The sequence below is a fragment of the Corvus cornix genome, chromosome 1, assembly GCF_000738735.6.
Source record: "Corvus cornix cornix isolate S_Up_H32 chromosome 1, ASM73873v5, whole genome shotgun sequence".
NCBI classification, from domain to species: Eukaryota; Metazoa; Chordata; class Aves; order Passeriformes; family Corvidae; genus Corvus; species Corvus cornix.
This window is the reverse complement of record NC_046332.1, coordinates 117452533-117724488: the sequence shown is the minus strand read 5'-3', so window position 1 is coordinate 117724488 and position 271956 is coordinate 117452533. Positions and strand designations below refer to the sequence as shown.

Sequence of the window (271956 nt, the reverse complement as noted above, 5' to 3'; positions counted from 1 at the left end):
AGCAGATCTTTCTCAATTTCATTGGTGAACACTTCAGGCTCTGGGAGACCCTGCTTTGGTGATCACAGAATCACTGACGCTGGAAGAGACCTCCCCACCTTGTCCCCAGCCCAGAGCACTGAGTGCCACCTCCAGCCCTTCCTGGGACACCTCCAGGGATGGGCACTCCAAACCTCCCTGGGCAGCCCCTGCCAAGGCCTGAGCTCCCTTTCCATGGGGAAATTCCTGCTGCTGTCCACCCTGAGCCTCCCCTGGCCCAGCCTGAGGCCGTTCCCTCTCCTCCTGTCCCTGTTCCCTGGCAGCAGAGCCCGAACCCCCGGCTGCCCCCTCCTGTCAGGTAGAAACAACCTTGTGCTTCCAACCCCTCACGTTGGAGGTGTCACTGAGCAGATCTTCCCCCACCCATTCTGACCCTTTGCCATCTCTGCTCCCTCCACACGAAGAGTTTTGCCCCTCGAGGCGCAGGACTGTGGCAGTTTCAGATGCCCTGTGCTGTCCTGCCAATGTTTCCTGCTCCTTGCCAGGGAATTTCTAATATTTGGTTTGTTTTTGGAACTGCTGATCACTGAACTGTGTTGTAACATTGTCAGAGCAGTGACAGCTTGTTCCTGAGAGATAATTGTCAGCCACCAGCCTGTCATCTTCCATCTGACGTGTTCTCCCCAGTGTATCTCTGTGTGTTCATCTCAACTGCTTTTTCTTTGAAATCTGTTGTTTTATTTTTCAGTGACTCAGTCGTACCACGTGTCACGTCCCACTCCTATGTAGAAGGGAGCACCCAAGAGTCATAGGTGTCCATGATCACAAAAGAAAGCCAGAAACTAGAAGGGTCCAAAAAACAAAGCTCACCAAGTTTTATTGGCCAGTTCCACTCCTGGTGTGGAAATTGATGCATGTTTTGCCCCTACTTTGTAGTAGTGAGAGAAATGAAAGAGTAAAAGGAAAGAGGGAGGAAGGAGAGTGTGGAAGAGAGATTGGATGGGAAAGGAGATCACGAGTCCTGGCTCCAGCATCGATCCTAACAGGGGGGTCCTGGGACACTGCCTGGGCTTGGGGGGACATAGGTAAGTTTTCCCCACCCTGGTATTGGGTTTCTTGCTCGTTGTGTATACGTGAGCATGTGCAGTCTGTTCTTCTGGACCTTTCTGGACATGGGTAGAGGGGCTTTGGGGGTCTTTTAGTGGTCTTGATCCCTCCCTACTGGCTCAACCCTCAGTCAGCAGTTCGTGCCAGCTCCTTGACCCCACTCCTGCGCTGGAGCTGTCTTTGTGGTGTTTCGTCACCACGGACCAGAACAGGGAAGTTGGCCCCGGAGTGGTGCTGCCCCAGAAAGGCGCTGCCCCATCCCTGGACTGCCCCTTCCCGGTCACATCCTGGTCCAGTCCTGGTTTAACCTTCTCGCTCCAGTGGACATCAGGAATTTGAGGCACAGCAACGCGTTTATTCCTTCCTGCCCAGGCTTCTGCACCATGGACTTCTGCAGATTTTTACAGCTGGTCCTGGAGCGATTCAGTGCCATCAGAGACTGGGTTGACTTGATGTTTTCCCCTCCTTTTCCCAGACAAAATTTGTTGAAAAGCAGAAATGATAGAATCAAAGGAGTGTTTGGTTGGGAGGGACATTAAAGCTCATCCAAATCTGACCCCCTGCAGGGGCAGGGACACCTGCCACTGTCCCAGGCTGCTCCAAGCCTCATCCAGCCTGGCCTGGAAAACTTCCAGGGATGGGGCTTCTCCATTTACCCATGGTTCAGCCCCGTACTACATTTCCTGTGACCTTTTCCTGCACAGACACCGTGTTCATGGGTGTGCAGATCTCCCCATCTCTCCAAAAAGCTTTCCTGGCTGTCCCACGTGAATGTGCAGACCTTGTCCCTGCAGGGGGAACTTGTGCCTGGGATGGTGCAGAGCACAGGGAATGTCTCCCTGTTGTCCTGCTTGTATCCCTGTAAACCTCCACTACCTAAATATGCTGCATTTTCCCACACCAGATGCTCATTCTTTGCTCTCTTTGTCACCTCCAAACCATTTTTGTCCCTCTCTGAGCTTGTATTTCCTCAGCTGAGCATCCCAGAGTTGTTTATAGCCATGAGGTCCCCGGTACCAGCCCGTGCCCAGCTCTCACTGCCTTGTGCCCCTCTGTACCACACCCTGAGTCCCCCCTCCTGGAGGCCCTGCCATCCTGCCAGGTGAGTATTTCTCTGCACTACCTCGGTGTGTTGAAGTCTTGAACTTCTCTCCCTCAGCACAGGATTTTGCTGTTCTCTGCACACAGTCAAAGCAATGAGGAGCAAAAGAGCCATTGCCACAGTCTGAATCAGCTGCCTTCTCCGCTAAAAACAAACCCACAGGACGAGATCACAGAGAGCAAAGCTGGCATGGCTCAGTTCCCTGAGACCTTGCAGACTCAGTGCAAAGCCCATGGCCAGCAGTGGCCGTGCTGTGGGCTATGGGTTCAGTGTGCAGGACCTGTGTCACAGCTCTCAGCCAGGCTGGGGACACAAAATCACGGAAAGATGGATGGGTATGGGTTGGGAAGGGCCTTAAACACAATCAGCTCCCCCCCTGCCATGGGCAGGGACACCTCCCCCTAGAAGAAAATCAAATTCCAGAAAACAAAAGCCAAAAAATCTCTTCAGTCTCTGTATCAGAGGGACTCCCACCTGACATGGGGAGGGTGTTTCCCTGAGGTTTTTGCTGATCGGAGCTCCCTGGGGGAGGCTGGAAGTGGCTTCAAGGCTGTGTGAGGGGGCTGAGGGGGTGGGATTGCAGACTGAGATGGCTGGGCACAGATCATCTTCCTGCAATCGAAACACGTCGTGAACTGCAAGACGTGAGGGTGCTTAGAAAGTCAATCCCAGAGGATTCAAACACTCAGCTGAGTCACAACCATAATTAGCAGGATTAAACCAGTGCCTGAGGACAGACTGTGCTGTTGCCTTAGGCCCGAGCAGACTTGTCCCACAGATTTTGGGTTAAATTTCATTTTAATTGGTGCTTTTATTCCAGATGAGGCCTATCTGACCAGAAAGGAGAGCTGGAAAAGGGCCTGGGGTCCTGGTGGGTACCAGTGACCCCGAGGTCACTAGGAGACCTCTCAGTGAAGGTGGCTGGTGGTGGATCTTTGGGGGAGCTGGGGCTCTCAGGCTGTGCAGGACAGTGGTTTCCCAGCAGTTCCACCCTGGTGAGACCATGTCTAGGCACTGAGTCTGGCTCTCCCAGCACGGCAGACAGTGATGGGCTGGAGATGTTGGACAGGCTTGGGGGGGGGGGGTGTTTATTTCCAATCCCCCTGCTTTAACCTTGACAAGATGTATTCCATCCACACTTTCTTCACCCCTGAGGACCAGGGCCTTGAGCACCTGCACCTCGCACACCTGTGCTGTGCTAATCTCCAATATTGCAGTGGTCAGCCTGCCCAAGAGTCACAAATTTGTGAAAAATGCTTCTCCCACTGCTGACATTCTCGTGGCCGACATCTGCTGCTGGTCCCATCACCATGAATCCCATTCTGTAGTGAGCGAAAGCCGGGTGGGTCCTGGACCACCAGAAAGCTGCAAGAAGCCAAATGTGACCCCACAGTCGTGCTATGAGCTGGGCTGGAGCTGGGAGTCTGCCACAGTGGCACGAGTGGGTGGGCAGAGCCTCACGGGGGGGTGGGGTCACACAGCTCAGAAAGACAGCAGAAATTATGCTCAGAATTGAAGGGCAAACATCACCTGGTGCCAACCGGAAAAACTGCACAGACCTGGACGATAAAATTCTGCCTGAGAGTTGTGAATTCTCATGATGATCAGAGCCTCAGGCTGGGCCAGGGGAGGCTCAGGGTGGACAGCAGCAGGAATTTCCCCATGGAAAGGAGCTCAGGCCTTGGCAGGGGCTGCCCAGGGGAGGTTTGGAGTGCCCATCCCTGGAGGTGTCCCAGGAAGGGCTGGAGGTGGCACTCAGTGCTCTGGGCTGGGGACAAGGTGGGCATTGGGCACAGCTGGGCCTGGCTGGGCTGGGAGGGCTTTTCCAGCCTCAGGGATTCTATTCTACAATTCTCTGATTCTGTGGTCTTTAGGTCCCTTCCAATCCAAACCATTCCATGCTTCCATGACTCTGTGCATGCCATTTTTATGGTCAGATGTGGCTTTGTGCATTGGACACCTAATGTGGTTAATTTGGAGAAATGCCCATACCCTGAGTGACGTCACCGCATAAATATTTGAACCAAACATAATTTCCTCTATTGATTTCCCTCCCACAGAAATGTCTAATGGAGAATGAGGCGTGCCTGCTTTCTTTGCTAAAAAAAGAATGAATAAATACCTCAGTAAAGTCTAAAATGCTGTAGCAGAGTGGTGGATATCCACGGCTATTGTGCCAGAGATATCAGCAATTTCCATCAGTTAATTAGGGAGCAGAGCCCACAGGGATCACAGGGACCAGGCAGGGGTTATCAGTGAGAACAGCTATTCTTGTGGGCACAAAGGAGAGTTAAAGATTAACCAGCAGAGCAAATGCAGCTCCCAGAGATTGGCAGCTTTAAGGACCAGGTCTGTGGGTCTGCAGAGGAGCTGAAAAGGGAGGGAGGTCCCACCTCGAGGTGGGATTCCTGCCTGATGGATCATCTCAGACAGATTGGATAGACAGCTGTGAGACCCACCACGAGATGGGTTTGCCATAGGTCTGCCTGGGGTTCCCAGGCACAGATGTAAAGGCACATCATGGAATCATAGAATCATGGAATCATAGAATCATGAAGTGGTTTGGGTGGCAAGTGACCTTAAGGATCATCTTCTTCCACCCCTGCCATGGCAGGGACACCTTCCGCTGTCCCAGGCTGCTCCAAGCCCCAATGTCCAGCCTGGCCTTGGGCACTGCCAGGGATCCAGGGGCAGCCCCAGCTGCTCTGGGCACCCTGTGCCAGGGCCTGCCCACCCTCCCAGGGAACAATTCCTGCCCAATCTCCCATCCAGCCCTGCCCTCTGGCACTGGGAAGCCATTCCCCTTTATCCTGGCACTCCAGGCTCTTGTAAATAGTTTCTGTCCATCTTGGAGGTCTTTTGCAACTTTAATGATTCCATGATGCTTGGGGCAGGGAGGTGGTGATATTTATACCCCCCGGCCTCCCCGAGGCACACAGATCCTGTCTCTGACAGAGGCTTCGTTGAGGCTCCTCTGCAAAAGCCTTGGGGCGAAGCTCCCCTGCAGAAGCTGCTCAGGAGAACCCTCTCATGGGGACTTGGCTTCTGGGCTGCCTCACTGCTCCAGGAAAAGGAGGAATATGACAAAAGGAAGAACAGAAGAAACAACCTTTCCATGAAGGTCCTGATGTGGCACCAAGAGCCTCCGGGTGCATCTGGCCATGGGGCAGCCTGTGTGACTCCATGGATTCGTGGTCTCCAAAGGGGAGATGGTTCCCCTCCCTGGTTACCTGGGGAGCCCCGCCGCAGGCTGAGGCCACAGGGTGATGGGGCAGCAGGGACTGGGGCATCCCACATCCACATGGCCCCTCCTGCATCCGATCTGCATCCCAGCTCCTTCATCCTGCACCACACATCCACATCCTGCATCTGCATTGTCCACGTCCTGCCCCTGCCTCTTCGTCCTGCATCCTGCATCTGCCTCCTGCCTCTGGATTCTGCATCCCAGCTCCTGCCTCTACGTCTGCTTCCCACATCCCTCATCTTCATCCTGCATCTGCATCCCACATCTGCATCCTGCATCTGCATCCCACATCTGCATCCCACACCTGCATCCCACATCCCGCATCTGCATCCCACATCTGCATCCTGCATCCCACATCTGCATCCTGCATCCCGCATCCTGCACCTACCTCCTGCCTCTGGATTCTGCATCCCATCTCCTGCCTCTACGTCTGCTTCCCGCATCCCGCATCCCACATCTGCATCCCGCATCTGCATCCCACATCCCACACCTGCATCCCACGTCTGCATCCCACATCTGTATCCTGCATCTGCATCCCACATCCTGCATCTGCATCCCACATCTGCATCCTGCATCTGCATCCCACATCCCATATCCCACATCCCACATCTGCATCCCACATCTGGTTCCCGCATCTGCATCCCGCACCTGCATCCCGCATCCCCCATCCGCATCCACCTCCCCCCTCCGCCCCCGCCTCCGGCCCGCAGCCCCGGCAGAGGGAAGCATCGAGCCGCGCTCGCCGCTCGCCGCCTGCGGGGCCCGGCCCGCGCTGGGGCAGGTCCCGGCAAAGGGGAGGGGGATTTGCAGGATCCCGGCTCCACACCTTCCCTCTCAGGGGGCAGGACGGCACCTGGCTCTGGCCGTGCGGGTGCCCCCGGGCTCCCCAGTTACCCTCGGGGCTCCCAGTTGCACTGGGAGGGCTCACGCTGAGGCAGAGAGGCTCAGCCGAGTCTTCTGAGCACCAACACGGGAGATGTTGCTCCAGAAGCTCGGCCCGGCGCTGCCTGTCCCAGCCTGGCCACCTGCAGGTCCTGGGGGAAGGGTCTGGGCACAAGGAAAACCCACAGTGTTGCTCCTCAATGCCAAAGACCCAGGGGCTCCTCAGCCAGAGGCTGTTTGGGGATCCAAGGGCTCTGCTGTGGATTTGTCTCACCCCTTTTTGAGCCTGTGGAGGTCTCTGCCACCCACAGTGCGTCCCAGAGCTCCTTCCCAAGGGACGGGGTCTGAGGACAGCTCTGAGGGAGAGTACAGGGTGTCTCACCTGTGGGCAAGGCTCTGCCAGGACCTCCTGGGCAGAGATTGTCTGAGATGTGGCACTTGAGGACATGGCATTGGCAGTGCAGGGGTTAGAATGAGATGGTCTTTAAGGTCCCTTCCAACCCGAACCTGTCTGTGATTCCAAGTCTAAATGAGCCAGTTGAGGAGGCTGAGCTGCAGCATCTTTTGGAAGCTCCAGCAGCCTAATTAATGCCTGCTAATTCTGGAATGGCAGTTGTTTCCAGCGGGCTGGTGGTGCAGCCTGAGCCAGGCAAAACGCTCCAGGTGAAGCAGAGACAAGAGCAGGGAGGACAGAACTTGTGTTTAAGGAGAAACCAGCACTTCAGGCTGAGCCCAAAAGCGGCTGTTCCATAAAGGTCCCTCAGCAGACTCAGGAGCTGCTCTAGTTGTCAGCTCCTGTTTGGGACACCAGCCCAGATGTGGAGGGTGACCCTGCCAGGCCCAGACCCCTCACCTCTGATGGCCCTCGTCCAACACCTCACATACATGGCACCAAGCCTGGATGGCCAGCAACCAGCTTGGACTCCTGGGGCCCGGTGCCAAGTGGCAGAAGAACAGTCAAAGAGAGCTGTGCCTGCAGTGTCCCCACACCCACACCAGCAGTGCTCACGTGGGCATGACCAGCACCCCCAGCCCTGTTCCTCCTCTGTGGATGGTCTGGACAGGACATGACCCTCGCTACTTGGTTCGGTTCACTGGGGGACTCTCAAGCCCCAGGGCAGACCAGAAGCCTGTCCCGATCCATGCCCAGACCCTGGGCCCCATTTCTCCACTCTCCAGCTCCAGAACTGGGGCTTTCCAGGTTCTGGTCTCCTCCCAGCCATCGGTTAGTCCAGCTGGTCATGGACTGACCTGGCCCTGCGCAAAGCTGCTGATGGTAACGTGTGGGGGGTTTCTCTAATCCTCGAGAACCATTCCCCATATCCCACAGAGCAGGAGGAGGAGCAGGAAGTCATCTTCAGGCACCAGCATCTGACACGGCCACTTAGAGCAGCACAACTCCAGTTCAGTCCCCACCCTGAGAGACAGGAACTGTCAGAGGTCATTTTTGATTGCCCTGAGCTTCTGCTGTGCCCCATCTCTTCCTCGAGAGCCTTGCCCATGCTTTGCACAGCCCGTGCAGGATGCTGCAGGGGAAACTGGGGAAGTGCCTTATCTCAGCCACCCTTTGTGCCACAAACCAGCGGCTCCCCAGTTTCCCCCGCAGCACAGGCTGGGGCAGGGCAGCGTCACTGCTGGAACAGGCAGAGCGGGGCTGGGGCCGGTGGGCACAATCACAGAATCACAGAGCCATTAACTGGGTTTGGTGGCAGAGATGGACTGAACGGGGCAGGGAGGAGGTTCCCGGAGCAGCGTGGCTGGGACAGTGCAGGATAAGGAAATCTGGGGGCAGGGATTTTTGGGGAGGGGGTGCAGGTGCTCCCACACCTGGCAAATGTGAGTGCAAAGCCCTGGGGAGCAGCTGCCTTGTGGCTCCAGCCTCATGTTTGGGCCACGTCTGGAACTGAGTGGGGTAAAGTGAGCCCTGTACTGCAGGGGCAGCTCATCCCCAGCTCTGCTCTGCTCCCTCTGCCTCTCATCACACCAGGACCCCAGCCGAGCCTTTACCTCTGAGGGTGTTTTTGGATAAATCCCAGACTAGCAGAGCTCAGCGCCAAACCCTGCCTGGCTGGAAAACCCACATCCAAGGCTAGGGATGCGCTTGGAGCAGCTAAATCCCGGCACTTCTCCTGGAAATCCCAGTCACTGATGGGATCATGGTCTGGAGGGAGCACCTGCCCCATTCTCGGGGACTGCCCATGCCTCAGTTTCCCCTGTGGCCCTGGCCTGGCCTGGCCATGGGGTTTTGCTGAGACGGGAGGGAGCTGGAACCCCCGGCTGGCCCGGGGGCCACAGGGGGTAAGGGGGCTGCAGTGGTGGTCTGGTGCCACTGGCCCCAGCTCACAGGAACAGTGGGGTCTCACGGCAGGTGGGGGTCCCCAGCAGAACAAACCCAGTCTGCCCCAGTCCCTCTTGCTTTTCTTCCCCCCTCTTTAATCCATGCCTCAGTTTCCCTGCCTGAAAAAAGTGGATTTGCTGCTGTTTGCATCAACAAAAAATGTCTGTCGGTCCTTTTGCCTCACCCCGAGGGTCTGTGGGTCCTTTTGCATCCCCCAAAGTTCTGTGGTCCCCCGTGCATGAACCAGCACAGAGGCTGCCCAGGAAGTTGCCACATTGCAAACAGAAAGGAGAAGGCACTCCTGGGGCAGCGCTGGTGCCGTCAGAGCCTCCCCCAGGGCCTGTTTGGAAGGCACTTGTGAAAAACACGAGCTCCTGGGGTCAGAGGAGATTCTGGGTGAAATTTGTGCCTTACAATGCACGGAGCTCTGTCTGGAGGGCTTCGTGCTTGCCCACACAATCCCTTCGGTGCTGGGGACCGCCCTAAGCCACACTGACCCAAAAGCTCCTCAATCCCAGTGGAAGAGGCCAGGCTGGGAGCACAGGAGGAGCTTGCCTGGAGCACACCCGGCTCAGCACCCACCTCCCTGGCCTCGGGGCTGGGTTGGTCAAGACACTGCACCCTCACTCCCAAGCTGGCTGGGCATCCTCACCCAGTCGGAATGTGGGTAAAAGCCTGGTTAAGGCCAGGTTGGACACTGAGGCTTGGAGCAACCTGGTCTACCTTGGCAGGGGGTAGAAATGGATGAGCTTTAAGGTCCCTTCCAAGCCAACCCAGTCTGGGATTCCATGATTCTAAGATTCTAATTATAGAAGTCTAAAGATGTTAAGGAATTCAATTGATTCTGAGGAAGAGTTTATCTTGCTGTGTCCCTGGGTAGGAGCAGGACACGGGACAGCAAACATGTCCCTTTCCTGAAGGGGACCTGCCCCTGCCATGAGCACTTCATGGCATTTCTGGAGAGCAGCCACTCTGCTTTGTGCCTCAGTTTCCCCACAGGGAGCTCTGCCCGTGGCCAGCACGGGGGGAGCAGGGGAGCCAGGGAGAAAGGATCCCCTGGGAGCTGTTCTCTGGGAGGAGGACAAGGTGTGAAATTCCCTCTCCTGTGGAAACAGGAAAGGTTTGGATAGCAGCTGGCACATTCCACACACCCTGCCCCCCAGACTTGCAACAGGGCAGCAGAAGGGAGGATGGAGAAGAGGGGCTGGCTATCAGGACGTGTCCCACCGTCCCTTTGGGAAAGGGCATCTCCTGAGCCTGCCATGGGCTCTGCCCCACAGACCCAGAGGGATCCTGAGCCCCTCACTGGCACAGAGTGAGCAGCCCATGCTGGGTAGTCCAGAGCCGCCCTCCTGGTTCTGCTAAGACAAATAAATAATAAATTTTAAAAGGTGGCTGTTTTCCCCTGGTTGCCACTCTGGCTCAGCAAATATTTTCTGCTGCGTCAGAGTCTGACTCAGCGGAAAGGCGACCCTGCCCTGGGGCCAGGAGCTGCCTTATCACTGCCCATAAGGCTCCTGTTTGTGCCATCCCAGTTATCACCCCCAGGCAGCCCCTGACCACGGCCAGGCTGGGGCCGGCACCGTGACTCAGCACCCTGAGCCTGTGCAAACTCATCCCACCAGTGTGTGATGGGAGAGCCCACAAACATCCCATAAACTGTAGAGAACAGGCTTGATTCCTGGGCATGGGAGTGAGACCCCTCACCTTGACCCTAATCCTGGCCCCGACCCTGGTCCTGACCCTGACCCTAACCCTAAGCCTGAGCCTGACCCTGGTCCTGACCCTGAGCCTGGTTTCAGAGCTCCCTTTCTGCCTGGGTGTGTGAAGAGCAGCCTCAAACCCAAGTGTGCCCTGGACTGGGGTGTAACAGGGTCTGTGGGATGTGCCCTGACCCCATCCCAGCTCAGCCCAGCAGAGAAGCTGCTGTTTAGGACGCCCTGGTTCTGCCCAGTGCTCAGTGCTGGGCAGAGCTGAGCACAATGAGTGACGAACTTCAGGCCAGTCCCTGATTCATCCACAAGCCCTGGGACCGTGGAGGTGCTGGGATGAGCCCCATGGTCTCTGTCCAGGCAGTGGGAGAGGCTCTGACAAGGGCTGCTCCAAGTACCAGGTTCAGTGCCTCACTCGGGGCAGGGGGGGCTTCTCTCCAGCCCCCAAACAGCCCCTCAGCCTCTGCAGAGGGATCTCCTCAGGTTCCACCCCATTTTCAGAGCCACTTTTGCTATTAGAGTAAGTGGCAGCTGCCAGGTTGGGTCAGGTCTGGAGTCAGGTCAGGTTTGCCCTCCCAAAACCAGTCCCAACACAGGAACAGGTCTGGCTCTATCCCCTGCCAGCTGTAAAGGCTGTAAAGGCAGAACAGGACCCATAAAACATGTTCCTGACCCAGCTGGTCCCATGCCATGAGCAGGAGGAAGAAAGTCCTTGCCTGAGCTCAGCAAAGCTCTTGATGCCCCTGGAGCCATCCTCGCACACAGGAAACCTTTGGTTAGCAAGGGCCCCAGGACTGTGAGGTCTGGGACAGCTCTCGTGGATCCCAGACAACGCTGGGATTTTTTGTGGCAGTCTGTGATTAAGGGAACCTCCTGCAAAGCAGTGACAGGCAGGGCCAGCTCAGCCTGTGGCAGGTGCAGTGCTGGGAGGACTGGTGATGTCCCTGGGAGCTAACCTGGTGTGCTGGTTTGGCCAAATTTAGAAATATATCCTCTGAGAGAAGGCAGGTCACAACCACCCCTCCCCCACCAGGTTTGGGACAAATAAATTTTCCTCGAAGGAAAGTGAAGGAGATAAAAACTATTTATTTAACAAACACAAGGGAAAAGGATAATAATGCTAAATAATAAAATCTCTCGCTGTGGAGAAAAAACCTGGGAAAGTGTTAGAGTCCTCCCTTTGGTCTCCTCGGAGCTGGGGCTTGGCCCAGGGCCAGGCCCTCTGTGCCCGGTGGAAAGTCCTCCCAATGTGTTCTGATATTGAAGCAGCCCAGCAGAAAAGAGAGAAACTCTGAAATTCCAGGGAAGGAAAAAAAGTTCAACTCTCAGTCTCTCTCTGGAGAAAAAGAAGCTGAACAACTGGCCAAAATCTGACTGGAAAGCAGCAAGCCAGGTGCCTCCTCACTTCCCTGCAGCAGCTGAGGGAAAAAAAAATGTCGCTATCTCTGTGTGACCTTGAACAAGCTGCAAACTGCTTTGAAAAAGTTTTGCTCAGTTTTTCCTTCCCCCTCTCAGGCTCAGTTTAGAGCCATAGAAAGGCACAAGAATTAATTTCTGGGCATAGGGCAGCGATATGGGATACATATCATAACATCACCCCAAGACACCCGGCTTGGGAGAAAGGATGCTGGAGCCTTGCTGAGGGAGAGCCAGGCCCTTACTCCGAGGTGTCTGGGGTTTACCTGGGTGAGGGTTACCTGCTCCCTTAGCTGCTCTCCCCTCTCTGCTGCCAGCACAGGCAGAACCAAGCATCTTTCAGGTGCTTTCCCTGCAGCACCACTCAGCTCAGTCTGTCCACGGAACCCCAAGCTCCCTCAGAGGCCACAGGGGAGGGGAGCTCTGGGGAGGGGGAGAGCAGCCTCATGGCTACAGGGGCAGAGGGAAGGGCTCGCTGAGGAGAGTCCACTGCCATCCTTCTGGTCCGTGTGTCGGTACTCATTTTGTCCTGGTGTGAATGCTGCCTGTGGGCACCAGGCAGGGATGGAGGAGACCCTGAGCCCCCGTCCTGTCACAACTCTCACCTGCTCTGAGAGAAAAATGTGAGAGGAAAACCCAGTGTGCCCCATGGACAGAGAAAAGAAGGCTCCAGGGAGAGCTCAGAGCCCCTTGCAGGGCCTAAAGGGGCTCCAGGAGAGCTGCAGAGGGACTGGGGACAAGGCATGGAGGGACAGGACACGGGGAATGGCTTCCCAGTGCCAGAGGGCAGGGCTGGATGGGAGATTGGGCAGGAATTGTTCCCTGGGAGGGTGGGCAGGCCCTGGCACAGGGTGCCCAGAGCAGCTGGGGCTGCCCCTGGATCCCTGGCAGTGTCCCAGGCCAGGCTGGACATTGGGGCTTGGAGCAGCCTGGGACAGTGGAAGGTGTCCCTGCCATGGCAGGGGTGGCACTGGGGGAGTTCTAAGGTCTCTTCCAACCCAAACTGGGATTCCATGATTCCACAGCAGAACTGCCCACTGGTGTGACTGATGTGTGGATGGGGATCTGTCCATCCGTCCGTCCCGTGCCAGCACAGCCGGACCCCAGCCCCTGCAGTGACCTCCCCATCCCTCTGGCCCCCACAGCACACAGCCTGTGCCACCCGGCCCGGCCTTATCTCGGGCTGCAGCGAGGGGCTCTGGGGAGGGGCTCTCGGGGAGGGGTCGGGGCTGCCGCGAGCGATAGGGGGGAGCTGGGCACGGCCAGGGCGGGAGGTCCCAGCAGCCCGGCCGGGCTGATAGCTCGGTGTGTGCCGGGGGTGTGACACCAGCCCGAGCCCTGGGGGCCAGGACAGCTCCACAGCGGGCACTGGGCTGGGCTCAGTGGAAAACCCCTCAGCCCCATCGTCCTTGCCCTCCCTTCCTACCCCTGCCGACCGTGTCCCTCTGTCGAGCTGTCCCCCTCCAGTGTCCCCTCCAGCCCAGGGCTGAGGGTCTAGTGGCAGCCACAGCCTAAGTCCCTCCTGTGCTGAGAGATGGAACCCCAGCAAGGGCAGGGGGAGAGCGAACCATCGAGGAAACCCTCTGCTCTAAGTGAGCACGTCCTGCAGGCAGCTTGCCTGGAATAAAAATCCTGCTTTTCCCCATTTCTGGATGGTTTTGCCTGAGTTCTTGTGGTGAGGGATAATTCAGAACTGTTTCAGTAAAATTTAGCTTCCCACAGACATCCTGGCCCTTACGCCTTACCTTGTGCCTCTCATCCCTCCTCCACACTCAGCCCCGGACCCCAGAGCCTGTGGCACTGGAGTGGGTCCCTTTGCAGGGGCACAGGGACAGGGACGGACCCACAGGGGCAGGGCAGGTCTCCTGCTGTGCCCAGGAGGTTCTTGGTACATTTCTGCTGCATCCAGCCCCCAAGCCCCAGCACTGTCACCTGGGACCCACATTCCAGACCCAGGAGATTTCCGATAAAATTAAAGCAATACAGTGAAAGGTTCCGGTTAAAACATGTTTGTGTGAAAAGTGAGGCACATGTTGGGATTCTAGGGGTGGTCCTGTGCAGGGCCAGAAGCTGGACACATAGTCCTTGTAGGTCCTTTTTCAGGAGGAATTTCCCCATGGAAAGGGAGCTCAGGCCTTGGCAGGGGCTGCCCAGGGAGGTTTGGAGTGCCCATCCCTGGAGGTGTCCCAGGAAGGGCTGGAGGTGGCACTCAGTGCTCTGGGCTGGGGACAAGGTGGGCATGGGGCACAGCTGGGCCTGGCTGGGCTGGGAGGGCTTTTCCAGCCTCAGGGATCCTGGGATTCTGTCCCTTCCAACTCAGGGTATTTCATGTTTCTATGATTACATGGCATGAAGGTCAGGCTGGAGCAGTCAGAGCAAGGAGTGCTCCATACCTCTGGGAGTCAGACCTAAAAGATACCAAGGGTTAAATCTGCATCCCAAAATGAGAGAACTTTGTTAGGGGCAGAGAGGAGTTAATTTAACCCCCACTGCATTTTCCCTTATTGTTACAGCAGGGAAACAAATGGGAATGTGTTTGTGCTGAGAGCAGAGTGCCTGGGGCTGAAGGAGACAACTCTCCTTGTGGGGATGACATCCAGCTCCCTGCTCTGAAATTCCAACCTCCACTGTGGAGCCCCCACACCTCTGCTGTCTCTGTTGTCTCCCAATATCCCTGTCCCTTCTAAGGAAAAAAACCTGCATTTCCAGAAATTCTTTTCTTCCATGTTCAGGCAACAACAAGTCCCAGCCAGGCAAAGTTGTACAAATTGTGGTGATTCAGACACACTTGTTGCTGCATTTCCCTGGATTCATCATTGGCCACAACCTGAATGGGTTTAGAGCAGCTGCTCTGCCCCTTTCCCTAAAGTCTGGGAGCATCTGTCTTTGCTCTGCTCCTGAATTTGGGGCAACCTAGAATCCCAGAACAGTTTGAGTTGGGAGGGGACCTCAGAGCCCATCCAGTGCCACCCCTGCCATGGGCAGGGACACCTCCCACTGTCCCAGGCTGCTCCAAGCCCCAATGTCCAGCCTGGCCTTGGGCACTGCCAGGGATCCAGGGGCAGCCCCAGCTGCTCTGGGCACCCTGTGCCAGGGCCTGCCCACCCTCCCAGGGAACAATTCCTGCCCAATCTCCCATCCAGCCCTGCCCTCTGGCACTGGGAAGCCATTCCCTGGCTCCTAGCCCTCTGCAGCCATTGTCCCCAGTCCCTCTCCAGTTTTTCCAGGGCTTCCTGATATCCCTGTTGTCCCAGGCACCATTCTGAAGCCACCCCTTGCTGGGTATCTGCAGTAGCAGTGGGGTGGTGGGAAATTAGCTCTGGCCTCCAGGCAAGTCCAAGGCACCAGTCCCAGCCTGGCCACAGCCAAATGGGCCAGTGGGGCCCTGTGGGGCAGGATTAGCTGGAGCTGATACAGAAATTTACAGCCCAGAGTGGCTGCAAAAGGCCATTGCCATGACAGACTCTCCCCATGCAGAGGCTACAAGACCCTAATCCGATTAAGTGGCTGATTCACCTGCTGTTATCCCTTTTCTACTGTGCCCATCTGAAGGGATTTAGAGGTTAAAGAGCTGCTGTGGGGATAAACCATTAAAGGGATCAATACAGGAGAGCAGCATGGAATGGGCCTGCCTGAATGAAAATTACTTCAGCCTCTCTTCCTCCTGTTTCCTCTGCCTTCCTCCTGTTTCCTCTGCCTTCCTCCTTCCCCCCTCAGCTCTTTATGGCCATCATTAACCATCCCATGAAAAGTCACCCTGCTCCCACACCAGTAAAACCAGACCCTGATGGGTGACAGCGTGGGGCCAGGCCTGCAGGCTTCTCACCACAAGCCACGTCTCTGCCTGTTTTCCACAGGCTCCAGAAACCCAACATTTATTAACCACATTTTAAAAATAATATTAATGCTGCAGTTAACACTCTCCTCCAGCCTCTGTGTTTGATGTTGTCCTGCCTGTCCCAGGTTCACCCTCCTGCTGCCCCTCCCTGAGCTTTTCCCTGCTGCTGGTTCAGATGCAGCAGAAAAGCATCATTATCTTTTCCCTTTCAAAGTTCAGCCTTGCAGAGCTGAAAATGAATCTTCTATCAGAGGCAAGGCTAAGAACAGCCCCAGATGCAGCCTGGGTTTTAATTTCAATGCCAGGGAATTCAGGCTGCAGAGAAGTAATAAATGCAGAGGCCACCAAGGCCATTTATTGTCATCCCCAGCTGGGCGAGCAGCTGCCAGCCAGCGCTGCTGGCCTCACGTGGTGGGAATGTCTGCTTGGGAATTTAGGGCTGCACGTATTCCATTCCACTCTTTGTAGGTCTGTTTGATGAATTTGGACAACTTCTGGAGTCTTCAGATCTCTTTAGAAGCCAGGGTGTGTCCTGTCCCTGCTCTGTAGGTGAGGAGCTCAGCCAGTGCTGGGCACCTGACGATACCTTTATCTGCTCCACACAGCCCCACTCCCTGGGCTATCAGAGCCTGCCTGGGGCTGCTGAGAGGGCCTGGGCCTCTCCCACCATCCAGAAATGGGAAAAATTAATAATGTCTCATCAAACCCTGTGCTGAGGAGCTAAAATGTGACTACAGACGTGATCACAGTGATGGGCTTGTGCCACTGTGTCTCCAGTGAGATCACAGGATCCCAGACTGGGTTGGCTTGGCAGGGACCTTAAAGCCCATCCAGTGCCACCCCTGCCATGGCAGGGACACCTTCCACTGTCCCAGGCTGCTCCAAGCCCCAATGTCCAGCCTGGCCTTGGACACTGCCAGGGATCCAGGGGCAGCCCCAGCTGCTCTGGGCACCCTGTGCCAGGGCCTGCCCACCCTCCCAGGGAACAATTCCTGCCCAATCTCCCATCCAGCCCTGCCCTCTGGCACTGGGAAGCCATTCCCTGGCTCCTGTTTCTGCCTGCCCATGTAAAAAGTCCCTCTCCAGCCTTCTCAGATCAATGGACCAATATCAGTCTGTAATTGGAATATCTCAGAGGCCTGGATGAGACTTCCTAAACTGCCCACACACAGACCCAAAGTCACAGATGCAAAGAATCATGGAATGGTTTGGGTTGGAAGAGACCATGAAGATCACCCAGTTCCAGCTCCCTGCTGAGGGCAGGGACACCTTCTACTGGACCAGGTGGCTCCAAGTCCCATCCAACCTGGCCTGCAACGATTCCAGTGTCCGTGGTTTTGTCTGGATGCCTGACACCTCAAGCATCCTGGCTTTGCCTTTCTGAGCATGGGAGCACAGCTTCACTCGAGGCCTGGAAACCAGGAAAACACCTGTGCAGGTGACAGCCAGAGTCCAACATAAGCCTTTAGCCAGACCTCACCCTGGTGGAAATGGATGTTGCTGATCGGGCTCTGACATGGCAGGGTCCTGCTGGCCTTGTGCAAGACTTTTCTCAGCAGGGAGATGCCACTGAGGGGCTCACTCTGGACACACATGGAAAGAGCAGAGGAGCCTGTTCACAGCTGCAGCCCACCCTTTCATCCCACACAGCTATTCCTGGAAACCTGGAGCTGAGGAGGCGACCTCTGCTTCCCTGACACCATCCGTGCAAGTGTCCAAGGCCAGGCTGGACAGGGCTTGGAGCAACCTGGTCTAGTGGAAGATCCCCTGTCCATGGCAGGGGGTGGAACAAGAGGACCTTTAAAGTCCTTTCCAACCCAGGCAATTCCATTATTCTAAAGGACCTCTCTGAGGGGTCTGTGCCTGCTGCAGGGATGGGTGGAATGTCCATGCCTGCGGTGAACAGACAGCCAGGGGTGAAGGAGAGGGAGATAAGAGGGTCCTGTGTCCTGAGCCAGCCTGTTAAGGGACTCACAGGGCTTTCCACACCTCACTGCAGAGTGACCACTGCACAGACAGCCTGAGCGCCCGCTGGGGACCCCTGCCCGTGCCAGCCAATGGCCCCGCTGCAGGGCCCGGGGAGGGGCTGCGGGCAGGGGATAAAAGCCCTGGCGGGGCCTAGGCTCAGCTACGGGGTCTGTGTCCTCCTGCAGCCCAGCCCAGCCGCCGCCACCATGGTGCACTGGTCAGCCGAGGAGAAGCAGCTCATCGCCAGCGTCTGGGGCAAGGTCAGCGTGGAGGAATGCGGCGCCGAGGCCCTGGCCAGGTAGGCCCAGCTGCCGGGAACCTGCCCGGCTGCACCTGGAGAGGGAAACTCTGCAGTCACGGGAGCCTTCACGCGGCTGTGCTTCTGTTGTGTCTCTCCCCAGGCTGCTGATCGTCTACCCCTGGACCCAGAGGTTCTTCTCTAACTTCGGGAACCTGTCCAGCCCCACGGCCATCATCGGCAACCCCAAGGTGCGTGCCCACGGCAAGAAGGTGCTCACCTCCTTCGGGGAAGCCATCAAGAACCTGGACAACATCAAGGGCACCTACTCCAAGCTGTCTGAGCTGCACTGCGACAAGCTGCACGTGGACCCCGAGAACTTCAGGGTGAGTTGTCCTTGGAGCTTGACTCTCTGTCCTTCCTTCCTCAGAGCACCTCAGTGCCTGGGGGATCTCAAACAGGCATAAATAACTTGTATTTTAGTTACCAAACAGGACATGGCTGACTGGAGTGGGAACTGGGGGTGAGGGGAAGGTTGGGAATTTAATGATGCAGGGTAATACTAGGCTCTGGGCTGCAAGGACAAATTTGGTGACAAACATAGGGAGATTCTGTAAAAGTTTGGGGGCTTGTGCAGGCATGGCTGGAACAAAGGAGCAGGATGTTGGCCTCTGTTTCAGCCTCTGTTTATGCCTGGCTTTGGGGATGTAGCAGGTGGACCTCACACTGACCCTTAGCTGAAGTAGGTGTGGGGTTTCACAGCAGAAAAAGAAAAGGCAGAAAAATGTCCAGAGGCTGGAAGGCGTGAGAGGAAGCAGAGATGGAGCAGGTGGATGCTCGTGCCCACGGCCAGCACAGGGCTCTTGTCCTGCATGAGGACTCAGCTGGCAGACCTTCCCCGGGGCACAGCCCCAGGACCCACTGGGAGCTGGGGTCCTCTGGTGCCGGGGTGCTGTGCAGGGTGAAGGGGTGCCCAGCACCCTGCTGACCTGATTTCCCTCCTGCCTTCCCCTCTCCAGCTCCTGGGTGACATCCTGATCATCGTCCTGGCCGCGCACTTCACCAAGGACTTCACCCCTGCCTGCCAGGCTGCGTGGCAGAAGCTGGTCGGGGTGGTGGCCCATGCCCTGGCCCACAAGTACCACTAAAGCCTCGGGAGGCAGCTGTGTCTGTAACAGGCAATAAAAACCACATTTTCTGGAATTCTTTGTGTTGTGTGTCTCTGCGTCTGCCTGTGGGCCCTGGGCCTCTCCTCCTGGGATGTTTGCAAGGACATAACTTTATAGAGATTCACTGATTAGGCAGAAGTTTACCCCTCCATAGTTTGCTACTGATGTATTTTTAAGAAGCTGATCAAAAGCATTTTCTGCATCAGCGATGAAAACTAGTGCATCCTGATCAGAGTTTGATATCTGAAATGTGTAAGATCCCAGGAGCAGGGGATGAGGGATGAGGGCAGCTTTCAGACACGATGGATTAGAGCTTTTTTTACTCATTTTGGCTTAATGGAAGCACATTTTTCAGTGGAATAGAAGGATTCTATGTAAGCATCTCAGTTTCAGCAATGCTTTTCCAGGAATGGCCTAAAAGGCAACAAGGAGAGACATGTTGGTGTCTCAAGATGATGAAACCCTTGTTTTGCAAGATTTATGAATAAATATTCTGCCTTTCCCATGATAAAGCAGGGATTTGCACTTAACCCCTCTGTCCTGCACAGCCGGGTGGGCAAAGGTCCAGCCCTGCCAGCAGCACCGAAGGGCTGGGGGAAAAAAATTAGGAAAAAAGCCCAAAATCTGGATCCAGCTTCCCTGCAGCACAGCTTCTCCTTTCACCCAGCAAATGGGCATTTCAGCAGGATTGCAGGAGGTGAGCCATCCTCAACACCTTGTTCCAGTCCAAAGCCTTGGAATTTTTCAGCACACACAAAGCAGCTGATGGTGGGTGCACCAGCAGCACCCCCAGGCCTGCTGGGGTGTCCAGAGCTGGGTCCCAAACCAGCACCCGGGGCAGAGGGACGGGATGTGCAGACACAGTGGCTGGGACTTTTCATCTCAGTGTCCATATCTTGATCATTCTGTTGCTGCTCTCCTCTGGACACGTTCCAGCAGTGGTGTGGAGCATGTCCTGCTCTCTGGCCAGCACCGGGATGGTCCTGTTTTCCTGGATTAGGGATAGTGACATGGGTGTGGTGCTTGTGCTGCAGAGCCAGTGTGTCCCACTGTCCCAGTGACAGTCATCCCTCTCTGGTGTGACAGAGCAAAGTTACAACTACCACCAGCCCACCTGACCCAAAACCAGGTCAGGAGAGTAGAGGAGAGCCCTGGAGGCAGGATGCCCCTGGATCCCTGGCAGTGCCCAAGGCCAGGCTGGACATTGGGGCTTGGAGCAGCCTGGGACAGTGGAAGGCGTCCCTGCCATGGCAGGAGTGGCACTGGGTGGGCTCTAAGGCCCCTTCCAACCCAAACCTTCTGGGATTTTAAAATAGGAACAAAGGCACCCTCAAGACCTGCTGGCTCAGGACACAAGGCCCTCCATATTCTGGAGGAGAGTGGAGGCTGGCCTGGCTCCAGAGCAGAGCCTGGGCACAGATGCCACTGCTGCTGATAAGGGCTGTGTAAAGCTTGGTGGGGACACTGCTGCAATCAGGGACCAATAAGTTCTGCTTGGGGCAGAAAGGCCCTCACTGGAGCTGCCTTTGGCCCTTGTTGGGATGTTTGTCTCCAAAAGGGAAGGGTCTTGTCCATGGAAGGGGGCAAGTATGTGGCCAAGACTTGAGCAACCTGGTCTAGTAGAAGGTCCCCCACCTATTGGGGGGGGGGGGGCGCAGTGGAACGAGATGATCTTGAAGATCCCTTCCAGCCCAAACCATTCCATGATCCTATGATTCCCTGAGTTCGGAGATCTTCCTCTCACAGCAAAGGGAACAGCCAACTGGAAGGATACTTGAGGGAAGGGTCCTGAGCACAGTGAAATCCATCACAGGCTGACAGCAGGGCCCAGTTTTCTGCCTGGGGACCAGCTGGCAATAAGCTGTCAGGTGTTGCTGGGGTTGCACTGGGGGAAAGGAGTTTCCCTTTGACTCTGCAGACTCAAAAAGAGCTACAGAAATTGCCCCTGCTCAGCACATTGTGAGGAACATTTCGCCTCCCAGCCTGTGTCCCCAGAGAGCTCCCTCAGCAGGCAGTTCCTGTGCCAGGAGCTCCCAAAACCTCCCAGCCAGGCCGCTGCCCCCAAGGCAGAAAGCAGGGCATTTAAAACCCACCTAAAATTAACTCTTTCTTGTAAAAATGGGTGAGGTGGAGGGACCCTCTGGAGAGTGCCAGGGTGAGCCCAAGGCTGGGACTCTCTGGGCTGTGCTGCCTTTGGTTTTTGCCAGGTCTCACAGGGTCCAGGACTGCTCAGAGCTGGTGCTGTCCTGGCCAGGCTCACCCTGCCCCTCGCAGGCACTTGGGGGCTGTATCTGCCTCACTGGGAGCTTGTGTCACTGACAGTGTCATGGCCCAGTGCCCGCTGCTGCACACAGCCTCTGGGCTGCCAGCCCAGCACTGCAGACTCCCTAAAAATTTTTCCATGGCTCGCTAATCTTCAAATTTAGAAGCCCTCGGAATTCTTTCTCAGGGACTTTAAACTTATGTTTTTAGCTTATGTCAGCTGGTAAGTGCCCCGTGGCACCGATGCAGCTGCTGGAGAGGCTCTCTGGATGCCCAGGGAAGCTCTGGCTGCCCTGGAAGTGTCCAAGGCCAGGTTGGAGCAGCCTGGGACAGTGGAAAGTGTCCCTGCCCATGGATGGGCTTTAAGATCCCTCCCAACCCAGACCAGTCTGGGATTCCATGATTCCATGTGCAAAGCACTTTGGAGGATTCACTTGGCAGGACGGGATGATGTTCCCCAGGAGGGACACATGGCCTGTGCCACCCTGCAGTCCCAGAGCTGGGCTGGAGCCGTGCTGGCAGCTCCACCTGTGCTCGGGGCTGCACATGGGGGTGAGGTGATGGTTGTCCACTCAAAGACAGAGGGAGAGAGGGCCTCTTTCCCCCTTGGACAGCATCCAAAACCACTGTCTTTCCCTGTGCAGCCCTGCTCCCTCCCCAGCCCCAAGCAGGGGCTCAATGAACTGAGATTAGGCCAAGGCATGTATAAAAATCCCTGGGGCAGCCTCTGGAGCCACATCCTCAGCATTGTTTAGGGAAGTCCTGGGCAGCCCCTGTGCTGACACCATGGTGCAGTGGACAGCCGAGGAGAAGCAGCTCATCACCGGCCTCTGGGGCAAGGTCAACGTCGCCGAGTGCGGTGCCGAGGCCCTGGCCAGGTAGGTCCAGCTCCTGGGAACCTGCCCGGCTGCACCTGGAGAGAGGAACCACTCCAGTCATGGGAACATCAATGTGACTGTGTCTGTTTGTGTCTCTCCCCAGGCTGCTGATCGTCTACCCCTGGACCCAGAGGTTCTTCGCCTCCTTCGGGAACCTGTCCAGCCCCACTGCCATCATTGGCAACCCCATGGTCCATGCCCATGGCAAGAAGGTGCTCACCTCCTTCGGGGAAGCTGTCAAGAACATGGACAACATCAAGAAATGTTTGCTCAGCTGAGCAAACTCCACTGTGACAAACTGCACGTGGACCCCGAGAACTTCAGGGTGAGCCATGGGCAGAGGCTCTCAGGCTCTGGAGGTGTTTTGGGGCCTCGGAAGGGTCTGACAGTCAGTGAGAACCTTGAGAGAAACCCTGGGGCTGCCTGAGAGCCTGCTGAGGGTAGGGGCAGTGGAGGGGAAAGGAGAGTCATATTTGGGGGGAACAGAGAGGAGTTATGGGGCTGGGATCTGTGAGAGGAGGGAGCCAGGCAGGCGAGGCGAATGCGGAGAAATGCAGAGACAAATGTGTCCTGGTCAGAAGAAACATCCTGGTGCAGCCAGAAGGGAAGGAACTGAGACGGGGTTTAGAGGGAAGAGCTGAGCTTGGCTGTGATGGAGTGGGTAAACCAGAAGGGAAAACAAGCACAGCCGCTTTGGCAGGAGGGTTCTGAGCCCAGGGACAGCCAGGGTGGGTAGGGATGGAGAAGGGAAGGGGTAAACTCAGTAGAAGCCAAGGGAGGACACTGCACAGCAGGCAAAGGAAGGTGCTGGAGGGAGGATCCAGCACACCCAGGGATCCTGGTGCATGCCAGCTGTGCCAGGAGCCTGGTGCCCTGCACGGGGCTGGGATAAATCTGCTCCTTGCTTGCTGTGAACTCCCCAGTGACCAGAGTGGGATGGTGGGGAGGGAGGTGGGGGCAGCGCCGGCTGACGGCTTCTTCTCCCTCCACTGCCAGCTCCTGGGTGACATCCTCATCATTGTCCTGGCTGCCAACCACGGCAAGGAACTCTCCCCCTCCTGCCAGGCTGCCTGGCAGAAGATGGTCTGTGTGGTGCCCCACGCGCTGGCCCACAAGTACAACTGAGCCTCCTGGGATCCTTCCTGCCTGGAGACGCTCCTGGGGAATCCTCCTCGGGTTCTGCTGGGCTCTACTCACCAAATAAACACCAACTGCTCCAGCCACGAGGAGATGTCTGGTTCTTTGTGGGAATGGGGAGGGGGGGGACACGGGGGCCTGGGGAAGCAAATGCTCACAAACATGGGATAACATGAGCCATGATCTCATTCATGCAAGTGAAACTTGTCTAAGATGGAGAGCCCAGGCGAGTGTTCAGGACAAAACCCAAATAAACACCACAAAAACCAAACAGAAACACTCTGGCACTTTTTTGGAGACATCAGGTAACACTGTTTGTTTAATTTTTTAAGACTTTCACAGAGTGAGTGGAGTAGAACTGTACGAAAATGTGCAGTGGGAGAAGTGTCAGGGAGACTGGGGCCATCGCTTGTAACTTCCTGCATGTGGGGTTTTGTCGGTTTGGGGTTTTTTTTAAAGTTCTTGTAATTCTTAGGTTAGCAAAGGCAGAATGTAACAGACACAACCATCAAGACTGGGTTGGATGGGACTTGGAAAAAACCTGGGCTAGTGGAAGGTGTCCCTGCCCATGGCAGGGGATGGGACTGGATGAGATTTAAGGTCCCTTCCAGGCCAAGCCAGTCTGGGATTCTGTGATTCCATGAAACACCCCAGTGTTGATTGCAGAGGACTGGGGAACTGCATCACCACCAGGCCTGGCCCAGGGTCCTTTGGCCAAGCCCCCTTCTGCAGTGAGCAGGAACAAACACAAATGCTTTGCTCCAAGGTCACCCAGGCCCCACCAGGGCATTCCTGAGCCCCATGAGCTCCATCCCTGTCCCCTGCATCCCACCTCACCACCTTCAGCTGGGCACAGGAGCAGAAGAGCAGCCCCAGGTGACCCAGCTGCCTCTCCCACCTCTCAGGAGCACCACTCACCATCCGGCTGCTGAACCCCTGTGTCGGGCACTGTCTCAGGCTGCACAGCTGTGCAGATGTTTTTTCCTCCTGAAAAGGGAGGTCAGGCCTTGGCAGGGGCTGCCCAGGGAGGTGTGGAGTGCCCATCCCTGGAGGTGTCCCAGGAAGGGCTGGAGGTGGCACTCAGTGCTCTGGGCTGGGGACAAGGTGGGCATCGGGCACAGCTGGGCCTGGCTGGGCTGGGAGGGCTTTTCCAGCCTCAGGGATCCTGGGATCCTGGGATCCTGTGATTCCAGTATGCCCAGTCTTTGTACCTCTCCTCATGCCCTGTGAGCCAACACCCTGCAGGCAGTTGGTTTGCCCAGGGCTATAACATCTCCCTTCCAGCCTTGCCTGAGCTTTGCCCAGAGGTTCTTTGAGGAAGGAGCTCCCTCTTGGCTGCAAGGCCTTGCCGTGGTTTTAGCAGTGTCATCCTGAAGTTATCAAACTCTTAAAGAGCTGTTGGGAAAGAAAAAGGGAGAACCCAAAGCCTGACAGGTCCTGCAAGAAGAGGAGAAGGAGAAACTGGTGCATTCAGAGGGAGAACCCAAGAGGCCCAGGTCTGTCTCCTGCCTCAGGGGCTGGCATCATCCAAGGGGCACCAGGCCTGTCACCTTCCCGGGGGAGCTGCTGCAGAACTTGCAGGGAGCCGTGCTGGGACTTTGCGTGGAGATAATGCCACCATCCAGCAGGGCTGGAAATCAGAGACAGGGGAGGGCGGGTGGCCAGCCAAGCCCGGTGCTGGATCTGGGCATCTTGCCCTGGAGCCCCACCCTGATGTTGGGTCCCCTCCCCTGGGGTGCCAGGGCTGCGGGGCCCCCCCGGGGGCCCAGCCAATGGAGGGGTGCACAGGGGAGAGGAGGGGCCCAGCACAGTGTATAAAAGCGGGGACGGGGAGAGCAGCTCACCAGAGTGCGATCCTTCGGGAGCAAGAGCCCAGCCTTCCTCCGTACCTGCCACACGCAACCCTCCTGCCAACACCATGGTGCAGTGGACAGCCGAGGAGAAGCAGCTCATCACCGGCCTCTGGGGCAAGGTCAACGTCGCCGAGTGCGGTGGCGAGGCCCTGGCCAGGTAGGTCCAGCTCCTGGGAACCTGCCCGGCTGCACCTGGAGAGAGGAACCACTCCAGTCATGGGAACATCAATGTGACTGTGTCTGTTTGTGTCTCTCCCCAGGCTGCTGATCGTCTACCCCTGGACCCAGAGGTTCTTCGCCTCCTTCGGGAACCTGTCCAGCCCCACTGCCATCATTGGCAACCCCAAGGTGCAGGCCCATGGCAAGAAGGTGCTCACCTCCTTCGGGGAAGCTGTCAAGAACCTGGACAACATCAAGAACACCTTTTCCCAGCTGTCCGAGCTGCACTGCGACAAACTGCACGTGGACCCCGAGAACTTCAGGGTGAGTTGTGCCCCTGACGTGCCCTCCCCACTGCAGTGTCTCCCCTAACCCTGATCCCCACCAGGAGAGGGATTCACCCCAGACAGGGCAGTGTGGGAGGAAGAGGGGGTGGTGGTTGGCATGAGGGGGAGATGCAGAGGGACAGAGAGGGAAGGGACCCAGTGCAGCCTGGTGAGAAGGCACCGCACAGCCTGAGAGGTGACAGGGGCTGTGTGGAGGGGCTGAGCGAGGGCAGATGGGGGACAGGAAGGGAAGGACGTGGTTTCAGTGCGGGATTGGAGGGGGAGAACAAAGCAAAAGCAGGAAGAGGTTTGAGCTGAGGGGGAAGAGAAGGAACAGAGCAAAGCTTGGCACAGAGGAGAACAGAGAGATGAGTGAGGAGCAGGAGATGGCAGCTGGATGCCAAAACCAAGAGGATCTACAGAAAGAAAACTTTGGCTGAGAGTGTCTCAGTGGGGAATTAACCCCAATATTTGTCCCCGGGCTGGGGCTGGCAGAGATCCCCCTACATCAGCATGAGCTCGTTGTTTGTGCCAGGGTGCTGTGCGGGGCCAAGTGCTGGCTCCTGCTGCACTGGGAGCTCGTCTGGGTCTTCTGCCTGGGAGAAACCCCAAAACAAAGCCAGAAGGGACAAAGAAAAATGTAATCCAAAAAAACTGTGGGGAATTTTTGGTTGCTCTTTCCATATGGTAGCAGAACCTGAACCTTTAGAAAAAGAGCAGAGACCAAATTTAAGGTGACTCTTAAAAAGCACTTGTTTTTAAGAGGTTTTTAAGACTGCAGATTTCCTGGGGGCTTCCCTGGGTGTAATGTGAGTGCTTGTGTGGGGATGTACCGGGCATTGCTAACCTGAGGGTGCTCTTGTCCCCACAGCTCCTGGGTGACATCCTGATCATCGTCCTGGCCGCCCACTTCGGCAAGGATTTCTCTCCCGACTGCCAGGCTGCCTGGCAGAAGCTGGTGCGTGTGGTTGCCCACGCTCTGGCCCGCAAGTACCACTAAAGAGCCGCAGGAACGCCCCGGCAGCGCCCTCGGTGTCCTGCACCCGCTGCTGTGCTGGAGCCAACAGCTTCTAACAGCCAAATAAAGCTCATCCTGTGAAGTCTCCACTGCGTCTGTGTGTTCCTGAGGGCCTGGAGGGCTTGGGGGGGCAGCTGGGCTGGGCTGTCAGCTCGAGCAGGGTTCCAGAAAATACCCCCTGCCTTTGTTCTGGGTGGTTTTGGTGGTTTGTGTGGGATTTGCCTCTGGAAATTGTGCTTTTGGGATATCGGGTTGATAAAGTCCTGCCACCCCCGGGGTCACACACCGGGGACTTTGCACGGCGGAGCTACTCAGTATTTTACTGTAAAACCTGCATGTCTCTCCTAGACAAGGAAAATTGAGAGGATTCATATTTTTCTGGGGGGAGGATAAACAAATTGAAGACTTTAATCTACCCTGGCTCATCCCTGGCATAAAACCTACCCGAAATCAGCTGAGTCACGCAGGCCCAGCAGCCAGCTGGGTGGGGGCAGGTTTTAGATAAACATTTTGCTATCGAGGCCTGTCCAGACTTTGTTTATTCACATCCCTCCCACCCTGAGCCACCCACTCTGCAATTTGGAGGGGGCCCGATCCTGCCAAGAGCAGCGACTTAATTTCCTGGATGCGCGTTTTGGGTGGGTTTAGGTGTCTGCAGAGCAGGACTCCTTCGGGTAGGGTTTGTTCTTGGCATGGGAAGCACATCTGAACAGAGCATGATGCAGCAAAAGCAATGCTTGGCCGAAAGGATGTGGTCATTTCTAAGGGAAATGACCTGGGCAAAGCTATTTGTCCCAGGATTTCTGACACCCAGTTTGCACTGTGTTCTGTCTCTGCCTCACCCACATCTCTGGGCACTCCACTCTCTGCCCCTGACCCACAGGAAGGTGTTAGAAGCCCCCTGTGATCCATAAATGCCATTTCTCAGTCACGTCACCCAAAGAAAGAGGCATTCTCTTCCCGGCATCAAGGCACACACTGAGAAGGAGAGAAGATGACTCGCAGCAAGTCCCAAAGGGTTTTTCTCCCTGCAGGGAGACTGGGCAGTCACAGAGTCACCAAACCCCAAATTCTACGTGACTTTTCATAGGCTTTGTGACAGATATTAATAGTTTCCTATGAACATGATTGATCTTCAGGCAGAAATGAGTGAACTGCTTGAATAAGTAGGTCTCCTCCTGCAAGCGAGGTGTCTGGGGATAGGAAGGACAACACAGTTAGAGAGGGACTGGGGACAAGGGCAGGAGGGCCAGGAGCCAGGGAATGGCTTCCCAGTGCCAGAGGGCAGGGCTGGATGGGACATTGGGCAGGAATTGTTCCCTGGGAGGGTGGGCAGGCCCTGGCACAGGGTGCCCAGAGCAGCTGGGGCTGCCCCTGGATCCCTGGCAGTGTCCCAGGCCAGGCTGGACATTGGGGCTTGGAGCAGCCTGGGACAGTGGGAGGTGTCCCTGTCATGGCAGGGTGTGGCACTGGGTGGGCTTTGAGGTCCCTCCATCCCAACCCATTCTATCCTTCCATGATCCTACAACCCGAGCAGACCTCCAGGCTTCTGGCATTCCCTGCACCTGGTGAGACAGAGCACAGTGGGAATAGCCCTCGCTGGTGCTGCCTTGTGGCTTCATTCCCATCTCCATTCCCAGCTGGGGATGACACCCTGCTCCGGGTGCCCCCAGCACACACATCCTGTGGGATGTCCTCTCCCCATGCTGCTTTTCCTGCTCCCATTCCATGATGTCAGAACATCCCTGTGGGTGCCAGCACCCCTTGGGTGGTGCCCAGTGCAGCACTGGCAGCACCCAGGTCCCAGTGGGGCTGATAAGGGGGTGCAGGAGGGTGGGCACTGGTGGTAGCCTGGCGGCCTTTTCCCTGCATATTCCCCCTTCCTGCCTGTGCCAGGCTGAGCTCAGCTTGATTCGTCATTGTGGTCCAGCCCCCAGCTGTGGGGACTGGATTTACTGGAGAAAAGGCAAATGTAAGCGAATCTAATGAAGATTATTCATTCCTATTCCACTAAAAAAAAAATCTACAGCTGGAGTGGGAAAAAGATATTGTTAGGCTAGAGACCTCCCTTGCTACTTTCTTTCTTTTGATTGCTTTTCCTGCCATATTTTCAGCGCAGAAGACACTTAGCAGGAGATGGCCCCTGGAAGAAGTGCCGAAGTCTGAGAGGAGCTGGGTTAGCCCTGTGGCTCTGCTGCAGCCTGGTCACCCCCTCACCTGTCCCCAGCCCGACAGGACCCAGCAGCTCTTCCTTAGCCCAGTCCAAATCCTCTGGAAAACAACAGGAAAACAGTGCACTGGCCCTGGCACCTTGGGATCAGGATCAAAACCCCTGTGCTGATTTTAGCAAGAACGGCATTTCTTGGGGTTTATGCAGAAAACAAAAGAGCAAATCTCCCCAGGGCACTGCTCCTGGTCAGAGTGCTTCACCCCGGCAATGCTCCAGGGTGTGTCAGGGGAATCCAAACATCCCTCCAGGAGAGCCTGGCCTGGCTGAATGTGGCAGGGGAATGTGGAACCTGGCAGACTCAGAAGGGGCAGGCCCTGGGCTCCCCCACAATCTGGACATCCCTGAGCTGAGCTTTTGTTGTTTTTAGAGCCCACAGCAGAACCTGCAGCAACAAATGTTGTGTTCCAAGCCCGTTTCACTGCTCTTTATGGACGTGGCTGAAAGCAGGAACGGGCTGATCCTGTTTGGCCCCCGCTCCCCACCCACAGCACTGCATCGGGCTGGTCCTGTCATGTCTGAGGGGACAACACCTGGGTGGGCCTCACACGGCATGGATGAGCTTTAGGGTCCTTCCAGAGCAAACCATTCTGAGATTCTGTCTTAGAATATCTTGAATAGGAAAGGACCAACCAGCCACAATAGTTGAAGTCCAGCTCAGAAGTTGGACTCCAAAGTCCAACTATGATTCCTCCTGCTCCGCAAGGCACAAATAAATCAAAGAGGTCAAGTTCTGTTACAGGAGGACAACAATGGGGTTAATGCAGATGTTGGCTGCAGAGCCTGAGCATCCTCTGAGCAGCTCCAGCACAGCTCCCATGGTGCAAGGACACCCAAGCCGCTGGGCAGGGCAGGGGCTGCAGGGTTTGCTGGGGGCAAACCCCTCTGTGTGGCTCTGCCACAGGCTGTATGTCAGCCTGAACATTCATCACTTCACTGGTGTCAGGCAGAGCCCAGCATTCAAAGAGCTGAGGCACAAGGCTCACTGGCCCACAGGTCACAGCCCTGAGCCCCTGCCCATGGTCAGTGGTGATGGACCATTGCTGGGGCTCCTGCAGCCCTTTACCCGCAGGGGGCCCGTGCTGGAAGGTGAAAGAACTGCCCTCACAGACGGGAAGGGATAAAGCTCTGGAGCTCAGGATAACCAGAGGCCCCTTCTCGGGTGCCACGCCCTGGCCATGCCCCCCTGCTCCCCGCTGGGGACCCCCGCCCGTGCCAGCCAATGGCCCTGCTGCAGGGCCCGGGGAGGGGCTGCGGGCAGGGGATAAAAGCCCTGGCGGGGCCTGGGCTCAGCTACGGGGTCTGTGTCCTCCTGCAGCCCAGCCCAGCCGCCGCCACCATGGTGCACTGGTCAGCCGAGGAGAAGCAGCTCATCGCCAGCGTCTGGGGCAAGGTCAGCGTGGAGGAATGCGGCGCCGAGGCCCTGGCCAGGTAGGCCCAGCTGCCGGGAACCTGCCCGGCTGCACCTGGAGAGGGAAACTCTGCAGTCACGGGAGCCTTCACGCGGCTGTGCTTCTGTTGTGTCTCTCCCCAGGCTGCTGATCGTCTACCCCTGGACCCAGAGGTTCTTCTCTAACTTCGGGAACCTGTCCAGCCCCACGGCCATCATCGGCAACCCCAAGGTGCGTGCCCACGGCAAGAAGGTGCTCACCTCCTTCGGGGAAGCCATCAAGAACCTGGACAACATCAAGGGCACCTACTCCAAGCTGTCTGAGCTGCACTGCGACAAGCTGCACGTGGACCCCGAGAACTTCAGGGTGAGCTGTGTGTGCAGTCCCAGCCCTTCCCTGGGCTGTGTGGGGAGAGCCAGACTTTGCTGCTGCTCTGTCCAGGGACATTTTCTTGGGCTGGTGGGGGAAGAATCCCTGTGCAATACCCAAGAGGGGTGATGGTTTGTACCAGGTTTTTGCAACAGTGTCTGTGACTTTCTCCCTAAAAAGTCCCATTTTTGGTGCCAGCACAGCACCAGGGAGGGAAGGTATGGAGAGTTGGTTACCTGGAGGAGATCTGGCTGTGGAACGACCCCAGGGGAAGGTGCAGCCTGGGCTGGAGGAGTCAGAGCAGAGGGAAGCTCAGCAGAGCATTTCAGGAACTCCAAGCTCCCACAGCAAGATAGAACCAAGGAGCAGGGTCCTGCCTTCCCCGGCACCGGGCGTGGGACACTCCCCCCTTCTCCAGCACTTTTATTTAAAAATGGATCATTGTCTTCATTTATGTCTCAAGACAAAAAGAAAAAAAAACAGTGTTTTTCAGGGTGGGTCTCAGGCCAAATCCAAATGTTTTAGCATTGTAAAAATGGGGAAATAGTTGAAGGTTCTTTCTGGTTTCATTTTATTTTATTTCATTTTATTTTATTTCATTTTATTTTATTTCATTTTATTTTATTTCATTTTATTTTATTTCATTTTATTTTATTTCATTTTATTTTATTTCATTTTATTTTATTTCATTTTATTTTATTTCATTTTATTTTATTTCATTTTATTTTATTTCATTTTATTTTATTTCATTTTATTTTATTTCATTTTATTTCTTTATTTCATTTATTTTATTTCATTTTATTTTATTTCATTTTATTTTATTTCATTTTATTTTATTTCATTTTATTTTATTTCATTTTATTTTATTTCATTTTATTTTATTTCATTTTATTTTATTTCATTTTATTTTATTTCATTTTATTTTATTTCATTTTATTTTATTTCATTTTATTTTATTTCATTTTGTTTATTTCATTTTATTTTTCATTTTATTTTATTTCATTTTATTTTATTTTTATTTTATTTTATTTTATTTTATTTCATTTTATTTTATTTCATTTATTTTATTTTATTTTATTTTATTTCATTTTATTTTATTTCATTTTATTTTATTTCATTTTATTTTATTTCATTTTATTTTATTTTATTTTATTTTATTTCATTTTATTTTATTTCATTTTATTTTATTTCTTTTATTTTATTTCATTTTATTTTATTTCATTTTATTTTATTTCATTTTATTTTATTTCATTTTATTTTATTTCATTTTATTTTATTTCATTTTATTTTATTTCATTTTATTTTATTTCATTTTATTTTATTTCATTTTATTTTATTTTATTTTATTTTATTTTTTATTTTATTTCATTTTATTTTATTTCATTTTATTTTATATTTTATTTATTTCATTTTATTTTATTTTATTTTATTTTATTTCATTTTATTTTATTTTATTTTATTTTATTTCATTTTATTTTATTTCATTTTATTTTATTTCATTTTATTATTTATTTTATTTTATTTTATTATTTATTTATTTATTTTATTTTATTTCATTTTATTTTATTTCATTTTATTTTATTTCATTTTATTTTATTTCATTTTATTTTATTTCATTTTATTTTATTTCATTTTATTTTATTTCATTTTATTTTACAAATATTGTTTTCCCAAAACCCAGAGCTTTCTGTGGAAAGACTGAGGATTCTGTTGCCTCAGGGAACAGGGAGTGAGCCATGCCCACTCATGGACCAGGGGCTGAGGAGGAAAAGGAGGAGGAGTGTGCAGTGTGTGAGGTCCTTTCAGGAGGGCAATTCCACCTCAGGGAGAAGCCGGGGAAGGAAACCTGTGGGCTGCAGGTGGTGTCTGGGGCGTGGACAGGAAGGAGAGGGACTGGGGAGGGGGAAAATCTGCAGCAGCAAAAGTGGGGAAAGGTAAAGGAGAAGCTGTTTGGAGCCAAAGGCACGGCAGGACACAGGAGGGTGGTGGAGGGGCCTCCAGTGACAGCAGAGCCTTGGTGGCAGCGGGTCCGGCCGGGATGTCCCGAGCTCCCTGATCAGCTCTGACTGACCAGCAGCTCCCAGCAGCACTGACCCTGACCCTGCCTGTGCTCCTATCTCCTCCAGCTCCTTGGAGACATCCTCATCATCGTCCTGGCTTCCCACTTCGGCAAGGATTTCACCCCTGCGTGCCAGTTCGCCTGGCAGAAGCTCGTCAGTGTCGTGGCTCACGCTCTGGCCCGCAAGTACCACTGAACAGCCCGGGAAGAGCAGGAGCCCCGGCGCACTGCCAGCCCCTGGGCACGGGGAGCGGCCCGCTGGGAGCCCCTGACCACAAATAAACCCTCCAGCGGCTCACCTGCGATGTGTCCCTGTGTCTGTGCTGGGGAGGGGGGCCGGGGGCTGTCCCGGGGCGCGGGGCCATCCCCGTGGGTGATTCCCGGTCTCCCGGGGCTGGGCAGATGGAGATTCCCTAACTCCAGGGCTGGGCAGACGGAGATTCCCTAGCTCCGGGGCTGGGCAGACGGAGATTCCCTAACTCCGGGGCTGGGCAGACGGAGATTCCCTAACTCCGCAGTGCTCTCTGATGTGTGATCGTTGCAGCCGGGAGGGCCGTGGGAATGGGGGGGGCTGCAAAGAGAATCCTGGAATCACAGAATATCCTGAGCGGGATGGACCCACAAGAATCATCGAGTCCAACTGCTGGCCCTGCACAGAACGACCCCAAAATCCCACCACACGCCTGAGAGCGTTGCCCAAATCTGTTCTCCCAGCTCTGCAGTAATGTGGGCTAAGGTGAAGCCAGCCATATCCAGAGCACAGAATTCCCTAATCAAGGTGCTGCTGCCCTCAGGGAACTGGTACCTGCTGTGCCCATCCCTAGGCCCGGGGATGCACCGTCTCCTGTGAGAGCACCTGATCCAGGACAAAGTCTGAACTCAGACCCCTGGGAGGTTCAGAAGATGTTGGAGAGGGACTGGGGACAAGGGCAGGAGGGCCAGGAGCCAGGGAATGGCTTCCCAGTGCCAGAGGGCAGGGCTGGATGGGAGATTGGGCAGGAATTGTTCCCTGGGAGGGTGGGCAGGCCCTGGCACAGGGTGCCCAGAGCAGCTGGGGCTGCCCCTGGATCCCTGGCAGTGTCCAAGGCCAGGCTGGACATTGGGGCTTGGAGCAGCCTGGGCCTGTGGGAGGTGTCCCTGCCATGGCAGGGGTGGCACTGGATGGGCTTTGAGGTCCTTTCCCCACCCAAAGCAGTGTGAGATTTTCATGGTGGTCTCCAGGAGGAGAGGTGCCATCTCCCAGCGGCTGAGGAATCACAAGCACAGATCACGACTGTGATTTCTATAATTTAACACTATTTCCCAATGCCTTTTCCTACCCATTTTGCCGAAGAGCAATCCTCCTCTCCTGAAATCTGCTCAGTCATTACTCTCTGCTGTTGTTGTGGACATTCCCTTCCTTTGTTTCCCAAGCAGCACCATGTGCAGCTCATTCATCAAAGTTTTGTGATGCTGTGAGAGAAGAGAACAATCAATCATCCTGCTGGGGTGAACTTCCCACCATTCCAGAGCTGCATGATGCAATTCAGAGGGACTCAGGAGTTTTCCATCTTGTCTAAACCACACCTGAACCAAATCTGTGCTGATTCCAACTCCCAGCACCTTTTAAGAAATTCTTATTCAAATGTTAGTCAGGAGCAGGGGAACCAGGAGACTATCAGGTGTAATTATTTTTATCTGCTGCTTATCCCTTATTCCCACACTTATCAACATTGCAGGAGCAGAAAAAGTCCTCAGTTCACTTCTCAGCACAAGCCAAAAATACTCTTTAGGCAGCTCTGTGCTGCCCCTGCCAGGGTTATTTATCGTGTATTTATAGGCACGATTTTACACCTCTCGAGGGAATTCTGTCAGGAGTGTCAGCATCACGGAGCATTTCAGGAGCCCGAGCTGGTGGGGTTGGAATGCAATCACCACATCAGCTGCCCCTGGGACGTGTCTGCTGTGTTTGACACTGCTGGAAGGAGGGGGACTGACAGTGTCCTTGCTCTGATGCTTAGAAGATGCTTCATCGCTTTTGAGAGGTAAATAAAGATGTTGTTTTCTCCAGGAACCAGAGCGGAAATTCCCAACTTGCCCGAAGGATCCGTGCTCCTGCAGTGACTGGTTCAGGCAGTTTGTGATGCTGTGTGTTGCGTCACAGGGATATTTAGACAGAAAATCTCTCTGCCTGTGGCACAAAGGGATCCTTGCAGATTTCTTAGGATGGGTTTAATCCATATGGCCAAAGCAACAGGTGAGACTGGAGGGATGGGACCAGCCTTCCTGGCTCTCTTCCATGGGCCCCTTGTGCAAGGGCTGGCTGGGAACAGGATCACAACTTTTTCCTGTGTCACTGCCATGATCTGATGTCATGGCAACTGCAGCAGTGCTGCAAAGCCCCTCAGAAATAGCATGTGGATGTTAAAAGGTGTTTGATCCCTTGGTGACTTTGGAGAAAGGAAGGTTGGAAAACCCCAGAGGGACTTGTCAGAGCTGATCTGCCTCATCTTTCCTTTGTTCCGCCCCCTTTCCTCCTCCCCCCTCTGTCAGTGCCCTTCGAGCCCAAATTCTCTGCAGCAGAGAACCAGACACGTGCAGGAATCACATTTCTGAGCTGCTGCTGAGTTTCTCTTTCCTACCCCAAAGTCTCACCTGAAGTGCAGGAGTTCTGACTGCCTGGCACAGAGTGACCTCAGAGACCAGACCCTTCTGCTGTTTGACTTGGTTGGCAGCGTTTTCACCACGTCCCCCTCAATCTCTCCTTGCCCAGCTCAGGTGATGGCTGCTGTGCAGACAGATCACCCTGCTCCTCTTTCTCCTCAGCCCTTTCCCAGCCCTCTCTCCCCAAAGTTTTGCCATGGGAAAACTTGAATCTTGTCAAGCCCACGGAGAAGGCAGGGTGAGGCTTTTGCACTGAAAGACTGACCAGAGTCCCAGAATCACTGAAGTTGGAAAAGCCCTCCAAGATGATGGAGTCCAACCTGCGATGATCCCACCTGGTCAGCCGTGCTGAACATGACTGGAGGTGGTGACCCAGCTCCTCTGGACTCACTGGGAGCCTGGCAGGTGGTGCTGGGACGCACAGCCCTGCAGCGCTTGTGCTGTCCACAGGCTCTTCCATCGGGCAGGAGCTCGGCATCCTTGGGCACGGAGCGGCCGCTGCTCCCACTCAGCACAGCAGTGCCTGGGCTGTGGGAATTCACCCTGTCCCTGCCCACACTCAGCGCTGCTGTGTCCCACAGGGACACAACAAAAGGGCCATGGGAGGAGCAGGTGAGGAATATTCCTGCCTGTGTCTCGCCGTGCAGCAGTCCAGGTGAAGAGCTTCATGGATGGGCATGGAGGCAGGATGTCCACCCTCTGGGGCAGCCCCAAGGTGGGAGGATGTGACTTGTCCCGCTTTTTACCCATTTTTACCAAGACCAGAACAGTGGGTGATGCACAGAGTGAATCAATCCATCCACTTGTTTTTGCGGGATGTTGCAGAGGATGAGGATGCGGTGCACGTCCGAGTTGGCACACCCAGATTCAAACACTTAAATCTGGATTTTCACGTTGAGGGCCATAGAGCACCCTGGAAAGCTGCCTGCTAATTTAACTTACCAGGCTAATTATTGAGCTGCTGAAGTGAAGAGCGGAGGCGCAGATGTCTGGAGCTTTGTCTGAGATGTGGGGCAGTTGAAAATACACCAATTCCATTTCTCATGGCATGCTGATGAGTTTAGTCTTCAATTAAACAATGCCAAGTTCCCTGTTTACATAGACAGATTGAGTGTGAATTCCTTGAATGCTGGGGGCTGCAAAAATTTAACTTCTCCCACATCAGCCCCTAAAAAGAGCAGTGGGCAAGTCAGGAACTCATTAGTATCAGCTTGAGGGGCATTTTATAACTTGTTTTTAATTTTTTCCTCACAACCCCTAGGGCACTGTTCTGCCTTCAAAGCTTGAGCCCTTGAAGCATCTCTTTTCTGTTACGATTTGTGCTCCACAGAGCACAGCATTTCCCTGAGGAGTCTGTGGGCTGGGTGGGAAGCCCTGGGCTGACAGTTCTGTAGGAGAGACGAGCGCTGGATTTGTGCACGTGTTGCCTAATTTTCCTCACAGCCGTAGCTGCAACAACAACATTCCTGATAAGAATTATAGTTGCTGTGTATTTTCCTAATAAATATCGACTGAAGTGCCTGGTACTGGGAGCCGCTGGGGTTACAGCAATGGCAGCAGCAACTGGAACAGTGAATAAACTCGGAAATGGAGGGAAACAAAAGGTTCTGGATTTGCCAGTGCCTTAGACCTGTAGGAGTGACCTGTGCCCTCGGGGGCCAGCGTGGGTGACAGGTAACTTCTGGTAATTGCTGCTGTTTCTGTAGCTCCTGGGAGCACAGTTCCACAGTGCCAGGTGCTGCACAGACACAAAGCAGGGAGACAACTGCAGCCTTTCCCCTTTTCCTTCCACTGAAGGGTGTGATAAGAGAGAGCAAAGGGTGCAGGTGGGGGACAGGAGGGCCAGTAGAATCATGGAATGGTTTGGGTTGGGAGGGACCTTAAAGCTCCTCTTGTTCCACCCCCCTGCCATGGGCAGGGACAGGTTCTGTGGGACAGTGGCTCCAGCTGGAGGCATCCCCACAGTCATGGATGTCCCAAATCCCATGGCTAAATGCTTCTAATGAAATCACTTTGTAGGGGGAATGGAGGAAACTGGGATTGCTGTAGGACTCGTTTTGCTCTGCGTTGTCACCAGTGAGTGCATGGAGGGCACAGGGAACTCCCAGAGCTCGCCCAGGACAGCAGGGCAGGCACTGGACTGATAACGACTGTCCTCTGTGGTTTTATAGGGCTGCTAAAACCCCACTTCCACATAGAAGATGTGCTTCCTTCTGCTGCAGCAAGCTCTGTACAGCCCCTACACACCCAGACCCCCCCGAGACCTGGTGACAGCTGGCTGTGACAGCTCATCGCTGGGATCATGAGTCCTACACAAGCCAGTCCCACTCTTGCCCTCTTACCACTCTTGTTGGGTGGTGGTGGGTGTGTGTAACACATCTGTTGATGTGGGAAACCTCACAAAAATTTGTCAAACCCAGTGTTAGCCCCAAAACCCTCGGAAGGGTCTCAGCCTGAGGAAGACGGTGTCTGGTTTTTGGGTCACATCAGCGAAATCCAATCAGGTCAAGCACTGAGGAGCAGTCAGTGCTTGGTCTGACCAGGAACGTTCAAGGTGCATTTTGTTATTTTTCTGTGTATTCTCAGCAAATACCCCTTGGGTGCTGATGTGCCCCTTTAGGCTGCCGGGGTTGTTCTCAGCAGTGACAGCTTTATGTAAGGAAAAGAAGACACCAGGATTTATTTTGGCTGTTCCTAGCCCCTGCTGGGGGGTGGATGCTGCACAGTGAGGAAGGCGCCGGCCTTGGCTGCACCCAGCACTGCCAGCAGTAATTTTGGTCTCTTTTCAGGGCACGGCACTGCTTTGACTCTGTTTTCTAACCTCATGCCAAAGCAATCCCATTCAAATACATGGAAATCAAAGCAGAGGGAGGTGTGGGGAGAAGACAGGGTATTCTGGGGTGAAATCCAGAGCACCCATCCCTGGAAGTGTCCAAGGCCAGGTTGGATGGGGCTTGGAGCCACCTGGTCTGTTGGGAGGTGTCCCTGTCCTTTCTAAGTCAAACTGTTCTGTGGTTCTATAAAACCAGCCCAAGCTCCCTGCTTTAGGGTGACCTGAGCCACTGCTCCAGGCTCTGGCTGGAATAGATCTCCTGGCTGACAGCAGCTTAAACACCCAGCACACATGAAGGCCGCTCATTTCGAGAGTCCCTGACTGCTTTGGGTGTAATTCTGCACAAAGGCACTTCCCTCAGGCCTCTGGGCTTGGGAGTTGGGAGGGAGCTCACTGGTCCTTGCTCTGGCTTTTCCAGGCCTGGTAGCAGCGCCAGAGGAGGAGTCCCATGTGTGTACCAGTGATGCCATGATGACTTTTTGCCTTTTCTTTTATACCTTCTACAGCTCCTGTATTCTCAGTGCTTTTTGCCTACATTCTTGGCCTTGTTCGTTAAGCTGGGAGATGAAACATTTTAGAAGCTTCGTAGTTAGGGGTCAGTGTGCCCCAGACCCCATGGTCCTCTCCAGAACACATTTTGTAAACTAAGATAGAAGCATCCAGGGGAAGGTTCCTTGGGGAGCGGGGCTCATTCGAGCCTCTCCTTGGGGAATTTTTGATAGATTAGTAATTAGTAAGACCTATAATGTTACACCAGATCTTTTGGGGTGGGCATTGCGGTGCGCATGGAGGTGCATTCAAACTGCACGTAGTGCACCTAAGGATCCTTAAAAGAGATACCAAGGTAAAATCCCTTTTCCCCTTCTAACCGTGTCTCACTCTTGATTTTAAGACCAGGACAAGGCATCACCAGGACCTGGGCTCTGACACTGCCAGGTGACCCCTTCACCTGGAGATCTGAGCATGGATTCAGTGCTTTGTGGAGGAGATTCCTGACTCCCTTCTGTGCGGGTGCTGCAGAGCACATCTCTGCTGGCTGGGAGCCCCATCCTCATTTTAGATCTGTTTTTGTCACTATTATTATTATTATCTTAAATCATTTGCACCTCTCCTTTCCTTCTTTCTGTGAATAAATCTCAGGCTTGATGATCTTTTCCTTCTCTAAAAATAACCTTGGCAGCAGAGGCCTGAGAGAAGTGCCTTTGTGCCAGGCAGTTTCTGCATCTCAGAGCTGAGCACAGCTGAGAACCCGGGCAGTGCAGCAATGCTTTGCCAAGCACCCAGCAGCTTGTGGATGCCAAAAAGCAGCACTGTGAACATCTGCCAGCCCAAGGGTGGCAGATGTTGGACTTGGATATGCCTGTATGTACAAACTCGGGTGCTGTTTTCCAGCATGAATGAAGTCAACAATAACCACATCACCCTCTCCTGGAGGGGAGAGCTCCCTGTGCTGCCCAGGAACTACTTCAGCATGCTGGGAAGAGGAGATTTCAGTCCAGCTTACTCACCTGGGCAAGCTGAAACATGGGCAAGAACTGTCCTTCCTTACAGGTTTCTGGCCCCTCACCTGGGTGCAGGTCCCTGCTCTGCAGGAAGAAGAATCTCAGTTGGTTGTCAGGACCCATCGATCCCATCACGGCACATCTGGCACTGCCAAAGGCAGTTTGTGTCACCCCTGGTATGTCCTGGCTGGATAAATGGTGTGTAGAGCTCTCATCAGCAAGATAAAGGGTCTGAGGGCAACAAGATCTTCATGACATGGGCACCCTCCCCTTAAAACTGATCATCACTGCAACTACAGCAGCACTGTCAAAGCGATCTGATATTTAGAGCTGACATGTAAAAAGCAGCCCAGAAAAGCCCAGATCACTTTGCCTTAAATGTGAATATTGAAATGGATATTTCTGTATCCATGCCCAAACAGGAGCTGCCTGAGCATCTTCCCTCCAGGCTGCCAGTGAATGTCTTCATATCCCTCTCCAAAACGTCCCCCAGGACTCCCAGGCTCACTCAGTGCTTCTTCTTCTTTTTTTTTGGCTGCTCTGCAGTGTCAAAGGGGATGATGCAAATATGCTCCTGAGAGGGAATCCCAGTGTCCAGCAGGAGCTGCTGTGGGGTTGCCTTGGGCTGGCACCAGCAGCTAAATAGGACTGGGAATGGTGTCAAAGCAGGATGGGAACGTGGTGTTGGTTTATTGCCTCAGCAAGGGAGTTCAGGCAGGAGGAACCTTTGCTGGGAGACCCTCTGTGGGGACAAGGAGAGATGTGAACGCACCAAGAGGAGAGAGCAATGGTGCAAGATGGGGGAGAGCTGCAGAGGGACTGGGGGCAAGGGCCAGGAGTGCCAGGAGCCAGGGAATGGCTTCCCAGTGCCAGAGGGCAGGGCTGGATGGGAGATTGGGCAGGAATTGTTCCCTGGGAGGGTGGGCAGGCCCTGGCACAGGGTGCCCAGAGCAGCTGGGGCTGCCCCTGGATCCCTGGCAGTGTCCAAGGCCAGGCTGGACATTGGGGCTTGGAGCAGCCTGGGACAGTGGGAGGTGTCCCTGCCATGGCAGGGCTGGCACTGGGTGGGCACTGCCTCCTCTGGCCTCTCTCCAGCAGCTCCACGTCCTCCCAGGGCTGGGGCAGCTCTGCAGGAGGGGTCTCACCTGAGCAGGGTGGAGTGTGTGCAGCCCAGCCCCGTGACCTCCCCGTGACAGGTCACTCCAAAGGATTGCAGCAGTGAGGATTCCTGATCTCTTGGGAAGGCTTTGTGTCTGCACAGCACATTTGGAATCTGCTAGCACAGGATTGTTGCAGTTTTTGCCTTCTTTACAAAAACAAGGTTAATGCTTAAAATTGAATTCTACCCATGTCCTTCTACAAGGATGGTCCCCATTCCCATCTGAGCACCTTTCCATGGAATAACAGAGTCATTTAGGTTGGAAAAGAGCTTTAAAGTCATTGAGTCCAGCCATAAGCATAAGACAGCCAAGGCCACCACAAACCCATATCCCCAAGTGCCACTTCTACAGGGCTTTTACATGCCATCACACAGCCCAGAACACTTCATAAGATGAAATCTGCTGCAGGAAGGTCTTTCAGACCTACTCAGCCTTACAGTGAAAATAATTAGTCAGGAGAGGATTTTTTTTTAATAGTGGAAGGATTTTAGCAGTGAGGAGTTTAACTCCTGGGAGGGGTGAACACTGCATTCCCAGTGGCATAGAAGTCAGACTGAATGTTCTTATGCCAAGTTTCATCACACAATGGGTGAAACCTCCTGGACAGTGATAACAGAGGAGAGAATCAAGTGATTTCTGCAAGAATGGATCTCTTAAACTCCAGGTAGGGAGGGAGGCTCCTCCCTGAATGGTGCCGGTGTTATCTCTCATTCAGTTTCCCTGCAGCTGCAGTAAATTATGAGCACAGTCTGAGTCACACACAGAATCATAAAGGTTGGAAAAGACCTTTAGGATGATCGAGTGGAGTCCATCTGGGTCAGGTTCCCTTGCGCTGGAAGAGTCTGACCACCCTGTCCCAGAGCTTCTTTGTTCTCACCCCATACACAATGGGGTTCAGTGTGGGGGGCACGAGCAGGTACAGATTGGCCACCACGATGTGGACGGGGGGAGGGATGCCCTGCCCAAAGCGGTGGGCGAGGACCGTGAAGAGGGCAGGGGTGTAAAAGGCCAGGATGACACAGACGTGGGACGTGCAAGTGCTGAAGGCTTTCAGCTGGGCCTCTCTGGATGGCAGCCTCGCCACCACACGCAGGATCATGGTGTAGGACACAGAGATCAGCACCAGGTCAGTCCCTGTCACCAGGAGAGCCACGAAGAGCCCGTAAGTGACATTGGCCCTGGTGTCCCCGCAGGCCAGCTTCACCACGGCCATGTGCTCGCAGTAGGAGTGGGCGATGATGTGGTGCTGGCAGAAGCGTCTCTGGTGGACCAGGAAGCACGTGGGGCTCACCAGGAGCACCCCCCGCACCAGCACCAGGCTCACCAGGGCCACCACCACGGGCCCCGAGAGGATGGTGGAGTGCCTCAGTGGGCAGCAAATGGCCACAAAGCGATCCAAGGCCATGGCTGAGAGCACGCCCGACTCCACCGTGGAGAAGGTGTGGATGAAGAACATCTGAGTGAGGCAGGAGGGAAACCCAATCTCCCCGAAGCCCAGCCAGAAGATGCTGAGCATTTTGGGTAGTGTGGAGGTGGACAGGACCAGGTCAGTGAAGGCCAGCATGGCCAGGAAGAGGAACATGGGCTCATGCAGGCTGGGCTCTGCCTTGATGATGAGGAGAAGGGTGATGTTCCCCAGCAGGGCGACGCCATACATGATGCAGAAGGGGAAGGCAATCCAGAACTGCTCCTCCTCCAGCCCAGGGATGCCAATGAGGAGGAAATAGGGAGGGTGGGAGAAGGCAGTAGAGTTCAGAGACATGAACCCTTCTTGGCTGTGGCCTATGCTGAGGGCTTTCTGTCCTGTGGAAAAAAAAAAGCATCAAACCCTCTCGACCTGACCTGGCCAGTGGCAGAGACTGGCGTGACAGTGGGTCTGCAAGCTCAGATCTCCACCTCAGCCTTTGGCAGCTGCTTGCACTGGGCCAGGAGAGCCCCTGTGAAATAAATGTCCTGGCAGCTTCCACTGGAACTGTCCTGTCCCTGCTGTGGGGTTCTGCTGGAGCACACTGGACTCCTGGATAAATTGAACAGGAAGATGCCCGAGGTGCACACTTGCTGCTGCCCAGTGTCCACAGGGTGTCCAGCCCAGCAGACCAGAGGAAAGCTGGTCTGCAGCAAACCTTCCTGAAGTGTGGTTAGTGGGAAGACGAATCCTTGTCACCAGCCCCGGAGCTCTAAGGACATTTGACAGCACCGTGCTGCTCATCAGTGTAAACTGAGGTGCCAAGTGCTCGTCTTGGTCAAGAAACACCAATTTCAGGGCAAAACGTGCCAGTGTCACAGTGTGTGACAGCCCCCATCCCCTGCCCCACAAGCCTGTGCTCCAGTGCTGCCCGTTCCCCCCCAGAGGAGTGGGACTCACGCGGACCCTGCACATTGCTCAGCTCGTTTTTCCCTGATACCTGGGAGAAAGGATGCCTTGAAGAGCCCTGCAGAGCAGATCAGGCTGATGTCCCCGGCCTGCCAGGAGCCTTTGGAAGCATTCCCGGAGCTGATGGAGACCTGCAGGTAGCAGAGGGATGAGCAGTGTCCCAGAACAGAACCAGGCTTTTCCTCCCCGAGGCTCTGATGTAGCCGAGCTGGGCTCTGCTCCCGCTGCATGTGGAGACAGATGTCACACTGTGACCGTCCCAGCCTGTCCCAGCACGGCCACCAGTCACCAACTGGAGCTGGGCTGTCAGGGCCACGCTGGAAACCTCACAGATACTTTGGGCTCGGGGTCACCTGCACTCTGGGGACATTCCCCGTCTTTTCCATGTGGCTTTAAACATCCTGGGAATCGAAAGTCCTGACCATTTTCTTCTTCGCCTCCTTCCTGGCAGCTGCCTCTGTTGATGGTGCTCTACCTAAAACTTCATTCTTCTGTGGAGAACACAGGGGCAGGGAACAGAGCTCCCAGGCAAAGGCGATGGGGGACGGGAGCGGGGCCGCCCAGAGGAGCGATGGCACCAAAGCCCTTTGTGCACAGCAACAATCTGCTGCCCCAACCCTAAATACTCAGCCGCCTCCGCAGGTCCCGAGGGGGGACTCTGCTCCGCAGAGACCAGGGATGTTTTTCTGCCTGGCACATCAATCCCAGCAGGGAGCTCTGCTTCTCCCCCGCTCCTTCAGGATTAATTAGCGACTGAAGTCAGAGAAGGCAGCAGTCTTTAACCCCCTCAGTGCCTCAGCCCCTGTGTGTCCCTGTTGCCTCTATTGCCACCTCCAGGCTCCTGTGACTCCCAGTCCTCTTCCCACCTCTCCCATCCTGCTTTTTCCTCCCTCTCCTTGTCTCAACCCTTCCCTTTTCAGTCAAATGAGCCCAACTCTTTCCAGCTAAGCTGGACCATCTCCATCTCTGACTCTGGTGCTGCTCATGGAGGAGATGTGGGTTGGGTGTCCCCATGCTCTGGTTGAGGTTTTCCTTCTGCAGCAGGAGAGGTGGCCTGGGGCCTCAGCATTGGGCATTCCAGAAGGAAAGTGGTTGCTATACTCATTGGCAAAGCCATGTGCCAAGGAAGCAGCCATGTTCTGTTCCCCAAAAAAGCAACACTCCACGATGAAACTTTGGAAAACAAGATGTGACCGAGTTTTTATCTGCAGCCAGGAGAAATCCATCATGCCTTCCTGCTCCGAGGCTCTATTACTCCCTGAGAAAAAAATTAGTAGGAAATACAATACAGCATTTCCAGGCTGGTTCATTCATTTTTCTTTATTAATTTTTTTCTCAGCACAAGAGGAAAAAAAGGAACATATGGGGAATGAGCAGGAGCCGTTTCTCAGTGCCATGGCTACCTGAAAAGGGTTTAGACCCATAATGCCTCTGAAAAATTCATTCACATTTCCCAAATCATATTAGGCAGGTACAGATTGTTTTCATTTTTATGAGATTTTTTTTTACCCTTCTAAGCTCTATTAAACCAGAATATGCCAAAAGTGACAGGGGACAGAATTGACTCAAAGTCCCAGATGAGAACTGTTTGTAACTCGCCTAACTGAAAGTATTTATTTTGAAATAAATTGAGGTTGAATTTAGCAGAAAAGGCTATACCAAGACTGAAGCTGTACCAGCACAGACTACAAAAACAAGGCCCGTTTTACTCTCAGCGTTAGCTGGCACTTGGAAGAAACTGCACCAAACTCCAGCAAACACTGCAGCCACTGGAGGCCCTGACAGTCTTTGGTGAGATCCCTCATCTAAAACCATGGACAAGAGCCCCTGAGTGCAGCACTTGGACCTGTCCTCTGTCCTGGAGCCCCAGGAGCGGCTGAGGGAGCTGGGAAAGGGGCTCAGGCTGGAGCAAAGGAGGCTCAGGGGGGACCTTGTGGCTCTGCACAAGTCCCTGACAGGAGGGGGCAGCCGGGGGGGTCGGGCTCTGCTGCCAGGGAACAGGGACAGGAGGAGAGGGAACGGCCTCAGGCTGGGCCAGGGCAGGCTCAGGGTGGACAGCAGCAGGAATTTCCCCATGGAAAGGGAGCTCAGGCCTTGGCAGGGGCTGCCCAGGGAGGTTTGGAGTGCCCATCCCTGGAGGTGTCCCAGGAAGGGCTGGAGGTGGCACTCAGTGCTCTGGGCTGGGGACAAGGTGGGCATGGGGCACAGCTGGGCCTGGCTGGGCTGGGAGGGCTTTTCCAGCCTCAGGGATCCTGGGATTCTGGGATACTAAGGAAGACACTGGTGTTTGAGAGCACCTGGGTCTCCTGAGGGAGTGCAGATCAAACCAGTGCTGCTGTAGTTCCCTGAGAAAGGTCTGGGCAGGGCTTTGTGCCACCCCCTTGTGCAGCAAAAGCACCCTGATCAAATGGGAACTCACCCCGGGCACGTCTCCCGGAGGGATCTCAGTGGCTGCTGCAGTGGGAACTGCGAGCACATCCCTGGTCTCACCTCGAGAGTGGAACCACAATTCATGATAATGAGAACAGTGAGAGAGGCTCCCATCAATCCACACAAATCTCTCCAAGGGGTGCCAGAGGATGGTGCCAAACTCTGTTCAGTGGTTACAGTGACAGGACTTTAAGAATTCCCAGTGTGGAATCAAAGGTATGAAACACCCTTGTCTTGGAAATGAGACTTCCTTCAGCATGGAATCATCACTGACATTTATAACTTGCTTATTTTTTTCCCTTGAGATGTTGTCATTTTATTGAATACAATTATTAATTTAAATTATTTTTACAGTTGCTACCAGTAACTCTGAGTCCAAAGTTTTCCCACAGCATCTGCTATGAGGATGTTGAGGGGTCTTGACAGAGCACACAAGAGGTCAGAACAAGACCTCAGAGGTGGAAGTTCTTCTTCTGAAATGCATTTCTGCATCTGTAATGTCACTTTGGACAGGCTTCCTGTAATTTTTTTACTTAGAGAATGCTGCTACATGCAAATTTTCTGGCAAAAATTTTGGAATGTGAATGTGCCACATGTGAAAACAATGAATTAACTAAATCATCCCAAACCATCCAGCATTTGCTCTGCTCTCCCACTGTTAGAGGTGGGATGGGAACCAAGAGGTGCAATGCTGGGCCATCTTGATAAGTTTGCTGAGTCACTTTTCCTTCCTTGCAGAACCTGCCAGGTTGGGCTTGGATTTAGATCATTGCAGTCATTTCTCTCTAAGTTTGGTGAGGGCAAACACTCTTGGAAGGAGTTTACAATCAGGAGTTTACAATCAGGAGTTTACAATCAGCTTTTGCCTGGTGGCAGCACCTCAGAGCACACGGACAGGACAGTCCTGCACCACAGACTCTGAGTGTGAAACAAGATGAGCCGGCGTGAGGACACAGGGGACAGCGGCCGAGCCCAGGTCACCGGGGAGTTCTGTCACTAACATGAATCAAACTCAGGATCCTCCTCTGGATCTGCTTGGTCCTCACCCCGTAGATGATAGGGTTGAGCACAGCGGGCACCAGGATGTAGATGTTGCCCATGATGATGTGGACCAGCGGAGCCAGGTCCTTCCCAAACCTGTGCACCACAGACAGCCCGATCAGGGGCACGTAGAAGGCCAGCACCACGCAGATGTGGGCGATGCAGGTGCTGAACACTTTGAGCCTCTCCCTCCACGCCGCGAGGCGCAGGACGGCCTTGAGGATGAGGATGTAGGAGAGGCAGATGAGGACGGCGTCCAGCCCCATGACCAGCAGGATGGCAGTGAGCCCGTACACCATGCTGGGGGTGGTGTTGGCGCAGGCCAGGTTCATCACGTCCTGGTGCAGGCAGAAGGAGTGGGACAGCACCCGGGAGCCGCAGAAGGGAAGGGGCAGGAGCAGCAGAGGCAGAGGCAGGAAGAAGAGCACTCCTCTGGCCATGGCCAGCAGCCCGATTTTGGCCGTGGCGGCGTTGGTGAGGATGGCAGCGTGCCGCAGCGGGTGGCAGATGGCCACATAGCGGTCCACGGCCATGGCCAGCAGCACGGTGGACTCGATGGCCGAGAGCGTGTGGATGAGGAACATCTGGAGCAGGCAGGCGCCGAAGCCGATCTCCCTGCTGTCGAACCAGTAGAAGGAGAGGATGCGCGGCACAGTGGCCGTGGCCAAGGCCAGGTCGATGGCAGCCAGCATGCAGAGGAAGAAGTACATGGGCGCGTGCAGGCTGGGCTCCATCCGCACCACCAGCAGCACCGCGCAGTTGCCCGTCACCGCCAGGATGTAGGCAGAGCACAGCGGGATGGCCATCCAGGACTGCACGGCCTCCAGCCCCGGGATGCTGGCCAGGATGAAGGACGGGCTGAGGTCAGAGCTGTTGGAGAAGGGCATGGCCCACAGGGCCAGGGGCACTCATGCTATGCCAGGGCACTTCCTGCTGCAAGGGAAACACAAATGGGATTTTTTATAAACCCTTTCCCACGGCTTGGGATCCCACAGGGCCATTCCTGGGATTCTCAGAGTTGCCACACTGATGCAGAGAGCTCGTCTCACAGTTTTTTACCCCATTACGGCTCTATGCAACAACATATGCAGTGACAAAATGCTGACATTTGAGTTTGAACAGGAATTGCCTGAGTTCTCTAAAAGGCAGAACACTGTAAAATCAACCTGTTGAAGAATAAACCCATCAGCTGAACTTGTTTGCTTTTCTTTTTAAAGGACAAAATTAAAAATGATAACAAAAAGCCCAGCAGATTTTCAGTGCTTTCTGTAAAACTTCAGTGCTGCTTGATGTTTTCTGTATGTGCCGTGGTGCCCTGTCAGAAATGTGCTCAGTGAGGCTGAAGCTGGCGGTGCTGCCTCCCACGGCCCAGCCCTCCCCAGAACAGCACACAGGCACAGGCAGACATGAATCTTTCAATCTTCTTTTGCACATACAAATTGGATTTTCATCTTATGAAAAACATGTAGGGAAAAAACAGAATATCTGTGGAAAAAAATAAACAGATTATTCACCTTATTCTGTATCTGTGGATTTTCCAGGAGTGCTATGATCCAAGGATAATGGCCTGGAGGTACATAAAAGGTTACATACCTGGAGGTATATTTTAGGCACCTGTCTAATTTCAGGCACCAAGCCAGTACCTGGCTGTACCTGTGCTGCAATAAACCCACCATCCCTCCAGCCCTGGATGGACAGCACAAGGTCAAGCACATAACCTGAACTTTCTGGTTATTCCATGCAAATCAATGATGCAAAGTGCTTTTATGGCAATCTCTGCAGGTTATTAATGGAGTTATTTTAAAAGTAATGTTGGGTTGTGAAACATGGGGGGTTTTATTGCACATCTGTGGTGAAGGCTTAAAATACCATCAGGTTTATTCTCCTGATGTGGGGCTTTTCCATCTCGGATGTATAACACGGAGGACTCACATTGTAGCTTTTTATACCCGATTTACACACAGCGTGGGAGGGCTGTTGCTGTCACTGTGCCCAAAATCTATTCCAGGGATGACGCTGGCAGCGAAGCACTTGAATTAAGACACAAATGGAATGAACACGGAGCCTCAGTAATCACCAACAGGTACTGAGACACCTCAGCTGCCAGCCCTGACGGAATCACCGGTGTCTCACTGGAAAATCTCTGCCCCTCTGATCATTTCCCTGAGGGAATGGGGTTGTGAGACAGGCACCGAAACAGTCCCTGATGCTTCAGTTCATCTCTGATTCTCTGGCACCAATAAATGTACCCAGGTTCTCAGAAGTGGCTCAGGATCTGGTACTGCTGGTGGGCAGAGCGGGTGCTGTGAGGGCCTGGGTTTCTGCAGAGATGGAAACTGGATCCATGTCTTTGAAACACCAGTAAATGCAGATTTATTTTCCTAGGAGGATCCAAGCAGCAGCCCCAGCAGTAAATCACAAACTCACAGAATCAGAGAATCACTGAGGTTGGAAATCCAGGATCATGGAGTCCAACCTTTGACCAATCCCCACCTCATCAAAGAACCATGGAATGGTTTGGGTTGGGAGGGACCTCAAAGCCCATCCAGTGCCACCCCTGCCATGGCAGGGACACCTCCCACTGTCCCAGGCTGCTCCAAGCCCCAATGTCCAGCCTGGCCTTGGACACTGCCAGGGATCCAGGGGCAGCCCCAGCTGCTCTGGGCACCCTGTGCCAGGGCCTGCCCACCCTCCCAGGGAACAATTCCAGCCCAATATCCCATCCAGCCCTGCCCTCTGGCACTGGGAAGACATTCCCCCTTGTCCTAGCACTCCAGGCTGTTTTCCAAAGTCCCTCTCCAGCTCTCCTGGAGCCCCTTTAGGCCCTGGAAGGGGCTCTGAGGTCTTCCTGGAGCCTTCTCTTCTCCAGGCTGAATGATCCCAGCTCTCTCACCTTTCTTCTTCTTTTTCTTTCTCTTTCTCCTTCTCTGCCTTCTCCACCTTCTCCCTCTTTCCCTTCCCCTTCCTCTCCCCTCAGCCTTTATCTCTCCCTCTCATTCCCCCTCCACCCTGCTCTCCAGCTGTGCTCACAGATGTGCTGATAAATCCGTCACACTTTGCCCTCCAACTCCCCCCCAAACACTTTCTTACTGTGGCAGAGGCGTCTCAGGCTTTTTGTTTCAGAGCCATTTTGGAGAACAGCTGCAGCTGGGAAGCACAGACAGCCAGGGATGAACTCTGGAAGTTTTCAGAGTGGGAGCAGACTCAGAATCTTCTCAGAGTTCTCAATCATCAATTTCAGAATCCTGTGTGAGGATGCTGCAAGCCAGGCCTCCCTCCAGCTCTTTTCTCTTAGATGTTGTTCCCTTATGTTAATTTTCCCTGCAAGCTCAAGTTCAGATCAGAGATATTTGAGCAGAGCCAGTCCCCAGTGCCAGTGGGAGCTGCTCCCCAGGCTGAGCTCCTGGGGGCTGTTGGCGTTTCACCCTGGGCAAGGGCCCCTGGGGACACACTGAGATAATGAGCACAACACAGAGCAAACAGTGGCCTGGGAATCCTCCCCTTTGGAATCTTCCCTGCCCTCTTTCTGGTTTTTTATGAAGCTGTTTCTGCATTATTTTTTCTCTCCATTTTTTTCTCTCCAGCTCCTGCACATGTGGAGCAGAATAGAAAGAAACTGATCTGGGCTGGTGAAGTGCTCAGTGTCAGGCAAAACCAGGCCAGTTCAGGGATGGGATCCTGTCCCAGTGCCTTTGCTGCTTTATCCTTCCAAGATAAACACTGACTGTTGCGTCTTATTCTCCACTGTGCTCAAGACTGGCCTAAATATGGTTTGAGATGAACAGAACTACAGCTCTGCAATTTGGAGGAATTTACAACTGGACGTGGCACTCGCTGCTCTGGTCTGAGTGACAAGGTGGGCATCGGTCACAGGTCTGGGAGGGCTTTTCCAACCCTAGTGGTCCTGTGATTCTATTCTATGATTTGGGGCCATTTTATTCTGTCTGTGGGAGGACAGGGGCCAGGAGAACCACGAAGCCTTTCTGCGTGCCTGGCTGAGAGCCAGCCTCCAGCAGAGCAAGGAGATGCTGGGACATGCTGTCATCTCCCACCTGGGGATGCCCCTGGAGATCTCCTCCCACCCCTCTGAGGGGCACAGCCAGCACTAGCAGGCCTCATATGGAAGGCAGCAGCACATGGTCCTGGGTGTCAGGAAGTTTAGCCATTCCTACAATGTTTCTGAACCCCCTTTTTTTTTTGCAAGAGAGTTTCCACCCCACCAGACCCCCAAGCCCATCCAGACACACCTGACCCATACAGTCCTGCCCATCTGCAGCACACCCTGAAGATTTTAGGCAACTCCAACCTAATACTTCTGCATCATAGAGACAGAAAAAAGGCTTCGTCAAATCTCACGACCTTTCACAACGAATAGATGGATTTTATTGTGGATGCTGCACATACGTGACATTCAATGCAGAGCAATGACTGGGACATTAATTAGACTTGGCAAGCTGGTAAGACTCAAAAACATCCACAAGAGATGCAAAAGCAGCTGTTTTCTGACTGGGGATGGGCACAGCACTCCAGACACATGGATGATGGCTGAGAAGGGCTGAAAGCACCCTGGGCCCCTCAACAGGACCCAGTGAGGAATGCTCTGTGCCCAGCCTGGATGGATCCTTAATCTGGGGGTGTCTGCAGGAAGGCAGGAAAGCACCATGCTAGGACAGAACATGAGAGTTCACAGCTCTGGGTTGGGGGACAGCATCCCAGTGGATCTGCCGTTCTTTCCTCTGGCAGTGACCTGCATGGATGGAGCACCAAGAGACCAGTCCACCAGCTCTGACTGGGAAACCAGGCCAAGAGCTCTGACTGAGAAACCAGCCCCAGAGCTGTGACAGAGAACCCAGCCCCAGAGGTCTGACACACAACCCAGTCCATCAGCACTTTCTGGCAGAACTGGTGGAGGAAACTACCAGTCAGATCCACGCTTCCTGCGCAGGGCCCTGAGCAAGGCCTCCCGCATGTGGGTGGATTTTATGCTGTAGATAACGGGGTTGAGAGCAGGGGGAATGATGAGGTAGGTGTAGGCCACCAAGGTGTTAACGAGGGGAGGAACGTTCTTTCCAAAGCGATGGATCATGGACAGTCCGATCATGGGGATGAAGAACACGAGGACAGCACAGATGTGGGAGACACAGGTGTTCAAAGCCTTCAGACACTCCTCCTTGGTGGTGAGGCTGACGACGGTTCTGATGATGAGGATGTAGGACAGCACGATGAAGATGAAGTCCATCCCCACGGTGGATAAGAGAATGATCATCCCGTAGAAGACATTGACCTTTATATCTGCACATGCCAGGTTCATGATGTCAGGATGGAAGCAGAAGGAGTGGGAAAGCTCTGTCTTGCCGCAGTAGGTCAGTCTCTTGAGCAGGAAGGGAATGGGAAGGAGCGAGACCATCCCTCTCAGCACAATGGCCAGGCCTATCTTTAGGACAGTGGTTTTGGTCAGGATGGATGGGTGTCTCAGGGGGTGGGAGATGGCAATGAAGCGGTCAAAGGCCATGGCCAGGAGCACGGAGGACTCGATGAAGGACAGGATGTGGATGAAATACATCTGGGTGAGGCAGGCGTCGAAGCCAATCCTGCGCACATTGAACCAAAAGAGGCCCAGGGTGGTGGGCAGGGTGCAGAGAGCCAGGCCCAGGTCAGTGACCGCCAGCATGGACAGGAAATAGTACATGGGCTCATGCAGACTTTGGGTCTTCCTGATGATGAACAGGATGACGCAGTTCCCCAAGAGAGCAGTGAGGTAGAGGGCACAGAAAGGGATGGAGATCCAGGGGTGAAGGGCTTCCAGGCCCGGGATGCCCATCATGAGGAAAGCTGAAGGCTGATAGAAGGAGCCATTGAATTCCCAAGGGCTGTGTGAGTCATGCTCCATCCCAGCTCAGCTCTCACATGGCCTAGACCTAAAAGAAACCAAGAACACAAACTCCACATAGCGGGACCCTCCGCTAACAGAGGAGCTGCACATCCCTCCCCCTCCCCACCAGCCTCTGCAGGGATCCCCGTGATGTTTGGGAACAGTGTCACATATGGCTACGCTCTTGTTTACCAAAATGAAGGAAAAGGATGGACATTTCTTCTTGAAAAAGAGAAAAAAAAGAAAGACTTTAGAATGAAAAGGAAAACATTCCTGGGGAGTGCTACTATTTCACAGTCGTCCCCAAACTCCAGAGTTTGAGATGCTCTGTGGAGTGAGCAAACGCCTTTTCTATGATCATCCCAACCATGACCAAGCTGCTAAGCCAAGGCTTCTTTTTTATGCCAGCTGGAGATCAAAAGGCGTGAAAATTGTGAAAATTTAACCCTGACACTTCTTCTTTAGGAAATCAACACTGGAAACAAATGCAAAATTTGTTGGCACTGGCACAGGCTGCCCAGAGAAGCTGTGGCTACCCCACCCCTGCGAGTGTTTAAGGCCAGGTTGGAGCAGCCTGGTCTAGTGGAACGTGTCCCTGCCCACAGCAGTTGCTGGAACAGGATGGGCTTTAAGGCCCCTCCCAATCCAAACCAGTCTGGGATTCCACAATTTCCAGCAGAACAGAGAATCAGCCACTCAGACCCTCCTGCTCTCAGCTCAGAAGATGGTTCCCAGGGCAAGGTGGAATTTCAGCAGTTCTCACACCCAAGCCCTGCTCATTTCACAATCTCACTGCCAGGTGGAGGGGAATAAATGAGCCAAACCCCATGCAGGCACAGGCTCTGTGCGGTGTTTGTAACAGGCACACACCAGGCAAAGCACAAGATGTTCCAGGTTCAGAGCCCTGGGGAGGATCCTGGGAAAGCCTCTGGGTCCCAGCTGGAGGCGAGGGGCACATGGGATATGGTGGGTGTTTCAGAGAGGGATCAAGGGCAGGAGGGGAGTGAGGCCTTGGCAGAAATCTGTGCCTGCTCCAGTGAGCTCAGCAGGATGTCACTGAGACAGGTGGCGGTGGAGAATGCCCTGGAATAAGAGATCCAGGAAAGAGGCTTGTTCAGCCTGGAGAAGAGAGGTTTGCAGGCATCCGGCAGCAGCCTTCCCCTAGCTCCAAGCAGGCATCGAGGAGGCTGGACCGGGATCTTCACAGCAGAGCACGGAAGAAGGAGGGGAGGCAACAGGTGTAAGTTGAAAGGAGGGAGGTTTAGACTGAATAAAATGAGAACTATTTCCCCATCAGACATCGGAGCAGGTTGTCCAGAGGTTGCACATCTCCATCCACAGAAGTTTTCAAGACCCAGCTGGACAAAGCCATGAGACCTCCCAGCCGGCCCTGCCTTGAGGCAGATGTTGGACTAGAGATCTTCGGAAGTCTCTCCAATGTGAATTATCCACTGAACCTCCAAGTCTTGGCACAATCCAGGTTCCTTCATTTCCTGTGACAATGCTGGAGAGGCTGACAGGGTCCCTGAGCCCCTCAGTTGACAGAATGACCCACTGGGTGGGTGGGGGAAAGCAGCAAATGTGCAAGACAAGAGCTAATTAAAGCAAAAAAATATTTGTGACTTCAGTCTTCCTGCACCTTCCACAGGATACAAAACTCAGGCCACAGAGTGCCTGCATTATGAGCCAGAGGGTTTGCTGTAACACAGCTCATGTTTGAATAACACACATTCTTCCATGACGTATTTCTTAGTTTCCTAATACGACTTTCTTCACTAGATTCTCAGCTTGAGAGTCCAATGTGACAATAAATCCTGAAGCTCAGCAAGGACAAACATCTTCCTGCTCCAGGGCAAAAGCAACACATAACTGATGGGACCTGGGGAAAACCCAAAATCATTTGATTTTCTCCAGGCAAGGCAGAGTCCCGTGCTGGTATCAGAATCACCCTGACCTGCAGCCCTGCTGTGTCAGGTGCTGAAAGGACAATCTCAGCCCTTCCTCAGGAGAGCCTGGGCAGCGCGTGGGGGGCTTGGGCAGGGGTGGGCAGCTGGTGCATCCCCTGCTGGTTCCACAGAGCCTGATGGCACCAAAGGGACCTGCCCGCAGGTACCTCTGGTCCTCACTGCTGGCTCAGAGCTCCCCAAAGGTAAGAGCTGCCCCTTTCTGCCAATGCAACAGCATCTGCAGGTGGGCTGCCCCTGGATCCCTGCAAGTGCCCAAGGCCAGGTTGGACAGGGCTTGGAGGAACCTTGTCTGGTGGAAGGTGTCCCTGTGCCTGGCAGGGCTGGCACTGGATGAGCTTTAAGGTCCCTTGCTACCCAGATTATTCCACAATTCTGTGATCTGAGCAGTGAAATCCATCTGCTGACTCCTGCAATTCAGTCACATCTGGAGCCTGGGTAAAAACCCTAAAAATTCCGAGTGTGCGCAGGCCTGTGTCCCTGAGCGCAGCTTCTGGCAGATATCCAGAACTCTCAAAGACATGGAGATCCAACAGTTTTCCAGGAATATGGAGGTGGATAAAGAGACTGTTAGAGCACCAAGGAAAGAAGGGACTGGTGAGAACCCCCTGGGTCTGTAGGAGATGCTTCACTTACAGCAAAAACCTTCCCTCAAACCTGACAAAAACACCATCAACTCCCAGCACAGAAAATGGCTCAGAAATATGATTTATTCACTCTGTTCCCCTCTGAGCTGCTCTGGTTTGTTATGTGCCCCAACACACTACAGATAGAGATTCCTCTCCTAGACGGTTCTACCCCTGCTTGTTTTATGTGTGTGTCTGTAAGGGATGTATATAAATATATACACACCCAATGTATGAAATGTATCAACAACCAGGCCTGCTTGTTCATGTTTAAGTGCATTTGTGTGTGTAGGTAACAGACAGCTCAACTTACAGCACGCATGTGTCTGTCACAAGACCACGGAATCACAAAACCAGGTCAGAAAAGATCTCCTGGCTGACTATCATGGGATGGCAATTGCACCTTTCTTGCGCAGCCAAGCCCTGAGGAGGAAGCAAACCTCCCATTCCTGGAGGATACCAAGTTAAAGATTCATGGCAGGTGGCTGCTGAGCCATCCAGCCCCAGAGAGGGTGTCTCCTGCTTGGTGCCCAAGGTGTTCCTGCTCCCCAGGAGCAGCCCAGCGCTGGGAGAAGCGGCCAGGCACCAGGGTAGAAGCCTCATGAGGACACAGTGCCCTCCGTTCTCCTGCCCTTAAAGCCGCCTCCTGATTTTTGCCTTTCTCCGGCTTTAATGTTCACCAATAACGCAAAATGCTGGAGTTGTAAGAGTTCTTGTCAGCCAGGGCAGGAGCAGGGCCTTGGGAGCTGGGGCTGGGGCCGGATGAGGCTCAGAAATCTGCTTCTTCCCGAAGAGGAGACGTTGCTGTTTGCACAATGGCATCGCTGCCAACTCAGGCAACCAAGTGAGGGCTCGGCGAAGGGAGCAGGGTCAGCAGAGGGACCCTGGCGATGCAGCACCCAGAGAGCCCAACTGCCTGGTGACTTTGGGGGCCAGGACAGGGACGGGCCATTCCCAGAGCCGGGACGGCGCCCCAAGAGTGGGAGAGCAGCTGGATCCCACGCAAAGCCACAGCCCAGCGACAGCCCCGCGGTGGCTGCAGCTTCCCCGGCGGCAGCCGAGATGCACCGGCCCCCTCCCTCCGGCCCATCCCAGCCGCGGGCACCGCGGGCACCGCCCGAGCGGCGCTGGGGCCAGCGCCCGGCCCTGTCACTGTCCCCAGAGGGGCTGACCGCACTCACCGAGGGTGCCGGGGGCTCTCGGGCCAGCGCAGGCGGCTCGGCCCTGTCGAGGAGCAGAGGGAGATCCCGTGTCGTGTCCGTGTCCCTGTCCGTGTCCGTGTCCGTGTCCCTGTCCGTGTCCGTGTCCGTGTCCGTGTCCGTGTCCGTGTCCGTGTCCGTGTCCGTGTCCGTGTCCGGAGGGCAGCGTTTATAACGCTGACCCTGCCCAATCACCCGGGAGCCGCGCAGCCCCGGCTCCCGTGCGCAAACAGCGGGAGGAGTGCGTGCAGTAAATGAGCGTTTCCATTTATGCTGTTCTCCCAGCAGGCAGGATTTTCTCCTGATAGTTTATTGGTGACATGTTTATGGCTCCCGGCGATTTATGGCTGGCAGTGCTGCAGCCACGGGGCTGGCAATACACATAATTTTTATTGTGAGGATAAATCTGTAGTGGAAATAATAAATTTTGCAAGAGGAGTGCTTGCAGCATCGCTCCGAGGAAATGACAGAGGGGAAGTTCTGGCTGTCTCCCTCTGACCGGTGAGACACCACATGTTTAATTAAAATCATAATATACTGCACAGTAAAACAAACTGGATATTACAAAGGCAAACACAGCCCCAGGGGTGGGCGTCCCCTCGGGCGGCCCAGGAGCTGTCTGTGTCAAGATGTGTTGTGGCAATAAGTTTATCTTTTCCCCCTCAGCTGTGGGATGGAAACTGAATTTAACCACTACTTCTGCACCTGAACCAGGCCAGGGGGAGCAAATCGGTTTGTCTCATGTGCGGTCTCTGTAGAAAATGCAGCCTCTGGCCCTAAAAGACACTTGTGCAGTTGTAAACCCATCTGTGCTGGGGCACTGCCCTCCATGGACACCAGGAAATTCACAGAATCCCAGGATCACTGAGATTGGAAAAGCTGTACTAGACCACAAAGTCCAACCTGTGTCCAAACTCCACCTTGTCCCCAGCCCAGAGCACCGAGTGCCACATCCAAGCCTTCCTTGACCACCTCCAGGGATGGGGTCTTGTAAAGGTTTTCACATGGGAGGACAGAACAGGCCTGAGGATCGTCCTCAAGCTGTGCCAGGGGAGGCTCAGGGTGGACAGCAGCAGGAATTTCCCCATGGAAAGGGAGCTCAGGCCTTGGCAGGAGCTGCCCAGGGAGGTTTGGAGTGCCCATCCCTGGAGGTGTCCCAGGAAGGGCTGGAGGTGGCACTCAGTGCTCTGGGCTGGGGACAAGGTGGGCATCGGGCACAGCTGGGCCTGGCTGGGCTGGGAGGGCTTTTCCAGCCTCAGGGATCCTGGGATCCTGTGAAACCATGACCAAGCCTCCACCCCTTTTCCTTCCCTCCTCGCCATCCCTTCCCACACTCCTCTGAGCACTGACCCCCTGAACTCTGCCCTGCAGAGTCAATTTATGAGGACTGACTGGCTCAGCCTCAAATCATAAACACTTCCAGCAGAGACTGCCGGGTGCCAAGTGGTGGCTGTGCTCACCCCCAGCTGGGCTCCTGGGAAAGCTCTTGTTATTTTCCTAAAGATGGGAAAATAGATGAAAGCTCCTCACACCCCTCCCCACTCACAGCAATACCCACGTGTCTGGAAAAGGGAATTAAGCAGAAAACCAGCAAGAGTGGCTTGGTGGGGGCACAGTGTGGAGCCACCCCTGTGGGAAGCTCAGTGTGGGCAACTCTTGAGGCACAAATCAGAGGAATTGTAAGACTTGGAGCATATCTGGTAAGATGAAATAATCTCACACTGCGCAATACGTGTGTGGGTGATTCAAGCAAGCTGTGGCTGCCCCATCTCTGGAAGGGTTCAAGGCCAGGTAGGAGCAACCTGCTCTAGTGAAAGGTGTTCCTGCCCATGGCAGGGGGTGAAACGGGATGGGCTTTAAGGTTCCTCCCCACCCAAACCAGTCTGGGGTTCTACTCTACTGAGCAAATGAAACGATCCTACATCTTGCCATCCTGCGGCAAGAGTGGCTATTAATGGCCATTTAGGAAGGTCATTTGCAGTTTATCATTCCCTTGGCACATGTCCCAGCACCTGGCAATCACTTCAGAGGTTTCCTGAGCAGGAGACAACACCTCAGCCACCGTGTTTCATAGAAAACAAAGAATCTCTCACCTATGAACTTGTCTGATCATTTTACATATCCTTTGGGATCCCACAGCATCCAGCAGTGGAGAGTTCCATAATTCCATTATAAGCTCATTTTAAAAAGTATTTTTTTACTTGATTAAAATCACAGGAAGATTGGGGCTGGTGGGGACCTCAAATATCTATTTATAAATATTCTTTAATATATCTTTAACATGCTGACGTTTTCAGTGTGTGTTCTCCCCTTCCTGGTCCACATAGTGTGAGTAAAGCTGAATAATGACTCCATATGGATCGTCTCCTTCCCATTTTTTATCTTACAGACCTTTCCTGTATTGCTTTATTGTCTCTGCTCAGGGCTGAAAGTTCTTTTTTTGACAATCTCCATTTCTACAGGAGCTTCCTTGGAGTGGTCAGGCTGATAGATTGGATTATTGTAGGTTCCTTCCAAGCAAATCTTTCCCTTTCCCTTTCCGTTTTCTCTCTCTGCACAAGTCCCTGACAGGAGGGGGCAGCCGGGGGGTCGGGCTCTGCTGCCAGGGAACAGGGACAGGAGGAGAGGGAACGGCCTCAGGCTGGGCCAGGGGAGGCTCAGGGTGGACAGCAGCAGGAATTTCCCCATGGAAAGGGAGCTCAGGCCTTGGCAGGGGCTGCCCAGGGAGGTTTGGAGTGCCCATCCCTGGAGGTGTCCCAGGAAGGGCTGGAGGTGGCACTCAGTGCTCTGGGCTGGGGACAAGGTGGGCATGGGGCACAGCTGGGCCTGGCTGGGCTGGGAGGGCTTTTCCAGCCTCAGGGATCCTGGGATTCTGGGATTCATCATCTTATGAACAACAGGGTGACCTCAACACTGACCATGGAAAAAATTACAGAGGGACATGCTTCCACTCCAGCCCAGGCTCCTTCTTTCCGCCTGCACAGCTGCAGCTCATGCAGAGGTGAGGGCGCTGGGGCAGTTCTGGGAGAGAAATGGTGACTTTAATTGAAATCACCACAAACAAGTGGAATCAGCCAATTTCCTGTGCTGCCCTGAGCGACACAGAAGAGCTCTGCGGCCCCCATGCCCTATCCTGCTCAAGTGAATGAGCTCTTCAGGGGCAAACATTGACACAGTTAATGCCTGAATTGGTCCATCAGGGAAATAACCCAACGGGAGGTTCAGAAAATGCAGAGGGCACAGGCAGTGAGGCTGTATGGGCAGCAGACTCCACTTTTAGTGTGCGGGATGGAAAATCAAACAGTCCCAGAGACATCTGCAAACACTGGGTTTTGCTTGCCCGTATCAGAGATGGCAGAGAGGTTCAGAGGCACAGCCTGGGTGCCATGGGCTGAAATGCAGACTCAGAGCAGACACGTCCAGCATGTCCCAAACGTCCACCAGGCAGGAAAGTGCTGGCTGAGAGCTGCAAAGGAAGGAGATCTAAAACTCTTAGAGAGTGTCCGAAGGAGGGACAGGAGGATGGGGAAGGGTCTGCAGGGGCCACCCGAGGTCACCTGGTCAGCTCAGCCTGGAGGAGGCTGAGGGCAGAGCTCCCCGGGGCTGCAGCTCCTCCCGAGGGGCAGCGCAGGGACAGCTCCGATCTCTGCTCCCTGTGACCTGACAGGACCCAGGGAGCGGCTGGAGCTGGGCCAGGGCAGGCTCAGGCTGGAGAGCAGGGAAAGGTTCTTCCCCCAGAGGCTGCTGGGCACTGCCCAGGCTCCCCAGGGAATGGGCACGGCCCCGAGGCTGCCAGAGCTCCAGGAGCGTTTGGACAGCGCTGCCAGGGATGCCCAGGCTGGGATTGGTGGGGGGTCTTGTGCAGGGCCAGGGGTGGGACTGGGTGATCCCTGTGGGTCCCTTCCAGCTCAGGATATTCTGTGATTCTAACTAACAACTGGAATGCAATAAATTTACCCTGATGGGGAAGGAATGTCAGGCAAAGCTGTGAATCTCCTGCTGCTGGATGGTCCCAAGGAGAGCAGTTCCCAATCCCCAAACTCGGCACCACGTGTGGGGACTCTTGGACAAACGTTGTTCCTGAGGGGCTTCCTCACAGCCGTGGCTGGTACCTCCCCGAGCTCCCCATGCCCAGCACAGCTCCACCAGGGACGGCTGGCAGGGGAGAGGGCATGGAATTGCCTGCGGAGAGACCGCTGCTCCGCCAAAGCAACAAAACTTGTCACTGAAAAGCCCCCTTTGATTTCCAGTGCATTCCCAGGTCCCCAAAATGGGCCAGATGGATCCAGGTGATTGCCAGGGATAGGGACAGCTATGGTCTGCTCTGCAGGAGGATTTCCTTCCTAGAAAGAATTAATTTAAGGGTTTCCAGGTTGCCTGGCCATGTCTGGATCAAGGAGGCAGGGTTGAGGTGCATGAGTGCTGCATGAATTTCACATTTTTCTTCACCCTGTTTCACAAGGTTTAAAGATACCGAAATTCCAGAATATAGAGTCATAGAATCCCAGACCAGTTTGGGTTGGGAGGGACCTTAAAGCTCACCCTGTTCCACCCCCTGCCATGGGCAGGGACACCTTCCACTAGACCAGGTTGCTCCAAGGCCTGTCCAGCCTGGCCTTGAACACTGCCAGGGAAATAAGTCTGAAAAGGTTTAAAAGACTCTTTGTTTTGATCTCCTCAACAGATCTTACGTTCTTTAGTTTGAAGTAGTTTCATTCTCATAAGGCCAAATGTGTCCATTGTCCTTTATCACTCTGATATAATGGGATTTTTGGAAAATACTGCACCAGGCATCTCACTAACAGCGCAAGGAAATGAGGGCAGAGCTGTGAGGAGAGGCAGTAACGAGATTATGCTGCAATTCTGCAATGATTTCTTCAAAATAAATCACTGGGATGTCATCAAACTGGTCAAAATTCAATCTGGCAAAACATTAGCAGATGATTCTGCTTCCAGAAGGGACGGGAGAAAGATCCAGGGGAATTTGTAACTGGTACATGAGCAACTGTGATGCTGAGTGATCTCAGAACCTTGAGCTGCTCATGGATAGATGGGTTTGTGTTCTTATCACAGACCAGTTTTATCTCTCAGGGGGGACCTTGTGGCTCTGCACAAGTCCCTGACAGGAGGGGGCAGCCGGGGGGGTCGGGCTCTGCCCGCAGGGAACAGGGACAGGAGGAGAGGGAACGGCCTCAGGCTGGGCCAGGGCAGGCTCAGGGTGGATATTCGGAAAATTCCGTCATGGGAAGGATTGTCCAGCCCGGGCACAGCTGCCCAGGGCAAAAGCTGAGGGTTTATTTCTGCATGACCTACAGAGCTATAAACACTTCCCATGGTCCCACCCACCAGGGGAAACCTGAGACGAAGCGTTTGGGATCTGGGATGTGGGTTTGGGGTTAGGATTTGGTATGAAGTTTCCTTGTTTGAACTGGCAGAGCATCTCAGCTCACCTTAGAGCAGATGAGCTCCACAGCTCCAGGGACCACATCGAGCCATCCCCTCCTGCCATGGGAACCTGGACTTCACAGGTAGCCCCATGTTTGAGACACTCAGTGCAGATCTGGGGAAACTCCAAAGCTGCATTTTGGGAGGTTTTCCTCATCATTTGAAAAGCCCTATATCCCTCTATAGTGTCCCACATCCCATTTCATTCTGGCCTCACTGATGACCTGCTGCGTTCTCAGGGCTGAGATTAACACATGGAATCTGTTCACCCGGAGCCCAGGGCTGCTCTGTCTGGTGATGCGGATATGGAGGCGTAAACAGAGGATTTTGTGTTCTCAGACTAGGTCAGAACATTAGTCCATGTCCAATTCCCAAGACAGAACAAACTTTCCCAATGAATGTGTGACTGCCCTCAGGACCACACCAGTCATGCTGGTTTACAAGAAAGTTCCCTGGACTTTCACAGGACAGTGAAATCCCAAGATACAGAAGCAGAGGGGTTCAGTGGCTGCTCCTAAAAACAATAAAAAGGAAAAACATCTCAGTGGAATGCATCAGAGTATCCCAGATCCGACTCCATTTCAGAGCTGGTCTCCTTAACCCCTTTAACTCCTTAGGACCCATTTTTGATGTCTTGCAGAGCAGATGAAGTTTTACTAGTAAGAAAGTTGTGCTGCTGCAGAGACACTTCTCCCTTGCTGGGAAGAAAAACGCTTTCAAATCCATTAACACAAACCCAGCTGAATCTCTGGGGGGGCTGTGTGGGGTCAGCTGATACCAAAGGAATGTCAGACATGGGACTGAACTGTGAGATGGGTACAAAACACAAAAGTTGATCAGAATAAGAATGGAGTGAGGCAGTGTCATTTCTTCATCATCATAAAAAGGTGTGGGTTGGAAAGGACCTCAAAGCCCATCCAGTGCCAGCCCTGCCATGGCAGGGACACCTCCCACTGTGCCAGGCTGCTCCAAGCCCCAATGTCCAGCCTGGCCTTGGGCACTGCCAGGGATCCAGGGGCAGCCCCAGCTGCTCTGGGCACCCTGTGCCAGGGCCTGCCCACCCTCCCAGGGAACAATTCCTGCCCAATCTCCCATCCAGCCCTGCCCTCTGGCACTGGGAAGCCATTCCCTGGCTCCTGTCCTTCCAGCCTGTCCGGGGGTGACTGTTTGATGCTGTGTTCCCTATGGTCTGCCCTGTGCCAGACATGAATCCTGTGCCAGACATGAATCCTGTGCCTTCCTGTGTCTTTAAGCTGTTTCTCAGGAGAGGGGGTAGAGCAGCCAGGCGAATTTTTCAGAGCGGTTTGTGCTCAAGGACACACACGGTCCCCTGCGCTGCTGCTGCTGCTGCTACAGAGCCGAGGAAAGCACCTTCCTGCTTTTTCCCAGCTCTCGGCTCCTTTTCTCAGGAGGGAGACGGAGAGTTAAAACTCTTTGCTTAGTAGCTAGCCTGCTAGCTGAGGCAAGAACTTTTCTTGGGACTGTTCTGCTGCGGTCCGGATCGCCATCACCGGGAAGCCCGCGCCGAGCCCCGGCTCCGGAGAGAGCAGAGCCACACCCACAGAAAGGACTCTGAAATCTACCCAGGTTTCTTCTCCACAGCGAGAGGTTCATTCTCTTTTCCGTGCCTGCATGCACTTTGCTTGTTAAATAAATAGCGTTTTTTTCACTTTCCTCCGAGGAATTTCTTTCCGAACCTGGTGGGGGAGGAGCTGCTGAAATCTGCCCTCTAACAGGGGGACGTTCATTTCGGACCTTTTCCTCCAAATTTGTCTCAAACCAAGGTACAGCCCTTGTCCCCAGTCCCTCTGCAGCTCTCCTGGAGCCCCTTTAGTCTCTGCAAGGGGCTCTGAGCTCTCGCTGGATCCTTCCCTTCTCCAGGTGAGCACCCCCAGCTCTGCCAGCCTGGCTCCAGAGCAGAAGCTTCACATTCCTGTGAGCATCCTGGAGCCCCTGAACCACCCCCTGTGTGCCGGTGCTGGTGCGAAGAGGAAGCTGACAGCTCCTACTGTCTGCTGGCAAAATGGAATTTTGGGATGGCAAATACAGTGTGCAGGTCCAGGGCTGAGGAAGTTCAGGTGGGGAAAGGCAGCGACAGCTGGAAAGCACTTGTAGAAAAATTGGTCTGTCCATTATTGCTTTGGGCGATGCTATGGAAAGTCAAACAGAGCAAAGCAAACAGCGAATGCTGGGAAGAGTCGAGGTGCTGTCAATGATTAAATGGAGACAGCGAATTGCTGTGAGTTGGGAACAGCTGGAGAACAGCCGGGTTTGGGGGGAGCTGTCAGGATGGGAGTGAGGGAGAGCCACAAGAGAGCACAGGGCATGACCCATACCCTGGGTCATCCCACACGAGGGCAGAAGGGTGAGGGAGGGGATTCTGCCCCTCTTCTCTGCTCTCATGAGACCCCGCCTAGAGTGTGTCCAGCTCTGGGGCCCCAAAACAGGGACATGGAGCTGCTGGACAGAGCCCAGAGGAGGCCCTGGTGCTGCTCCAGGGGTGGAGCCCCTCTGCTCTGGAGCCAGGCTGGGAGAGCTGGGGGTGCTCAGCTGGGGAAGGGAAGGATCCAGGGAGAGCTCAGAGCCCCTTGCAGGGCCTAAAGGGGCTCCAGGAGAGCTGGAGAGGGACTGGGGACAAGGCATGGAGGGCCAGGAGCCAGGGAATGGCTTCCCAGTGCCAGAGGGCAGGGCTGGATGGGAGATTGGGCTGGAATTGTTCCCTGGGAGGGTGGGCAGGCCCTGGCACAGGGTGCCCAGAGCAGCTGGGGCTGCCCCTGGATCCCTGGCAGTGCCCAAGGCCAGGCTGGACATTGGGGCTGGGAGCAGCCTGGGACAGTGGGAGGTGTCCCTGCCATGGCAGGGGTGGGATGGGATGAGCTTTAGGGTCCCTCCCAACCCAAGCCAGTCTGGGATTCTGTGGTTTCCCTTTCCTTTTCTCCTCCTTGTCCACTCAGCTACAGGGATGAGGAGCAGGTTGGGCTGAGATATCCCGGAGGAGGAGAGCAGCCCCAGGGAAGACTCAAGGCACTGCTGTGGAGGCAGAAAGGAGGAAAGGGCCTGGCAGGACCCTGCAGACAGGACAAAGTCACGGGGATTTTCCTTGCAGGGAGGATTATTTTACACAATTCCAGGTGTGGTTAGTCAGGAGGGATTGCCTGGGCATGGGGTGGAGGCTCCTCAGTGACCACTGGGTGCTCTGAGAGGGGCAGCCCAGCAGCCCAGGTGTGAAACATGTCACCTGTGCATCTCGAGTGTGCCTAAGGGACTGTGGCCATGCACAACCACTCCACACATCACAGGATGCCTTTGGATGGCACTGCACACCCAGGGTACCCTGGAGCTCCACTCAGAGCAGCCTGTCCTCATTGGGATCATAACCTGGGAGGCGGGAGGGATTTTCCTGATGTTCCCAGAAGGGTTATAGGCTGAGATGGTATCATGAGTCAGGAAAAACCACACACTCCCCTTGCAGACCCCTCAAGGACACCACAGTCACGTTTCTGGGTTTGTGTCCCAGGTACTCAGATTTCTGGGTTTGTGTCCACAGGCGAGTTCTTGTCTCCCTAACTGCAAAGATGTGGCTCACATTGGCTGTACAATGAAGGCTAAGGAGTCTCAGAGGGTCACACAACTCTGGGAACTGACGGTCTCATGTCCTGGACTGAACAGGGATATTGCAAATAAAAACACAAGTCTGGTAATGCTGTCTGTATTTCTGCAGAGACCAAACCCCCTCTTGGCAGTGAATTCCAGTGAAAGCCTGCTCCCAGCAGCCTTGTCTCTCCTCCGCCTGCAGGGAGGGCAGCTTTGCCACAAGGCCACACCAGCTCTGGCCTCTCGCAGCCCTTCGGAGAGTGGAGCATCCCAAAACGGGAGGGGGATAGTGTGGATTGTCATAACCCATCCCTCTGTGGAGAGGAGCAGAGCCGTGCTGCAGAGAGGTGACAGGGATGGGAAGGAACACAAGGGATTTTCTCCAGGAGAGATATTGCCCATGAGCAACCAGTCTGGAGAGGAACAGAAGGAGGAGACTGGCATTAGGAAATTGCCACTCTGGGACTCCAGTGTGGAGAGGAAAGAGGGAGGAGTCCAGCTTTGGGGCACTCTGGGGCTAGCCCTGCTGCTGGGTCCCTCTCCAGCAGAGCAGCAGGAGGATCCGCCTGCGGATCTGCTTTGTTTTCCAGCTGTACACAAGGGGGTTCAGGACAGGGGGGACCAGCAGGCAGGCATCAGCCAGGAGCGTGGGGGCGAGGGGGGGCAGGTGCTTCCCAAACCTATGGATGACGGACAGGCTGATGAGCGGGATGTAGAAGAGCAGGACGGCGCAGAAGTGGCAGATGCAGGTGCTGAAGGCTTTGGCTCGCGCCCCCGGGGAGATGGTGCCCAGGATGGCCCTGAGGATGAGCACGTAGGACAGGAGGATGGCCAGCGAGTCCAGGCCCTTGGTGAGGATCACGGCGCTCAGCCCATACCAGCTGCTGGGCCGCACGTCCCCGCACGCCAGCCTCAGCATGTCCTGGTGCAGGCAGAAGGAGTGGGACAGAACGCGGGCCCTGCAGAACGGCATCCTCGCCATGAGGGCAGCGACGGGCAGCACCAGGCAGGTGCCCCGCAGGACGATCAGCACCCCTGCCCTGGCCACCAGGGAGCCGCTCAGCACGGAGCTGTAGCGCAGGGGGTGGCAAATGGCCACGAAGCGGTCGAAGGCCATGGCCACCAGGACCCCGGACTCAATGGCTGAGAAGGTGTGGATGAAGTACATCTGGGCAAGGCAGGCCTGGAAGGGGAGCGAGGTGGCCGGGACGCAGAACACGGCCAGCACGGTGGGCAGGGTGCAGAGGGACAGCCCCAGGTCTGCCAGGGCCAGCATGGACAGGAGCTGGTACATGGGGGCGTGCAGGGCGTGCTCTGCCCTGATGGCCCAGAGCAGGCAGCAGTTCCCCAGCAGCATGAGCAGGTACAGGCAGCACAGGGGCAGGGCCACCCAGGGGCTGCTCACTGCCACCCCGGGAATGCCCGTGAGGATGAAGGCCAGGGGGCTGGACCCAGTCCTGTTGGAAGAGGACATCTCACTGCTCCAGTGGTCCAAGGGTCTGGAAATTAAAGTATCTTGGAATAAAAGCCCTGCTAGGAGACATCCCAGCTGGCACAGGGTGGGGAGGGCAGGCTCCTGGGAGCCAAAAAGCCCTGAGCAGCTGCACTCATTTGAGACTATCCCATCGATCAGATATGAGAAAGATATTAGATCATTTCTTCCTAATTTCTAAATAGATATTAGGAAGGGATTGTTCTCTGGGAGGGTGGGCAGGCCCTGGCACAGGGTGCCCAGAGCAGCTGGGGCTGCCCCTGGATCCCTGGCAGTGCCCAAGGCCAGGCTGGACATTGGGGCTTGGAGCAGCCTGGGACAGTGGGAGGTGTCCCTGCCCATGGCAGGGGTGGCACTGGATGGACTTTAAGGTCCCTCCCAACCCAAACTGGGATTCCATGACTCTGTGATCAGTGAAGGAAAAGCCACAGTGGACCAGCCTCGGGATCACCATCGCCAGGGCTGTGTACAGCAGCAGACAACAAGGGACAGAAGTAGGACATGTAAGTGTTTCCCCCTGTTGCAGTCCCTTTTAAATGCCAAAATTTTCAGGAAATTTGGTGCTCAGCCCTTTGGCAGGTGCCCCAAAGCTTCTCAGCAGCACAGACAAGACCAGGCTGTGTGTTCCTGCCCGGGGTAGAAGGAGAGGTGGGATGGAGCCCTGGCGATCACCCTGGGAACGGGGCTGGCTGCTCCCCATGGCAGTGATGGAGCAGCCTTGGCCGTGCTGGTTCCTGCAGGGATGAGGCAGCCGGCAGGAGAGGGAAGGGAGGATGGAGGGGGCGTGAGATGAAGGCAGGGAAAAGCCAATGTTTGTGCTGAACTGAATGCGGTGGGACCACGAGAGAGAACATCTCCCTCAGAGAGGAGAAGCAGCCCCATTACATGTGAGTCTGTGTTGATTCCTTCCCCTTTGCTTTCAGCTTGGCAGAGTGTGTGATGTTTTAGGGAGCTTTATCAGCGAGATCTGCGGGTCAATTATCCAAACCAGCCCCGAGGGAAGGAAATGCCATTTGTACTTCTCAGCTCCAACAAGATTAAATGGAAAGGAAGAAATTCAGAGGCTCAAATAAGAGAGAAAACCTGAATCACATAATCCCAGGATTCCTGAGGCTGGAAAATCCCTCCCAGCCCAGCCAGGCCCAGCTGTGCCCCATGCCCACCTTGTCCCCAGCCCAGAGCACTGAGTGCCACCTCCAGCCCTTCCTGGACACCTCCAGGGATGGGCACTCCACACCTCCCTGGGCAGCCCCTGCCAAGGCCTGAGCTCCCTTTCCATGGGGAAATTCCTGCTGCTGCCCACCCTGAGCCTCCCCTGGCACAGCTTGAGGCCATTTCCATTTGTCCTCTCCCTGTTCCCTGGGAAGGTCCCCCTGTTGAGCCTCCTTTTCTCCAGGCTGAGCCCCTTCCCCAGCTCCGTTCCCTTCCCTGGACACGCTCAATGTCTCTCCTCCCCTGAGGGACGTTGGACACTGAAGATGAAATGATGTTTCACCTGCCCTGAGGCTGTCAGAAAACTCACCAGTGGATTCCAGGTCTCTCTCTAGGATCCCAGCAGCCGCCTGCTCTCCTGGGCATCCTCAGAGCCCGAGCAGGGGGCAGGAGCTGCGGCGCTCAGCGAGAGGAGGTGGGGGCAGCCGGGGGGCATTTCCAGAGCAGGCTCTCTGCAAATGCAGGTGCATTTAGTGCCTGTTACAAACTCCAGCTGAGCAGCTGATGGTGGCAGCAGCTCAGCTCAGCCCTCACCACGGCTGGCCAGGGAAAAGCTCTGGGTCTCTTATCAGCTGGGAATTAACACTTTGTGCATAGCTGAGGAGCACAGATTGATTAAAATTTGTCTCAGATTCTTCACAGAATCCCAGAGTGGTTTGGGATGCAAGGGACCTTACAGCCCATCCAGTGCCACCCCTGCCATGGCAGGGACACCTCCCACTGTCCCAGGCTGCTCCAAGCCCCAATGTCCAGCCTGGCCTTGGACACTGCCAGGGATCCAGGGGCAGCCAACATCTATTCATGAACCACTTGAGAGAATGAAGGGAATTCGTAATTATTGACCAAGGTGTACTTTTAGGGTGCCTTTTCATCAGCACAGAATCAGCACAGAAAGGTTTGAAGGGAGCATAAACATTGCCCAGCTCCACCCCCTGCCCCAAGCCCACCTGTAGATATGACATCAAAAGGAATATTTAGCAAAGCGATTTGCTCCCAGCACTTTCCTTACACGCTGTTTGTTGCTTCTGCCAGAGACCTCCGTAAATTCTGGTTTGAATCAAGCCCTGACAGAAATTGCCCTTTCAGAGGAACAACGTCCCTGTTTCCTTCAGGCAGCCCAGCTGTACTTACCCGGGTGACAGCAGAGAACACGGGGAGGGGACCAGGGCCAGCCCTGGCTGCTCACGCTGCTCACAGGGCTGGGAAGCTGCATTTAAGCAGCCACAAACCCCGCGGGGCTTCCCCAGGGACACACAGCTCATGTCTTTGTCCTTCAGGGCGTGTGAGCACCACAGGAATGCCTATGAGCTTTTCCTTGTTTTCTCTGAAAAAACAGCACCGTGCAAAAATGGGAGGAAAGGGAGATTTGGGACAGTAGATGGAGAAAAAAATAGCAGAAGTGACGTACACAGAAAATTCACACATTTTCACCCTGCTCTGTGAAAATTTTGCATTTGGGAAAGTGAAGTGATCCAGCCCTGGTGCCCTCCTCCCCTGGCTGCCCCCGTGCAGCTCCCTGATTTGTACCAAGGTAGATTTTATATCTCTACATTTGCACGCCTGTGTGTTTATCACATTTAGAGAGAGAGAGAGATACAGAGAGAGAGAGGGATTAAATACCAGGAAACAAGGACAAGAAGAAAATCCCCAAAAGGTTCCTAAAAAAAGAGCACAGACCAAGAAACCTGTCAGAGGATTCATAGAATCACCACAGAGTGATGTGGGTTGGAAGGGACCTCAAAGCTCATTTCCTTCCATCCCACCTCACCATGGTCCACACCTTCTGATTCTTAATCAGAAATGGTATTTTGATTTTTTTTTTTTTTAATAATGAGATGAATTTCACACTCAGATGGGGTACAGAGATGGAGGGTGGTGTGGTGCTCCCATTGTCCACAGCTGTGGGGGAGCCTCCAGCTGCCTGTTCCACACCTTTGACAGGGCACAGCCCAGGGCTGTGAGTGTTCCACTGCCTAAAGGGGCTCCAGGAGAGCTGCAGAGGGACTGGGGACAAGGGCTGGAGGGCCAGGAGCCAGGGAATGGCTTCCCAGTGCCAGAGGGCAGGGCTGGATGGGAGATTGGGCAGGAATTGTTCCCTGGGAGGGTGGGCAGGCCCTGGCACAGGGTGCCCAGAGCAGCTGGGGCTGCCCCTGGATCCCTGGCAGTGCCCAAGGCCAGGCTGGACATTGGGGCTTGGAGCAGCCTGGGACAGTGGGAGGTGTCCCTGCCATGGCAGGGGTGGGATGGGATGGGCTTTGAGGTTCCTCTCAACCCAAACCGTTCTGTGATTCTATGATAAAACCAGAACAAGAGGGAACGGCCTCAGGCTGGGCCAGGGGAGGCTCAGGGTGGACAGCAGCAGGAATTTCCCCATGGAAAGGGTGCTCAGGCCTTGGCAGGGGCTGCCCAGGGAGGTTTGGAGTGCCCATCCCTGGAGGTGTCCCAGGAAGGGCTGGAGGTGGCACTCAGTGCTCTGGGCTGGGGACAAGGTGGGCATCGGGCACAGGTCGGACTGGCTGGGCTGGGAGGGCTTTTCCATCCTTAATGATTCCAGAATCTGGCATTTTGCACAGGTGTGGGAAGGTCCTGGCTCCACTTGCCCACATCACCACGGGCAGCATCTACATCCTGGTGCCCAGTGTGCCCACCCCCATCATCTATGGGGTGAGAACCAAGCAGATACAGACAAGGATCCTGATTCCAATTAAAGTTTTCAAGGCAGAACTTCCCGTTGGGCCACGCCCAGCCCTTGAGCCCACTGGGAAGGTTTGGGGATGGGAAGGGGCTCCTCAGCTGTCCCCGGGCTGGCTCTCGGCACAAAGAACTGTGATTTGTGGTTGCTCATCGTGGAGCAAAGCCATGCTGCAAAGCAGCACTGGGGCTGCAATAAAGGGCTGCAGCAGCCCGGCAGCTGATGGGTTCACGGGTGCACTCAGAGCCTGCCAGGAGTCACCCCTTAGCTGGGACGTGTTCCTTCCCTTGCAGCACATCCCAGTGCATCCCTGAGTGCCACCCAGACAGACAGCACAAAACATTCACAAATCATGTGGCAGGGGCACATTGTGTCATCTTTTTCCTGCATTTAATCACTGCCTATAATTTAGAGAATTATTTTTGAGAGAAGCAAATCAATAATACTTTGTGGAAGCAGAAAGTTCTAGCACAAACCAAATTAAGAGCTTCATTTCCTGAATTAGGAACAAATTAACTCGTTATCCACACAGCAAAATCCTGTTTGCAAACAGCAGCTTGAGATGTTTGTGGGGAGGTGTTTTGGGGTGGGTTTTAGCAGTGGGTGGGGTGCAGGGTGCCCAGGAAGGAGCTCTGGGCTGCCCTGTGCCAGGCACAGGTGGTTCCACACGGATCAGTAACAGACCCATCACAAAATCATGGAATCATGGAGTCCCAGACTGGTTTGGGATGCAAGGGACCTTAAAGCTCGTCCCATCCCACCCCTGCCATGGCAGGGACACCTCCCACTGTCCCAGGCTGCTCCAAGCCCCAGTGTCCAACCTGGCCTTGGGCACTGCCAGGGATGGGGAACTGTGGTGCCTTTGTGTAAACATATTTATTATAAAGGGCAGAAAATATCAAACAGAGCAGGTACATCCCTGAAGGGTCTGCACCCCTGGGGGACCCCCACCAGAGCAGGTACACCCTCAGAGGAATGAATCCACACTGAATATGAGTGTCCAGTTTATCACTTCATCTCTCAGCACCCCAAAGTTTTCCCATGATGCCTCATATCCCTCACATACTCTGGGTATAGGTGATGCCTTAGGTTTTAACTTTGATATTTTTCAAATCCCGCACTGCCTGGTGTGTCACTCTGAAAGTTCCTTGGAGCCTGCTCACTCTGCTCTCTCGTGCCAGGCACACATAACAAAGCCTCTCCAGGCCTGCTCTTCAAGGACACCCAGACCGTCCTAGCCCCAAAAAGTATAAACCAAAAAGCCTCTAAAGGGGGGGTAAGCTGAGGGCAATTACATCATTAAACTGAAGCTTTAATTGGAGAATTAACCCTGCTATGCAAATGAACCCAACCTATAAAAGGCTGAGGAACTCGTGCCCTGCCGTCCACCTTGGGGTCCATCTCGGCAGTGGCCTCTGGCCCCCAGGGGTACCTTTGAAGGCCTTTCAAATAAACACCTACTTTTATTCCCTTACTCCTGTCTAGTCTCTGTTTCTAGGAGGCTTCTTAAGGCATCATAGGGAGGGTCATAAAAAGCTTCAAAACAACCCAATTCCATCCTTTCCTGTATGTGCAAAGCTCAATTCCTGCAGAACTAAATTGGGAACCTCCCACAGGTGTGAAAAATGACTATTTATATAATTTATTTATATATTTCATATATACATTTAAATATGATATTTATATTTTTTTCCTTCTCCTTGGCCATGGGCTCTGTGCTGGAGAGAGAGCTGATGAGGACACCTTGGGGGAAGCAAACAGAGACCCTACAAAACCCTGTGACCCTCAGGGCAGCATGGGCCACCTGGGTGTGGGGATTTCTGACCTGCTGGGCTGGGATGGCAAGAGCTGGATCAAGGATTTAACAGTAAAACAGGCCAGATTTGCTCTTGTGCCTTACGAAGAACAGCCTTTTGTATCAGTACAGATTAATAAATATTCCAGTTCTGCAGGTTCTTGTTCTGAGACTTGGGGGAAATAAAGGAAGTGGGTACATTAAATCAGTGGAAATATTATGGATTTCATTATCTTCAGCATCTCTCAGTGCTGCTGATTTGTATTTGATCTGTGAATCAGCTCTGCAGCAGCCACACACATCGATAACTAATTCAGGCAACAGAAATTATGTCTAAGTCATAGGAGGACAAACACAACTGAAAAGACAGATAAAAAAATCCATGTTCTCATGTTTGTGTTCTTCCTCATGAGCTGGGAGCTGGTCTCCCTCAGAATCCCAGGATCCCTGAGGCTGGAAAAGCCCTCCCAGCCCATCCAGTCCAACCTGCGCCCCATGCCCACCTTGTCCCCAGCCCAGAGCACTGAGTGCCACCTCCAGCCCTTCCTGGGACACCTCCAGGGATGGGCACTCCAAACCTCCCTGGGCAGCCCCTGCCAAGGCCTGAGCTCCCTTTCCATGGGGAAATTCCTGCTGCTGTCCACCCTGAGCCTGCCCTGGCCCAGCCTGAGGCCGTTCCCTCTCCTCCTGTCCCTGTTCCCTGGCAGCAGAGCCCGACCCCCCCGGCTGCCCCCTCCTGTCAGGGACTTGTGCAGAGCCACAAGGTCCCCCCTGAGCCTCCTTTGCTCCAGCCTGAGCCCCTTTCCCAGCTCCCTCAGCCGCTCCTGGGGCTCCAGCCCCTTCCCAGCTCCCTTCCCTGCCCTGGACACGCTCCAGCCCCTCCAGGGCTCTCCTGCCCTGAGGGCCCAGAACTGGACACAGCCCTGGAGGGGTCTCACAGTGCCCAGCACAGGGGACAATCCCTGCCCTGGGGGACAATCCCTGCCCTGGGGCTGTGGCCACACAACGGCTGGCACAGCCCAGGGGCCATTGGCCTCTTGCCCACCTGGGCACACCTGGGCTCGTGTCCAGCTGCTGTCCGCAGCACTCCCAAGGCCTTTCCCAGCTTTCCAGCCGCTCTTGCCCCAACCTGGAGCACTGCAGGAGGTTGTGGTGACCCAAGGGCAGGACCTGGCACCTGCCCCTGTTGGAGGCCAAGGCCTGAAGTGCACTCAGGGCCAGAGGAAGGGGACAGTGCTCTGCCCTCGCTGTCTGGGGGATCAGGGATGGCCCCAGGTTTAACTTGCGCCCACCAAGGCTGTTCCCAGAGCTCATGCTGGGAAATGGGAGCCCCCTCCTCCAGGAGATGCCACGATCCGAGGGCTGGGGCCAGGCCTGGGTGTCTGTGCCAGGGCCATGCAGCCGAGGAAGGGGCATCGCCCACCATCCACCCCTGTCCCCGTGGGAAGGGTCAGCCCCTGAGCAGGCCAACACAGGATGGTTTGGCCCCTCTTGCCCCCCTACCTTCATTAAATGTTCCAGCAGCACCCACCGCTCTCTCTGGGGGGACCTGCAGGCCCTCAGCAGCTCCTCAGCATCACAACGAGCAGAAATACAGCCTGTGGAGCTAAAAGACGGGGATCATTTACCTCCAGCTCCCTGTCAGCTGAATACTCTGAAGTGTCCCAGTTCTGCGTGGGCTGACCGTGGGACTGAGCACCCCCAGGCTGCCCAGCAGGTTTCTGAAATGTCACTGTTTTCATTGCAAATGTACACAAATCACTCAGTTCGTTACCTGGGAAAGAGATGGGAGACATTTAAAGGGGATCATGTAGCTGCTGCAGAACTGATGTGTCTGGGGTGGATTTTTGCAGTCCATCATGTGGTGCAATTTGCATGTTCAGATCACAGAATTCCAAAATTATTTGTGATGGGAGGGACCTTGAAGCCCATCCAGTGCCACCCCTGCCATGGCAGGGACACCTTCCACTGTCCCAGGCTGCTCCAAGCCCCAGTGTCCAGCCTGGCCTTGGGCACTGCCAGGGATCCAGGGGCAGCCCCAGCTGCTCTGGGCACCCTGTGCCAGGGCCTGCCCACCCTCCCAGGGAACAATTCCTGCCCAATCTCCCATCCAGCCCTGCCCTCTGGCACTGGGAAGCCATTCCCTGGCTCCTGGCCCTCCAGCCCTTGTCCCCAGTCCCTCTGCAGCTCTCCTGGAGCCCCTTTAGGCCCTGCAAGGGGCTCTGAGCTCTCCCTGGATCCTTCTCCTCTCCAGGTGAGCACCCCCAGCTCTCCCAGCCTGGCTTCAGAGGGGCTCCAGCCCTGGAGCAGTGCCGGGGCCTCCTCTGGACTTGCTCCAGCACTTCCATGTCCACCCAGCGTTAAAATATTCCCCCTCTGTGGACCCAGGATCTGTTTGGCATCCTGGTGCTGGGACAGACATCACCCACGCAGTGGGAGCAGTGCATTTGTTTATCATTTCTCTCCCTGGCTATTCCCAGGCAGCAGCTTCTCCCCTGTGATGATTCAGTCCCTGAAGTCCCAGCAATGAGTGATTAGGCAGATCAGCTTCCTTAAGACACTTAATATTTCCATGCAGGTCCTTTTGCAGGCTGAGGAGAGAACCAGTGCTTGCAGGTGTTGTAGGTACAGGCGGGAGCAGGTCATACATCATCCTGGGTATGTATTTTTTTACTTTTAACCTGCTGTTGGGGCAGTACTTTTAAGCACAGTGCCACGCTCTGAGCCGGGTTCAAACTTTAGCCAAATCAAGGTGGAAGATTAAAGAAACCACCCAGAAAAGCTGCTGGGCAGCAGTGCCAGTACATCTAAGTGGGCTTTGTCTCTGATGGAGTTAATGAGCTGCTTCAGCACTTCCAGACACCCCAGATTTAGTGAATTTTGTGGTCATGACCTGCCAGTCACATACCTGAACCACCACTGGCTGCCTTATTTAGGTTAATTACAACAGTGCTAATTACCTGGCTCTTCCTCGGTTAAAGCAACCTCAAACAAGCTGCAGACACACAGGTGTGACATCTGCCAATCCTGTCACCTGGCATGACCTGCAGTTCCCTGCTCCCAGCTCCGGTCCATTCCTCATGCTTGCACACACCCGGGAATGGCAAACACCACTGGGAAGGGAACGGGTGGTTGGGAAAAGTCATGAGTTCTGGTGAGATACAGGCTTGAAGCAAGGAAAAAACACTGGGATGGGTGATTTGGGAAAAGTACAGAGTTAGAGCAGTGGGAGAGCCTAACCCCCACCTGGTTGCACCCTCCTGCCAGGGAGTTGTGGAGAGCCAGAAGGTCCCCCCTGAGCCGGAAGGAGCAGCTAGTCCAGGTGTGATGCTTCACACAGGGCTGGGACCTGGTACTGGACACCTCTGTGTGTGTGTGACCCTCCCTGAAGGAGCCTCGATTTAGATGGGATATTGGGAAGGAATTGTTCCCTGGGAGGGTGGGCAGGCCCTGGCACAGGGTGCCCAGAGCAGCTGGGGCTGCCCCTGGATCCCTGGCAGTGCCCAAGGCCAGGCTGGACATTGGGGCTTGGAGCAGCCTGGGACAGTGGAAGGTGTCCCTGCCATGGCAGGGGTGGCACTGGGTGGGCTTTGAGGTCACTTCCAACCCAAACCAGTTGGGGATTCTGTGACAAGGAAATAGGGCTGGAGCAGCACTGTGAAGCAGAAGGACCCAGTAAATCTGAGCCTGCTACTGTGTGAGCAGCATTATTTAATAACCTGGAGGGCTTTGTTACCCAGGATGAAGGGCAGAAACTGCTGCCCAGAGGATCAGACAGGGAGGAGGGAGGGAGGAGCTGTTTTTTCCCAAGCTCAGGATTACAGGATCTCAGACATGTTTGCCCTTTCCAAACAAACAATTCCTGCACGAGACATGTTTCCTGCTGGAGTGGCTTGTGTCAGCTGCGGGTTCACAGCTGCCAGGCTGGGAACAGAGTCCTCTGAGCAATAAACCATCATCAACACCATCGTCTGGGCAGCGCTGTCACAATATTGGCTTTGCAGTGTTCGGCCTCACATGGCCAAGGGCGATGACTGAGCCAGGCTGAAAAGCCTCTTGGTTTGTGGCATGGGGAGGACTCAAAGTGACTTGGAGGAGACATTAAACTATTTCAGGGTCAAGGAAGTCAAATGCCTGGAAAGCTGAGGGGATGTGGTCTGGCCCTTTGGTTTTTGGCTGAAGCAGAGGATACAAGTGCCTGAGAAACTTGCATCCCATTCCCAAACTGCCAACAGCCCGGTTTAACCCTTCCATGTCTGTGTTCCCTGTACAACAGGACAAGTCACAGCACTTGCTTTTGCCGAGGGCTGGAGGGGAGGGAGGTGCACGTGCCGTGGAAGGGGGTGCTGGAGGGGACACGACACTGGTTTTCCTTTCTAACACAGGCACAGGGAACCCGTGGGTGGGATGCCCATCCAGAGAGGGGCTCCAGCAAGGTGATGCGGATTTAGGCTCCAGCAGGAACAGCCCCACAGCTGACAGTGCTGTTTCATTCAGAGCTCCAGGTCAGGGAAAGCCTCAGCCCGTGCGCAGGAGCCTCAGCTCTCACAGCAGAAACCCTCCGGGCAGCACATGCTGATGGTGCCGAGGAACATCCCGTTACCCCAGGCAGGAGTCAGACGGGACGTTCCAGCCCAGAACACAGTGTGGTTTCCACCTGCAGAGGTGTGTGGGTGACCAGAGTCCTGCTGAGCTCCATCCTCCCAGTGCTCTGGGTCTCCTTCTCCCACCTTAAGTTTTTATACCGATGGAAAATAAATGTGCTCAACTTTGAGTCTGCAACTCCCAGAATATGGAGGGGAGGGATGGAGGCAGCAGCCAGGGGCCAGCCTGGGATGGGAGGAGAGGTGGGACAACTCCCAAGCATTCGGGCTAAGACCAGGTGAGTTTGTGCCTTGCCAAGGACAGCTTGCTCTGCACTGGAAAGCTGCTGGTGGATGATCCTCCAGGCAATTTCTCCAGCTGAGTCTGGTGTGTCAGCAGGATCTGGTGTGTCAGCACTGCCTGGTCTTTGCTGCTTTCTGGGGAGAAGCGGCAGAAAAATTTTCAGCACAAATGAAGGCGTAGATCCTGCCCACCACACTCAGACTCTTCTTGTCCCTCCAGGACAGTTCTCTGGAGTTTCTATGTTACCTTCAAGCTTCTCCCATCAGAATAAACCCTCAGAAATTGGTATTTTCCTCTGCCTGCCTGCCTGCCTGTGCAGGCTTCTGTCATGGGCAGATGACAGAAGGAAGACAGAGCAGCAAAAGGGAATTTCATGATCACATTTAATGTCCCAGAGCCCTGTTTTGCTCCACAAATTTGGAGGAATTTCCTGTGTTGGGCCCATTGAGGGAAGCCAGGGCTGGCAGCTGACCTTGCTCTCCTTGTTCTCTCCTCTTGCAGCTCATTTCAGGACGTCAGCTGAGCCCTGGCAAGCAGCCAACAAAGGAATAAGCCCTTCACAAGCAACAGACTACAAGTCCCTTGGTTAGCCCTGGTGGCACAACCAGAAACATCAACTTCGTCACCTCATAGGAACTTTCTAGCCACAACAAGCCCATTTATTCTGCATTTCTGACCCATTGCCCCTAGCTGGTGATCACAGAATCCCAGGATCCCTGAGGCTGGAAAAGCCCTCCCAGCCCAGCCAGGCCCAGCTGTGCCCCATGCCCACCTTGTCCCCAGCCCAGAGCACTGAGTGCCACCTCCAGCCCTTCCTGGGACACCTCCAGGGATGGGCACTCCAAACCTCCCTGGGCAGCCCCTGCCAAGGCCTGAGCTCCCTTTCCATGGGGAAATGGTGATACACTGTTTCACATTGTAATAATTTTGTGGATTTCTGATCTGGCTCTTGCACTGAGGCAGGGTCCCCATCTTATCCCTCTGGCAGCTCAGGACTCAGAATTGGGTGTATTTATGTAAACACAAATCAAGATTCTCCTTCATGGCTTCTGATCCCTTCAACAGCAGCTCTTCCACCTTCATCCTGGTGGGTGTCCCAGGCCTGGAAGCTTTCCCCACCTGCCTGGGCATCCTTTTCTGCTCCGCCTATGTCCTCGCTGTGGTAGGAAATGGGGCAGTTTTGCTGGTCCTTGAGCTGGACAAGGCCCTGCAGGCACCCATCCATCGCTTCCTGGGCATGCTGGCAGTCATCGATGTGGTCATGGCGACATCTGTGGTCCCCAAGATGCTGAGCGTGTTCTGGCTGGACTCTGCTGAGATTGGCTACGTGGCCTGTTTTGTGCAGATGTTCCTTGTTCACTCCACAACAGCTGAGGAGTCGGGAGTGCTCCTGGCCATGGCTGTTGACCGCTACATCGCCATCTGTCACCCTCTCAGGTACCATGCCATCCTGAATGGCCGAACTATTGCCCAGATGGGCCTGGCCATCGTGCTGAGAGCTGTCCTTCTCATGGTGCCCCTGATGGGGCTGGTGACGTCCCTGCCCTACTGCGGCTCCCGCGTGGTGCCCCACTCGTACTGCGAGCACATGGCCGTGGCCAGCCTGGCCTGTGCTGACCCCTGGCCCAGCAGCCTCTACAGCGTGGCCGGCTCCTCCCTGATAGTGGGGATGGACATGGCTTTCATTGCTGTGTCCTATGGGATGATCCTGAAAGCTGTCCTGGGGAAGGAGTCCTGCTGGAAGGCCCTGAGCACCTGCGGGTGCCATCTCTGCGTGGTGCTGCTGTTTTACATCCCTGGGATCGTGTCCATCTATTCCCAGCAGTTCGGCGGCGCCGTGTCCGAGCGCACGCGGGTCCTGCTGGCCGATCTGTACCTGACCCTGCCCACCACGCTCAACCCCCTGGTGTACAGCATGAGGACCAGGCAGATCCGCCAGGCTCTGATCAAAATGCTCTTTCCCAGGAAGGTTTGTGCCTGGTGCAGGAGTCTGTGATTTTCCAGGCGTGTTCATCTCTGCACTGGCAGCTCCAGCTGCCCTCCCAGGGAGTGCACGGGGCGAGCAGGAGCAGGGAGCAGGGAGGACTCGTTGGCTTTAAGGAAGCCCTACTCCGTGATGAGAGTTATCTGGGACTGGGAGCAAGGGCACACACCGGGTCCTCTTTCCCTTCCTCCTCTCCAGGTGAGACGCAGCAGCAAGGACCCACCTTTGAGTTCAGAGATGTTCCTGGTGCCGGGAATATCCCTGTGATAATTTCAGGACTCCAGGTGCATTTGTGTCAGTCAATACACAGATCCTGATCCAAATGGGGAGATTTTTTCTGCGTTTTCTTCTTAATCCCCCTGGACCATCCCAGAGGTTCTCTTCTCTGGGCCCCTCTTGCATAAGAGGCTGAGAGGATCATGGATCATGGCTGAGCCCTGACCAGCTTTTCCAGGTTTCTGGATGTTGATGGAAACTGAGCATATTCAAAACTGAGCTCTTCAAAGCACTCTGTCCCTGCGGAGTGACAGAATCCCAGAATCACCAAGGTTGGAGGACAGCCCAGCTGGGTGTGAGGGTGGAAGAGGAGCAGAGGGATGAGGTTGGGGGCTGTGTCCACTGGGTGGTAAGGCACTGGCACAGGCTGCCCAGGGAAGTGGTGCAATTACCGTGCCTGGAAGTTCCAACAGCGTGTGCATGTGGCACGTGGGGACATGTGTTAGTGGCGGGCTTGGCAGTGCTGGGGGAATGGTTGTGTTGATGGTCTGAGAGGGCTTTTCCACACTTAATGACTCTGTGATTAATGCAAGGATTCCCCAGGAAATCATCAGACACAGGGTGTTTCCTCTGAAGCAAAGCAGGGGGACAAGGCCCATCCTGCCCAGACACATCTGGGGCAGAGCTCCACAGGGTCACCCTCAAAGTCATGGTGATGGAAGAGTTGGGTGCAGCATAATTCCTCTGACCTCTTCTGGATGGAGCAACCTGGTGATGTCAGAGAGCTACCACGATGCAACAACCCTGCCCAGAGCAGCTGTGGCTGCCCCTGGATCCCTGGCAGAGCCCAAGGCCGGGCTGGATGGGCCTTGGAGCAACCTTGTCTATGGAAGGTGTCCCTGCCCTTGGCAGGGGGTGGCACTGGATGAGCTATGAGGTCCTTCCCAGCCCCAACCATCCCATCATTCTATGAATTGTGCCCTAAAATGACTGTTTGTGTCCACAGCTACGAAGGACATCTGAAGGACTGGTTCCAGCCACAGCCCAACACCGTGTCTACAACTGCCACAAATCCCACCCAAAACACCTTCTTTAGTCTTCGCTTCTACATTAAAATTAAAGCTCAGTGGATTGTTTTCAAAACTGGTTCGAATCTGTCATTCTTCACCTCAAACATGTTGTTCCTGTCTTTCTGGTGTTTATCTGACTTTCTGCTGCACCTTCCCCAACATCTCAAAAACCACTTGACAGAATGTTTCTGCTGCCCTAAATTTGCATTTTTTTCTAGGCTGAATTTGCACATTTTGGGTTTACACTGCCTGGGGCTCGGGAGGGCCTGGTGGGGGCACAGACAGCCCATTCCATGGCATGATCCTTGGTACTGAAAGCCAGCAGAGGCTTCCAGCCAACAGTGCAGCAGAACTGGGAATGAAACTGCTCCAGCATTCTCCAGGCAAACACAAAAATGGTTTTTAATTCTGCTGGAGGCAACTTGTGCAGCACATTCCAGTCTGGCTCGGCCATCAAGGCCAGGTTGGACGGGGCTTGGAGCAACCTGGTCTGAGGAAGGTGTCCCTGCCCATGGCCAGGGTGGAATGAGATGAGCTTTACAGTCCTTTCCAACCCAGCCCAATCATTCCATGACTCCGTGATCTCCTAGCACGTGCCATTCATTAAAGAAATGAGATGAGACAGAACTGACGTGGGGCTAAGGCTGCTCCCCACCGGCCCCGCTGTGGTTGTTACAGAGGAGCCTGGAGAGGGCTCGTGCCTTTGGGAATCCCCATCCCAGGTACTCCCACTGGCACTTCCTGGGGTGATTCATGCACAGCCCTGGAGCACACGAGTTGTTTCTTTCTGGTGTGGCCGTCCCCAAGGTGGAGCTGAGCACAGAGAGAGCCAGGTGGGTGCTGGTGGCAGCTCGGGCATGGCAGGTGCCCCAGGCCAGGGGCTGGGGGGACTTCAGCATCCAGCCTGGAGCCTGCACAGTGTGAGAGAGCCAGGAAAACGGCAGTAGCTGGAAATTTCTTCTAAAAGTAGTTTTTCATACTTTCTTATCAAACCAAACTACCATTCTAATGCTGCAGATTTCTGATTCTCTAAGTATTTTTTTTAGGTAAAAATAGGACTAGAGTTGAAAGAAGAAAACAAATAAACATCAAACCTTTCAACTAAACCCAGAAATTCCTGCAAAGGAGTTGACTTGTTTCTGATTGTATAATCAATCCATACTTGGCTGAATACACATTTTCTGTAATACAAACTAGATTTTCAACCATGGATAATGTTCTTAACGCCTTGACACAGGAGCAGGTATTGGGATGGAAAGCTACAGGGCTGGGAGCTCACCAGCAGGCAGAATTATATATATAAATATATATATAAAAATAGGCTGGATTATGTCATGGGGGGCACCAGTGGGACTGGGGGAGAGGAGGAGGAGGCAGGCAGGGCACTGGCATCCCAGTTAGGTGTTAGGAAGAACTGAGTGCTCAGAGCAGCTGGGGCTGCCCCTGGATCCCTGGCAGTGCCCAAGGCCAGGCTGGACACTGGGGCTTGGAGCAGCCTGGGACAGTGGGAGGTGTCCCTGCCCATGGCAGGGGTGGCACTGGAGGACCTGTAAGGTCCCTCCCAACCCAAACCAGTGTGTTCTGTGATTTTATGATGGTTCTGACAGCTTCATTTTGAGGTCTCTGAATCACCTGGTTCTGATATTTCCCAGGAGTGTCCCTGTGCCAGCTCCTCCCCTGTGAGCAGTGGGGCAGAGGCACCTCTCTCTGAGATCCCTCTGTGCTCACACCCCATTAACAAAACCTTTCACTCGGCAGAAAATGGAATCGGGTTTGTTTGGCAGCAGCTGTTTCCTGCAGCCCTCTTGATTGCCATAATTTAATTTGATTCCAATCCTGTCATTCTTTATTGACCAAATCACCTGTTAAGTTCTCTGGCTTTCTGCTGGGCTCTGACGTCAGGGTGACACTCTCAGCTCATCACTTCAGTGTCCCTGCTCCCCAGGGAACATCCCAGGAAGTGCCTGCAGCCCCCAGCGTACCAGGGCTCCTGGAAGTTGGGCAGGACCCACCAAAGACCTCTGGAGATGCTTTTCCTGTCATGGAAATGATCCAAGCCAGCTGCTGGGTTTATTTTCTATTTTAGCAGAGGGTGTTTAACATCCTTCAAAGCTGCCAGTCAAATAAATGACATTAAGAAATAAAGTTCTCTGATTGTCTTTCTCTCGGGGCGGCCGGCACCTCCCTCCTCCACGCGGAGGACAGCTGCCTTTGTCTGCTTTTATCTGGCTTCTCCACTTAACAGCTTCCAACTCTCATCAGGTCAGAGAATCATCAAAGCAGAGAATCAGAAAATCATTGAGTAAGAGAATCTTTGAATCTTTGACTCAGAGAATTGAAGAATATTGGGATCATAGAATGGTTTGGTCAGAAGTCCAGACTTGTCTCTGCAGAAGTTTCACAGTGTCTGGCTCAGGACTGGAAGCTGTTCTGTACAACTTTCACCAGTTGTCCCAAACCAGCACAAATAATGTCTCAAATGAAGTTTTCCCAGTGGAGCACCATGTCCTGGAGAGCAGAGGCTCTGGAGCAGCTGCCAGCACCTGGGAGGGTAATGCTGGCAGCCAAAGGGGCCAGAGCAGTTTGGGGGTGTAAGAGGGAAATGGAAAAAGTCAGATTATTTCATTAAAAGGTGTTTAAATCTCGACAATGTGCAAAAAAGCCTCAGTAAGAGAGATACTGGAACTGGCAGGTGGAGATGAGAAAATGCAGGGCTCTGGGCCTTTAGTCTGTGCTAATTTTATATCTTTTAGTTTATCAGGGGCTCTGCCATGAGGGCTCTCCAGCCAAGAGAAGGCAGGAGAAGGATGCCATGGCTGGGAGGAGCAGACAGACAGGGTTAAAGAGGAGGAAAAGCAGGGGGCTAGAACCCTGAGGGTGATTCGCACTTGTGTGCCAGTCAAGGGTTGGAGATTCTCCTCCACCTCTGGATGCCCACAAGCCTGGACAGTCCAATTTCTTCCAGGCAAGCATAATTTAGTAAATCCTGTGAGCTCTGGTGCAGAGGGTTTGACACAAACCTGCTCTTCACGGTTTGGCCTTCAGCCCACAGGTGGGTGAGTGTGGAGCAGGGGCAGCACCATTTTCAGTGAGCTCTCCATGACTGGGACTCGCAGCCAGAGCTGCCAGTGGTGCCCGTGTCCCTCAGGGCTGGGCCACAGCAGGGAGCACCATTTCTCTGGCTGCACTTTCTCTCAGCCCAGTTTCACCACAGACATGGTGCAGCTTCTGCATGACCCCAAGGAACATCAGGATGAACCTGTATGACCTGGACATGCCCGCTCCTCTCTGAGCAGGACATAGGGAGGAAGGACTCGCTTGAGCTCTGCCACAGAAACGCTTCTGAGGGTTGGGCAGGGGCCAAAGAGCCCGGGGTCCTTGGTGGCACCAGAAGTTCTGGGTTATGGGTTGGACTTGATGATCTTAAAGGTCTTTTCCAACCTAAATAATTCTGTAATTCTGGGATTATGCCCCATTTCTGCCCACTGAGAGTGGCAATAGTGGCAGGAAGCCACAGCAGGGCAGGACACCGTGGTGCCAGCCTGCAGACAGACATGGATATGGCAAATTTGGGCTGGGGAAGAGGAGACCGAGGGGAGACCTCACTGGGGTCTTCAACATCCTCCTGAGGGGCAGCACAGGGACAGCTCCGATCTCTGCTCCTGGGCCAGGGACAGGACCCAGGGAGCGGCTGGAGCTGGGCCAGGGCAGGCTCAGGCTGAGAGCAGGGAAAGGTTCTTCCCCCAGAGGCTGCTGGGCACTGCCCAGGCTCCCCAGGGAATGGGCACGGCCCCGAGGCTGCCAGAGCTCCAGGAGCGTTTGGACAGCGCTGCCAGGGATGCCCAGGCTGGGATTGCTGGGGTGTCCGTGCAGGGCCAGGGGTGGGACTGGGTGATCCCTCTGGGTCCCTTCCAGCTCAGGATATTCTGTGACTCTGTGATCCTCTGGGATGTGCTGATCACAGCACCAGTTCAAAGGCTGACTGCAGAGAAGAGGTTCTGAAAGCTTTTCCCCAAAGGAACAGAGCAAAGTTTCCTGATGCCACGGGCACTGTGGTCACACCGCTGGCAGCCCCAGTCCCAGCCTGTCTGTCCCTGTTACAGGGAGCTGCAGCAGGGGACAAGGATGCAGCTTGGGCTGCTTGTGCCATGTCAGCCCCCAGCCAATCCAACACCACCCCTCTGCCCTTTCTGCTGAGGAGTGTCCCTGACCTGGAGGTTTTCCACATGTGGATTTCCATCCCGTTCTGTGTCTCCGACATCATGGCTGGGAAACACCCTGGTGCTCCTGGCCGTGGGCCTGGACAGGAGCCTGCACAAGCCCATGTCCTGTTTCATTGCCACGTTGGCCCTCATCCACCTCATCTTCTCCACTGCCGTCGTTCCCAAGATGCTGGGTGTGTTCTGGTTGGATTCAAGGGAGATTGGCTTTGAGGCCTGCTTCATCCAGATGTTCTTCATCCACACATTCTCCGCAGTGGAGTCGGGGGTGCTCCTGGCCATGTCCCTGGACCGGTACGTGGTCATCTGCCACCCTCTGAGGTACAGCAGCATCCTGACCAGCCCGAGGGCCATCCAGGCAGGACTGCTGTCCCTGGCCAGGGGAGTTGGTATCACGATCCCCTTGATGTGGCTCCTCACCAGCCACCCTACTGCAGCAGCAGGGTGATCCCCCACTGCTACTGCGAGCACATGGCTGTGCTGGGGCTGGCCTGCGCCGACACGGCCACCAGCCACCGCTACAGCCTCGGCATGGCCACGCTGCTCGTGGGGACAGACCCTGCCTTCATCACCTTCTCCTACTGCATGATCCTCAGGGCTGTGCTGAGGCTGTGCTGAGGCTGCCATCCCACAGGGCTCGGCTCAAGGCCCTCGGGATCTGTAGGTCCCATGTTTTCGTCATCCTGATCTTTTACACAGGGGGGCTCCTCTCCATGTACCTGCAGATGTTCACTCGCAGCTTGGCACCTCATGTCCAGGTGCTGGTGGCTGATTCCTATCCGACAGTCCCTCCCACGCTCAACCCACTCGTTTATGGCATAAAGGTGAAGCAGATCCAGGAAGGAATCCACAAACTGCTGGGGCAGCTGGCAGGACCCAGGAGCTCACAAGCTGCTAAAGGTGGCTCAGGTTCAGAGAGACAGAAAAACATTTCTCCCATGCCAGGAGAGGTGTGAAGTTGAGTGCAATGAGTTGTCCCCCAGAAAGGTCCATCTCTCTCTCCAGAAAGGGGAACCTTGACCAGATGCCTGACGCTGACACGGCAACAGCCGATCGACAGGAAACCAGTGGGCCAGTGCAGATGCGTTTGGGCAACTGTCCCTTTGGCCAGTGCACTCCTCCCTTCCAAGACACCAATTGGGAATCATGGAATTCCAGGATGGTTTGTGTTGGGAGTGACCTTAAAGCCCATCCAGTGCCACCCCTGCCATGGGCAGGGACACCTCCCACTGTCCCAGGCTGCTCCAAGCCCTGGCAGTGTCCAGCCTGGCCTTGGGCACTGCCAGGGATCCAGGGGCAGCCCCAGCTGCTCTGGGCACCCTGTGCCAGGGCCTGCCCACCCTCCCAGGGAGGGATCTCTTCCCAAGATTTAATCAAAGCCTCTCCTCCCTTGGTTTAAAGCCATTCCCCCTTGTCCTGTCACTGTCTGTCCATGTAATGCCCACTATGCCCCAGTCTCTCTGGTACTGGAGAGCCCAGCACTGGACCCTCTACTCCAGGTGTGGCCTCTCCAGTGGTGAGCAGAAGGGAAGGATCATCCCCCTCTCTGTGCTGGCAAAGCTCCTCCTGATGCACTTTTGGACACCTTTGCTCCTGGTCAGCCTGGTGTCCCTTCTCTGCCAAGCTGTTTGTCCAGCCGGGTGGCCCCAGCCTGTGCTGGTGCTGGGCTCGTTCCCCAGCCCTGGCAAGACTTTCCACTTGTCCTGGTTGAACTCAGGAGGTTCCTGTTGGCCCATTTCTCCATCCCATCGAGGTCCTTCTGGACACCAGCACAGCCACCAGGTGAACCTGCTGCTTCTCCGTATGCTTAGCAGGGCTGGTCCTGGCTGAGGCACCCCACCGGTGGCGGTCAGGATGTGTCCCCAGTACCTGTGACTTCACTGGGAGAGCTCCCCCTGCCCGGGCCAGGGCAGGACTGAGCTCTGTGAAGTGAGGGCTGGGCTCCCTGCAGACAGAACACCAGACAAACCAGTGCTGGAGCAAGTCCCAAGTAGCTGGGGAGTGCTGGCTTTTGGGAATTTTGGGGGACAGTATTTTCCCCAGCACCGTGGGAAGGTGGACAGGAGCCCCATTGTGCAGGTGCTTGGGACAGGGGTGACATGGGGCAGTGGTGACATGGGGCAGCTCCTGGATCCGGGTTCATCCACCCCAGGTTCTTCCATGAAGGAGCCCCAAGGAAAGAGGCCCTTCCTTGTTTACCTGCAGAGGAGCCGAGCCCAACAGGGACAGCACAGTAACGAGCCTCAGGATGATTCCAGCTGGGCCTCAGGGTGATTCCAGCTCTGAGCCAGGGCTCACTTGCTAGTTTTGAATCTCTCCTTTGGGTGAAGTGTTCAAAGCAAACAACAGCTCACCCCTGCAGGTGCTGGGCGGGGCCGGGCGCCCGCTGTCCGTTCGGAGATGAGCGGGGGCACACGCAGTCCCTGCCAGGGCGGGGCGTGGGGCACTGGTGGCTTTGGGGCACTGACCCCAGTCCCGGCCATGCGTGGAAGGGTCTCTGCTCCCTCCACAGCTGGTTGCAGAGTTGCAAAGCCTTTGCAACACCAGCAGCCCTGAACCACCACAGCACCTCAAGATCATGGAATCACAGAAGGTTTGGGATGGAAGTGACCTTAAGGTCCATCCAGTGCCACCCCTGCCATGGGCAGGTGTTGCTGCCTGTTCTGAGCTTCCCCTCCCCCCTCCCAAAGACATGTGCTCTGAGCTCTTTTGTTCCAAGCGCGGGCAAAGCCAAATGTAACTCAGACTCTTCAGCAGTGTCTGATTGGCCGCTCACCCCGGGTCCGCCCCCAGTCCTCCCCTTTCCCCTTCTCCTAATAAAAGATGGTCGAGGGGAGGCAAACGCTCTCTCTCAGCTCAGCTCCTTTCCTGTGAATATCTGTGGTCGTCTGTCTCATTTGAAGGCTTCTAACTGCAGGGAATTGAGCGAGCGGGGAGCTATATTTCTCCCTCTTTGCTTCTGCTGATGGTATTTGCTCTGCAGCTGATTCAGGTACCGATTTTAGAGCTACTAAAGTGCTAGATCGCCCGTGCTACCTCTCAAGGCTGCTCGAGGCTTTCTAAGGCATTGAAATACAAGCGCTAGCCGGTAAAAAGCTGAAAAGATACCTTCCGCAGGCAGGGACACCTTCCACTGTCCCAGTTTGCTCCAAGCCCCTTGGCTGGGGACACTGGTTTGGCTGCAGCTCCCTGGGCAGTGCTGGGACAGACCCCCGAGGCACAGTGACCATACACAGAGCCAGCTGTGGGAGGGCAGCAAAGAGCTGCGGGAGCAGGAACAAATTCCAGGGTTTCAGCAAGTGCAGCACTGGCTGCTTGGGGCCCAGGCTGGGCACAGACCCCAGCTCCCATCCATCCTCCTGCCTGTCCCCCCCTGCCTGGACCAGCCCAGAACCTGCACCATCCCTCCACCACAGCCCGTACCCCGGCCTCAGGTCACTCAGAATTAATGTTTATTTAATTCCAGCTAATTTTTCGCTGTCCAGCAGCATTTCCCTGCATGCCTGTAGTGTACAACCTTCTTGTTGTACACACAACAGCACAAACAGTCCTGTTCGGTACCACCCAAACTCCGGCTCTGGTGCTGGGGGCTGGAGCTGCCACCGGCACAGGTTTTCCCATTTTACCGTGGCATTTTTAGCCCCTAAAACTGCCTCAGCCCTGGGCTGGGTTGGGGAGGGCGACTCTGACTTTTACAGGAAAGCTTCTGCTCGGCTCCTGCTCTCGGCAGCGGGAGCTGCCCGGATCCGCTCCCGCGGGATGGAGCCACCTCCGGCAGCAGGAGGGGCTGGGGTCCCCAGGGGACACCCCGGGACAGTCCCTGCCTGGCCACGACGGGCACCGGGGGACAGCGAGGCACAAACATCCCTCCCTCTAGAGCGGGCACAGGCGGCTCAGAGCAGCGGTGTCCCGGTGCCCTCCCCGGGCTGCGGGCTCGCAGAGGAGCCGATTGCCGCGGGAGGCTCGCCTGGCACGGGGCAGCGGGCTCCTGCAGCCGCGTCTCTCCCTGCGATGCCCGCGGGTGCGGGACAGTCCCCCCAGCGCCAGCAGCCCAGCTCCAGCCAGGACGCTGGCGGAAAGTCCCCGGGGAGCGGCACCGGTGACAAACGCGTTAATTGGGCCCTGGGCAGCGGCGGGGGGGCCCGGCCGCAGCCGCCCGGCCAGCAGCACTCAATGCTCCTGGGGCCAGAGCTGTAATTACCAGCCCGCTCGTTAGCGCTAATTGAACTCTCCCAGGAAGGGAACCTGACGGAAAAAACATAATAAACAAAGTTCAATTGCTTTTAACTTCGACTCCTTGGAAAGCCCAGGGAGGGAAGTGAGTCAGAGGGACGCTGCTGCCCCCCGCCACCGTCACACACCCCAAACCTGTGAGCAGGGACAGGGGACGAGGCCGATGGCCCTGCCCTCCTGGGGCAGGAGCAGCTCCCCGGGGCCGGCTGAGCTCCGTCCAGGCTGGCCCAGCGATGCTCTCTCGCACAGCAGCGTGCCCGGCTCCGCACCCTGGAGTGACCCATGGCAGGGCGTGGGGCTGGATGAGCTCTGGGGTCGCATCCAACCCAAACCATTCCACAATTCCATGAACGCCTCTCCAGCAGGACTCTGGCCCTTCGGGGCTGCCTGTGCCTCTGCAAGGGGGGCTGGGGGGGACGGGGGGTGTCACTGCTCTGCTGACGAGTGACCACAGAGCTCAGGCGGTCACCCTGCCCCGCTGCTGCTGCTGGTGATGATGATGATGACGATGATGATGATGATGACGCTCGCACTGCCAGGCTGTCGGGGAAGGAACAAAATGAATGGATGTCTCTCCCAACCTCTTCTCTGTGCCGAGGGCGAGCAGCAGCCGGGCCGGGCCGGGCCGGGCCGCCCGGGAACGCGGCGGTGACACCGGCATTGCCCTAAGTGTGGATCGCAGGAGGCCCCTCCTGGCCAGAAGGCAGCACTGCCACCTCGCTGCACTGTCACCACCTCACTGGCACCTCCCTGCCACCCTCGGCCACTTCCTTGCCCCCTCCTGTCACCTCCCTACACGGTCACCACCTCACTGTCACCCCCTGCCACCTCCCCGCATTGCCATCCCCTGTCTCCTTGTGCCACTCCCTTGCCACCCCTGTCACCACCCTGAAGTGCCACCACGTCCCCACTCTCAGGGCATGGGCAGCGCCACCGGCACCCACCGGGCACCGGCACAGCGGCTTCAGGCTGGACTTTACAGCCAGGACTTGCCTGAGGACAGCCCTGACACTGCTCTGGGAACAGCCCTGAGCATGGGACTGACCTTCTCTGCCCCAAGTCAGAATCATGGAATCACAGAACAGTTTGGGTTGGAAGGAACCTCAAAGCCCATCCAGTGCCACCCCTGCCATGGCAGGGACACCTCCCACTGTCCCAGGCTGCTCCAAGCCCCAATGTCCAGCCTGGCCTTGGGCACTGCCAGGGATCCAGGGGCAGCCCCAGCTGCTCTGGGCACCCTGTGCCAGGGCCTGCCCACCCTCCCAGGGAACAATTCCTGCCCAATCTCCCATCCAGCCCTGCCCTCTGGCACTGGGAAGCCATTCCCTGGCTCCTGGCCCTCCAGCCCTTGTCCCCAGTCCCTCTGCAGCTCTCTTGGAGCCCCTTTAGGCCCTGCAAGGGGCTCTGAGCTCTCCCCGGATCCTTCCCTTCTCCAGGTGAGCACCCCCAGCTCTGCCAGCCTCAGCTGATGCTCTGAGCTCCCTTGGCCTTTAGTCAGGTGGGGTCTGGGCTGTGGCAGGTTCCTGTCCCCAGCTGGGACCAGCTTAGGGACACTCATTGCATGGGAACAGCCAGGAGCAGTGTCCAGGAGCCTTCTGGTGCTGTTTGACTCCCTTTGCTCCCAGGTGTTCACAGGTCTGGCCAGGATGAGCCCCAGCAGGCCCTGCCTGTGCGAGAGGGGCTTTGGAGCCTCCCACCCTATGGCGATAATCACAGGGGACCCCAAGACCAGAGCCAAACCTGGATTAGATGCTTCAGGTTGTGCTTTTCCAACCTGCCCCATTGCTGAGGCTCTCACAGATCCTGTGTGCTCCCCAAGCAGCAGAGGAAGCTGTGGAGAGGCTGCGGGAACAGCCTCAGCTTCCATGGAAACCCAGAGTGAGCTCACAGGAATTCAGATTCCAAGTGTCAGTCAGGAGCCATTCCCTGAAGGTATCAGATGGAGGGAGCTGGGAATGCAGAGTGGCCCAACCTGCTCAGAGGTGCTGGTGGGAGCAAAAGCAGAGACAGAGATTGCAGGGGAAAGCCACAAGGACTGTGGAGGAAAACCACAATCCAGTGGAGGTGACAGGGTGTAAAAAAGCACCCGAGCCTGGCACCCAGCCTGGGAGACACTGTCAAACCCAACATGAACCAGCAGAGGACTAGAGACCTCTGGGCCAGGGAAAACCTCTTCACCTGAACATCCTCGGGTGGTGGTAGAGCTCTCCAGGAGCATCCAGCAAGAGGGCACAACCTCTGCTTGTTTTCCATGTTGATGCTTCCCCTCAGGGGCTGAGACTGCAGCGCTTGGGGCTGGAGTGCAAAGCAAATGGACAAACTCACAGCGCTGGGGTTTGTGAATGGGGTTTGAGGCCCTCTGTGTGCTGCCAGTGGCAGATGCAGCTCCCAGGGATCCAGCCCTGTGCTGGACACCTGACCATGTGCCTCTGGACAGGCACCTTTCCCAAATTCCCCGACCGTGGGGCTTGTGTGACACAACATCCTCACTGTGTGGCCACCAACTGGCACCGATGTCCCTCTGGCCTCGGCAGTGTGGCCACAGTGGCACTCGCTTGCCAGGGAGGGCACCCTGGACACCCAGGGCTGGCACAACACTGGCACATCCCAGTTTGCAGATTTTGGGTCAGCTCCTTCTCATCCAATTCAAGTACTAAGAGAAGTGGACAGCTGGTCCAAAGCCAAGGCCCACAGCAGCTGGTCCCACTGTCCCCAAAGGGCCTACAGGTGCTTCTGCACATGCTGGTCATGCTGGGATGTCCAACCTCTCAACCACAACACTCACCCAGACCCTCCCTTCCTCTGCAGCAGTTTCACCTCTTCCATCCCTTAATCAGAGTATTTGCTTTGTTTTACGTCAATTTTGAAGTATTCAATTATTTCCACAATATCTTTGGTTGGGTTATTTTACTTGAGCCCTCCCCCTGCAGTCAGGAATTTTCCTTAGGGACTTTGGCTCTTTTGTTCTAATTAGATTAATGTCATAATTAGCTCTCAGCCTGACTAACCCTAAGCACCCTGTATGTGTAATGTGTGTCTGTGCTTATAAACCCCCTGCCAAATCAGGGCTGGATTTTTCCCAAGTCGTGCTCCTCTGTGACTCACCAGTAAATCACGGAATGGCAGAGGGTTTGGGTTGGGAGGGGATGGGCTGGTTGGTGTCTCCAGCCCATCCTGTTCTGTTTTCTGCAGGTCCTGGATCCAAACCCCGCAATTCCCCCCATCCCCTCAATGCAGCACAGCTTTGGGTGAGCAGGGACCCAGCGAGGGGCTCTCCTCCACCTCTTCAGACCACTGGACTCAGATTTGGGGGGCCCCGGAGCTTGGGGAGACCTTGGCTGTCTCTCTCAGCTCAGGTGCTGAAGCAATTCAGACCTTTCCCAGCTGTTATCCCTTTACACAGCAGCCAGGTTTGCAGGGTCATCCATGAGAGCCCAGGAGCAGCCCCCGGACAGAACCCTGCCCCCAGCTAACTCTTTCAGCCTCTTAAAAATCTCTCCAAGCCTTCCAGCACTTAATTTCTCCCAGGCATCTGAGCCTGGGCCGAAATTAATGAGCAGTTCCACGCCTCCACACCTACAAGGTGTTGCTGTGCGTGGGGACGAGGTTTGTAGGGAAGCAGGAGAGAGCAGGAGCTGCCAGATGAATATTAAACCCAAAGAGCTGCTCAGCAATATTTTATGCTTTTACTGAGTTTGACTTCAATGCTCGTGGGAAAAAAAAATCCCGGGCAATGCAAGGACTCCAGGGAATTAGCATCTTCCCCCAGCATAAAAGCCTCATTTTTTATGGAACACAAATGAGTTCTGGGCAGACAGGGAGGTCTGGGAGCACCTCGCTGTATTTGCCAGCTGATATTTCTAAGTGTCTACAGAAAGTTGGGAGGACTGTGAAGTGATGCATAAAAAATTGTAATTTTTAAAATAGGAAAATAGATGGGAAAGGGCCTGAGAGTGGGGGGGAGCTCCTTGTTTTCCTGCTGCATTGCGGCTGCGGAGTTAAGGATCTCCGTTAGGCTTTGCTGCCATAAATTAAGAAGCATCAAACACACAGAGACAAAAAGGCAGGGAAAAAAGTCAGAAATCTTAGAGCTCCAAGGCAGGGGTCCGAGAGAATTCCCGGGCAGAGCCCACAGCTTCAGCGAGGGGGCGAAACCTGGGGCCAAGAGCCAGGCAAGGGCTGCTCTCACCCTGGAGCAGGAGGGATTTCAGGTGACCTTGACAATGGGACAGAGCCCAAAATCCACCGTGTGAAACCCAGCCAAAAGCAGGGGAAGTTCCAGACGTCACGGGGAAAAGCACAGATCCCAAAGGTAGAAGTCCCTGTGCAGGCAGCCACGGAGCATCCCTCCCCAGAGGAAAAGAGGAGCAGGTTCAGTGGGCAGCTCTTGGAAAACCACCTGGATCCTGGCTCCAGGCACACATTCCCGAGGCCATGCAGAGCTGGGGCTCATGAGCCAGAGGCTCCTGCCCGTGCCAGGTGTCCGTGGGACTGCAGGAACAGGGTCCCATCTTCTGACACCCCACCAGCTTTCCCTTCCCCGGATTCCCCACCACCCCCAAGCCTCCAGCCCATCACCTCTGCCTGCTGACCAGCCTGGCCTGAACAGATGGCAGCGGAGGATCCCCATGGAGCTGTGGTGTGCGACCTTGAGGGGCTGGAGTGTGTCCAGGGCAGGGAACGGAGCTGGGAAGGGGCTGGAGCCCCAGGAGCGGCTGAGGGAGCTGGGAAAGGGGCTCAGGCTGGAGCAGAGGAGGCTCAGGGGGGACCTTGTGGCTCTGCACAAGTCCCTGACAGGAGGGGGCAGCCGGGGGGTCGGGCTCTGCTGCCAGGGAACAGGGACAGGAGGAGAGGGAACGGCCTCAGGCTGGGCCAGGGGAGGCTCAGGGTGGACAGCAGCAGGAATTTCCCCGTGGAAATTCCATGGGGAGGGTTGGGGAGCCTAGGGGAGGACTGGGGAGCTCAGGGCAGGGCTGGGAAGGTCTGGGGAGCTCAGGGCAGGGCTGGGGAGCTCAGGGGAGCTCAGGGCAGGGCTGGGACAGGACCAAACCGGGACACCCGCAGGGCCGGGCCGCGCTCCCCACGACCCCGGTCCCGCTGCGCTGCGGCCGCGCCACCAGCGCCCCCCGGCGGCCGCGCGCGGAGCTGCAGGAGCCGCGCCACCCCCGGACCGACCGGGACAGAACCGGGACCGAACCGGGACCGAACCGGGACCAAACCGGACAGGATCGGGACCGGGTTCGTGTGCTCGGGACCGAACCGGGACCAAACCGGGACAGGATCGGGACCGGGGTTCGTGTGCTCGGGACAGAACCGGGACAGAACCGGGACAGGATCGGGACAGGATCGGGACCGGGGGTCGTGTGCTCGGGACAGAACCGGGACAGGGCCAGGATCGGGACCGGGGTTCGTGTGCTCGGGACAGAACCGGGACAGGGCCAGGATCGGGACCGGGGTTCGTGTGCTCGGATCAGAACCGGGACAGAGACAGGGACAGGACAGGATCGGGGTTTGTATGCTCGGGACAGAACCGGGACCAAACCGGGACAGGATCGGGACCGGGGTTCGTGTGCTCGGGACAGAACCGGGCCCGGGGTTCGTGTGCCCCTGGAAAGGTGAGTTCGGACCGGGGACGTTCGGGTGTCATTGCCTGTTGTCCTCCCGTACCGGGGGCTCTGAGGGAGGGGGGTTTTGGCAAAGCACAACTTGTGACGGCTCCCCCACCCCCAGCTCTGCTCTCGCATCTGTTTTGTTTAGATAAAAGATAGATCCCTCCCACGGCACTGGGAACCCTCTGCTGATGCCAGTTCCTTTCTGTTCTCCACAGATCCTTGCCGTGTCCGCGGCGTTTTCCATTTCTCCGGCTTTTCAAAGCCCAAGGTGCCCATCAGGGCAGGTCCGAGCTCTCACTGTCCTGGCCCTGAGGCACCTCAACAAAACCCAGCTGTGGATGGACATTTGGCAGCTCGTTGTCCTCTGTCCTTCCCCTGGCACCTCGCAGCCCTGCACAGCCCGGCGGGAGCACAGGGCCAGCTCTCCTGCCTGAGGGGACACAGACATGCACCTGCAGCGCCTGAGCTGCTCCTGCCCTTCCAGGGCTTTTGGACTGACAAGATAAGCCAGCAGTCAGCTTCCCCAAAAGTCAAATGGGTTGTTGATTAGAGGATGTGATTGGTTATCAGCTGTATTTATCGTTGTGGACTTGCCTCAGAGGCTGCCTGAGGCGGTGGTTGGTGTGTTAGAAAAGGAATAAAGAGGAGAAGTTGATGGGATGGGAAATTCAGCCTCCACCGCAACTGTGCACGGGCTCAGCTTCACCGACCTGCTGCAGGCTGCATTTTGAAGGGGCCTGCAAGAGAGCTGGAGATTTTGGACAAGGGTTGGAGGGCCAGGAGCCAGGGAATGGCTTCCCAGTGCCAGAGGGCAGGGCTGGATGGGATCTTGGGCAGGAATTGTTCCCTGGGAGGGTGGGCAGGCCCTGGCACAGGGTGGCCCAGAGCAGCTGGGGCTGCCCCTGGATCCCTGGCAGTGCCCAAGGCCAGGCTGGACATTGGGGCTTGGAGCAGCCTGGGACAGTGGAAGGTGTCCCTGCCCATGGCAGGGGTGGCACTGGGTGGGGTTTCAAAGGTCCTTTTCGAGTCAAACAGTTCTATGATTCTGTGACCAGTCTGGGCCCCAGTCCCTCTCCTGTCCTGGAGATCAGCAGCTCCAGCTGGCAGGTGAGAGTTTCTTGCTGTCAAAGAACACTGAGAAGCTGCCCCGCTGGCCTGGCACGCACAGAACCCCAGCAGTGTGGTTCTCCTGCCTGGCATGCACAGAACACCACCAGTCTGGTTTCCTTCATGACCTTTAAGCTCCTGCATTCAGTGGGAGGTGGGGAGAGCTGGGCTTTGCTGTTGCCGAAAAGACAACTGGGGATCTGCACCTGCTCAGCTGCAGTGACATCCTTAAAGCCACGATGAGCAGAGACACAGGGCTCTTGGCACAGCCACCCAGCTCCTGGATGGTGCCATGCAGGAAATGGGCCACAGGTTTTAGTCCAGCTGTTAGGGGATGACTCTCTCCACACCAAGAGCTGTAGCCATAAATGATGGCACAGCTCCTCTTGGGAGTTCCTCTCAAGCAGTGTGGTATCACTGTGTAATCATAGAGTGGTTTGGGTTGGGAGGGACCTTACAAATCATCTCATTCTGATCCCCCTGCCATGGGTAGGAACCCCTTCCTGCATCCCTGTAGGAATGGAGGGGCAGAATTGAAAGGATAAAAGTAAGAAGCTCATGGGTTTTGATAATTCATTAATTAGAAACAAATTCCAAGGCTCTTGGAGGGCAATATCCCCGCCTGCTCTAGTCAATGTACCTCACTGTCACCAGGGGGGTGGCGAAGTGCACGTGGCGGCTGCGGCGGCGCTGGATGTGACGGCGCTGGATGTGACGTGTCCACCAGCCCACCACGAATTGCCTCAGGGAGGAGCAGAGCTCCAGGGAGGCCACATCCTGCCCTCCTGCCACCTCCCCTGGCCTCAGGCACCTGCTGCTGGGGCCTGGGCAGTGACAGGGATCTCCTGCCCTGAGCAACGGTGACGGTCCTGCCCAGCTCCTGGGAGCTGATGCTGACCCTTGGTGCCATGGAGCCAAAGGTCTGCACTTCTCCAGGGGGGATGAACCAGGTCTTGGCCCTGGAGCTGCTGTGTTGGAGCTCCCAGGAACTGCTTCTGCCTTGTCCTTTGGCCTTGGCTTTGTCCTTTTTGGGTGCATTGTCCATGCCTGCCTTCGGCCGCTCCTCTCCAAGGTCCTCGGCAGACTCTTTGCCTCCCAGCAGCCCTGGGTCCATGGGCACCTCAGTCTGGGCCACCCTGCAGCCCATCCGTATCCCTGGCCACCAGGGCAGCTGTGCCTCCAGCTCCTTGCGGTGCTCCTCGAAGAGCACCTGGGAGTCCCAGGGGCTTTGGATGAGCCTTGGGTGAAGGTCTTGGGGCACCCCATGGCACCATCCCTGGAACTCCAGGTCACCAGCACAGGCCGGGGAAAAGGGGTCCCAGTGATGGGAATCCAACCCTGGTGGGGAGGCAGAGGCTGAGGCTGTTGTCTGCCAAGACACTGCCAGACTGCTGTGCCCAGCAACCACTGTCTGTTCTTGTGGGGCCCCTTTTATAGCCTGGCAGAGTCCCCTGTGTGACATCATGGGGCAGCCAGAACCCTCTTTGTGACAGCGTGGGGCAGACAGAAATCCCTTTGTGACACCCGGGAGCCCAAGGGAGAGCCCTCGCTGCCTTGGGCACATGATGGTGAGAAAGAAACTTGTGAGACAACAGAAACAAATTACAAAAAAATTGGAAGGCAAAATACAAACATACAAAGAAAGGAGAAAAGAAGAGAAAGTGCTGTGATGGGGGGAGGCTCTTCTGGGCACAGCGACCACTGAAGGAGGAGATTTGGATTCCCAGGCAAAAAAGGAGGGAGGCAGCAGAAATGGAGAGGGACGGCCTTTGGAAGAAGGGGCAGCAAATCAGGAGGCGACAAGGATGTCCTGAGGTCCTGCAGGGGCAAAACAAGAAACGCCAAAGCCCCTCTAGAACTTCATGTGGCTGCTGCTGTGAAAGACAGTAAAACTCACTTTTACAAATGACAGCTTTGGTTTGGTTTGGCTGGGTTCTTTTTGGGTTTTTTTTTCATTGCTGAGAGGAAACATTGAGACAAAGAACGAGGGAAAGTCTGAGGAGCCAGGGGCTCAGGGAGGGTTTGGGAGAGCCAGGTGCTGCCTGACCCAGGCCGCTCCCCGTGCAGGCCAGGCTGCCCGCGGGGCCGGGAGGGGCTGGGGACGCTGCTGGGGCTGGGACGGCCCCGGCTGCCCAGCTCAGGGACATTTCGCCCCTCCGCGGCAGCGCTCAGCGTGGCCCAGCAGCGGCTCCACCAGGCCCCCAGGCAGCCCCCGAGCCGGCGCGGAGCTTCCCCAGGGCCCGGCCCGGCTCCCGGCCCGCGGGCAGCGGCGGCCGAGCGGCTGTGCCGGGCCCCACCACGGGTCGGAGCTCGGATGCTGAATTCCAGCCCAGGGAGCTGCTGCTGCTGCTGCTGCCCTCCGAGCCCGCGGCCGCGGCGATCACCACATCCCTGGGATGAACCAGGCCCGGCCGGGAGCTGCCGCCGTCCAGCTCCGGGGAGCTGCTGCTGCTTCGTCCCGCGGCCTTGGCTTTGTCCTCCTTGGGTGCGTTGTCCGCCCGCCTTCGGCCGCTCCTCTCCAGGGCCCTGCGGCGACTCTTTGCCCCCAGCAGCCCCGGCTCTGCGGGCACCTCAGTCTGGGCCGCCCCGCAGCCCCTCTGCACCATTGGCCACTGGGCCAGCTGTGCCTCCAGCTCCTTGCGGTGCTCCTCGAAGAGCGCCTGGGAGTCCCAAGAGCTTCGGATGAACCTTGGAAATGCCTCCTGGAGCTCATGGAACTGCGTGGGTGCTGCCATGGGCAGCTCAGTGTCTGCTGATCTCGCCCTGTCCACGTTGCTCTGCCCCTCCAGCCGGCCTCTCACTGTGCTTGGATGCTCTGAGTCTGACGGATCCTCTGCAAGAACCACAGAGGTGAGACAAGAGGAGCTCCCCAGGATGCTTCACACTGTCCTGCCACGCATGCTACACCAACCCCAAACCCACATGGCCCAGCCCAGCCCAACCCACACAGCAGATCAGAGCCGCCTACCCACAGACACTTGTCCCGTAGCATGGCAGTGACCAGGATGAGCTGCAGCACCACCATCGTGATTGCCACCAGCTCACCATGGTGAAGATGTTGAGGAACCCATGCACCGTCCCTGGCAGTCCAGGTCACCAGCACAGGCTGGTGAAGATGTTCCCCAGTGACCTGGGGGGCCCCAGTGAAGGGGCCCCAGTGAAGGGGCCCCAAACCTACTGGGCTGGCAGAGGCTATGGTGATGCCAGTCTGCGGTGTCACAGTGTCCCATGGCCCCTTTTATACCCCAGCCGGGGGGCAGAGCCCCCTTTGTGACAGTGTGGGACAGCGAGGGCCCCCTGTGTGACATCACGGGACAGACAGAGCCCCTGTGTGACATCTGAGTGCCACTTGACAAAGGGGACATGCCTGCGTGCCAGGATATGGAAGTGGAGCCCCCAGGAGCACACAGCGGGGCCCCCAGGAGCACACAGCGGGTGCTGGGCAGCTGCAGCTCCCCATGGCAGCGCCCCACGCAGTTCCATGAGCTCCAGGAGGCGTTTCCCAAGCTTTATCTGGAGCTGCCAGGACTCCCAGGTGCTCTTCAAGGAGCACAGCAAGGAGCTGGAGGCCCAGCTGGCCCAGTGGCCAGGGTGCAGAGGGGCGAAATGTCCCCGAGCTGGCACCGCCGTCCCAGCCCCAGCAGCGTCCCCAGCCCCTCCTGGCCCTGCGGGCAGCCTGGCCTGCACGGGGAGTGGCCTGGTCAGGCAGCACCTGGCTCTCCCAAACCCACGCTGGCCTGGCCTGATCCATACAAACCAATACCAAAGACCCCAAACCGAAGCTGTCATTTGTAAAAGTGAGTTTTACTGTCTTTCACAGCAGCAGCCACATGAAGTTCTAGAGGGGCTTTGGCGTTTCTTGTTTTGCCCCTGCAGGACCTCAGGACATCCTTGTCGCCTCCTGATTTGCTGCCCCTTCTTCCAAAGGCCGTCCCTCTCCATTTCTGCTGCCTCCCTCCTTGCTTGCCTGGGAATCCAAATCTCCTCCTTCAGTGGTCGCTGTGCCCAGAAGAGCCTCCCCCCATCACAGGACCCACCAGTCCTGGAGAGCTTCCACTTCCCCTTCCCCTTCCCCTTCCCCTTCCCCTTCCCACAAGGAGCAGCAGAGGCTGCATTGGCTGAAACATTCCGGGCTATCAGCACTGCAGCACAAATCCAATCCACAGCCCCATGGGAAGGAACGGAATTGTCTCTCCCCAGCCGACCCAGCACTCTCCAGCCATCCCCAGTCCTGGTTCCAGCGTCCATCCAGCTGATGGGGTGTCCAGGGTCCTGGGTGCAGGTGTGGGGTGCAGGTGTGGGATGTTGGGGTGCAGGTATTGGGGTGCAGGTGGGGATGTTGAGGTGCAGGTGGGGATGTTGGGGTGCAGGTATTGGGGTGCAGGGGGACATTTTGTGTGGAGCTGACCCGTGCGGTGCTGCAGAACCGCTGTCTCTCCCCTGGCCGGGGTCCCACGCCCTGTGGGGACAGGGGGGTCTCCACTGCCCTGGGCCGGGCAGGGTTCCCCGAGGGGCCAGGCTGCCATGGGACAGTGGCTGCCAAAGGCTGGGCTGGGCAGCACTGATGGACCATGGGACCAAGCCGCCATGGCCAGGGTGGACAGCAGCTCCAGAGCTCCTGCTGGGCCCTGCACTCCTTGCCGTGGGGAGTCCCCCATCTGTCAGGGAAGGCTCTGGGGCCTGATCCCTCCATCCCTCCCAGGGCCACCCTCACCCTGGCCAGCACCCCTGTTCCAGGGAGTGGAAGCAGGACGCGTTCCATGGTTTATTTCCAGCCTGATGGATTTCTCAGGAGCAGGACGCCACGGGGGGATGTGGGTGCCCACTCTGGTACAGTCGGACAGGGGCTGGGACCCCTCAGCCTTGCAGCTGGGCGGGGGTCCTGCTGTCGGGCACCTCTTCCCCAGTGATGGTGCAGCTCCCGCCCTGCGGCTCTGGGGGGTCCAGGGGCATTTTGGGACGTGTCACCCTCCTGAGGCACCCGCAGCCACACCCCCTGGAGGGGTCGCAGTGCTGGGTCTGCAGAGCCATCAGGCAGCGTTGCCCAGGACCAGCACGCTCATGAGGAAGACCATGAGGAAGAAGACCCACATGAAGAAGCGGTCCATCACCCTGGCCACCTTCTTCCACTCGCCGGTGCGGCGCTGGTTGGCGCGGTGGCGCCGGAAGCAGCCGGCGATGTACCCAACGTTCCTCACCAGGGCATCGTGGTGGCACAGGCAGTGGTCCCAGGGGCAGCCCCCCGCCTCGGTGCCACCTGCCCCTCCCCGGGGCTCTCCGCTGGCCCCCCGGCGTCCCCCACACCCGCCCGCCCACCCAGCGCCCGCTGGGGGCTCTTGCAGCTCTCGCCCACCTCGTAGACGCAGCAGAGCCGGGCCATGTGGTGCAGGATGAGCCGGCGCGCCCAGGGGGGCACAGGCCGGCCCCCGGCCCGCAGTGGTGCACGTTCATGATGAAGATGGTGAGCGCGGTGGAGGCCGTGATCATGGTCATGGTGGCGATGTAGTACTTCCCTGCAGGGACAGCGGGCACTGACAGGGCGCACAGGGGGTCCTGCTCCCCCCCACTGTGCCACAGCCCCGACCCCGGCACCGGCACTGCCCGGCCCCAGCACAGACCCCTGGTCCTGGGTGCCGTCGGGGCTCACCGATGAGCGGGACGCTCTCCGAGGGGGGCATGCTCTCGGCCACCAGCAGCTGGAACACGGTGAGGGCCAGCAGCACCGTCACCCCCAGCGACACTTTCTCCCCCGAGTCGGCCGGCAGGTAGAAGCCGAGGGGTGCCAGGAAGGAGACCATGATGCAGGGCAGGAGCAGGTTGAAGATGTAGAAGGAGGCGCGGCGGCGCAGGAGCAAGGTGTAGGTGACGTCGGGGTAGGGCTCGGAGCAGCAGCCGTAGGTGATGACGTTCCTCGTGGCGGGCATGCCCAGCACCTCCCACTCCACGTTCTCCACGAAGTCCGTCAGGTCCCCGGTGTCCAGCTGGTTGCGGAGGTCGATCTGGTTCCCGTTGTAGGTCCAGGAGCCGAAGGTGAGGTGGCACTGCTGCCCGTCGAAGGGGAAGTAGGACACGTCCACCTTGCAGGAGCTCTTGGTGATGGCGGGTGAGTCCCACATGATGTGCCCGTCGGAGCGCAGCACCACGTTGGTCTCCATGGAGCCGCCGAAGTGCTCATCGGCGCTGGGCAGGGAGGGGTGGCCGTGGTGCCACGTCCCCTGCCCGCGCCCGTTGCAGCCCCCGGCTGTCCCCTCGGTGGTGGGGTCAGTCCCAGGCACATCTGGCTGCTGCCAGCACCCCCTGCCCCCCATCTCCCTGCATCTCCCGCTGCAGGACCTTCCTGCTCCCACCCCAAGGTTGCACCGCCCCGTGCAACCCCCCAGCCCCAGGCCCCGGCCCCCTGGCTCCGGGAGCAGATGAGGGGCCAAGCACAACCCACTTGTTGTAGAGGATGATGTCAGGTCGCCAGACGTAGCTGCTGGGATGCGGATGCTGTCGATGCCGCCGTACCCGTCCTTGTCCCAGCTGAGGTGGGCGTCCAGCCAGGTCTGGCGGACCCACAGGTAGGAGGTGAGGACCTGGTTCCTCTCGTCCTGCCGAGAGGAGAGGGTGGGCGTGGGGAATAGACCCCGGTGCCACCCCCACGCCCCTCAGCCCCCAGCCCAATGGCCTATCCGAGTGCCCCGCAAAGCTGAGCTGGATTCGAGGGGGTCGTGCTGGTTTTGGGGGGAACCGGGCTGTCTGCAAAATGGTCTGAGCTGACTCGGGGGCAGCTGTGCTGGTTTGGGGCTGGATCCGGGTTGGTTTCAAGGGCTGAGCGTCAGCGTGGGGCTGGGCAGGAGCCGCTGCGGGGAGCAGAGCGCGGTGGCGGTGCCGTGCCCGGGCACTCACCATGTCGATGATCTGGGACAAGGTGACCTGGAGGGTGACGTTGAGCGCCCGATCCGTGTCCTCCACGGGGCGCAGGGCGCTGGAGTAGTTGGCGAAGAGGTCGTGGAGCAGTTTGTAGGCGAGCCTGCCCTGCGCCACCCGGCAGCCTGGAGAGAGCCGGAGCGGGGGCTGGAGGGGCCGGGGTGCAGCCGGACCCCTCCCGAGGGATCCCCAGGACGCGGCCGCGGGGACTCTCCGGCAGCTGGGAGGGGCAGGAGCACGACGGGACCCCCGCCCCTCCTCACCGCCACCCTGAGCCCCCCACCCCCCGGCATTCCCTGTGTGCGGGGTACGCTGCTCCAGGGCCCCCCCGCAGCCGGAGCGGGGGTCGCGCCCCTCGAACCCCCCCTGCTCACCCGGGGCCGGGAGGACGCCGGCGAGGCAGAGGGCGAGGCACAGGCGAGCTCCGGGCTCCATCCCGCCGCAGTGCGGGGACACGGGGGGGCGGGTACGTCAGGGCGGGGACAGGGCGGGGGGCACGGCCCCCCAGGCACCCACGGCGAGGGGTGACGGGGGCGACCGCCGGGGGTCCCGGCTGGGAGGCGGCAGCGGCCGGGACGGGCTCCGGGTGCAGCCGGGCCCCGTTTGGCAGGGCTTTGGGAGGCACTGGCCGCAGCCGCGCTGTGCCCGTGGGCTGCCCAGCACCTGCCCCAGCCCCGGGGACACCGGACCCGCCGCTCGGGGACACCGGGGCGGGGCGGGAGCCGGGGGCAGCCGCTGCGGCCCTGGCGTGGAGTGACCCCCGTGCGCAGCAAGGGGCATCCCGCTCTCTGGTCTTACAAAAGAGCAGGGGAAGGGAAGGGGCAGATTATTCCCATTCGGTGAGGAGAAAATCCCGGGAGGTTGAGGGAGGGACACGAGTCAGGAGACAAAGCTGCGAGGGGCAGCGGCGTCTGGCACAGGGGTGCCGGAGCATCCCCAGCTCCAGCCCCGGGGAATCCGCCGGCTCCGCTCTCCCGGCGTCTCCTGGCACCCTTCCCACGCCGAGCCCCGGCGGCAGATGCCGAGCGGTTTTGAGGCCGGAGGTTTTGTTTCCAGGCGGTGAATTATTCATCCCAGCCCGTCCCGCCCGGGCCGGAGCCGCCGGGGCCGCTCAGGCCCAATTACAGTAATGGAAGGAGGTGAAGCCGGAGTGACCCGGCCCCTGCACGCAGCCAGTGTCACCTGAACGTGCCACCGCGGCCAGGGACAGGGACACCTTCCACCACAGCAGGGGCCTCCAAGCCCCAATGTCCAGCCTGGCCTGGGACACTGCCAGGGATCCAGGGGCAGCCCCAGCTGCTCTGGGCACCCTGTGCCAGGGCCTGCCCACCCTGCCAGGGAACAATTCCTGCCCAATCTCCCATCCAGCCCTGTCCTCTGGCACTGGGAAGCCATTCCCTGGCTCCTGTCCTTCCAGCCCTTGTCCCCAGTCCCTCTGCAGCTTTTACACGAGCCCCTTTCAGGACCAAAAGGCCACAATCTGGTTTATCTGGGTTCCCCACACCCCATCCTCGAGATAGATGATGATAGATCATCTATAGATGATAGATCCTCCCAAGATGCTGAAGGAGCCTTCCCTGATCCCCACCAAAGGCAGGTGGGATTGTGTCAGACATTCCTGGGGCTCTGCTGTGCCCCCACCCAATCAGCCCCACCACCCCAGGGTGACAGAGCAAGGGACACACACCTACAAACCCAAGCCCTGCCTTAAAAAGCAAAGGAACCCAGGGGAGTACTATAAACATTTTATTTATTGTTTTCAAAAAGACAGGAAAATAATCTAGAGCATTTATTTATATTTTTTTGATAAAAACCTTTCGATACTCCTCATGCATAAAGACCTTCCGTGAGCACGGGGCAGTGCCAGGGCCGAGGCCGCTGGGGCAGGACCCTGGGACCCAAGCGGAGCAATTTCCGAGCGAGCGGCTTTGCATTCTCTGCTCGTCCCAGAACTAGTCCTGGTTCAGTCCTGGCCAGGCTGAGGCCCGGCCGGCCGCCGGCGGTCAGTGCGCGGCCAGGGCCAGCTCCCGCAGGTAGGCCTGGGTGAGGCCGCGCAGCTCCTCCAGCGCGTAGTCCTCGGGCATGGGCAGGCGGCCGATGTGGCGGGGCCAGCAGCCGCAGGGGCACGCGCGGCTCCGCCGGCTCCGGGCCCGGCTCCGGGCCCTGCTGCAGGCTCAGCACCACCCGCAGCACGTTGGCCACGCGCTTCGCCATGTCTGCAAGAGAGGGACAGCGGGCTCTGCGTGGGCTGCGCTGCGGGAGCGCTGCACAGCGAACCCCCGAGGAGGGACTGACGGGGTGGGCAGCAATTGGGGAGTGAAGGCATGTGGATCATGCTGTCCTTTCCCCATCCCCTCCCTCAGCACAGGCACTGCAGCCACAGGGGGAGAGGAAACAGCCGGTTCCTTGGATATTGGGGAGAATTATTTCCCCCAAAGGGCTGAGGGGGCTCAGCCTGGAGAAGAGGAGGCTCAGGGGGGAACATTCTCACTCTCCTCAACTCCCTGACAGGAGGGGGCAGCCGGGGGGGTCGGGCACTGCTCCCAGGGAACAGGGACAGGAGGAGAGGGAACGGCCTCAGGCTGGGCCAGGGGAGGCTCAGGGTGGATACTGGGAGAATTCCTTCCCAGAAGGGCTGTCCAGCCCTGGCACAGCTGCCCAGGGAGGTGGTGGAGCCCCAATCCCTTGAGGGATTTCACAGCCCTGTGGATGTGGCACTTGGGGACATGGGTCAGTGGTGGCCTTGGCAGTACTGGGGAATGGCTGGACTCAGCCTGAAAGGTCTTTTCCAACCTAAATGATTCAGTGGATTTGGGATACAGCTGCAGCCCAGGTGTCAGCCAGGCTGTCCCAGGCAGCTGCTGGACAGGGATGTCACCATACCCGACTGAGCCAGGCGGTCCTTGGCGTTGTGGCACTGCAGCTGCTCTATCCTGTTGCACAGGGACGTCACTTTGGTGTGTAACCGCTCCAGCTCGTAGGTGGAACAATCCAGCTGCAAGCAAACGAGTCAGCTCTGAGGCAGCACAGCCAGAGCCAAACTCACCTACCAGGTGACACTACACCAAAAACCTGCCTGAATTAACACCAGAGCAGGCAAAGGGGGAGCCTAGACCAGACAAGGAGACTGCTGGGTTTGTCCCGTCCCTCTCATTTGTCACTGTCACACACCCACAGAGCACATGTGCAGGGCACAGCCACCCCTTGTGACAGCAGATAGCAAAGCCCTGGTTTTAGAGATGCCCATGTTCTGTTTGAAGTGCCTGCCAAAGACAAGCACCAACTCCCCCCCATCAGCAGTCAGAAACAGCTTCAATCCAGACTCTGTGTGAGCTTCCAAAGCCCAGGCAAAGCAGCTGCCTGTTACCTGCTGAATCCTGTCCAGCATCTCATTCACACGGATGTAGTCGAGGTAGACCAGCCCCGCCAGCTCCCAGTCCTGGATGAGCGCGCTGCGCTCTGGAGGCGCGAGGTCTTCCAGGAATCCTTTCAGGTACTTGTAGTTCTCGTTGATAATTGCATCTGGAGAGAACAGGAGTTAGGAACAGAGGCCATCCCATCTCCCACAGCAGGGACACCCAGAGGATCAGGGAACAGGAAGGTCACTGCTGCCCCTGTGCCCCAGGAAGGTGGGGCTGTGCAGAGGGAAAGCACTGCCCTGCTTCCCTGTCTGCCCAGGAAAAGCACCACACCAGGTACCCAGGGAGAGTTGGTTTGGAACTGTCAGGCCCTCTGTGCTAATCCTGCTGCTCCAAACCCAGCCTGATCTCTTCACTGTCCCCCCCCCCCGCCCCATGCCTTGGAATCATGGAGTCACTCACTGGTTTGGGTTGGGAGGGACCTTAAATATCATCCAGTCCCACCCCCTTCCACTTGTCCCCAGTCCCTCTGCAGCTCTCCTGGAGCCCCTTTAGGCCCTGCAAGGGGCTCTGAGCTCTCCCTGGAGCCTTCTCTGCTCCAGGTGAATACCCCCAGCTCTCCCAGCCTGGCTCCAGAGCAGAGGGGCTCCAGCCTTGGCAATCCACTCCTACTCCTGCCATGTGCCTGTGTGTGCTGCTCAGAGAGCAGGATGCAAGAGGAGCAGCACAGACCCACCTGAGGCTAAGTGCCTGACAACCAGCTTGTGGCACTGGTTCCAGTGCCCAGCCTTGAACAGGAAAAGGGCCTCTTTGTGCTTGTCACCCTCCATCCTTGCCCGAACTGCCTTGGCCTCGTGAATCCAGTGAGGGGGGACGCAGAGCCTCTGTGTCAGGAAGGTCTCCTTGGCCCAGGACTCGGGGGTGTCGGCGAGGGCGCAGTGCCGGCTCAGCAGCTCCCGCACGGCCTTCTCCCGGATGCTGGGGAGAGAGAGCAGCCTGAGCTGCAACGAGCCCCTTCCTGTCACCCACCACAAGGTCACTTCACCACAAGGAGCAGGACATTGGAACGAGATGGGCTACAAGGCCCCTCCCACCTCAACCCAGTCTGGGATTCCGGGGTTTTCCCAAGTGGCACAGAGCCCTCCGGGTGCACAGTTCCATGTGGGAGAAACCACGACAGCCACAGGTCTTTAGAACTGAGCCCAGAGCCAAGGCCCAGAGCAGTCACACAGGGTCACTCACACCGTGCCAAGGCCCAGAGCAGTCACACAGGGTCACTCACGGTGTGCCAAGGCCCAGAGCAGTCACACAGGGTCACTCACGGTGTGCCAAGGCCCAGAACAGTCACACAGGGTCACTCACGGTGTGCCAAGGCCCAGAGCAGTCACACAGGGTCACTCACGGTGTGCCAAGGCCCAGAGCAGTCACACAGGGTCACTCACACCGTGCCAAGGCCCAGAGCAGTCACACAGGGTCACTCACGGTGTGCCAAGGCCCAGAGCAGTCACACAGGGTCACTCACACCGTGCCAAGGCCCACAGCAGTCACACAGGGTCACTCACGGTGTGCCAAGGCCCAGAGCAGTCACACAGGGTCACTCACGGTGTGCCAAGGCCCAGAGCAGTCACACAGGGTCACTCACACTGTGCCAAGGCCCAGAACAGTCACACAGGGTCACTCACGGTGTGCCAAGGCCCAGAACAGTCACACAGGGTCACTCACACCGTGCCAAGGCCCAGAACAGTCACACAGGGTCACTCACACCGTGCCAAGGCCCAGAGCAGTCACACAGGGTCACTCACACCGTGCCAAGGCCCACAACAGTCACACAGGGTCACTCACGGTGTGCCAAGGCCCAGAGCAGTCACACAGGGTCACTCACACCGTGCCAAGGCCCAGAGCAGTCACACAGGGTCACTCACGGTGTGCCAAGGCCCAGAGCAGTCACACAGGGTCACTCACACCGTGCCAAGGCCCAGAGCAGTCACACAGGGTCACTCACGGTGTGCCAAGGCCCAGAACAGTCACACAGGGTCACTCACACCGTGCCAAGGCCCAGAGCAGTCACACAGGGTCACTCACGATGTGCCAAGGCCCAGAGCAGTCACACAGGGTCACTCACACCGTGCCAAGGCCCAGAGCAGTCACACAGGGTCACTCACGATGTGCCAAGGCCCAGAGCAGTCACACAGGGTCACTCACACTGTGCCAAGGCCCACAGCAGTCACACAGGGTCACTCACACCGTGCCAAGGCCCAGAACAGTCACACAGGGTCACTCACGGTGTGCCAAGGCCCAGAGCAGTCACACAGGGTCACTCACGGTGTGCCAAGGCCCAGAGCAGTCACACAGGGTCACTCACACCGTGCCAAGGCCCACAGCAGTCACACAGGGTCACTCACGGTGTGCCAAGGCCCAGAGCAGTCACACAGGGTCACTCACACCGTGCCAAGGCCCACAGCAGTCACACAGGGTCACTCACACCGTGCCAAGGCCCAGAACAGTCACACAGGGTCACTCACGGTGTGCCAAGGCCCAGAGCAGTCACACAGGGTCACTCACGGTGTGCCAAGGCCCAGAGCAGTCACACAGGGTCACTCACACCGTGCCAAGGCCCAGAGCAGTCACACAGGGTCACTCACGGTGTGCCAAGGCCCAGAACAGTCACACAGGGTCACTCACGGTGTGCCAAGGCCCAGAGCAGTCACACAGGGTCACTCACACCGTGCCAAGGCCCAGAGCAGTCACACAGGGTCACTCACGGTGTGCCAAGGCCCAGAGCAATCACACAGGGTCACTCACGGTGTGCCAAGGCCCAGAGCAGTCACACAGGGTCACTCACTGCGTGTCAGGCTCGTGCAGCATCACGAACACGGCCCATTCCCACAGCCCCTCGCTCTCCAGCTGGGCAGCATAGCTGGTGTTCAGCACCCCCCAGCTCTGCTGGGACAGGTGGGAGTAGTTCAGGGCCCGGAGCACCTCCCACAGGTGCCAGCTGAGGCGGAAATCCAGCGGGTCAGAGGTGACACTCCTGGGATCCAGCAGCTGGTCAAGCTCATAGGACCTGGAGAGGAAAACAGTGGCAACTCCAAGAGCTGATTGTGCCCACAAAATCAAATCCAATCCCTTCCCTTCACCCACCTCCATGTGTGTGATTTATATCGGTGTGGGTGTTTGGTTTTTGTTTTGTAAGAAGAAAAACAACAGTATTTACTACTAAAATTCCTTTGAGTCTGCACCCAGACTATCACCCCTTTTCCTCTGTAGGTGCTCCCCTGCAGATTTCTCACTGCCTTCAAAACAGGCAGCTACAGAGAAGCCTTCCTGCACTCTTCAGACACAGAAAGGACCTAAAAAGCCCACAGATGTGCCCCAAAGCCTAAGGTTCCCCATGTCTACCATCCCCAGGTGTGACACCACCTTCTGTCAGGGGGTACATGTGGGGCTGATTTTGGACTGCTCTAAGCGGTTCAGGCTGATTTCATAGCCCTGCTTTGTGAACTCAGGAAGTCACTGACTGATCATGATTTTTCTAAATACTCATTGAACTCTTTGCCCACTTACCTGTCACTGTAGAGCTTTAACAAATGGAAGCAGACATCTCTCAGGGGCCTTCCTGCATTGTCATCTTCTTCAATGACACACCCAGAATCTTCCAGGTAAGGAGGCAGAGGACAGCAGGCGTATTTTTCACACTCTGAGGTGTTCTAGGGACATAGTTTTAACAGTAAGTTTAAGGATAATATTCTGACCAAAACTGAATTCCACAGCTCAGCAGGCTCAGGAGAATCCTTCTGCTCCAAAGAAGGTGCAACCAACTGCACCTGCAGTTGGAACCTCCCCAGAACTATGGACCAACATGAAAAACCTGAACCCAAAATGCTCTGGCAGGCTCATGTCTCACACTGAGCTCTTACAAACCCCTGCCTGGAGGTACAGCCAGCTCTCACACACAGCCTGTATTCCTGAAGGATTTTATAGCTGGAAAACCACATAGGGCTTGATGAAATGAAGCAGGTGCATCCCAGTGAGCCTTCTCTCTGTAGCTAAGCAGGGTCTGGGCAGCCAAGAGCAGCACTGAACTCACTGAGTCAGTCAGAACAGTTTAACTGAAAACTTTCACCAGAGGTGAGTATTTAGAAGTGCTGGACACTGTACACAGAGAACACTAAATATTGAAGCAAGCATCAGTGACAAGATTCCAGACTTGCTGCTGTGCTTAGGCTGCCTTGAGGATGGAGGGCTGAGCTGGCTTTAGTTAAATCATTAAATATGTTTTTCAGCAGAACCCTTTGTCCTGCTGCACAGAGAGCTGAGAGCTCTGCAGCAGCACTCAGGGCTCTGCATAATGCATGGAGCCACACGGGGTGTGGGACCGGGGCTGGGGGGGCACACACAGGGTGTGGGGCACCACAGGCTGCTGGACAAGGCAGCTGAGGATTAATGAGCCCAGTGGGAAAACAGGCTGCCTGGCTCAAAAGGGCCTTCCTGCTGCTGACCACTGTCCCTCTTCCTAATTTTCTCCAACTGTCAAACAGCTAGACAAAACCTGGAAACACTCCATAAATGAGTTTTCTCCACAGAATTTATGATTCTATAGAATCACAGAATGGTTCAGGTTGGAAAGGACCTTAAAGCCCATCCAGTGCCACCCCTGCCATGGCAGGGACACCTCCCACTGTGCCAGGCTGCTCCCAGCCCCAATGTCCGACCTGGCCTTGGGCACTGCCAGGGATCCAGGGGCAGCCCCAGCTGCTCTGGGCACCCTGTGCCAGGGCCTGCCCACCTTCCCAGGGAACAATTCCTGCCCAATCTCCCATCCAGCCCTGCCCTCTGGCACTGGGAAGCCATTCCCCCTTGTCCTATACTCAATCCCACATTCAGCGATTCCTGGCTGCTCATAGGAGCCTCTGTGCCCCACCAGACAGGCAGGAGCAGCCTGAAGGGCTCCTTTTGGGCAGGAGGGAGTGACCCACCTGAAAGGCCGACTCGTACATGGCCAGGGCCTTGGAGATGGATGCCGTGGGGGGCAGCAGGTACCAGAGGTGCACGGCCACGCAGCGCTTCCAGTCCAGCAGCGAGCACACATTGATGCTGATCCTCTCGGAGAGCCGCCACACCTGGGGACACAAACCCTGCTCAGCCACAGGCCTGCCTCACGGGCCGGTGAAACACAGATTTAGAAGAAACATAAAGATTTTAGTTATAGGCTAGCTGGGTTGGAATGGGTGGAATAGGAAAGAATTTGAGCCCAGTGAGAGTTAAATAAAATAGTTTGGAGAGCTGGACCTGAAATAGGGTTTTAAATGTTAGTAACTGATTGCCAAATAACTGATGATCTGTCATTTGCATGTTTGTTTAGCTGTGCTTAGAATTAGGAATAAAACATTGCTAAGTTGGTGTAGGGAACAAGGACAATTACCAATTTCCTCCCTTGGTGGGAACCCGTTCAAAAGCCACGCAAAAAGAAACTTAGAGGTCACTAAAGTAATTAGGATTGTTAAAGCTCAGAAAGGCAAAAAGGTCAAAATAAGGAAGATGAGTTACTTCATCTTTTTTTAGGACCACTGACCCAATTCAAGACCACCGACTCCATTCAGGACACACACTATGCATGCTTAATGACATTTAAGCTCATTTCCATATGAAGCGGAGAATGGGAGGTGTTAATGTTATGAATATACATTTGTATTTTGGATATTCATAATATTTGGAAATAAAAGGTATCATGTTTGCTTGGATCGGGGCCCTGCGTCTTAGGGAGCTATCCCACGCAGTGCCCGGTGCCAAATCAAACATGCACTTTCTAACTCTGAACTGTTAGAGAGTTTTTGTCCATCTCAGTTGGATATCGATATGAGATCGATATTCATATGTGGGTACCTCACCGGGTGTGCAGCAGCAGGAGGTGGCCCTGGGCGAGCAGCCCCCTCCCTGCACTGCCCGTGGCTGTGTGGGGAGGGCTCTGAGGGGCTCGGGGGTCCATCCTTACCGGCTTCCCCGCCAGCAGCGCGAAGAGGCGCAGCCGCTCCTCCTGGATGAAGCGGTCGCTGTGCAGGCGGTGCCAGTCCACGAGCTGCAGGGTCAGCAGGTCCCGCACAGGCTGGCTCCCGGCCAGCTGTGACAGCAGCAGGGCCAGGCGGTGGTCACCTGCAGGGACACGCTGTGAGCCTGGGACACGGCTGCACACCCGGGCTGCGGGCACAGCTTAGAGCCCAGGAGGCTTTGGGTTGGGAGGGATCCTGAAACTCATCCCGTTCCAGCCCCTGCCATAGACAGGAACACGTTCCACTAGACCAGGCTGCTCCAAGCTCCATCCACTAGGGGATGGAACACTTTCAGGGATGAGGAGGGCACAACTCCACTATTTCTTACAAAATAAACCACTCCATAAACGCCTGGGAAAACAGGACCAGGAGGAGGAGACAGAGGAAGGGGTAGAGCAGTGTCCTCAAGGGAGACAAATGAAGTTTAATGTGAGCTGGTACAACAGACAGGGATAAAACCTGCCATAAGGCTCTGAAAATACATGTTTTTAACCCAAATGTAAAACATCTGAACAGAAGCTCAATTAAAAAGAAGATTCATTAAAAATTCAAAGGAGTGACTACAAACACTCCCAGTTCCAAATGCAATCCAGCAGCACTTCCTAACTGGGGGTAGCTGACAGAGCCAGAGTGAGGGGAACTGGGGACTCCAGCAGCTCCTACCCAATCTTCAAGGCCAGGTGGAACGGGGCTTGGAGCAACCTGGGATAGTGAAAGGAGTCCCTGCCCATGGCAGGGGGTGGGACTGGATAATCTTTAAAGTCTCTTCCGACCCAGCCCATTCCATGATTTTGTGGTCACTGACAAGGGAACATTCCACATGCAGAGCAGCCAGTGACTATGAGCTCTCAGAGTTTAAACTCTCTTTGTGCATCTCCTTCCTCCTCTATACAAAAGCTGAGACTTAAAGAATCAGGGAATATCCTGAGTAGGAAGGACCCACAGGGATCACCCAGTCCCACCCCTGGCCCTGCCCAGACACCCCAACAATCCCAGCCTGGGCATCCCTGGCAGCGCTGTCCAAACGCTCCTGGAGCTCTGGCAGCCTCGGGGCCGTGCCCATTCCCTGGGGAGCCTGGGCAGTGCCCAGCAGCCTGGGGTGCTCACCTGCCTGCTGTGCCAGCCTGCAGGCCTCGCCGATTCTCTTCCCGGTGAGGCAGCTGAACACGGCCTCGACGTGGCTGCCGTGCCGGGACAGGGACACCTCGTCCTCGATGCGCCCGGCCGCCGTCTCCGAAAGCCAGCGCGAGAAGGCCCTGCGGCGCTCCAGGGCCAGCACATACTCACTGGGCTCCTCCAGGCTGGCCTCCAGCTCCTTCAGGTTGCCCCAAATAGCTTCACATAACGTCCAGGCCAAGCACCAGTGCTTCACAACGGCTGTGGGGACACACACCCAGCATCAGGAGTGAAAGCACAGAACTCAGAGGGGCTCATGTGATGGTAACCCTGGCAGGTTCATTGCCCCACCCTGGAGGGGTCATTGTCCCCAGTGTGTTTGGAAGGGGCTGCCCAGGGAGGCTTGGAGTGCCCGTCCCTGGAGATGTCCCAGGAAGGGCTGGAGGTGGCACTCAGTGCTCTGGGCTGGGGACAAGGTGGGCATGGGGCACAGCTGGGCCTGGCTGGGCTGGGAGGGCTTTTCCAGCCTAAACCACTCTGTGAAAAGAATCATTTCATACTCACTCTCTGCCACAGTGGGATCCTCAGATGCTTTCCTGGCCCAGTCAGCATAGTCATGGATAGCAGAGACCCCAGGATTGGGGGCCAGGAGGGGACAGGGCTCATCCATATGGACAGTGCTGTGCTTCAGCTTTATCTCCAGAGGGGTGAGATACAGCTCCTTGTCTCTGTCCATCTTCCATTGCTCCAAGCTCAACTTTTCCACATGAACCTTGAAAGGGGATTCTGTGAGTCTGGAGGAAAAGAGAAGACAGACCAGGTAGCAAATGTCCTGCATGTTCCCCATGCAAGTGGAGCAGCTCATCCTGCAGCTTGTCCTAATTAACATGACAGTAAAACATGACCCAAGGCACAACGATCCTGGTGAGATACTGGGATTTGGAGCCAGGCTTTGGGACCCTGAACAACCTGGGGTAGTGGAATGTGTCCCTGCCCACAGCAGGGAGTTGGATCAAGATGGTCTTTAAGGTCCCTCCCAGCCCAAACCTTCTATGATGTGGCGAATAAACCGTGACTCACTGAGCTCTCCAAAGGCAGCGAGCACACCTTCACCCCAGCTCATTCCTCAGCACTTCAGATACGCTGCAGAACATCCAGACAAGCTTTTGGCTGCACTTAAATGGTGGGACTGGGCTATATTCCAGTCAAGTTCAGGTATGGAGACCCTAAAGCCTGTGTGCCACTGGATGCACAGGCAGAATTGAAGGTGTCTGGGAACTGAGAAGCTGAACAAGAACTTCCTCAGGTAGGGCAGATGTCCTCAGGGAGAAACAAGAGACTGGAAGCTTTCTGGACAACAACTCTGAACTTTCTCTGTAACCTTGTGCTGGGTGACAGTGCTATTTGGTTAAAAAAAGAAATCCTCTTACTATGCTATTGCAGGATCTGACAGAGATGCTGTTGTGGAGAAGAGCCATGGAGGAGATCTCCACGGCTAACACCATCCTGCACCACTCCTGCACGTCAGAAGGACAGCGAGCTGCAGGCAGGATCCTGTCAGCCACCAAGAGCAAGCATGCCACACCCACCCCGAAGGAAGCCACTACTCACGATTTGGGAGCCACGGGAGTCGGCAGGAATCCATATTCCACGGACTCCAGCTGAGCATCTTCCACTTCACTCGAGCCACTCAACTGATCTCCACAATTGACCAGTGTCCAGTTGGGTCCCCAACCAACACGGAACGAGCGCCCCATGAAGAGTCCCATATCCATCAGGAGCTTCCCTTTTCCATAGGTGATGGACCTCTCCAGAGGGACGAGCCCGCGCTGCCTGCGGACCCCGACTGCCTTCACCTGCACCTCGGGCACTGCGGGGGGCACGGCGAACGCCGAGGCCAGCGGGGACGCCGCCGACCACAGGGCAGCAGAGGGGGGGCTGCCCAAAGTCCTCGGGCCCTTGGCATCTGCCACAGCAGCACTCGGTGCTTGGAAAAGGACATTGGCAAACTTGGATTGCAGCAGCCCAGCAACTGGTGGGGAGAAGCAGGAGGAACGTTTCAGTGGAAGGGCACATGGATTTCAGGGGAGATTCTGGCACACTGGGACATTGAAAGGGATTTCAGGAATGCCTGGAATTCCCAGAGCAGCCAGTGGCAAACATTTGGATGGTGTGACGGGAACATGGAGCTCAGTGTGACTGTCTGCAGTGCTGAGTCCTGCTGACCCTCCAGCACTGCCCAAAGGAACACATGGGGTGCTCCCAGGAACGGGAAAGGCACAGCCCCACCCCAAACTGGGCCATTCCCAAAGAAGTCCCTAATTTAATGTTGGAATAGGGACATCAGACCAGAAGTGGGGTGTCAGACACGGATCAGCAGGGCTCACGCTGGCCCGACACACACCTCAGGTCTGTTCCTGTCAATCACGTGGGCTTGGAATTGATTAACAGATATGAATTAATGGGTTTTCTCAATCAGGGAGCATCCTCCTGCTTGCTCCCAGAGGTATTCCTCAATATCCCTAAGGAAAGCACCATTTAGTAGGTGCAGCACTGGGTGTAAGGGGCAAGGTTTGGGCACCGGGGGAATCTGGCAGGGGCTACCCTGTGCTGGGCACAGCTGGTGCCCACAGCAGACCCACCACAGGCCACCTCCAAACCAAGCTGCAAAGTTGGTGCCTCTGGGAGATCTTAAAAAAAAAAAAAAAAAATAGCCAAAAGAGCAGTGCAAGCATCAGAGGAGGAGGTGAGGAGGTGCTCCAGGCACCAGAGCACTCACAGCCCTCAGGGCAGGGGTGAACAGAGGAGGAAGGAGTGGCAGGAAGGAACTGCTGCACACCCCGGGATTTTGCCTGTTCATGTTAAAATGCAACTTTCTTCACACAATCTGTGGTTTCTCACCATACCTGTGTGTCTTTTCTGTCCTTGTGATTTTGAAATGGGAAGCCTCGGGGAGCAGATCTCTTGGGAAGTGTCCATCTTGACAGGCTGCTTCCCAGGATAATCCAGGATCAAATCCAGGTCGTCATCATCAGCAAGCAAGGAAGCTTTCATGATCTGAGCATGTGGGAAGCCAAGCCAGAACATCAGCAATCCCTCCCACAGCAGCAGCTCACTAAGCTCATCAAAATAGTTCTTCCCACCCAAAAAAACTCCTACGTGCAGCACATGACCAAACAACACAGCCATGCTGCAAACATTCCAAGGAACGGTGGAGGCACAGCTCAGGCTCGTCACCTGATGGATGAGGTTTTACAACTACTGGTTAAATCAGTGCACAGGACTTGCTGGGGATGGGGGTGACATCCCAAAATAATCCTGATTTCTTAGATCTTAGCTCTGTCTGCTGTTTGTCATCTTAAGGAATAACTTCTGTCTATTTGTTATTACACATAGAAGCCTAAGAGTGTTCAAGGTACTGTCCTTCCACAAAAATTACAAAGGCCTGGAGGGCCAGGAGCCAGGGAATGGCTTCTCAGTGCCAGAGGGCAGGGCTGGATGGGAGACTGGGCAGGAATTGTTCCCTGGGAGGGTGGGCAGGCCCTGGCACAGGGTGCCCAGAGCAGCTGGGGCTGCCCCTGGATCCCTGGCAGTGCCCAAGGCCAGGCTGGACATTGGGGCTTGGAGCAGCCTGGGACAGTGGGAGGTGTCCCTGCCATGGCAGGGGTGGCACTGGATGGGATTTATGTTTTTTCCCCAACCTTAACCTTCTGTGGTATTGTGAAATAAAAGCATCAACACCAAGCCCCAAACCAAGACCAGTTATCCCAACACCTTTTTCTCCACCAAGGGAGAAGGGGCCCAAGGCAGCTGCTCTGGTATTAGTTCAGCTTATTGCAGTGCCCACACTCGAGTTCTGGCTTTAAGGTGGTTCACATCAGCACTGAGCCTCCCACGTGCGAGGCTTCCCCCAGAACAGCGAGATGGGCTGTGTGAGCTCAATCCCACACCACGGGATCATTACAAGCTGGTGTGTGAATACCCTTGGGGAGGCAAATCCATCCTTGAGAAGTGCTCCACTTCCCAAGCCCTCTCCTGGGGAGGTCAAGGGGCAGGAGGACACTGACCTGCAGGACGTAGGGGTTGATGCCCTGGGTGGATGCGATGTGGGTGGATGCCGGCACTGCCTCCTGCTCCTCTGCCAGGGCGTCCTCTGCCAAGGGCTCCTGGGCTGGCTCCTGGGTGATGTCGGCCATGTCACTGTCCAGCTCCACCACCCTGCCCAGCTGCTCCAGCTCCGGGGGCTGCGGATACAGAGGCCACGTCACACCCAGAGCACAGCTCTGCCAGGACAGCCACAGCCGCAACCCTCACCTGTGGGTGCTGCGGAGCATTCCTGGCTCTGCCAAGGTTCCACACCAAGGTCAGGGATGGGCACACAGAACCTTCAGGGTGTGCCATACCAGGGAAGGAGCAGTCCCAGATTAGCGGTGCCCTCCTGGAGCTTTCCCAGTTCCGCCACTCAGTTTAGGAAACTGCTCTTCAGCTTTCCAGTTCTCACGTGCCCAGCGAATGGAGAGCTCTGTGTGTCCTGCCTCCCTCCCCTCCTCCCAAATCCATCCCATGTGGCACAAATTCCAATCACAGAGCCTGCTTCCCACAAAGAACTGCATTTTACATGGTTACTGGCAGGGTGGGCAGGCCCTGGCACAGGGTGCCCAGAGCAGCTGGGGCTGCCCCTGGATCCCTGGCAGTGCCCAAGGCCAGGCTGGACATTGGGGCTGGGAGCACCCTGGGACAGGTCCCTGCCCTTGGCAGAGGGTGGGACTGAATGGGCTTTTAGGTCCTTGCATCCCAAACCATTCCATGATTCCATGGCTAACTCTGCTCACTGTCATGGGCTGTACTTTTGCCCAGCTCACTCTGTGGGACCTGAGCTCCCACGTACTGGTTTGGCTCCAGTTTAACCAACCCATGACTCAGCTTCATGTCCTGTGAAAGCCTCATGCTTCCAGCTTCCCAGAAAAAACACAGCACAGACCACTGAAGAAAAACAGGAGTGAGGAAACCCAGGCAGGGAGTGTCCTGGGAATCCTGCTCAGGAATTAAGGAGCACACTCACAAAGCTGTGCTTAGCCCTGTAGAATCAGCCAGGATGGGGTGAAGGTTCTCAGCTGAGGCAGATAAAATCACCCTGGGGATCTGTGAGGACAGAACTGAGTGGCAGATGTAGAATCTGAGCCTGGCCCCGCATGTGGAACAGATTTACAAGTCAAAATATGGTTACAAACACACAAGTTGCACTGCTCCCTTCATTGGGCTTTAATGCAGCAGGTTCCCTTGCAACATTAATAAATTCATTAATATTTAAGTTAGTGAGGGAAGACAAAACAAAAACCAAGTCTAGATACGAAATGCTTCTTACAGCCCAAATAATAATATTGTCAGGTGTGTTCTGCACCAAGAGTTTGGAAAGTTTTAAGCAATGCTATGATGTTTCTTAGGGTTTTGGGAAACCAGATGATGTTTTTCCTTATTTCAGAAATTAAAACCTGAGTTAATGTTACGCAAGTCAGAGAGGTTAATGAAGCCGGAGGGGTTTTTGCTAAGTACACTGGAATGCGTAAGAATGTTTGAAAATACCAGAGATATTCCCAGTATTCCTGCAGGTTTAAAACCTCAGCTCTGGTCCCCCCAATCTCAACATGAAGCAGGAAGGGGAGCTGAAGTGGTGCTGTTGGGCAGCCAAGTGTGCAGCTCAAAATGCAAATAATTAGGGATCTGCTCCAGCAGAGGGATGAAGGAGTGGGTGTTAATTAGCCCAGGAGCTGGGAGAGCTGGAGCAGCAGCTGGCCACTACTCTGGGACTCTCCATGCAGAATCCAGCAGAGCTGGCAGCCCCCCTGCCTGCCCCAGCAGCAGGATGTCCTGCGCAGGGAGCAGACGGTGCTTCTGGAATTGCTGGACAGGGATCAGGCCCCTCTCACCTGCCTGGAGAGCTCTGCTCTCCTGCCACACAAGTGGCCAGCAGAGACTCACACTGAATGCCAGGGGAAAGTTCTTTGATGTTAGAAACACAGAACTGTTTGAGGTTGGAAGAACCTCTGAGCCCACCAAGTCCAACCATTCCCCAGCACTGCCAGGGCCACCACTAACAACATCCCCAACTGTCACATCCACAAGGCTGTGGAATCCCTCCAGGGACGTGACTTCACTGCCTTGGGCAGCTGTGCCAGGGCTGGACAGCCCTTTCCAGGAAGGAATTTTCCCAATATCCAACCTGAGCCTCCCCAGGCACAACCTGAGGCCATTTCCTGCTCCACCCTCCTGTCAGGGACTTGTGCAGAGCCACAAGGTCCCCCCTGAGCCTCCTTTGCTCCAGCCTGAGCCCCTTTCCCAGCTCCCTCAGCCGCTCCTGGGGCTCCAGCCCCTTCCCAGCTCCCTTCCCTGCCCTGGACACGCTCCAGCCCCTCCAGGGCTCTCCTGCCCTGAGGGCCCAGAACTGGACACAGCCCTGGAGGGGTCTCACAGTGCCCAGCACAGGGGACAATCCCTGCCCTGGGGCTGTGGCCACACAACAGCCGAGGGGCCATTGGCCTCTTGCCCACCTGGGCTCCTGGTATTCCCAGTGAATTGGATCAAACACTGCCTGTGGATTGAACATTCCTGTGTAAGATGGGCCCAGCACTGAGGATGTTTTGCAAAGGTTTAAAGCAGTCACATCCAACACAAATATGTTTACAAAGCCAGCACATAGCCAGCCTTACAAAAAGTATTATTTTAATAAAAATAGAGCACATTCTTAAAATAGAAAGCAGACAGTCTTGCACACTAATGGTGGTAAAGACAACTGAGTGCACAGCATCACTGTCCAGGCAGGCAGCACACAGCGTTGGCATTACGGGCGTGCATTTAATAGTCACAAAAACAAGGGTTCTTCCAGAAGAGGTGCAAATCTGCCAAACTCAGACTAGAATTCAAACAAGAAACAAGGGTTGAAAGCCTCCCCGCCCCATCCTCAGTCTGCAATGTCAAGTGTCTCAAAGGAAAACAACATGCAGCCACTCAGCCAGAGTTCAGAAGAGTTTCTGTATGGCTTCACTCTCCAGATTCCAGGTTACTCCAACCACCCCCTTCCCAGGCACCAACTACTCTCCAAATTCCATGTCATCAACCCCCTTTAGTCACTGTTCTCCTTCTACCTGAGCTGGGGGCGCTGGTTTGCCGTTCAGGGCCATCTGCTGGGGAGGCAGGTGCCCTGGGGGTGGCACAGGTGTGGTCTTTAACTTCTTGGTGTCCACTTTTAAAGGATGATCTTCCTCTTCCTCATCTGAATCTTGCAAGCCATACTTGGAAAAGTGTGCTACCTGTGTTAAGGAGAAGGACAAACATGTCACAGCTTGGAAGTGAAATTTCTGGAAAGCCTGAACACTGGGCAGGTGTAACTGTGCCCTATACAGGTGTCCTAAAACACACAGGGTCTTGGGACACCTGCAACAAATTCAGCCTCTCCACTGACAAAAACCACCCACACTAGGCAGGTCTGGGGCCACAGGTTTCACCACAGAACCGCAGTCTGGTTTGGACTGGGAGGGACCCTAAAGCTCATTCATTCCACAGGCAGGGGCACCTCCCATTAGTCCAAGTTGCTCCAAGCCCTGTCCAACCCAACCCTGAACACTCCCAGGAATGAGGAGCTGCTTTGGTGAGGACAGTTCTCACCAGAGCCGAGGCACTTGGCACAGTTGTCCCAAGTTAGCAAACCACTTGAATTACAAATTCTCAGGCGATTCCAGCTTCAGGGTGCGTGTGATGCCCTCACCTTGAAGACCCAGGAGCCGGTCTCCGGGCGGTACTCCTTGAAGCGGGCGCCCTGCTTGCGGGACACGGCCTCCAGCCGGCCCTCGTAGTTCATCTCGGCCAGGCGCTCGGGGCTCTTGATCAGGCACCGCGACGTTTTGTCCGTGGGCCACACCCCGTCCAGGGTGACCTCAGCTCGCCTGGGAGGGCACGGAACAGGCTCAGAGACAAGGGGCTGAGGCAGAGCTGCCCGGGAACAGGGATGGGGAAGCTGGGCCAGGGAACTCATATCAGCTTTTAAACCCAATTTGTGGTTCAGAAATTCGCAAGTAACTCATTAACGCCGCAAACTGAACGCACATTTGGATTTGTCTCTTGGTTGCTGCCTGCAAACATAGCAGACTGTCAGGATTTTAAAAATCATCTTTATCTAACACTTACCTGTTTAACCCTTCCCCAATGGGTGGTTTTCTTTCGTCGTCAGGGTAAACAATAACTTCTTTTCTCCGGATGTGTACGATCTCATCCAGGTTTAAGTTTGTTAGATTTACTTCTCCTTCAAAGTAAATCGATCCATAACCTGCAAAACAACCCAAAAGGTCACAATTGTCTGTGAAAAGTCATGTGCCAGAGAGCCCACATTCCTGCTGTGCTCCTCCTGTCCCCATCCAGCCCCGTCCTGTCTCCCGAGCAAAGTGACACCTCCTTCCCCAGGAAACCCCTGGAGGAGCAGTATCAACTTTGACACTGATATCAAAATGCTGGGAGAGCTGGGGGTGTTCACCCAGAGAACAAAAGGATCCAGGGAGAGCTCAGAGCCACTTCCAGAGCCTCCAGGAGAGCTGGAGAGGGACTGGGGACAAGGGATGGAGGGACAGGAGCCAGGGAATGGCTTCCCAGTGCCAGAGGGCAGGGCTGGATGGGAGATTGGGCAGGAATTGTTCCCTGCGAGGGTGGGCAGGCCCCAGAGCAGCTGTGGCTGCCCCTGGATCCCTGGAAGTCTCCAAGGCCAGGATGGTCAAGGCTTGGAGCAAGCTGGGAAAGGGAATGGTGTCCCTGCCCATGGAATGACATGAGCTTTAATGCCCCTCCCAAACCAAACCAGTCTGTGATACTGTGATTTATTCTATCCCAAAATCCTACAAGACTTTGATGCAAGCTGCTCCCCAAGCAAGGGCACCAGTTACAGTCAGACTGAGGGTCTGGAACTCGGGTTCCAGAGATCCCTGGATCAGGGTGAAGCCCTGGGAAGGCTGGGGGGTCTCACCCTTGCGGCCGATGGTGAAGTCTGTCACAATACATTCGTTCCTGTCGTTGGTCAGCCGGGCCAGCTCCTCCAGGGAGGGGATGGTGTAGTACCCAGCTCGTGTCAGAACAATCCCTGCAACACAACATTCCCTGAGCACAGGGCTGGCAGCAATGCATCAACATTCCCAGACTGTCATCCCATCCCATTTCTTTTGCCAGCCTGAACAGCTGGAAGCCTCAGAGGAACTGAGGATCAGTGCACCCAAAGCCAACAGACAGCAGAACACCTTCATTCCACAGCCTCCAGAGTACATTTAAACCAACTGCTCTGGCAGGTTCTTCCAGCCCAGGCACCTGCCAGAGAGCAGCAGGTGTGCAAACAGCAAGGGAAGATGGTGCACAGGGAAAAGAAAAATTGCAAATGCATCAACACTTGAAGGAAACGCTCTCCCAGCTTTAGCAGCCTGGGGCCTCAGGCGCTGCTGACCAAGCTGCAGCTTCTTCTACATTTAACAGGCTCCAATTCTTCTTCATCTATTAAGTTGTCTAATGATCTTCCTATTTTCCAAAAGCATTTTGCATCTACAAAATGTCTAGAGACATTTCTTTTGCACATGCCACCTGCCAGTTTCATTACATGCCACGTAAGTAGTATCTGGAACGATTAACAGATCTTTTCCTTTTCCCTTCTCAAGTTTAAAAAACTCCAACACACATGATATAAAATTGGGGGATAAAATTTAAATCCTCATTGACTCAGCAGATAAGATTTCTGCAGTAGGTAAGGAATGCAAGATTTGTATTCTGGTGAAAGGAGGAGGGGAAAAAGCAAAAGCTGAGGGTGCCAAAGAGCAGAACACTTGCATGAAACGCTGCCCCCGCCAGCCTCACCTGCAGGATGCAGCTGGTGCACGGCCTCCACCTCCTTGTCCTGCTCATCCTGCAGGGAATCCTCCTGGAAGGAGGCGTCCTCGCTGCTGCCCTCCAGCCCATTGCGCAGGGCCGCGCGCATGTTCAGCGCCACGATGGTGTCGTCCACGCTCGAGTGGGGCTTGTGCCCGCTGCCCTCCAGGGTCTGGGGGATGGGCTTGGCAATGGGATTGGTGTAAAACCTGGTCACCTCGTGGGCCTCCTCCTCCTCCTCCTGCTCCCCGTCCTGCCTGTGGTTCTCCTCGGGAGGCACCGACAGGAAGAACCTGGGCAGAGGAAGGATAATGTCAATTATTACATTCTAAGAGACCTACACCAACATTCCTGTGCAGGGCCAGGAGCTGGACCTGGATGACCCCTGTGGGTCCCTCACTGCTCAGGAGACTCTGTGATTCAATGATTAAAATTCTGCTCTTTCCACACAAAGAGCCAACAGAACCACATGAACTGGTCAGTGTCAGTGATTATTCCCCTTCTCTCTGCTCCTGCTTGACCACCTCTGCCACTGAGGCTCCCACTACAGCAAGGACAGTGAGAGACTGGGACAGTCCCCACGGTGCTGGAGACTGAAACACGTGCCCTCTGCAGAGCTGAGCGGAACAGGGAGCTCAGGCTGGAGAGGAGCCTCAAAAGGGGCTGTAACAGCAACCCCACAGCTCCAAACCCTCTGCCCACAGCGCCAGGGTGACCTCACTCCCACAGCAGCTCTTATTGTAGTAGCTTTCGATAAAACCAACATGGTGAGCTGAGCAGGAGGTTCTTTCCAGACCCTGATTAAAAGAAAACCAAGGCAAAATCAGAGCTCAACTGAAATATAGCCACAGGTTTTTTAGAGGAGGTTGGAATTCTGGCTTTTAGGGGCAAAGATGTAGCTTTAGAGGTTCCTCATTGTAATCTGTACAAAATACACATATAGAAAATAGAAATATGAGGCATGAGGATCAGTGGAACCTCCTTGCAATTCCCACATCACTGAGGACTGACCAGGGGAGGGTCTTCTCCTCTCAGAGTCAGGTTTAGCACTTCCCTCAAGGAATGTCCTGGTTTTCTGCTACAGGGCACGTAGAGAGACTCATCCAGAAAACAAGTCCCTGCTCTCTGACCCGGATTTTGGGTGGGGTGACCTGGCAGTGCCCACACAGGAAGAACCCATGGTTGCTCCAGGAGGAAATTAATCTCCCAGCAGGTCAATTGCTTTCAATGAACAGTGAAGTGACATCCCTGAGAAGAAGTGGCTGCAGTACAGCAGTATTTAGGGACAGGCTGAACCAGTTTGCGTTGCTGAGGACAAACCCCTGCAGGTTGACTCCTCACCTGTCCCCATTCTCAGGGTACTCCGACGGCGACGCCAGGTCCTCGTTCTCTCGGCTCACGGGAGAGAACAGGTTGCTGCTGCTGAGGTTCTTCAGAACCAGCTTCTTGATGCTCTTCCTAAAAGCAAAACACACCAAGGAAGGGAAATTTGGACCTGTCCAGTGCATAAATATATATTTCGTACTTATTCAGATGCTCCGGGGACCAGGACCCAGCTCTGAGACCTGTTCCCACACCCAGGACATATCAAGTCTCCTGTCAGAGATCCTAAAATTTTTTGGGGAATTCCATTTAAGGCTCTGGCTTATGTGGAAGTGTAAAAAGCACAAGCCAGTGAAAGGCTCAAAGGCCAAGTTCAGCAAACCACAGTGTTCTCTGTTTCCCAAATCAGCTTTTCTAGAAGTACAGAAGGTCTGGCCCACAGGTGCAGGTTCATTTTACTGCAGGGTCACTTCAGTCTTTTGCTCTTTGTTTTCACTCAACTCCAAGCCTTTCCAAACCCCTTTTCTATTTGATTGCCACTGATGCACCTAAAAACTGAACCCAAAGCTTCACTCAGGCAGATCCACAATTTATTTCTCACAGAAACACCTGTGGATCTGAAACAGAACCAGGGCTGGGGTAAAATCACCAGAAATCTGCCTCCACAGTAAGGGCATGAGCAAGCCTGATGACACTCCCAGTTCAGGAGCAGGAAGTATTACCCTGTGCAAGCTTTCCTTGTAAGAATTCCTAAATGACTTTATAGGAGCTTTGCTCCCATTGTGGCCTGACCTCATTTTACAGCTTATTTGGCCTTAAGAGTTTGAGCCGAACCTTTTTACCTCCTCTACAGAAAACAGTTCTAGTGAATTCTTACAGACAACTTGCTTGTTCTTCCTATCTGAACCAGGGCACAAACCCACGGGATTGAGGGTAATATACAGGAGTTTACAGAAGATTCTCACACAGAGACAAAGGAGAAGCTCACTTTGGCATGAAGGCTCCATTGGACAGGGAGGGCTCATCATCATCCAGCCCATCGAAGAGCTGGGACTTGGCCGAGCCCGCCGACTGCAGGGCCTTGGGCCGCACTCTGGTCGCGGGGCGTGGGGTCAGCTTGTAGTGGGTGGGGGTTGTCAAGGCCTTCTGGGCTGCTGGGTTGGTTGGCTTCAGCCTCTGGAATAGAAAGATGGACAGTTGGAACCCTCAGGGCATGGGGACAGAGCTTTAGGGTGCTCCCACCCAGGGCCCTGGAAGGTGAAGGGGAAGCAGCAATTGCAGCCAGGTTAGAGGGCTCCATGCACAGCCCCATCCATCAGCCCGGATCCACGTGCCCCTCCAGGCTCCAGCTGCCAGGCAGGGCTCACCTCCAGCCCCCGGAACCTGTCAGGGGCAGCAGCCACTTAGAACCTCCCCTAACGCTTCAAAAGACTGGGAAGTGTTTGTCATCTTTTGAACAAAGCAACAGGGAAAGATTTATCAGAGACTCTCAGAGATGTCCTAAGCAAAGCACTGCAATTATTCCAAGCATTAACAATGATCCATCTTTATTCCCAATCAGCAGCAGTGAGCACAGGAACTCCACAGCCAAGGTTGTGATGCAGGCAAAAGAAGGAAATCAAGGAACAGTTTGGGTTGGAAAGGACCTCAAAGATCACACAGTTCCAACCCCCCTGCCATGGGCAGGGAACTTCCCACCGGAATAAATCAAGCACTTTGTGTCCTGGAGGGTAAACAGCCACTGCACCACTGGGAGAGCACAGAGGGCAACTTGCTTGGCTGCTCGCTGTGCATTTAGGTGAAGGCTGCACACAGACCAAGGTAATTTCAAGTGTCACCCATAAATGAGCTCGGTGCAGATGTGCACTCACCTCTTCTTTCTTCTTTGGGTCTGACATGGGGTTTCTGAAGAGTGGGGAGTCTCCAAAGGGTGAGTAGGTCAGGCTGTTGAGGTGCTGCTGGAGGACAGCTTGCTGGGCTGCAGAGGCATTGGGGTCTGTCAGAGCTACAAAAGGAGCAGCATTTTAGTTTTAGAGCTTTGGGAACAGAACCAGGGCAGGCAGAAACACAACAGCTCTCACAGCATCTCCTTCCTCCATCAGAGAGGGCAACCATATTCACTGAGCTCTCAGGGGTGAAAAGCTGAGGGCACAGAGAGCTACAGAGCAGTGGAGAGAGCCTGGCTTGCCAGAATATTCAGTGAATCCAGCTGGCTTCTGAAGGGTGTGCAGGGAAAATATTTCATGCAGAGTTTTGACATTCCTGCTACCACAACCAAACATACAGGTCGAGAGTGCCCTCTACAATGGATTCTAAATCTTTCCATCTTATACCATCTAATTTTAATTCCTATCAAAATGCTCTAAGAGTTCACACCATGAAACATTCCAGCCACCAAAAGTAGCTTAACTCTAATTCCAACAAAACCAGGGTGAATGTGGGCATTCCCAAAGAACAACAAAACCACTCTCAGAACAGCAGCTTACTCTCTGGGTCTGCAGGAAGTCATGAGGAGAGCTGGAGACAACTGGGTCTTATTTTTGTCCCAATGGCACAGCATTCCTGATAATAAAGGGCCTCTAGGCCTCTCCGATCTGGAAGTACTGAAAAAGCCAATGCTGCACTTCCCTTACTTTCCTTGTGAACATCTATTCTTGCTGCCCCAAATTCAACGATGGGAAATGCTACCAATCTTGAAAACAACGCTCTAAAATAGGTGCAATTATTGGGCGTGTAAAACAACTTTGAGTTCCTTTAAAAATACACATATAACTAGCAAAAAAAGGGTCATTAACATGGTCTGCACTGCGTCTGAGAACAGCAGTGGCCTCAAGGAGATGTTTCGTCATTCCAAACCCTTTGGGAGAGGTGTGCTCCTGTGTTCAGGCACATGGGAACAAGGCAGCAAGCAGCAGCTTCCTGGACACTCACCTACAGCAGGCTGAGGGGCCCCAAAGCCCAGGGTAGCTGTGGAGGTGTTGAATCCTGGGGCTCCGAATGCTCCCGTTCCCAGCGTTCCCCCCAGCTTTGGCTGGGTGTTCCCGAACAAGGACGTCTGTCCTGCCCCCAGAGCTGTGACACGAGAGGTGGCTGTCATTTACTACAAGACTGTGACAAGTTCACAAGCACAACAATCAATTCCTTATTAAACTGCAGGAAACACTCTCCACGCCCATGGATGCTGCAGACACTCAAGCCTCGTGATCAGACCAGAGGCTCTGAGCACAGAGGACCTCACCAGTCCCACCAGTGTGACCAGTGCTGCCCAATTTCTATCAGGTCACTTGGCACCGTGCTAAGAAGCTCCCCTTGGAGCTGCCCCGAGACATCCTGGCTTGAAGCTACAACTTTCCCAGCCTTTCCTAACTCAGTTACACGTGGAAGGTATCTTTTCAGGGTTTGATATATGTATGTTGCAGTATCCCCACTGCAACAGTTACAGGCAATACCCAGGCTGGACCAGCACTGCAGCCAAGAAGTGAGCTGGGAAACTGCTTACCTGTTCCAAACCCTGTCCCAAGTCCAGTTCCCAGAGTCCCAGTCGCAGGCTTATTTCCAAACAAGCTATTTCCAGCAGTGTTGGCACCAAAACCTTCAACAGAATGAGCAGCTCATTAGAGATGAAATTAAAACTGAAATAAATAAGCATCACAGGGTCGAAAAGCCCTGCCACAGTCAAGGTCAAACTTCTCACTGTTTCCAGCAGTGCAGGTTAAACTGACAGTCAGCAAGAAGGGACTTCACTGGTAATAAACATATTTTAGTTATAAATACAGCATTAAAGCAGCACAGAAAAATGCTGGTCTGCCTTCTTAAGCTTTTCAGTTTGTTACAAACTTCCAAGTTTCCCTGAAAGGCAGAGCTGACACGATGCTGCTGTATCTGGCAACAGAGTAAAATGTGCTGGCTTTTTTTAAGTGCCTGAAGGGAACACACCTCATTTCATCCTGTTTATACCACACACTCATTTCTCTGACCCTCATCACAGAGCAGGTGGGAACTCCGATCTGCACAGTTCAAGGACACAGCTGTAGCTGCAACAAGGCCACCCCAAATCTACCATGAGCTCAGTTCTACTGCAGATGCTGACCCCATCCCATGCTTGGTTAGAACACAAAGCCAGGATTAACCTGAAAAATGGCAGGTGTGCACCAACTCTCTCCATCCAACTCCCTCTCCATTCCTCCTACAAACTGCTACACAGGCAAACCAAAACCACACACTGCAAAGGCTGGTCTCCACCAAACAGTGCCAACACACTGGTGGGGCTATGGAGACCCTGACCAGCAGAACCAGAACTTGGAAGCACCTTTCACATCCCTGGGAGGTTTGCCCAGGACTGGTCACCACAGTCAAACCCTGCTTGCCAAGGTGCTGCCCTGGTTCAGAGCACTGAGAACTGCACAGAGCTCAGTTTGGGAAGGATCCAGTTCCCAAAAGCTCTTCCCTGTCTATCCTGGCAGGCTGGCACAGCAGGCTAAAGGCATGGCAGGCCCCACTGTCTTTAAATAACCAACACAAAACAGCACCCCAGGAAAGGGGGATGTCAGGATCCAACCCCCGCCTAGTCACTTCTAGAGACAGTTTTGTTGCTCTGAAATCCAGGATTAAGAAGGCAAAAGAGATTTCAGAGTCCCATGAAAAGAAGCTGCCACTCCCTTCAGCCATCCCTACACATTCCTCCTGCTCAGTCACACACTCACCAGACACCAGTTCTCACATCAGGGTCAGAGGCCACCAGGAACACAACACCCAGTTCCTCAGGACGCTGGTCCTTCACACCACCAAGGAGAACAACAGCCACCAGCTAAACTGGAGCTGACTGACTTCACCCTCACTGCAGGATCTCCTGACACCTGTCCAAGCCCAGGGATCCCTGGTTTTACCCCAATTCCCCCAGTGCTGCTGTGGCAACACAGGGCGTTCACAGCCTCCTAACAAACCCCTCTGCTCCCCAAATCTTTGATTTCAGGAGTTTTCAACAACAGAACAACAGAATGGTTGGGGTTGGAAGGAACCTCTGGAGATCACCCAGTCCAAGCCCTGCCCAGGCAGGGTCCCCTGGAGCAGGTGACCCAGCAGCGTGTCCAGGGGGGTTGGGATGTCTCCAGAGAGGGAGACTCCAGGCCCTCCCTGGGCAGCTGTTCCAGGGCTCTGCCCCTCCATGGGAGGAAGTTCTTCCTCAGGCTGGGCTGGAATTGTTGTGGTTTAGTTCCTGGCCATTGCTCCTCGTCCTGCCACTGGCACCACGGAGCAGAGTCTGGCACCACCTGACAGCCCCTGGAGAGATTTGGATGGATTGATGGATCCCCTCTCAGCCTTTTCCCTTCTCCAGACTAACCAGGCCCAGCTCCCACAGCCTCTCCTCATCAAAGATGCTCCAGACCCCAAATCATCTCTGTGGCCTTCACTGGACCCTCTCCTCTCCTGCTCCTTCCTGAACTGTGGAGCCCAGAACTGAACAGGACACTGCAGATGAGTCTCCCTGGGGCCAAGCAGAGGGGCAGGATCCCCTCCCTGACTTGCTGGGAATGCTCTTCCCAACGCTCCCCAGGACCCCAGGGGCTCTCCTGGCCATCACAGGCTGAACCTTCCCTTAAGGACCCACCAACACAGTGGCACTTGACCATCTACTTCCGGAGTCAGGGAGTCCCACCAAGAGCAAAGGCACAACCCAGACCCAGCACATTTCCCTGCGGCAGGGCCGTGGCTCACGTGACAAATCCAACACTGCAATACTTAGCACGTGCTCTCAGCAGTGTGTGGTACACACAGTACAGCTTTAAATGATTGAAACCCCATTTTTTTCCCCTGTCCCCAAACTGGGAGGGTTTGCAGGGGCTCCTAAACTCAGAGCTGGTTTGTTACCGAAGAGGCCACCGCCCGTGGTGGTACCGAACGAGGGAGCGCTGGTTGTGGTGGCTCCAAATCCAGCAGGCTTGTTCCCAAACAGGGTCTGAAAGGAAACAACAGGAATTTGGAAACCTGAGAGGCTGATACCACAGGAATCATAACAGTGTTAGGCTGCAGGCAAGGACGCAGAACTAAAGCCAAGCACAACTGAGCCCCCCCAGCCCACCTTCCCATGAATGGGGTTATCCCAAGCTGTGGGCAAGACCCCCCAAAAGCAGCTGTTAGGGTCAGACTCGAGGGGCTTAAGGGACTTTTCCAATCTCAGTGATCCTGTGATTTTTGCTCCAGCAGAACCAAAATGACTGAATATCAAAAACCAAGGTTGGTTTTGGTCCATCACACCTTACAGCCTGTATTTCCAATCCTATGCTGAGGCACCCCCAGGCACTGAGAACCTCAGTCTGTCCTGCTGCTTTCACCACTGCACACATCACTTGTTAAAAAAAGGACTCTACCACACCTGTTTATCCTCCAGTTTACAGCAAACCACCTGACTTTTGCATCTCAGACATCTTAATTCCTACGCTAACAGAACTTCTGTGAAGGTCAGCACCCCAGAGCAGGGCTCTGCTTGCTTTTCTCTCAGTATTACGAAGGCACAGACATACCGAACCACCAACACCAAATCCTGTGTTGGCTTGTCCAAAAAGGCCAGTTCCCGTTCCAAATCCAGTCCCAGCATTTGTATTGGCAGCTGTCCCAAAAAGGCCTCCAGGCTGAGAGGGCTGGGTGACCCCAAAGAGACCCTACAAACAGGAACCAGGTTAAGGTAATGCTCCCAGGCTTGTCCAAGTCCAGCACTGACAACAACAGACCCAACACACAAAATCAGGCAATAAAACAATGCTACATTTGCCTTTGTGCTGGGGGAAGAGGAGGGGTGAAGAGCATTCCAGAAGCTTTAGTTCTCCTCCAAGACATTAGTTACAAAAAGGAAATTAAAGAAAACCCAAAAAAGGTATGCTCCAAGCTTTAAAGGATATTGGAATTTCGTCACTGCTTTGAGCAGGGGAGATGGAAAAGAAACATTTCACAGGGTTTTCTGGGAGAACTCACAACAAATTCACAAAGAACACAGGATATTTGGAGCCAAAGCCTCCAGTTATGCAACAAGTTACAGCTATGTAGAATCTGCCACAAAAGCCCACAAATGCTGCTCATTTGTCACCAGAAAGCCCAGGATTTGAATTCCCACAGAGGGTTAATCATGGAATGACATAATCTGTGTGAAGATGATTGGAAGCACAGGAGTTGCTAGAGAGCAGCTGCTTGAGGAGGTGAGTGGGTACATGATTGGTGAACAGCTGACTGCTCTCCAATTGTCAGGAACAAAGCTGACTGGCAGCAGGTTCTTCTCTCCACCGCAGCCTTCAGAGCCCAGCATCCTGCTTTTACCACACTGTACTGGAATGTGAGGAACATCCCAATCCCGCAGCCTCCCGTGTCCCACAGGAGCAGCTGCAGCCCCATTCCCAGCTTGCAGCCCCTCTTACCATGGTGTTGGTGTTGGGCTGGCCCAGGGTGCTGGTGCCCCCGAAGGAGAAGCCGGTGTTCTGCGTGGTGGTGGCCTGGCCGAAGGGTTTGTTGAACAGACTCGTGGTCTGGGACTGCTGCCCAAAGAGCCCGCCCGTGGTGCCGGTGCCAAAGCCGGTCGTACCTGGGACACCACACGGGGATTAGAGACCAAAGCCAGCAGATCCCACACTCCGGCATTCAAACAGGGAGAAAGGTCATGGAAGCTCCTGAGCTGCAAGGGACCCACATGGATCACCCAGTCCCACCCCTGGCCCTGCACAGACACCCCCCAGCAATCCCAGCCTGGGCATCCCTGGCAGCGCTGTCCAAACGCTCCTGGAGCTCTGGCAACCTCGGGGCCGTGCCCATTCCCTGGGGAGCCTGGGCAGTGCCCAGCAGCCTCTGGGGGAAGAACCTTTCCCTGCTCTCCAGCCTGAGCCTGCTCTGGCCCAGCTCCAGCCGCTCCCTGGCTGCTGTCTCTGCTCATCCAACAACCACCTCCATTCCTACAGCCTGGAGGATCTGGATCTGTTTACAGTCAAATTCCACAAACACAAATACCCATTATTAGGAAAAAATCCTTCCCTGTGAGGGGTGGGCAGACCCTGGCACAGGGTGCCCAGAGCAGCTGGGGCTGCCCCTGGATCCCTGGCAGTGCCCAAGGCCAGGCTGGACATGGGGGCTTGGAGCAGCCTGGGACAGTGGGAGGTGTCCCTGCCATGGCAGGGATGGCACTGCGCGAGCTTCAAGGTCCCTTCCAACCTGAACCACTCTGGGATTCTATGATCTACTTACCTTTCAGTTTGCACCAAAAACTAATAAAAATCCAATTGCTGTTTCAATTTTTCCAAGGAAACATAAGAAAACAGATTTCTATGGCAAAGACCCTCCCCAGTGAATGCTGGCAATACAAGCAGCACAACTCTGAGCTCACAGCAGTGTTTCAGCATTTTGCACCACCGAATTTTAAATGGTTTAACAGAATATTTGCACGTGCACTCCCAGGAAGGGCAGGGCCAGGCAGTACTTACTGGTTCCAAAAGCAGTTTTATTCTGTCCATATGAAAAGCCTGTATTGGTAGTGGAAGAGCCAAAAAGTCCCGTGGCTGTGCTGGACGTGGCAGTGGAAGAGCCAAACAAGCCAGCAGTTGCTCCTGCTCCTACAGGATTCGTGGGTCCTTTCCTATTTGCCTGGTAGTCTTCCAAACGGAGTTCCTAGAGGAAAATCCAGCTCTTTTTACACAGGACAAGGGCAGACAAGTGTCCTTACCACAGGCACACAGCACCCAACTTTCCCCAAGGTGAAGGCTCAAGAAAAGCTGCAACATCTATGTTTTTAAAAATAAGGACACCAAAAACAAGACCTGAACCTAGATCCATGTTCAGGCTTCAATTTGACTTCCCAGAGGTTTTTCAGATCTTTTCATAAAAGATCTGTTTTGAAGGGTCAAACAAACCAACCGGAATGGGAAGGCCTCAGGTTAAATCCTTGGGAACATCAGTTTATTATAAACAAATGAGTTCTGCATGGGATCCTGCAGAGCAGGATCTGTTCCCAACAGGATCTTGTGTCCTTCTGACAAGATGGAATTTCAGCTCTTCCAGACCTGCATTAAGCATTTAAACCCAACTGCAATTAACGTGGCATTGCATTAATTGCTTTACTTGACAACATCTCTTGTGTTTGATGCAGATATTGAAGGTTCATTAACATTCTTCCACTAATGAGCACAGACTGTAATGATGGCCCAGAAAGGCCCAGGGTAAGGCTGTGTCCCCCCCTGCACTGACCTCGAGGGACTTGCTCTCGTACTCCTTCATGGCAGTGATGCACTGGTGCTTGGTGTTGATGTTGGTGCTGACGCCGGATTTCACCATGGTGTCGGTGCCGGTTGGGGGCTGCCGGGCAGGGAGGAAGGGCCAGGTTAAAATCCAGATGAATTTGAGGGAACACAGAGAGAACTCCCTGCAGACCCTGGGAAATCCTACACCTAGCACAGATCTGAGGCTCTGTGTGACTCCTCTGCTCTGCTCAGGCAAAACCCCACCTGCAGAGCTGCCTCCAGCCCTGGGGCCCCAGGATAAGGAGGACACGGAGCTGTAGGAGCGAGTCCAGAGGAAGCCACAGAGATGCTCCAACAGCTGGAGCCTCTCTGCTCTGGAGCCAGGCTGGCAGAGCTGGGGGTGCTCACCTGGAGAAGGGAAGCTCCAGGTTTAGGCCCCTTGCAGGGCCTAAAGGGGCTCCAGGAGAGCTGCAGAGGGACTGGGGACAAGGCATGGAGGGCCAGGAGCCAGGGAATGGCTTCCCAGTGCCAGAGGGCAGGGCTGGATGGGAGATTGGGCAGGAATTGTTCCCTGGGAGGGTGGGCAGGCCCTGGCACAGGGTGCCCAGAGCAGCTGGGGCTGCCCCTGGATCCCTGGCAGTGCCCAAGGCCAGGCTGGACATTGGGGCTTGGAGCAGCCTGGGCCAGTGGGAGGTGTCCCTGCCATGGCAGGGGTGGCACTGGATGGGCTTTAAGGTCCCAACCCAAACCTTGTGTGATTTCATGGTTTTATGATGCCATCATTATTTGGACAGCTGAGGCCTCACCCAGGTGTGTTCAATGACAATCAACAGTGGAATTTACCCCAGGAGCACTCAAAACAACTCCCAGCAATTCTGCTTTTGGTTTCACTTTAAAAGCAGTTTACCTCAGTTACTGACACAAATCCTGAAGCTCTGCATGAATTTCACTATCCCCCCTTTTTTAACAGTGCTATCAAAGTACAAACCAGCAGCACTGCAAGAGCCCAGGCAGCACCACAGCTCTGCCCCCACAGCCTCAGTCTTACACTAGCTCAATCCAGAAATGAAGAGAGACGAGATCTGCATGAACAAGTTTTTGGGGAAAGGAGTCCCTCTTCCAGCAGGCCCCAGTTAGCCCAGTTCCTCAAGGCCTCTCTGCTGGGCCTCCCTCCAGGTCCAACTGCCACAGAACTTAGTAGCAGTTACTGAATCCTGTCTTAAAGGGGACTCGTCCAGAGGAGGCAGGACACCACTCCTCTCCTTCCAGGTCCCATTCCCAAAGCCAGGCTGGCTCAGGAGGGCTGCCCTGATCCTGACCCATCCCAAGATGTCTGTAACCATTACTGCTGCCAGCATTTGCCATGGATCACCTTCAATTCCATGGCACTTCCTGGGAAGGCTCAGCTTTGGGAGCTCCTCTACCCCTTCAGCATTAGCACAGCTCTAAATCCCACAAGTCTGAAATCCTATGGTGTTTGAGAAGCTTTTCAAATTCAGGATAAAACCTGGAGTTAATGACACCTATTTCCACTGCAACAGTCCCTCTAAAGGGATGTTTTCAAATCATTTCAGAACACTTGCATATAAACTCATTTTTTCATCTCAGTGCCCAAGACATCACACGAACAACTGCAAAACTGAACGCTTCCCACAGTGAAGGGGCTGGATTAAGAAGAAAAAGCAGAACTTACATTAAATTTAATAGTTGTGCCAGTTGGAGCAGCAGTAAAGCTGGTTGGGCCAAAGAGAGAACCAGATGTGCTCCCAAAGGGGTTGGAAGTGGTGTTGGTGGTGCCAAAGAGCCCTCCGCTGCTGGTGCTCGTACCAAAGTCTGAATAAAGCATAAAAAAAATAACATCATCAGTATTAAAACAAACCTGAAGTTTAAAACTTAAACCCTAATATTTTATTCAAATTAGAAACTGGTTTGAAAATGGAAAAAACAGCTGAGAGAAAGAATTTGACAGCAGAACTGGAAACTGATGGTGCTGCTAATCCAGTTCTCTGCTGTGAAGAGAACTCCAGAAACACCAAACCACAGCAGCCAGCTTCCTTCTATTCCTGACAAGTAGGAAGAAAATAATACAGTAATTCTATAATAAAGGGAATCAGCAAGGCTCCCTGTCTCTTCTCAGAAGGGGCTGCAAGCAGTTGCTTTTGCTTCATGGAATTACAGAAGAGTTTAACAGCATTCCCTGTCTTCTCCTGGCACAGACAAACCCAACTGTAGCTGCTCTGCCACAGGATAAAAACCTAAAATCAAGCAGCACCAAAAGAGACTTCAGAATAAAAAAATTCCAGCCAACCGCCTCTGGCAATTTATTTTCAAATTTAGGGCTGGCATCACAGCTACAGATTCAGGAGCACACGGGCTGCTCCTTGGCTGCTGTGGGCCCAAGGATGTCACTGTATCCTCCAGGAGAAACCCCCCAGCCCCACCCTGCCCCCTGTCCCCAGCCCCCAGGTAGATCCAGCTCCCCCTGCTCTCCCATCAAACAGCAGAGGGGCACCAGTTTCACTCACTTCCAAAGCCAGCTGGCTTGTTCTGTGCAAAGGCATTGTTCTGGGATGAGAAGAGGCCAGTGCTGGTGGTTCCGAAGAGGCTGTTTGATGTCCCAGTGGATGTTCCAAACCCAAAGCCAGTGCTGGTGGAGGAGGTGGCTGGTTGGTTGAATGTGGTTGACCCAAACAACCCTCCTGCAGACAGAAACAGGCTGTTAATCCTTCACAACCTCCTTTGCTTGGGAGCTTTGATGGGTTCTTGTTCTGGGCTTGGGAGGGCACTAGGTTATTTTTTGCTGAGGATTCCTTGGTTTGGGGGTTTTTCCCTTTCTCCCCCTCCCTCCCTTTCTCACCAACATTCCCCCTGCAGGCCCCGCTCCCCCCCCCGGGGCAGTACCTGGCTTTGTCTGCGTGCTCCCGAAGAGGCCCCCGGTGTTGCTGTTGGAGCCGAAGGCCGATGTTCCGAAGGCCCCTCCGCTGGTGGTACCAAAGCCGGCATCTGCGAAGCAGAGCCCAGTGAGCCCCTTCCCAACGGCCGCGCTGGGAGCACGGCTGGAGCGCCACGAGCACCCCTCACAACAGAGCTCTTCCTTCCAAGCCTTCCCAACAAACCCAGTACTGACTGCAACCCCAAAAAACCCCAGCGAGACCACCTTCCCTAAGCACTGCATTCTCCGCTCTTCCTACAGAGGGAAGCTTCCACAGCAGCCGTGGAATCCTGGTGTCTGCCCAAACTAAAAGCTCAGGCTCCTGAACTTCATCCAAGCCAGCTGGAGCACCCAGCAGCTCCCTAATTCCATCCCATGAGGGATCACCACCTCCATGGGATTTTCTGAGCTGCACTCCAGGAAAAGACACCTCATTAAAAACCACCTTAACACCACCTTAGATATTTTACTTACTTTGCCCAAAGGTTGAAGTCGTCCCAAAGCCAGTGCTGCCTCCGAACGGAGCTCCAAAGGATTTGTTAAACATTTTGGGGATATATCAGGTTTTCTCCCTAGACCTGGAAAGCAGAATGCAGGTTTTATTGAAAGCTTATCCTACAAACTCATTTTCCATCTCCCTCATTGCCGAGGGCAGCAATCCCACCGGAATCTTTCAGCACAAGCCCCATGGCACTGTGCGATTCCAAACCCCGCCAGAGCCCTGTGGGGTCAAGGACACCAACATTCCAGTGACACCACAGGTAAGGAGATGGCACTAAACATCGGTGTTCCTAAAATTATGGTGTCACCCCCAATTATGGCTGGAGTTCCTGCCCATCTCAGCCTGTGTCCTGGGCTGTGGCAATCCCACAGCAATCCCGGGGGTTTCCAGGACTGATTTTCCTGTTCAACCCTATTTGCCAACTGCTTCAAACACGACAAAGGGGAATGCACTGCACAGGGATTACAGGAATCCACCCTCCTTCTGCTTCCCACTTCAGCACTTCCCAGCAGTTGCTGTTCCAGGGGAGTTTTGCCGGGCCCAATTCCCTTTCCCCCCCCATGGTTTATTTACAGCACATTCCCTGCTGCCTCTCCTCAATCTCCTCCCCGAGCACAAACAGGTACAAACTCTGCTCCAACTCCCTGAGTTTGGCAACAAATCCAGCACAATCCCCACGGCTCCTTGGGCACACTGTCAGGGAATTGTGTGGTGTTTTCCTGCAGCTCCACCATTGAAAAATTCCAGATTAGCCAAAAACGTGCCAGATTAACAAAAAAAGCCAGTACTACCCCCAAAAAAATGTACATAGTACCCCCAAAATGGCAATACTAGCAAAAAAAAAAAAGCTAGAACTAGCAAAACCAAAATGCCATATTAACCCAAAAAATTCCAGTGTTAAAAAACAGTATTACCCCAAAAATGCCATGTTAACCAAAAATAATGGGCGTAACGATCCGAGAAAACCCATATCAGCCAAAAGAAACTGACAATATTGACCAGAAAAAACATGTATTACTAAAACAATGCCTTATTAACCAGAAAAATGCCAGTATTACCCGACCCTCCTCCATATTCAGCAGGAAATGCAGGAATTCCCCCACATTCCCAGGTACTCCCTGGCAGCAGTAGCTGACACACAGCAGTGCAGTTCAAGAACGGCCCACACTAGGAATATGCCCAAAGCCAACAATTCCAGTTAAAGCCAAAGCTGCCCTTTCCCTGTGCCCAGGTTTGGCAGCTGCCTCTTCTCAGCCCCCTTTACCTCCTCCCAGCCAAAGGAGGCACACGGGGACTGGGCACTGCCTAGCACAGCCTCCCAGCAGGGAGATCACTACATCCATCTGCCCATCCTTGAAGTTCAGGTGTTTGTTTCCCTAAAACCAACAGCACTTTCTGGGAATGGCCAAATCCAGACTGGGAGCAGCCACAGTCTTCCACCATCCCTGAACAGCTGGAGACTAAATCAGCCCAGAGCAACCAGCATCCCACACTTCCCTGACCAAAGAACTAAAAAGATTATTTGTGTCATCTCCAACTACTCCAACAGACACACACACCACAATTTTGGAGTGTTAAGGGTCTCCACACTTCCACAGGCAAATCCTTATGGATTTCATTTGTCACAGGAAGAGGAATGTCAGTGAAATGATCCCAGTAAATGCCAGAAAAAGCTGCTCTGACAAACTCTCGGCACTCCCCAAGCTGAGAGGAGCTCCTGGGAGAGCTCCTCTGGCACAGGGTAACATTGCATCCTGAGCCCTCCTCACCTTCTCCCATGGAATCCCTGAGGCTGGAAAATCCCTCCCAGCCCAGCCAGGCCCAGCTGTGCCCAATGCCCACCTTGTCCCCAGCCCAGAGCACTGAGTGCCACCTCCAGCCCTTCCTGGGACACCTCCAGGGATGGGCACTCCAAACCTCCCTGGGCAGCCCCTGCCAAGGCCTGACCACCCTTTCCATGGGGAAATTCCTGCTGCTGTCCAACCTGAGCCTCCTGTCAGGGAGTTATGAGAGTGGAAAGGTCCCCCCTGAGCCTCCTTTTCTACAGGCTGACCCCCCCAGCTCCCTCTCCACCAGGACCTGCTCCCAAACACACCTCTCCACTCTTATGGAATATTTTCAGCCATCTCCCCTTGCCCCAGTGCAAGTCTCTCTTTCAGGCAACATAAAAATCACCTGCACGTTCCAGTTGTCCGATGTTGTGACTCTCAGCCTTATCTGCAAATTCACAAGTCCCTCATTTTCCGTGGTTCCTCTTTTTTAAGTCACTGCTCTCACATTGTCCTGAGATCATTAAACACCAAAACCTACCTAAGAAGAAACCTGAAATATCATTTTCTAGGGAAAAAAGAGTTATGGAAAGATTTCTCCCTCCCACAGTGTGCATTTCGTTGTACTTCGCACCCACCCCACCTTCCTGGCAACTCCTCCAGGGCTGTGTCCAGTTCTGGGCCCTCAGGGCAGGAGAGCCCTGGAGGGGCTGGAGCGTGTCCAGGGCAGGGAAGGGAGCTGGAAGGGGCTGGAGCCCCAGGAGCGGCTGAGGGAGCTGGAAAGGGGCTCAGGCTGGGCAAAGGAGGCTCAGGGGGGGACCTTGTGGCTCTGCACAAGTCCCTGACAAGGAGGGGGCAGCCGGGGGGTCGGGCTCTGCTGCCAGGGAACAGGGACAGGAGGAGAGGAACGGCCTCAGGCTGGGCCAGGGCAGGCTCAGGGTGGACAGCAGCAGGAATTTCCCATGGAAAGGGAGCTCAGGCCTTGGCAGGGGCTGCCCAGGGAGGTGTGGAGTGCCCATCCCTGGAGGTGTCCCAGGAAGGGCTGGAGGTGGCACTCAGTGCTCTGGGCTGGGGACAAGGTGGGCATCGGGCACAGGTTGGACTGGATGGGCTGGGAGGGCTTTTCCAGCCTCAGGGGTTCTGTGAACTCAAGAGGTGGAGCAGAATTAGTAAAACTCGAGGGTTTACACAACATTTCTCTCCCACTCGCTGCACCCCCGCGCCAAATGGCTCTAACTGAACTGTAAGAGCAGCAACACAAAATCCCCGTAAAACCACCCAAAGAACCACAAGTCATCAACATAACTTTAAATCCCGTATAACCAACCTAACTTTAAACTACAACTAATTAACACGACAGTAAATAACTCCCGGCCCCGGGAACAGCCGGGCCGTTACCCGCATCAAAAGCCGCGTATCCCCTGTGGAAAACATCCGGAATCTCCAACCGCACCGGTACCACCAAAAAGGCCTAAAAAACCCCCAAAACCGGCAAGTACTCCGGAGACTGCCGGGGCAGGACGAGCTGGTCCCTCCCCCCGAGAAATCCCACCCGCTCACGGCCTTCCCGCCTCCCCTCCGGCCCTTCCTCCGTCCCGGGGCCTCCCCGCGGCCCTCCCCCGCGGGACCACCCGGTCTCCCGGCACAAAAGGCCTGGCGCGGCGCCACAACCATACTAAGCACGGCAGGGTGAGCAGGCCCCGGTGCTCACCGCAGGTGCCGGGCAGGGCAGCCCCCCTGCCCCGGTGCTCACCGCAGGTGCCGGGAAGCGCCGCTCGGAGCGGCCGGGCCGGGTCGGGCCGCGGTGCCGCGCCGCCGCCCTCACGGGGCCGCAGCTGCGTCACAGCCCGCGCGCGCACTCCCGGCCACCACCGCGCGCCGCCCCAGCCCCGCCCCGCCCGCCCGCGCTTCCGCCTTCCATTGGCCACTCCCCCCGCGCTCCGCCTTCCCTCAGCGCTGATTGGGCGGAACGGCGCCGCGCTCCGAGCGCCCATTGGCCGGGCGGGCGGGGGCCGGGCAGGGAGCCGCGGAAGGGTCCAGAACGGCCCGTGGCGCGGCACCGCCCCGACATCCGGGGCGTTTGAGGGGGCGGGGCTTCTGCCGTCAGGACCAATCGTGTGTCGCGGCGCGCGGGAGCTGGGCCCCGCCTCTTAAAGGGGCCGCTGCGCGGTTGGGGGGGCGGGGGAAGAAGAGGAAGAGGTGGAAGAAAGGGAGGAAGAGGAGGAGGAGGCGGAAAAGGAAAAGGCGGAGGAGGCGTGGTGGTATTGCCGGGCCGGGACATGGAAGCAGCACGAAGGGGGCTGAGCGGTGAGGGTCGTGTCGGGGGTCCGTCACCGTGGGACACGCGGGTTTTGGGGACGGGTCCCTGGGGCATGTGGGGTGCCCCGAGGGGTCACTCACTGCGAGACCCTGCGGGCCTGGGAGGGGGGACACCTGCGGGGATCTCGGGGGAATGGGGGTGGCCGGGGAGGGGTCCCAGGGATGTATCTAAGGGTCTGTGGGGTACGCGGGGGAGTCTCAGGGGGGTCTCTAAGGGGGTGTGGGGTACCCGGGGGGGTCTCAGGGAGGTCTCTAAGGGGGTGTGGGGTACCCGGGGGGTCTCAGGGAGGTCTCTAAGGGGGTGTGGGGTACCCGGGGGGGTCTCAGGAGAGTCTCTAAGGGTCTGTGGGACACCCGGGGGGGTCTCAGGGGTGTCTCTAAGGGTCTGTGGGGTACCCGGGGCAGGTCTCGGGGTGGCGCAGCCCTGCTTCTGCAGGATAGGTCGGGGCCATTCAACACGTGATACCAAATATTCGCCTTTTGTTTGCCCCCTTTGGGCAAGACCCTCGGGGGGAGGGAGCGCAGAGGCTGCGGGGTCCCTTCTGTGGGATCCCCGGGGTGTCCCCACGGCACAGGGAGCTGTGGCCCCACGGCCGAACCCCCCGAGGGAGGGCCAGGGTTTGGGGGGCTCCACCCAGCCCCTCGGGGTCCCGGGGAGGGGAGCCTGGGCCGGCCGGGGTCCCCCCTCCACACCCAGTCCCGGCCCTTTGGAGCTTCCCTTTCTCTTTGCTTTTGTCCTGGAAATAATTCCCTCTCTCCCTCCCCAGCAGCCTGGGTGGGGCTGAGCTCTGGTTTCTGTGGCCCCTCGGTGATTGGGGTCGGTCCCTTCCCTGGGGGCTTGGTCCCCCATTGTGGGGGTCTTTTGGTGCTGGCAGAGAGTGGCCGTGCTGCCCTGGGGCACTGCCCAGACGGCTCAGGGATTGACCGCAAATCGGATTTGTCCCGCAGCCGGGGGGTGGCGAGGTGGGATCCATCCCAGCCTGATCCCTTAGGGCATGACGGGGAGCCTGGGCTGGGGGGCTGAGGGGAGCCCTGGGCTGCGGGGACCCCTGTTCTGGGCACCTGCCAAGTTCCAGAGGTTCCCGACTTGACAAGCCCGGGCTTCGTTGGTGTGTGGGGCTTGTGCTGCCCTGATCCTGCAGCTGGGGCTTTATGGAATCATGGAATGTCTGAGTGGGAATTGACCCACAGGGATCACCCAGTCCCACCCCTGGCCCTGCACGGACACCCCACCAACCCCACCCTGGGCATCCCTGGCAGCGCTGTCCAAACGCTCCTGGAGCTCTGGCAGCCTCGGGGCCGTGCCCATTCCCTGGGGAGCCTGGGCAGTGCCCAGCAGCCTCTGGGGGAAGAGCCTTTCCCTGCTCTCAGCCTGAGCCTGCCCTGGCCCAGCTCCGGGCGGTGCTGCCGGCCGGGCCGGGAGCGGCGGGGCGAGGGCGGGCTGTGGGAGCTGGGATGTGCCGGGGGAGCCGCGGCTCCCGGCGGCAACCGGCAGCAGTGGCCCGGCTGCGTCAGCGCTGCCCCGAGCGCAGAGAATGGTCTGGATGGATCCCGCGGGACAGATTCACGTGCCCCTCCCGCCAGATCCCTCTGGAGCCCTGCGGGGAGCGGCCCTGCGCTGCCCCTGCTCCCTGTTGGCCGTGAGTCTCCAGGTTCCTGCGTCCCCACGAGGGGATTTGCTTTGAATGCCTCTCCATGCTGCCCACCCTGGGGCTGTGGGGTCACAGGGGTGTGAGGGGCTGAGCCGTGTGTCCATGTGGGGTCACACAGGGGTGTGAGGGGCTGAGCCGCGTGTCCGTGTGGGGTCACAGGGGTGTGAGGGGCTGAGCCGTGTGTCCATGTGGGGTCACACAGGGGTGTGAGGGGCTGAGCCGTGTGTCCGTGTGGGGTCACAGGGGTGTGAGGGGCTGAGCCGTGTGTCCATGTGGGGTCACAGGGGTGTGAGGGGCTGAGCCGCGTGTCCGTGTGGGGTCAAAGGGGTGTGAGGGGCTGAGCCGTGTGTCCATGTGGGGTCACACCGGGTGTGAGGGGCTGAGCCGTGTGTCCATGTGGGGTCACGGGGTGTGAGGGGCTGAGCCGTGTGTCCATGTGGGGTCACACCGGGTGTGAGGGGCTGAGCCATGTGTCTGTGTGGGGTCGTGCAGGGTGTTGTTCTGAATTAGATATGAGGGGTTTAGATAAGTCCCTGCCTTTTGCCCAGGCCTCTGGCAGCAGGCAGTAGCTTTGTTGAGGTGGCCAGCACCCCAAGACCCACTCTTGCTTACAAGTTCTTTAATAATGGCTGATTCAGTCTATTATAGAATGAATTATTTCTTTAATAAACACAAAACTAACAGACGTAAGACTTTAAACAGACTATTACCACTCAGGAAAAAAGACAAAAGAAGCTATTTCTAGCTAAATACACTGTGCATGATAAGGTAACCATTTTTAATATGGCTAGTGACAAAATAGCATAGATTAGGATCCAATGTATCTTACCACCAAGCTGTTGAAGGGGCACACATCGAAATCCTTTCCCTCAATTTCCGGAAAAGTAACTGCAAAGTTGCGTCCAAGCTTTGGGGAGAAATTGTCTCACACATTCCCAGGGAGTTTGTAAGAGACTTCTGTCTCTGTGATAATCTGTAGTACTTTTACAGTGTGAAACCAGGCCTTTTGGTCACCTCTGTTTATCTCTCCCCACATCTCTTAAACTGGCAGACCTTTTGGTGCCAGGAGATGATACCTGCTGGGCCTTGCCCACCTGGGTTGTCTCTCCTGTCTGCACCAGCCGCCTGTGGTGGGGAGAGGGGTGATACGGCCTGCCCCAGGTGTGAAGGGCTGAGCGGTGTGTGTGGGGTCACGCAGGGTCTGAGGGGCTGAGCCGTGTGTCCATCCCTGCCCAGGGCTGTGGACAGAATCCCAGAATCACTGAGTTTCGAGAAGCCCCCCAGGGTCATCGAGCCCAGCCTGTGACTGATCCCCACCTTACCAACCAGCCCAGAGCGGGAGGACAGAGCACCCAGGTCAAACATTTGTCTGTTCATTTCCAGCTTTCCAAGATGTTGCAGGTCCCGCTGCCGCTGGATCGGGACGGGATCCTGTTCCGGCTGCGTTTCACCACACTGGCCCTCGGGACTGTGTTCTGCCCTCTCTTTGGGTTCCTCTTCTGTGTGATCTGGTCTCTGCTTTTCCACTTCCGTGAGACGACTGCGACCCACTGTGGGGTGAGAGAGTGCTGTGGGAAAAACCCACACTGCTGCAGGGCTGGGGCAGCTGGGGGGGTGACAGAGCTCCCTCCTTCTGGGCGCCTTTCTCCTCTTGGGCTCCTATCCACCTTCTGGATTCCTCTCGCCTTTTCTCTGTCCTTCTGGGCTCCTCTCTTGGGCTTTCCCATCAGAAGTGTTACAGAATCCAGAACAAGCTGCATTATTTTGTTGTCCTTGTGACACCTCAGGACTGGCAGCAGCAGGTTTGGCTTTGTACTGGGACTGAGGGAAGTAGAGACTGGTCAGGCTGGTGTCTGGACTGGGCACGTTGGGGGTTACTGCAGTGAGGAACAAAGGTGGGGAAGCTGAAGGGAAATACATTGTCCTTGGAGGGGTTGGTCCAGAGCTGCTGCCCCTGGGTCTGCTGGAGTTCAGAGGAGTCACAGGTGTCTGGGAAGGGAGGGAGGGAGGCAGGGCCTGGAGTTCCATAGGGGGTGAGATTGGGCTCCTCCCCAGGGCTTTCAGGCTGCTGGATGAGCAGCTGGATATGAGCTGGGAATGGAGGCCAGGAGTCATCTCACACCAGCAGGAGAACTTTAGCAGGGCCTGGAGGGCCAGGAGCCAGGGAATGGCTTCCCAGTGCCAGAGGGCAGGGCTGGATGGGATACTGGGCAGGAATTGTTCTCTGGGAGGGTGGGCAGGCCCTGGCACAGGGTGCCCAGAGCAGCTGGGGCTGCCCCTGGATCCCTGGCAGTGTCCAAGGCCAGGCTGGACATTGGGACTTGGAGCAGCCTGGGACAGTGGAAGGTGTCCCTGGGCTTTAATGTCCTTCCAACCCAAGTCATCCAGGGATTCTATGGATGATCAAAAGTGTAAAGACAAGAAACCCAAGCAGGGCCCCCAGCACCCCGGGACTGTCCCAGCAGGGCTGTGGGGTCCACGACCCCGTGGGATGGACCAGGGGCGGTGCTGCCACGATACATTCCCTGGCTTTGGGAATAGGAATAAACTCATTTAGGATTTAAAAAGAGGACAGTTTCAGCGTCTGGAAGAGGATGACTGTGAGGCTGTGCCATGTGCCTGTCCCCACGAGCCCGTGTCCCTGCAGGTGCCCAACTACCTGCCGTCCATCAGCGCGGCCATCGGGGGCGAGACCCCGCAGCGCTACGTGTGGCGCCTGTGCATCGGCCTGCACTCGGCCCCGCGCGTCCTCGTGGCCGTGGCCTACTGGAACCACTACCAGAGCTGCCACTGCCCCCACCCCCGCTACCTGCGCCTGTGCCACATCACCCTGCTGCTCAACCTGCTCGAGAACTTCGCCCTCCTCATCCTCACCTACGTGTCCTCCACCGAAAACTATGGTAGGTGTCACCCCCTGCCTGGGGCCCTGCTCTCCTGAGCCCTTCCTTGGACCACTGCTTTGGAATGAGGAAGTTTGGGGAGAAAAAACAGTTTAAAACCCCCAGAGACTATTAAAGTTCATAGTTGTAGAGGAAGGATATGTTCAGAACGTGCAAACAGCCATGCTCTTCCCACAGTTCAGGGTCGCTGTACTTGGTTGAAGCCACGGGTTCAGTTTGGGGATGGGGCCAGGACCAGGCCTCGGCACTTGGTTCCACCCGTGTGCAAGGCCCTGCTTCAGGGGGTGAGGGCGGGGGAGTGAGGTGGGTGAGAGCTCATCCTGCTTCCCCTCCATCCCTACAGCTGGGCTGGGCTCGGAGCTGGCTCTGCTCCAGCTGTCTTTGGATACCTTCCCCTGGAATTTCTGGGGAAAATGTCATAGAATCACAGAATCCAGACTGGTTTGGGTTGGAAAGGACCACAAAGCCCACCCAGTGCCACCCCTGCCATGGCAGGGACACCTCCCACTGTCCCAGGCTGCTCCAAGCCCCAATGTCCAGCCTGGCCTTGGGCACTGCCAGGGATCCAGGGGCAGCCCCAGCTGCTCTGGGCACCCTGTGCCAGGGCCTGCCCACCCTCCCAGGGAACAATTCCTGCCCAATCTCCCATCCAGCCCTGTCCTCTGGCACTGGGAAGCCATTCCCTGGCTCCTGGCCCTCCAGCCCTTGTCCCCAGTCCCTCTGCAGCTCTCCTGGAGCCCCTTTAGGCCCTGCAAGGGGCTCTGAGCTCTCCCTGGAGCCTTCTCCTCTCCCAGTGAGCACCCCCAGCTCTCCCAGCCTGGCTCCAGAGCAGAGAGGCTCCTGCCTTCTAATAGTTCCTGGGAACAGAATCAGAGTTTTTCAGGTTAAATCCATGTGTCCCAAACCTGGTCAGGCTGGGAAATTCTCTTCCCTCTCATGGTCTCAGCTCAGAAGAACTTAAGTGCCAATGCTGATCTCCAGCTGCTGTTTCATCCTAAAATCTGGAGGAGGCACCAGGGATTAGTTGGAGAGCACTGAAATCCAGGAGCCAGCGAGGTGGTGCTGTTGCAGTGGAACAAACCCCGTGCTGGCATGTATCAGCAGGGAAGTAATGTGTTGGCTTTGCCTGCACAGCTGGATGCTGATGATGGATATTGTGTCCAGCTGTGGGCTGGAGAGGGACTTTGAACAAAGAATGGAGGGCCAGGAGCCAGGGAATGGCTTCCCAGTGCCAGAGGGCAGGGCTGGATGGGAGATTGGGCAGGAATTGTTCCCTGGGAGGGTGGGCAGGCCCTGGCACAGGGTGCCCAGAGCAGCTGGGGCTGCCCCTGGATCCCTGGCAGTGCCCAAGGCCAGGCTGGACATTGGGGCTTGGAGCAGCCTGGGACAGTGGAAGGTGTCCCTGTCATGGCAGGAGGTGGGATGAAAAGATTATTAAGGTCCCTCCCAACCCATTCTGGGATTCAGGGTTGTGGTGCTGTGAACAGAGTCCCAGGATCTCCCCAGCCTTTGGGGTGAGGATGATCTATGGTGGAGCCCAGTAACTGGGATGGCAGGACAGGAACCTCCTGCTGATGGAGGTCTGTGGTCTGGGCCGTGTCCCTGCCCAGCGCACCCTCCTTGTCTCCTGCCAGCATTCCCTGTCCCCATGGCGAGGTGTCCCAGTGCCTCCCTCCTGGCAGTGTCCCCTCGTGGCAGGGTCAGCAGCCTGACCTGCCTCAGGGGCTTCTCCAGCTTGTCTGGGCTGGGCCCCTGCCCTTGGAAAGCCAGGTGCTCCTTCGAGCTCTGGGTACTTGCCCAGCCTGGCCTGGCCCTGTGTGGAGCCCTGGGAGGGGGAGCCCGAGGTGTGGCCGGGCAGAGCCACCCGGAAGCCGAGGCTGACCCACTTCCTGGGATCCTCATCCCAGACTAATCCCACGGCTGTGGGGAAAGTTTCAGCCCTGAGCTGCCATGCTCAGGTTAATCATCCCTGCGGGACACCCCAGCCTGACCTCTCCCACCTGCTGATACCTCACGTGCTTCCCTTCCCCTGGGACGGAGAAGGGAAACAGGGATGGGCATTTCTGATGTTCAGGTGTTTGGGAATTCAGCCTGAGGTTCAGTTTCTGGAGAAGGGGCTGGGAAATCCTTTTCAGAGCAGCACTTACAAAAATCTCTCACCTGAAGGTGCAGGGGTTGTGTGGGGTTTGGGGCCTGGGGAGCAGCTCTGGTTTAGCTCCAGCTGCTTTCCCAGCCTGATACTGTACCTGGACTAGTCCAGGTGTGCATGAGGCAACCTCTGCGCTGGAGATGAGGCTGCTGATGGTGCTAATGGGCAGGCAGGTAATACAGGGACCACAAGATGGACTCCTCTGGATTTTGGACTGGCTAACTCTGCACCCCCCCCTCCCCGTGCCTCAGTTTCCCCATCCCTAGAACAACAGTGGTGATGCTGAGCTGCTCCCAAGGGTCCCTGAGTTTACAGCCGTGTGAAGCGATGGTCCCAGAGCACATAAGCACCCTCCTGGCACTTTGGGATAAGTCTTCCAGGCACTTGTATCCCCTTCCAGGGGGCCCTGAGGCACCACGAGCAGGTTGTGGAGCCGTGCTGTGCCATGCTGTGGAGCCTTGCTTGTCTTCTGCAAGGACCCCACTGGAGTCCCAGCATCACCGGGATGCACAAAGCCCCCCCTAAATCCTGCCCCACGTTCCCCTGGTGCTCCTGGCTTGGACTGAACAGGAAACCTGTTGTTTGTCAATCCAGCAATCCACGAAAATGCCTTCATTGTGTTCATCACATCGGCCCTGGGCCATATGCTGCTCACCTGCATCCTCTGGAGAATGACTAAGAAACACACAGTAAGTCCTGAGGTACAGACACTTTCCTTTCTTCTCTCTGTGCTGGGAGCTGGGAAGGGGCTCTGGGGCTGTGCCACAGCTGGGACAGGGCTCTGGGGCCATGCTGGGAGTTGGCAGGGGGCTCTGGGCTGGCAGTGAAGGGCTTTGGCTGCCTTTGCTTGTGAAATAGCCCTGAGCACGTGCTAAAGGGGCCAACAGCAGCAGGTGAAATGGAGAAAGTCAACAAAACCCATTATTTACCAAAGCAAAGTTTCCTATTTTCTGGTTCTGCCATAGAATCACAGAATGGTTTTGGTTGGAAGGGACCTCAGAGCCCATCCAGTGCCACCCCTGCCATGGCAGGGACACCTCCCACTCTCCCAGGCTGCTCCAAGCCCCGATGTCCAGCCTGGCCTTGGGCACTGCCAGGGATCCAGGGGCAGCCTCAGCTGCTCTGGGCACCCTGTGCCAGGGCCTGCCCACCCTCCCAGGGAAGGATTTCTTCCCAGTATCTGATTAAGCTTTCACTGAGAGATCGTACTGAAAACCACTATTGGCATCCCTGTGGGTTGGGATTGCTCATCCCTTCTCCGTGCCTGTTCCTAAGCTGAAGTTGGCTTCCCTGTGCTGGGAATTGCTGGTCCTGCAAGCTGGTAGCAGTGGGCAGCAGGAGTTGTTCTCCCTTTCCTCCAGAATGACTCTGGAGCAGGCTGGCTCTGGCTCTTTCTCTGGAGGGGTCAGGGGGTGCAGGGAGTGGCTGGGGGGGCAGCGGGTCCAGTGGAGGATCCACTGCTGCTCCTGGCTCCATTGCCTGGATGCAGCTTCTGTGCTGTGCTGGTTTGTGGTGTGAGTCCTGGACCGTGGGCAGGACACCCAGGTTGGTCCTGGATTATGGGGCAGGTGGGCAGGAAATCCAGGTTTGTCCTGGGCTGCAGGCACTGACAGCCACAGGCAGGACAGGATATCCAGGTTTGTCCTGGACTGCGGGCACTGACAGCCACAGGCAGGACAGGATATCCAAGTTTGTCCTGGACTGCGGGCACTGACAGCCAGGGGCAGGACAGGACATCCAGGTTTGTCCTGGGCTGCGGGCACTGACAGCCACGGGCAGGACAGGACATCCAGGTTTGTCCTGGGCTGCGGGCACTGACAGCCACGGGCAGGACAGGACATCCAGGTTTGTCCTGGACTGCGGGCACTGACAGCCAGGGGCAGGACAGGACATCCAGGTTTGAGGCTGTAGGAGAGCTGCTTCTGTGCCCACGTGGCTCCTGCATGCTTGGCTTCACCTGTGGGTCTGGGCTGCCTGGATCTCTCTGTCCTTTCCCCTTGGGATACGTCTCCCCAGCCGATCCCGGTCCAGCCCTCATGGTCCCAGTGTTAAATAGGGAGGGTTCCCGGGGCTGTGTTGCCCCAGAAGGGTGACAGTGTGCAAATCAGAGCCCTTTGGAGGTGTGTGCCTGTGTCCCAGGGCTGGGAAGCTCCAAGGGCTGGACAGGCCTCTCCCAAGGCACAGTGTGTGGGGCTGCAGGGCAGGTGCTGTGCTTGGGGTCCGTGTCCCAGCAGGATGAGTGCTGGGGGGCCCAGCTCCAGCAGTCCCAGAGCAGCTCCTGCTCCATCACCGCTGCTGATCCTCCCCTTCCGCCAATTCACTGAGCCTGTCCCCTGCTGCCTTACTCCAGAGACCTGGAGAGGAAGCTTCCAGCAGTTGTTTGGCTGTAAGATTCCTTAGGAAAGGGCCTTCTGGAGATGCTGGGGTTCTCCTTGCTCACTGGAAGTGATACGGGAATAGCGAGAGCTCACAGTCATTCCTTGGCAGCTTTCCCACGGCTTCCTTTATTTATGTCATATTGTTTTGGCTTGTCTTGTTCCTGGGTGAGACCTCCAAAGCCCCGGATCTCATCCCCTGCCACGTCACCTGCTGGGGCTGGTTCCTCTCCCCTGCAGCGGGCAGGGGTGAGGCATCCCAAATCCTGGGCTCAGCTTTGGGCCCCTCAGAGCAAGAGAGACTTTGAGGGGCTGGAGCGTGTCCAGGGCAGGGAAGGGAGCTGGGAAGGGGCTGGAGCCCCAGGAGCAGCTGAGGGAGCTGGGAAAGGGGCTCAGGCTGGAGCAAAGGAGGCTCAGGGGGGGACCTTGTGGCTCTGCACAAGTCCCTGACAGGAGGGGGCAGCCGGGGGGGTCGGGCTCTGCTGCCAGGGAACAGGGACAGGAGGAGAGGGAACGGCCTCAGGCTGGGCCAGGGGAGGCTCAGGGTGGATATTGGGAAAATTCCTTCCTAGATAGGGCTGTCCAGCCCTGGCACAGCTGCCCAGGGCTAGGGGGGGAGTCCCCATTCCTGGGGAGATTTCACAGCCCTGTGGATGTGGCACTTGGGGACATGGGTTAGTGGTCTTGGCACTGCTGGGGAGCAGTTGGACTCTGGTCTCAGAGGGATTTTCCAGCCTCATGGGTTTTATTCTCCCCGAGGACTGGAGGAATCTGCACATCCCTGGGGGGAAGGGCAGGGGACATGGTGACACCTTGGCTGAACATGCCATTGCCTGGCACAGTGACACCACCCACCTCCTCCTCCCATCCTGGAACAGCCTTGCTGGTGGAGGGGAGCTGCCCTCGGGGGTGTGTGGTCCCCCCAAAGCTGGGGGCTTCCCCAAGGGGAGAGGAGCCCTCCAGGGCCAGCCCTGAGGCCACCAGAGGTGCAGTGTCCCTGTGCCAGCTCCAGTGTCCCCGCCAGCTTCGTGTGGGGCCGCAGGATGGAGCTGTCGCCTAGAGCATGAGGGTGACGGGTGAGGGAGGAGGAGGAAGGCGCTACGGGGTGACACAGCTCCCAGACCAGCTGTGTCGGGGTGAAGAGGGCACAATGCTTGTCACACCACCAGGCGTCATCTTTGGCCAAGGCACTTCTGGTGACTCTGCAGCTGCCGCGTCTCCGTGTCTGGTGATGTGCGTTGGGCTCCTGCGCCAGTCATTCCCGCGGATCCTCCGAGCCGAGCGGGGTCTCCTGGGGCTTGTCCCACTCTCTGTCTGTATTCCTCAGGCTGCAAGCCCTCTGCTCATGGCTGGTGGCCCCTGGCAGGCTTGGTGCAGCTCCTGTGACACCCGCAGCTTGCTTGGCTTGGCTGGGCAGGACAGCGGGACACGGGAGGTGCTGCTGCCAGAGCCTGGCCCCATCCAAGGGCTTGGGCAGTGCCCAGCCACGCTCGTGGGGCTGCTTTAGGCCAGGGCACAGCTGATCCTCCGTGTGCATCACGGCACCTTGGGGACAGGTTCTGGCTCTGTTTGTGTCCCTTGTGGGGGCCTTTGTTCACATTTGCTCCCCCAGCCCTGGAGCCGGCGGTGGCAGGAGGGGACAGGTGAGGAATGGCTCCCATCCCACCGTGTTCCATCCTTCCCTCCTCCTCAGCAGAGGGTCCCCACGGGTGTTCAGGTTCTCCAGGGCCAGACCTGGGACCATCTCCAGGACAAACTCCGCGTGAGGAGCTGGCGAGCTGGATCCGTCTGGAGGAGGGAACAGGGGGGCTGAGCTTTCCCAGCCCCATGGCTGGCACTGCTGTTGGCGCTGCTGGAGGGGGTGAAGCTCCCCAGGTCTGGTGGCGTAGGAGGGACGGGAATTGGTCTTGCAAAAGCTTGTCGTCCGGTGGGGCTCCTGTTGCAACTGCTGTTCTGTGAGGGCAGGAAGGTGCAGAGGAACTGGTTTGCAATGGGGAAGTACAGGCGGTTTCCAGTTACGAGGTGGCAAGTGGTGAGAGAAAGGAAAATAAAGCTCTACGGGGGGGAGAAAACAGAAAGCAGGAGAGAGAAACAGAGGGGAAGGGGCAAAGCAGAGAGAGAGATTGTGTGGAAAAGGGAAATGGAGCCTGGGATCCTCCAGCTGTGGCTGATCACTGCGCCCCGTGCTTGGTGCTTGGCTGTGGCGTGGCAGTGCCCACCTGGGCTGGCAGTTCTGCTATTCCTGGCTGGCTGCTCACCCTTAAAACTCTCCTTTCCCCCAGCCCTGAGGCTCAGAGCCAGGCAGTGGGGCAGAGCGGTTTCACTTCTTGTTTGCAAACACATTTTTTTCCCCCTAGCTCTGGGCTAGTGGCCCCAGCAGACACCAGTGTGTGCATGTGGTGGCCACCGGGCTGGCTGGCTCAGGCCCATCAGAGGAGGCCACGGAGGTGCTCCCAGGGCTGGAGCTCTGGAGCCAGGCTGGGACAGCTGGTGGAGTTCACCTGGAGAGGAGAAGCTCCAGGGAGAGCTCAGAGCCCTTGCAGGGCCTAAAGGGGCTCCAGGAGAGCTGCAGAGGGACTGGGGACAAGGGCTGGAGGGCCAGGACACAGGGAATGGCTTCCCAGTGCCAGAGGGCAGGGCTGGATGGGAGATTGGGCAGGAATTGTTCCCTGGGAGGGTGGGCAGGCCCTGGCACAGGGTGCCCAGAGCAGCTGGGGCTGCCCCTGGATCCCTGGCAGTGCCCAAGGCCAGGCTGGACATTGGGGCTTGGAGCAGCCTGGGATGGTGGAATGGAACAAGCTTGCAGTCCAATCCATGCTGTGGCCAGTGGAGCTGGGTCCTGCTCTGCCACCAGCCCCTGGGCTCTATCCCACAACATCCCACTCCCCCGGTACCCACAGGGCACACAGGCTGAGCCCAGCCCAGGCTGCAGCCAGTGCAGAGGCACAGGAGCTGCTGGGGCACAGCCCCGCTGGGCGCAGCTGAGCCCCCAGAGCTGGAGCAGGGTGGCTGAGCTGTGTCCCCGCCGCGGCAGAGCCGTGTGAGCAGCAGGGACCACAAGCGCCTTGGTGACCACGCGTGGTTTCACCCCAGCTCCTTGCAGCGCCCCTGGGAGCGCTGGCGGTGCCTCAGACAAGCCCTCTATAAATAGCTGAGCTCTCTGTGGGGCCCTTTGGCTCCGGGCTCTCTGCACAGACCCGGAAACCCTCGAGGGGAGCTGGGACTGGTGTGTGACACAGAGCCTGCAGGTGCCACTTGTCCCCCAGAAAGGGGTGGTGGCTCCAGGGCAGAACGAGTGCTTGGGAGGTCCCTGCAGAGTGAGCTGTTGCCTTTTGAGTTAGGAGCACTGTCATCCCTGTCCCCATCAGGAACTGGGGTGTGGGCAGAGTCCTTCTCCCTCTCTGGAGGTGGTGGAAGAAGCAGGAGGCTCCTGTGCCTTCCTGCTGGTGGCTCACAGCAGCCACCCCTCAGCCCTCGGAGCTGCATTTGCAGGGCTTGGGGCTCTCCCAAGGGTGGGGGAAGGAGACCCCCAGTGCCTCCCGTGAGCTGGGAGCACCATCCCCGAGTGTGCCCTCCGGGCTGGCTGCTGCAGCCACTCTCTCCTCCCCCCATTGTCCGGCCCCTGTTCCTGACTCATCTCGGTGTGCCCGGGAATGTGCCTCAGCTCCCGGCCGCCAGCTGGGCACTAAATATCAGCTGGGCACTAAATATAATCCCCCTGTGGTTTTCTGGGCCAGACACACGTGCAGCCACGGAGGGCTGGGTGGCTGTGTGACACTGGGCGGGCTCGCAGGGGCCGCGGGTGCCCCGCTCTGTCCTGCCAGGAGGAAATTGCACAGCCAGGCTTGGCAGCCCAGCTGTGCCAGCCCGGCAGCCCCAGCCAGGCTACAGGGGAGCCTGGCACCAGCTCAGCTTGGAGCACCCTGTCCTTGGGATTTTCTTACCCCCTTTTTCCTCACAGGCAACCGGAGCGTGGTGGCCTCCTGCCAGGCTGCCTGGAGCTGCCAGCTCCTCTCCAGGGCTCTGACCTGGAGGGCTCCTGGTCCTGTCCAGGCTGAGCAATCCCAATTCTCCCAGTCTTTCCTCACAGCAGAGGCACTCCATCTCTCTAATCTTGGTGCCCTCCTCTGGCCACTGTCTGGCTCCCTGGGCTGTCCCCAGGTGGGGGTTCCCCACAAAGCTGGGGCCAGGGAAGCAGGGACAGTGCCTGGCACTGGCTGAGCCGTGAGCAGGGCAGTGCGTCCAGCCCACACCAGTGAGGGGATGGGCAGCTCCTGTCCATGCAGCAGTCCTGGAGCTCCCACCATGCTGCCCGAAGTCCAGGCTGGCCCTTCCCTCCTCCTCCTGCAGCAGGACAGGGGTAGCACTCCAGCTCCCACATCCCACTGTGGTCCCCATGCGCCCCAGTCCCCCTGCCGTGCCTGGGCATCCTGCCCGTGCTCCTGCAGCGACCTGCCCCGAGGTGCCACCTTCCAAGCCAGCGCTGCTCAGCGTCGTGGCATGTCACCGTGTGCCACCTCCTGGACCCCCCTGCGGACCCTGCCCTGTGATCCCCTGGCACTGGGCTGAGCCAGCCGTGCCCTGGCATTAGGGATTAACACCTAATTACCCGTGTGATAATCTTCTGCCCAGACTGGGAGAGGGGGAGCTCAGAGGGCACCCAGAGGTGCCCCGTCACTGTGGTGAGCCCGGGAATGCAGGGACAACTCGGGGTCCTGCAGCAGCACCGGGGGTTGGCACTGGATGAGCTTTAAGGTCCCCTCCGCCCTGAGCTATTCTCTGCCTCGGTGATCCCGGCAGGTCCCTGGAGTCCCCGGGAGGGCTGTGGGGTGCGGCGGGGCCGTACCAGGGCTCAGCGCAGCCGTTGGCGCTGCCGTGGGAGCGCGGTGACAGCGCGGTGACAGCGAGGTGTTTGCGAGCCGCTTTTCCGGTGTGAAACTCGGCATCGCGCCCCGGCCCTGCTCCGGGCTCTGCCACAGCCGGTGGCACCGCTGCTCCTCACACCCCAGCTCCTGCTGGCGAGAGGGACCCTGTCAGTGCCAGCGGGAAGGACCTGCCCAGGTCCCGTGGGCTGGAGGTGGCGTCACCGGCGTGTCCCCGCATGGTGAGGCGCCCGTGAACCCGTCCTTCCTCTCTGGGTTTTCCTCCCTGGCCGGGCCCCTGGCACGCGTTCCGGGGGTAATGGAAAGTGTGATGGGGCAATTTAAATTTTCCTTATTATCAGCACTCCCTCGGAATGGAATTTTTGTCTCACGTGAAGTGTCAGACAAGGGGGAAATTCCCCTCCCACCTGTAACAGCCTGGGCTGTCTGTGGCATCCTCAGGCCCCTTGTGTGGGGCTGACACCCTCCCCCCCCCCTTGCAGCCCCCCTCCTCCAGACATGGTTTGGGCTTCCTCTGCCCCCAGGGCTATAGGATCCTTATCCACGACCCTCAGTGTGATGGGAGAAATAGAGGAAGGGAACTGGAGCCAGTACCTCCCGGGAGTCACTGCACCCACGGCCCCCAGATTTGGGTTGCTGGGTGGTGGGTCGGGGGAGCCCATTGTGGGGGACAGGCCTGGCCCCTGGGTTGTCCCCTTTGTGGAGGCTGAGCTCTGGAGCACAGAAGCAGTGAGCTGAGAGTGTGGGGCCGCTGGCAGCATCCCCATGCTCTGTTCCTGCCCCATAAGAGGTGGTGCTGGGAGGCAGGATGGGGCCCCTCCGTGCCAGAGTGTGTTGGGTGAGGTCTCCAGCGCAGCACCCTCCCTGGCTGCCACCCCTTCATGTGGTTTCCTCTTCCCTGGTGCTGTTGTGGGTGGGGGGTGCAGCACCCGGTGAATTCCCCATGTCCCGGGGCCACCTGCAGCCACCCGGGCCATGGGCTCTGCCTCTGGTAGAGCCGTTGGCCCATCCTCAGGGAGTCCCCTGTGCACCCCAGCACCGGGGGCTCCTGCCCCAGGGCCCCCCCATTTGCTGGGACCCTGTGGCTCCCTCACTCCCTGTATCTCCATGTAGGTGTGAGCCTCGTGTGCCCCTGGGCACAGCCCTGCCAAAGCCACCCCTGGGCCTGGGCTGGGGGGCTCTGCACAAGGAGCCAGGGTGCAGAGACCCCCGGGGCTGTGTGGGGCCAGGGCAGAGCTTCCCTGGGATGGGGATGGCTACTCCAGCATCACTCAGACCTTGGCCTCTTCCAGGAGCGCAAGTCATACAAGTGGAAGCAGCTGCTCTTCTTCTTCACCTTCATCACGTTCGCGTTTGCCGTGTGTGTTTACTTCCACCACAACTGGTACTGCGGCCCCGGAGGTGAGGGGGCTGCCTTGGGGTGTGTGTGGGGAGGGGGCTGGGTGGTCACTGAATCACTGAATCACAGGATCGTTAAGGTTGGAAGAGATGCCCGGGATCAGCAAGTCCAAGCTGTGCCTGATGCCCACCTTGTCACCCAGCCCAGAGCACTGAGTGCCATATCCACTGAGGGCCTTCCTGGGACACCTCCAGGGATGGGCACTCCAAACCTCCCTGGGCAGCCCCTTCCAATGCCTGACCACCCCTTCTGTGAAAAAATTCCTTCTGATGTCCAAAAATTCTCCCTGATGTCCAATGTCCTCCTAATGTGATGCCTTGCCTTCCAAATCCCAGCCCAGGGCAGCTCCTGGTCATGGTGCCTGGCCATGCTTCTTCTCTGGTGGGGGTTAAGGCCCCCAGCCCGTGCCCTGCTGCCCCAAGCAGGTGGCCCAGAGACCCCCCAGCCCCCCGGGTCCCCCTCACCTGCTGTGTTTCCTCCCCCAGTGTACACCGTCTTCGCCTTCCTGGAGTACCTGGTTGTCCTCTCCAACATGGCCTTCCACATGACTGCCTTCTGGGACTTTGGCAACAAGGAGCTGGTGGTGAGCTCGCTGCTGGAGGACAAGCACTTCTAGCCAGCCCCACTGCTGGGGGCTCCTCTTCCCTGGGGGAGGCAGAGAGCCCCTTCCCTGTCCTGCTGGGGCCGGGGTGTTTGCTGTGGAGCCGCTGCGAGGATCATCAGAGATGCCAGGAGTGTCTGTCCCTGGCTGCACCTGCAGCTCTCGTCCAGGGGAGCAGCAGGCTCTTCCCAGGGCCCCCCTGCCCTGCTCCCTGCCAGCTCCAGGAGGGCAAGACAGGAGGGACAGGGACCTGCTGCCTGTTTCTTGGGAGGATGCTCCAGGCAAGGCAGGATGCTGCTCCTGGTATCAGGGCATGGGTCCAGCCCTGCCCTGTCCTTTCTTGGCCTGGGGGGGGTCTCATGCTTCCTCCTCCAGGCTGGGCATCCTGGGGCAAGTCTTCAAAAAGGGCTGGTGGCCTTTTGGACTGGCTTCAGGCACTGGTCTCCCATTGGACTGGGGCAAGGTCCTGGCCCGTCCCTGCCTGAGTTCCCAGGAGGGGGGCAGGAGGAGCATGCTGGGCCGTACAGGGACTGCCCAGAGCAGTGTGGGAGCACCTGGGGCAGGGCAGGTGCTGGGAGCATCCACATCTCCCTCCTGCCTTTCCCAGAAGTGCCCCCAGCAGCACAGGCTGCTCCCAGGGGTGCTGTGCCTGTTCCAGCCCAGTTTGGGGAGGAAGGGCGAGTGTGCTGGTGCTGGAGGTCTTTGTTCCAATGTTCCCATGGATTCCCCTGTGCTGTGCTGTGGGGTGGAGCTGGGAACTGCTGGGGCCCAGCAGTGCCCCCAGTGTGTAGCTCTGGCTGCCAGGGCATGGGGGACATGGCTGGGTGGCAGCTCAGGTCTGACAGTGTCCCCTGCTCCTCCTGCAGTGCTGCTGGGAGGGGCACCTGGAGCTGTCCTGATTTTGGGGAGCTCTGCATTTGCCAGGGCTCATCCCACCCCACACTTGGCCAGGAAGGACCAGCGTGGGTCCCTCCCTGCCCTTCACCTGAGCACAGCCACCACCGAGAGTCCCCTGGGATGTCCCAGTGCTCATCCCTGTGTTCCCAGGGCTGGGCAGAGCCTCCTCCAGCAGGAGCTGTGGGGCTCTGGCAGAGCTGGGGCCGGGCTGGCTTTGAGCGGGTCCTGCCGCACGTGTCCATCTTCAGTGTCCCCATCCATGGGCTCCATCCGCGTCCCTGCATGCGTGTGACGCGCTGCCCCGCAGCGCCTTGGCTTTGAGGTGGAAATAAAGCTCTGAGTATTTTTGTGAGCTCTCGGCAAACTCCACAGCATTTCCACCTGGCACAGCCCGGCACGGCCCTGGAACAGCCCTGGCACAGCCAGCGGGGCCAGCCCAGCACCCTGGGCAGGGTGGGGGGTGGAATGGGGTGCAGGACATGGACCCCGGGCACCGGGGCTGGAATGTGGGATGTGGATCCTGGGTGTTGGAGCTGGGGTGCAGGACGTGGACCCTGGGTTCTGGGGTGTGAGGTGGGGATCCCAGGAGGTGGGATCCTGGCACTGGGGCTTGGGGTGTGGGGTGCAGATCCTGGGTATTTGGGCTGGCGTGCAGGATGTTTACCCTGGGCGCTGGGGTGTGGGATGGGCATCCCTGGGGCACAGGATGTGGATTGCTCAGTGTGGAATGTGGATCCTGAGGTGTAGGGCTGGAATGTGGGTTGCAGATCCTGGGTGTTGAAGGTGGGGTGCAGAACATGCACTGGGGTGTGGGGTGTGGATCCCTGGAGCTGGGCCTCAGGATGCAGATCCCTGCAGGATGTGGATCTCTGGGGTGTGGAATGCGAATCCTGGGTGCTGGGGTGCAGGATGTGGATCTCTGGAATGCGGGTTCTGGATCCTGGCTGTTGGGGCTGGAGTGTGGGACATGGCCCCTGGGTGCCGGATGAAGCCTGGGGAGGTTGAGCAAGGCTGGGAACTAGCCAGGAGCCGGGCTGGAGGCGTGGGACTGAGCCCACCCCGCAGCTGGCGGCCCCGCTCCCCACCCAGCCCCGGGGGCCTTGCCTTCGGATCCTGTGGATCTTACAGATGCTGCGGGGCCGGGGGCCGGCACAGCCCCAGGGACAGAGCCTGGAGCCAGGAGGGCTGGGGCTGGCACTGCCGGGGCTAGGCGGGGGCAGGGGAGCTGCTGGGGGCTCCGTTCCCCCTCTCCCGGGCCATGGTGGGGCCCTGCCCTCACTGCAGCCGCCCCGGGAGCAGCTGGGAGGGGAAGAGCCATGAGCTCATCCTGCTGTGCTGGGCCGGGGCAGGGCTGTGTCCCGCTCGCGGCAGCACAGGGTCCCCTCCTCATCCCAGCACCCCCTTCTCCACCCAGCCCCACCGGGGCGGCACCTCGCCAGCCCCACAGTGGGACAGGACATGGCCATGGGGATCCACTACAGCAGGACCGGGACATGGCTGTGGGGATCCACTACAGCGGGACTGGGACATGGCCATGGGGATCCATCACAGGGGGAGCAGGACACGGCCATGGGGATCCATCACAGGGGGACCAGGACATGGCCATGGGGATCCAGCACAGGGGGACCAGGACATGGCCATGGGGATCCAGCACAGGGGGAGCAGGACATGGCCACGGGGATCCATCACAGGGGGAGCAGGACACGGCCATGGGGATCCATCACAGGGGGACCAGGACATGGCCATGGGGATCCATCACAGTAGGACCAGGACATGGCCATGGGGATCCAGCACAGGGGGAGCAGGACATGGCCACGGGGATCCATCACAGGGGGACCAGGACACGGCCACGGGGATCCATCACAGGGGGAGCAGGACATGGCCATGGGGATCCAGCACAGGGGGAGCAGGACATGGCCATGGGGATCCATCACAGGGGGACCAGGACACGGCCATGGGGATCCATCACAGGGGGACCAGGACATGGCCATGGGGATCCATCACAGGGGGACCAGGACATGGCCATGGGGATCCAGCACAGGGGGAGCAGGACATGGCCATGGGGATCCATCACAGGGGGACCAGGACAGGGCTGTGGAGATCCTCCCACGGACAGAGCAGGACAGGGCTGTTGGATGCCCACGGTGGGAGCAGGATTTGGTGCAGCCAGCCCCCGTGGCCGTGACCCCGTGGCTCTGCAGCCCCCTGGAGCCGTGTCTCCTTGCCGCGGGCTCCCAGGGTGGGGTCTGGAGGGGCCACGCTTTGCAGCGGCCCCGGGAGGCTCCATGAGGCGCGGCCCTGGGAGGGGCTGTGGCCGGAGCCCCCCGGCCCCGCCGCCCACGCCTGCCCCCGGCTCTGGCCGGGAAGCGGGAGCAGGGAACAAAGGCGGCTTGTGGCGGGCGCCGGGTCTCTGCCCTTCCTGCAGGAAGGCCCCGGGGCCGGACAAGGGGCCCGTGTCCGGATCCGGCCACCCGCCAGCACGTGCCGGGGGGTGGTGAGGGGGTGGCGAGAGCGGCTGCGAATGCCACCAGGCCCTTGCCAGTCCCTCGCTGCTGCCATCGCCAGTCACAGGACACAGGGACCCCCAGGACACCCCTGAGCATGGGCACACGGGGCTCTGCCCCCCACCTGCCACTCTAGAGGCAGCACTGGGGTTGGGGTGGCCAGGGGCTCCCCAGGTGGGGACCCCACTCGTGTGCCAATTCCTGCAATGTCCCCATCCCCAGTGTTCCCATTTCCACCCAGTGCAATGTCCCCATTCCTGTCCTTTACAATGTCCCAAGCCCCTGGGCAGGAGCTCAGCTGGGTACAGGGATGGTGGGGTCAGGACTGGCCATGGCAGGGACACTCCAAGCTTCCCCTGGCTGCAGTTCCCCCTGGAAGAGAGTCCTGGCAGGCACCATGAGCACCCTCGCCTTGGCCCTGGCCCTGGCCGGGTGAGGGGTCCCAGCCCAGCTCGGGCCAGTGACACCCATGTCCCTCCAAGGAGTGTCCCCATGCCCAGGAAAGGTGGATGCGCACAGGAGAGCACAGGACACAGGGGGCCTGGGCAGGTTTTTATTTAAGGACAAGCAACTCTGGGGGCAGCTGGTTACAGGCAAGTCCCACTGCCCTGGGGAGCTCCAGCACCAGCACCAGGAACTCTACTCTGGCCAAACCGGCTCCGCTCTCGGCAGGGCTGGAGGTCCCTGGTGTGGGGCTCACCCCAAACACCCCCCAGGAGGTCCCGGCACTGCCACCGGGATCCCGGGGCAGGACGGGGCAGTGCCAGCGAGATGCTCCAGGCTGGGTGAGCGCCAGGGCTGGCACAGAGGGGACGGAGAGCCCTGTGCCCCAGCTGGTGGAGAGGGTGGAGGTGGCAGGTCCCCACGGACAACTCGGGGTGGGGTGGCAGGTCTCTGTGGGGTGCTCAGGGCTGGAGGGGGGTTTGCCCACCCCAGGCATCCCCTTCTCAGGAAGCGTTGCTGTGCCGGGACCGGAGAGGCATCACCAAAAGCGACCACTGACAGCCGGGGCGGGGGAGCCCCGGTGCCCCCAGGGCGGGCGGCCAGTTAGTGCAAACAAGGTCTGTATTATTAAAGCTGGAGGCTTCGGCTGGCGGCCCCAGGCCCACCGAGGCTCGGGGAGGCACTGGGGTGGGTGGGTGGGGGGCAGGAGGTGTTTGGGGGCGGCGGGGCCGGGGCAGGGGCAGGATCGTCTCTCGCCAGCCCCGTCACAAGAGCACACAGGGCTTCTTGGGCTTGGCCGGGACGGGGTTGAGCACGGCCCTCACGGCCTCAGTGAACACATCCTTGATGCCCTCCTGGTTGAGCGCCGAGCACTCCAGGTACTTGACGGCGCGGATCTGCTTGGAGAGGCTGATGCCCTGCTGGGTGGTGATGGGCGCCTGGTTCTGCTCCTTGAGCCGCTTCATGGTCTCGGGGTTGTTCCTCAGATCCTTCTTGGTGCCAACGAGGAGGATGGGCACACTGGGGCAGTGGTGGCACACCTCAGGGTACCATTTGTGCTTGACGTTCTCGTAGGAGGGTGGGCTGGCGATGGAGAAGCAGATGATGAAGACGTTGGTCTGGGGGTAGGAAAGCGTCCGCAGGCGGTCGTACTCCTCCTGGCCGGCCGTGTCCCACAGGTTTAAGTTAATAGTCCTGCCGTCCACCGTGTTCTGGGCGCTGTAGTTGTCGAACACGGTGGGGATGTACTCCTTGGGGAAGGCGTTGGTGGTGTAGCAGATGAGCAGGCAGGTCTTGCCCACCGCCCCGTCACCCACCACCACACACTTGATGCTCTGCATCCTGGCGGCCCTGGCGTCCCCTTCAGCAGCCTGTGGGAAGGGGAGAGGCTCAGGGGGGACATTCCAGGGCTGGGTCACCGTGGTCCCCCCGCTCTGACACCCCGAGGCCGGTGGCTGCACAGGGGTCACACCCCCTTGGTTCACCAGCCAACCCACCGCCCCATGAGCTTCCCAAGCAGGCACATCCCCCCAGCAGAGACCCCCAAAGGGGATCTGCCTGCCATGACCCAGGGACAACGCGTGGGCCACCACGTCCCGTGTGCACGGGGACCGCATCGTCCCCAGGGTGCTGCATCCATGGCAGCCAGGCTGGGCAGCATCCCATGCTGTGCTGTGCCATGCCGTGCTGTGCCATGCCGTGCTGTGCCGTGCCATGCCGTGCCGTGCCATGCCGTGCTGTGCCATGCTGTGCAGTGCCTCCAGCACGGGAGCTGTGCCTCCAGACGGGACCAGGGCAAGGAGCAGGGCCATATCTGCGCTGTGGCAGCCTGTGGGCTGTCACCATTTGTCCCAACCCTGATCCTGCCCACACCAAGCAGGGCCAGTGCTGGTCCCGGCAGGCAGAGGCCGGGCCGGTGCTGTGGCTGGAGTGTGGCCACTGGGCTGGCCCCGGAGCCAACGTCCGCTCCGGCAGCTGTGTTTATCCCCAGTCCCGGCGCGCATTTTCCTTCCTCAGGTTCCCTCTGCAATTCCCATTAAGGGCTGCATCCTGCTCCCCTTCCTGCTGCTGGCCGGAGCCCGGTGCTGCCAAGAGCCCTGCCCGGCCGAGGCAGGGGCACCCCGCAGTCCTGGGGCGGGAGGTGCCCACCCTGGGGCCGGCAGCCCCGTTCCCACCGGGACCCGGCCATGGGCAGCTGGTGCCCACCCATGGATCCCACCGGGAGGATGGGAGCACCGCTCCTGTGCCAGTGACAGGCAGGGAGCAGAGGTGCCGGGGAGAGATGCCGCAGTGTCCTGGAGTGTCCTGGGCTGGGGGTCCCCGTTCCCCGGAGCCCCCTGGGTCTGCAGGGCTGGGGAAGGGGGAAGGGACCGAGCCCCCGCCCCGAGCCCCTGCCGGTCCCTGCCCCCTCGGATGGGGAAGTCGCTCTTCCTCTTCCCGCCCTGACACGCAGCTTCCTGCGGCTGAGGCTGTGCCCTGACCCCCGCCCTGCCTGGCTGCGCCATGACCCCCAGACAGGCACAGGGGGCTGCCAGGAACACGGCACTGCTGTGCCTCAGCTTCCCCACTGCAAACCTGCTTCCCCGGGCAGGGGATCCCCGGCTCCTTGGCGTGTGAACGGGGAGCAGCACAGGCGGCCCCCCATCCCCGCCCCCGCAGGAAGCCGCTTGCAGGGTCCCAGGGGGCCACAAACACAGTCCCGGCCTTTGGCCTCCAGTTCGGGAGCAAGAACAGCCCAGAGGTTTTCTCACACCAGTTTGCACCAGTTGCTCAGCCCGGGGCAGCGCAGGCAGTGGGACCCCCAGGGGCTGCGGGGCTCAGAGGTGCACAAGAGAGCCGGGGCAGTGGGAGAAGGGACACAGGGGTGGGAGCAGGAGCAGGAGCAGGGGAGCAGGAGAGCGATGGGGACGGGACCAGAATCAAGAGTGGGATCAAGATCAAGGAGAGCAGGACAGTGGGAGAAGGAGCTGGATCAGGAGAAGCTGGAGCAGGACAGTGGGGAAAGGAAGTGGATTAGGGTGATGGGAGCAGGAGCACAGGGAGAAGGAGTAGGACAGTGGGAGGAACAGGCTCACGGTCATGGGACCAGGATGATGACTATGGGAGACCAAGGTCCCTCTGTGGCTGCACCGGGCCACCCTTAGGGACGAGCACGTTCCACAGGGGCTGTAACTGCCACCCATGTCCCCTGTGCCCCTTCTGTCCTGCAGCCACCCTATCTCTTTGCCCAGGGCCCCCAGGGCAGCCCCTGGAGCGGGACACGGCTGCCCCTGTCACCCCAAGGCCCCATTTGGCCCATCTAATTCAGTCAGGACCTGAAGCAGCCCTGAGCAGCAGCCTGCCCCTGTGTCCATCCCACAGTGGGACATGGCACACACTGGTCATGCTGAGCCCAAACCCTGCACCCCAAACTGGCCGTGGGCACCCTGGGATGAGCTGGCACCCAGCAGGAACCATCCCCATCCTCATCCTGGCGCAGAGGAAATCTGAGAGGAAACACTCGTGCCCACGAGAGCATCACCCCTGGGACATGGAGAGGAGGAGGAAAAGGAGGAGGAAAAGGAGGAGAAGGAGGGGACAGAGGCCAGGAGTCACTTCTCCATCACCCAGTACCCCTGGGGGTGTGGAAGCCCAGAGCAGCCCCAGGTTTGTCACCAGCACACAGCAAATGTGGGCACTCGTGGTGCCTGTGGAGGGGCCACGGCAGGACCCGAGGGCTCACACAGGAGCGTTTTGGCTCCTGCCAGCCCTGGCACTGCCAGCACCAGGTACAAGATGCTGGTGGCACTATGAGGGGACCCGTGGGCACGGCCTACACTCACAGGGCAAATGTCTCGCTGAGGAGGGAGCTTTGTGTAGGGCAGAGCCCCCACAGCAGCTCCAAGTCCGTCTGGGTGCCAGGGAGGGGGATGTGGGTGCCAGAGGGGCTCCAGCTCTGTCACAACCAACACTTGGCAGCCACAGCCACCACATCACAGTCCCAACCGGTCCCCACGGCCCCAGCCAAGCCCCTGGCCCACACTCATCTTCCCAAGGACGATGAGGAGGAACCTGTGCCCCGACTCCTGACCCCCTGGGCCCCTGTGTCCCCCAGCACGGGACAGCAGGGGAGGCAGGAGCCCTGCCAAGGGGACCCCATTCCAGGACAGGGCTGGGGGCTGCCCGGCGGCATCCCCGTGGTGCCGGGCAGGGGCTGGAGATCTCCCGTGTCCCTGCAGCCACGCTGGGGCTCCGAGGGTGCTGCTGCCCTGGGGGCCTGGCTGGGCCAGCCAGGGGACACTGGGGGGTGCCTTGGCTCTGGTGTGCCCCCTCGCCTGCTGCCAGCTCCACTGCCGGCACAAGGCCAGCTCTGTTCTCCCAGGAAATCCGCGCCCGGCAGCGCCTTTAACCCCTTCTGGGCCCCAGGATGCCGGCGGCGAAGTGGCCTCGTGGGGCTGAGGGCACAGCCCGCGGGGGACACAGCCCATGGGGGCACCTGCCCCTTCCCGGAGGGGACCCGGGGAAGGAAGGGTGGGAGCACGGGGAGGCTGCACCGTGTCCAGCCCAGGGCTCGGCACCCCGGCCCCGGCGGGACCCGGCCCCGCTCCTCACTGCGGTGGCACTCGGGTGTTTTTGGGGTGCTGGGGAGAGGGCGGCGGGGCAAGGGGGGCTGTGGGTGGCACACAGAGGTGCCCCCCTCCCATCGCCACCTCCCGGCACGGGAAAAGCGACTCATCTCTTCAGCAGAAAAGGGAAGCAAAACCCTTTGCCAGCACTCCCGGTCGGGGCAGCCCCCGGGGGTTTTCCGCCGGGGAAGTGCAGCAGCCGCCCCCGTGAACTCCCTGTCCCACGGCCCCCAAGCCTGACCCGAGCTCCCTAAACCAACCCTACACCCCCAGGCACCCCCTGCCCGCACCACAACCGCCGGCACACCCCACTTCGGGCACCTCACACCCCACCGTACCCCACCCTGTGCACCGCACCCTGCCCCGGGCGCCCGAACCCAGACACCCCTCCCCAGCCGCCGCGTCCATCCCGGCCCGAGGGACGTGCCCAGGCTCCCCCACGGCCGGGGGTCACCAGCCCCAGTCACTGGAGTCACTCCTGTTCCGTGGACAGCGCTGCCCCCCGGCCCTGCCGCCAGCTCAGCAGCACAAAGAGGAAATTACTAAAATTACTAAAATCTCTAAATCCCAAGCAGGGACCCCACAGGGGTCCATGGCTGTGGTGGGGACCCAGGGGCCCCCCAGCTCTGCCCCAGGCTCTGCCGTGGCAGCTAAAATAACTTCCATGCTGAGTCGGAGGATTTTGATTTCCCTCATTTTCCAGCTGTTGTGACTAATTTCCTCTTTTTATTTCCCCCCCAGGCCGGGTCCCACTCTGCCCCTCGCCATGGCCACAGCCACTCCCGGCCCTTGGCCTCTGCTCCAGGCGCTGCCAAAGCTCTGCAGCTCCAGGGCAGGAGCCAGATCCAGGCCCCTCGAGAGGATGTGGTGAACCCCTCCTCAACCCAGCCACTGTTCCCAGCAGCCACAGTGCTGGCATCAGGGGGATCCTGGGGTGGATGGATGGATGGATGGATGGATGGATGGATGGATGGATGGATGGATGGATGGAGGGAGGGAGGGATGGATGAATGAAGGGATGGATGGATGGATGGATGGATGGATGGAGGGATGGATGGAGGGATGGATGGAGGGATGGAGGGATGGATGGATGGAGGGATGGATGGATGAAGGGATGGATGGATGGATGGATGGAGGGATGGATGGATGGATGGATGGATGGATGGATGGATGGATGGAGGGATGGAGGAATGGATGGAGGGATGGATGGATGGATGGAGGGATGGATGGAGGGATGGATGGATGGAGGGATGGATGGATGGATGGATGGATGGATGGAGGGATGGATGGAGGGATGGATCCATGGATGGATCCATAGATGGATGGAGGGATGGAGGGAAGGATGGAGGGATGGATGGATGGATGGATGGATGGATGAAGGGATGGATGGATGGATGGATGGATGGATGGATGGATGGATGGATGGAGGGATGGATGGAGGGATGGAGAGATGGATGGATGGATGGATGGATGGATGGATGGATGGATGGATGGATGGAGGGATGGATGGAGGGATGGAGAGATGGATGGATGGATGGATGGATGGATGGAGGGATGGATGGAGGGATGGATCCATGGATGGATGGATGGATGGATGGATCCATGGATGGATCCATGGATGGATGGAGGGATGGAGGGATGGATGGAGGGATGGATGGATGGATGGATGGATGGATGGATGGAGGGATGGAGGGATGGATGGAGGGATGGATGGAGGGATGGAGGGATGGATGGAGGGATGGATCCATGGATCCATGGATGGAGGGATGGATGGAGGGATGGAGGGATGGATGGATGGATGGACCCATGGATGGATGGATGGATGGATGGATCGTGGATGGATGGAGGGATGGATGGATGGAGGGATGGATGGATGGATCCATGGATGGATGGATGGAGGGATGGAGGGATGGATGGATGGATGGATCCATGGATGGAGGGATGGAGGGATGGATGGAGGGATGGAGGGATGGATGGATGGATGGATCCATGGATGGATGGATGGAGGGAGGGATGGAGGGATGGAGGGATGGAGGGATGGATGGATGGAGGGAGGGATGGAGGGATGGATGGAGGGATGGAGGGATGGAGGGATGGATGGATGGAGGGAGGGATGGAGGGATGGATGGATGAAGGGATGAATGAACGTATGGAGGGATGGATGGATGAAGGGATGAATGAACAGATGGTGGGATGGATGGATGGATGAATGAACGGATGGAGGGATGGATGGATGGATGGATGGATGGATGGATGGATGGAGCCAGCCAGGCCAGGCTCCATGGCCTCCTGACCCCCCTGCCACCGACCGCCAGGTCCCAGTGCTGGGCAGCAGCACGGCGCTACCCCGGCACCTCTCTGTGTCATGGCCAAACCAAACCAAACCAAACCTGCTGCCACGCGCGAGCACACAGCCACACCTGCACCCGCAGCCAGCACCTCCTGGCACCACCTCAACTGTCCACAGATGCTCCCGGCGCCCACGGTCCCAGTGCCAGCCCCCTCCCACCACACACCCACCACAGCCCGTCCCCGTGGGCCCCCTCCACCACAGTCCCACCACAGCTTGTCCCCACAGGCCACCAATGGTACCTCAGTGGCTTCTCCTTCCCCCAAGCCAAGCAGAGGAAGCCCAGCAGCCCCCAGCCCCGGCACCCATCCACACCCCCCACAGGCTCCAGGGGACCCGCACTGACTGACTGACCCAGTGACCCTGGAGGAGACCCCGGGGGGCCCATGACAAGCAGCCACTGCAGGCACCCCCCCCGGGGACAGCCCTGGTGTGTCCTGGCTGCTGCACACGTGTGACAGCACCTGCAAGGGATGTGCGGGGTCACTGCAGGGGGATCAGTGCAGGCGGAGGAAGAGCAGTGGTGAGGGGGGGGAGAGCAATGCGGGCAGTGGGCAGTGTGGTGCCAGAGCAGGGGTGTCAGTACAGAGGGGGTCAGTGGGTCCTTGCAGTGGGGACAGTGCAGGGGGCAGGCAGTGCAGGGGATCAGTGGGGTCAGTGCAGTGGAATAGTGCTGGAGGTGTCAGTGGGGTCAGTGCAGGGGTCAGGTTAGGGGGGCCAGTGAGTCAGTGAGGGTCAGTGCAGTGAGCAGTGCTGGGGAGGTCAGTGGGGTCAGTGCAGCGGTGGTCAGTGCAGGGGGCTCAGTGGGTCATTGCACGGGGATTGGGGGGTCAGAGCAGTAGGGAGCAGTGCAGGGGGTCCGTGGGTCAGTGCAGGGGGGCCAAGGGGGGTCAGTGCAGGGGGGCCGTGGGTCAGTGCAGGGGGGCCAAGGGGGGTCAGTGCAGGGGGTCCGTGGGTCAGTGCAGGGGGGCCAAGGGGGGGTCAGTGCAGGGGATCCGTGGGTCAGTGCAGGGGGGCCAAGGGGGGTCAGTGCAGGGGGGCCGTGGGTCAGTGCAGGGGGGCCAAGGGGGTCAGTGCAGGGGGTCCGTGGGTCAGTGCAGGGGGGCCAAGGGGGGGTCAGTGCAGGGGGGCCGTGGGTCAGTGCAGGGGGGCCAAGGGGGGTCAGTGCAGGGGGTCCGTGGGTCAGTGCAGGGGGTCCGCGGGTCCGTGCGGGGGCCGGGGGTCCCGCGGGCCGTGCAGCGCCCCCCCGGTGTCAGCGCAGCCCCTGCAGCGCCGGGCCCGGGAGCGGGGCGGGGGCGCGGCTGCCGATTCGGCGGGTGCGGGGCTGGGGGCGGTGAGGACGGGGGTCCCGCCGAGGGGGTCGCGCCGGGCCAGTTTCTGTCCCCGCTCTGTCCCGGCAGTTCCCAGCCCTGCTCCCGCCCAAAACTCCGCTCCTCCGGCACCCCGTTATCCCCGCTGTCCCGTTATCCCTGGACCCCCGTTATCCCTGACGGTTCCGTTATCCCCGGCGGTCCCGTTATTCCCGGACCTCCGTTATCCCAGCCCCGTTCTCCCCGGCGGCTCCGTTACCCCAGGCGGTCCCGTTATCCCCCGTTGTCCCGTTCCGGGCGGGTCCCGCTGCTGCCGGCCCCGCCCCGGCCCCGACGGGCGGCTCCTCCCGCCCCCCGACCCGGACCCCGGGCGGGCGGGGACCCCCGGCCCTTGCTCTGCCCCCGGCCCGTACTCACCCCGGGGCATGGCGCGGCGGCGGGCGCGGGGCCGGGGCGGCAGCGGCAGCGGCAGCGGCAGGACGAAGAGCAGGACGAAGAGCAGGACGAAGAGCAGGACGAAGAGGAGGAGGAGGAGGAGGAGGAGGAGGAGGAGGAAGTCTGCGGCCGCCTCCTCCGCCGCCCCGGGCGGTCCCGCGGAGAAACTTCCCTCGCCGCGCCCGGCCCCCCGCGCCCGCCGCTTCCTTCCTCGGCCCGGGCCGGTCCCGGGACCGGGGCAGCGCAGCCCCTGCGCCCTCCGCCATCGCCCCGGGCTGCGGGCACCGGGACGGGGCTGCGGGCTGAGGCTGCGGCGGGTTTGGGGCAGGACCCCGGGGCAGGACCCCCGCGTCCCCCTGCGCCCCCCGGGACGGCCCCGAGCAGGGACCCGCAGCTCCCGTGGCCGGGTTGGGAGCAGGGACCCTCCTCCTTCGCCCCCACCCCCCACCCTTGACGCCACCTCTGACCCCCCCAGCCCTGGCACTCACCCCTGACCCCCCCCTCTCAACGCCCCACCCCTGACAGCCCCCTCGGCCCCCCGCCACTCACCCCGACCGCTGGGGACAGGGACGCTCTGGAACGGCCACTGCCAGCCCAGGGGTCCAGAGCTCTGAGGGGTGCAGGGGGTGACGAGGGAGGGCAGCCCACCCCACTCGGGGCTCCCTGGGGACTCGGGGGCTGATGGCGGGGGTGATACCCCCTGCCCTCGGGCTGCCTCGGGGTGTAGGTGGGGATGGGGTGACAGCACAGTGGGGACCAGCTGCTCCTGGGGGAACTGGGGCTACCCTGCTGCATCCCAGGGGGGAACAGGGGGGTCCCGGGGCTACTGCGGGAGTGCCACCCCCCCACCCCGAGCATGGTGTTGTTCTGCTGGGTCAGGGCCAGAGGAGCCCGGGTGCTGGGAGAGTTCCCCCAAGGGCCGGGTCCCCCATGCTGGGAGTCCCAATAAGGGCCAGGTCCCCCCCAACAGCACCTGCAGCCCATGAGCGTCCCTGGAGCAGGACGGGCTTGTGGGGGTCACCCAGGGATGGAGGGGAGGCAATTCCCAGGAGCGAATGGCCTGTCCCCATCCTCATCTCGGGGTCTGCAGGTGTGGGACCCCCCTGCACACACCGGGCATCTTCCCCAATGCCAGCACGGGGACCACAACTGGCACCCAACAGAGACCCCTCAGCTCGGACATCAGCTCAGGTCCGGGGATAACGGGACCGCCGGGGATAACGGAACCGTCAGGGATAACGGGTGTCCAGGGATAACGGGACAGCGGGGATAACGGGGTGCCGGAGGAGCGGAGTTTTGGGCGGGAGCAGGGCTGGGAACTGCCGGGACAGAGCGGGGACAGAAACTGGCCCGGCGCGACCCCCTCGGCGGGACCCCCGAGGGACCAGCCTGGGACCCACATCCCAGAGTGGGGGCGTGGGGCCCCTGGCTGGGAGGAGCCTGCTCCAGGGACAAGGGTGTCACTCCTTGGAGCATCCCGGCCGGAGTGGGACAGGATGTGCGGAGTGGGACAGGATATGAGCTTCCCGTCCCCCCCGTAGGCTGCGGCTCCGGCCACTGGTGGCACCAAGTCCAGCGATGCCACCGGGAGCACGTGGCCCTGGAGGTGTCACAGCCCTAGGAGGTGTTGAAATTTCCTCGGCCGCACTGCGAGCAAGGAACCACGTGCTGGGACCTCAGAAGGTCTCTGCCCGCAGAGCGGGGGTGCTGCTGTGACATGTCGGGGTGCTCTCTCTGGCGCGGCGGGCTGTGTGACACGCGCTCCCCGGGGCCAGAGGCGGGTCCCCTGGGCAGGGTCCCCTGGGCAGGGTCTACTCGGTGGGTGTCCCGGGCAGGGTCCCTCGGGCAGGGTCCCCCCTCGGGCAGGGTCCCGGCCCTGCTGAGCTCCCGCCGTTCCCCGCTGCGCCGCCAGAGGTCGCTGCGGGCCAGGGCCGCGCGCGCGCGGGCGGTAGTGGGGGCGTGGGCACGTGCCCGCCCCGTAGGGCCCGCCCCCCGTGGGCGTGGCCACGCGGCGTCAGGCCACGCCCCCTGTCAGCGCGCGCGCGGCGGCGCCAGGGCCCGGTGCGTAGGGCGGCGGGCGAGACCACTGCGGCGGGGAGGGGGGGGGGGTGTGCGGCGCTGTCCCGGCACAGACAGAGCGGGGTTTTGCGGGGAGCACCGCTGTGAGAAGGCGACGGAGGGACGGAGCGGGCCGGGGAGACCCTAACGGAGGTGGCGGGGAGAAGGGTTATCCCGGCAGAGAGGCGACGGACCTGCGGGGTGATCCCGGGAAGAGACCACTGAGGGCGGGGGGACTGGGGCTGTCCCGGGAGAGACCACTGCGGCGGGGGGGGGAAGCTGTCCTGGGAGAGACCACTGTGGGCAGGGGGGGCAGAGGGTTCCGGTAGCCGGTGCGCGGCCGCAGCTCGCGGCAGTACCGGGATAGCCGGGATAACCGGGATAACCGGGACAACCGGGACACCCCGCGGGCCCGCAGCCGGTGCCGATGCCGAGGAGCAGCTGACGGCGGCGGGGACGCGGAAATGGAGCCGCGGCCGGGCGGGCCGTGCGGGCGCTGTGCGGCCTCTTCCTCCTCCTTCTCCTGCTGCTGCTGCTGCAGCATCCCGGCCGCGCCGAGCGGGGCCCCCGGCTCCCACCTGGACGACTCGGCATCGCAGGTGAGCCCCCGCCCGACACCCCTGGTGTTCCCCTGCCCGCCCCGCCGGGCTCGGCGCTGCCCGGGGAGGGCCCTGCCAGCCCCCCCCGCTCCCTGTTTTGGGGCCATTCCTCCGGGTTTCGGGCAAGAGCTGCAGTGATCTCCGACCCGGCCCTGGTTCGGGGCCTTGCAAGGACCGAAATAATCCGTGTTTATTATTGCAGCGGGCTCCGGCTGTTTGGGTCAAAAGTTTTAAATTTCAGCTCATTTAGAATATTGCGCTCCTCGTTAAATCGCATCGGCTGGGACCAGTTCGCGGGATTTAAGATTATTCGTGTTATTTTACTTGTTTGCCCTCTGGTAATGAGAGTCTGGCAGGAACTTCGGGATCGTGCCGAAAATTCCGGTGTTTAGTTGTTTTTTAGGGACATTCCCGGCTGTGGGACCCCCAGACTTGCTTCCCCTCCGCTCCAGGGACGAGCGCGTCCCACCTGAGGAGCACAGGCAGCAAATCCCTGAGGCCCAGCCACTCTGCTTCCCCCCATTTCCATCCCCTCCACCCCAAAACCCAACCCCAGCCGAGAAGGCAGGAGAAGCCGAGCCCCCGGACTGCCCCCGAGCCCGGCTGTTGGGCCGCCGCTGGGAGCCGGTGCCGCCTCCGTGGGCTCTGTGTCCTTGTGACAGTGCCCGAGGTCAGCGCTGGAGCCGGTCCATAAAATCCCGCTGGGAACTTTAGGAGGGGGCCGGGACCCCCAGTCCGCAGCGGGGCCGTGTTGGGGTCCGGCCCCGAGGGGCACAGGGTGGCCCGGAGCCGGGAGCAGCTCCCGGGAAGGGCAGATGCTGAGCCCCGCTTTGCTGCTCCGCCCCTGGGACCCCCGAGCCCCCGCAGCCTCCCCCGGGCCGCGCCGGGGTCCCGCCTGCCACCGCGCCCTGCTTGAGGACAGGGAAGAAGCTTCCCTTTCGGGGCTGTGGGAAGCGGGGCCGGGCTGCAGCTCGGGGGGTTTGGGTGCCGGGAGGGTGTTCGGGAGGGTGTTCGGATGGTGGGTATCTGGATGAAAGGCGCCGCAGCGGCGTTCTGGGAAGGGATCGGCTTTGTGCACGGGGCTTGCTGGTGGGAACGGGGCAAGGAGCAGGCCCTGGAGCTGTGGGATCGGCAGAACCGTCGGGAGCTCGGTGTGTGAGCCCTGGGCAGGGAGATTGTTCCGTCCTGGCCAGGGATGGGTTCTGTGGCTCGCTGTTTTCTGTCTCCGGGAGAAGGGGCTCCTCATCCCCTTCCCTTGTGCTCCCAAACCCTCGGGCCGGTTCGCATCCAGTCTGCTCCACTGAGGAAACTGGATCTCTGCAGTCCTTGTGAAGCAAGGTTTGTGCCTCCAAGGAATTTCCAGCGGAGTTATTTTTGGAGGCCCTGCAGAAGTGTGGCAGCCTGGGTGATTCAGCTGCTGGCTTTGCTCTCGGCGGCGAGCGGAGGCAGCGCCGGCACCGGGCCGGGAGCAGCCCCAGGCCCTGGGCTCCCATCAATTCCCCCCGGCACGACTGTTCCTGCAGGACGAGTGCTTTGGGTCACTCCGGGCCATGTTTGGGTTACTGCTGGCTTCTCAAACCTGCAAGGGATTAATAACTGGCTACAGGTTGGGGCCCCAAACGTGCGGGAGCGTGGTCAGGGAGGGATCCGTGTCCCTCCCCGGGGCAGCCAGGTGGATCGGGAGCGCTCCTCGCCCTCTCCCACCACAGCTCAGGGCGTCCTCCGAGGTCTCTTGGCATTTGGTTTTGAGCTCTTTGAGCTGTTGCTCCCAGTTCACAGCAGGGATGTCCTCAGCCGGCACAGGAGACACTTTTCCTGATGTTTTCCCTGGAAGCAGAAGGTGCCGGCTGTGTTGGCTGCTCGGTGTGAGGCAGAGGTGAGTGTTGGACGCCGTTTTGAAAGTGAAAGTGCTCGTTTTTGACACATTTTCCGAGGTGCAAAGGTGCTTTTTTTTAATTCTTTAATTAGGATGGCAGAATTTTAATGATGAAATGTCATCAGCGGGGAAGTTTTTCAGGCGATGCAGGGAGGTGTTTGCAGAGAGCAGAAGCCTGAGCTGCAGCACTTCTCGGGCTGCTGCGATTCCTCTGCACACTCAGGGGATGCATCAGCAGGTTTTATAGAGGATTAATGAATGATCCCGATTCCTGGGATTTTTTTTTTTTAAGCGAGAGTTTGAAACGGGTGAGTTCATCCGCAGGAAAATCAGAGTTGGTGACTGAACCCCGGGGAAAAACAAATTTTCTCCTGGCTTTGACTCACTCAGAGGCGAATTGAGGCCTTAATCTTTGATCTCTAATCTTTTCCTGCTGGGTTCAGATTGAAGTTTGGTTCCTCTCAGCAGCACAGGAGCCATTTCACAAGGTGTGGGGGGTTTGGAGCCCAGGCCAGGCAGAAGGGGCCCCTCGCAGCTCCCTGGCTGTGCCCTGAGCCCAGCTTTGGGATCCTGCCGGTGCCGCTGTCACAGGATGTGTGACCGGCTCCACGTTATTGTTTGCACCCGCCCTGGTTATTTTTAGCCTGAATTTGTCAGGCTGCAGCCCGACCCCAGGACCTTTTCACACCCCCTAAAAGGGGCAAACGAGTCTCCTCAGGAACAAACTGGACTTTCAGGGATTTTTCCCCCCCCTTCTTTCTGCTCATTTGCTGTAGTCTGGCTGTTGTTCCCATCAGCCAGGTTTTGGTCCTTTTTCTTATCAGAACATCCTTCAGAGCTGTGGCCAATATTTTACACAAGTTTTATGTGAGCCATCAAAAATGTGACCCACTGTTTGGGTCAAAAATCTGAAATTTCATCTTACTTAAAATACTAACCTTGCTCAGTTGGCTCTTCCTCCTTAAATCACATCACCTGGAACCAGTCTATGGGATTCAGGATTATTACTGTTATTTTAATTGTTTGTCCTCTGTACAGCCCCGCACAGGTGGGCACTTTCAGGTGTGTTTGTAGGAGATCCAAGGAAAACTGACCGTGAAGAGGCAGGGATTTGGATGACTGGGGGTCATCCCTGGTTCCCTTCATGGTTACCCCTTTCACCTACAGATCCAGACCTGCCCCATCTCCCTGCAATAATATGGAAGTAGTGTGAGTCTGCATTGCCCTGAGCCTTGTTTCATTTTATTTGGAATTCCTTCCTGTGGTCTGGCATCCACAGGGATGTGGGGCCGTGTCTCCATGTCTGGGGCCTCGTGTGGGTCCCCGTCCTGGCATCCTTGAGGCAAGTCAGGGATCATCCCTGGCTCTCTTCCCTGCAGCAGTTCAGGGGTGGGCTCTGGATTGTTGGGATTGAGGTGGTTTTGGGTGATGTGGAGCTCGTGTGTCAGGGGGTGGCGAGGGCTGGACTCTGGTGCAGGGCTGGCACAGGTCAGCAGCTCCTCCTTCTCTTCCTTTCTCCTTCTCCTGCCCTGTCTCCTGCTTCCCTGTCGTGGTTCCTTGATCACAACATTTTTTGAGTCATCTTTGCTCTTTTCTAACTGGTTTAAGAAACAAGTTTAAAAAATATCCTGATAGTGTCGTGTCCAAAGCTGGAGGGCTGTGCCCAGGGCTATTTCTGTGTTTGCCTGGAACACCTTGAATCCAGGGAACGTCCCGTGGGACAAAGGTCAGTGTGAGGAAAGGGGGCTGCAGCCACAGGCTTGTAACTGTCACTACTAATTCCAGAGGGAGAGAGCACAAATTTCTGTGTGAGGGGCTGTGCCCAAGCCCTGTCTGTCCTTGCCATCACTGGAAGTTCACTGGAAGTGAATCATTTGCTGCAAAGCCTCTGCCTTGGGAGTTGGTTGATGGGTTTGGACTTGAAACTTGCAGTGAAAGCTTTTGGCATCTGAGCAGGACATGGCCTCAGTGGAGCTTTTGGAAGCTCAGTGATGGCTCATCCTGCAGGCTGGGAACAGGGATGGCTCTCCTTGATCTGCCCAGTTAAACCCTTCTGTCGCTGAGGGAGCAAAATGCGAGGTTGGTGCAGCTCCCTGGCACTGCTGAGTTTGTGTCACTGGGAGCCACGTCCGGGCTCTGTCCCTTTCCAGAGCTACTGATTCCAGGGCTGCAGCGAGCAGGGTGCCACGGGAGCTGCCCTGGAGAGGCCTGGGTGCGTGGAGGCAGGCGGTCAGGCAGGAGCTGTGATGGGGATCCAGGTGCTGCAGACGGGTGCGCTCCATGATCTTGGAGATCTCTTCCAGCATTCTGTGATCCAGCTGCTCTCTGACACTTGGTACCCTCCCAGGGCTGTGGGAGCAGAACCAGGGCAGGGTTTCAACCTGCAGGCCCTGCCCTGGACCCCAGCCCCTGGGAGGTGCCTGCCTGGTCTGAATACACCTGCCCTGGAGTAACTCCTGCAGCCCGTCCTTCCACGGGCCTGGCAGAGCTCATGGGACACAGCAACCTGCTGTGCTCTCCTTGCTTTGGTAAGGTGCCCTTTAAGGAGGTTTTGCTGTTCAGTTAATTCATTTCAGTAGAAGCTGCACCTGTGAGTAGCAGCTTTGGGTTAGGCAAGGGAGACAAGGCAGTTGTGAGAATACTTGGAAGACTCTGCCAGGAAATAGTCCATGTTCTTCCCCAGCTCATTTGGAAGCCCCAGTGGATTGCACAGCCTTGGCTTCCTTCAGGAATGAAACTCATCTTGAGGAATTGCCATTCTGAGAGGTGGAAAAATTGTGTTTTGGCAGCAGACTGGCCTCATGTGGAGGAGGAGGAGGAGGAGGAGCAGCGGGGCCAGCTGGGCAGCACTGGGGCTGCTGGGGAGCTCCTGGCTCCCTCCAGCTCATTCCCTTCCCTGCTTGGCCCAGAAACTTGGAGTAATGCTCAGCTGGATCAGAGAGAGGATCTTAATTTAATTTCTTGTTAGATCTATTTATTTACTGCCTTGGAAAGCGGCTCTCTCCATGTCTCCTGTGCCCCTCGGGTGGTCCCTTCCCAGGGGAGCGGTGCAAGGGGAGCTGCTGGGACACTGCCTGGCCTGGAGGGAGCTGGATCTCCTGCTCCAGAGTGGCCTTTTGGAGTTGGCCTTGCCCACAGTGGGGCAGGGAGGCACATATCCACGTGGGAAGTCCAGGGCAGCAATCCTTCTCTCCGTCCTTTGCTCTCAGGAGGGGATGGAGCAGTAAATGTGTGAGGAAGGAGCCTCCTGACAGCCCTTGCGCTGTGGCTGCGGGGTCTGGGGTGCGTTGGTGGTCTTGGAGCGGAGCCTTATCCCAAAGGGAGCAAGGAGGAAAAGCACTTTGCTTTCCTCTGGCCTGCTCAGTTGGCCTTTGGCTCGTGGCTGCCTGCGTGTGTTGGTGCATCACAGTTCCCTGTGAGAGCTCTCTCCTCCTCTGGGCAGGGGATGGAGGGACGGGTCAGTGTCCGGCCACAGCCCAGGGGGGCTGAGTCACCCTCCAGTGAGGGGTAGTTCATGATTTGCCTGGGCTTTGGGGAGGAAAGGGACCTAAAAGGCCATCCTGGTATAATTCCACAGGGATTTAGCATTGGAGGGGCTGCCCAGGGAGGTGTGGAGTGCCCGTCCCTGGAGGTGTCCCAGGAAGGGCTGGAGGTGGCACTCAGTGCTTTGGGCTGGGGACAAGGTGGGCATGGGGCACAGCTGGGCCTGGCTGGGCTGGGAGGGCTTTTCCAGCCTCAGGGATCCCGGGATTCTGTGGTTTGTTAGTTGGAAATCCCTGTCTATGAGCAGGTGGTTGAAAAGCAGCACTTTTCCCTGAGGTTATCCCTCACCTGCTGCTTGTCCCACTTGGAGGCTGTGCCGATGGAAAAGGCGCTGGCAGTGGCTCGTGTCCCTGGTGGTTCCAAGCCCAGGGTCGGTGCCAGGCCTGGGCACCCTTTGGTGCTGGACTGTGCCCAGCCTGGCATTCTGCTCCCCAGAGCCCTAATTGCACAAACTTATTAGTGTTAAGAAAGCTGTTTCCTTCATTAATTAGCTTTGCTTTAAATCCAGAGAGAGAGAAAAAAACTCCTGAGCAGGCAGAGCAAACGGGAGAGTTGCAGCTCTCACGGGGCAGCTCTGGGATTCCCACTGGAAAGGCCCTTTGGGACCTGGGGGTTCCTTTTCCTGGTGGTCCAGCTGTGTGGAGCCCTGCTGTGGGTAACTGGAGGGGCAGGAACGTGCTGGAAAGGGGAGATGGGACCTTAACTGCTCTTGGCTGAAGGTCTGGGAATGCCCCCTGCCCCCAGCTGGAGAAGGAGATTCCATCACCCCTCCTTGTGTCAGTCAAGTGCTACTGGGGAGAAATCCTTCCCTGGGAGGGTGGGCAGGCCCTGGCACAGGGTGCCCAGAGCAGCTGTGGCTGCCCCTGGATCCCTGGAAGTGCCCAAGGCCAGGCTGGACATTGGGGCTGGAGCAGCCTGGCACAGTGGGAGGTGTCCCTGCCATGGCAGGGGTGGCACTGGATGGGCTTTAAGATCCCTCCAAGCCCAAACCAGTGTGGGGTGCTGTGAATAATGGGGGGTTTTGGCCTCTTTTCTGCATTCTGCTGTTAGCAGGTGCAGCCCTGGACCCTGCTGCTTCCCCCTGCCACCCTCCAGACTCTGTTTGCTGCTGGAATCTGGGGATGTTTCCCACAGAGGCAGTGCTGTCGTGCTGAGTCGTCTGCTCTGCTCCCGTGGCTGATCCAAGCTGGGCTCTCTGGAACACTTTAATTTTCCCTCACCTTCGTTTCCTCAGCCCCTGCAGCCGTGCCTGATTAATTTTCTGCCACCTCCAGAGCTCTGGTTCAGCTTTAGGAGCTGGTGCTGGTGGGGATGAAGGACTCTTTAATTAAAGCCATTGCTCTGCCACTCCTGCAGCACATGGGGGCCTTGAGGAGCTCCTGCCTCATGCTGTGCCTGTGCCAGGGCCTGCCCACCCTCCCAGGGAACAATTCCTTCCCAATATCCCATCCAGCCCTGCCCTCTGGCAGTGGGAAGCCATTCCCTGTGTCCTGTCCCTCCAGCCCTTGTGAAATCCCCTCTGCAGCTCTCCTGGAGCCCCTTTAGGCCCTTTAAGGGTCTGAGGTCTCTGCAATAATCCTAATAATACAACTAATGGTAAGGAGTGATGGCACAGGAGTTTTTCCTGGCAGTCCTGGCCGAAGTCCCTGGCCCTGCAATTGATGGAAAACCTTCAGAGGAGCATAAGGAAGTCATTCGGGAGCCGCACGTGGTTCTGTCCCTGGATTGTCCCTGCCTGCTTGTTTTCCCTCCATGAAATAGTACCGGGGTGCTTGTTTGTTTGGATTATGGACCTATTTTTAAGTAACCTATTTTTTCCACTTTGGAAAATGCATTAACTCACTGTGTGTCACAGACATCTGTGGAGTCTGACTTTGGGAACCACCAAGTGCTCCTTGGAAGTCTCTGACCAGCCCGAGTGGTTGCCTCTGGCCCGTATAGATATCTATATCTATGTATGTATCTATCTACCTATCTATCTGTCTCTACACCTTGCTGAGGTTTGCTGTAAGAAACATTTGCAGGACCCACAGAGGCAAATACAGCCCTTCCCTGGAAGTGCACTTTATCCCACCACAGAGCTCTGCATGCTCTCAGTTCCACCATCCCTTCACCTCCTCCGGGATTTGGGAACTGCTGATCCCAGCGGCTCTCAGAAAGTGGAAGCAGCAGCAATGCAGTTGGAAACGGGGATGTTTGGTAACACACACACACGTTTTGCAGGGCAAGACACTATTTTTATAGCCAAGCGTTTGTTTTTCCCTGAAGGACGGAGTTTTAAGGTCAGTTTAATTCTTCTCTGCAGGTTTGGAGCTCTGGTGCTGTAGATTTGGCTGTTCTGGGAGGATAAAAACACAATAAACAGGAGAACTTGAGGAATGTTCCTTTCTGAGTTACAAAGGAACAGCCTGCTGGTTGGAACAGCCTGCCCCTTCCCAGGCAAGGGAGGCTTTGGATTGCAGGGAAGGGAGGAATAATTCAGGATTAAAGCTGCTAAGCAATGCTTGTGTTTAGATCTGTAAGAGTGCCAGGACATAATTAATGGGTGAGTAAGCCAAAGGGAAAAAAAAGTTATTTTTTAACTAGATAGAGATGGATGGAGGATAGAAACTCATTTTTGGGGGGATAGAAATAATTCTGGAAGTATTCTGCTCCAAGCAGCTGCTGTTGTTAAGGGTGCCCGGGTGGGTTTGTTCCGGCTGCTTGGCCCTTGGAAGGCAAAAATCCAGGTTTGGCATCTCATGCTGGCCTGGAGGCCTCGTGCTTGTCACAGAGCAGCTCCAGGACTGCAGGTGAGGTGAGGAGACCTGCAGGCCAGGCAGGCTGTGAAGGGTTATTCCCTCTTAATCCCATGTGTGATGGCTTCTCCCACCTGATGGGGCTGCGCTCAGGGGTTGCTGCTGAGGGAAGTGATCCCATCTCCTGGAGCCTCCCAGCCTCCTCCTCTGGCTGGCATTCCTGGGGCTGGATCCGAGTCGGGCCCCTCAGCAGTGGCAGTGCTTGTGGGAGGTGAAAGGAAAGCAAGCAGGGATGGAGTGTTGGTGGGGCAAGGGCTGATGAAGGGTCTGAGCATCTCGGAGCGGTTCCATGTTCCCGGGGTTTCACGGTGGGTCTGGCCTGCAAACCACAGAATCAGGAGGAGGTTTTGTTTGCTTGTCAAACCTGTGGAAGCATCAGGAAGGAAGTTCTTGTCCATGCCGTGCTCTTGTCTGTGGGATATGTGGATCCAGGTGGCTCTGCCTGGAGGTTCAGGTCAGTTTGTCCCCAGCCAGGACTGGGGCACAAACCCAGCACAGCTGGTGATGCTCCCAGGGGGGTTGGACTGTGCCAGGCTCTGCCAGGGCAGCCCCATCTCTGCTCTGTTCTGATGCCCAGTATCTCAGACTTTTTAGCTTCCCAGCTCCCTCCCGGGGCCCAGGCTGGCTCTGGCTGTGGGTGTCCCGAGAGGTGTGAGTGGGACACCCTGCTGCAGTGCTGGCAAGATGAGGAGGTTCCTCAGCTTCCCTCAGGGATGGCAGATGGAGGTGGCACTCCTGCAGCCTGGCCTGCTGAGGGGACAGTCAGTTAATTAAGCTGTGTCCTGGAGGGCCTCTGGATGAAAGAGGACACACTCCAAAACTGTGAAACCGGGAAGTGTGGAAACTAACTTGGAGATGCTGGTGGTTTTGTGGGAGTGGTGATGGCAGCACACCTGGCAGAGGGGGCTGTCCTCATCCCATCTCATCCCAAGGCTGTTCTCATCTCACCGTGGGGCTGTCCCTGTCCCACCCCAAGCACTGTCCTCCTGGCCTCTGCTCCTGCTGCTCTCAGAGGTTTCTCGTGGACCACGCTGTTTCCTGGAGATTTGCACTCTGTGTTTTGGAGATAAACAGGTTTTCCTGTTCCTCATTTCATTTGCCGTATAATTAACACAAAAGGGTGGAAAGGGATACGGGGGTCACTTGGTGCTGTTCTCCCACACTGCAGGATGATTCCTAGAGAAGTGTTCCTGACAGCACTTGGTGTGAGAAGTGGAGTTGCTGGTTATTTTTTCTCCCATCTTTTATTTTTCCTCTTGGGAAAGGAGAAAAAAATATTTCATGCTTCAAAGGGTGAGGCTCAGCCCTTGGAGTTTGTCGTGTCAGAGCCCATAACTGGAATGTCTGGCATTCCTGTGCCATCCTGCGAGATGGATATCTTCAGAGGTGTTGGATGGAGCAGTGCTCTCCCTGCCACCCCTTCCTTCCTGCAGGCTGGCCTGGGGGATGCTCCTTCGGCAGTGACCCCTTGAGCTCAGGGCAGGACAGAGCTCTGGGCAGGACAGGGCTGACAGAGCTCTGGGCAGGGGCAGGACAGAGCTCTGGGCAGGACAGGGCTGACAGAGCTCTGGGCAGGGGCAGGACAGAGCTTTGGGCAGGACAGGGCTGACAGAGCTCTGGGCAGGGGCAGGACAGAGCTCTGGGCAGGACAGGGCTGACAGAGCTCTGGGCAGGGGCAGGACAGAGCTTTGGGCAGGACAGGGCTGACAGAGCTCTGGGCAGGGGCAGGACAGAGCTTTGGGCAGGACAGGGCTCCGCTCGCTGCTGGCCGGAGCCTCCTGCTTTGGAGAACTTGTCCAGCTGGTTTGTTTTTCATCCCTGGGCTATTTTCAGCTGCTCAGCCTAACAAGGTGAAATGGCTGAGATGCTTTCCCGCTCCCTGGGACTCTGCTGGGAGTAGGTATCCTGCTGTCCCACCTTATCCCAGCTGGGATTTGTGCAGTACCTTTGGCTCTTTGCTGTGTTGGCACCACTCAGGGTTTTGGAAGAGCAATTTGGGCTCTGCACAGGCACCCTGAGCACAGGGAGCCCCAAATCCCAGTATCGTGATGGTCCTGGTGCCCTCCCGAGGGGCTGAGACTGGGAGCATGGGGAGGATCCAGGACACAGCCGAGCTCTACATGGGAAAAGCAGCAGGAAAGGCAGGGATCAGCACAGCCCTGCTGTGCCCACAGGGATGTGGGATGTGCTGCTCTTGGATCCTGCCAGGAGCATTGGAACTGGGGCGGAGGTTGCCTGAGATGTGGGAAAAGGGGGACATTTCACCCCACCTCATCCTTATTCCCACTGAAAATGGGTTCATTCTCGTGATTCCTTTGGTTTTGGGGGAAACTCCAGCTGCTGTTCACTCAGGGAACAGGAATTGCTAAACCACACCCAAGTCTTGCTCCGTGGTTCAAACTCAGGTGGCTTCTCCAGTGCCTGCCAAACACCTGCGGCAGGAATGTCACATCCAGCTCCTCGGGGTTCCTCATGGCTCTGGGTTGTTTAACCTTGTGGTGCTGTGGGATGTGGGAGCACCAGGCTTCCTGTTCCCAAGGCAGGATTAAAGTGCAGAGATGTCACTGCTGTGCTGGAAGTCACCTGGCAGAGCAGGGACTTGGGACCCTCTCAAGGGCAGTGTGGTGGCCCAGCCTGTGGCACATCCAGCATTCCCAGGAGGGCTGGGGGTTTGCTGAGACCTGCCCTGGCTCTGGGAGTTAATTGAGCACCTTGGTGTGCATCCCCTCTTCCCCTGGGCCAGAGTCCTCCCAGCCCTCTGGAGATGTGCCCAGACGGAGCAGCAGGCAGGGGTTGGGAATCAGCACTTCCCAGGCTGAGCTCTGCTGCTCACTCCGGGCTCCCAGCGGGGCTGGGGACACATGGATCTGCCTGGAATCTGCCACTGGTGGGATCAGGCACCTCGGACCTGCCGTGTGTGTGCCAGGGAGGGAAGAGAACAGGAGTTCAGTGTTTGATCCTTAACAGCCAAGAGGGGGGATCTGTGACCCTTCAAATCAACTCATCCCAGCCCTGTGTGCTGTGGTCCACAGATCCCAAGCATGGGCAGCAGGAAAGGGATTGGGATTCTGCCCCTCTGCCCTGCTTGGGTGAGACCCCACCTGCAGAGCTGCCCCAGGCCTGGTCCAACATCAGAAGGACATGGAGCTGCTGGAGCGAGGTTGGTCTTGATGATCTAGGAGAGCTTTCCAATCGAAATGATTCTGTGGCTGAATTCCTCTGAAATGACCAAATCCTTAAGGAAAGTCACTTGTGCCTGCTCACGGCAGACCAGGTTGGTTGCACCTGCACTGCTGGGGTTTCTCAGACATTGCACCAGGACACAACTGTCCTAAAGAAACAAGGGAGTTTGTGTTGGAAAGAAGGAGGAAAAAGGTTTTATTGTTCAGCAGAGTCTTTGTGTGAGTGTTGGTAGAAATACTCGTGAAGGCTTTGGTGCACAAGGTGAGAAAGGGCTGAGTTTAGTGGAGAGGATCATGGAATTATTTAGGTTGGAAAAGCCCTTGCAGAGTTCAGCTAACCCATGTCCCCAAGTGCCACATCCACAGGGCTGTTAAATCTGTCCAGGGACGTGATTCAATCCCTGCCCTGGCAACCTGTGCTGCTTGTAAGTGGTTTGGACAAGAATTTTCAGGGAAGCTGCAGGGAAGTTGCCTTTTTTTGCAGCAGAGGAGGGAGGAAAGCTTGTGGCTCCTTTTCCCCTTCATGCTGCTGCTGGAAGGAATATTTTCTGCCTGGAGGGTATAGAGTGGTTTTTTTCCTGATTAATGAGGTATTAAAAAAGATCCAGAGGAGTCTGGGCTCGTCTTCCTGAGTCACCTGTGTGTTTGTGTTAGGATTTGGCAGGCAGCTTCCCTGGTAGCCAGAGTTATCCCTTTGGTAAACACAGTCCTTAAACGTGGCTGTGGCTGGTGCTGAACACTGAGTCAGCACAGAAATAACCCAGAATTTCACACACTGACAGGATTTCTACAGCCCAGCGTACTCAAGTGTTGCTCCTCAGATCCCAGGGCTGCTGCTCCTCCGGTCTTGGAAGAGCTGCAAGGAATTAGCCCCGAATAATGAGTTTAAGGAGTCAGATTTGGATGAATGCAGAGCTCTTTGTAGGTTTGGTTTGCTGGTGCCTCCTTGGCCCTGGGAAAGGACAGGGGTTATGAGGGATTTATCTGTGGCCTAACGATGGCTAAGCTTAGTCCTGTGTGTTCTGGCTGGGGGGGAAATGCTGCAGAGGTGAGTGACACTTCTGCTCTTGGGAAAGAAATATCACCAGTACAGCCTGTGGCTGTGTCCTGTGCTGGTGCTGGTCAGGAGAGCTGATAGAGAGAAACTCAACTTCCTTTTATGGGTTTTGGGGATTTTTTTCAGATCAGCTGATGTGCTGATCAGCTGATGTAGCCTGAAAATATAAGACTGAAAAAGTAACATTCATTTTTCCCCACAAATGCTTTTTTCCCTCCAAGTGAAGTTGCCAAAACTCTTGGCAAATAGAGCTTCCAGTGAGGTGATCTGGGGAGTGGGATTGGCTGGGATGGGCTCTGCTCTCCTCCAGCAGGAACAGCAGCTCCAGCCCCAGAGTCCCCTTGCCCTGGGCTGACCCCACAGCAGAGCTGCTCCAGATTGGGGCTCCCAGGACAGGAAGGACCTGGAGCTGCTGGAGAGAGCCCAGAGAGGCCACAGAGCTGCAGCCAGGCTGGGAGAGCTGGGGGTGCTCACCTGGAGAAGGGAAGGCTCCAGGGAGAGCTCAGAGCCCCTTGCAGGGCCTAAAGGGGCTCCAGGAGAGCTGCAGAGGGACTGGGGACAAGGGCTGGAGGGCCAGGAGCCAGGGAATGGCTTCCCAGTGCCAGAGGGCAGGGCTGGATGGGAGATTGGGAGGAATTGTTCCCTGGAGGGTGGGCAGGCCCTGGCACAGGGTGCCCAGAGCAGCTGGGGCTGCCCCTGGATCCCTGGCAGTGCCCAAGGCCAGGCTGGACATTGGGGCTTGGAGCAGTCTGGGACAGTGGGAGGTGTCCCTGCCATGGCAGGGGTGGCACTGGGTGGATTTCTGTGTCTCTTTTAAGAAGAAACCAGGTGCAGAATTTTTTAGAATTTAACTTTTAAGCTGTTTGTGTCACTAGTAACATTCTGTTAAGTCTTTTTGTTGTGCAGTAATGACAATATTTTACTTTTAATTTGCACATGGAAAGCTGCTGTTTTCTCAAGTTTGGTGTTTGATGTCGTGCAGAAAGTCTTGGTCCCTCCCACTTGTTTGGGGATAAGAATCTCTTTTAATAAGTCAAGGCTGCTTTCTCTGATTTGCAGCACATCTCCGAGGCAGCCTCAGCTCGCTGGAAGCTGTGCTGGTCTCTCATTAATCTCCAGTAAATGAAGGGTTCTGTGTTCATGGCAGCCACGGACGCTGCGCTTGGTTCCCGGCTTGGTCCCAGACTCTCCCAGGCTGCTGTTTGATCCAACTTGGGCTTTCTGTCCTGCAGTCTGTGTGTTCCACTCTCAGACTGCTTTGCTGAGGGGCTTGCAAGTTCCAAGAGAGCTCCTTGAGAGAGAGCTGTTACTCCAAGGGCACTGTTCCCACAGGGAATATTCCCAGTGCAGCATGTCCAGCCCTCTGGATGGGATGGGAACAAGGAGTGGGATCCCATTCCCTGAGCCCCCCTCCATGGCACTGAGCCCCCTCTGAGCACTCACAGCTCTTCCATTTGTGCTTTGTGATCCCAGGCTCTGCCAGGGGTGTGAGGGGAGAGAGAGCCATTGTAATCCCAAACCAGGCCTGAAGCCGTGCTGGGAACGGCTCCGTGAGCAGCAGCTGCTCGGGGCTCAGCTGTGCACACAGCTCCCACCTTCTGCCTCCGTGTGCCTGCAGGATTTATGGAGTGCTGAGGAAGGTGCCTGAGGAATTTATTTGTTTGCTCTGCTCCAAGCACTGGCTGTGCCGTGGATTCGTGCCGGGGCCACCGGCTTTGGGGCCGCGGCTCGGGCCCCTCACAGCAGCCTCTGCCATCCCCTTCCCGAGTGATTTATCCTCTCATTGAACCTCCGTGGGGCATTTTCTTACTGACTTACTGGCTGTGGGAAGGATCTGTTTGTTCAGCTCCAGTGGTGACGGGGTCAGGCCCAACCCTGCTCACCTGGCTCCGTGCCCAGGGTGCTCTGAATGGCTCCTCGAATGGCTCCTCGGCGCTTGGGAATAACAGGGGGACACGGATCACGGAGCTCTGTGGGGCAGGCAGCAGGGAGGGTGGGGTCTGGGCATGCAGTGAGCCATGGGGCAGGTGGAAATAGCACCTGGAACCCCCATCCCACAGCCCTGGGGCCTCATGGGGCACTTGGGACAGTAAAAGGTGCATGTGCAGGTACAAGGGACAGAGGGCAGGGATAGATTAGGGGTTCTTGGGAAGAAGTTCTTCCCTGGAGGGTGGGCAGGCCCTGGCACAGGGTGCCCAGAGCAGCTGGGGCTGCCCCTGGATCCCTGGCAGTGTCCAAGGCCAGGCTGGACATTGGGGCTTGGAGCAGCCTGGGACAGTGGGAGGTGTCCCTGCCCATGGCAGGGGTGGCACTGGATGGACCTTAATGTCCTTGCCAACCCAAACCAGTCTGGAATTCCATGGTTGGGCTGTCATAGTCTGACTGCCAGTCACTGGGGTTTGGAAAATTGCCCCTTTCCTGCCTCAACTTCCCTAAAACTGACTCCTCTCCACACAGGGCTCGGGACAAGGGCGTGTTCCAAACCCTGCAGTGCCTCTCCAGCTGCTGGGGGGAAGCCACAGCTAAATCATGGCTTAGGAATGATGGGGAAAAGGTGAGCTGCCCTTCTGGGAGGGAACCCCAAATCTGCTCAAACTGAGGATTTTCTGCACATTCTACACTCTATGTTCCCAGGTGACTCTGGGCAGGCTCGGGGAGGGTTAAGCTGGGTTTAGCACAGGCAGTGGAGCAGCAGCTGTGGTGGCACTGGAGCTGGGCTCAGGAAGGGTTTGGGGGTTTCCTTCCTTGGGTTTTTGCTTACACAACATCAGTTTAAAGTGCTGAACTGCAGCAGGGATTGCATCACGCCAGAGCTCTTCCCTGAGTGCTGAGGGTGAAGAGTATGTTGTCCAAGGAGTTCCCAGCTTGTCTTTTAAAGCCTCTTTATTACTGCCTGGAGGATTTTGGAAAGTCTGTGTTCAGGGAAGGAGCATCTGAGGTTTGGGATCACTCTGAAATCCCTGCTGTTCTAAAGCACAAGTGGCCGTGTGTCTCCTGGTCCTCAGGGAAAAGCCAGCTGTGGGAGCTGCCTCTCCATGTGGATTTTTCAGGCCAAGGGTGAGGTTTCAGGAGCTGCTGAGCTGATGGAATCACATTTGTCATCACTAGAAAGCATTCCCTCCTTCCCTCTTCCCTTCCTTCTCTCCTTCCCCCTTGACAAGACAAGAAGGAACGGCCTCAGGCTGGGCCAGCGGAGGCTCAAGTTGGACAGCAGCAGGAATTTCCCTATGGAAAGGGAGGTCAGGCCTTGGCAGGGGCTGCCCAGGGAGGTTTGGAGTGCCCATCCCTGGAGGTGTCCCAGGAAGGGCTGGAGGTGGCACTCAGTGCTCTGGGCTGGGGACAAGGTGGGCATCGGGCACAGCTGGGCCTGGCTGGGCTGGGAGGGCTTTTCCAGCCTCAGGGATTCTGGGATTCCCTTCTGGTTTTGGCAGCTCCTTCTCCCACCCCTCAGGTTTCATGGCCTAGAGCTGACACCTCGTGTATTGTGTCACCTTCTGCTGCCCCAGCACTGCTGGGACCCTGCTGGGATGAGGAGCCTCAGGGCTGCAGTGCTGCTCTATCTGTATCTGTTCTAGCAAGTTCCTCTTTCCTGGTCACCCTCAGAAAACAGCCACTTGAGGAGAGGTGTTTCTTATCTGAGGAGTGAATCTCCCCACTCTCTCCTCCAAAAGCAGCATTTCCATCTTCCAGTGTAGCAAACCATAAAATTCCCAATTTAACCCTGGTTCCACAGTGACTCATTTCAAGTCTTTCTTTTTCAATTGTTTTTTTAGTAACAACCTTTTCAGTGAGGCAGCACCAGCTCAGCTCCAGGCAGGCAGGCAGGGCTCGTTCACTGCCAGCACGGTGCTGCTCAGAGAGGGGGGCTTCTCATTTTCCCACTGGATTAAAGAACAGCAGCTCTCACTTTGGGGTGAAAGGATTAGAATTCAGGAACACCTGCCTTGTGCCAGCACCTTTGGGATCATTGCTGTTTGCCCATCCTATCCACAGATGATTTTTTTCTACCTGAGGGAGTGGCTGGAGCTGGGCCAGGGCAGGCTCAGGCTGAGAGCAGGGAAAGGTTCTTCCCCCAGAGGCTGCTGGGCACTGCCCAGGCTCCCCAGGGAATGGGCACGGCCCCGAGGCTGCCAGAGCTCCAGGAGCGTTTGGACAGCGCTGCCAGGGATGCCCAGGCTGGGATTGGTGGGGTGTCTGTGCAGGGCCAGGGGTGGGACTGGGTGATCCCTGTGGGTCCCTTCCAGCTCAAGATATTTTGTGATTCTCTCATTCTCCTGGCCCTGATGTAACCCAAAGTGCTCATGTTTGGTTGGCAGGGAAGGGAAAATATTTTAAAACTGCTGTTTTCCTAATGTGGATGATCTTTGCCTGCTACTACAGGGATTTATTTTCATTTGTGCCACTGGTGCTGCCCCTGAATTGCTGCTTGTCACGCTCTGTACTGTGTGGTGTCCCCTGGCACGGACTGGTCGTGGGGAAAGGAAGTACCTGGGGCTCGGTGTCCTCTTTTATAGTGACACTCAGTGGAAAAAAGTGGGGTTTTCTGGGAAGAGCCTTTTTCCTCCTCGTGGACGAGTGGAGGTTGGGATTCTCCCTCGGGAGCAGTGGGACCACTCTCCTGCAGCCTGTCCTGCTGAGAGATGTCGCTTCCCTCCTCATTCACCTCTAATCCCTTGTCCTGCCATGTCAGGAGCTTGTCACAGGTGGGAGCTGGTAGCATTCCATTGCTGAGGGCACTGCACAGGCAGTGCCTGGCACATCCAGGATCCTGTTCTTGTTCCGGGATTCCCGACTGTTGCCGTTTTGTGCCTGGAACCAAGCAGGTCTGTGAGCACCAAGAATAACAAAACTTGGCTTTTTTGCAGACTCGTGTTCCTTATTCACAAGGTCCTTCCTCCTCCTGCTTCTTTCCTTCCCTTTCTTCCCATGCCTTTGACTTTCTCCTCCACCGTGTGCCAGGATCCACATCTGCCTCAGGTCCCCCTTTGCTGCTGTCCTGATCCTTGTGGGAAGGGAATTGTACAGGAGAGTGGCTTTGCTTGAGTTTGGGGAAGTAAAGGATAACGGGATCGCTGGGAAGCGTTTTTATTCCCAAAGAAGTCAAGCTGATGGTCACAGGCTGTTGTTGAGGTTGGATAATTGAGGTTAGGGTTAGGGATTTCCTGTGGGATCAGCTGTAGGAATCTGGGAACAGGCGGCACCTCTCCCTGGCAGGGCCTTGCCCTCTTGGAGTCCTGTTCTTCAGTGGAAGGGAAAGACTTTGGTGGGAAAGCCACGAGCTGGCTGCAGCAGGGCCCTATCCCGCAGCGTGGGTGGTTTGGGAGCAGCTCATTCCTTCTGGCTGTAGGAAAGGCAGATTGTGCAGCGTGTGCCATGTTCAAGGCAGCGGCTGTTGTCACCCTGTTTCCTGCTCTCCAGGGTTCCTGTGAACATGGAAATCATCAGTTCTTGGTGAGACACGAGGGATAAATAAGGCTAAAACTGGGAGAAGCTGTCCTTGTATGGCAGTGTGGGAATGGCGCCTCTTCCCTTGGATTAATTATACAGCAGCATGTCTGGGAAGGGACCAGGGGAGTCCTCTGAGCCTGAGCTGCTGGGGAGGATCAGGAAGAGGCCAGGAAATGCAGGGAAGAGCCCTCCTGGATGTCCACATTGCTTGTGTGGCACTGGGCTCCATCAGCCATCCTGTGAGGCTGTGAAGGTGAGACAGAACCGGGCTGTGAGCCTGAATTTTGGATCAGCTCTGAGCTCTCCATCCCAGGCCTCCAGCTTGGAATGGACATGGAGCTGCTGGAGAGAGTCCAGAGGAGGCTGCAAAGATGCTCTGAGAGGTGGGGGTGCTCACCTGAAGAAGGGAAGGCTCCAGGGAGAGCTCAGAGCTCCTTGCAGGGCCTAAAGGGGCTCCAGGAGAGCTGCAGAGGGACTGGGGACGAGGGCTGGAGGGCCAGGAGCCAGGGAATGGCTTCCCAGTGCCAGAGGCCAGTTTAGATGGGGCTTGGAGCTTCCTGGGACAGTGGAAGGTGTCCCTGACCATGGCAGGGGGTGGGACTGGATGGGCTTTGAGGTCCCTCCCAGTATGAGCCTTTCAGCCATTCTATGATTTCTCAATAAATTCTGACAGCAAGAGGGGAATTCTGTATTTCTGTCACCTTGTCAGAGCTACCAAAATTTTTGCTTCTGTGTCTCGGGCTCTTCCTGCTCCGGGTGTTTTTTGCCATGGGTATCACACACCCCGTGCCCAGAGCTGGCGCTGGGAATCCCTGGCTTTGGGCAGGCGGTGCCGCAGCAATGAATCTCCTGGCTCAGGGGTGGCGGGATGGAACTGCAGGAATGTTGTGGGTTTGTCTTTGACTTCTTCTAAGCTTTCTCTGGTGCCTTCAATTTTTCAGGCAGGGATGACTCACTCATCCATTCTGTGGTTTCCTGACTTTGGCAGTTTCTCTTTCACTCAGTGATTATGAGCTTGGATCCCGGTGTGTGGCAGCCGGCGCTCGGTGCCGTGGGCTGGGGCTGCCTGGAGCGGTGACTCACGGCTGGGACGGGGGCTCAGAGGCACTTGGATTTCTTCCCACCCCTCACTGGGAATCTTTCAGAGTACATAGAACAGAAGCTGTGGCTGCCCCTGGATCCCTGGCAGTGCCCAAGGCCAGGCTGGACATTGGGGCTTGGTGCAGCCTGGGACAGTGGGAGATGTCCCTGCCATGGCAGGGGTGAGACTCGATGATCTTTGAAGTTCTTCCCAACCCAAACCATTTTGGGATTGTGTGAAAATCAACTGGAAAGCTGGTGTGGGCCATGGGATAATCGTGTCTCTTTGCAGGGCAGGAATGTTGATCCTGGGTCCCTGGGAACTGGAGCAGGTGCCTCAGGATTGTCCAGTCCCATGGATTCCTCTGGTGCACAGCTCTGTCTGTGCCCCCACCTGCCCCCAGCACTGCCAGGGTTCTGCAGAGCATTCCCAACTCACAGAATCACAGAATCCTGCAGTGGTTTGAGTTGGCAGGAACTACAAAGCTCCTCTGGTGCCATCACCTGCCGTGGGCAGGGACACCTTCCACTGTCCCAGGTGGCTCCAGATCCCATCCTTGGACACTTCCAGGGATGGGGCAGCCACAGCTTCTCTGGGCCAGGGCCTCCCCACCCTCACAGGGAAGAACTTCCCCCCAGTCTCGTCTCCAATCTAACTGTCTCCTCTCTTAGTTTAAAACCATTCCCCCATGTCCTGTCACTGTCTGCCCCTCTGAGAAGTCCCTCTCCCATCAGTTTTGGATGGCCCTGGCTGTGGCTGCAGTTTGAGTGATTCAGTTTTGTTCTGCGCAGCAGGGCAGGAATGTGTCAGCAGCAGTCAGATTACTTGGTTTATGGTTATGAAGTAACCCAATCTCCAGTTATTTCAGCTCCTTAGAACTTCCCTGCCCACGGGATATTTTGGCTTCTGCTGCTTCTCCAGAGAGGCCCTGACGTATTTTGGAGCTGCTCGTGGGCAGAGCCGCTGTGCCTGACAGGGTGGTACCAAAACAGCCTCTACTATCTTATTTGTTCAGCCCAGGAGAAATACCCACAGTCCTTGGGCCTGAGGAAAGCAAACAAAGATCCCTCCGGAAGGAAATGGGTGAAGTTGGCGCTTGGAGGCCAGAGCACCCAAGCCAGGGTGCCCAGATCTGCTCTAGGGAGGGTGGAGTCATTCCCAAAAACTCTGCTGGAGATGGGGTGGTTGTTCACAGATAAAGTGGATCGTGTTCTGGGACAGCATGGGCGGGAGGAGGGGTGGGCACTGCCAGGACAGGCAGATCCTGGGATGGGTTGGGATGGCATCGGATGGTGGCATGTGCTTCCCACTCCAACAGAAAACAGCCTTGTTTTTTGGGAGTTGTGTCTGATTTGGGGGGGTGTGTTGTTCTAGTGGGGTGGAAGGAGTGAAGCACTCGAAGAACAGGAGGGTGACAAAGTTCCGGTGGAGGGGACTGGGTGGAAGCCGGGGATCAAAGGGCTGTGCTGCTGCGGGGAAGGGGGAGGGTGCTGGGAAGCAATGGGCTGGCATTAAATCAGTAGATTGGTGCGTGGAGAGGATGAAAAAGGCTGATTGCACTCGGTGATGAGAGAATGGATGGTAGTAAGTAAATGCTGAGCATGTGCCAAGGAGAGGAGCCCATTTGGGGAAGGAATTTTAGGGTTCTAATTGAGTGTAAGTTCATGACTGTACAATAACCTCACTTTGCTGCTTAATTCCTTCCTGTGGCTGTGTTCAGCTGCGGTGGTGCTGGAGGCTCCCCGGATCACACAGGGCTTCCTCCTGCATCTGTGTGACCCTGTGTGGCTTTGTCATGCTGATCCAGAGACATCAGGGGACTTCCAGAACAAAGGAGACAGATTTGGCCCCGGGAACTGGGTACAGTCTGTTTCCCTGGGCACTGTTATTAAATGGTTTGTGAACGTTTAGGGTTGGACCTTCCAGCAGAGACACCCGAGGGCGTTGGTACTTCTTCAAAACTCTCTCAGAGATCAAACAGTCCAACCTCTGCTTGGATTTACATTTTTTCCAGACTGTTTAATCTGAGTTGGGTACAAGGGTTTGGTTTTTTGTGTCGTGCAAGGTGCTCCCTTAGAGGAAAAAAGCCTCTTTGAACTCCTGCTAAAACTTCCGTAGTCACTGAAGGTTGGAGCAACCTGGGACTGGCTGGGGTGGCACTGGATGGGCTTTAAGGTCCCTCCCAACCCAAACCAATGTGGGATTCCATGAAGTGAAAAAATGGAGTGCAGTGAATTCCTGTTGGACTGCTCCAGACCCCACTGTCCCGGGGGCAATGGGAACACAGGAGCAAGAGCACAGGAGTAATTCCTTGTTGAGCAGATGCTTGAATGCTCTCCTTTGTCTGCAGTGAGCAAACTCCCTTCAGCTGCCAGGTTCTATATCTCAAAACTGCTGCGAGAATCACTGTGGGACTTCCCAGGCTCTAAGGGGGGTGGGGACATGGATGAGATCCATGTTGGGCACTGGAATCCCAGGTTGATTTGCGTTGGGAGGGATCTTAAAGCCCATCCAGTGCCACCCCTGCCATGGCAGGGACACCTCCCACTGTGCCAGGCTGCTCCAAGCCCCAATGTCCAGCCTGGCCTTGGGCACTGCCAGGGATCCAGGGGCAGCCCCAGCTGCTCTGGGCACCCTGTGCCAGGGCCTGCCCACCCTCGCAGGGAACAATTCCTGCCCAATCTCCCATCCAGCCCTGCCCTCTGGGTTGCTGCCTTCCAGGGCAAGACTTGGTGCCCTGACTCTGCACCTCCCAGGGAAGGAGTTTGCCAGAGAAAGTAGGTCAAAAGGAATAGGAAAATGAGCATGTGCTAAAATCCCAATTCTGTTCAATAAATCCATATCTTTTTTAAAAAAACCCAAGGATTTATATGTGAATTTTACATGTGCGTGTGGCCAAGTGTGGTGTGTTAGACCTGGAGTCTGACAGTTCTCTCTGTAGTAAACAATTTCCAGCTGTACGGTGTCAGCTTGAAGTATGAAAACACTCTGAGTACTTTCCTGACAGTGGGAATGCCTGGATACTCTCGTAGCTCCATCAGGCTCTGCTGTTTGGGAATTAGAGCTGGAAGCCCAGGATTATTACTGTACCCTTTTAGCCTTGTTCTCTGTGCTGCTGCTCTGCAGCTTTGCAAGATGTCAGGGTTCCCAGGGTTCCCCTTGCTATTCCTTACCCCTCCAGAGGGAATGGAAATCTCTGGATACATCCCTCCCAGTGTAATGCTTTCATTAAAATTCCTGAAGTTGTCCTTGGCATTTTTTAATTGAAACCCAGAGTTCCAGGGGAGGAACCCTGAGCACGGAAGTTCATCCAAGCCCTTGTTTACATGGGTGAAATATGTAAACAGTCCTTTTTCCCCAAATATAGGGCTTTTTTCCTTGGCTGCCCTCCCGGTGTTTATAAAAGCCAGTTATGTAAATGACAACTGTAATAATTAAGCTGCTGTTTAGTGCTGGCCCCACAGCGGCTGCTGCTGCTGCTGCTGCTGCAGTTAACGAGCTTGGGGCGTTATTGAAGATAATGGGACCTCGCAGAAGGAAATTAGGGGAAATTAAACAAACAAAATTCTCGTCAGAGGGAATCTCCCATGAGAAAGGAAAGGTCTGGAATGAAATGGTGTTACAGGGCAGCTCTGGAGTTCGTCCTCTCCAGCCCTGCCCAGGTAGAGCTGCCCAGAGCTGCTGGTCCAGGGCCGTGTCCCGTTGAGTTCTGGGTGTCTCCATGGCTGGAGCCTCTGCAGCTTCTCTGGGCAGCTTGTGCCAGCCGGGACCACCGTAAGACACACCTTTGTCAGCTGCTGTAAAACCACCCCAAACTGCCTTCCGTGCTGGATGGAAATGGCTTCAAATTGCACTGGGGAGGTTCGGGTTGGATACTGGGGAGAATTCCTTAATGGAAAATGTTGTCCAGCCCTGGCACAGCTGCCCAGGGCAGTGGTGGAGTCACCTCCTTGGATGGATTTCGCAGCCCTGTGGATGTGGCACCTGGGGACGTGGGCACAGGGGAACAGTTGGACTCCGTGGTGTCCAAGGGCTTTTCCAGCCTCGATGATTCCATGAAATTCCAGCTCTACTTTAGCACTTAGGCCTCAGTGTCCATTGAAGATCTGGGTGGTGGCACCTTTGAGGCTGCTCCTTGCAAAGTGCCTTTGGTGGGGACAGCGAGCCCCGAGGGGAGGGTGGATGTGGGGCCGGCAGGAGGGACAGGAGGGATGAGGGGCCGGCAGGAGGGATGTGGGGCCAGTAAGAGGGATGTGGGGCCGGCAGGAGGGACAGGAGGGCGGCAGGAGGGATGTGGGGCCGGCAGGAGGGATGTGGGGCCAGCAGGAGGGATGTGGGGCCGGCAGGAGGGATGTGGGGCCAGCAGGAGGGATGTGGGGCTGGCAAGAGGGATGAGCGGCCAGCAGGAGAGATGTGGGGCCAGCAGGAGGAACAGGGGGCCGGCAGGAGGGATGTGGGGCCGGCAGGAGGGACAGGGGGCCAGCAGGAGGGACAGGAGGGCGGCAGGAGGGATATGGGGCCGGCAGGAGGGACAGGAGGGATGGGGGGCCGGCCCGTGTTGATGTGCCCAGGTTAATGGCCCATCAAGGACACCCCTTGGGAGGGACAAGGGACTCTTTGTTCTGCAAGGCCGGGCAGATGCAGCCATCGAGTTGATAGTGGGGCGATAAAGACCAGGCCTGGAGGCACCAAACAGCGAGGTGGAGACAAAAGGTTGCCGATGACCCAGAGAGACGGGGTGGCAGTGAAGATGATGGTGTTGTTCCTAAGGACGCCTGGAGTCCCAGCCCTAGAGAGGACCAGGCAGCAAGTGTCTCTTGGGGAAAAGCTGTAGGAGCAAAAATCAGGGCTGGGCCTGCTGGAGAGGGAGATTTACTTAAATAAAGCCAATTTCACACTAATTTTGAGGCGTTTTTCGCTGAAGGTGTGCTGGAATAGCCTGATAGCAGTATTCCAGGCCCGGCTGGACAGGGCTTGGAGCAGCCTGGGATAGTGGAAGGTGTGGATGAGCTTTAAGGTCCCTTCCCACCCAAGGATGATTTTGTGCTATGATCTTTAGGCTTAATCTTGCGTCAGTCTTAGGCAAAGTGGCTGGTGCTGGTCTTTGTTCCTTCATTTGGGTATTACTGCAGCTGCAGCCTGTGGAGATAACAGGGAGAGGAAGGGAGATAACAGGGAGGGGAATAGCCCATCCTGGCTGCTGCAATTTTGGGACCATTCTGTTACCAGTTCAGAGTCATCTGCTGATTAAATCACTTGTGCCCCATATTCAGGCTCTTTCTAGTCTTGATGAAAGCACCAAATTCCTCCCTGCTTTTGGTTTGATTGCTCTTGATGGTGTAGTTGGTTATCAGCACTTGGCAGCTCTTAGGCCTTGTTTTATTGCTCTTGCTGCTGCTCTCAGTCGATCTTCACTGCTGGCATTTTTGCTGGAAATACCCAAGAGCTGTCCTTGAGGTGGCAGGAAATCTGGGCAGGATCCCCTCAATCCTTGACTCCCCCAGTCCTTCATCCCTTCCATACTTCATCCCTTCAGGTCTCTTGCCCTGGTTGAACCCCTTGGACAGACGTGAGCCAGGGCTCAGGAGTTCCGTGGTCAGGAGGGTGTTAATCTGAATAAACCCATTCTTACAATAACACGACCTTCCCTTCCTAGAATCCAAACTTTGCGACAGCGTTGCCACGCTCTTCCCTGTAACAACAAGCACAGGCTCAGAACAAGATAACCGTGGAATATTTTGGGAGATATCTTTTAGCCTGGCTTCATTTTTCCTTCTGGAATCAGGTCCAAGGGCAGCATAAACACAGAGACCATCTTGTGTCCCTGCTCACTGCCTCGGAGATAACAGGAGGAGCCAGCACAGCAAGGCTCAGCCCGAAGTTCTGAGCTCTTCTTGCAGTGACTGTGGAGAAAACTATTGCAGGGTAGGAGAGGAACCCCAAATCTCTCCACATCAACCTCAGGGCCTTCAGTGTTCTGAGGTCCATGTGATTCCCGGCGTGCCTTACCGCTGCTAGCATCCTTCAGCAGCTGGCCAGGAGTGGCCTGGGGGAGAGGAGAGCCCTGGGAAAGGTTCCCAGTTCACTCACTGGTTTGGTCACCAGTTCACAGGGCTGCTGGACTCCCCTGGCCGCATGGACAGCTGTGAATTAGCATGGAATAAACTTCCGAGGTTTGGGAAGCAGCAGGACACCAGCCCTGCCTCTGCAGGAGGCTTCATCATTGTCCGGTGGGAAGCCATTCCCTTGTCCCAGTCCCTCTCCAGCTCTCCCGGAGCCTCTTGAGGCACTGCAAGGGGCTCTGAGGTCTCTCTTCTCCAGGTGAACACCCCCTGCTCTCCCAGCCTGTGCAGCACCTTGCACTTGGCCCTGGTGAACTCCATGGCCTTGGCATGGTCCCGGCTCTCCAACCCAGCCAGGTCCCTCAGGATTCCCCATCCCTAGGTCACCACCTGGCAGTGCCCTGGGAGGGCTGGATCGGCCCCCATGGGTGCTTGCATGGACTTGGGCACGCAGCAAAACTTAAAGTGTTAGTCTTGGAAAGTAGAAAACAATGTGAAAAGCAGCCAGAAAAGCCCGTTCCCTAATCAGGAAGGAGGGAAGGGTTTTTAATTGCCGTGTTTTACAAACACACAGCTCATCCTCTGCACACATCCCGGCTGCAGCAGTGCCAACACCAACAACCTCCAAGGGAGACGTGGAGCTGGGGGCGTGGGCAGGAGCCAGCCCCTGCTGGGGGAGCTGTCCCGGGTGGGAAGGCGGCGGGATTGGGGCGAGAGGAGCAGCCCTGCCCTGCCCTGCCCTGCCCTGCCCTGCCCCGTGCGGGCCGGGGGCTGTGCTGCTGCCCCAGCCTGCCGTGGCTCCCGCAGCGGCCCCGTTCCCTGGGAAGTGCCCGTGGTGTCGGTGCTCTGTCCCACTCACTGCCTGACTGCTGCTCTTTGCTCCCAGCAGAGTTCTGCCGCATCGACAAGGCCCTGTGCCACGATGAGGACGAGCAGCTCAGCTTCGAGGCCGTGCGCAACATCCACAAACAGATGGACGATGACGCCAACGGCAACGTGGACGTGGAGGAGAGCGACGAGGTCAGTCTGGGGCTGGGCTGGGCCCAGTGCCCTGGCCAGGCCAGTGCTGGAGGCAGCTCTCATGGTCAGCCTGGTGTGGCCAGGGCCTGGAGTTGGGCTTGGTACCTCCTCCTCATCACAGAGGCCACATGTCACCTCGAGATGATCCAAGCGGTCTCAACACTGTCATCAGTGCTGGCGGGGGCTTTTCCTCACTGCTGGGGGTTTGTAGCCACTTTATTGTTGTCCACAGAAGCTGTGGCTGCCCCATCCCTGGAAGTGTTCAAGGCCAGGCTGGACATTGGGGCTTGGAGCAGCCTGGGATAGTGGAAGGTGTCCCTGCCCATGGCAGGGGTGGAATGAAATGATCTTAAATGTCCCTCCGAACCCATACCATTCCATGATTTTATATTTACTACATTCTTCCAGCACCCAGCTAAAACAGTTCCAGTCCGTGTGTGCTCACTTCGAAAAAAGGAGCAGCTTTTTGTTGTGTCAGCCTTGGACATTTTAGCTGATAAAGGATTGAAGAGAAAGGAAGCTGTTGTTCTTTGTTTACATGAGCACTGATGGAAATAAGAGTCTGCTGGAAAAGGGAAAGCTCTTTGTAATGTTGCCTCAGTTGTGGTGGGAGCTCGTTGGAGGTGAGGAATTCTGTCTTCCAGGGAGAGCTGGCAGCCAAACAGGAAAATCAAAGTGTTGGAGGCTGAAAGGAAGCACGTAGGTGCAGGGATCTGCTGGCACTCACAGGTAATTCTGCAGTCCCAGGTCACAGAATCCCAGACTGGTTTGGGCTGGATGGGACCTCAAAGCCCATCCAGTGCCACCCCTGCCATGGCAGGGACACCTCCCACTGTGCCAGGCTGCTCCAAGCCCCAATGTCCAGCCTGGCCTTGGCCACTGCCAGGGATCCAGGGGCAGCCCCAGCTGCTCTTGCAACTCCAGCCATCACAATGTTCCTCTGGAGTGGTGACAGTCCCCAGGGACACGGCACAGGCCCCTGGTGCCAGGAGCTGCTGGTTTTGGGTGGCTGTTCCCAGCTTGGAGGGCTGTTCCCTCTGCCTCAATCCCACTTGACTGAGTAATGAAAACAGTTGAAAAGCTTCCAGTTGCATTTCCTCCACCACATGAGGTGTTTTCCCTGGAGGCAGTTCCCTGCACTGAGTGGCTGGAGCTGCAACTCAGCCTCTCCCAGGGACTGGGGCAGCCTCGGGCAGCCCAGTTCAGCCCATGTGTGCTGCTCCTTGGCATTACATTCGAATAAGCCTCGTGTCCTTAGGGTTGGGCAGAACTGGCAGTTTTATGTCTCTGAGCAAGTCTTGCCCTCACTCCCACCGGAGTTGTTGGGAACTCCTGGTATACAACACTGCTGGGAATGTGTGCTCAGAGCCTTGGCACAGAGACACAGCCAGGGTGGGAGGGATTCAATGGGGTTTCCTAAGAGGCTCCAGAATCGCTGCCTTGGTGCTGTTACAGCTGCTCCTCAAGCCCCTCCGAGCTGGATCTGAGCAGTGCTGAGCCCTTGCAGGGCTGCTCCTGCTCCTGCTCCCAGCTCCTCTCCTTGGCTTTTAGGAGGGCAGCAGGGCTGGGAAAAGGGGCTGGAGCACCAGGAGAGGCTGACAGGGCTCAGGCTGGAGCAAAGGAGGCTCAGGGGGGACCTTGTGGCTCTGCACAAGTCCCTGACAGGAGGGGGCAGCCGGGGGGGTCGGGCTCTGCTCGCAGGGAACAGGGACAGGAGGAGAGGGAACGGCCTCAGGCTGGGCCAGGGGAGGCTCAGGGTGGATATTGGGAAAATTTCCCCATGGAAAGGACTGTCCAGCCTGAGTGGGGCAGACAGGCAGAACCCAATCCTTTCCTGCTGCCTGCACTGGGGGATCAGCCTGGGATCCATGGGGATTTCGGGTCCCAGCACTTGTGGCTGGGCTTGTGGAGCTTCTCCCCACCAATCCCAAGCTCCTTCTCCCCAGAGCTGCTCCCAATCCATCCTTCCCAGCCTCTGTTTGTGCTGGGATTGCCCTGAGCCAGAGGCAATTTACAGCTGGACTCAGTGATTTTGGAGGTCTTTTCCACCCTCAGTGATTCCTGTCCATGGGATTCCGTACATGCAGTTGCTGCTTTACCTCTGCTCAGCTTTTATTGAAGTTGCATTAAGTTCACCTTTCAATGAGCTCTGGAGCCACTGAATGAGGCATTCCAGGAATTTCCCTCTCTGAGCTGGCTCCTGCTGGGTTCTCCCTGTCAAGGTTATCACTCTCCCCCCACATGGACCCTGCAGTCAGGTTTAACTCCGGGCCACGGTGGGACAGCTGCTGGGGGATTATTGGGAAGAATGCAGGAGGCTCAAATTTAAACCTTTTACGGGGTTCATGGAATCCCAGGATGGTTTGTGTTGGGAGGGACATTAAAGCCCATCCAGTGCCACCCCCTGCCATGGCAGGGACACTTTCCACTGTCCCGGGCTGCTTCAAGCCCCAATGTCCAGCCTGGACTGGAACACTTCCAGGGATGGGCATTTTTCTGGTTGGTTGAGAACTTTGTATTTTCATTTACTGTTTTGGCCCCTGCCCTTTGGGGGTAAGTCATGGGAATATTTTGTTTGAAATGAAACCCCTGCCTGGGCAGAAGGGGACAGACAGACAATGGTATTTTTAAAATAAATTGTGGGTGGAGTTTTGTCCCACAATTTCATGCTGTCCATAAATCATCCTTGCAGTTTTCCTGTTGGGAAGTTAATTTTCAATGAAGTTTCAGATGACATCAGTGGCCTCGATTACAGTGAAAGAACTGTCCCTTATGGGGAAATCTTCTAATTAGGGATCTATTCCTGTCTCCATGCTCACACCAAAGGCCGCTCCGGCTGTTTGGGATATGGGCTCCCGGTGCCAAGGCTCTTGGATGCTGCCAGCCTGGTTTCCTCAGGAAACAAGGTTTGTGTTGCTGCTCCGTCTTTCTCTGGCTCCTCCCAATCCCTGGTCTTGCTGCCTGGGGTCACTGAGCGGGAAGAGGCCTTGGACACAGGAGCTGTCTGTAATTCTGATGGAGTTGGTAGTGCAGAAAAGCTGCTGAGGCTGGGGAGCACAGCGAGCTCCCGGCACGTGGCCGGGTCTGGCCCTTGGCTCCGGCACAGCGGGAGCTGGTGCTCGGGAGGGAGGGTGGCACAGATCCAGGGATGTGGGAGGGATGGGAAGGTCTGAAAAATCACTTCAGTAGTTGGAATTTCTGCAGATAAAAAGCCCCACAAAACAGAGTTCAAGGAGAGTTTTGACAATGCTCTCAGGCACAGGGTGGGATTGTCGGGGCTGTGCAGGGCCAGGGCTTGGGCTTGATGATCCTTTTGGGTTCCCTCCAGCTCAGGAGATTCTGTGATTCTGTGGAAAAAAGCCCTCCCAAAAATCCCATTTCGTGGATCTGCTCATTTCTGAGTGTGCCTTCACGAGTTTGTCCCCAGTCCCTCTGCAGCTCTCCTGGAGCCCCTTTAGGCCCTGCAAGGGGCTCTGAGCTCTCCCTGGATCCTTCCCTTCTCCAGGTGAGCACCCCCAGCTCTGCCAGCCTGGCTCCAGAGCAGAGGGGCTCCAGCTGTTGGAGCAGCTCCAGGGCCTCCTCTGGACTCTCTCCAGCAGCTCCATGTCTTTCCTGATGTTGGAGGCCCCAGAGCACCAACATCAGCATTCCCAAGCCAAGTCTTCCCACTGCCACCCCAGCTCATCCTGGTGTTGGAAGCAGTGGTTCTGGTCCTGCTGCTTCTGGCTGGTTTGACCATGGTTTGCCTCTCCCTGAACTTGGTGGGGTGACTTGGGATTGACACAGTTTCCTTCTGTCCATATGGATTCACAGCTTGGCTGAGGCTGGGGTGATCTGGATGGGATCTTGGAGATGGTCCGTGTGGGACCTTGCAAATGGTCTGGTCCAGCCCCTGCCCAGGGCTCAGAGCTTTGGGTGACTCCAGGCCTGGGATCAGTGGGATCTTTAACACTCGGAAGTGTTGCTTCTTAGTGGTTTGCAAGTAGGTCAATACTTTGCACAGTGGTTCTTCTGCCTGGGGTTTGGAGTATCTGGTGATAGTGGGAGGTGTCCCTGCCATGGCAGGGATGGCACTGGGTGGGCTTTAAGGTCCCTTCCAACCCAAACCAGTCTGGGATTCCATGATTTTGTCTTTTCCCCCGAAGGCAGTGATGGATAATCTGCTTCAAGGTCTCTTTGGGCTTTGGTGGGCACAGCCCAGCTCCCACAGCCCTATCCCGCATCCTTTCCCTGCTCGTTTTTTGGGACGTCCCCCCAGCCCAGCTCCGTCCCCTCTGCCGAGTCCTTGGCGTTTGTTGTGGCGATGGGGAGCTCAGGGGAAGCAGAGGGATCACTTTTCCTTTCTGTGCTCCCCGAGCTAAATATACAGAGCAGCAGCTGATCCTGCTGCGGGCCGGAGCTGGAGCAGGGCCGGTGCCATCGGTGACATTGCCGCGTTCCCGCTGGGTCACGGCGTCACCCACCAGGGGTCAACATCGCCTCTCGGCCAGGGACTGGCACAGCTGGAGCCCTGAGTCACCTGCTGAAACCACAAGTCTCCCAAATTCTCCCATCTTCCCTGTTTTTCCCGGGCGGGAAGAGCCGTGGCAGCTTTTGGGCAGCAGAGCAGGGAGCCCCAGCTGGAGCTGCCGGGACCTTTGGTGGCCTCGGCAGCACTTGCGGTGGATTTACAGGGAGCCTGGAATTCAAAGCTGCCCAGATCTTTGTCCTGCCCTGTCTGATGTTAAAGCACCGTGTCCAGATCCAGAGAGGTTCATTGGGTGTGGATATAATCCTGGTGCACGTGGAGGAGCCCGGGATGAAGCTGCCTGCGTGGGGATCGTGTCCTGAGGGGCGGGAATGGGGAATCACCCTTTGGTTCCCCCTGTTGGGCACTGGAATGTGAGTCTGCTGGGGGATTTCACAGACTGGTTTGGGATGGGGAGGGACCTCAAAGCCCATCCAGTGCCACCCCTGCCATGGCAGGGACACCTCCCACTGTCCCAGGCTGCTCCAAGCCCCAATGTCCAGCCTGGCCTTGGCCACTGCCAGGGATCCAGGGGCAGCCCCAGCTGCTCTGGGCACCCACTGAGCTGTGATACAGATATTTATCTATATTTTGCAGTGGAACTGCCTCCCCTCCTGCCTGTGGCATTTGTTCCAGCTTGGATTTGAAGGTGCAGCTCAAATCCAATAATGATTTTTGGGTTCTTACTCCATTGACATAAAGCTGGCTCCTTTGTGCCATTTAGGTGAATTTTTGGTGATACTATAATTCAAAGAAAAGTCTGGAATCCCAAGTCCCAGGGTTCTAATTAATTATCCCTTCCTTGTATTGAAATGAATTTAACATATTTACTTACTGAGTATTTCCTGGCTAGTCTTCCCAGGAACAGAAATATTCAGGGCTACAGCAGGGAATATACTTATATCTATATAAAATACAGATGTGTGTATCTTATATATCGAATATATCCTTTATATTTATTTTTTAAGAAATAATAATAAATAATTTTTTTTATTTATTCAGATTTATTAGGACTTTCCCATCAAAATTATTACTATTCAGAATTTTTTTTAGTGCTCCTCATGTCCCTGGAAGATGAGCCAAAGCCTAATCCTGCTGTTAATTCCTCTCCTAGTTCTTGAGGGAAGACTTGAATTACCATGACCCCGCAGTCAAGCACAGCACGTTCCATGGAGAAGACAAACTCATCAGTGTGGAGGATCTCTGGAAGGCCTGGAAAACATCTGAAGGTAAAAAAAGGGCAAAAAGCCAAGAAATCCTTTCCCAAGAGTGCCAAAGAGTTTGGATTTCTGCTGCCCTGGGCAGAGTGTGCAGCTCTCAGGAGGAATGTGCTGCTTTTCCTGCCTTGTACCAGTCCTTGTACTCTTCCAGCTCCCTTTGTCAGGTGTGGGTTTCCAGGATTTCCTCGGGGTTGTGCTTCCAAACTGTCAGTGCTGCACCTGAGCGTGGCCACCAAAGTATCAGGGATTGTTTTGTTCCTCTGCCCTAGACGTGTGTGTTCAACAGAGCCAAATCTGCCCAGTTCCAGGTTCTCCTTTGAGCACCCAGTGTCAGATGGAATTTTAATGGGATGCTAACATCCTAAATATTCAGTAGAGCTGCATGGGAGCTTTCCTGCAGATTGTGTTTCCTGAGGAGAAACTTTCTGAACCTGAAAAGCTCCTTCACACAGTGAAAAGAAGGGAGGATAAAATCCAGGGAGTGTCGTAACTACAGTCCATGCAGAAATAACTTTAGGCTGTTCCAAAATGCTGTTACTCATCCCAGCACCCAGGGACGTGGTGGGAGTTCAGCCTCTGGTGAGAAACTTCCTGGGAATCTTGGAACAAACTTTGAAGGTTGGCAAGTGCTTCCCCAGTGCTGTCACACAGAATTCCACAGAATTTAATCCTTTTTTTTTTCAATGCTCTCATCTCTAAAAGAGTTCTGTCAATGTCCATTCCTTGAAATACTGGGTTTCAGTCTTCTAATCAGTTCATCAGTTTCAGTTTCTTGTTTGTGTCCTGTTTGTGTTTGATTTTTCTGTCTTAGCCCTTTAATTGCTCTGGGTGGGATGTGCTCTGTGTTTCCAGAGCTCTGTGGATCCAGCTGTAGGGAGTGCAGCAATCCCTCCCATTCTCAGGGGGACTCAATGGACACTGAGGTGCAGCCTTTGCAGGGTGGATTGAAAACACAACGGGGCTGTGCATGAGAAGAGGAGGAGCTCCAGGGAGAGCTCAGAGCCCCTTGCAGGGCCTAAAGGGGCTCCAGGAGAGCTGCAGAGGGACTGGGGACAAGGGCTGGAGGGCCAGGAGCCAGGGAATGGCTTCCCAGTGCCAGAGGGCAGGGCTGGATGGGAGATTGGGCAGGAATTGTTCCCTGGGAGGGTGGGCAGGCCCTGGCACAGGGTGCCCAGAGCAGCTGGGGCTGCCCCTGGATCCCTGGCAGTGCCCAAGGCCAGGCTGGACATTGGGGCTTGGAGCAGCCTGGGACAGTGGGAGGTGTCCCTGCCATGGCAGGGGTGGCACTGGGTGGGCTTTAAGGTCCCTCCCAATCCCAAGCAGCCTGTGATACTCTGTGTGATGATTCCAGAGCTGTGTGTCCCAGACCAGACTCTCTCTCCCATGGAGTTGGACAGGGATGTGTTGAAAATTCTCGTCCAAGTCACTTAGGAGTGGCACAATTTCCCAGGACAGGGATGGAAGCACATCCCAGGGAGATTTCACAGCCCTGTGGATGTGGCACTTGGTGACATGGTCAGTGGTGGCCCTGGCAGTGCTGGGGATGGTTGGACTTGCTGGGCTCAGAGGGCTTTTCCAGCCTCCAGGATCCTGTGATTCCATGACTCTTAACGAGTTCCTCTGTGTCCTGTGTCCAAGGAACGCCTTGTGTAAGAAATATTTATCTCATTACAGGGCTGTTTACAGATGGCTTTGCCTGGCATGTATCTTAATGTCAGCTGGGAAAGGGTAGAAATCATTAAGGGATGGAGGAGAACATCTCTTGATACTCCCCAGGCGCCTTAATTACTGAGCTGCCTTGGCTCTGGCCCTGCCTCTGGCACATGCAGGACCTGCCACGTCTCTGGCAGAGCTGCCGTGGCACAGTGGGTGTCCCAGTGCTGGATTTAGCTCCTGCTCTTGTTTTCCCTTTCATCATCTTGTAGATCTGGCTGATAGAATGAGTTACTGGTTTCTAAAGGGTGGTCTGATGTCATGGAATCATGGAGAGTTTGGGATGAGAGGAACCTTAAAGCCCATCCAGTCACATCCCCTGCCCGGCAGGGAACCTTCCACTGTCCCAGGTTGCTCCAAGCCCCATCCAACCTGGCCTGGAACACTTCCCGGGATATTTGAAGCCTAATTTTGGAGCTTGAACTGAAGTAATGAAGCTGGAACCAGGCTGGTAGGAAAGGTCTGCTCCTCGCTGTGGGTGTGAAAAGCAGCTGTGAAGGGCACTGACATCCCACAGGGATGGGGTAGCTGGGCCTGTTGCATTTATTTTCCAGCCACTGCCTTTCCTCCCTTCCATTGCTGCTGTTCCTGGTCACGTGTGGAAAGTAACCCATCTCTGAGCTCTCTCATCTCTTTCATCTCTTTTCTCTGAGCTCCATCTCCCTCATCCCTCTCAGCTCTGTGAACTCCCTCATCTTTCTCAGCTTCATCAGCTCCCTCAGCTTCATCAGATCAATCATCTCTCTGAGCTCCCTCATGTCCCCCGGATCCCTCATCTCCCTCAGCTCCCTCATCTTTCTCACATCCCTCATCTCTCCCAGATCCCTCGTCCCTCAGCTCCCTGTGGGAGGCGTTGGGCTCCCTGGAGCCCTCGTTTCTCATCCTCGTGGGCCCAGTCGGTGCTGGCATTGCAGCCGTGCCCACAGCTGGCCAAAAGGGGCCTTTTCCTCACCCAGCTGCTGCCCGGGGAGCGCGGCTCCAGGGCTGTGGGCACAGGGGTGTCGGGAGGGGACTGTCACCACTGGCTGATTCCCAGGGCAGCTCCAGGGCTTGCTGGAGCTGGGGAGGAGCGGCTGGAGCTGAGCAGGGACAGAGGATGATAAATTAAGGTGTAACAAAGCCCCCTCTGTCCGGTAAAAACATCTGCTGTGTCCCAGGCCAGGCTGGACACTGGGGCTTGGAGCAGCCTGGGACAGTGGGAGGTGTCCCTGCCATGGCAGGGGTGGCACTGGATGGGCTCTAAGGGCCCTTCCAACCCAAACCTGTGACTCTGATGTTTGATGACGGTTCCAGTGGCTCAGTACCCCTAACGAGCTGTTTGTGCTCTCCTCAGTGTACAACTGGACGGTTGATGAGGTGGTTCAGTGGCTCATTTCCTACGTGGAGCTGCCCCAGTACGAGGAGACCTTCCGGAAGCTGCAGCTGAGCGGCCACGCCATGCCCAGGTCAGTGCAGTGCCCAGGTCAGTGCCGTGTCCGGGTCAGTGCAGTGCCAGGGTCAGTGCAGTGCCCAGGTCAGTGCCATGCCCAGGTCAGTGCAGTGCCAGGTCAGTGCAGTGCCCAGGTCAGTGCAGTGCCAGGGTCAGTGCCATGCCCAGGTCAGTGCAGTGCCCAGGTCAGTGCAGTGCCCAGGTCAGTGCCGTGTCCGGGTCAGTGCAGTGCCCAGGTCAGTGCAGTGCCCAGGTCAGTGCCGTGTCCGGGTCAGTGCCGTGTCCGGGTCAGTGCAGTGCCAGGGTCAGTGCAGTGCCAGGGTCAGTGCCATGCCCAGGTCAGTGCAGTGCCCAGGTCAGTGCAGTGCCCAGGTCAGTGCCGTGTCCGGGTCAGTGCAGTGCCAGGGTCAGTGCCATGCCTGGGTCAGTGCAGTGCCCAGGTCAGTGCCCAGTGTTCCTATGGGACATGTTCAGGGAGAGAACCAGGGCCTGGCAGGGGTCAGCTTCTCTCATCACCTTAAGTTCCTTGGCATGTGCAGTGCCCAGCCTGATTCCTGTTCTGCTCCAGTTGTGAGTGAAAAGAGGGGAAATTGGGTTAGATACAGGGAAAGAATTGCTCCTTGGGAGGGTGGCCCTAGTGCCCAGAGCCACCACAGGGTGCCCAGAGGCAGCTGGGGCTGCCCCTGGATCCCTGGCAGTGCCCAAGGCCAGGCTGGACATTGGGGCTTGGAGCAGCCTGGGACAGTGGGAGGTGTCCCTGCCATGGCAGGGGTGGCACTGGATGGGCTTTAAGGTCCCTCCCATCAAAACCATTCCAGGATTCCGTGTAAGAGAAACACTGGCTGGGAGTTGGCCTAAACTTGTAACAGGTTTGAAGAATCTCAGTGCAGCTCTTTGGATAAAGGTTCCTGTCACTGAAAAAGGGGCTTTTAAGCTGACTGGGAAGGAGGGATTACTGGGGATAAAATGAGGGTGGTTTTGAGGCAGCACAATGTGTGCCCACATTTCTTCCAAGGGAGAACTGTGGTTCATGGTCTGTGTCACAGGATGTAAAGGCAATGGAGATTTGGTTTAAAAATAGTTATAAGTGATTGGTAGGACACCAAAAGATGGGTTTTGATGGGAAAGCAGTCCCTCATTGTCAGGTTAATGAATTAGGCCTGGCCTTGGTTTCTCCTGCTCTCTCCCAGTCCTAAAAATGCTGCTGCAAAGTGTCCTAGAGACACCCTGGCTCAGAGACAACAACAGTGAGGGCTTTGTTCTGGTAGCAGGGAGCTGCCAGGCCCTGCTCCCGTATCTCCCTAATCCCTGGTGTGTTCCTGGTCCTGGTGGATGTGCCCACAGCTCGTTGTTTTCCCCTGTTGTGCAGGCTGGCAGTGAACAACGCCACCATGATGGGGACAGTGCTGAAAATGACCGACCGCAGCCACCGGCAGAAGCTGCAGCTCAAGGCCCTGGACACGGTGCTCTTCGGGCCTCCCCTGTGTGAGTACCCAGGTTCCCATTGCCAGCGTTGGGAAAGACCCCCAAGGCCAGCAAGGCCTTGGCCATGAGGATCTGTGTCTGCTCACTCTGGACACCAGAGCCAGGCCTGGAGGACCCAAAGTGCAGCCTCACCCAGGGAGCTCATCCCAGCACGGTTCCCCTGGAGCAGGAGCAGGTTGTCTCTGGGCTTATGGGAGCAGCTCTGTAGGCTGGAGGCGTGCTGGGCTGGCATTCCCATCTCAGAGGGCTGCTCCCAGGGGTGCAGACCCACCATCCTGTCCTGCTGGGATCTCCTGTGTGCACAGGGTAAAGCCTGCTGGCCTTCTGTGGTGCTGAGGGTGGGGGGTGAGCTGCTGGAGGGCAGTGATCCTGCCTGCTCCCAGGGAAGCTGCTGCTGTGTCCTGGAGCTCTGTCACTGAGTCCTGGAGCTCTGTCACCGTGTCCTGGAGCTCTGGAGCTCTGTCACTGTGTCCTGGAGCTCTGTCACCGTGTCCTGGAGCTCTGGAGCTCTGTCACTGTGTCCTGGAGCTCTGTCACTGTGTCCTGGAGCTCTGGAGCTCTGTCACTGTGTCCTGGAGCTCTGTAACCGTGTCCTGGAGCTCTGGAGCTCTGTCACTGTGTCCTGGAGCTCTGTAACCGTGTCCTGGAGCTCTGTCACCATGTCCTGGAGCTCTGTCACTGAGTCCTGGAGCTCTGGAGCTCTGTCACTGTGTCCTGGAGCTCTGTCACTGTGTCCTGGAGCTCTGGAGCTCTGTCACTGTGTCCTGGAGCTCTGTAACCGTGTCCTGGAGCTCTGTCACCATGTCCTGGAGCTCTGTCACTGAGTCCTGGAGCTCTGGAGCTCTGTCACTGTGTCCTGGAGCTCTGTTACCATGTCCTGGAGCTCTGTCACTGTGTCCTGGAGCTCTGTCACTGAGTCCTGGAGCTCTGGAGCTCTGTCACTGTGTCCTGGAGCTCTGTCACCATGTTCTGGAGCTCTGTCACTGTCCTAGAGCTCTGTTACCGTGTCCTGGAGCTCTGTCACTGTGTCCTGGGCTTTCCTGGGGCTCCGCTCTTATGTCCTGAGGCTCTGCTGGTGACTCAGGCTGTGAATTTCCCACCTCTGGAGGAGGGAAGGAGCAGCAGGCTGGATCAGAAGGAGTTTAGGATGGCTGATATGAAGGCGTGGGCTCCTTTGATGCTTTATCAGCATCTCGAGCTCTCTGATGCCTATCTCCACGCTCCAGGTGCTCCCTTTGCATCTGTTCCCTCTGGCTCCTGTCTGCTCCCTATTAAAGGTGCTTTTGGCTCTCTCCCTCTCTGCCATGGCTTTCTCCTGGGTTTTGGGTACAGAGGGGTAGAATTCCCCCTTTCCTGCTGCCCATCCCGGGGAATCAGCATGGGAATTTCGGAGTCCCAGTGCTCGTGGCTGGGGCATGTCTGGCCTCTCCCACTCCAGCACCCCCAGGTCCTTCTCCCCAGGGCTGCTCTCCAGCCATTCCCACCCAATCCTGGGAAAACTGCCTGCACAGTGTGAACCCCAGTGTGAGGCTTGGCAGAGCCATGGCAAAGGAATCACAAGCCTGGGTTGTACCATCAGCCATTTTTGCTCACAGTTATTGAAAAGCCTCTTTTTGTGCAGGCACAGTTTGGTTTATATTTGTTACCCATGTTAAAAGTGAAGTTTTTTGGTGAGTTGGTGGCCGTGGAGGTGGCTGGTGGAGCTGTCCTGGGTGAGTTCCTCCAACAGTGGCTCCAGCCCAGCGACTCCTTGCTGGGGGTGGAATTTCTCTGGAGTTCTTAGTGCTGTGTAAATGGCAAAGTGAATGGCTTGTACTGGCTGGAATTAATGGCTGTTCTGGAGCTGTTCCGTTCTGCCCTGCGGCTCCCTTGGCTCTGGGATCTGAGCCTCCCTGGGTCACGGAGATCAAAGAGTGCAGGGAACCGCGGCGGTCAGGCTGCTCCGGGCCGAGGGCTGCTCACACCCCTCTGATCTCTGTGCCTGGAAGCTTTTCAGGCCAGGCTGGATGGGGCTTGGAGCAGCCTGGGCGAGTGAAAGGTGTCCTGACCGCAGCAGGAGGTGGAATGGGATGAGCTTTAAGGTCCCTCCCAACCCAAACCATTCTGTGATTCTATGACTATATACAGGCTATGTGAGGAGAGGAAATGCACTTTAAATCTGCACCTGAGGGAGAGATTTATCCCTTTTCAGAAGGTAAAGTTTGCTGGTTTCTGGTCATCTGCATGGCTTTGTCTCCAGTCATGGGGAGGGGTTGTTTATCTAAACCAGTTCCTTCGGGAGTGGATTGCAAAACACCTTTCAGGAGCCAGCAGCAATCAGCAGCTTCGGGAAGTGCTTGGTGACCTTCTGAGGTGCAGAGGCTGCTTTTACACCGTGGTGTTGTGGTGGTCTCAGATGTGTTCCTGCTCCAGCTCCTTTCCTGTGGTCAGGGGAGGTGGCTCTGGGGATAAAGTGGGCTCTGGGGGGGATCTGGGCTCTGGGGGGTCTCTGAGCTGCTGGCAGGGCGATGTGGTGCCCAGGTACAGAGTTTCAAGGGTTTGTCTCCTCTCTTGAAGCTCTGTTCACCACAGGTATAAAAGCATTGAATCAAAGCAGCCTAGATTGGAGCCTCAGTGCTCCTGCAGGCTCCTGAATCCAGAGCCATGCCGCTGTCTGTGGGGATCACAGCAGGTGGGCATGGTGCTGTTCCTGCTGCTGGGTGAAGCTTTTCCCAACCTGCCGCTCCAGGGCTGGATGTCTGGCTCGTGGCAGAGGTTTCAGCCAGTTTCCATGGCCAGTTGCTATGTGGATCTGCAGGCTCCTGCCATCCCTCCAGGTCTGGTTCCTGCTGCCAGGCTCCAGCCCTGCCATTTCCTACAGCAAACAGGTCTGACCACTTCAGCTCTGAAATTATCCAAGTGCGAGGGAGCGTGATACAATTGTAATCTAAACAAGGTGAGGTGATTCCTTCTTCTGTGTCTGTCACTTTGGGGTCCTATCCTGTGGTTCAGGAATTTATCTGGCACAAAATAGCACAACTTGAGGTGAAACATGGAATTTTCCAGAGTGGTTTGGGTTGGAAAGGGCATTAAAGCCCATCCAGTGCCACCCCTGCCATGGGCAGGGACACCTTCCACTGTCCCAGGCTGCTCCAAGCCCCAATGTCCAGCCTGGCCTTGGGCACTGCCAGGGATCCAGGGGCAGCCCCAGCTGCTCTGGGCACCCTGTGCCAGGGCCTGCCCACCCTCCCAGGGAACAATTCCTGCCCAATCTCCCATCCAGCCCTGCCCTCTGGCACTGGGAAGCCATTCCCTGGCTCCTGGCCCTCCATGCCTTGTCCCCAGTCCCTCTGCAGCTCTCCTGGAGCCCCTTTAGGCCTGCAAGGGCTCTGAGCTCTCCCCGGAGCCTTCTCTTCCCCAGGTGAGCACTCCCAGCTCTGCCAGCCTGGCTCCAGAGGGGCTCCACCCCTGGAGCAGCTCCGGGGCCTCCTCTGGGCTCTCTCCAGCAGCTCCACATCCTCCCGATGTTGGTGTCTCAGGGCTGGAGGCTCTGCAGCTGCAGCTTTGCTGCTTTGACCTTGGGAGAGAACTTTGTGTCATTTCAGCTCTTTCCCTGCTGCTCCTCTCGCCCTGGGCCAGAGACCGATGGCACTGCGGCCGTTCCACAGCGGAGCCTCAGATTGTTCCTGTCCAGTTTATTGGGATTTCAACCCTCTGGATTTGTCCCTGGCCAGCAGTGGGGCTGGCACAGCCTGTCCTGCACCCGTGTGGCCTTGGCTGCTCTCAGCACCAGGCAGACCTGAGCACACGTTATACCTGCAAAGACTGCAGGAAAAGCCACGTACACCACAGCAAACTGACTTCTCTCCCTTTCTTATTTCCTTTTTTGGGGAAAGGAGGGAGAACAGGCACGGTTTTATCAGTGATTGTTCTGCTCAACTGAAGGACTTGATGTCCTGTTGGGTTTGCAGCTCTGCCTGGGCTTTGTGTTTGAAAGAAGATGAAATGATTCAACAAGGGAGAAGGAACTGCAGGAGAGCTGATTTGGATGAGATACCAGAAAAAAGCTTTTACAATGGAGGTGGGAAAATGGAGATGCTCCCAGGGCTGGAGCTCCTCTGCTCTGGAGTGCCAGGACACAGGGAATGGCTTCCCAGTGCCAGAGGGCAGGGCTGGATGGGAGATTGGGCAGGAATTGTTCCCTGGCAGGGTGGGCAGGCCCTGGCACAGGGTGCCCAGAGCAGCTGGGGCTGCCCCTGGATCCCTGGCAGTGTCCAAGGCCAGGCTGGACATTGGGGCTTGGAGCAGCCTGGGACAGCGGAGGTGTCCCTGCCATGGCAGGGGTGGCACTGGATGGGCTTTGAGCTCCCTTTCCAACCCAAACCAGTCTGGGATTCCATGCTTCTACGTTCACATCCAAGCTGAGTTTTCAGTTTCCTCATCCACGTGTCTTTGGAAGTGCTGGTGAAGAGGAAGGGTGTGTCCAAGTGCTGCTGTGCTGGAGCTGAGCACGGCTGGCACTGGCAGCAGGAGAGGGGTCAGGGCAGGGTGGGGCTGGTGGGGATTGCTCCAGGCAGCTCCTGGACGTGCCTGAGCTCTGGCTGGGGCAGGAGAACAAAGCTGTGGTGGCTGTGGGAGGGTGGAACACAAACCACCTGAGCTCTCAGCCCCGCTGCTCTCCAAATGGGAGCTGAGAGGATTCAGACTGAGAGATGTGCAGCCACTTGCCAGGATCTGCTCCCTCGGAAGAGGATGTTGTGATAATCCATCCGGGAGGGGAAGCGGCGCCAGCGCTCACCTTGTTTAATTCCGAGGGTTGAATTTACACTGGGCGTTTCCAGGGAGTGATGGATCACATGTGGTGGGGAGATGGTGCTTGTGTGTCTCCTGGGCCTTTGGGGAGGGGTCCTGGCCCTCTCCCTCTGTGGGAATGCCCCTCCATGGTGGGCAGAGGAGCAGCATCACTGTCCCCGCGTGTCCGGCTGGTGTGGGGCTGCTGGGCAGCCCTCGAGCCAGGTCATTCTGGGCTGTGCTCTGCCTTTCCAACTCGAGTTTCCACCTCCCAGGTCCCCTCCCGTGTGCCCCCAGCTCTGCCAGTGTGGCAGACGTGGTTTAGCTGTGATCAGAGAACGGCTTGGCTTGGGAGGGACCTTAAATCCTGTCTAATCCACCCTGTTCCACTGTCCCAGGCTGCTCCCAGCCCCAATGTCCAGCCTGGCCTTGGGCACTGCCAGGGATCCAGGGGCAGCCCCAGCTGCTCTGGGCACCCTGTGCCAGGGCCTCCCCCTCTCAGTACAGGTATTTTTTCCCTGTATCTGGTGTGAATCACCTGGTTTTTGGTTCAAAACTAGTGCATCCTGATCGTTGAGTCCCAGCTCTCTGGACTGAGCTGCTCTTTCATTTGTGGCTCTTTCAGCACACACTTGGTTGAGTTACAGGAAAAAAATTCTGATTGACTCATCTTGGGTTTTGTTTTGCACTTGAGCCCCCACTTAATTACCTTCATCCTCTCACATGCATCAACACCTTTCTTTGAACTAACTGTTGAAAAAGGGAGTTTCCACATGGAGTTGTGATTCTCATGGGAAGTTTGGCAACTTGACAGTTGGACACTTGAGCTGCCCCAGCTCTGTGATCTCAGCAGGGTTTTTTCAAGTAATTATTTTGTTCTTAGTTTCCTGTGCTGCCCTGTGAGATCACAGCTGTTCTGGAGGGGTTCCTATGTGGAGTTGCCCCTGTACCACTTATTGCCAGGCAAATTGGAGCTGGAAGACTTGGAATTTCATCTTCTTGTTGTTGTTGTTGTTGTTGTGTCTCCAAATTGAATAAATGTTTTCAAGCTTCTGGTTTTCCCTTTAATTGTCAACATAGCTCAACTTTTCCCTTGGTGAATCCTGTTCCACAATTCCTTGTAAGACTCTCCTGAGTTCTCCTGTCCCACTGTGGTGCAGGCAAAGCACTTTGGGGTTAATCATTGTGATCCTCTGAATCCAGCAGTGTCTCTGGTCTCTCACAGTGACCCGTCACAACCACCTCAAGGACTTCATGCTGGTGGTGTCCATCGTCATCGGCGTGGGCGGCTGCTGGTTCGCCTACATCCAGAACCGCTACTCCAAGGAGCACATGAAGAAGATGATGAAGGACCTTGAGGGTCTCCACAGGGCTGAGCAGTCTCTCCATGACCTACAGGAGAGGTAGGTTTCCACTGTCCATCCAGCTGGAGCACTCAGTTCTTCCTGCATGGTCCCTATTCCTTTGGATTTCAGGAAATACTTTATTTTAGCTGTCCTGGTGCCTCACACCAGAGTCAGCCCCTTCCTGAGGGACTCTGGAGCTGGGGTGGGGGCCTGGCTCCTGCAGGGATGCGTGGGATGGCCGTGTGTAAAGATCTGTGTGTTCTTTCACAGTCACAGAGCCAGGGAATGCTTTGGGTTCAAAGGGCACTCAGAACTCATCCAGTCCCACCTCCTGCCATGCAATCCAGCTCACGTGGAATTTGTCATCCAAGGTTGTTTCACCTTGGCTTTTGATGGGGAAAAAGGATGTTGGAACAGCAGAGCAATAAGAGGATTTACACATCCCCTCTTGAGTTCTTGCCACTGTGTGGGGAAGCAATACCTAAATCAAAGAGTGTTGCTTGGAAAGTGAAAAAAATACATCATTTTGAAGTATTAAATAGGAATATCTGGGCTTTTGGCATATGGATCAAATCCGGCAGCCTCGGGAATGGGGTCTCTGCTCCCAGGAATTACTGCAATGGTTCCAGTAAAGCTACTGATGGGAGAACGTGCTCCAAGAGACCCTCTAGACACAGGGATCTTCTGGGACAGGGAAGAGCCTTCAGCCCTGGTGATGCCAAACCCATGGGGTGCTCTGGCAATGGAATATTTTAAGGGCAGATTTAGCAAATAACAGAGCAGGATAGTCTGGGGCTAGAACGATTTTCTGTGAGGTTTCAGTGGAGTCTGGGAGGATAAACCTCAGCTAGGCTGCCCTGTGAGCTGGGGGCTGCATTCCCAGTGACTTCTCTGAACAGAGGGTTCAATCCCAGGTGCTCGTCCTGGCCGATCACAGGGGTGCAGTGAGTGCCCTGTGCAAGCACCAGGTCCCGGGGGTGTCAGGAGACCTGCAGGCAGCCAGGTTTTGGGGATCTGTGCGATGTATCCGCAGGTCTGCAGCCCCATTCCTTGCCTACGTGCTCGTTACAGCCTTCAGGGATCCATCCTGCCCCTGAGTGGTGCTGGAAAGGCTCCTCCTGTTCCCCAGTGGGATGGGACCAGTTGGGGTCTGAGGAGAGCGAGCACCCGAGGGAGCTCCCAGGTGATGGAGCCGCACTGGGCACGTTCCCCTGGCACAAAGTCCACTCCCCTCTGCCAGCTGCAATCCACAGCTGGCTCCACATAGCCTCGTGGAGTTTTGTTACAGCTTGGAAATACTCCCAATGAAAGTTTGATTTATTTTTTCTGCATCTGGAGGAGGCAGGAATCCCTTCTCTGTGTCCATCCCCTGGAGCAGCAGTGTCTGGGGCAGGAGGGCTCGGCTGGGCTCACCTCTGAGCTCTGAACTGGGAATGTGCCTGTGGGGAGTGACCTTGGCCCTGCTGCCGAGGGCAGAGCCACGTAAACAAGTGGATGTTCCTGGGAAGTTCAACTAATGCTCTAAAGCCCCTCAGGAAGAAACACAAAACCGCTTGTGCTCGGCACAGCCTTAAGCCGGAGCAGCTCAGGAGGGCCCGTCCTCCACACAGGGCACCGAGCAGGAGCTCAAGGACTGTGAGGGGAACTGGGGACCTTGAGAGGCCTCTTGAGGGGAAATACTCCTTCCCTTCCTCATGCTTCCCCAGCGGGGTTCAGCTGGGCTCCTCAGCTGCCGTGGGAACAGCAGAACCTCCGGACAGCCCCAGTGCTCCCGGACTTGTGGAGAAGCTGTGCTGAAGTTCTGCTCAGAGACTTCTTTTCCAGAGCTTGATGGACCCTGCTGTGCTGGCTGGGTGAAGCTCAGTGCTGAACAGACCTCTGGAAGGCACGGGATGCCTCTCCAGTGCCACTGCTGCTGGAATTTGCTGAGCAGCTCAGACCACGCTCCCGAGGAGTTAGGAATGTTCATACAAAACCCCAGCTTTTATTCATCTTCAAAGCACCTTTGAGAACATCCTTCAGCAGTGACACTTTCCAGTCCATTAAGTGACTCATCAAGATCATCAAGTCTTGGCACATCCTACTGATGCCTGAAAGGAGTGGGCAGCTCTGTTTTGGAGATGTATGGGTTGTATGGAAGAGCTGATTGTGTGGAAGCCCCCGGGTTGCCCAGAGCAGCTGTGGCTGCCCCTGGATCCCTGGCAGTGTCCCAGGCCAGGCTGGACATTGGGGCTTGGAGCAGCCTGGGACAGTGGGAGGTGTCCCTGCCATGGCAGGGGTGGTCTCACCTGCTGGTTCCTGATGCTGGGAGTGGTCTCTTCTGACCTGGAAGAGTCGGTGACTCAGGCATTGCCCCAACCCACGTGCAGCAGGGGCCTTGCTGGGAGCCTCAGTGCAGGTCAGCTCCTCATGTAAGATCCCACAGATCCATGGAGATCCAGGGTTTCGTTGTTGCCACCATTTCTCAGTTGTTGCCATATATTCCTACTGATTTAATTCTGTCATGAGGAAAAATAGGAACATCCAGGCAAGATTAAGACATGTCTGAATTTGCAGGATTTTGGGGAGGGAACATGGAGCCATCCTGTCTGGGTGGTCTGATGTGCTCTGGCAGATCTTCCCCTGCTTTGTTTTATCAAAGTCTTCACTTTGGTGAAAACCCCAAAAATTCAGCTTAATTTGAGGCTCATTAGAGGAAATCTAGATGTGTTTCGGAAAATGAAGAAAATGCATCATGAGTATTCGGTGAATGAATAGAGCTGACCCTGAGCAGTTGATAGTTTCCTTTCTTCCTGGCCAGGTGAACTTTCTCCCTGGTGTCCCCACGGACAGGCAGGAGCAGGGTTGGGCCGTGGTGGGCACCCAGGTGCCCGGGCTCCCTGTGGTGTCCGGGGAGCCGGCCCGGCACTGGCTCTGGCTCTCTGTGTGCTGCAGGCTGCAGAAGGCGCAGGAGGAGCACCGCTCTGTGGAGGTGGAGAAGGTGCACCTGGAGAAGAAGCTGCAGGACGAGATCAGCATTGCCAAGCAGGAGGCACACAGGCTGCGGGAGCTCCGCGAGGGCACCGAGAACGAGCTCAGCCGGCAGAAATACGCGGAGCAGGAGCTGGAGCAGGTAAGGGCTCGCCTGGGGGATGCACCTCCACAGAGACTGAGGGCAGCGCTGCTCCATCCCTCTGGGAAACCACGGGAACACTGGATGTCTGCGTTGGGAGGGACCTCAAAGCCCACCCAGTGCCACCCCTGCCATGGCAGGGACACCTCCCACTGTCCCAGGCTGCTCCAAGCCCCAATGTCCAGCCTGGCCTTGGGCACTGCCAGGGATCCAGGGGCAGCCCCAGCTGCTCTGCTCTCACCTGAGCACAGGGGCACAGGGACACAATCCCAATCCCTTTCCTGCTGCCCGCACTGGGGGATCAGCCCAGGGCACGGGGATTTAAGGTCCCAGTGCTCATGGCCAGGGCCTGGGGAGCTTCTCCCCACCAATCCCCAGCTCCTTCCCCCCAGGGCTGCTCCCAATCCATCCTCCCCAGCCTCTGTTTGTGCTGGGATTGCCCTGAGCCAGGCGCAGGACCTTGCCCTTGGCCCTGCTGAGCTTCATGAGGCTGGCACGGTGCCACCTCTCCAGCCTGTCCAGGTGCCTCTGGATGCCCCATCCCTTCCTCCAGCGTGTGACCACAGCACCCAGCTCCGTGTCCATGGCAAACGTGTAGGGCTGCCCCCGATCCCGGTGTCTGTGTCACCAACAAAGACATTTCCCAGCGCCGGTGCCAGCCCTGGCTCCCGAGGAACACCAGTCCTCACTGCTCTTCACCACCCCTGAACCCGCTGATGCTGCTGCTCTTCTGCCTTTGCTTTCCCACTGCCCTTGGTGGAGGAGAAGCCCCAAGTCTCTTTTCCATGGTGTCCATTACACGTCCCAGTCGCTGTTGCCAGACAGGGCAGGTGCTGGCACCTTGTGAGGTCCCAGCAGGAGCAGAGGGGTTGGACTTGCCCTGGAGCTGCACACTCTGGGATTTCTGACTCCCTCTCCAAGCCATACAGTCTGTCTTTGTTTGTATTCATGGTTTTAGGACAGATTTAGCATGAGTTCAGTTGTGCTTCCCATGTTTTCTCGTGGATCAGAGGGGTGTGTAAAGGTTGGGCTGGGAAAGCCCTCTGAGACTGTCAAGTCCAGCCATCCCCAGCACTGCCAAGGCCACCACTGACCGTGTCCCCAGTTGCCACATCCTGTTAAATCCCTCCAGGGATGTAACTCCAGCATTGCCCTGGGCAGCCTGTGCCAGGGCTGGACAACCCTTTCCATAAAGAAATTTCCCCATTGTCCAACCTTAACCTCCCCACACCTACAAGAAAGTCCAAACCCTCAATTCCAGTAGCTGCTTCCTGTCTCACCTGAGGGACCATTGTCACCTGACTCTAAGTTACAGGTCAGTTTAAACTCAAACTGGGAGCCAGAACTGCATGAGCTGGGCACGTTCCTTGGATGTCCCAAGGCCATGGGTGTATCCTCCCAGCTGTGTCCAGTCTTTGCTGCCACCATGGAGGACCGGGAAGAAAATAAGGCAGGAATCCAGGGTTTCCCCTGGCAAGGCAGGACCAAGTGTCCTGGGAGCCCCGGGGCAGTGCAGGGGTGCAAACAGCAAATTCCCCTCCTGCCTGGAGCAGCAGCAGCCCCCAGCCCCATGGTGCCCGTTCCCAGGAGTGCTCTTCTCCAGCCTCCCTCCTGGGGCCACCCAGCCTCTCCACAGGGCCGCTGAGCTCCCTTCCAGGACACGCCCTGGGATGTCCATCCTGACACAGACTTTGGGCTGGTGTGCTTTGGGCCACCAGATCGGGCTGGGTGGCCTCAGGTGTCCCCGGCCCTCCCGGCTCCGGGGGAGCCAGCCCAGCTCTCATCCCTTCCACTTCCCCCTGCATTCCCATCTGTAAGGAGCCCGGGAAGCTGGAGCTGCCGTGGCCTCTGTGGTTCCGCAGTCTGTCGGGAGGTGAGTACTGGAGTGTCCCACCTGACACTGTGTGACTGTAACCCCAGCACTGTCCCAGCAGCTCGAGGACACTCGTGACATTAACCAGTCACCCCCTCTGACCCCACAACTCTTCCCAGTTCAACATACTCCCTGCTCCCAGGGAATATTAACCAAGACCTCCTTCTGCACCAGTTGATTCTTATCACTAAAGCCACACTGGGGGGTTTGGATGGTCCTGCTGGAGTTGGGTGTATGGCATGGAGAAGTGTCCTGTTCCCAGGCTGTTCTTCCATCCCTCTCTCCTCACTGGGTCACCCTCCCCAGACCATGACCCCAGTGGGGCCACGGGCCCGGAGAACACTGAGAGAATTGTGGAATAGAATCCCAGACTGGTTTGGGTTGGGAGGGACCTTAAAGCCCATCCCATTCCACACCTCCCACTGTCCCAGGCTGCTCCCAGCCCCAATGTCCAGCCTGGCCTTGGACACTGCCAGGGATCCAGGGGCAGCCCCAGCTGCTCTGGGCACCCTGTGCCAGGGCCTGCCCACCCTCCCAGGGAACAATTCCTGCCCAATCTCCCATCCAGCCCTGCCCTCTGGCACTGGGAAGCCATTCCCTGGCTCCTGGCCCTCCATGCCTTGTCCCCAGTCCCTCTGCAGCTCTCCTGGAGCCCCTTTAGGCCCTGCAAGGGGCTCTGAGCTCTGTCTGGAGCCTTCCCCAGGTGAGCACCCCCAGCTCTTCCAGCCTGGCTCCAGAGCAGAGGGGCTCCAGCCCTGGAGCAGCTCTGGGGCTCCTCTGGACTGGCCCCAGCAGCTCCACATCCTCCTGATGCTGGTGTCCCAGGGCTGGACCCAGCACCCTGGGGGGGTCTCACCCCGGGGCAAAGTATAACTTTTTTATAAATTTCATTATAAATTGTTGCTCTTAGTGATGCAACTGGGATCTTAAAGATCTTCCCAGGAGAATGGAGACACACAAAATAACTCCTGTTTGCATGGATTCCCTGCAGAACCATAAGGGTTTGGGTCGTGGACACTCATTTTAGCCACTGGTCTCTGCCTGTTCACCACCACTTCCCTTTCCCACGATTCCCTAAAAACATTGTTCCTGTAAGTGTTATGAGCACTCCTCTACCCCAACCAACCAGTGACAGATTCCCTACCCGCTCTTTCTCCATATTCCCAAATCCCAGATGCTTGTGGGTGATGGTCAGAGTTCTGCTGAGGTGGGAGCAGCACCGGATGCTGCTGATGTCCGACGGGAAAAGCCAGGAAAAACCCGAGGTCTGTGACTCTGAATTTGGCATTCTGGGACTGATTTAGGCAATTTCACACTGGACAACCCTAAATCACACACAAGTGGTAGAACTGTTTGACCTCTTGTGCGTGGTGCCTCGGGGCTGCTCCTGGATGGATGGTCCTTCCCGATAAAATACGGAATTTCAGAGTTTCTGCTGCAGCCCGGGGCTCCTGGCTCCCTGAAGCCCGCCAGGCTGGGCTCGATGAGACGCAACCGAGTTACAGAACACACCCAGGGCAGAGCTCCGGGTGTGAGCAATCCTTCACAGAAACGCTGCTCCTCGTCCGCCCACCGCTGGGAGGGAAAGGCTGCGGCCGTGGGCTGGGCTGTGCAGGAGCAGGGAAGGCTGCGGGAGCTGCTCTGGGTGGGAGGCAGAGCTGCTGTGCCGTGCGGAACCGCAGCCCCCGCGCCCAGCGCTGCTGGGCTGGCACAGGGGCCCCATCCCTGGAGCGAGTCCCGGGACTGCGCTGCCCAGCCTTCGCTGCTCCGGGGTGGGACACGTTCCCTTCCTGCAGGGCTTGTCAGGCCCCAGGGCTGTCAGAGCCTCTCCCCAGGGTGGGCACTGCCAGAGAGGAGTTAATTCTTGATGGGTTCTGCCACTAAAGGCTTTTCTGTGAGGTCAGAGTGTCCTCAGCTGGCTTCTCACCCACTCCCTTCTAATCCTGTATCTCTGTGGGATGTCAGGCTGCGCAGGAGCCTGGGCTGGGGTGGAAGGAGAGACCCCAGGAATGGCTGATCCAGCTAGGCTGTTTCTTTTCCTGACCAGCAGCACATGTTTTGTGTCTAAATATTTTTCTCCCTCGCTCCAGTGTGGAAGTTGTCTCCTGACAAGCTCCCTGGGCTTGGCTCGGAGCTGTGGTGATACAGGGATCGCCTGCACGGTCCTGTCAGGGATTCTGCCTCCGCAGGAGGATCTGTGGGATTTACAGACAGGCAGGAAGCTCTGCAGAGGTTTCTAGAGGCTGCAAAAAACCCCGAGCGTCCTCACTGCAAACCTAATTCCCTTTTAACAACCTCGTGCACCCTGCCATCGGCTCCAGAGGGTTTTCCTGTGGCTCGTGGCAGAGGAGCTGATGTGGAGGGGTCGAGAGGGAGCACAGCATGGATGGTGCTGGCTGGGAATTTTTGAGAAAGGAGCTCAGCTGTAAGATGACAGGAATCGTCCGTGGGTGGTTCTGGTGCTCGGAGCAGCAGCCTGGCGTGTGGGTGGCTCCTCTCCCGCAGTGCCCAGGGTGCCACCGCTCCTCCAGAGGACTTTTCCTGCTGCCAGGACTAAGATGAAGCTGCCTGGGAAGTGTTTTCCCATTTCCCAGCGCCCAGGAAGCGGGGCTGGCAGCAGAGGGGGGATGAGCTGCGGGAGGGCTGTGTCCCCACGGCCGCTCCACGGTGTCCCGGGCGTTCTCCCCAGGTGCGGATGGCGCTGAAGAACGCGGAGAAGGAGCTGGAGTCCCACTGCAGCTGGGCCGCCCCCGAGGCGCTGCAGAAGTGGCTGCAGCTGACCCACGAGGTGGAGGTGCAGTACTACAACATCAAGAAGCAGAACGCAGAGAAACAGCTGCTGGTGGCCAAGGAAGGGGTGAGAGGTGGAGCGGCCTCGTGCTGGGTCTGTGGGGAGGTTTGGGGAGTGAAGCCTGGAGAGTTTGGATTCTCTGCACCTTCTTTGTTTCGTGGAATCATGGAATCCCAGAATGGGTTGGGCTGGGAGGAACCTTAATCTCATTCCATGGGCAGGGACACCTTCCACTGTCCCAGGGTGCTCCCAGCCCCAATGTCCAGCCTGGCCTTGGGCACTGCCAGGGATCCAGGGGCAGCCCCAGCTGCTCTGGGCACCCTGTGCCAGGGCCTGCCCACCCTCCCAGGGAACAATTCCAGCCCAAGATCCCATCCAGCCCTGCCCTCCCTCAGCTCAAGGGCAGTTTCTCTTTTCATGCCTTAAATTTGCGTCTTGTGCAGCACAAGCGAGGTGTGAGCAGGGGCTGAGCATGAGGATGAGGATGAGGATGATGCTCCCATGGGCTCTTGGGGCAGGCAGGTCCCGCCCTGGGCATTGTCAGAGCCTGGAGCCCTGGGAATCAGGGACAGGGACTGCTGCCCTGGGTGCTCAGTGAGCAGAGGCTTTGAACCTCTCCAGCACAATCCCACTCCAGGTGATGAGTGTGCCCAGGCAATGGAATCCCGAGATCTGGATGAATCATCGCCGCATTCCCGATATGTGATGTTGTGTGCCCGCCCTGAGGGATGAGCCCAGGGGATCTAGGATGTTGTGTGCCAGCCCTGAGGGATGAGCCCGGGGAGCTGTTGTGACACGTCCTCGTCTCTGTGGCCATATGGAGCCAGCAGAGCTGGCAGGAGGGAGAACTCTTGTCTGCCTTAATCTGCTTTTATTGGGAACATTTTAACAGTCCAGCAGTTTTCCTTTGGCTGTGTCAGTTCTTGCACCCACATCCTTGGCCTTCCCAGTCCCAGGTTCATGCCACTGGAGCTGGGAATGGCAGAACTGTGGGCAGAGACTTTAATTTTAGATACAGTGACACAAACCCAACCTCAAACCAAAAATCTTCCCCAACCCAAGATCCCTTGGGCATTCCTGGGCTGTTTGGTGGTCATTCATGGGAGAGACAAGCCAATGTGTGAGAGCCCTTCACTGTGTGAGGTACCTGGGTCATGGAATCGTGGAATGGTTTGGATTGGAGGAACCCTTGGAGACCTTCAAGGCCACCACTGACCCATGTCCCCAGGTGACACATCCACAGGGCTGTGAAATCCCTCCAGGGATGGGGACTCCAACTCTGCCCTGAAAGTTCAGCCTCTTCAGTTCAGTTCCCTCTGCTTTTTGGGAAACTGGGAGAAGGGAGCATGAAATCCCCAACCTGCTACTTGCTGCTGGTGAATTCCTCACCCCAGTGTCAGGGAGAACAGCATTCCTCAGTGACACCACCATTCCCACTACTCCCACGTGCACAGGCAGCTGCAGGGACTGTTCCTGTCTCAGCCCATCCTGGATGTTCGTGGCCTGGAGGAAACATCAGGTTGTCTTCTTCCTGTGACTTTTTCTGTTGATATTCCAGGCTGAAAAGATCAAAAAGAAGCGAAACACCCTTTTTGGGACGTTCCATGTTGCTCACAGTTCCTCTCTGGACGATGTTGACCATAAAATCTTAACTGCAAAGTGAGTGTCTGCTCAACAGCTCCCTTGTCCCTGCCTCCCTCCTCACCCCTCTCCTGTCCCAGGCAGGAGTGTCCTCACCTGCACAGGGGCTGTGGGGCTCACTTTGCTGAACTTCTGTTGTCCTCCATGACCTGGGCTTGGACTCCCTCCTCTTCATCAATAACCTTCTAGTTTTACCTGTGAGAAACAAGGGGTCACAGTTATGTGGAGCAGTTAAAAGTCCTGTCAAAACAAGGTTTCAGGAGGCTGCAGGATGCTAAGGGATTGGAATGGAATGGTTTGGGTTGGGAGGGATTTTAAAGCCCATCCAGTGCCAGCCCTGCCATGGGCAGGGACACCTCCCACTGTCCCAGGCTGCTCCAAGCCCCAATGTCCAGCCTGGCCTGGGACACTGCCAGGGATCCAGGGGCAGCCACAGCTGCTCTGGGCACCCTGTGCCAGGGCCTGCCCACCCTGCCAGGGAACAATTCCTGCCCAATCTCCCATCCAGCCCTGCCCTCTGGCACTGGGAAGCCATTCCCCCTTGTTATTATCCCTGGGTACTTCAGCTGCTGCTGCGTTTTTTAATTCCCATATTCCTGGAATTAAAATGAAAAGTGTCTCAAATTTCAGGACACACAGCTGACCCCATGGAGTCTATTCCAGGTGATTCAGGGGGTGTTTTCCCTTCATTGCCTCCATTGTCCCTGTCTGTCCCTGTCCCCAGGCAAGCGCTGAGCGAGGTGACGGCGGCGCTGCGGGAGCGGCTGCACCGCTGGCAGCAGATCGAGCTCCTCTGCGGCTTCCAGATCGTCAACAACCCTGGCATCCACTCCCTGGCCTCGGCCCTCAACATCGACCCCGGCTGGATGGGCACCCCCCGGCCCAACCCCTCGCACTTCATCATGACTGACGACGTGGACGACCTGGACGAGGAGCTCGTGTCGCCCATGTCCATCCAATGTACGTGAGCCCTGGGAATGGGGCTCCAGGGGCTCCCTGGGAATGGGGCTCTGGGGGCTCTCTGGGAAGGGGGGCTGTGCCTGCTGGGGTTGGGGGCTGTGACACAGAGCAGACCTGGATCCATAGTTCACCTGCATCAGGAGGGATTGATTGATCCAAGTGGGGGTTTCCGTGCCCTGAGACCACAGTTGGTCCATCAGGGTCAGTTGGTCCCTACGGGCCAGGCCCCACTGCTGGGCTTGCTTGGAGCCTGTAAATTTCAGCAGAACTGGTAATTTAGAAACTGTTAATTATTGCTTCATTCTATCTGTGCTGTTCTGGTCAACTCACTGATTTAAGCATTTACCAAAAAACCCCAACCAAAGGCACGGGTAGACATGGTAGTGAGACAGGAAAAGGGATCATCCTGATGTCCCTTTGGCCTGAGCACTTTTCTGGGACTTAAAGGACTCAAAGCTGCCCCCTCTTGAGGCACAGCTGGACCTGCTTCCTGCACCATTCCAGGTGGGAGCAGCAGTGCCAACCTCAGGGACCTGTTAAACATTCCCTGGAGCAGAGGCTGAACCCCCAATCCCCAGCTCTGTGCAGGGCTCGGGGTCACCCACAGGGAGCTCCGGTCCCTCTGTGTTGGTGACAGAGAGCATCAGCTCCCCGGGTGGCTGTCCCTGCTCCGCCGAGCCCAGCTCGCACGGAGGAAGGGCTGAGCATGGATCACCCCGTGCCTGTGACCCCCCAGTTGCTGAGCTCCCGGGCTGGGTGGCACTGCCACCTTCTCTGCAGCAGCTGTGAGTCAGCCCTGGCTGCTGTTCCTGCCTTTAGCTGGCCCGGATCCTGCCTTCCTTCTCTCAAAAGGGCATTTTCCAGATAGTTTCCCATCTCGGGCTATTGCACCAGAGACTGGGAGAGCTGAAGAGCAGTGACAGGGATCTGGGGGCACAGGAGCAGCACCTGGCCAGGGCACAGCACCCTGACCTGGGCACTTCCATGGAATCACAGAGTGGATTGGGTTGGAAGGACCTTAAAGCTCATCCAGTTCTATCCCCTGCCATGGGCAGGAACACTTTCCACTGTCCCATGTTGCTCCAAGCCCCTGGCCTTGGACACTTCCAGGGATGGGGCAGCCCCAGCTGCTCTGGGCAACTCTGCACGATTTAATCCAAGCCAGGGCTGTTCAGGGGAGCAGGAGGAGGAGGAGGGAGGAGCAGAAGGGTCTCAGGGCTGGCTCCGTGTGCTGCAGGAGATGCCCTGTGTGCCATGGCCACGTCCCCTCGGCCTGGGGCTTGGCTGTAGTGCTGGGAAGGTCTGGGGGCAGGTGCTGAGGGGGCCTCAGGCCAGGGGCCAGGGAGAGGCAGAGTTGAAGGGTTTGGGTAGGGCAGGAGGAACGGGTGTTCTGTGTGTTCGGGGCTCAGCAGACACGGGGGCTGGAGCCAGAGTTTGTGGGATCAGGTGTGCTTGGGGCCATTAAAGCCTCAGGAAATGGAGACCTCCAGCTCTTTATCATTACCAGTCACCACCAGAATCAAGATGGACAGCTCTGATAAAGCCCTGGCACAGGCCCAGCCGGGCACTGATGGCAGGGACACTTGGGACAGTCCCAGGTGACACCTGAGGACCTGAGCTGGGCCAGGTGTGAGCCTTCAGCCCCGATTTCAGCCTTGGCTTCTTTGCACTTGAGTGCGACATTTCCAGGGAGCACTTCCAGTTCCATCACCCCAGAGCTGGGCAGAGAGCCTGCCCACCCTCCTGCCCACCCTCCTGCCCACCCACCTCCTGCAGGTGATGCACCCTGGAACAAGCACTGGGCATTCAAGGTCTCAAAGCAAGGGAGCCTTTCCCTGTAGGATTTTTGTCCTTTGTGTACAAACCCTGCCTCAGGAGAGCAGTGCCGAGTTTCTCCTGCCCAGACATGTTGCTGAGGACCTGTGTCTTCTCCCAGTAAATCCCATCTCTCTCTCTCCTGTTCCCACCTGGCTGCCCTCCCCAGATGCAGCCTGGCTTTTCGGGCGCAGGTTCAGCGACCGCTCCTCGCTGTCCTCGGAGGATCAGTCCCTCTGGAAATACCCTGGTTTGGTTCTCTTCAGTTATATTTTCATTTTTTATTCTGCCCTCTGGCCTCTTTCTGGACTAAAATACATCCACCAATTTTCCATCTTTCTGGCACGGGAACTAATGAGCGTATCTCTCCTCTCTGAGCCATCACCACCTGTACTAACCCGGGAAGAGTCTGGTGGGATGAAGAAGAATCTCAGCTGCAGCTCCTGTGTGCTCCCGGGTGCACTTAGGGAATCTGGAGACTTGGACTCTCTCCATTTTACCCCTGAGGTGGAGATGAAGGACCCAGTGAGGCCGGGAGGAGGTGGCAGCATTCCCTGTCCCATCCCACCTCCTTCCCCGTCCCTCCCCGCAGGTGCTGCTGGTGCTGGGTTCCCTCAGACTCCTTCAATAAACCGAGCAGTGCCACCCCATAGGGACACCTGTCCCCTGGTGCCCCAGTGCCACGGGGATGGCATGCAGCCTGCTGGCCTTGGCTGCCTTTGGAAGCCTTCCCTTTGGCAGCACAGCCGAGCCCCGGCTGTCGTGGGATGGGGGAGGAGGAGGGCGTCCAGCCTAGTGCAGGGAGGGCTTTTCCTTGGGATGCTGGGCAGATAATTTGGGGAGTGTTGGTAAAACGTGTGTCTGGAGGGACGTGGTGGCTGTGGGAAGCGAGGCCCCAGCCTGTGCTCCAGAGCTCATTGCGGGATAAGTCTTGGAGAAGGAGAGAAGTGGGAAGTCCTGAGTTGGTAAATTAGGGGTGGAACACCAGGAAAATCCAGGGAATCTGTAGGGAAAAAAGCATGGCCCAAGGGAAAGAGAAACCTGGAGCAGAAAGCCATCACCCCAGTGAGTTACTCTGGAGTCAGGTCCCTGTGAACCCTCCACAATGAGATTCCCAAACTGAAATTGCAGCTCTGGAGCTGAAACATAAAATCTTGCAATAGAAGGTGGATGGTGTAAAATTCCAGGCTCACGGATGGGCAGTGTAGGAAACAAGGAGCAGCAAACCTGAGCAGTGGGAAGGACTGGGATTCACCTTGGGGGTGTGGAAGCAGCCAAGTTGCCAGAATTAATCCTTACTCCTCCTTCCACTGGAAGTATGTCCCTGTGGATCCTTCAGACCTGAGTCATTCTGCCAGAGGAGCCCTGTGTGTCCAGCTGGGAGTTTCCAGAGCAGGGATTGCTGGTTCTTCCATTCCCAAAGGAGCTCTCCTCCTCCTCCATTTCTGAGCTTTCCTGTCTGCATCTTTTTAACCCATTTGTACATTAATTTCTTATGCACATAAGAAGTCCTGAACACTCCTGAACACCTTATCTCCTGCCAAAGGAGGAACATCTTGTATGGAATGGCAGCAAGGGGATGAGATAAAGCCAGCCTGGTTGGCTCGGGATGGGGCTGCAGCCCTGGGATCCCGTTTTCCATGATGGAGGGGAGCATTCCCAAGGCTCCGGGCAGGTGAAGGGGCCTCCCCTGGCTCTGGGGTGAGCCCGGGGGCAGGTGTGGGGCACAGGCAGCTGCTCAGGGATTGTTGAGCTCCAGTTCCAGCCAGGCGTGACCACGGGGCTGGAGGGATCCCAAAGGAGCTTCGAAGGCAGTTCAGGAGCTGGTGCTGGGGCTCCAAAGGACATTCCCATGTGGTTCCCCAAACCAAGGGGAATTGGCAACCAGAGGAGAATATTTCAGATGGAGGGTCTCTGATCAGTCACAGTGGTCATGGAACAGGCTGGGAGCAGGTGAGGCCACTCTGGGGCCAGAGTCACCAGTTCACACACACAGGAATCAGGCATGAATCCCAGAAAGTCTGGGTTGGAAGGACCTTACAGCTCATCCAATTCCAGCCCTGCCATGAGCAGGGACACCTTCCACTGTCCAGGCTGCTCCAAGCCCCAGTGTCCAGCCTGGCCTTGGGCACTGCCAGGGATCCAGGGGCAGCCCCAGCTGCTCTGGGCACCCTGTGCCAAGGCCTGCCCACCCTCCCAGGGAACAATTCCTGCCCAATGTCCTCGACTCCAGTATTTTCAACCAACCAGGGAACTGCCCTTGGATCCCTGGCAGTGTCCCAGGCCAGGTTGGACATTGGGGCTTGGAGCCACCTGGGACAGTGGAAGGTGTCCCTGCCATGGCAGGGGTGGGAAGAGATGCCCTTTGGGGTCCCTCCCAGCCCAATCCCCTGTATGATTCCATGCTCCCAGTGCTGCCCCGGCACAGCGATGCTGGAAGCGGAGCAGAGCTGAGCTCTGGGAGTGGAGCTTTGGGTGCCATCACTGACCTGCTCACCTGGGGCTCTGCTTTGGGCTGTGAAGGTCCCACCCAGGCAGCAGCACTGTGGCCATGAGATGTCTGTGAGGCTGGAATGGCCCGTGCCCTGGAAGTGCCCAGTCCTTGGCTCTCCAGGAGCCGGATGGTGGCTCCAGGTGGGATGAATCACAGGTGGGATGAATCACACAGCCGCACTCTGCATCAGGCAAGATGCTCAGATAAGGTGTTCAGAGGCACCTACCTCAGGAATGTTGGAGTTTTCCATGGGCTGGGCATTAATCCAGCATGTTCAGCATCAGCTTAAAGCTGCTTCTGCATTAAACAGCCCTTAACTGCTGGCACGAGGTGGGACAGTGCTGGTGGCACAGGGGCAGTGGGGTGGTGCTGGTGGGATGGTGCTGGTGGCACAGGGGCAGTGGGATGGTGCTGGTGGGATGGTGCCAGTGGGACAGGAGCAGTGGGATGGTGCTGGTGGGACAGGAGCGGTGGGATGGGGATGGTGGGATGGTGGCGGTGGGACAGGAGCGGTGGGGTGGTGCCAGTGGGATGGTGCCAGTGGGATGGTGCCCGTGGGACAGGAGCAGTGGGATGGGGATGGTGGGATGGTGCCAGTGGGACAGGAGCAGTGGGATGGTGCTGGTGGGACAGGAGTGGTGGGATGGTGCCAGTGGGACAGGAGCAGTGGGATGGTGCTGGTGGGACAGGAGTGGTGGGATGGTGCCAGTGGGACAGGAGCAGTGGGATGGTGCTGGTGGGACAGGAGCGGTGGGATGGGGATGGTGGGATGGTGGCGGTGGGACAGGAGTGGTGGGGTGGTGCCAGTGGGATGGTGCCAGTGGGATGGTGCCCGTGGGACAGGAGCAGTGGGATGGGGATGGTGGGATGGTGCCAGTGGGACAGGAGCAGTGGGATGGTGCTGGTGGGACAGGAGTGGTGGGATGGTGCCAGTGGGACAGGAGCAGTGGGATGGTGCCCGTGGGATGGGGACGGTGGGATGGTGCCAGTGGGACAGGAGCAGTGGGATGGTGCCAGTGGGATGGTGCCAGTGGGATGGTGCCCGTGGGACAGGAGCGGTGGGATGGGGACGGTGCCAGCGCTCCGTGGGCCGGGCCGTGCCTCAGCGCTCTGCTGTGTCTCGTTGCAGCTCCGGCCTTGCCCAGCACAGTCCGGCAGCGCCTGGTGGAGCCGCAGCACGGCCACGGATCGCAGAGGTTGGTAGAGAGTCACGTGCCGGGGCAGCCCGAGGCGGGCCCCGCGGCCCCGTTCCGGGCGGGCCGAGTGTCCCTGCGCCGAATGCACAGCCTCACCTCCGGACAGTCCTTCAGCTCCGACCTGCCCGGCTCCAGCCCATCGCCTGCCTCCACCTCCTCCACCTCCTGCTCCTCATCCACCACCACTGCACCTGCTCCTGCTTGCCATGTCCACCCTATCTATTACCATCACACCACCTCTTATTTCCTCCAGATGGATTCCATCCCCGACCTGCCCCCTCCTGATGTCACCTCTGGAGTTCGCTGTCGCACTGGGAGCTTTGGGTATATTGCTGTTTCTTTTCTAGCTGCCTCCTGCCTGCTGTTCCTCAGAGCTGGCGCTTGCTCGGGTGCTCGTTCTCCCACATTCCTCCTGCCCTTTTCTTTCGGGCCTTTATTCCATGATTTATCCACGTTTGTTCCTTCCACTGCTCTCCCCCTGCCGCTGGAGCCTCTAAGGAGGATTCCATGGCCATCCCCATGCCCGCCAGCTCAGTGGGGCATTCCCAAGGTGCTGTGCTGTTGTTTCACTGTAGCTGAGCAAAGGAGAATTCCCAGGTGCTTGTTATTCCCTGAACAAGGGGATGTGAGGAGTTAACAGAACTGATAGCCAAACCTGACCTGATTTGAAGCCTGGGCTTCCTTGGGCTCCTCACAAATGAATTGCAAAGGGAACATGATGGGTGGGGACCACGAGGTAGCAGTGGGAGAATTTTGGGATGGTTTTCAGAGGTGCTGGAGCGGCAGTTCAGGAATGTGTTTCAGAGTGACTGGTCTGGCAGCGATGAGGAATGGGGGTGTTCTGGCTAAGGAATGTCTGAGGAGGGGGTTGGAGCTTCTGTTGTTGGCTTTAGCTTGGTCCCTTTCCATTGGCTCTTTGGAGACCTGGCGCATCCCTGGGACTGGTTATCCTCCAGCCCTAAATCCCGGAGCTGTCCCAGTTCAGCGCGCTGGTGATAGGGAGGAGCAGGAATCCTGCCGGGGTGCTCCGAGGGGGCCCTGACAGGAATGTTGTGTGTCCCAGGCACAGGATCAGGTTCCTCGGGTGGCTTTCATCCGAGCGAGATCCCGGACATCCCTGTCCCACGGGGTCATGGATGCAGCCAGTCCCAAGGTGTTGTGTCCCTGCGGGTGTGGGACCCCCTGCGATCAGGGCGGTGGGAGGGTGATGGAGCAGGGAGTCCTGTCCCTGCCAGGTGCTGCCTGTGGCCCCAGACAGGACATTCCATCTCTGTTCCGTGCTTTCTCCAATGCCAAATTAAAAACAGTCTCCTAATCCTCACTATTGGGGAGCAGACTGCTGGGAGAAGGCTGGAAGTCTGTGGGTGAGGCAGAGGATAGGGGAAATGTCCTTCCACCATTATTTCTCCAGGCAGGGAAACATTCCCAGTCACCACATCTTCACCCATCCCAGCACGCTGTCCCATTATTTCCTTACCTGTGGGTCCCTCTGCCCTCAGGTGCTGGGATCTCTCCTGGCCTTGTTCACGTCTCTGGTTTGGATGTTCCACCCCCTCCCTGCCCCGTGTCTCTCAAAGCTGAGCAGCCCCAGGCACTTTCTGGAATCTGGAATATTGAGGGGGAAATTCCTGCACCTGCTCCACAATGGAGAACTATAGAGCAGCATCTCAGTTAATTCAGTAATGGTTGTTTGGGGATGATGAGAAGCAGCGTAATTAATTAACTCCTCCCAGTGGGAGCTCAACTGCAGCTGTCCCAGTTGGACTGGTAAAAGCCGGGAATGGTGCTGCTCCCTGCTTCCATTGCCTCCCTGACTCTGCAGGAGGGAGGGCTCATCCTGGCAGCCCGGGGCTCATGTCCTGTGTGCAAAACCGCTGTTTAAATGTGATTTACTCCCACCTGAGGCCCGTGACACACAGAATTCCTGCCCAGGACAAAGCCTGAGTCCCTGCAGACTCCCCGAGAGTAGCAGAGGGAAACAGGATCTGGCACGGGGCCCGCAGGAAGGGAAGGGGACAGTGCCAGAGGTCGTTAGGAGGGGATAAGTGGGGGCTCCCCCTGGTCAGAGCCCAGCTGGTCACCACTGGGTGACAGCAGGACTGTCCTCACCCTGCTCCTGTGGCCAAACCCGGCCGGTGATGCAGGAGAAGCGATGGCGTCAGAACCTCCCACCTGGGATTTGCTGCAGCTACAGCAGAGCAGGCGACTCCCCCCCCTCATCCATCCCTGCTCACCCCAGGCAGCGGAAATGAGGAGCTGGGTGCCCAAAGATGTGGGTTTGTCGCTGTTAATTGTTTTATCCAACTGCATCATTAGCAGATCCTGCTTTGATGCATCCCCAAAAGCACCGCTGCCGGGCTGATGGATTGCTGCTCCTCCTTGATATCCTCGGTCCTGGAGGCCTTTCCATGCATCCCTCGAGCTCCACAGCCTCCTGGGGAGGCAGGCAGGACAGCTGGGGAGGCTCAGAAAGGCCTTCCAGGGAGTCACTCCAAGGACCAGAGCAGAACCCCAAAGCTTCCTGGCTCCCTTGGTAGAAAGAATGTGCCACCCTGATTGTGGGGGCTGCTGGAGCTCTTTAGCCTCTGCCACATCCAGCAGATGCCAAGGCTGGGGAGAGCTCACAGGAGAAACCATCTCCAAGGAGCTGCCCCCCGAGCAAGGCTGGGGATCGCTGTCTCCGGAATCCTGCTGGGGTTATCCCTGCAGGGAGCCGCTTCCTCACTCTTTGCTTCTCTTTTGCAATTGGCTTCAGAGGATCCAGCGCCAATAAGGTCAGAGCGGTTCCGGGCCGGAGGCGGCTGCGGGATCGGGGGGTCCCCGGGGGAGAGGGGCTGGAGGGGGCTGTGTGTGCACAGAGGTTTCTGCTGCCAGTGCCTGCCTCAGGTGGATAAAACTGATGGAGATGGGGGTGTAGGACCAAATCCGCACGCCCAGGCCCTTCTCCGACCAGGAAGGGAGGTGGCAGCCAAAGCACAGGGAGGGGAGAGAGTCAGGAATCCAGGGAAATGAGTAATTCACAGCTCTTGCAGGGTGGAAGGGAGGAAGCTGCTGTTGGGTTTGCATTGAGCCAGAGCCAAGCTCAGCCCCACAGCAAATTTGGGAATTTGCCTTAAGAAAAGCCTTGGTCCCTGGTGCCATATGCACAGAGCCCAGCAGACGAGGGTGCTCCCAGGGCACGGAGGGATGAGGCAGCGAGGGCTCCCTGGCTGCTGGAGCACTCCAGGGCAGCTCCTGGGCCATGTCAGGCTGTACCCGAGCGGGAACCCCCGGAGAAGTCCCTCATGGGCTGCAGGGCCGGGGAAAAATAGGTGTTTGTTCTCCATCCTCCTCCTGCTCCTCCCCTGCTCCTCCTCCACTCCCAGGCTTTCCTTACTCCATGCTTTGCTCTCTGCTTCTTTTGTTTGCCATCCCCATCTCCTCACCCCTCCCTCCCTCAGGGCTGGGGTGGATCCTGGTGGGTTGGGAGGAAGCACAGGAGAAAGCAGATCCATCCTGCCTCAGGCAGGTGAGTGCTGGCAGGGTTGGTCTGGAGGTCGTAGGAGTGCCTGGATCCGTGGAAAAGAGCAGTGAGCACTGCTGGGCTGGAGGAAGGCTCAGGCTCCCAGGTATTTCCCTGTCCAGTTGCTGCTCCGTGGTTTCCAGGAGGGCTGAGCCATTAGGGGCTCCTGCTGCTCCGTAGAAACACTTCCTCTGATCCTTCCTGGGATCCCGTCGAGGCCAGCGGTGTCCTGGGATAGCTTTTCCTCTTGAAAATGTGCTGCAGCAGTTCAGGAGCATAATCCTCATGGAAATCAGTGGGATATAGGCCAGGCCTTGGCTGAGCCTCATCTGGGATGTTGGAAGTATCCTGGGAATGCTCTTTCCTCCCTCTTGTCCTGGCATGGACTCAGGAGTGTCCACTCCTCTTGCTGTCTCCTACCCAGTCAGCGGGATCCCAGGAATCCTGTCCCCCTTGTCGTGCACTTCCTTGTGGGAGCCACCAGGGAAAGGTTCGTTTGGGGCTGAAGAAAATCCCAGCCGAAGTTCCCAGCCATTGGTGTTCAGCTCCCAAAATCAGCCCGTGGGTGCCACAGTAGGAATGCAGGAGGTCCCTGTGCCAGGTGTCCCGGTCTGTCGGGTGTCCCTTGGATTTTCCCTGGCGTGGTGGGGGTGTCCTGTGTGCCGGGATGTCCCTGGAGCCTGGCACAGCAGGGTGGGCACTGCTGCTGCTCTGGTGGGTGCTGGTGTCACCAGGTCTTCCCTGTATCCTTCAGGAATATATTCCTGAGTTACAGCTGGAGAGATTGTGTTTGAGGAGGGTTAGCTTAGACCGTTGGAATGTTTGGGAATTGTGTGCTCTTGGGCATCAGCTCCTTCAGTCCCCCTGGATGAGCCCAGGGGGATGAACTGGGGCTCCAGCGAGGTGGGACCCCTGCGGTGCCAGCATCCGCTCCAGGGCAGAGGATCCCAGGGAACAGCCACACCAGGAATGGGGACAGGGACCCCCAGCCCCCGGATGGCCCCGGCCCTGTGCTGCAGGGAGGGCAGTCCCAGGAGGTGACACCGTGGCTGTGGTGTCACCAAGGCCCTGTTCCACCTCCTGCGGCGCGGGACCAGCTGTCCTGGGATCGGGTTCCCAGCGTCTGCTCCGGGAAGAAAATCCTCCCGGAGCAGAGCATGGCTCTCCATCTGCTGTCGTCATTTTCTCCACACGCTGCCAGCGCTGCTGGGTCACTTTGGTCCCTTCTGGATTGAAAACTGCAGGACTTAGAGGAGAGGGAACGGCTGCCCAGAGCCCAGCAAGGAACGCTCACCCTCTTCACACATCCTTGAAGTCCACTCAGTTGAAAAGAATCCTTTTTTTGCTGTATTTGCTGCTCTCTTGCTGTTTTAAAGGATTTATTTCACTGACCCTCACCCAGATCCCTGTGGGATTGTGGCAGCCTGAAGGGTTGGGTTGGATTTCCTGGAAAAGAAGATTCTTCAGTGGAGTTGGGACGTGGACTGTGAAGGGAGCAGGTGTTGCTGTACCTCTGTCCCCAGCCAGAGCACGCTGGGTCCCCTGGGGCTCTCCCACCTCCTCCGTGACCTGAGTCCCAAGGAAGCACTGCGTTCCTGCCAGGATATGATCCCGCCTGCTCCTGCTCCTGGCTCCAACCAGCACCATTCCTGTGCCATGATTCTGCCCCACAGCCTCGCTCCTTCTCCCAGCTCTGCTGAGACCCGCCGCTGGCATCGGGCTGGTGCCAACCCCTGCAGCCAAAGTCTGCTGTGTTTTCCTGGAAAGGGGGCACTTTCCAGGGATTTGTGGAGAAAACAAACCTCTGGAAGTGGGGGTTCAACCCTGGTGGCATCTCAGCAGCAGCTCAGCATGTGCAGGTGGTGGGAGAGGAGTGTCCAAGCAGGAATTCCCAGGTGAATTTTCCCCCTTTGCAGGTGTGGTAAGCCATGAGCCAGAAACATTCAGTAAAAGCAGGAGACTCCTGAATTCCTTAAAGGAGTTGGAGGTTGTGATGGCAGTGACATTCCATGTGCAGGCACTGGCAGCGTCCCGAGGCCTCCCAGCCCAGGTGTGTGATGTGTCCATGTTTTGGGAGTCGGCTCCAGCAGCCCGTGTTCGGCCCCACCACATTCCATGGCTGCTGCTGTTCCCAAGGCCCAGTTATCCCAGTTATCCCATGGCAGCCATGGGCCACCAGCCGTGACGGTGACCTTCCGCAGTATCTGCTGGTGGCCTTGGGAGCTCAGTGGCTCCACACGTGTGATCCGTGGCAGTTGTCTCCCTTGGAGAGGCTCCAGCTGCTCCCTCAGAATAGCCAGGGATTTCACACCATCCGGATTGTTCCGTTCTCCCAGCTGCTCTCCTGGGATGCGGCTCCAGCGCTCGGACATGGGCCGGGCTCAGCTCCATGTGCGAGGACAAGGACAGTGCCAGCAGTGCCCAGGGCTCTTCGCTGCTGGGGAAAAGAAGAGCTGAGGTGTTCTCCACAGCTGGGCTCCCCCAGTAGATCCATGGCCAAATCCCAGCCATTTTCCTCCGTGTATTCCTGTGGAGCTGCTGAACAAGGGCCCAACTTTATTCCATGGGTTTTGTAGAAGAAATAGACTTTTTCCAGTACAAGGAGAGTGTTCTGGGCCTGTCCAACCTCCCCATGCTGGGACAGCCAGGACTCCTGGTGTGTGCCATCACTTTTTGTGGAGAGCAGTGAGGAGTGGCTTCCTCAGAGGCCAGGATTGGGACCAGCGCTGGGAAACGTCTTCATCAGCAGCAGGGACACCGGGATCCGGGGCAGCCCTACACATTTGCCATGGACACGGAGCTGGGTGCTGTGGTCACACGCTGGAGGAAGGGATGGGGCATCCAGAGGCACCTGGACAGGCTGGAGAGGTGGCACTGTGCCAGCCTCATGAAGCTCAGCAGGGCCAAGGGCAAGGTCCTGCGCCTGGCTCAGGGCAATCCCAGCACAAACAGAGGCTGGGGAGGATGGATTGGGAGCAGCCCTGGGGGGAAGGAGCTGGGGATTGGTGGGGAGAAGCTCCCCAGGCCCTGGCCATGAGCACTGGGACCTTAAATCCCCGTGCCCTGGGCTGATCCCCCAGTGCGGGCAGCAGGAAAGGGATTGGGATTGTGTCCCTGTGCTCAGGTGAGAGCCCACCTGCAGAGCTGCCCCAGCCCTGGGATCGCAGCACAGGAAGGGCCTGGAGCTGCTGGAGAGAGGCCAGAGGAGGCCCTGGAGCTGTTCCCAGAGCTGGAGCCAGGCTGGGAGGGCTGGGAGAGCTGGGAGTGCTCACCTGGGGAAGAGAAGGATCCAGGGAGAGCTCAGAGCCCCTTGCAGGGCCTAAAGGGGCTCCAGGAGAGCTGCAGAGGGACTGGGGACAAGGCATGGAGGGCCAGGAGCCAGGGAATGGCTTCCCAGTGCCAGAGGGCAGGGCTGGATGGGAGATTGGGCAGGAATTGTTCCCTGGGAGGGTGGGCAGGCCCTGGCACAGGGTGCCCAGAGCAGCTGGGGCTGCCCCTGGATCCCTGGCAGTGCCCAAGGCCAGGCTGGACATTGGGGCTTGGAGCAGCCTGGGCACAGTGGGAGGTGTCCCTGCCATGGCAGGGGTGGCACTGGATGGGCTTTAAGGTCTCTTCCAACCCAAACCAGTCTGGGATTCCTAAGCATCTCCCCAGTTGTGCCTGGACGTCTCCACAGGTGCCAGCTCTGTTGTGGAGGTTTTCCCTTGTCTCGCCGGTCTCTTTAGCTGCCTCCAGGCTGATGTTGATGGTGGTACCGTAGGAGATGATCTGGGACTCCTCGTGCAGTGCCAGGCAAGGTTCGGTGACCCATGTCCAGGGGTCTGTGCCAGCAGCAGAGATCAGGGGGCTCTGGGGTGAGGGACAGGTCAGCACCTCCCATCTCTTCTCACCGCCTTTCGCTTCTCTTCCCCCTCGCTCCTTTCCTCTCCATTTGCCTCCCATTCTGCACCCCCCTCCTATGCGTGGGGCAGGGCCGGGGCCCCTCACCCCATCCCGCTGTCCGGGCAGCCTCCGGCGTTGCCGTGGGATCAGGGGGAAGCACCGGAGCTCCTGGCCCGGCTGCCCGGGCACGGTGGCACCTGGGCAGGGGCCCCGGGGATGCGGGGCCAGCACCCGTCCAGCCGGGAGGAGCGAGCTGTGACTTGTCATTTCCCCCGTCCTCCTGCCTCCCAGTCTCCAGAGGGGCTCCGGGAGCTCCTCTCGCCCCGTTGGCCGTCACCGGTAGGCACAGGCTGGGCACAAACCACGTGCAGCGGCGGGGCTGGGCATGGCTTCGTGTGGGAGCGCCCAACCTCTAATTCCTCCCGCCGGGATTAGAGGTTGGCACCGGCTGAGCCGGGAAAGGGGCAGGGGCGGGGGGCGCGGGCCCACACACGGATGTGGCGAGGGCTGAGGGGCCCTCCCGGGAACCTGCGGGACACCGGGGTTGGGGCGAGCTGGGAGCACTCTCGGGTCCCGCTGGGATCCATCGGGGAGGAATGAGCCTCCATCCGGCTTCCCCGTCCCCGCTCCCTCCCAGCTGCTCGGGGTGCTGGCGGTGAGCCCCTGTCCCGGGATCCCCTGGGGGCACACGGGGATGGCAGAGCCAGGGGCAGGGCGGCGGCCGGGGGTGGGCAGGGGCTCACTGCCAGCCCCCTCCCCGGAGTCACTGGGGGGTCCCCACGCCCCCCTCGGCCGCTGCGTCCATCCGTGTGTGCGGGGCCGGGCCGGGCGGGGCCGGCACTGATGCCCCTCTCTCTCTCCGCCCTCTCACCGCAGAGATTTAACTCGCTGCGACTCCGACTCCTCCATCCCGCACCTGAGCGACCACCAGCGTATCCCCAGCTCGGCGCCCAAGCTGCTGGCTGCCCGGCCCACGCTGCTGACCAGGTCCATGGAGGAGGCTGTCCCCGGGCCCCCGGCCCCCGGCGCGCCCACCCCCAACGGCGGCAGCCGGCACGGGGAGCCCTCCGCCCTGGCGGCCTTGCAGGAGCGGCTGCCCGAGAGCCCCATGGTGATGAAGAAGATGATGATGGTGAACCACGGCATGGAGAAGTCCTCCAGCCTGGGGGAGATCAGCCACCCGACGGCCGGCAAGCCCAGCCACTCGGATTCGTCCCGGTCGCACAGCCCCAGCTCCACCGACCCCGACACCCCCTCCCCCATCTCTGACTGCCGGCCCAGCGGCGCCAGGAACACCCGCATCCCGCAGCTGGCCGCCAAGAAGAGTCCGGGGGACGAGGACAGCAGCCTGACGGGCGACGAGGTTGACCTCGGCCAGAGCAAGAAAAAGTTCCCCCTAAAGATCTTCAAGAAGCCCAAGAAGTAGGGGGAGGACACCCCCGGACGCGTCCCGCCGGGCCCGGGGCCGGCCGTGCACCGGGATCGCAGCGCGGCCCCGGCACCCTCCGCACCCCGAGTCACCCCCAGCGCCGGCACGGGAGGAGCTATTTAAACTTATTTATTTCCTGATCTCCGAGACGAAAAACCGCGACGCCGCCGGCTACCCCGGGAGAAGAGCCGCCCCTGCCCTCCCCTCCGACCGCTGCGGTCCCGGCTTTGCTGTGCATGGCTTCCAGTTACTCCTGCTCTGCTCAGCCACGCGGCCTTTGGGTTTGGTTTCAATGTGGTTTTATTTTTTTATTTTATTTTTTATTGTTGTTGTTATTAATTTGTTTTCCTGCCTCCTCCAACTTTTGCACAGGCTGATGGAGGGTCGGGGCGGCGCCGGCTGCTCCGCGCTCCCGCCCGGGGTGACTCAGGTCGCAGCGGTTCTCCCTCATTTCTCCGAGTCACTTTTCCACCCCGGCCCCCATGGCTACGCCCCTGGGAGGGGGATCCCCTCCTGAGCAGCTCTCGCTACGCAGGAGCAGGGGAGGACTCTGCCCTTGCCGGTACTTGTGTGCTCCCGGTCCCCACGTCCCGCCTGGGGGCTCGCGGGGACGGGGCTGTCCCCGCACTGCTCTGCCCGGTGGCTGGGGAAGGTTGGGACGCCGCGGGGGAGGAGCCCACGCCTGTCCCCGGGTTTACTTCCCCGGGCACCCTCCCCAGTCCCCTGGACTCCTCCGAACCCGCCGTGCCCCAGGGACCCGGCCGAGGACCCTGGTGACAAGGGACAGTGAGGGAAGGGCCATCCCGAGGGGTGCTGGTGCAGAGCGAGGTCCAGCCACCACATCCACAGGAAGAGGGGGGGCTCTCGGGAGCAGACCCGTCGCGTGTCCCCTGTCCTGGCTGGGCAGGGCCAGAGGGAGGGACCAGGACACAGCGGGGCTCTCCAGGGCAGGGGACGGGCTGTGCCTGGGTGGCCGGACCGTGACAGTGTCCTCCCGCTGTCCTTGCTCCACCCCCTGGAGCAGGCCGGGTGCCGGGGGCTCTGTGCCCTCCCGAGGGACGCAGGAGGCTCACACAGGGAGTGTCCCCCTTGCCCTGAGGCCACACGCCGCGGCGTCCTTGGCTGTGCCAGCCCGTGCCAGCACAGCCTGACCCGGGTCTCAGTCCGTCCTGAGCCGCTCGCAGGGGCTCTCCCGTGCTCCCTCAGCACATTGTGGGTCACATCCTGCTGCTCACAGCCCCCGGCTCGGTGTGTCCCCATCACAGCCCTGGCCTCCGAGGGGGTCCCCACTCAGGGCAGCAACTGTGGCTGAGTCCTCCTCCCTCTGAGGGCTGAGCCTGTCCCTAGGGATGAGCCCTGCCCCATCCCCAGGGCTGAGCACCATTCCATCCCCAGGGCTGAGCCTTGCTCCATCCCCTTGCTCCCCTCTCCCAGCTCCCTCCAGGAGCATCCCCCAGCACTGGGGCTGCCAGGGGAACCCCCAGGCCCCCTCCTGCCCCACTCGAGGCGGCTCCCTGGCACCACATGACCCTCGAGCCCAGGGTCCCTGTCCTCACCACTCTCTCCATCCCCAGCCCCCAAACCACTGTCCCACACGTCCCCAGGCGTGGGGAGGGGGCTGCTCCTGCCGAGGCAGAGGAGGATGCACAGGGGGAGGAAGAGGAGGCCAGGCCGGATGCCGAGAGCCCCCGGGGCCTTGCTTTATGCCAGAGTAATATATTTGTGTCTTGACAATTCAGGAAGGGCTACAAAGGTGTTTTTTTGTTCCGTAGGTGGGAGTTAAACAATTTCACTGTTGCTTTGGGATAAGTGAAAAATTCCTCTCAATGACTTAAGTGCCTGCATTTCCCTGGGGACGGGGGGATGCGCTTGGCCCCACGGCCGCTGGCTTGGCACCCTGATTCCCTGGGCACCCCGCTATCACGGGCAGGGCCCCCCGGGAGCGGGGCCAGGGGGGCCGGGGCTGGAGCTGCTTGTGGTGGCAGAGACCTGTGGATGTTTCTGGAGAAGGGGTTGGGGATCCACCAAACGGCAACTGTTGACGCATCTGCCAACTCTTGATTTAAGGTTGTTTTTTTTTTTTTTTTTTTTTTTTTGTCATTTCATAAAACTTTTCAATCCAATAAAGCATGTAGTCTATTTTACGAGCTGCTGGCTGCTGGCCTCTTCTTCCAGCCCTTCCCAGGCTTCCAGCACAGTGGGATCAGGGCACTGGGGGCCTGCTGGGGATGTGCTCCCGGCCAGGTCAGTGGGGACAGAGGGACACCCCAGCTCCCCCCTGCACCAGGGCCCTGCGATTCCTGAGCCGTGAGCAGAGTCCTCTCCCATGGGAATTGGATCACAGCTCCACAGGCACAGTGGGCACCAGCCCAGCCCACAGCCATGGAAAATAGAAAATGGAGCTTTACTGGCAGCAGCTGGAGCTGGCCTCAAGCTGATCTGGGAGGCACCGGTGGGATCCACCCCGGGGTCATCCTGTCATTGCCATTGCCATGGGGACACTGCTGGCAGCTGGGACAGGGACACACAGCCACCCCCAAACTGCTTCAAGAGATGTGACAACTCCATGGGCAGCGGGTCCTGCTCACAGAGCCCCCCAGAAACACCTCTGAGGTGGAGGACATTTCCAGGAATAAGAATGAAATACGCACTGGGGTCGGTGGTCGGCACCTGCCGGGACGGGGGATGGTGATGGCACAAGGGGAGCCAGCAGCCATCCCCTGGGACGTGCCCCCGGCAGATTCCGGTGTTCCCTCCAGCACTGACATCTCCACCTTCACACACCTTGTCCCACCAACAGCCCTCTCGGAGGAGATCTGCTCCCTGCAGCCTCAACCTGGCCACATTTGCTCTGGAAAAGCCCATTTTCCCGGGGAGAAATCGGCATTTCCCAAGCCCGGCCTCTCCGGGTGCAACCCCAGCCCTCGCGGTTCCTTCAAACCCCACATCCCCTGGGGCTAGCTCCTCCTTAGCCTGGCGCTCGTTAGCGCTCATTAACACTCATTAGGGCCGGCTGCCTCCACGTGTGCATCCAGGGAATCTCCAGCCGGCTCTGGCAGCGCGGCAGGGCTCAGGACACCTGCTCTGTCCCCGGCTCTCCTGCCAGCTGTGGACAGGGATAACATCTCCATTTCCCTGGGGGTGCAGAGGCTGCTCTCCAGCACCGCTGGGCGGAGGTGAAGCCTTGCAGGGCCTCAGGAGTTGGTGAAATGGCTCCGTTCCCTGCCCAGGGCCCCTCTCTGCAGCGCTGGTGCCGTGCTTGGGCCGGACCCCGTGGAAGCTGTGCCGGGGCAGCGCCGTGGTTTTCCTCTGCACCCTCGGCCTCACAAATGAAAGCACTGCTCTGCCTGCTGCTCTGCCTGCTCCTGGTTTCAGAAAAGGGTGAGTAAAAGTCAGAGGAGAAGAACTTAGGGGCAAACACCTGTGAGTGCAGCTCAGGCTCCAAACAGACTAAAATGCCATTTGGGATTATTTTCCTTCTGCAGGACCTTTTCCGATGAAACAGAGACACCACCCCAACTTTATTCCCATTTCCTGATCAGTCCCAAACATTCCCCGTGAACCATCTTTGAGGGGAGGGCTCTCTGGGCTCTCTCTGAGCAGGACCAGGCTCACCCGGTGCTTTGGGCACCTTCCCAACCAACCTGGGGGCCGAGGAACCCGCAGTGGCATTTTGGCTTGGAATCTGAACGGAACCAGCGCCCTCACCTGGGAAGGGACAGTGCCCCATCCACAAGCAATAAGAACCTGAATTTCCAGCCCCTTTGAGCCCTGGGTTCTCTCTCTGAGCCTCTCAGGATCAGCCTCAGCCCAAGGGTAATTTGCACGTTGATGGTTAATTGTTCTCTCGTGGAGCAAACCCCAACAGTTCCGGTGTGGTGCTGCATTTGGCTCCGCTTCCTGTTCCCCCCAAAGTGGGAGCAGCTCAGCCTGACCCTGCGGGCAGGCAAGATCCGGGGAAAGAGGCACCTCACAGGCTGCAAACCATAAACAGGAGATGTTCTCCAGCCAGTTTGGGCTCCCAAGTGCCACAGCTCCTGGTTCCTGAGCCATTCAGACTGGGATTGGAGAGGAACTGATGGTGTTCAGGGTTGGACTGTGCACAGGAACCTCAGCAGTGCTTTGGTGCTGCTGCCTCTGAGCCCTCACAGGACTTGCAGAACCATGGAATGGTTTGGGTTGGAGACCTTAAGGATTATCTTGTTCCACCCCTGCCATGGGCAGGGACACCTCCCACTGTCCCAGGCTGCTCCAAGCCCCAATGTCCAGCCTGGCCTTGGGCACTGCCAGGGATCCAGGGGCAGCCCCAGCTGCTCTGGGCACCCTGTGCCAGGGCCTGCCCACCCTCCCAGGGAACAATTCCTGCCCAATCTCCCATCCAGCCCTGCCCTCTGGCACTGGGAAGCCATTCCCTGGCTCCTGGCCCTCCATGCCTTGTCCCCAGTCCCTCTGCAGCTCTCCTGGAGCCCCTTTAGGCCCTGCAAGGGGCTCTGAGCTCTCCCCGGAGCCTTCTCTTCCCCAGGTGAGCACTCCCAGCTCTCCCAGCCTGGCTCCAGAGGGGCTCCAGCCCTGGAGCAGCTCCGGGGCCTCCTCTGGGCTCTCTCCAGCAGCTCCACATCCTCCCGATGTTGGTGTCTCAGGGCTGGAGGCTCTGCAGCTGCAGCTTTGCTGCTTTTGACCTTGGGAGAGAACTTTGTGTCATTTCAGCTCTTTCCCTGCTGCTCCTCTCGCCCTGGGCCAGAGACCGATGGCACTGCGGCCGTTCCACAGCGGAGCCTCAGATTGTTCCTGTCCAGTTGTTCCTTGGACACCTCCAGGGACGGGGACTCCACCACCTCCCTGGGCAGTGGAATCCAAAGTTTAATCGCACATTCCACGCCTGACCCTTGATTTAGGGTAATTAGAATTAACATAGTTATTGTTTTGGCGTTTTAGGACGGGGGTATTTTGTCCCTTCGCGGGCTCTGTCTTTGGCGCCCTCGGCCCTGTCCTGTCCCTCCGTCTCCTCCCCTATGAGGGGGAGCAGCGCTGGCGCCGCCATCTTTGAAGCGGGCGGGATTCGCCGTGTTCCCCGGCGGGGCGGCGATTCCCGGGGAGAAAGCGGGGGAAATACCGGGATGAGGGACGGGATTAGTGTCCGCCAGCGGCGACAGGCAGCGCCGGGAGCGTGGCGGTGCGGGAAGGGGGCGAAGCAGGGGGCCGTGCCCGGAGGCAAGATGGCGGCGGCGGCGGCCTCAGAGGGGCGGGGCGCGCGCGGCGGGCGCGGGAAGCGGCGGGCGCGGAGCTGCCCAGAGGGAGCGGGAGGCGCCGAGAGGGACCCGCCGCCGCCGCCGCCATGCACGTCGTGAAGCGGGGTGAGCGCTCCCCCCGCCCCGGGGGCGCCCCACTGCTCTGGGGGGGGTCCCCCTGCTCCTCGGGGTGTCCTTCACGGTACCGAGTGTCGGGGATGGGGGGCACTGTCCTGTCCAGGGCACCCAGTGTGTGGGCATGGGACCCCTCGGCTTTGGGGGTCCCTCGTGGCACCTGGAGGGGAATCCCTCCCCCATTCTGGGGTTTCCTCGTGGCACATGGAAGGATGGGGTTGCCTCTGCTTTGGGGGTCCCTTGCATGGCACCCAAGGTAAGCAGATGGGAGTCGCCCCATTTTGGAAGGGTCCCTCATGGCACGTGAGGGATGGGACCTCTTCAGCTTTGGGATTCCCTTATGGCACATGGGGTGAGGGGATGAGACGCCCTTTTGCTTTGGGGGTTCCCCTCATGGCACCCATAGAGAGCAGATAGGGTCCCCCCCTCTTTTTAGCAGAGTGGGAGGATGGATGGGATCGCCTCAGCTCCGAAGGTCCCTCATGGTACCTGGTGCAAGGAGATGGGCTCCCCTCGGCTTTGGGGGGAGCCCAGAGTGAGAGAGCTCCCCCCAGGACACCAAGAGTGAGGGACGAGACTCCTCAGTTTGTTTTGGGTCCCATGGCAGGAGCTTTGGGCTTGGTCCCCACCCCTTTGGTCCCAGGGGTGCTGGGCCAGGGGAGGGGTCCCCAGGCTGAGGTGGGGGGTGACCCTCAGCTGGGTCCCCACCCCGGGGAATTGGGTTTGTGCAGTTTTAGGTGGGAGTTCTTGGGGTGAGGGGGAGCCTCCCCTTTCCTTGTACCCCACCCGAGCAGGCTGTCCCTGGTGATTCCCACGCCGAATTCCCCCACGGGATGGGCTGGGACGGAGCATTCTGTGCTGAACTGGTCCTTACTGGTGTGGCACTGGTGTGCCGTGGGCTCTGTCCCCAGATGGGCGCCAGGAGCGGGTCATGTTTGACAAGATCACGTCGCGCATCCAGAAGCTCTGCTACGGCCTCAACGCCGACTTCGTGGATCCCGTGAGTCCCACTCCTCCTCCTTCCCACCCTGACCCCAGCTTCTCCTGGGCAAAAGCCAGGTGGAAGCCTGGGCAGGCATTCCTGGGGTGCCCTGTGTTGGATTTGAGGATCCCTGTGGGTCCCTTCCCTCTCGGGATATTCTGTAGTTCCATGAACTCTTGGCAAACACATCCAGAATGTGTTTGTTCCAGGTGTTTGTGTTCTGAGGGGTTTTGCTTCCCAGGTGCAGAGACTGGGGAGGAGAAAATCCCCTTTCTCCTCAAACCTTGGGGAAGCTGTTGAGCCCCTGGTACTTAAAAAAAAAGGGTTTTGTTGCTCCAGTTCCCATATTTTGGATTTGGCAGGTTGCTGCCAGTGTCAGTCTGCAAAGCTGGAGCAATGCCATATGGAAGTAGCTCTGGATCCCCTCCTGGTCAAACACCAGGACAGAACTCCCTGTCATTGCAACACCCCTGCTTGGTTTTCTGCCCTGTGCAGGATTTGGGGTGGGCATTGCTCCCACTCATGGAAGCTTCTCCTTCCAAAGCCTGTGCCCAGGATGACTCCCCCTTGGATCCACCGATGTCTGTGAGATTTTTATGCATGTCTCAGACCCAGTCTGGCCATGTGGAGTCAGCAGTTGAGGCTCTTCCCATCTCCCAAGTTCTCATGATCCATTCTCCTGTCTGAAATTCCACCCATCAAACAGCTGCCATTGGTCCTGTACCCAAAAGTCTCTGGGATGGAGAGCAGGAGGAGGACACTGGTGACTTGGTGGTCACAGCACAAAGTGTCCTGACTTGTCCTCAGTGACTGGAAGTTGATGCTGAGGACAGAAATGAAATTCCGAGTCCTCCTGCCTCCTCGTGCCTCTGAATTCTTATTTATTCTGCAGTTGTGTGTGACCTCTCTTCCTGGAGCTCAGTTTCTCCTTTGGGACTTGGATCTGCTGGTGCCAGAGGCTTCCCAGGCCAACAGTAACCCTCCCAAACTTTGTGATAATGTTCCCAGTGAGGCTGTAAATCTCATGAGTTGTGCAAAAGTAACAACAGTTCACAAAGGTTCAGTAGAGATCGGTGTGGCCAGAAAAATTCTGGCCTGGTCAATCCTATTGCCTGGAAACCGTCCTTACACAGAATCCTAGAAGGATTTGGGATAGAAGAAGCTTTCAAGCCCACCCAGTGCCACCCCTGCCATGGGCAGGGACACCTCCCACTGTCCCAGGCTGCTCCAAGCCCCAATGTCCAGCCTGGCCTTGGGCACTGCCAGGGATCCAGGGGCAGCCCCAGCTGCTCTGGGCACCCTGTGCCAGGGCCTGCCCACCCTGCCAGGGAGCAATTCCTGCCCAATCTCCCATCCAGCCCTGCCCTCTGGCACTGGGAAGCCATTCCCTGGCTCCTGCCCCCCAGCCCTTGTCCCCAGTCCCTCTCCAGGTGAGCATTCCCAGCTCTCCCAGTTTGCTTTCTGCTTCCCACATGGCAGGCTGTGCTGCAGGCGCTGAGATCCATCTGAACCAGGGGGATTGGCGGTCCCTGAGCTGGGGCATTTCCCTCTTGCAGGCACAGATCACCATGAAGGTGATTCAGGGGCTGTACAGCGGGGTCACCACGGTGGAGCTGGACACTCTGGCCGCAGAGACCGCGGCCACGCTGACCACCAAGCACCCTGACTACGCCATCCTGGCCGCCCGCATCGCCGTGTCCAACCTGCACAAGGAGACCAAGAAAGTCTTCAGTGGTGGGTGAACGTCTCCAGCGGCTGGGGGAGAGACAGAGTGGGAGGCTTGGAGCACAGAAATATGGAAATCTCCCAAGTGGGAGTTCCTGAGGACCCAGACTGGCTGAAAATGCCATGGAGATGAAACCCACGAGTTTCCCAAGGCAAATGGAATTGCCTGGTTTGTGAAAAGCAGCTGTAGAAATGGAATGGTGAAAAATGTCATAGATTGAGATCAGGTTGTACCCACTTAACTCCCCATTTGTTGCTTCTTACACTGGGGTTTAACAGAATTTATAAGAGAAGTGCATCGTTAACGTTCACAGTGCTGAGCAGTAGAAGAGCAGTTGTGTGTTTGAGGGGCTGGAGGGGGTTGTGTCCGAGGACAGGCATTCCTGCCTCTTCTATCCCTGAATCCCAGTGCCAGGTGCTGCAGGTACAGGCCTGGACATGCCCTGTTCATGTCCCTTTTCCTTGCAGATGTGATGGAGGATCTCTACACCTACATCAACCCTCACAACGGGAAGCACTCCCCAATGATCTCCAAAGAAACTCTCGACATAGTTTTGGCCAACAAAGATGTAAGTAGTGGGTTTGTTTCACTTCTGAATGATTGCACTCAATTTTAAATACTTAAATAATTCACTTTTCATATTTTTTAAGCAAGCCATGTTTGTTTTAGGGCAAAAAGCCAACACAGAAACCAGTGCAGGGTATGAGCGGAACGTGTAAGAGGGGATGGAGGCATTTTCTTCCTGTGAGGATGTTTTTGTAGTAGAATTTGTTTTCTTGGATGTTCCCATTGCCACAATCAGCACAAGTAATTTATTTGAGAAAAAGTACCTTGTGCTGTAGCAAAGTGAGGCAGCACAAGGAGGGACAGAAGAGATTTGGGTTCATTCCAGGTCTGCATTCCTACTGGGAAGTTCCATTTGTCCTTTGGTTCTGTGTTTCGTTTCTCATTGTCCAATTAGATTTCAGAACATTCAGCCAAAAGCTGAGTGAAAAAAGGTTGTTGCAGCTGTGCTTTTGTTGTTTTGAGGGAAGTGCTGTTGGTGCTTCATTCCTGTGCTCTGTGCCCCTTACACACCAGAGCTTTGGGGCCAGGAGTGCCGGCAGGGATAACATTGTTACACCTTGTAAAGGTCAGTTTTGTTTTTTCCTGCCAGCGCCTCAACTCTGCCATCATCTATGACAGAGACTTCTCCTACAACTACTTTGGCTTCAAGGTAAAGAGCACATTGTCCTGGGTCTGTTGGGAAGGGTGGGAATGCTTGTTGAATCGTCTGGATTGGGGCAAAGGGGGGCACGGGAGGAGGTGGGACATCAGTGGGGCTGTGAAGGTGAGGGGGACTGGCACAGAGCAGCTGCCCAGTGGGATAAATCGTGGAGTTTTCTTGCAGTTGGAATATTTTAGCTGTTGGGCAGTCACAGCAGATCACACTGAATGTTGTCAAATGCCTTCCTAAAGGAAATAATCTAATCCTTAATAAGGCAAAGAAGGGATTTCTGCTTTTCCCACTGTTTAGTGGAGCAGTTCTCTCAGTGTGTCATGCCACACATTTATCCTCTCCCCTGCTGCTGGAGCCTCTCCCCACATCACCCCAGGGGCTGCTCTGCTGCCCTCACACCAGCTCAGCTGTGCTGCTTTGTTTTGGGCCTGACTCGAGTTTAGGGCTCTCGGGAGGGCTCCACTATTCCATAGCTCCAGGGACTCCAGAGAGCTCTTGTGGGTTCAGGGCGGTGTGGAACCTCCTGCCCATGCTCCACACTCTATAATCCAAAGCACTGTTGGAATCTTCCAGTGGACTTGTGTATTTTCAGTTGTTAATCACCTAATTAAGCTAATAAAGAGAGGAGGAGCAGAGTGCAGGGGTGGTGAAGCCTGGGATGAGGGGTGTGAAGATGACTGAGTTTGGAGTTAACAGGGTTTTTTAGAAAATCCAAATCTGCCTGTCTGCTAAAATCCATCCTCTCTTTTAAAGACTCTGGAACGCTCCTACTTGCTGAAAATCAACTCCAAAGGTAAGAGCTGTTCCTAGTGCTGAGCACTTCTTAAGAAATTTGAGTTAATTTAAATTAAATTGAAGCTAAGTTTAGGTACTGTGCTTTCACTGCAGGCCCTTGGCTTGGAAATCCTGGGACACCAGAAGGGTCAGAGATTAATTATAATATCATAAAGCTGAAACATGATTGGATTCTTGACTGGACATTTGATTGGATTTAACTGTTAGTACAGGTGGGGCTTTTTCCCTCCTCCATGAGAGCCGTTGAGCATTGGAGCAGGTTGTTCCTTGCATTTTTCAAAGCCTGATGGGATAAAGTCCTGAATAAACAGGCCTGGTGCTCTTCGAGCAGGAGCTGGGCTGGAGGGCTCAAGTTCCTTCCAACCTGAATCACTGTGTGATTCCCTGAAAACTCTGGCTCTCCAGTGTCCCACTGCACAGTGTTTGGAGCTTGTTGCCGTGACCTCTGTGTCTGTCTGTGACTGTCACATGGAGTCTTCTTTCTCCCTGGCTCTCTGGGTTTAGTTGGTGGGTGAGAAGCTGGACATGCCCCAGCCACATGCCATGGCATCCCAAAATCCCTGTGCTGATCCCCAGTGTGGATAGCAGGAAAAGGGGGATTCTGCCCCACTCAGGTGAGACCCCACCTGCAGAGCTGCCCCAGCCCTGGGCCCAGCACAGGGAGGACGTGGAGCTGCGGGAGAGAGGCCAGAGGAGGCACCAGGATGAGCAGAGGGATGGAGCAGCTCTGCTGGGAGGAAAGGCTGCGAGAGCTGGGATTGTTCAGCCTGGAGAGGAGAAGCTTTGGGCTGAGCTCAGTGTGGCCTTGCAGGGCCTGAAGGAGCTGCAGGAAACCTGGAGAGAGACAATTCCCAAGGCATGGAGGGCCAGGAGCCAGGGAATGGCTTCCCAGTGCCAGAGGGCAGAGCTGGATGGGAGATGGGGCAGGAATTGTTCCCTGGGAGGGTGGGCAGGCCCTGGCACAGGGTGCCCAGAGCAGCTGGGGCTGCCCCTGGATCCCTGGCAGTGCCCAAGGCCAGGCTGGACATTGGGGCTTGGAGCAGCCTGGGACAGTGGGAGGTGTCCCTGCCATGGCACTGGATGGGCTGTAAGCTCCTTCCCACCCCAACCCATGGAATTCCCTGATTCCGTTCCACTGCAGTTGCCGAGCGTCCCCAGCACATGCTGATGAGGGTGTCTGTGGGCATCCACAAGGCCAACATCGACGCCGCCATTGAGACCTACAACCTGCTCTCGGAGCGCTGGTTCACCCACGCCTCGCCCACGCTCTTCAACGCGGGCACCAACCGCCCCCAGCTCTCCAGGTGCTCTCCCTCTCCTTAATGCATTCCTGGGCACAGGGAAAGGCTTAGGAATCACATCTGCTCGAGTGAGACACTTGCACAGCCTCTGAAATTAGCAGCTGAATTTCTGTGCATGTTTTTATGAAGTTCTGAGCAGCTGCTGTCAAGTTTTAGCTGTCTTTGGGGAAAAATACCCATGTTTCTGTAAACTCTAGAGCTAATGGAAACCTTTCCATGGCTGTATTATATTGGAAAGTTCCTGATGTGCATGGTCTGCTACAGGTTACCAAATGAATCCTGGTAATGCTTTTCTAAAAGCAGCAAGCATAACAGATAGACTTCTGAGATCATATATATCAGAGGGAGGATTATATTTTAGAAAGGTTTGTATCAATGTATTGGGAAAGGCTCTTCCCCCAGAGGCTGCTGGGCACTGCCCAGGCTCCCCAGGGAATGGGCACGGCCCCGAGGCTGCCAGAGCTCCAGGAGCGTTTGGACAGCGCTGCCAGGGATGCCCAGGCTGGGATTGTGCAGGACCAGAAACTGGACTCTGATCCTTGTAGGTCCCTTCCAACTCAAAGTATTCCATGATCCTATGATTAAACATGTTTGGTAGCAGAGGTATCAGCAGTACGAGTATTGCTCTTGCTGTTTTCTGAAGCTGTCCTTTATTCCACGCCTGTGGGGTTGCTTTGTGGAGCACATTAAAGGTCCCATGTTTGCCCTGGTTGTTGCAGCCTGGTGAAACACTTGCGACTTTTCCTTCCCATCTTTGTCCACTGACACCATTTGTTTCCTTCAGCTGCTTCCTGCTGTGCATGAAGGACGACAGCATCGAGGGCATCTACGACACCCTGAAGCAGTGTGCCCTCATCTCCAAGTCTGCTGGGGGCATTGGCCTTGCTGTGAGCTGCATCCGTGCCACGGGCAGCTACATTGCTGGGGTGAGTGTCCAGCACAGGGCCACTCCTGCTGCTCCCAGGAAATGCCTTCCCTCTGGCTGCCAAAGCAGTGCTGCTCCTCACTCAGCTCACACAGCAGTGAGCCTCCCTCTGTAGTCCCTTGGCCAAAGGCAGGAAGGTTGGTTTTCCTTGGTGTTTGGCTTCCTGATAGAAATCCTTCCAGAAAGAGCATCTTACTCCACTGTTTGGTCAGGCAATTCCAATGTTTATCTATTGGCACCCTAGCAATATGCCCAGAGACTCGTGCACTAGCCCTTTGCCTGTCTGTGTCTCTAGCTGCCCCAGACTGTCTGTGGATGTGTGTTTGGGGTTTCTTGTCACAGTGTGTGCAGACCCTGCAAGCCTTTAGGTGACATAATGTAGGGGCAAGAAGTTAGAAGGGACATTTTATTAGCTCTGTGACACGTAGCTGATAAATACATTTTTGTCAGAAAAAGCGTGGGGATGGGAGTGGAAATAATTGACGTTGATCAGTATAAGAGCTCTGCAGAGCAATGAAAGACCCACAGGAAATGCAGGCCAGCCCCTGCAGGGAGTTGCTTTTCAGTGCTGATGGTTGTCCTGTGCCTCTGCAGACAAACGGGAATTCCAACGGGCTCGTTCCCATGCTGAGGGTCTACAACAACACCGCCCGTTACGTGGATCAAGGTGGAAACAAGGTACCTCTCAGGAGGGTCCAGAAGGGAGCCTCGGGTAATGGGAGAGCTTCCACACTGGGAAGGGTTGTCCCATGAACATCAGGGAGCTGATGGAGTGGTTGTGGGTGACACATAATCAGAAAAGGGCATTTTTCCCCTTGTGTTGGTGTCTGGTGTTCCCCTGGTGTTGCCCCCCAGTTCCCAGCTAGTTTGGGGTGTTGTGTGCGCTCAGGAGCAGGGCAGGAGGTTTCTTTCCAAGGACGGTTTGTTCTGATCCAGGTTGTGTTCCATGTCCCAGAGACCTGGGGCTTTTGCCATCTACCTGGAGCCATGGCACCTGGACATCTTTGAGTTCCTGGACTTGAAGAAGAACACTGGGAAAGAAGAGCAGCGAGCCAGGGACCTGTTCTTTGCCCTCTGGATCCCTGATCTCTTCATGAAGCGAGTGGAAACCAACCAGGTGAGAACTTGGCTGGCACAGAAAAGGTCTGGTAGTGGAGGAACAGGTGAGCAGCCCTGGAAGGACCTCAGGAAGGGCTGCAGAGCTGCTTTGCTCCTTGTTCCTTCCAGGACCTTCCTGGAAGAGCTTCTGCACCTTGTTTGGGAACTTGGCTGTGCAGGCAGAGAATGGAGCTGGACAACTCCAGTGGGATACTTTGCTTAATCTTACAGCCAATGACATGTTCTTGGACTGTTGGGCTGTTTTGACTCTGGGGTTTCCTTAAAGCATCAACATTTCCTCAGTACACTGTTCTTCCTATGCCTGCTTGTATTTCACAGGTTCCCAGACTGGTTTGGCTTGGGAGGGACCTTAAAGCCCATCCAGTGCCACCCCTGCCATGGCAGGGACACCTCCCACTGTGCCAGGCTGCTCCAAGCCCCAATGTCCAGCCTGGCCTTGGGCACTGCCAGGGATCCAGGGGCAGCCACAGCTTTAATTAACAGAGTGCCTGAAGATTTCCTCTGAATATTTTTCCTCCTTACAGGACTGGTCCTTAATGTGCCCAAATGAGTGTCCTGGCCTCGATGATGTCTGGGGAGAGGAATTTGAGAAGCTCTATGAGAGGTAGGAAGAGTGAGCAGACCTGTAAGTGGTGCCATCCTCTCCCAGAGCTGCCTGCAGGATCTGGGGCTGTGGCACAGGTTTGGAGGGGGCTCAGAAGTGGCCACTGGGCTCATTGTCAGATTGATAAATATGTGAGGATGGGGATGTGTCCTTCACACTGTGACCTGTCAGGGTGGAGCTGTGTGTGAGTGACCATTTCAGCCTGTTAGAGGGACATCCTGGAGCGATCCCCACTCAAAGCACTCCGTGGCTTTGTGTGGAATTGCTGTGTGACTGCTGTAGTGACAGATTTGTTTCCCTTCAACAAGGACAGTGCTGCTGCCCTGCTGTGAGGGCTCCCCGTGCTAGTTCAGAGCTCAGCAGTGAGGAGGCCCTTGGCTGCCCCAGACCCCGAGGAGTTAAAAGGACTCTTTCCCTGGTTTGGGGGGCTCTGGGGCTGACAGGGCTCCGTGTGTGTTGCAGTTACGAGCGGCAGGGCCGCGTGCGCAGGGTGGTGAAGGCCCAGCAGCTCTGGTATGCCATCATCGAGTCCCAGACTGAGACTGGCACCCCCTACATGCTCTACAAGGACTCCTGCAACAGGAAGAGCAACCAGCAGAACCTGGGCACCATCAAGTGCAGCAACCTGTGCACCGAGATCGTGGAATACACCAGCAAGGAGGAGGTGGGTGCAGAACGGGAGCTGGGAGTGTTGGGGAAAGCTGGGGCTGCTCCTGTGGCAGCTCTCTGGGATGTGTCTGACTGTTGCTTGGGGAAGGGAGCAGGCAGCTGAGCAAGTTCTGACCTGAGTACTCACAGCTCTTCCACTGACTGTGGGTTCCCTTCCCGCTCCTGTGGAGGATTTGGGATGACACAAGACACCCTTCAAAGGGAAAGTGACAAGGAACAAGATGGGCTTGAAAGTTCCTTCCAACCCAGACCCTTCTGGGATTGTGTGTAAGGCTGGTTTCCAGGCAGTAGAACTGATCAGGGCAGGATTTTTCTAGTCATACCAATTTCTACTGAACTTTCCTGAATTGTTGTTACCTTTTGCACAACTTCTGAGGTGCAAGAGGATCAAGGGGTGCACTTTCCCAGCCTGGCAGGTTCCCTGGTAGGTTGCTTCTGTGCAGTCTGGACAGGGAGCTGCTGTGGAGCTGAGCTGTGTGTTCTTGGCCCATTCCCAATGGTTCCCTGTCTCTGCCCGCAGGTGGCTGTGTGTAACCTGGCCTCCATCGCCCTAAACATGTACGTGACCCCTGAGCACACCTACGACTTCAAGAAGCTGGCTGAGGTCACCAAGGTCATAGTCCGAAACCTCAACAAAATCATTGATATCAACTACTACCCTGTGCCAGAGGTGAGTGCTGGGCTGGGGCAGGGCTGAATCCTGCCCAGAGCAATCCCAGAGCAGTGTGGGACACAAAGAGTCACAGGGAAACTCCACAGATCTGTTGGGAGCTCTGTTAGCCACCTGTTCCCAGGTGGGACCTGTCAGTGCCTGCCTGAGCTTCAACCCAGAGCAGTTTCATAGTGAAGCAGTTGTAGGAAAAGCTTCCCACTCTGGTTCTGCCATTGGAATTTTTTCATGTGTGAGAATTTCCATAAAGCACAGACCAGCACTAGGAACAGAGTGGGAAGTGGAACAGAGAGAAGGATCCTGGAAAGATCCTGAGAGGGTGTAACTCATTTTGGTTGGTTTTACAGCTCCCTGGCAGGAGGGGGCAGCCAGGTGGGGGTCAAGCTCTGCTCCCAGAGAACAAGGGACAGGACAAGAAGAAATGGCCTCAACCTGTGCCAGGGGAGGTTTAAGTTGAACATTAGAAAAAATTTCATAATGGAAAATGGCACAGGCTGCCCAGGGCAGTGTGAAGTCCTCATCCCTAGGAGGGGTTTAATATCCATGTGGATGTGGCACCTGGGGACGTGGTCAGTGGTGGCCTTGGCACTGCTGGGGAACAGTTGGACTTGGTGGGCTCAGAGAGATTTCCCAACCTCAGTGGTTCTGTGACTCTGCGATTCTGCTCTGTTAAATGTCTTCATTTATCAGAATGTGCTGAGTGTTCACTGCTAAATCCTGGCTGGGTTAAACAATCACAATGTATGCTGAGTTCTAAGAAACTCAGTCTGGGTCTCAGCAAACAGCAGACAGGGGGGCCCTGGGCAGGATGGAAGGTGTGCTGATGCAGAGCTCATGGCACGTTGCAGCAGGAGGTTCTGCTCCCAGAGGCCCGTCCCAGCCTGGTTTCCCCCGCAGCTGTGCTGGAGTTAACCCTGTCTGTGCTGTCCTTGCAGGCCGAGCGCTCCAACCGCCGGCACCGCCCCATCGGCATCGGCGTGCAGGGCCTGGCCGACGCCTTCATCCTCATGAGGTTCCCCTTCGAGAGCGCTGAGGCGCAGCGCCTCAACCAGCACATCTTCGAGACCATTTACTACGGGGCCCTGGAGGCCAGCTGTGAGCTGGCCAGGGAGCAGGGCCCCTACGACACCTATGAGGGCTCTCCGGTCAGCAAGGGGGTGAGTGCTAGGGACTGGGGCAGGGAAAAGCTCTGGAACGCTGATCCTGTGCCTGGGCTGCTGCAGGGACCTGGCTGATGGCAAGTGGGATCTGAGTCAGCAGTGCCCTGGAGCCAGGAGGGCCATCCCTGTCCTGGGGAACACCAGGGCCGGCATCACCAGCCTGGCTAGGGAGGGGATTGTCCCACTCTGCTCTGGGCTGGGGCAGCCTCACCTCCAGTGCTGGGGACAGCTCTGGGTGTCTCAGTGTAAGAAAGATCCAAGAGAGTGTCCAAAGGAGGGACAGGAGGATGGGGAAGGGTCTGCAGGGGCCACCCGAGGTCACCTGGTCAGCTCAGCCTGGAGGAGCCTGAGGGCAGAGCTCCCCGGGGCTGCAGCTCCTCCCGAGGGGCAGCGCAGGGACAGCTCCGATCTCTGCTCCTGGGCCAGGGACAGCAGCCAGGGAGCGGCTGGAGCTGGGCCAGGGCAGGCTCAGGCTGGAGAGCAGGGAAAGGCTCTTCCCCCAGAGGCTGCTGGGCACTGCCCAGGCTCCCCAGGGAATGGGCACGGCCCCGAGGCTGCCAGAGCTCCAGGAGCGTTTGGACAGCGCTGCCAGGGATGCCCAGGCTGGGATTGGTGGGGTGTCTGTGCAGGGCCAGGGGTGGGACTGGGTGATCCTGGGGGTCCTTTCCCACTCAGGATACTTTGTGTGATTCTCTGATTTGAAAAGACAAGCCCTGGAGCAGTCACAAGATCAAGCGTTTGTTGGGTCATACAGGAGCTAGTTGGAGAGAAGAGTTAATAGGAATAACAGGTTCATTTCCAATGGGGTTTATAAAACATGGAGAAAAGAGTGCCTTCTCTAATTTGGACCAAACTGTGTTCCTCAGATCCTTCAGTATGACATGTGGAACGTCACCCCCTCTGACCTTTGGGATTGGAAGGCTTTGAAGGAGAAGATTGCCAAGTGAGTAACCCTGCACGGTTTGTAGTAGATGTGAGATAAAACCCAGACTGGTTTGGGTGGGAAGGACCTCAAAGCCCATCCAGTGCCACCCCTGCCATGGGCAGGGACACCTCCCACTGTCCCAGGCTGCTCCAAGCCCCAATGTCCAGCCTGGCCTTGGTTATGAATTTGGTATGTTCTGTCTACTGAGAACTAAAGGTAGGGTCCAAGTGTAAAAACAGCCCCATGTGTTCCCTCCACCCCAGCAGATCTTTCCTCAGAGCTGTTTTTTGGGTGGCTTTCTTTCATTTTTGTCCTTCCAAGGCAGAGGAGCCCACCCTCACTGCTCTGCTTTAGCTGAGCTCTAATTCCATCTCAGATGGATCAGCAAACAAACATAGTGAGGAGTGAGCCATGAGCTGGGCTTAGGGGCTCTCCCCTGCTGCCAGGGAAAAGCTGAGCCTTGAACATCCTGAAGACAGGAATCACTGAAGTGTGAAGTGCCTGTCATGGACTGATTCTGTTTGGCTCTTATTTTTAAATGTGGTAAATCTGTCCCCTGTCCTGTGTGTGGAGAGGTTTCAGCCTCTTCATGGGCTGCTGGTTCAGTTCTGCCTCAGGGCTGTGGGTTGAGCAGTGCCTGGCAGATTGTCTTCCCTGCACCCCATCCTGTGACTGAGTCATTTATGAAAATAGCAAAGCCCTTAATTCCACTTCCACTTGACCCACAGTGCCAGTTCAGTGGTGCTTCCCTTTTCCCTGTGAGTGATGTGAGGCTTTGCAGGTTATCCTGGATTTCCCAGTCCGTGCTGTTCCTGGCTCTGTCCTGTCTCCCTTGGCTGCAGCTCCCTAACTTTGCCCGTTGCCCCCAGGTACGGTGTCAGGAACAGCCTCCTCATTTCCCCCATGCCAACGGCTTCCACTGCCCAGATCCTGGGCAACAATGAGTCCATCGAGCCCTACACCAGCAACATCTACACACGCAGAGTCCTCTCGGGGGAGTTCCAGGTAAGCTCTGGGAAGAGCTTTGCTGTTTCTTTATTTGTTATGACAAAGGAAGACAAGGGGAGGCCTCACACGTGGGGGCTCAGTTCAGCTGGATGTTTGTGTCCAAGCACCATGGGGACCTGGAGCACTGGGTGCTGCACGAGTCCAGCTTTGTGTGTTCCACAGTCACCGTGGAATAGGTGAAATTATAAGCAAGTGCTGCTTTTCTCTGGGAAAAACCTTTGTGGGGCCTCAAGATGGGCTGCAGGAGTGACTGCTCGGGGGGAGCTGGTGATGTGACGGAAGGGACATGGGAAGAGCAGCTGAGACTGAGCTGTGAAGCACTCAAAAGTCTGAAGGGGCCGTGGCAGAGCTCCACAGGCCCAGAGGGGTCTGTTGGTTAGGGAAGGGAGTTGAGTTCAAGTTGAGTTCAGGAGACTGGAGTTAGCAAAGACCCCTCTGGAGACAAGGGGAGTCTGTCCCTGTTTGGGAGATGTGTCCATCCCCTCAGTGTTCTCCATTTCTCCTGGCTGCAGGATCACCCCAGACAGGAGTGGGGAGGTAGAACAGCAGGATTGTTGCCCTGCCTCCCTGTGTAGGGCAGGGAAGGGCTGTGGGACAGGGACCCCAGTCCCAGCAGGAAAAGGTGGCTGTGTTTTCTTCCCAATACTCAGCCTGCCCCTATTCTGTTCTTTCCCCTCCTGACATCAGTTTTCTTGTTTACACCCTTCTTTAGGAACTCAGGTTGTGCCCAGTGGCCCTGGCACAGCAAGATCTCTCCTTTTCCCATCTTTTGGAGTTCCTCATGCAGGGCAGTTCCATACACTCCCCTTTCTAATTTGCCATGTCCAGTAGAATCCCAAACTGGTTTGGAGGGACCTTAAAGATCATGTAGTTCCAGCCCCTGCCATGGGCAGGGACACCTTCCACTATACCAGGTTGCTCCAAGCCCTGTCCAGCCTGGCCTGGAACACTTCCAGGGGTGAGAGTCTGTCAGGAATGTGCAGGATCTTGTTCAACCATTTAAAAACTTCTGCCTTCTGCCCCTCCCAGGTTGTGAATCCCCACTTGCTGAAGGATCTCACGGAGAGGGGCCTGTGGAACGAGGAGATGAAGAACCAGATCATCGCCCACAATGGCTCCATCCAGGTATAGGGGGAGCAGGGCAGGGATTCCTGCCAGGCAGGTGCTGCTCATTCTGCATTCCCACTCTACCAGAAAGATGATAAAGGGGTGATTTCGTAGCAGGGGGTGTCATGGAATCTGCTGTGCTGGAAGGGACCCACAGGGATCACCCAGTCCCACCCCTGGCCCTGCCCAGACCCCCCAGCAATCCCAGCCTGGGCATCCCTGGCAGCGCTGTCCAAACGCTCCTGGAGCTCTGGCAGCCTCGGGGCCGTGCCCATTCCCTGGGGAGCCTGGGCAGTGCCCAGCAGCCTCTGGGGGAAGAACCTTTCCCTGCTCTCCAGCCTATCCACATGGAACTGCTGAGGGGGAGCTGAGGGTGTTTGCGTGTATGCTTGGTGCTTGCAGACACAGGATGTCACGAGGAGGCCACCAGGTTATCAGAGGAATGGAGCACCTCTCATGCAAGGAAAGGCTGAGAGAATTGGGATTGTTCAGTCTGGAGAAGAGAAGGCTCCAGGGTGACCTAACTGTGGCCTTCCAGGACCTAAAGGAGCCAACAGGAAACACGGAGAGAGACTGTTTCCAAGGGCTGGAGGGCCAGGAGCCAGGGAATGGCTTCCCAGTGCCAGAGGGCAGGGCTGGATGGGAGATTGGGCAGGAATTGTTCCCTGGGAGGGTGGGCAGGCCCTGGCACAGGGTGCCCAGAGCAGCTGGGGCTGCCCCTGGATCCCTGGCAGTGCCCAAGGCCAGGCTGGACATTGGGGCTTGGAGCAGCCTGGCACAGTGGGAGGTGTCCCTGCCATGGCAGGGGTGGAATGAGGTGAGCTTTAGGCTCCCTCCCAACCCAAACCATTCTGGGATTCTGTGTTTGGATTCAGGGATAGAGCTCAGCTGTGCAAGCCTCAGTTCCAGTCAGGACTGCTGGAGCCCCAGCAATCACTGAAGAATTCCATGTTATAAATGGGGATATTTGTGCAGTCAGTGCTTTCCACACTGGGAAACTCCTCCTGTTCCTTCCAGAACATCCCTGAGATTCCCGATGACCTGAAGCAGCTCTACAAGACCGTGTGGGAGATCTCCCAAAAAACCATCCTGAAGATGGCTGCAGACAGAGGGGCCTTCATCGACCAGAGCCAGTCCCTGAACATCCACATCGCCGAGCCCAACTACGGGAAGCTCACCAGCATGCACTTCTATGGCTGGAAGCAGGTACAGCAGGGGGCTTCCTCCCCACAAACGGGGCATTAGCTGGGCTGGGGGCTTGTTCCTGACAAATGGGGCACTACCTGGGACGGGGGGGGGCTCGTTCCCAACAACTGGGGCCAGTAAGTTTGGCACACAGGGACTGGTAAGTTGTGGCACAGCAAGTTGGTCTCACTGATTCTGGTAAGGGCGAATGGCTGTTTCCTTCCAAGAATGCGGTTTTCCCCTGGAGTATCTCCAGAGCTGCAGAGCTGGGGGTGCCTGCACTGCTGCTCCCAGCCCTGAGGCTCCCGCTGTGTGCCCAGGGCCTCAAGACCGGGATGTACTATCTCCGGACAAAGCCGGCTGCCAACCCCATCCAGTTCACCCTCAACAAGGAGAAGCTGCGGGAGCGGGAGAAGGCCTCCAGGGAGGAGGAGGAGAAGGAGAGGAACAAGGCAGCCATGGTGTGCTCCCTGGAGAACAGGGAGGAGTGCCTGATGTGTGGCTCCTAAGGGATCGCCCACGGCTCCGGCAGAGCCATTCCGTCTGGCCGGAGCTGCTGGGATGGGAGCGTCCAGAATAACGTGAGGATGCAGAGGGCTGGGGCTGGGAGGGGGGTAGTGTAGCTTCCCCATCCGCAGGGATGGGGCACAGGGATAGGGTGAGCATCGCTTCAGTAGCTGGGCTTCCCAGGGATTTCCGTGTTCTGGCGTGGCCTTCCATGGAACCCTGCAGGCGGGACCGAGGACAGGGAGGTGCTGGTGCCGCTTACAGCTCTGTCCTGGGCACTCCAGACTGTGCCTTGCAGTCACCAAAGACTGTTCCTCATGGCCCAGAGGAGGCAGCACCCCTGGCTGGTCCCTTTTCCTTGGCTGGGAACCCCCCCGGGGTAGGTGTGTTCAGTGTCTGCCAGGGCACAGGAGCACCTGTGTCCAGCTGACACACCTGGAGTGTTCCCACCCTGCCAGAGCCTCCTCCCACTGCTGCTCCCTCTCCTTGTCCCCTCCTCTGGTCTTCCCAGAAAGCCTTTGGGAGGAGCTGACAGGTGGAAGGGGTGTTTTTTCCCGGGCTGTTGCTCCTCTTCCCTCAGCTGCCAGGGCAGAGCATGGCACTGGCTGAACATCCCTCTGCAGTGGGGCCAGGAAAGGCAGAGCTGCTGCCCTGCATTTTATTCTGCATTAAAGTCACTGATTCAGTCTAACTGCTCAGGCAGTTTCCTGGCAGGGGGGCCAGTGCTGTCCTTGTGTGCCATCTTGTGAGGGGCACATGCCATCGGTGAAGGTCACCTGCCATCTCTTTTCAGAGAGCTCCATTTCTCCACCCCAGGTAGTTCTTAGATCTTTTACACCTCTTATCAATTTACTGCTCCTGTACCCACTCCGTGCTCGAACTCAACAGGGCTTCAGGCAGTTCTGCAATATTTATTGAACTCATGAACCACAACCAACCCTGAATCCAGCCAAACTCAATAAAACGTGGAATGTTGAAGGAATGGGTGGTGTTATCTTGGGAACACTTTTTTTTTTTGATGAAAAATGAGCATCTGTGGTAACAGGTTTGTGGTTTTGCTCCTGTGCTGCTTTCCACAGGGACATTGAGACACTGTCCTTCTGCACAGCTCCCTGACAGGAGAGGGCAGCTGGGCGGCATTGGGCTCTGCTCCCTGGGAACAGGGACGGGAGGAGAGGAAGCGGCCTCAAGCCACACCAGCCCCAGTCCCGGTTCTGTCCCGAGCACACGAACCCCGGTCCCGGTCCCGATCCTGTCCCGGTTCTGTCCCGGTCCGGTCCCGGGGGTGGCGCGGCTCCTGCAGCTCCGCGCGCGGCCGCCGGGGGGCGCTGGTGGCGCGGCCGCAGCGCAGCGGGACCGGGGGCGTGGGGAGGGCGGCCCGGCCCTGCCGGGTGTCCCGGTTTGGTCCTGTCCCAGCCCTGCCCTGAGCTCCCCTGAGCTCCCCAGCCCTGCCCTGAGCTCCCCAGACCTTCCCAGCCCTGCCCTGAGCTCCCCTGAGCTCCCCAGCCCTTCCCAGCCCTGCCCTGAGCTCCCCTGAGCTCCCCAGCCCTTCCCAAACCTCCCCGACCTTCTCAGACCTCCCTAAACCTCCCAGGGCTCGCTGTGGCTCAGTCCCAGGTTTCCTCTCGAGGGCTCTGCAATTCGGGTCATGCCTGTCCCGAGCCACCGCCCCAAATCTCCCGCTGCTTCCCAGGGGAAGCTCCGGCAGCGCTGCCCTTCTCCAGTTCGGCTTCCCTGGCCAGGCTGGGACACAGCCGGCGGAACACGGAGATGGCTCGAGTTTTCCTCGTGCTTGGAATTTCTCTTCAGCCCCCGCTGGCGTCCCCGGGCAGCTCCGGTTGCCACTGGGGCACGGCTCTGTCACCGCAAACTGGGAGGCACTGGAGGGGACGGACCCGGGACAGCTGCTGGGCAAGCATGGCAGATCCTCATCGGAGCTGCCTGGCATGGGAACAGCGGGATGTGGGAATGGGACAGGGCACTGCGGGGACAGCTCAGGACAGGGAGGATGGGCACTGGGGGGCAGGACAAGGCACTGGGGTCTTTGTGGTGCATTCCTGGCAGCTTTGTGCCCAGGCTCTGGGGCCGCTGGGGCTGTCCTGGCTCGGGCAGGGCTTCCTGGCCCGGGATTCGCTGTGCCTGGCTTGGGCTAAATGCTGAGGAATTCCTGAGCCAGGAGCGTCTTGCAGGTGCCCCCCAGGAACTCCCCAGGTGCCCCCAGGGACCCCTGTGCAGGTTCCCAGCGGTCATTCCCGCAGCCGGGTGTCTCCAGCTTCCCAGGGTGTGCGCCGTGGTGGCCGTTAGGCTGCACTGCTGCTCACGAATCCTCTCCTTCTCTCCACTTGCTTTTTCACCCCATGCGATGAGGTTTGGGAAGCTGGGAAGAGCCCACATCCAGGGCACGGGGAGTTTTTAGCGGGGGAGCACAAAGGGAGGGAATCCTGTTACCTGTCTCCCTGGCTGAGCCTTTGGAATTACTGGCTCGGGGAAGATGCTGGCTTGGGTTTCTGTGCTCAGAAGCAACAGGGAAGGAAAATAAATTTAAAATAAAGGTAGGATTTAATGAAGATGTTTCTTCAGTGTCTTCAGGAGAAACCTGGAGGGGCTGGAGCATGTCCAGGGCAGGGAAGGGAGCTGGGAAGGGGCTGGAGCCCCAGGAGCGGCTGAGGGAGCTGGGAAAGGGGCTCAGGCTGGAGCAAAGGAGGCTCAGGGGGGACCTTGTGGCTCTGCACAAGTCCCTGACAGGAGGGGGCAGCCGGGGGGGTCGGGCTCTGCTGCCAGGGAACAGGGACAGGAGGAGAGGGAACAGCCTCAGGCTGGGCCAGGGCAGGCTCAGGGTGGACAGCAGCAGGAATTTCCCCATGGAAAGGGAGCTCAGGCCTTGGCAGAGGCTGCCCAGGGAGGTCTGGAGTGCCCATCCCTGGAGGTGTCCCAGGAAGGGCTGGAGGTGGCACTCAGTGCTCTGGGCTGGGGACAAGGTGGGCATTGGGCACAGCTGGGCCTGGCTGGGCTGGGAGGGCTTTTCCAGCCTCAGGGATCCTGGGATCTCTGTCTGTTCCTATGACATATCCAGCAGCAAACACTGGAGGGAAAGGCTTGAAGTTCTTAGTTTAAGTGCAATTTTTTTTTTGGATGTGACCATTTTTAAGCACTTAGAGGAGCAGACTCAGGTTTGTTACAGTTTATTGGATCCCAAATGCGCTTCCAGCAGCATTCCCAACCAAAGAGCAAACCCACCCACCAGGCTTCTGGTACCAGTTCACCTGGCACAAAAGGGAGGAGCTGAAATACAGATTGAGAATGGGAAAATCTCCATGTTTCATGGAGCAGGTGCATCTTCAGAGAGCAGGAATGTTCCCAGCTGGAAGGGCCTCACCTGTGTGTGTCATTCCCAGAAGTTAGAGGGAACAGTTCTGGAGACAATTCCTTCTGCAGAATGAATAAACAGAGTAAATGAATACAAACACTGTACAGACATGGGGGGTTATTCACAGAGTCTGGCAGGAGTAACATCACTCAAAAGCCCTGGGAAAAAACCTCAAGACTGACCATGATCCCAACTTTGCTACAACTCCTGCAGTGGTGAGACACACGTGGGTCCTGGTGCTGTCACCACTGCAATGTCTTATCAGCTCTTTGGACCTCATCCAGCCTTTATCAGCTCAGCTGCTCATTTGGACACAACATCTCCTTTTCATTCCATCACGTTCATTTGGTGGTTTTGTGAAGACTTTTTTCTTTCTAAGATGAAATCCCATCTATTCCCTATTTGCCTGGATAGATCCCAGTCCAGTAGTAGGGATTGTCTCAGAACCAGTGAATTGTGAGGATTTGGGAAGAAGTGTGTGAGATTTCAGTCAGGATGGTTTTCACATTTGTTATTCGTTCAAATCATTCCCTGGGAGTTACACCCAGCCCAGCCAGGCCCAGCTGTGCCCGATGCCCACCTTGTCCCCAGCCCAGAGCACTGAGTGCCACCTCCAGCCCTTCCTGGGACACCTCCAGGGATGGGCACTCCAGACCTCCCTGGGCAGCCCCTGCCAAGGCCTGAGCTCCCTTTCCATGGGGAAATTCCTGCTGCTGTCCACCCTGAGCCTCCCCTGGCCCAGCCTGAGGCCGTTCCCTCTCCTCCTGTCCCTGTTCCCTGGCAGCAGAGCCCGACCCCCCCGGCTGCCCCTCCTGTCAGGGACTTGTGCAGAGCCCACAAGGTCCCCCTGAGCCTCCTTTGCTCCAGCCTGAGCCCCTTTCCCAGCTCCCTCAGCTGCTCCTGGGGCTCCAGCCCCTTCCCAGCTCCCTTCCCTGCCCTGGGCACTCTCAGCACTCAAGAACTGTCCTGATGCTTCCAGCCAGTCCCATAATTGATAGTTACCATGAAGCCCCACAATTATCCCAAATGCTGCCCTGAAAAATGAACATTTGGAGAGGTGCCAGCTCTGAACTCCGATGTTTATGATCACACGACGCAGGCGATGCTTCCTTTCACCAAAAGGGGACAATGAGAAGCAAATGACAAAAGCATTTGATTTTATGTGTGTGGTCTTCATCAAATTAGCAAAAAAAAAAATGCTGGGCGGGCAGGGGGGAGTTTGCAGGAGCATTAAAGAAATGGATTTTTAAAGGACCTTGAAAGAGGCTCCGTGAATGGGGGGAGACGCCTGACTGGGGTTTGCAGACAAACCAGGGGAGTGAGGAGCAGCTGCTTTCAGCTTTGGTAACCAGCCCGAAACCACTGGGAATCCCTGGAAAGGCTCCTTACTGTGCAAACAGGATCTGCTGGAGAGTCCCAAAAGGGGAGGTGTCCCCACACGCTGCTGTTTACATGTGGAAATCCGGGATGGCACCAGGCCGGTGCCCTCAGAGTGGTTTTGGGGCTTTTTCTTTCTTTTGCATGAAAAGTAGCTGGGATTGGCACGTGCAACAATTCAAACTTCTCCTCTTCCCCTGAGGTGGGAGTGAGCTGGCGCTGAGGCTGCTCAGTGCTGCTTTTCATGGTACTCTCTAAAGTTTTCTGCACAAGCGAAGAAGGGAAATACTGATGGATAATTTTAGAAAAAGATGCTGCAGGTGCTCTCTGTACAAGGTCCTGCAGAGCATTTTACTCTTAATCAACTCCACACAGGCTGAGGCTTCTCTTTGTCAGAATTAAACCCAATTAGTTCCTTATTCCACACACAGAAAATGTCTAATGAAAGTGCGATTGGCTCAGGTGCTGTAAATACATATGCAAGGTCAGGGGAGAACAGCTTCTGCTTATGAAATCCTCGTTTAAAAGGAGTGATGTTCCCACTGATCTTTTCCTTGCCCTTCTGGAGAGCAGATTCCCAAACCAGCAGCAGCCACTCCGCCCTTCCAGTGGTGCAGGTGAAGTGTCAACCCCACCACTCTCTAAATAAAAATGAAATTAAACTAAATTAATTCGTCCCCGGGCTCCAGCCAAAACCTCTTGAGCAGCTCTCCAGAAAAAAAGATGGCAGAGGAGAGGAGGATTTTTCCAGTTTCAAAGTACATGGACTATTTCAGTGTTATTCCCGTTTGTCATCTCATTAGGAGCACCAAAGGCTTCCCCCTTTTCCATTTGCATTTATAATAACGCGTTGCCATGGCAAAACCTGATAATCCTGGACTTCTTGGGTGGAATCACATCCTTACAGGAGTACAAGGAGGGAAAAAGAGACCAACCAAACTCAGTGCATCCGGGTTTTCCCGTGGGATGGCCCCGGCCTCTCCTGGGGCTCCGGGGCCGGTTCAGCTCCATGACATTCCAGGAGCGTGTCCCGCGCGGAGCTGGAGCTTCCTCCCGGCGGGACAAAGGCAGGCTGGACGTGTCACACGGAATCAAGGCACAGAAAGCTGCAGGAGCTGCCTTTTGTCCCCCGCTCGTGCTCTGAAACGTGGGATTAGGGAGGGAGCAGCCCCCCCGCTCATTGGGCCCATTCAAGAGGAGCTTGTTCCCAAATTTTGTGACAAGGGGGCTTCTATTGAGGGCCCCACTGACACCACCGGCCACACAAAGGGCTCCAGGGGTTAATTAAAATCAGGTAATGGAAAGGATCCAGCAGTGACACTTCCCAAAGGCCACCGTGGCAGGAAGAGCAGCGTCCCCAGTGTCACCAATTCCCTCAGCCCGGGGGTGGCACTGGGGTAATTGTCAGGTGGAACTGAACATCAGCAGTTGGTTCCCTTCCTTCTGCTGGGAAAGGTGAGTGGGATCATTTCCCAGCCAGGGATCAGCCCCAGGGAATCCCAGAGGGTTCCCCCAAATCTCTCTGGTTCCTCCTCCTCACTCATCCCCAGGGGGTCAAACCCGGCACTCAGGGATTGTCCCCTCCTCACTCCAGGACAGAAGGAAAGATTGTCCAATCCCAGGCAGTGTCCAAGGCCAGGTTTGGAGCAGCCTGGGACAGTGGGAGGTGTCCCTGCCCATGGCAGGGGTGGTACTGGATGGGCTTTGAGGTCCCTCCCACCCCAAACCTTTCCCTGTTTCTGTGATTTCACTGAAAACAATGAACCATCCCCCAAAGAAGGCAGTGTTCGTATTTATAATTTGCAAACCCCCTCTGCTCCACAGGCTGACAATAAAGCTGGGTAGGAGCCTCATCTCTTACTTTGTCATTCCCCCTCAGCTGTCAAGGGCCTGACCCAGCAGCACCTGGAGAGCAGAGCCAGGATCTCCCCTTAGACTTGAGCTGGGTGTGAGTGGTTGCCCCAGCTCACAAACATTCCCCCAGTGGGGACGCTCTGGGCTCTCCTGGGCCAGTACAATTCTCTCTCTCTCGGCATTCAGGGTGGACACCAGGAGGAATTTCCCCATGGAAAGGGAGCTCAGGCCTTGGCAAGAGCTGCCCAGGGAGGTTTGGAGTGCCCATCCCTGGAGGTGTCCCAGGAAGGGCTGGAGGTGGCACTCAGTGCTCTGGGCTGGGGACAAGGTGGGCATCGGGCACGGCTGGGCCTGGCTGGGCTGGGAGGGCTTTTCCAGCCTCAGGGATCCTGGGATTCTGGGGTAACTGGAGGACACTGTGACCGTCCCACCACAGCGGTCCCACCCCCTCCTCCAGGAAGCTTTTCCATCTCCTCCCATAGCCATGAGCCCATTGCAGGTGCCCACCCCACACATCTCCTCCTGCCACCCCTCCCGTCTCCAAAATCCCCCCAGCACAGCCAAATTCCCACCTTTTCCCTGGACAAGCGTGCAAAGCCTCGCTCCTACTTGGATGGGGCAACTCGGAATTGCACCACGGAGTAAAGGAAAGGGAAAACCAAAGCCCTACCTTCAGTCCAGGGGAAAAATCATCTCCCCTGGTCTGTTTTTCCAGCAGGGAGGGAGGAGGAAAAGGGTCTTTTGGAAGCTCTTTTTCATCGGAGAGCGAGTCGGCAATTAAAGCTGACTCTGCTTATTCATTAGATCACATTAAAAACCGCAGCAAAAGTGGAGGGGGAACTCTCTAAACAAATTTGGGCCACTCTCCCCTCATTCATTGCCAGTTAGGAGCCGTCAATGCGCTCCATTTGTGCTCTAACTGCTTCTGAAGCACAACCATATGGTTGCGTTAAAACATCTTTTCCGTGCTTAATTTGAGGCACTGATGGCCCCTAATCAGCCGTGTGCGGATGAGCCCCCTAATTGATGACTAATGAGTCACGTGCTCGCGCTGATGGCGGCATCCCCGCATTAATCCCGTTAATCGCTCGGCGCTGCCCGCTCGGGTGCAGCGGCCGAGTCCCGGCGCCGCAGGTGGAGCGGCTGCTCCGCTTTTCCTGGCCACGGCAAACGCGTGGAAGAGGCTCAGCAAGGCCTTCGGGATCGGCCTTTAGCTGTGGCGGTGGAAAGGGATTCCTTCTCCCCCGGTGTCAGCTCATCACTGTGATTGATCACTGTCTGTGCTCATCATGGAACCATGGAATGGTTTGGGTTGGGAGGGACCTCAAAGCCCATCCAGTGCCACCCCTGCCATGGCAGGGACACCTCCCACTGTCCCAGGCTGCTCCAAGCCCCAATGTCCAGCCTGGCCTTGGGCACTGCCAGGGATCCAGGGGCAGCCCCAGCTGCTCTGGGCACCCTGTGCCAGGGCCTGCCCACCCTCCCAGGGAACAATTCCTGCCCAATCTCCCATCCAGCCCTGCCCTCTGGCACTGGGAAGCCATTCCCTGGCTCCTGGCCCTCCATGCCTTGTCCCCAGTCCCTCTGCAGCTCTCCTGGAGCCCCTTTAGGCCCTGCAAGGGGCTCTGAGCTCTCCCTGGAGCCTTCACTTCCCCAGCTGAACACTCCAGCTGAAATGCTGGCATGAGGCTTTTCCTGATTCCACAGGACAAACAAAGCAGGGAAGGGATTTCTCAGCCAACATTCAGCACCTCAGGGCTCCACGTTTCTCTCCCTGGATCTGTGGTTGCTGATCCCTGCTCTGGATTCATTCTCCCTCTGGTGCCACAGCTGATCCCAGTCACAGAGCCACAGTTTAAGGGAATTTTGATGCAGCCAAGTCTGGGTGTTGCCCAACACGAGGAGAACTCGGATGATCCCTTTTCCCTTCACAACAAGCCAGGACAGGAAGTTTTCCTGGGGATTTTCCTGGCAGTTCCCTGAGCAGACACTGCAGCTGCCACGAGGAGACTTTTCTGCATTCCCAAATTAATGTCCTTGCTTAGATCAGGGCAGAATCTGAACTTAACTTAAGTTCAGGCAAAATTCTAAAGTTCCATTTAATCAAAGCAGATACTTGTGCTCTGGCACTTAAAATAAGTAAAAACCAGTCAATAATGACTTGTCTGGTGTTCATTAGGGCACGGAAACACTGGCACTGTGTTATTTTTCCACTGCTACCTCTGAGCCTTTCATTTGGAGGCTGGATTGATTATCCCTATCTGTCAGAAGCATCCAGCTCTGGCATTATTGACCTCATACCGTTAATTGCACAATTATCTTTCAACTCTGCAATGAAGTGCTGCTCATTCTTATGTTTTGAATTTTAAAAATCTTACTGTTGAACTCCTGTGCAGGGACCTTTAGCTGCAGCTGAATAAAAATCCCTATTTCACTTCTTCCTCACACTAATAAACATCCCTGGGCTGTGTTGTCTTTCCATTTTTAATGGGAACAGGGTTCCAGACTGGTTGAGCACCACAGAAACATTCCAGGCCTGGGTGGTGCTGCCTGGGGGTCCTGGAGAGCTACAAACAAGAAGGTAAATTTATATTGAGAGGGGCTGAATGCCTTAAATTAAAAGGTGAAAAGCTCAACAGCACTGGCATGGAAAATGATCCCAAAATGTTGTGGTGACCAGGGCTGGGGTTGTCCCCCTGTGCTGAGACCCCTCCAGGGCTGTGTCCAGTTCTGGGCCCTCAGGGCAGGAGAGCCCTGGAGGGGCTGGAGCGTGTCCAGGGCAGGGAAGGGAGCTGGGAAGGGGCTGGAGCCCCAGGAGCGGCTGAGGGAGCTGGGAAAGGGGCTCAGGCTGGAGCAAAGGAGGCTCAGGGGGGACCTTGTGGCTCTGCACAAGTCCCTGACAGGAGGGGGCAGCCGGGGGGGTCGGGCTCTGCTGGCAGGGAACAGGGACAGGAGGAGAGGGAACGGCCTCAGGCTGGGCCTAAAGGGGAGGCTCAGGGTGGACAGCAGCAGGAATTTCCCCATGGAAAGGGAGCTCAGGCCTTGGGAAGAGCTGCCCAGGGAGGTTTGGAGTGCCCATCCCTGGAGGTGTCCCAGGAAGGGCTGGAGGTGGCACTCAGTGCTCTGGGCTGGGGACAAGGTGGGCATCGGGCACAGCTGGGCCTGGCTGGGCTGGGAGGGCTTTTCCAGCCTCAGGGATCCTGGGGTTCTGCGCAGGGTGGTCCCCTCACATTCTGGGACAGCAGGGGGAACAGGGACGGCTTTTTCCAGCAGCCCTGGGAATTGCTGTGAAATCCTGGTGGGGTTGGTACCAAACATCTCCCCATCCCCGACCCCTGGGGACTCTGCCCCACTCCCACAAGGCCTGAACTGGTGTGGGATGCCAGGGCCACTGGCAGGATTCGCACCTTGACAAGGGGTTTATTCGTGAGGGGTGTGAATTCCCTCCTCAGACACAGGGGCCGTTCCCTCTCCTCCTGTCCCTGTTCCCTGGCAGCAGAGCCCGACCCCCCCGGCTGCCCCCTCCTGTCAGGGACTTGTGCAGAGCCACAGGGTCCCCCCTGAGCCTCCTTTGCTCCAGCCTGAGCCCCTTTCCCAGCTCCCGTGGGCGCTGATGGGGAAGAGCCCAGGCACTGCTCTCTCCACACATGGAGCTCTCCCAGTTTTGAGGGAATGAGGAGCCGTGGTGGGGATTTCCATGGAATGAGGAGCCGTGCTGGGGAGGCTGAGCACAAGGTCCAGCCTTGTCCCTGCCCTTGTGTGGGGAAGGGGCTTTTCAGCCCCTGTCCTTGGGAGTCCAACCCGACTCGGGTGGGGCTGGAGCTCACAAGTTATTTCAAACACGTCCCGGGATTATCCTTGTTTGTTACTTCCAAACCATATTCAGCTGCTATTCTGGGGCTTTGTGGAATGATGGTCATTATGTGATATTGCAGCCAGCTATTATTCCTGCTCCAGCTTTAATAAATGCCTGGCAGATTTAATAAAACTGATCCAGATTTAAAGTGTCCCTCCGGTGATAAATCACCTGGTAAAAATTTCCCAGCCCACTCTTGCTCTGGGATTTCTGCTTAGTTCAACTCATTAAGTGAAATAAGTCACTCTGCCGTATGAAAATCAAGCTGTTTCCATCGAGTTCGCGCTTAGCTGCTGAACAAAGGAGTTCCTAAATCTAAATAATTACAGTTAATGATTAATGCAATTAAAAATGTAAAAAATATTGCGAACAGTTTTAATCAGCAGGTATTAAAAATCATTGAAACGAATGCTGCAAATCCCCGAGATCCGGGAATTAACTCAGTCACCGTATTCCAGTGCTTTGGCAAGAGAGCGGGGAGAAGCACCTCGGGGGTTCTGGCCAAACCTTTGGGGCAGCCTTCGCCAGTGGATGCGCTTCCCCCCTCCACCTTTTATTTCGGAAGGAAGCAACTCCTAAAACAAACTAATT

The 271956-nt window shown here is 56.8% G+C and overlaps 16 protein-coding genes and 1 long non-coding RNA gene across 30 annotated transcripts; 10 read left to right on the top strand and 7 right to left on the bottom strand.

The window, feature by feature from the left end:
• The first annotated feature begins 17395 nt into the window (after positions 1 to 17395).
• On the top strand, positions 17396 to 19027 carry LOC104698075 (hemoglobin subunit rho). Its single transcript, XM_010413237.3, has 3 exons — positions 17396 to 17884; positions 17988 to 18210; positions 18844 to 19027. The coding sequence occupies exons 1-3, from the start codon at positions 17676 to 17678 to the stop codon at positions 18970 to 18972; spliced, it is 561 nt and encodes a 186-aa protein (XP_010411539.3). The 5' UTR covers positions 17396 to 17675; the 3' UTR covers positions 18973 to 19027.
• Positions 19028 to 22041: 3014 nt separating this feature from the next.
• On the top strand, positions 22042 to 23258 carry LOC120410375 (hemoglobin subunit beta-like). The gene is made up of 3 exons (XM_039555824.1): positions 22042 to 22133; positions 22237 to 22345; positions 23130 to 23258. Exons 1-3 carry the CDS (start codon positions 22042 to 22044, stop codon positions 23256 to 23258), a joined length of 330 nt encoding a protein of 109 aa, XP_039411758.1.
• A 1846-nt stretch (positions 23259 to 25104) lies between these two features.
• Positions 25105 to 26713, top strand: LOC104698073 (hemoglobin subunit beta). The gene is made up of 3 exons (XM_010413235.4): positions 25105 to 25280; positions 25384 to 25606; positions 26480 to 26713. Exons 1-3 carry the CDS (start codon positions 25189 to 25191, stop codon positions 26606 to 26608), a joined length of 444 nt encoding a protein of 147 aa, XP_010411537.2. The 5' UTR covers positions 25105 to 25188; the 3' UTR covers positions 26609 to 26713.
• A 2065-nt stretch (positions 26714 to 28778) lies between these two features.
• Positions 28779 to 32975, top strand: LOC120410236 (hemoglobin subunit epsilon). The gene is made up of 3 exons (XM_039554379.1): positions 28779 to 30284; positions 30388 to 30610; positions 32740 to 32975. Exons 1-3 carry the CDS (start codon positions 30076 to 30078, stop codon positions 32866 to 32868), a joined length of 561 nt encoding a protein of 186 aa, XP_039410313.1. The 5' UTR covers positions 28779 to 30075; the 3' UTR covers positions 32869 to 32975.
• An 8341-nt stretch (positions 32976 to 41316) lies between these two features.
• Positions 41317 to 43731, bottom strand: LOC104698072 (olfactory receptor 52R1-like). Its single transcript, XM_039554287.1, has 2 exons — positions 43216 to 43731; positions 41317 to 42613 (listed from the first exon to the last, which is right to left on the bottom strand). The coding sequence occupies exons 1-2, from the start codon at positions 43412 to 43414 to the stop codon at positions 41628 to 41630; spliced, it is 1185 nt and encodes a 394-aa protein (XP_039410221.1). The 5' UTR covers positions 43415 to 43731; the 3' UTR covers positions 41317 to 41627.
• Positions 43732 to 45901: 2170 nt separating this feature from the next.
• Positions 45902 to 56377, bottom strand: LOC104698069 (olfactory receptor 51E2). 2 transcript variants are annotated; one of them, XM_039554358.1, is made up of 2 exons: positions 56299 to 56377; positions 45902 to 47588 (listed from the first exon to the last, which is right to left on the bottom strand). In XM_039554358.1, the coding sequence occupies exon 2, from the start codon at positions 47540 to 47542 to the stop codon at positions 46592 to 46594; it is 951 nt and encodes a 316-aa protein (XP_039410292.1). In that variant the 5' UTR covers positions 47543 to 47588; positions 56299 to 56377; the 3' UTR covers positions 45902 to 46591. The 2 variants fall into 2 exon arrangements, with proteins under 2 accessions (XP_039410292.1, XP_010411532.2); XM_010413230.4 differs by lacking the exon at positions 56299 to 56377 and adding an exon at positions 49746 to 50814.
• Positions 51013 to 56384, bottom strand: LOC104698070 (olfactory receptor 51G2-like). Its single transcript, XM_039554328.1, has 2 exons — positions 56299 to 56384; positions 51013 to 52573 (listed from the first exon to the last, which is right to left on the bottom strand). Exon 2 carries the CDS (start codon positions 52543 to 52545, stop codon positions 51571 to 51573), a length of 975 nt encoding a protein of 324 aa, XP_039410262.1. The 5' UTR covers positions 52546 to 52573; positions 56299 to 56384; the 3' UTR covers positions 51013 to 51570.
• Positions 56385 to 64972: 8588 nt separating this feature from the next.
• On the bottom strand, positions 64973 to 67024 carry LOC104698071 (olfactory receptor 51G2-like). Its single transcript, XM_010413233.4, has one exon. The coding sequence runs from the start codon at positions 66827 to 66829 to the stop codon at positions 65873 to 65875; it is 957 nt and encodes a 318-aa protein (XP_010411535.1). The 5' UTR covers positions 66830 to 67024; the 3' UTR covers positions 64973 to 65872.
• Positions 67025 to 78475: 11451 nt separating this feature from the next.
• On the top strand, positions 78476 to 79429 carry LOC104698100 (olfactory receptor 52I2). Its single transcript, XM_019294085.3, has one exon. It carries the CDS (start codon positions 78476 to 78478, stop codon positions 79427 to 79429), a length of 954 nt encoding a protein of 317 aa, XP_019149630.3.
• Positions 79430 to 84851: 5422 nt separating this feature from the next.
• On the top strand, positions 84852 to 85879 carry LOC120410373 (olfactory receptor 52K2-like). Its single transcript, XM_039555811.1, is given in 4 exon segments — positions 84852 to 84967; positions 84969 to 85345; positions 85348 to 85529; positions 85532 to 85879. Coding segments are annotated over 4 exon segments (1023 nt in total).
• Positions 85880 to 94337: 8458 nt separating this feature from the next.
• On the top strand, positions 94338 to 95435 carry LOC120410897. The gene is made up of 2 exons (XR_005603232.1): positions 94338 to 94771; positions 94984 to 95435. It is a non-coding gene; the product is annotated as an uncharacterized LOC120410897 (long non-coding RNA).
• A 5391-nt stretch (positions 95436 to 100826) lies between these two features.
• CHRNA10 (cholinergic receptor nicotinic alpha 10 subunit) lies at positions 100827 to 103237 on the bottom strand. Its single transcript, XM_039561482.1, is given in 8 exon segments — positions 100827 to 101136; positions 101139 to 101299; positions 101302 to 101388; positions 101523 to 102055; positions 102312 to 102357; positions 102360 to 102465; positions 102764 to 102909; positions 103159 to 103237. Coding segments are annotated over 8 exon segments (1371 nt in total). The 5' UTR covers positions 103220 to 103237; the 3' UTR covers positions 100827 to 100905.
• A 1456-nt stretch (positions 103238 to 104693) lies between these two features.
• NUP98 (nucleoporin 98 and 96 precursor) lies at positions 104694 to 140755 on the bottom strand. Its single transcript, XM_039554116.1, is given in 35 exon segments — positions 104694 to 104886; positions 104888 to 105000; positions 105668 to 105779; positions 106152 to 106306; positions 106880 to 107121; positions 108986 to 109207; positions 109708 to 109850; positions 111120 to 111263; positions 112136 to 112293; positions 113298 to 113567; positions 113871 to 114100; positions 114918 to 115338; positions 116213 to 116363; positions 117374 to 117550; positions 120449 to 120613; positions 121069 to 121246; positions 121488 to 121626; positions 122314 to 122427; positions 123186 to 123490; positions 124539 to 124655; positions 125509 to 125696; positions 126392 to 126525; positions 127452 to 127592; positions 128020 to 128112; positions 130389 to 130476; positions 131042 to 131179; positions 131927 to 132090; positions 132980 to 133163; positions 133740 to 133847; positions 135426 to 135565; positions 136258 to 136431; positions 136634 to 136735; positions 137139 to 137242; positions 139342 to 139476; positions 140689 to 140755. Coding segments are annotated over 33 exon segments (5382 nt in total). The 5' UTR covers positions 137212 to 137242; positions 139342 to 139476; positions 140689 to 140755; the 3' UTR covers positions 104694 to 104787.
• A 379-nt stretch (positions 140756 to 141134) lies between these two features.
• Positions 141135 to 158462, top strand: PGAP2 (post-GPI attachment to proteins 2). 3 transcript variants are annotated; one of them, XM_039554108.1, is made up of 6 exons: positions 141135 to 141242; positions 144290 to 144463; positions 145554 to 145806; positions 148550 to 148644; positions 156506 to 156614; positions 157098 to 158462. In XM_039554108.1, the coding sequence occupies exons 2-6, from the start codon at positions 144299 to 144301 to the stop codon at positions 157226 to 157228; spliced, it is 753 nt and encodes a 250-aa protein (XP_039410042.1). In that variant the 5' UTR covers positions 141135 to 141242; positions 144290 to 144298; the 3' UTR covers positions 157229 to 158462. The 3 variants fall into 3 exon arrangements, with proteins under 3 accessions (XP_039410042.1, XP_039410036.1, XP_010411527.1); XM_039554102.1 differs by having other exon boundaries at positions 148550 to 148656; XM_010413225.3 differs by lacking the exon at positions 141135 to 141242 and adding an exon at positions 144075 to 144084 and having other exon boundaries at positions 148550 to 148656.
• Positions 158463 to 161153: 2691 nt separating this feature from the next.
• Positions 161154 to 169840, bottom strand: RHOG (ras homolog family member G). 3 transcript variants are annotated; one of them, XM_039554096.1, is made up of 2 exons: positions 169740 to 169840; positions 161154 to 162428 (listed from the first exon to the last, which is right to left on the bottom strand). In XM_039554096.1, the coding sequence occupies exon 2, from the start codon at positions 162396 to 162398 to the stop codon at positions 161823 to 161825; it is 576 nt and encodes a 191-aa protein (XP_039410030.1). In that variant the 5' UTR covers positions 162399 to 162428; positions 169740 to 169840; the 3' UTR covers positions 161154 to 161822. The 3 variants fall into 3 exon arrangements, with proteins under 3 accessions (XP_039410030.1, XP_039410021.1, XP_039410028.1); XM_039554087.1 differs by lacking the exon at positions 169740 to 169840 and adding an exon at positions 169582 to 169636; XM_039554094.1 differs by lacking the exon at positions 169740 to 169840 and adding an exon at positions 169541 to 169560.
• Positions 169841 to 172260: 2420 nt separating this feature from the next.
• STIM1 (stromal interaction molecule 1) lies at positions 172261 to 241749 on the top strand. 8 transcript variants are annotated; one of them, XM_039554028.1, is made up of 15 exons: positions 174266 to 174290; positions 198351 to 198481; positions 204103 to 204217; positions 207255 to 207366; positions 208720 to 208835; positions 214831 to 215008; positions 217886 to 218063; positions 222626 to 222793; positions 224286 to 224386; positions 225093 to 225328; positions 227313 to 227393; positions 230767 to 230833; positions 231087 to 231157; positions 233589 to 233607; positions 239094 to 241749. In XM_039554028.1, exons 2-15 carry the CDS (start codon positions 198434 to 198436, stop codon positions 239641 to 239643), a joined length of 2040 nt encoding a protein of 679 aa, XP_039409962.1. In that variant the 5' UTR covers positions 174266 to 174290; positions 198351 to 198433; the 3' UTR covers positions 239644 to 241749. The 8 variants fall into 8 exon arrangements, with proteins under 8 accessions (XP_039410000.1, XP_039410007.1, XP_039409984.1 ...); XM_039554039.1 differs by lacking the exon at positions 227313 to 227393 and having other exon boundaries at positions 174267 to 174290; XM_039554059.1 differs by lacking the exon at positions 231087 to 231157 and having other exon boundaries at positions 174267 to 174290; positions 239094 to 239578.
• Positions 241750 to 244915: 3166 nt separating this feature from the next.
• On the top strand, positions 244916 to 261893 carry RRM1 (ribonucleotide reductase catalytic subunit M1). Of its 2 annotated transcripts, none has more exons than XM_039554018.1 (19): positions 244916 to 245000; positions 245921 to 246009; positions 247548 to 247725; positions 248185 to 248285; positions 248874 to 248933; positions 249690 to 249729; positions 250873 to 251035; positions 251817 to 251958; positions 252552 to 252635; positions 252913 to 253074; positions 253601 to 253680; positions 254143 to 254344; positions 254870 to 255019; positions 255955 to 256176; positions 257046 to 257122; positions 257974 to 258109; positions 259142 to 259237; positions 260237 to 260425; positions 260725 to 261893. In XM_039554018.1, exons 1-19 carry the CDS (start codon positions 244982 to 244984, stop codon positions 260911 to 260913), a joined length of 2379 nt encoding a protein of 792 aa, XP_039409952.1. In that variant the 5' UTR covers positions 244916 to 244981; the 3' UTR covers positions 260914 to 261893. The 2 variants fall into 2 exon arrangements, with proteins under 2 accessions (XP_039409952.1, XP_019149617.2); XM_019294072.2 differs by lacking the exon at positions 244916 to 245000 and adding an exon at positions 245243 to 245265.
• Positions 261894 to 271956: the final 10063 nt, after the last annotated feature.

What these genes read in the sequence shown, in the direction of transcription:
- STIM1 (XM_039554050.1), top strand. Translation starts at nt 198,434, where the DNA reads ATGGACGATGACGCCAACGGCAACGTGGACGTGGAGGAGAGCGACGAG. An exon ending in CTCCATGACCTACAGGAGAG is followed by an intron (nt 215,009 to 217,885) that starts GTAGGTTTCCAC and finishes TGTGTGCTGCAG; the next exon opens with GCTGCAGAAGGCGCAGGAGG. An exon ending in TGCTGGTGGCCAAGGAAGGG is followed by an intron (nt 222,794 to 224,285) that starts GTGAGAGGTGGA and finishes TTGATATTCCAG; the next exon opens with GCTGAAAAGATCAAAAAGAA.
- LOC104698075 (XM_010413237.3), top strand. Translation starts at nt 17,676, where the DNA reads ATGGCCCCGCTGCAGGGCCCGGGGAGGGGCTGCGGGCAGGGGATAAAA. An exon ending in GGCGCCGAGGCCCTGGCCAG is followed by an intron (nt 17,885 to 17,987) that starts GTAGGCCCAGCT and finishes GTCTCTCCCCAG; the next exon opens with GCTGCTGATCGTCTACCCCT. An exon ending in TGGACCCCGAGAACTTCAGG is followed by an intron (nt 18,211 to 18,843) that starts GTGAGTTGTCCT and finishes TCCCCTCTCCAG; the next exon opens with CTCCTGGGTGACATCCTGAT.
- RHOG (XM_039554096.1), bottom strand. Translation starts at nt 162,398, where the DNA reads ATGCAGAGCATCAAGTGTGTGGTGGTGGGTGACGGGGCGGTGGGCAAG.
- LOC120410375 (XM_039555824.1), top strand. Translation starts at nt 22,042, where the DNA reads ATGGTGCAGTGGACAGCCGAGGAGAAGCAGCTCATCACCGGCCTCTGG. An exon ending in GGTGCCGAGGCCCTGGCCAG is followed by an intron (nt 22,134 to 22,236) that starts GTAGGTCCAGCT and finishes GTCTCTCCCCAG; the next exon opens with GCTGCTGATCGTCTACCCCT. An exon ending in TCCATGCCCATGGCAAGAAG is followed by an intron (nt 22,346 to 23,129) that starts GTGCTCACCTCC and finishes CTCCACTGCCAG; the next exon opens with CTCCTGGGTGACATCCTCAT.
- LOC104698071 (XM_010413233.4), bottom strand. Translation starts at nt 66,829, where the DNA reads ATGTCCTCTTCCAACAGGACTGGGTCCAGCCCCCTGGCCTTCATCCTC.
- LOC104698073 (XM_010413235.4), top strand. Translation starts at nt 25,189, where the DNA reads ATGGTGCAGTGGACAGCCGAGGAGAAGCAGCTCATCACCGGCCTCTGG. An exon ending in GGTGGCGAGGCCCTGGCCAG is followed by an intron (nt 25,281 to 25,383) that starts GTAGGTCCAGCT and finishes GTCTCTCCCCAG; the next exon opens with GCTGCTGATCGTCTACCCCT. An exon ending in TGGACCCCGAGAACTTCAGG is followed by an intron (nt 25,607 to 26,479) that starts GTGAGTTGTGCC and finishes TTGTCCCCACAG; the next exon opens with CTCCTGGGTGACATCCTGAT.
- LOC104698100 (XM_019294085.3), top strand. Translation starts at nt 78,476, where the DNA reads ATGGCTTCTGATCCCTTCAACAGCAGCTCTTCCACCTTCATCCTGGTG.
- LOC104698069 (XM_039554358.1), bottom strand. Translation starts at nt 47,542, where the DNA reads ATGCCCTTCTCCAACAGCTCTGACCTCAGCCCGTCCTTCATCCTGGCC.
- LOC120410236 (XM_039554379.1), top strand. Translation starts at nt 30,076, where the DNA reads ATGGCCCTGCTGCAGGGCCCGGGGAGGGGCTGCGGGCAGGGGATAAAA. An exon ending in GGCGCCGAGGCCCTGGCCAG is followed by an intron (nt 30,285 to 30,387) that starts GTAGGCCCAGCT and finishes GTCTCTCCCCAG; the next exon opens with GCTGCTGATCGTCTACCCCT. An exon ending in TGGACCCCGAGAACTTCAGG is followed by an intron (nt 30,611 to 32,739) that starts GTGAGCTGTGTG and finishes TATCTCCTCCAG; the next exon opens with CTCCTTGGAGACATCCTCAT.
- RRM1 (XM_039554018.1), top strand. An exon ending in TGGATCAAGGTGGAAACAAG is followed by an intron (nt 252,636 to 252,912) that starts GTACCTCTCAGG and finishes TCCATGTCCCAG; the next exon opens with AGACCTGGGGCTTTTGCCAT. An exon ending in AGCGAGTGGAAACCAACCAG is followed by an intron (nt 253,075 to 253,600) that starts GTGAGAACTTGG and finishes TCCTCCTTACAG; the next exon opens with GACTGGTCCTTAATGTGCCC.
- LOC104698070 (XM_039554328.1), bottom strand. Translation starts at nt 52,545, where the DNA reads ATGGAGCATGACTCACACAGCCCTTGGGAATTCAATGGCTCCTTCTAT.
- LOC104698072 (XM_039554287.1), bottom strand. Translation starts at nt 43,414, where the DNA reads ATGCAGCGGGAGCAGAGCCCAGCTCGGCTACATCAGAGCCTCGGGGAG. An exon ending in CAAGGCATCCTTTCTCCCAG is followed by an intron (nt 42,614 to 43,215) that starts GTATCAGGGAAA and finishes TTTTTTCCACAG; the next exon opens with GACAGAAAGCCCTCAGCATA.
- PGAP2 (XM_039554102.1), top strand. Translation starts at nt 144,299, where the DNA reads ATGTTGCAGGTCCCGCTGCCGCTGGATCGGGACGGGATCCTGTTCCGG. An exon ending in GTCCTCCACCGAAAACTATG is followed by an intron (nt 145,807 to 148,549) that starts GTAGGTGTCACC and finishes TTGTCAATCCAG; the next exon opens with CAATCCACGAAAATGCCTTC. An exon ending in CTGGTACTGCGGCCCCGGAG is followed by an intron (nt 156,615 to 157,097) that starts GTGAGGGGGCTG and finishes TTCCTCCCCCAG; the next exon opens with TGTACACCGTCTTCGCCTTC.